Source organism: Schistocerca nitens, chromosome 8, assembly GCF_023898315.1.
Source record: "Schistocerca nitens isolate TAMUIC-IGC-003100 chromosome 8, iqSchNite1.1, whole genome shotgun sequence".
Lineage (NCBI taxonomy): Eukaryota > Metazoa > Arthropoda > Insecta > Orthoptera > Acrididae > Schistocerca > Schistocerca nitens.
In genome coordinates, this window is record NC_064621.1 from 97972479 (window position 1) to 98230998 (window position 258520).

At 43.5% G+C, this 258520-nt stretch overlaps 1 protein-coding gene and 1 pseudogene across 1 annotated transcript; one reads left to right on the forward strand and one right to left on the reverse strand.

Annotated features, from left to right (window-relative positions):
- Positions 1-77385: 77385 nt before the first annotated feature.
- LOC126200058 (5S ribosomal RNA) lies at positions 77386-77503 on the forward strand (annotated as a pseudogene).
- Positions 77504-80713: 3210 nt separating this feature from the next.
- Positions 80714-199519, reverse strand: LOC126198850 (carboxylesterase 4A-like). The gene is made up of 10 exons (XM_049935436.1): positions 199358-199519; positions 174938-175072; positions 165546-165822; positions 158878-159063; positions 141065-141264; positions 131133-131298; positions 120989-121170; positions 101174-101306; positions 96464-96596; positions 80714-81559 (listed from the first exon to the last, which is right to left on the reverse strand). The coding sequence occupies exons 1-10, from the start codon at positions 199424-199426 to the stop codon at positions 81412-81414; spliced, it is 1629 nt and encodes a 542-aa protein (XP_049791393.1). The 5' UTR covers positions 199427-199519; the 3' UTR covers positions 80714-81411.
- Positions 199520-258520: the final 59001 nt, after the last annotated feature.

The following is a 258520-nucleotide window of genomic DNA, read 5'->3' on the forward strand; positions in this document are numbered from 1 at the left end:
GAGAAATGAAGAAGCTGTGTAAGGTTCTTGGCCACCGCTTTCTCTACGACTCAAGTACGACAAAGCAAAAGTTTAGTAGGAGTAAGAGAGTAATGGAATGATCGTCATAATAGTGGAAGTGTTAAAATGGTTCAAATGGCTCTGAGCACTATGGGACTCAACTGCTGTGGTCATCAGTCCCCTAGAACTTAGAACTACTTAAACCTAACTAACCTAAGGACATCACACACATCCATGCCCGAGGCAGGATTCGAACCTGCGACCGTAGCAGTCGCACGGTTCCGGACTGCGCGCCTAGAACCGCGAGACCACCGCGGCCGGCTGGAAGTGTTATACTGGACACAGTTTGAACATTACAGTTCATTATTCAACTTAACTCAAATTTCTTACAACATGCAGGCAAGCCACGAACCTAATTCCTGTGTCATATATTGTAATTAGTGACTTTTGTTAAAATTATGATGTCAAAAATCGTATTTGCATAATCTTAAATCTTTGCAGAATCAAACTATTATGAAGTACATGTACTTAATTCACAAAAACTTTTGGAATTAATAAAGTCAGTTAGCTCCTTCGGAGCTTTGCAACCGTAAAACAGTTACAACATTTATTTCAGACTCATTAAATTAAATGAGTCACAAAAGTCTCTTTTCCTGTGCGTGCAAGGAACGACTGTTGGATTGGCGAATGTAAACAAAGTGTAAAACGGCATCTAAGGCAGCCTTAAATTTATGACAGCGCATTCGTGATAGTGAGTGACATATACGATCGGGTCGCTATATTCGCCAGTTACTTTTGAATCAGTAGTCTTTTTTTCCCAAAATAACAGTCAGTTTAGAACACACGCGGCTCAAATTAGATAAACGGTGATGTTTTTAGAGTGGTTTACCAGCATAACAACAGCAAAAATACTCCATAGAGTGATATGGTAAAGCTTTTATGTTGGCCGAAGGCTGTTGCTGAAGCAAACTTTAAAACTTGTTTCTCAGTCAACGTAGCGTGCATACAGCTAGTGTATCATCCGTTTTTGCGCGTAGCGACCACACGCGCGGAACAATGCCGTACGTCACTCAGTACAAAAGTTTTTGCCGCATTTGACATATTTACGCGATATTATTAGGCGAAACAAACAAAGTATACGACCAGTTGATCGCAGAATGTCGGTGTTTTAGTGAGTGACATGCCAAAAACTTGATGCGATTGTACGCAGATGGAAGTGCAAACTGAAATAACTAGAATCATGAGGATTCACTTTTACATGACTTGCCCGTGAGAGGACTCGCTAAAATTGCAACTACGTAGGTAGTTTGGTCAAATTTATTTTCACTGTGACAGCACTTCCCTGAAGGTTCTGTTGCCATGATGAACACATAGGCAAGGAGTCATCCGAGAAGTGGCTTTGTCGTGATAAGGGTTTTTTCTAGAATATGGTAAAGTCTAAGGTAGCAAACTTACAAAACAGTAACAGAACATTATTCCAAATCGTTGCTAAAAATTATCTTGGAATGCATTTGCGTAACAGCAAGGCAGGAAAGGCGTTGTCGAAACCGAAATTTAAATCGCGATAAAGAAGTTTTGACAGAATATTCCACGTCCAGTTGTGAAAACGAAACCAGGAACTTATGAACCAGAGAATGAAGTACTGGATTAGAGCGTGGTAGATGAGCAGCAACTTTCTGAGAGTGAAATAATGCAAAGTCCAAGGAGTAAGAGTGTTAACATGAACACCATGAACAGGAGTATGAACACAACAAAGAGTAACTTGGGAACTCTACACAATCATTTCACAAATCAGTTTGGACAGACTACAAAAAAGTGGAAAAAAAGAAATTTGAGGTATATTTTGATAACAACATAAACTGAAAGCTGTGACTGAGAAACTGGAGAATTACCTGTTTTAACAAAACAGAGGTTAACCTATCTATTTTGAATAAACAAAGCCATAGAATAAAAAAGCTTAGTAAATCTACGAGTTTTGTGAAGAAAGAGGCATCAGAAATTTAAATGCAGTTTACTGATACTGGCACCTGACACGATTCCGAAGTACAGTGAATTGAAAAGGATGTTGAACAAATGGTAGGTGGAAAGAAACAGGCATTAGTTCCGGTATTAAAAACCGAAATTTCTGCAGAGATTTTAGCATTATGAAGCAGTTTTGACTGTTCAAAATGCTGTACGTCTTAACCGCGTCTGAGATAAAGCTTGTTGTTTCACACAACAAGAGCTAAACAAATATATCGCCATCCCCCCCCCCTCTCACTCTCTCTCTCTCTCTTTCTCTCTCTCTCAGTGGACATTCTACTGTGTGCTTATGCACGCAAGTGTTGATTGTTCTTACTACTGTGTAGTTATGTCACCACATCTACCTGTGGCTGTGCTAGCGTGAACTTAAGTAAATTTTAATGGCTATGAGCACTATGGGACTCAACTTCTGAGGTCATTAGTCCCCTAGAACTTAGAACTACTTAAACCTAACTAACCTAACGACATCACACACATCCATGCCCGAAGCAGGATTCGAACCTGCGACCGTAGGGGTCTCCCGGTTCCAAACTGCAGCGCCCAGAACCGCGCGGCCACTTCGGCCGGCTAAATTTTAATGTCTCCCCCTTTTCTACTCTGTGGCATAACACTGTATTTTTTTTTTTGGTCATCAGTCTACTGACTGGTTTGATGCGGCCCGCCACGAATTCCTTTCCTGTGCTAACCTCTTCATCTCAGAGTAGCACTTGCGACCTACGTCCTCAATTATTTGCTTGACGTATTCCAATCTCTGTCTTCCTCTACAGTTTTTGCCCTCTACAGCTCCCTCTAGTACCATGGAAGTCATTCCCTCATGTCTTAGCAGATGTCCTATCATCCTGTCCCTTCTCCTTATCAGTGTTTTCCACATATTCCTTTCCTCTCCGATTCTGCGTAGAACCTCCTCATTCCTTACCTTATCAGTCCACCTAATTTTCAACATTCGTCTATAGCACCACATCTCAAATGCTTCGATTCTCTTCTGTTCCGGTTTTCCCGCAGTCCATGTTTCACTACCATACAATGCTGTACTCCAGACATACATCCTCAGAAATTTCTTCCTCAAATTAAGGCCGGTATTTGATATTAGTAGACTTCTCTTGGCCAGAAATGCCTTTTTTGCCATAGCGAGTCTGCTTTTGATGTCCTCCTTGCTCCGTCCGTCATTGGTTATTTTACTGCCTAGGTAGCAGAATTCCTTTACTTCATTGACTTCGTGACCATCAAACCTGATGTTAAGTTTCTCGCTGTTCTCATTTCTACTACTTCTCATTACCTTCGTCTTTCTCCGATTTACTCTCAAACCATACTGTGTACTCATTAGACTGTTCATTCCGTTCAGCAGATCATTTAATTCTTCTTCACTTTCACTCAGGATAGCAATGTCATCAGCGAATCGTATCATTGATATCCTTTCACCTTGTATTTTAATTCCACTCCTGAACCTTTCTTTTATTTCCATCATTGCTTCCTCGATGTTGAGTAGGGGCGAAAGGCTACAGCCTTGTCTTACACCCTTCATAATACGAGCACTACGTGCTTGATCATCCACTCTTATTATTCCCTCTCGGTTGTTGTACATATTGTATATGACCCGTCTCTCCCTATAGCTTACCCCTACTTTTTTCAGAATCTCGAACAGCTTGCACCATTTTATATTGTCGAACGCTTTTTCCAGGTCGACAAATCCTATGAAAGTGTCTTGTTTTTTCTTTAGCCTTGCTTCCATTATTAGCCGTAACGTCAGAGTTGCCTCTCTCGTCCCTTTACTTTTCCTAAAACCAAACTGATCGTCACCTAGCGCATTCTCAATTTCATTTCCATTCTTCTGTATATTATTCTTGTAAGCAGCTTCGATGCATGAGCTGTTAAGGTGATTGTGCGATAATTCTCGCACTTGTCACCTCTTGCCGTCTTCGGAATTGTGTGGATGATGCTTTTCCGAAAGTCAGATAGTATGTCGCCAGACTCATATATTCTACACACCAACGTGAATAGTCGTTTTGTTGCCACTTCCCCCAATGATTTTAGAAATTCTGATGGAATGTTATCTATCCCTTCTGCCTTATTTGACCGTAAGTCCTCCAAAGCTCTTTTAAATTCCGATTCTAATACTGGATCCCCTATCTCTTCTAAATCGACTCCTGTTTCTTCTTCTATCACATCAGAAAAATCTTCACCCTCATGGAGGCTTTCAATGTATTCTTTCCACCTGTCTGCTCTCTCCTCTGCATTTAACAGTGGAATTCCCGTTGCACTCTTAATGTTACCACCGTTGCTTTTAATGTCACTAAAGGTTGTTTTGACTTTCCTGTATGCTGAGTCTGTCCTTCCGACAATCATATCATTTTCGATGTCTTCACATTTTTCCTGCAGCCATTTCGTCTTAGCTTCCCTGCACTTCCTATTTATTTCATTCCTCAGCGACTTGTATTTCTGTATTCCTGATTTTCCCGGAACATGTTTGTACTTCCTCCTTTCATCAATCAACTGAAGTATTTCTTCTGTCACCCATGGTTTCTTCGCAGCTACCTTCTTTGTACCTATGTTTTCCTTCCCAACTTCTGTGATGGCCCTTTTTAGAGATGTCCATTCCTCTTCAACTTTACTGCCTACTGCGCTATTCCTTATTGCTGTATCTATAGCGTTAGAGAACTTCAAACGTATCTCGTCATTCCTTAGTACATCCGTATCCCACTTCTTTGCGTATTGATTCTTCCTGACTAATGTCTTGAACTTCAGCCTACTCTTCATCACTACTATATTGTGATCTGAGTCTATATCTGCTCGTGGGTACGCCTTACAATCCAGTATCTGATTTCGGAATCTCTGTCTGGCCATGATGTAATCTAATTGAAATCTTCCCGTATCTCCCGGCCTTTTCCAAGTATACCTCCTCCTCTTGTGATTCTTGAACAGGGTATTCGCTATTACTAGCTGAAACTTGTTACAGAACTCAATTAGTCTTTCTCCTCTTTCATTCCTTGTCCCATGCCTATATTCTCCTGTAACCTTTTCTTCTACTCCTTCCCCTACAACTGCGTTCCAGTCGCCCATGACTATTAGATTTTCGTCCCCCTTTACATACTGCATTACCCTTTCAATATCCTCATACACTTTCTCTATCTGTTCATCTTCAGCTTGCGACGTCGGCATGTATACCTGAACTATCGTTGTCGGTGTTGGTCTGCTGTCGATTCTGATTAGAACAACCCGGTCACTGAACTGTTCACAGTAACACACCCTCTGCCCTACCTTCCTATTCATAACGAATCCTACACCTGTTATACCATTTTCTGCTGCTGTTGATATTACCCGATACTCATCTGACCAGAAATCCTTGTCTTCCTTCCACTTCACTTCACTGACCCCTACTATATCTAGATTGAGCCTTTGCATTTCCCTTTTCAGATTTTCTAGTTTCCCTACCACGTTCAAGCTTCTGACATTCCACGCCCCGACTCGTAGAACGTTATCCTTTCGTTGATTATTCAATCTTTTTCTCATGGTAACCTCCCCCTTGACAGTCCCCTCCCGGAGATCCGAATGGGGGACTATTCCGGAATCTTTTGCCAATGGAGAGATCATCATGACACTTCTTCAATTACAAGCCACATGTCCTGTGGATACACGTTACGTGTCTTTAATGCAGTGGTTTCCATTGCCTTCTGCATCCTCATGTCGTTGATCATTGCTGATTCTTCCGCCTTTAGGGGCAATTTCCCACCCCTAAGACAAGAGAGTGCCCTGAACCTCTATCCGCTCCTCCGCCCTCTTTGACAAGGCCGTTGGCAGAATGAGGCTGACTTCTTATGCCGGAAGTCTTCCGCCGCCAATGCTGATTATTTATCAAAATTTGGGCAGTGGCGGGGATCGAACCCGGGACCGAATACGTTTTAATTATGAATCAAAGACGCTACCTCCTAGACCACGGGTACCCCTGTATTTCCTATTACGAGTATAACTGGGATTTAGCAACATTGTACAGCACATATCGCTCCCCTGTGATAGACGAGTTACTTCCTGGAGCGACACAGAATCGTCCCGCTAAATTCACTTGATACTTTCATAGTGTTCCAGTCAAATGTTCTGAGTAATTTTGACTTAATGTGCGTCATCTAACCTCAGAAGTTGAGTCCCATAGTGCTCAGAGCCATTTAAACCATTTTTTTTTTTTTTTGCGTCATCTAAGTATCAGACGTATGTTTTCAGTCCACGAAGGTGGTTTCAAGTAGAAACGACAACTAATTTCGTCTCTTTTGTTGTGAATTATCTGTCTGAGTAAGAAAAATGAGGGAGCAGTGAACAGCGCAGTTGCTCGCTAGCTCTGTGGGAGCGTCGTAATACTGTAAACTCAATGTTGCCTCAGTGTAGTTTCCAGTCTCATGGGAAACCGGCGTTTGTCCCTCCTCTGTGACAGAGCTGCAACGGGACACTTCGAAAATCAGCATATGAATCTTCAGAAAAATTTTCCATCATAACACTTTTCGCTACATTCAGTAACCAGTAGGCCCTAAAGTTACGAGGATGTGACATTGCAGAATTCTCATCCATTGTGAGAAATATGCTGAAGCCCAAATGAACTGGTCTAGGCATGCGTGTTCAAATACAGACCTATGTAAACGAGTAGAAAACAGCGCTGCGGTCACCAACGCCTATGCAAGACAGCAAGTGTCTGAAGCAATTGTTAGATCGGTTACTGCTGCTACAGTGGCAACTTATCAACATTTAAGTGATTTTGAACGTGGTGTTATAGACGGTGCATGAGCGATTGGACACAGCATCTCCGAGGTAGCGATGAAGTGGGGATTTTTCCGTACGACCATTTCAGGAGTGTACCGTGACTAATAGGAACCCGGCCGGAAAAGATCCTGCTAGATCGGAACCAATGAGGAATGAAGAGAATCATTCAATGTGACAGAAGTACAACGCTTCCGCAAATTTGCAAATTGTTGCAAACCATTCGACGAAACATCTTCGATACGGGCTTTCGGAGACAAAGACCCACTCGTGTATCCTTGATGACCGTACGACACACACCGAGCGAGGTGGCGCAGTGGTTAGCACACTCGACTCGCATTCGGGAGGACGACGGTTCAATCCCGCGTCCGGCCATCCTGATTTAGGTTTTCCGTGATTTCCCTAAATCGCTCCAGGCAAATGCCGGGATGGTTCCTCTGAAAGGGCACGGCCGACTTCCTTCCCTGTCCTTCCCTAATCCGATGAGACCGATGACCCCCAAAACCAACCAATCAACCGTACGACACAAAGATTTACGCCTCGCCTGCGCCCGTCAATACTGACATTGGACTGTGGATGACTGGAAACATGTTGCCTGGTCGGACGAGTCACGTTTTAAACTGAATCGAGCGGATGGACGTGTATGGGAACCTCATGAATCCGTAGACTCTGCAGGTCAGCAGGAGACTGTTCAAGCAGATGGAAGCTCTGTAATGGCGTTGGGCGAGTGCAGCTGGAGTAATATGAGATCCCTGATGCGTTTAGATACGACTCTGACAAGTGACACGTACGTAAACATCCAATCTGATCACCTGCATCCATTCATGTCCACTACGCATTCAGACCGACTTGGGTAATTACAGCAGAACAATGCGACACCCCACACGTCCATAATTGCTACAGAGTGTCTCCAGAAACACTCTTCTGAGTTTAAACACTTCCACTCGCCACCAAATTCACCATACATGAACATTATTGACCATATCTGGGATGCCTTGCAACTTGCTATTCAGAAGAGATCTCCACCCCCTCGTACTCTTACGGATTTATGGACAGCCCTGTAGGTTCATGGTATCAGTTCCCTCCAGCACTACCTCAGACATCAGTCGATTCCGTGCCACGTCGTGTTGCACCACTTCTACGTGCTCGTGGGAGCCCGACACGATATTAGGCAGGTGTACCAGTTTCTTTGGCTCATCAGTGTATATGATCCACTCACATGTGAACTTTAGCGGTCTGGCGGATCAATGATAGGCTGATATGCCTCAGGTCTGGGTTCGAAATTAAATAGGCACAAAAAGAACCTACTCATCTCTGATGAAACCAAGTGAAGAATTTAAGATCGCAGTGTGGGTCCCAAGTGACATTAAATAAGATGTCCGTTTGTTAACGACTACAGATTAAGTTGAGCCATGACAGAGGTAAAATTGGTGGCTTGTAGAAATTCTGTCAACAGTAAGCCTTATTACATTGACTATTTTATTTTAGTTAATGAACCAATTGTCATGTAAGCTCACTAGACAATTACTCCATCTTTTAATTCAACTTGATATGCTGAAAATATTGGCGCTGGACTAGATTTCGAACTTGGATCTTCCCTTTCACGACATTAGATCCCTTTGTGACAACAGAGCACCATCAATCCGTAGTTTGTTTGAGGGTCGTCATTTATTTATTTATTTAACTTATTTACACGTCAAGTTCCGTAGGACCAATTGAGGAGCAAATCTCCAAGGTCATGGAACGTATCAGTATATGAAATTACAACATAAAAGAAATTACAGATAAAAATAAATGTTCATGAACCTGAAAATTGTCAGTCCATAAGTTTAAGTAAACGCTATCAGCAATACAATAATAATCAGCTTAATTTTTCAGGGAACTCCTCGACAGAATAGAAGGAGTGACTCATGAGGAAACTCTTCAGTTTCGACTTGAAAGCGCGTGGATTACTGCTAAGATTTTTGAATTCGAGTGGCAGCTTATTGAAAATGGATGCAGCACTATACTGCACACCTTTCGTACAAGGGTTAAAGAAGTCCGATCCAAAAGTAGATTTGATTTCTGCCGAGTATTAACCGAGTTAAAGCTGCTTATTCTTGGGAATAAGCTAATATTGGTAACAATAAACGACAACAACGAATATATATACTGAGAGGTCAATGCCAAAATACAGAGGTCGACAAGAGGTTCGTGAACTCACACCACTTATTGCTCGAGCCGCCCGATTCTGGGTCACAAATATCCTTTTAGAATGGGAAGAGTTACCGCAAAACATAATACCATACGACATAAGCGAATGAAAATAAGCAAAGTAGACCAATTTTCGTGTCGAACGATCACTCACTTCTGATACCGTTCGAATAGTAAAATTGGCAGTATTAAGTCTTTGAGCGAGATCCTGAACGTGGGCTTTAAACGACAGCTTACTATCTATCTGAACACCTAGAAATTTGAACTGTTCAGCTTCTCTAATCATATGCCCTTTCTGTGAAATTAAAACGTCAGGTTTTGTTGAATTGTGTGTTAGAAACTGTAAAAACTGATACTGTGATTTAGCATTAGTTTATTTTCTACAAGCCATGAACTTAGGTCATGTACTGCACTATTTGAAACAGAGCCAATGTTGCACACAACATCCTTTACTGCCAAGCTAGTGTAATCTGCAAACAGAAATATTGTACCTGTAATACTAGAGGGCATATCATTTATATAAATAAGGAACAGGAGTGGCCCTAACACTGATCCTTGGGGCACCCTCCACTTGACAGTACCCCATTGAGACCCCACATCGCAACCATTATCAACATTGTGAATAATGACCTTTTGCTGCCTGTTGCTAAACTAAGAGGTGAACCAATTGTGAGCTACTCCCCACATTCTGTAATGGTCCAACTTCTGGAGCAATATTTTGAGAACACAATCAAATGCCTTAGTTAAATCAAAAAATATGCCAAGCGTTCGAAACCTTTTGTCTAGCCCATCCAGTACCTCACAGAGAAAAGAGAATATAGCATTTTCAGTTGTTAAACGACTTCTAAAGCCGAACTGTACATTTGATAGCCAATCGTGTGATATAAAATGATCAATTATCCTTACATACACAGCCTTTTCAATAACTTTTGGAATCACTGATGGATGGCCCGCATCTCGTGGTCGTGCGGTAGCGTTCTCGCTTCCCATGCCCGGGTTCCCGGGTTCGATTCCCGGCGGGGTCAGGGATTTTCTCTGCCTCGTGATGGCTGGGTGTTGTGTGATGTCCTTAGGTTAGTTAGGTTTAAGTAGTTCTAAGTTCTAGGGGACTGATGACCATAGATGTTAAGTCCCATAGTGCTCAGAGCCATTTGAACCATTTTTGAATCACTGATGGCATAGAAATAGGTCTAAAATTATCTACATTATCCCTTTCTCCCTTTTTATAAAGCGGCTTTACTACTGAGTACTTTAACCGCTCAGAAACTGACCATTCCTAAAGGAAAAATTACAAATATGGCTAAATACAGGGCTAACATGTGCAGCACAGTACTTCAATATTCTGCTAGACACTCCATCATAATCATGAGAGTCCTTAGTCTTCAGTGATTTATTTATTGACTCAATCTCCCTCTTGTCTGTATCACAGAGGAGCATTTCAGACGTCAATCTCGGAAAGGCATTTGCCAAGAAAGTTATGTGATTTCCTTAGAAACTAAGCTTAATGCTGCACAATTTTCAAATATCTCTTCAGTGCAGTCTCGTGATACATCTATGGTCTCAAATGAAATACTGTTTTTTACGTACAGAGCCACTCCCCCACCCCACAAGAAACTCCACGAAAAACAGCCAGCTAATCTGTATCCTGGTAGAGGAAGCCACTGTATTATCAAATTTTTTACGTGGTGCTCCGACATACCAATAATTTCAGAGTCAACATCTATAAGCAGTTCACTAACTTTATCTTTAACACCTCTAATATTTTGATGAAATATGCTAATTCCTTCTCTACTTTCAAACATTACATCTTCGGAAGGTGAGCCCTTTGTTAGAGGGACTTCCTTTAAGCACGTACACCTATCAGCTGACTTCAATCTAAAAAAAAAGGTGCAGCTCTAACACCAACTACTACAGGAATTTTTCCATGAGTGACACCACCACCACCACCACCCACTACAATGTCACCTATAAACTCAGCCAGCCTCCCCCTTCCCATACCTACTGAGGTGCAGGCCATGCCTAGTGAAACTCGTTCTACTGATAGACCCAACTGGCACCACTGAGATGTGACCCATGCCCTCTGCCATCAGCGCCCTCCCCAGCTCACGTGAACGCACCTAACAGCCGCATTAAGGTGAGGCCGATCATGACGCTGTGAACAGTTGCACGAAATGCACATTAGTTCCACCATTTTGAGTAGCTATCTTTACCAGGTCACCACCTACATCATATTCCCCGTCCCTATAAAGACTGTTCCCTGCTCCACCCACTATCACTACCTGATCCTCCTCCATAAAGTTCTTACATAACTCCCCTATGCTGTCAGTCACGTAAGACACGTTTCTGGATTCGAAACCTGGTCAGATGAAATAAATTCATCATTTCTTTTCAAGCTCTAGCATTTGCACAGCTAATTGTTGGTGAAAACGTTTTCTATTTTAACGTCTCTTCATGCACGTCGAATACTACAGTAGGTGACGATTTCGGCTGCCAGTCATAAAACAGAATTTTTCGTCACGTCATTTAGAATTCAAACATATCAATACGAGCTATCGACGAAAACAAAATTCGATAGATAACGTCTCGTCGTGAATATCAACGACATTACGTGCAGGTTTCGACTCCTAGAAAACAATGAACTGTTTGTGACGTTGTTTCCAGCAGAAACACGCGCACATCTCGGTACTGGAAAATGAAACCCGTGTTTAAAATCCTTTCCTGAATAGGGAACAACGTCGATAGGTGTCAGGCTCAATCTCGGATAGCCAGGTTCAAACATCACGCTACTGCTGTGCTTTGGTTGTGCTTAGTCACCAATATGATAGGGTGCTGCGTAAAATCCGGTCCATCATAGAGCTTTATGTTTCGTCATTTCAAGTTTGATACTTGTGAATGAAACCATAACATCTTTCGTATTTACTTAACAGAGACAATAGTTGCTTGATAGGAGTACCAGTCCGATGCTAAAATATTCGTCATGTAACTTCATATTTGCTAAATGATACTTGCTAAAAATGAGATATTTCACGTCTCTCTACCTCTAGTTATCAATGACAGTTACTGCTGTGTTCGAGACTCGGCCAGTAGGAAAGCTTTGCTTGCTTAGCATTAGCTACAGGTGATGACTTTGAACACATATCAAGAATTAAACAGTTCGTCATGCCATTTAAAGTTCAAAGAATAACTTAGTTTTTCAGTGTGGTAGATAACAAAAGCGACAAGCGTCTTTCGAACTGCAAATAAATCCATGTGGCGTCGTTAGTGCAGGCAGTTTGTAGTGATACGCTGTTGACTGCAATGTTTCCACAGAGTGGTTGACGCTGTCAGTCGCTGTGTTTTCTAACTTGTTAGTTAATTGAGCAGTTTATGCCAAGCGAACAACTGTCAATAGGTGGTTGTAAAACCTTCTAGAAAGTAAGAATACTTCCAGTTATTATAGAACTTTGTGAGTCCAGATATTCTTGCAAAATATATTTATTAAATATGGTAGGCTGCGGGCATTAGTTGTCTCAGATGCTAATGAGAGTGGTAACATTTCAGAAATATCACTTACTGTAATAAATTTTATCTTACAAGCGTTAAGGATTGTCTCATTTCTAATAACGTGATTCGTCATAAATGCAGTACCGAGGTATTAATTTACATTTGGACCTACTGCCATACAGATCAGTGTTTTCTATTGGCCACTTGTAGTAACCAATTTGTATAGTCAAACAACTGTCCCGAAAAGTGATTCGAGGACCTGTAAGGAAGTTACGTTATGTGGCCTGCATGCATTTCAGACGGAATGCAATGCAGGTCATTCGGATACCTTTGAGTACTAACAATCGATTTCAAGACAATATTGTCTCATCTTCAGAAGTGTTTTATAAATCGAATGCCGTAAGTAGCCTAACTGTCGTTCCATCAAAGGAGACACCTATATCGCATTCCTCTGTTACATACTTGGTGCTCTCACTTCCGTTGAAATGAATCAACAAGTGCGCATACGACAGCTTCTATACCACTTCTACACCAGTCTAAATCTCACCAGTTAACATGTACGCCGGCCGAAGTGGCCGTGCGGTTAAAAGGCGCTGCAGTCTGGAACCGCAAGACCGCTACGGTCGCAAGTTCGAATCCTGCCTCGGGCATGGATGTTTGTGATGTCCTTAGGTTAGTTAGGTTTAACTAGTTCTAAGTTCTAGGGGACTAATGACCTCAGCAGTTGAGTCCCATAGTGCTCAGAGCCATTTGAACCATTTGAACCATGTACAATTACACCAACAACTGCATGGGAAATATTTCCAGATTCGTGCACAGCTCTGTCATCCGGCACTCCAGAATACCGTCGCCAAACAGAAAAGCTTCTCCGATGTTCTTTTTACCGAAGAATGTTCGTTCTCAAACAAAGGACAAGTGAAAGCAAAGAACATGCATTATTGGTCTATCGAAAATGCACAATAGCTTAGACACCTGAAAAATAGGCGTCAGTGAAAAGTTAACGTCTGGTGTGGGATGCTTGGCACTACAACTGTCTGTAATTCATAAATGGTAACTTAAACGGCAGTACATACTGTAAAATTCCTGGTGTGGCCGCCAGTAGTTTATTTTGCTAGAAGCTCGCCTTGATGCAGCTTCATACACGTGAAGTAGCATATGGTACAAAAGTGCAGTAAGGTATAGCTAGTACAGTATGTACCAGTCCCGTGGGAGAGTCCGCCAATTGTCCTGAACTTTCTTCTGATTGGTCGGCACATTCGGGTGCTAGTTGCCAAAACACCTAACTTCTCTTATTAATTATTTATATACTATTCATTTTATTTAATCCAATTTTCAGTATGACAATCTCTCATGATTACCTTAAGAGTCTATCGTTTTTGTTTATCAAATTTCACTAGTTTTGAGAAACATAAGAGTAACGATATTACAACCGAATTGCTTCGGACAACTTCGGGTCGCTTTGGCGCGCTTGGGAGACGAAGTACTTTGGCTGCGCTAGTAACTCCGTTTCGGGCGTTCTGGAGGGACGGACGCGTAACTCTATTTCGGTCGTTCCTCAGGACTGGACATGTCGTACTCTGTATCGGGAATTGGATGGGACAGTTATCGTAGAATTAAGGTAATTTTGGTTCCAAAATCCTCCTGCAAATCAACGTTAATGATATGGGAATGTAATTGTGGATTACTCCTACTACCTATCTAGAATACCGGTGTGACCTGTGCAACTTTCCTGTCTTCCAGTCTTTATGTTCGAACATTATGAATTACCTCGAAGAAAACGGTCTATTGACACACAGACAACACGGATTTAGAAAACATTGTTCTTGTGAGCACAACTAGCTCTTTATTCGCATGAAGTGTTGAGTGCTATTGACAAGGGATTTCAGATCGATTCCGTATTTCTGGATTTCCGGAAGGCTTTTGACACTGTACCACACAAGTGGCTTGTAGTGAAACTGCGTGCTTATGGAATATCGTCTGTTAAGTGGCTGGATTTGTGGCTTCCTGTCAGAGAGGCTACAGTTCGTAGTAGCTCATGGAAAGTCATCGAATAAAACAGAAGTGATTTCTGGCATTGCCCAAGGTAGCGTTATAGGCCCATTGCTGTTCCTTATCTACGAGGGTTGGAACTTTAAGCTGGTCATAGGTTGTGTTTCAAAAATGAACAGCATAGAGACGGAAGTGGTGACACTTTCTGCAGGACCTGACCATCATTTTGCAGAACAATGCTCAAGCACGTACAGTGCAAGCTGTTACTGATTTCCAGAATGAGATTTTCACTCTGCAGCGGAGTGTGCGCTGATATGAACCTACCTGGCAGATTAAAACTGTGTGCCGGACCGAGACTCGAACTCGGGACCTTTGGCTTTCGAGGGGCAAGTGCTCTACCATCGACTCACGCCCCGTCCTCACAGCTTTACTTCTGCCACTACCTCGTCTCGTACCTTCCAAACTTTACTGATTTGTTTGACTCATGGGACTTCTAAGTGCTATATCATCTACTGCACTCCCCTGACTTAAGCCCTCGTGATTTTAACTAGATTTTAAACTGACGAAACACTTCACGGCATTCGCTTCAGAACTGCTACAAATTCGTCGGGCAATAGACCGCGCTGCTCGAACTGTCAATACAACTGGCACACCTAAGAGTATCCTACGACTTCCACATCGCTGGCAACGGATTATACACAATGCTGGTGACTACTTTGAAGGTCAGTAAAACTTTGAAACACGTATCTACTTTGTACGAACTGTAAATAAATAGCTGCCACTATTAAAGTTCGAACCCTCGTATATAAACGATTTGGGAGACAATCTGAGCATCCGTCTTAGGTTTTTTGCAGAGGACTCTGTCGTTTATCGATTAGTAAAGTCATCAGAAGATAAAAACAAATTCCAAAACGATTTGGAAAATATATCTGTATGGTGTGAAAATTGGCAATTGACTCGAAGCAACGAAAAGTGTGAGGACATCCACGTGAGTGCTAAAAGGAATTTGGTTACGCCGTAAGTCAGTCAAATGTAAAGGCCGTAAATTCAACTAAATACCTAGGAATTAATATTACGAACAACTTAAATTGGAAGTAACAAATAGAAAATGTTGTTCGGAAGGCTAACCAAAGATTGCGTTTTATTGGCAGGACGCTTGTCCGTCCTCTTTTAGAAAATTTTCAAAGGTGTGTGAATTCCTAAGGGATCAAACTGCTGAAGTCATCGGTCCATAGACTTACACACTACTTAAACTAATTTATGCTAAGAACACACACACACACACACACACACACACGCTCGAAGGAGGGCTCGAACCTCTGGCGGGAGGGGCCGCGCAATCCGTAACAGGGGACCTTAAACCGCGCGGCCTTTACGCGCGGCCGTCTTTTAGAATATTGCAGCGCGGTGTGGGATCCTTACCAGATAGGACTGACGGAGTATATCGAAAAAGTTCAGAGGAGGGCAGCACGTATTGCATTATAGCGAAATAGGGGAGAGAATGTCACTAAATGATACAGGATTTGGGAGGGAGATCATTAAAACAAAGGCGTTTTTCGTTGCGGCGGAATCTTCTCACGAAATTCCAGTCACCAACTTTGTCCTCAGAATCCGAAAATATTTTGTTGACGCCAACCTGCATAAGGAGAAACGATCACCATTATAAAATAAGGGAAATCAGGGCTCGTGCCGGAAGATATAGAGGTTTGTTCTTTCCGTGCGCTATACGGGATTGGAATAATTGAGAACTGTGAAGGTGGTTCGATGAACCCTCTGCCAGGCACTTAAATGTGATTTGCAGAGTATCGATGTAGATGTAACCCAACACATTGCACATATTGTCGACACGTTGACTAGGCCTGCTCGATCACAAGATCTGTCTCGTATCGAGCACACATGAGATGTGATCGGACGACAGTCCCAGCGTCATCAACTAGCATCAACCGTCCCTGTATTGACCGACCAAGAGCAACAGACTTGGAACTCTATCCCAAAAAATGTCATCTGGCACCTGTGGAACACACTGAATGCTCTTTTCCATTCTTACAATTATCATTCTGCCGCTTACACCTGTTACTACTGAACCAGCACTTTACATTGGCAATGGCTTATCTCGCGCGTACATTAGCTTGTAATCATTTAAATATGTTACCTAGACGGATATATCACCGACATGTCATTACTCTACGTTAATGATTTTTTTGGTGTTTTCCGTCAGTGTACTGGGGTCCACTGCGGGAATGCGCCACCGGATGAAGGGAATGTAATGTAGTCCTACAAAGGGAAAATTGGTGTTTTTTTTTTCTGAATTGCTGCAATATTTGAAAAGGAGAGTAGGGGAATACAACAAGATTGTTTTTTTTTTCAGTATACTGAAGTTATTGCATCACATTTCAGATGTCGTTTATTTATTTACTTTCAAGGTGTGTATGAAATACGAAAGCAACAGAAACGTTAGAAAGGGGAAAGAGGAGAATATCTGCAACTTTGGGTCGGCCCTACTGGTACCGAAGTAAAAGGTAGGTACCGGTAGGCCAACACATGTAATAAAAGCTTACGGCCGTTGAACACCGATGTTGTTCACCCAGAAATAACATTCGCTATCCTAGGTAGTATTTCATAATTAAATTATTACATTACCAGATAGACACGGGGTAGAATAACATTCACAATTCCAAAGAGGAAGAGATTCAGGTAAGTCAGACTTCTTAAGACATGGTTGTGAAGAAAAATCTAAATGTGGAATTTGAATTAGTACGACTAGGTTAGCATTAACCTGTTATTAATGATTAATTTAGTTAAGAAATAAGAAACTGGGTCAAGGTTCGAGGCACTTTACCTTCTTAACCAACGCTAAATTTCAACAAAAATGTAACCTATTTTTTTTCATGTAGAAAAAGTCATCAGTAGCTATTTGCGGTCACAAAATTAGAGACATACAGCGAAGGGCTGTTTCTGTTCTTTTCTCGTTTCCCGAGCACCTCTGTAGTATCGTTTCTGTAAGTCGCACACAGTGGGTACGTTTATGCATTTTGAGAGGTGAATAGTTGGAGTAAACTGTTCTGTTAATATTCAGCTCATCACAGGCGGTCCCCGTATCACTGAAGAGGTATTAACTGTGTTGTTGTTGAAGGAATCGTTCCGAAATTGTCTGCAATAATTGCGAAAAATCACAGGAAACCCAAACGATACGGATCTCATCCAGATATCAAACTCGAGCTTTCCACGTAAGAGTCCAGAGTTCTGCCCAGTTGATCATTCCGTTTGTTTTACGACCATACTATTTTGAACGTGCCTTGGACTAACTGCCCGTTTCGATCTTTCATGTTGCTGAAAGCTTTCATCGAGTTCCTCCATGCACTGTGAAGTAACCACAGGAAGATGTCTAGCCTAATCAGTGTAAATTTATCGAATGATGCCAGTCTTTCGAATTTACACAGAAGTAAATCATGAGGCAAGACAGAAAGTTTCATGTCATCTAAGTGGAAATCTCTATTATAATTCGAAGTATTCCGCTGTGAAGGAGGGAACGTTAATAGTTTCACGTCACGTAGGCAGGAAGTTTAAGGAATCATACTAGAATTCACTTGCAAGTATAAAGCCACACGGCAGATAACCTAAATCTAAATGATGGTAGTGGGATTTACATGCTTGTCCTTCCGATTGCTACTCCAGTGTCATAACCACTCCGCCGCCATCCCTGGTGCGAATCGGACATCCACGCTAAATTAATTGTCTCTCTTTTGATGGTAATTTACATGTAGTGACCCACTGTTTCTCACTAATTATCGTATAAACAGTACAGTTGTCAAATAAAATTTTCTAGGAACGGGTACTAGTATGAAAGTAAAACCTACGTGGCTTAAGACGAGAGAATTTTAAATGGCACTGGTTTCATTCATATAACCGTAGATTCTTGGATACAGTGATTATAGTCAAAGCGTCTTTGATATCTCACTCTTTCAGTTCTATGACATCAGTTCTTCCACTCGTGGGACCTCAGCATCAGTAGCATATTCAGCATGAGAAAGGGGATACTTCTGTCACCGGCCCTGATAAATGCAGAGTAGGAAGCTCTTTTGCGCCTCTAGTAATGCACCGGCACGAGATAACACTTTACGCACTTTAAAGTACCCAACTTTATAATTGTAGGATTGATACCCAAGAAATAAATGTAAAACATCCTGAGAGAGAGAGAGAGAGAGAGAGAAACCTGTGGCTCCTTCATTGCAGCACGACCTGAAACTTTTTACTGTTGCCTTCTTCTCCACGTAATAATAATATTGCTGCTATCAGCCTTTGAATCTGATGAAAAAATGTCTACTCATTTCAAACCAAATTTCAGACATCTGAATAACAAACAGACCAAGGAGGCATCGAAATCACGGGGCAGCGAAAATTTACAAGTTACTGAGTTCAACAGCACATTTGAATTACAAAAAGAGAATTTAAATAAGTTTTAGTCAAGTGTTGCAAAATTAGGTCCATTATTATTTATGTGCTGTGCCTAACAAAGTGATTTTTTCACCGATTTCACATCATCTATGATAATACAAAAATACCTGCAGTTAGTTTGACCGTATTCTTATTTAGGGCGACACTGCACCCTGTATCTTGTTCAACACATGTTCTGCATCTGCATACGATTCCTTGTACCGCAACTAATTGGGTCAGAAATGAAATCTGTGTTAGAGAATTATCACGACAGCTCGATGAAATGGGTATTATTAAACGAGTAGATCCTACTGAAATAAAATCTGTAAGAGTTAAGAGCATTTTTGCAGCTAATGCCGTTTATTAACAGGAAATTAATGTCGTGTGGAAAAGACTGTGGCTAAATGTTGTGAAAGGAATGTAATTAATAAGACATAAATGATTATTTAATTCTTACTGGTATGTAAAAATGAAGTCACGTGGTGCTATGAACAACATATTACACGCTACTACATTTTCAGTAGCTCCCCATATTTCATTTCCACCAATGCAGTCTTCGTAATTGTAGCGGTTACTCACTTGTTCTGGCCGACGATAAAGTCAAAACCTTTATTGCAGTTTTACGTTAGAGACGACGTGGAAGTAATAATTTTGCTGTCCTTACCTGCATGAAGACTGTGTCACCAGCTGAGACTGGAATGAGAAGTGATCCATTCTAGGTAAGTGATGCAGATCAGAACTATATGACCATATACATTTATTGGATGAGCTATTCCTTTAACACAGTACATTTTCTTTGGTCTTGGGTGAATGATTACGGAAGTAGTAACCATTACAAGTATCCACTGGCATTAAAAAATGCATTTACTTCTTTTACACATTAAATATCGCGCCATAGAATTGCAGTTAACAACGGACACCAAATACGTACGGTATTTACACAGGAGAAATAATACGAGATTTACTGCTATTTTTCGAAGAGGCATATCGTCAGCGAGATTTCACTTCCTACAGTATCCGCAGAAAATGTGTTTCACAGAAGGAGGTGACAACACATGCCTTCCCGAGTAAAAGACAAATTAGTCGTTGTTATAAATAGAAAAATGGTTCAAATGGCTCCGAGCACTATGGGACTTAACGTCTGAGATCATCAGTCCCCTAGAACTTGTAACTACTTAAACCTAACTAAGCTAAGGACTTCACACACATCCATTCCCGAGGCAGGATTCGAACCTGCGGCCGTAGCGGTCGCGCGGTTCCGGACTGAAGTGCCTAGAGCCGCTCGGCCACTCCGGCCGGCTCATAAATAGACAAACAAGCGTTATATAACGTTATGTTTTAGCTGAGGATGGTCGTATACGAGTATGGTTCCTAGTCGTTATAATAGTCTTGCGTACGTGTTATTACAAAACATATTGAAACCCCATCAAGACGAAAGTAATTAAAATGGATGTAAAGATCGAACAGAACTAGAAGAAAATGTGAATGTTGTTTATCAAATTAAGTGTACGCTATTTTTGGATGTTCATAATCTATCGGATATTAGAACCAATATTTAAAAAAAAGAAAAATACTTCTTTCCTTCCAGTTATAGAAAGTTGCACCATTGAGAAAAATATTTTGAGTGGAACATGACTGACATATGAATGAGTATTGTTATGAAAACTGATATCTTTTTCGATATAAAATCTTGTAAATCAGTTCTTCACTGGTGCCTTCTTATCCCATCTGACGACAGAATACTTAATGATAAGAATAAAACCATCGCAAACGGCTGGTATTTTTGAAGCGTGTGACAACGACCAGTAATAAAGCATACAAATAGTATACGTAAGTGGCATAAAATCAGTGCTTAGCGGACTTTCCTCGGCTACAATAAAACTGTCTATTTTATTTGTCTACCAACTGAGTACGTGGTGCTGGCCGTACATGTACTTTTATTTTTCAATCTTCCATTAGTCCGTCTCCTCCTTCATCTCCTTTATGTCCACCTCCACCACCCCCTCTCTCTTTCCATCACGTCCAGTTCGCACACTCTGTTCGTCTCTTCCCACCTTTCTCCCTATACATCTTCTGATCCCCCTTCTTCTGCCAATCTGCTCCTCCCCCCTATGTTCATCTGTTCTCCTCCCCCCCCCATCCATCTCCTCCTCCCCAATTAATTACATCTCCTCCTCGCCCTCTCTTCGTCAGTCTTCTGTTCCCTCTCTCTGTCCATCTCTTCGTCCCCCCTCTCCCTGTTCACCTCCTCCCCTTTCCTTTCTGTGACCATCTCCTCCTCACCCCTCACTCTGTCCACCTTCTCCTCCTCCATTTCCCTCTCCCGTATCTCTGTCCATTTCCTCCTCCTCCCCCTGTCTGTGCCAGCCTCCTCTTTGTCCCTCGGTGTCTGCCCATCTCCTCGTCCTCCATTCTCTCTCCACTTTATCGCCCTCCCCCAACGGGAAGCTGGTGGTTCTTACCCCTATAGTATTTATTTCCAGATTATAAACAATATTTGTACTAAATTTGATTGAAATCATTCCAGGACTTAGGATGAGCTGTTCATCCCAGGCTTTGTTAGCATCCTCACATGTCAAATACATTTCTTGTGTGATTAACGTATTTCATCTGTGTGTCTCGTAAATTTCACCCTACAATTTCATTTTCACGCAGCTTAATGTTTATGAGGTATCTCCTGAACTATGTGCTGTAAAATGATATGCAGGCGTGGATGTGCTTACAGTATGCGAAGTGTGTTGTGAATAGGGTTAGTAGTAAGGAAATGATAAATAAAAAATTCAGTTTCTCACATCTACATCTACATCTACATCCATACCCCGCAAGCCACATGACGGTGTGTGGCGGAGGGTACTTTGAGTACCTCTATCGGTTCTCCCTTCTATTTCAGTCTCGTATTGTTCGTGGTAAGAAAGATTGTCGGTATGCCTCTATGTGGACTCTAATCTCTCTGATTTTATCCTCGTGGTCTCTTCGCGAGATATACGTAGGAGGGAGCAATATACTACTAGACTCCTCGGTGAAGGTATTTTCTCGAAACTTCAACAAAAGCCCGTACCGAGCTACTGAGCGTCTCTCCTGCCGAGTCTTCCACTGGAGTTTATCTATCATCTCCGTAACGCTTTCGCGATTACCAAATGGTCCTGTAACGAAGCGCGCTCCTCTCCATTGGATCTTCTCTATCTCTTCTATCAACCCTATCTGGTACGGATCCCACACTGGAGAGCAATATTCAAGCAGTGGGCGAACAAGTGTATTGTAGTGCATTGTAACCTACTTCCTTTGTTTTCGGATTGCATTTCCTTGGGATTCTTCCAATGAATCTGAGTCTGGCATCCGCTTTACCGACGATCAACTTTATATGATCATTCCATTTTAAATCACTCCTAATGCCTACTCCCAGATAATTTACGGAATTAACTGCTTCCAGTTGCTGACCTGCTATATTGTAGCTAAATGATAAAGGATATTTCTTTCTACGTATTCGCAGCACATTACACTTGTCTACATTGAGATTCAATTGCCGTTCCCTGCACCATGCGTCAATTCGCTGCAGATCCTCCTGCATTTCCGTACAATTTTCCGTTGTTACAACCTCTCGATGTACCACAGCAAAAAGCCTCAGTGAACTTCCAATGTTATCCACAAGGTCATTTATGTATATTGCGAATAGCAACGGTCCTACGACTCTCCCCTGCGGCACACCTGAAATCACTCTTACTTCGGAAGACGTCTCTCCATTGAGAATGACATGCTGCGTTCTGTTATCTAGGAACTCTTCAATCCAATCACACAATTCGTCTGATAGTCCATACGCTCTTACTTTGTTCATTAAACGACTGTGGGGAACTGTATCGAACGCCTTGCGGAAGTCAAGAAACACGGCACATACCTGGGAACCCGTGTCTATGGGCCTCTGAGCCTCGTGGACGAATAGCGCGAGCTGGGTTTCACACGATCGTCTTTTTCGAAACCCATGCTGATTCCTACAGAGTAGATTTCTAGTCTCCAGAAAAGTTATTGTACTCGAACGTAATACGTGTTCCAAAATTCTACAACTGATAGACGTTAGAGATATAGGTCTATAGTTCTGCACATCTGTTCGACGTCCCTTCTTGAAAACGGGGATGACCTGTGCCCTTTTCCAATCCTTTGGAACGCTCCGCTCTTCTAGAGACCTACGGTACACCGCTGCAAGAAGGGGGGTAATGTTTATGACGTCATATCTCCTGAACTATTTCTCGAACAATGATATATTTTTCTAGATACATTCCGCGACATATTTAGGGACTGTCGGTGGAAAGTGTCGCGAAAAGAGTTAGCAGCAAAGAAGTAATAAATTTTAGTTTTACAGGCATCTCAGTGTTTCACGTCATATCTCCTGATCTGTATGCCGTAGAATGATATACTTTTCTAGGGACACCCAGTGGCATACGTGGGTACTGTCTGTAAAACGAGTTGCGAATAGATTTAGTGGCTAAGAAATAATAAACTAAAACGTCGTGCTTGGTGCAGCAGTTCTCCTCGCATCTCAGTACTTGACGTCATACCCTGAACTACGTGTCACACAGTGATAGATTTTCCTCGGTACATTATTCAGCGGCAAATGTGGATACTGCCTGTGAAAAGAGTTTCGATTAGAGTTGGTAGCAATGAAGTAATAAAGTTAAAACGTCTTGCATCATCCGGTATGTTTTCAGGCCTTCAGTGTTTACGACGTCTTATCCGCCGTACTAAGTATTGTACAATTATGTAATTTTTTTGTTACATTCAGTGGTATATGTGAACGCCCTCTGCAAAATGTAAGGCATACAGTGAGTAGTAAATAAGTCATAAATTAAAACGTAATACTTCATGTGGCAGTTTTACTGCAATAGCAGTCAAAATGAAGTAAAAGAGGAACTTTTTTCCTTCCATCATTTTGTGGAGGTCGTCAGCTAGAAAAAGTTTTGCGAAAGTTTGAAATTGAGTGTAACCTTTGTTGCAAGTGCTCTCATTCCCAAATACTGGATGACTAAGTTACGGGTATTTTCGTCAAGTGGACTATACTGCTTACCACCTTTTCTTTTTTTTTTTCTTTATTGATTTTCAATTCCCCCCGAAGGCGGCGGGCTGGCAGCAGCTTACTACGCTGCTCTACAGCCTACAGACTTTTGTTTTAAAAAAGGAAGAAGAAAGAAACAAGGAAAAACAGGCGATAAAATGGAGATTTAAAGTGTAAAATGGCGTAAAAATGCGGAAAGTTAAAACAGAAAGCAAAAGGGGTTGGCAATGTTGATAAAATACACTCCTGGAAATTGAAATAAGAACACCGTGAATTCATTGTCCCAGGAAGGGGAAACTTTATTGACACATTCCTGGGGTCAGATACATCACATGATCACACTGACAGAACCACAGGCACATAGACACAGGCAACAGAGCATGCACAATGTCGGCACTAGTACAGTGTATATCCACCTTTCGCAGCAATGCAGGCTGCTAATCTCCCATGGAGACGATCGTAGAGATGCTGGATGTAGTCCTGTGGAACGACTTGCCATGCCATTTCCACCTGGCGCCTCAGTTGGACCAGCGTTCGTGCTGGACGTGCAGACCGCGTGAGACGACGCTTCATCCAGTCCCAAACATGCTCAATGGGGGACAGATCCGGAGATCTTGCTGGCCAGGGTAGTTGACTTACACCTTCTAGAGCACGTTGGGTGGCACGGGATACATGCGGACGTGCATTGTCCTGTTGGAACAGCAAGTTCCCTTGCCGGTCTAGGAATGGTAGAACGATGGGTTCGATGACGGTTTGGATGTGCCGTGCACTATTCAGTGTCCCCTCGACGATCACCAGTGGTGTACGGCCAGTGTAGGAGATCGCTCCCCACACCATGATGCCGGGTGTTGGCCCTGTGTGCCTCGGTCGTATGCAGTCCTGATTGTGGCGCTCACCTGCACGGCGCCAAACACGCATACGACCATCATTGGCACCAAGGCAGAAGCGTCTCCATTCGTCCCTCCATTCATGCCTGTCGCGACACCACTGGAGGCGGGCTGCACGATGTTGGGGCGTGAGCGGAAGACGGCCTAACGGTGTGCGGGACCGTAGCCCAGCTTCATGGAGACGGTTGCGAATGGTCCTCGCCGATACCCCAGGAGCAACAGTGTCCCTAATTTGCTGGGAAGTGGCGGTGCGGTCCCCTACGGCACTGCGTAGGATCCTACGGTCTTGGCGTGCATCCGTGCGTCGCTGCGGTCCGGTCCCAGGTCGACGGGCACGTGCACCTTCCGCCGACCACTGGCGACAACATCGATGTACTGTGGAGACCTCACGCCCCACGTGTTGAGCAATTCGGCGGTACGTCCACCCGGCCTCCCGCATGCCCACTATACGCCCTCGCTCAAAGTCCGTCAACTGCACATACGGTTCACGTCCACGCTGTCGCGGCATGCTACCAGTGTTAAAGATTGCGATGGAGCTCCGTATGCCACGGCAAACTGGCTGACACTGACGGCGGCGGTGCACAAATGCTGCGCAGCTAGCGCCATTCGACGGCCAACACCGCGGTTCCTGGTGTGTCCGCTGTGCCGTGCGTGTGATCATTGCTTGTACAGCCCTCTCGCAGTGTCCTGAGCAAGTATGGTGGGTCTGACACACTGGTGTCAATGTGTTCTTTTTTCCATTTCCAGGAGTGTACACAGGAATCAGACAAGTAACATAGTAGACACACAATTAATAGAACATGGCGACAGTCTGGTTTCTGTTCGCAAGAGATAAAAAAAAAAGCACACCCAGCGACAGTATGATGGCTCCTCGCTACACTTCCCAAAAGACACAACACGGTGCACGCACTGGAAAAAGACACTGTAAAACACTGCACGATAAAGGCGGCACAAAGATGGCACTCCTGATCCAAGGCAGATGGGGGGGGGGGGGGACCTGGAGTAGGAGGAAAAACAAGGAGGGAGGAGAGGAAAAAACGAAAAGGGGGGGGAACCAAGGAGGGAGAGGATTAATAAAGGGGGAGAAGGGCAGACGCGAGACGGAATGAGAGGAGGCAGAGGAGGGAAATGTAAAAGGACTCGGGGGAGATAAGGGGGCAAAGACAGGTGAGGTGGGGAAGAAAGAGGATGGAAGGGGGGGGGAGAGGGAGCCCGGGAAAAGGACAGAGGAAAGGAGGGGGGAGTGAGGATCAGAGTTGATAGGAGGGATAAATGGAGGGAGTGAAGGCATCATCCGGGAGGGGGAGTTGATGGAAGCCACTTTGGGAAAGGAGATGTAGGGTGTAGAGATGGAGGGTAGGGGGGACACAACGGTGAAGACGTGGCAGGGGGCGGGGATCGGAGAGGAGAGGAGCAACCAGGGGTTGAGGGGGTTCAAGACGGCGGGAGGTGTAGAGGATGCGGATATGTTCGAGGAATAGGAGCAGATGGGGGAAAGGAATGAGATCATAGAGGATCCGCGTGTGGGACGGGAGGCATATACGGAAGGCGAAGCGGAGTGCATGACGCTCAAGGATCTGGAGGGACTTATAGAATTAGGGGGGGGGGGCAGATATCCAGACAGGACTGGCATAACAGAGGATGGGACGGATTAAGGATTTGTAGGTGTGGAGGATGGTAGAGGGGTGCAACCCCCATGTCCGGCCGGAGAGGAGTTTGAGGAGTCTGAGGCAGTTGTGGGCTTTGGATTGGATGGAGCAGAGATGATGGATCCAGGTGAGGTGACGGTCAATGGTGAGGCCAAGGTAGGAGAGGGTGGGGGTGAGGTGGACAGGACGGGCGCAGACAGTAAGGGAGAAATCCAGGAGCCGGAAGGAGCGAGTGGTACGATCTACGATGATTGCCTGGGTCTTGGAAGGGTTGAGTTTCAGGAGCCACTGGTTTCACCATGCAGCAAAAAGGTCAAGGTGATTCTGGAGAAGGCGTTGGGACCGTTGGAGGGTAGGAGCGAGTTCGAGGAAAGTGGTGTCATCAGCATATTGCAAGAGGTGTACTGGAGGGAGGGGTTGGGGGAGATCTGCCATGTACAGGAGGTAGAGGAGAGAGCCCTGGGGCACACCTGCAGAGGGGTAGAAGGTGTGGGAATTGGCATTATGGATGGTAACGTAGGAGGGGCGGTGGGAGAGGAAGGAGGCCACCAGACGGATGTAGTTGATAGGAAGGGCGTAGGTTTGGAGTTTAAACAGGAGACCGGGATGCCAGACATGGTCGTAGGCCTTTTCGAGGTCAAGGGAGACAAAAATGGCCAAGCGACGGGAATTAAGCTGGAGGGAGAGGACATGAGTGAGGCGGAGGAGTTGGTCATCAGCAGAGAAGGAAGGTCGAAAGCCACATTGGGTATTTGGGAGGAGGTGGTTTTGGCGGAGGTGGTGATGGATGTGCCGGGAAAGGATGGATTCCAAGAGCTTGCTGAACACTGATGTGAGACAGATAGGACGATAGGAAGAGGCATCAGATGGAGGCTTGTTGAGTTTGGAGAACATCAGGATATGGGAGGTTTTCCACAGGTCGGGATAGAAGCCAGTGGCAAGGATGACATTGTAGAGGGTGGCAAGGATTGAAAGGAATGAGGGAGGGCAGTGTTTGAGGTGGCGGTAGGTAACGCAGTCATGGCCGGGAGCAGTGTTGCGTTTAGTGCGGAGTGTGAGGCTGATGTCCTGGGTAGTGATGGGAGCGTTAAGTTCAGGTGGTGGGGTGTGGCCCAAGTACCGGAAGCTAGGAGCAAGGGGAGGAACAGAGGTATTTGTATGGTCCATGACATCAGGGATGGAAAAAACATCAGAGAGGTGGGAGGCAAAGTGGTTGGCCTTACTGAGTTTGTCAGGAAAGGGACGGTCATTAAGGAGGAGAGGGAGTACCCTCTCCTCCTTAATGACCGTCCCTTTCCTGACAACCGTTGGGGGAGGGCGATAAAGTGGAGAGAGAAGGGAGGACGAGGAGATGGGCAGACACCGAGGGACAAAGAGGAGGCTGGCACAGACAGGGAGAGGAGGAGGAAATGGACAGAGATACGGGAGAGGGGGGTGGAGCGGTTCCCAGTAAGGCGGTGGAAAGCAGACCAATACTTGGAAGAGTTTATGGGGAGCGTGGTGTTGAGTTGTGTACATGTCTGGCGCCAGGCACGGCGTTTCTTCACAGTAAGCAGGTTGCGGATGTGTCGTTGAAATTGCCGGTGGCGGGTAAGTGTATCCCGGTCACGAGTGCGAAGAAAAGAGCGGTAGAGGCGGCGGGACTCTCGAAGGAGAAGGACGGCCTGTGGAGGCAGGGCGGGGCGGTGAGGGTGGATGGCTTTGGTGGGGATATGGGTGGCGATGGCTTCAGACAAGGTCTGGTGCAGGAAGGCAGCAGCGCGAGAGATGTCATCAGGAGATTGGAGGGTAAGGTCGTGGCCGTCAATCTGGGTGTGAATGGAGTCCCGGTAGGCATCCCAGTTGGCACAGGAGTAATCGTGGACAAGTTTAGGAGGGACGTCAGGGCGAGGAGCGTTGCGGGGATGGCGACCGTTAGAGATAGTGAGGAGAACAGGAGCATGGTCACTGCCAATGAGGTCAAGGACATTTGCGGTGATGCACCCAAGGAGGTTGGGAGAGGCAAGGACCACATCAGGAGTGGTGTTGGATTCGGGTCGGGTGTGCTGAGGAGGGGAACCAGGTCGCCCTGGAGAGTGGCGAGAAACTGATGCCACCGCTGGAGGGCAGCAGGATCACGGCTGTGGATATTGAGGTCGGCGGCAATCACGTAGGTGGAGAAGGTGCGGTCAATGTGGGCCAGGAAATCGTACGGGATGGAGGTGCGAGGGCGGACATAAATGGTGGCACAGGTGATGGTAAGGGTGGGGAAGAAGAGGCTGAGGGTGAGATGCTCGGCAGGATTGTTAAGGAGAGGTTGGGGGCAGACAGGGAGGTGCTTGAGGTGGCCTATAGCAACTCCGCCACACGCCAGAGGGTACGGGTTATCGGTGCGGTGTAGGGTGTAAGGAGCCGTGGAGACAGAGATACGGGGTTGAAGGAAGGTTTCATTTACGACGAAGGCATCCACACGGTCCTGACGGCAGGTGTGGAGGAAGAGGAGTTTGTGGGTGGGCAGGGAGCGAATGTTGTGGTACAGGAGACGGTAGGGTTCGTGTACCATTTGAGGGGAGAGTTAGACGAGGGTGGTGAGGGGGGTGAAAGTGAAGTGGGCCTGGTTGTGGGAGTATGTGGCATAGGTGGTAAGATGGAAGATGGAACGGGCAGCGAGGGCGATTTGGGAAAGAGTGTGCGAGCGCTGGAAGGGGTGGATGTTTTGGAGCACAATGGTGGTGAAACAGATGATGTCCTCAGCAGTAGGGGGAGGGCGGAGAGAGTTGTTGGGGTGGATGGGGTCATCAACAGGACGGACAGGGACAGTGAGCTCAGGGGTGACGGGTGGAGGTTTCGCTTTACACTTTGAGGAGTAGGTAGGATGTGGTTCGTTGCAAGTGTTGCAGGAGGGGGGAGAGGTGAGGTTGGGGCAATTCTTGAGGAAGTGTGAAGCTTTGCAGTGGGGACAAGTAGGGGGGTTCTTACAGGCAGAGGTAACGTGGTCGTTGTAGGTGAGACAGCGTTGGCAGCAGTAGGATAGGACCGGGGAATGGGAGGGGTCCACCTTATGACGGCGATTGTAGATGAGGGCTCCCTCGGTGAGGAGGCGGTCAATGGAGGAGGAGGATTCGGTGAATATCCACATGAGAAAAGTCGGCCCGGCATCATTGAAGATGCGACGGGCCAAGCGGATTTCAATGTCGGGCCGGGAGTTGAGATCCGCCAACACCTCAGCCTCCGTGATCACGGGGCTAAGCTTCGTGATCACAGCGGTGAAGGTCGGCGGACGTCGGGGAGATTGAGGTTGACAGGGAGAGGACGGGGTGTGGTAGGGGGTGAGGGTTGCACGTTGGCCAAATTGGATACAGGGGATGCGGGAGAGGAGATTGGTGTGGAAGGTAGCATTGGGGGATTTAATGAGGACCTTGCGAGGAATCAGAAGAGAGATGGGGGCATTGGGGTAGTATTTCCAGATGGCGAGGGTGAGGGATCGGGCATCAAGGAATTGAGGGTCAGGATTGGAGAGGACATAGATCTGGGTGGCAGGCGTGGCCAGGGGGGGGGGGGTCGGAGCCGCATCCATGGGGGTGGGTGGGTCACGGGGTTTTTTTGGAGGAGACTTTCGGGGGAAGGGTCAACATTCGGGCGCTTTGAGAGTTTCGTGGTCACGACCGGTTGTAGAGGGGGTAGGGGGACGGGTTGCAGGGGGAGATGGCGGGGGGCAGGACCACCCTGAGCAGCGAATGACGCAGACTGAGGGGGCGTGGGTGTCACAGAGACTGTGGAACGTCGAGGCGAAATCCGTGCTAGCTTGGAGCCCGTCGGAGGTGGTGCAGGGAGCGGCGAAAAATCAGTAGCTGTCGATGGGGCGACAGTGATAGGGGAGGAGGAGTTGGGGGTGGTTACAACCGAAAGTGGCGCAGGGGTGGGGTGGACAGGGAGAGAAGGAAGGACGGGAAGTGAGGTGGAGGATGAGCTCCATGTGATGGTGGTTGGAGCAGCGGAGGGAGAGGTGAAAATGATAGTGGTGGTAGGTTGGGACATGGTGGTGGCGCGCGAGAAGGGCGGCGCGGCGGTAGGTGGCGGCGGCGGCGGCGACCAGGCAGTTGCAGGCAGCGACCGAACGGCGGCGGCGGCGAGCACCGGCAGGCGGCGACCAGGCGGCGGCGGCGGCGACGGCGACGGCAGGCAGCGACCAAACGGCGGCGGCGGCGAGCACCGGCAGGCGGCGGCGGCGGCGGCAGCGGCGGCGGCGAGGAGGACCGGACGGCGAGCAGTAGTGACGGCGAGCAGACGACACGGCAAGGAAATGGCGGGGATCTTCCACGTCGAAGATGCACTCTGAGAGTAACCCAGGCAGTGAAAGTCTTCGATGAAGAAGTGAGGGAATCCAAGCCTCGAATGGACCGCTTACCACCTCTACTCCCCACCCTTTTCATAGGTGGGTCGTCCTTAATCTCACCGTGATTCTTGCCAGGCAGTAAATGATATGTGTACCAAATCTGGCTGAAAGCATTCCAGTGATTTAGGAGGAGATTTGGAACTTACATACATACATATACAGGGTGATCTAGTGATCGTGACCGGGCCAAATATCTCACGAAATTTGCGTCAAACGAAAAAACTACAAAGAACGAAACCTGTCTAGCTTGAAGGAGGAAACCAGATGGCGCTATGGTTCGCCCGCTAGATGGCGCTGCCGTAGGTTAAACGGATATCAACTGCGTTTTTTTTTAAATAGGAACCCCTATTTTTATTACATATTCGTGTAGTAGGTAAAGAAATATGAATGTTTTAGTTGGACCACTTTTTTGGCTTTATGATAGATGGCGATGTAACAGTCACAATCGGATAAGTACGTGGTATTACGTAACATTCCGCCAGTGCGGATGGTGTTTGCTTCGTGGTACATTAGCCGTGTTAAAATGGACCGTTTACCAATTTCGAAAAAGGTCGATATCGTATTGATGTATGGCTGTTGTGAACAAAATACTCAACGGGCGTGTGCTATGTATGCTGCTCGTTATCCTGGACATCAGGTCCATTTTAACACGGGTAATGTATCACGAAGCAAATACCGTCCTCCCTGGCAGAATGTTACGTAGTACCACCTGGCGGAATGTTACGTGGTACCACGTACTAATACGTTTGTGACTATTACAGCGCCATCTATCACAAAGCGAAAAAAGTGGTGCAACTAAAACATTCATATTTCTTTACGTACTACAAGAATATGTAATAAAAAATGGGGGTTCCTATTTAAAAATCGCAGTTGATATCCGTTTGACCTATGGCAGCGCCATCTAGCGGGCCAACCATAGCGCCATATGGTTTCCCCCTTCAAGCTAGACGAGTTTCGTTCTTTGTAGTTTTTTCGTTTGATGCTTATTTCGTGAGATATTTGGCCCGGTCACTATCAATGGACCACCCTGTATACATACATACAGACATACATACGTACATCTATTTTTGTAACTTGTCTGAATACATGAATTTAGCATATCATAAGCATGTCACAAAACATCGAAAAATCGTTGAGGAGAGTAGACAGCCGGCCGGTGTAGCCGTGCGGTTCTAGGCGCGTCAGTCTGGAACTGCGTGACTGCTACGGTCGCAGGTTCGAATCCTCCCTCGGGCATGGATGTGTGTGATGTCCTTAGGTTAGTTAGGTTTAAGTAGTTCTAAGTTCTAGGGGACTGATGACCGCAGATGTTGAGTCCCATAAGGCTCAGAGCCATTTGAACCATTTTTGAGAGTAGACAGGGCAATTTCTGGGTCATCACGTAACACCTCAACATAGTGTTAGTTATGCACATTCTTTGGTAATACAGTCAGATGCATCGTTTCCTTATCTGCTTCCCTACCCGAGATAGGTAACTTACGGTTGTGGTCGACTCGGATGTAAGCCGGTTAAAATCCTTGTGGTGGGAAATTTTCAATGCCAAGGGGAAGAGAGTTGATTGCGTGAAGTTCCCGATCACCAGTGTTTGTACCGATCTCCTTCATTAAATTCCAAACTCTCCGCAGAGCATGTGACACTGTGAATGGTCCGACGGATGGGGACGTGAAGCTCGGCGGCGCCCTTTGTGGTGTTGGAGAGGTGTAGACTGTGTTCACCATCGGTTTTCAGCCTCTTCCTTCCCTTCATCTGTAAGAGCACAAACACTGTACTGTACACGCACTCATCAGACTCATCCAGTCGACACAGGTAGACTACAAGCTTGACACTTCATAACAATTCAAAGGAAGACAACGGCAGGCCACCTCCACTAGAGCGGCGATGCAGGACTCGTGCATCTGCTGCGCTGTACTCATTTCCTGTATATGTGGCCGCACTGACTTTTGATTGTTCCCTGTGCACTTTTAATGGTGCATGCTCTTATGAGAAAATCCGTGCTCATTATGTTAACGTGAAACTATTTTAACCTCTGGGATACTATAAGCCAAAAATAATTATGAAGGTCAGGAATGGCTCTTCTTCCTGCCGCTGACTTTGGAACTTGGCGTATGCGGGTGCGCGTGCTGGCCGCACACGGACTTCGGCGGCTGTGCGCGTCGTTAAAGCAACAGGTATGAGCTCTGAGGCAGGCCGATCGACAGCGGAATGCACTAGCGTACATCTTCACAGGCGCGTGTTAACAGCACGCGATTTCTCGCAAGTGACGCTCACGGGTTTACAGTGGGTAGAGAAGAAACTGTGACAACAGTTTATGCGCCTGCACAATATTAATGAGCTGTCGCAAACTTCGGAAATACAGCTTTTCTGGATCTTTGTTGGCGTTGACCAACTTCTCCAAATGATTACGATGTTCGACGCCAGCAGCATCAGGAGACTGTAAAACCGATGCTAGAGTGGTCATTGATAAAAATTTTAAATCCCAGCAACTCCTCCGTAAACATTAATTTTTCTAGCATTTAGTATTTTGTGTCATTTTGGATAATGTTTGGTGGATTACGTTTTTCATCTATGTCGTTGTTATTCGGTATTTGTTCGTGATTCTAACATTCCTACTGGCATGACTGAGTATCATTAATAGTCAACGTAACTTAATAGAACTATTTACTTGAAAATGTTTCTCCTTTGGAAAATTCATAATTAAACCCATGTTAACGAACAGCCAGTTCTCGCAGTAAATAGTCTTAAGCCGAGTATTGTTTGGAAGTAATTATTTAATTTAATTTGAATGCTGTGACTAAATATTGAAACAAATTTCCTTATACTATATTACTGTGTGTTGATTGGTTGGTGCCCAGCATTCCAGCATTCCTTCTAAAGTTTAGTAATGAACTTCAATAGTTTCGAAAGTTTTATTTGTCTCATCTGACTAATTCATCTAAAAATAAATCAGTAAGGGTAAGTATTACTTTGTTGCGACGTCGCTGTACTGTTGTGTTGAAGATCATTTCAGTGTTACGGTAATCAAAATATGTTTTGTCACATTAAGAATGTTCTGTCAAAATTACTGATGCAGAGTAATTCGGGCATACTAAACACAGTAATCAGTAAGCATGATACAAAGTTATGTAATGAAGCTGTCCACGCAACGGTAGATTACGTACGACACTGCCGTAATCAACAGATTTTTGCAGTGTTGTCCAGTTGAACTGGGGAGCGTACTGTTTCAAAATGATTTAAGTTCATTTCAAACAAGAAGCAATAAAGTTGGTATTGAGAATTAAGAATATAAATATTTGTTCTGGCTGAATAACTACTCAGTTAGTGTAGATATTTATTTCCGTGAAAGGTGAGTACCGACTTTAGTCCTTTTATTCGTTAATAACGCTGTGTCAGTAATACTGTAGTTGAGAGAGCTGTCATTGCCATTCTCGGCAGTGAGTTGTACCGCGTGGTTATAATCAAAGTGGAGCTACTCACAGAGGTCCACCGTGGGCTGTAATTATTGCACGGCAGCGAAGCTTGGTAAATACGGTAATGCGTGAACTAACAACTGGTACCCAAAGGAAAAAAAATTAGTTCTAATTTTGGTCACCAGGTGCAAATCTGGCACTATGGCCTTCCTCACTTGTTTCATCTTTTCTAGACACGTCTCGTTCCTAATCCATTACACATGGAAACAGTTCTATACGTGTTTTTTTTTTCTTTTTTTGCATTCACAGCGGCAGATTTGCAACTGGTGACGAAAATTGGAACAAATATTTTTCTAGCATAAATCGGTTCCGCGTTAGTGCATTCGCATGTCTGCCAAGTTGCGCTGCCATACGAGAATTATAGGCCGCACTGGAGCTCTATTACTAGCTGCAGTTTAATTATAACCACCCTATATATCATAGGTTGAAAATACAGCTACAGTTGTAAGGTTCTTTTATTTAGAACACGACCGGTTTCGGGCTCTTATACGCCCATCTTCACGTCTCGTAACTTGGTGCTGTGACTCTGAGCTCCACGGTGGACGAGTACAAGACACGGTGTGCTACCAGCAAGCGCAAATGCTCTGCTCTAAATGTCGGTTCTAAATAGTGTTCCTCGAAAAGGACATCGTCTTTCTCCAGGGATTCCCTTTTGAGTTCTTGAACCATCTGCCCACTACTGTTGGCAGAATTGAATGCCCACCAGGCACTGGAAATCGACTCAGCCTGACATATCTGTAACAATTCCTGCCCTACCTTCCTGATGCATTTGTTCACAGAGTCTGCCTCCTCCATAGATCACCACCTCACTCATGGAGCCCTGATTTTTAACTATCGCCACCCTATTGCCTCCTCTCATTCCCCTCCTACCACTGCCATAGCTGTATCCTCTACAATGACCACCTCACCCAAAACTGCAAAAACCCCACGTGCCCCCACTGGAAAGCCTCCCACTTCCTCAAACAGTATCCTACCCTCTCCTCTCCTCCTTGCTGCATCACATGCAACGAGCATTTGCGCTCACTGGTAGCATACCGCGTCTTGTACTCGTCCACCGTGGAGCTAAGAGTCTGTAAGGGGTCTGTAGGCCCTTACTATAAGTTTGCACTCGGCACAGGTCGATAGGGCGAACAATCGATTGTGTCGTGTTGCGAGAGCGAGGTTGGAGTTGAGCCAGTGTAATGTTGCGGGTAGAGGTGTGTGGAGGCCAGTTGTTGAAATGCAAGGCTTTAACGGTGAAGGGAGTCGCCATCGCCGTGGTTAGACCCCCATGTACTAGAATAATATCGGGAAGGTGAAGAAGTATTATTACGAAAGTGATTAGTTACATTTCTAGGGCCGATATTTGGTTTCGCGTCTACCGCGCCGGCATCACCTTGGATTGCAGTGTTGGATTGCAGTTTTGGATGCAGTGATGGATTAGCGTGTGACGATAATGGAAAATGAAGAAGCCTGTGCTGAGATTAGTCGTAATTAGATATGTATGACGAAGGCAGTGGCTGTCTCCTCCTTTTTGTGTTTTTGAGACGAATATAGGTTCGTAATTAGTGAAACTGTGTTGGTGTTTTTCTTGTTACCAGACATTTCATTATTACAGTATTGAGAAGGACGAACTGGGAAGTAACAACTTCCGTAGCAGTCAATTCCGATTGCCAGCCCCATTAGGTACACGGTCACATTAATAATAGTTATTGGGCTGCTATTCGATCAGATCAGGTCGGGATAACTAAACGGAGGTGTTACAAGTCACAGCACCAAGTTACGAGACGTGAAGATGGGCGTATAAGAGCCCGAAACCGGTCGTGTTCTAAATAAAAGAACCTTACAACTCTAAACTAAGAAGATCCATTCAGAAAGTTAACAAGAGTGCATATCGAGATATATGCTTCTACTGTACAAATAAGCTATAAAAATAGGAAAATACAAAATAAAGTGGTCATCAACATTTCGATAAAATCCTGTTTATATCATGAAGTGTTCGAAATGCACATCGTTTCCTGCACCCATGTGTTTATACATGCTGGTGCAGAGACTTCTGGACAGATTGAAAAGATTCCTTCGTTATCAATTAACATGCTGCAGCAATGCGATGCTTTAAATCCTCCTGGGTTGTCGAAAATTGTGGATAGACGTCATGTCTGAGTTCACCCGAAAGAGAAAGTCAAGTGGCTTCAGATCTGGGAAACATGCAAGGCAACAGATAATGCCTTTGCGTCGTGTGCAACCACCAGGGAATATCTGGGTGGACGCATACGTTACTATGAGCTGGTGCCACATACGTTCACGTAAGCTCACGAAACGGAACATTAGTCACCCTATTAAAAGAACACACTGGTCGCTTTGAAACAAAAGCTTTTCGAGACCATTCAAGACGTGAAAGCTGTTGATACACGCACCTTAATGGAGATACCAACATAGGGTTTCCGGATGCCTAGAACGCTTGGAAATTACAGTGCTCGAATTTCGACTTAGGTCTTTTGATATGCAGCTCCTTGTATTGGCCGTGTTTGCAGTTAAAAGTTTTTGGATGTGAGGTCCGTCAAACATGCCATCATCAGTGGGTTTTCGTTCGTTTATTTATTCTGCTATGTGAACATTTTGTTAAATGATTATAAAATTAGCCTGCCGGAGTGGTCGTGCGGTTCTAGGCGCTACAGTCTGGAGCCGGGCGACCGCTACGGTTGCAGGTTCGAATCCTGCCTCGGGCATGGATGTGTGTGATGTCCTTAGGTTAGTTAGGTTTAATTAGTTCTAAGTTCTAGGCGACTGATGACCTCAGAAGTTAAATCGCATAGTGTTCAGAGCCATTTGAACCATATGATTATAAAATTATGTGCATTTTTAGTTCAAGCAACAGATCATTTCTTTTTGTAAATACCTTTTCATTTGGTGTGCCTGAACTTTCTGGGTCACTTTTGTGTTAATTACTACAGGTAGCTTGTCCTCTGCAACCACACGATGTTGATGAGAAAGTTTTTTGCTGGGAGTTACCTATCTTCTAGAATGTAATTTAGTTTTTCGCGATGTTTTCGCACCTATTTTCGTATTTACTTACGTTTTCGTGTGGCAAGCGCTTCCATTCTCCACATCCATATAGTTGCGTATGCATCACAACATCTCAGCTGGAAATACACTCCTGGAAATTGAAATAAGAACACCGTGAATTCATTGTCCCAGGAAGGGGAAACTTTATTGACACATTCCTGGGGTCAGATACATCACATGATCACACTGACAGAACCACAGGCACATAGACACAGGCAACAGAGCATGCACAATGTTGGCGCTAGTACAGTGTATATCCACCTTTCGCAGCAATGCAGGCTGCTATTCTCCTATGGAGACGATCGTAGAGATGCTGGATGTAGTCCTGTGGAACGGCTTACCATGCCATTTCCACCTGGCGCCTCAGTTGGACCAGCGTTCGTGCTGGACGTGCAGACCGCGTGAGACGACGCTTCATCCAGTCCCAAACATGCTCAATGGGGGACAGATCCGGAGATCTTGCTGGCCAGGGTAGTTGACTTACACCTTCTAGAGCACGTTGGGTGGCACGGGATACATGCAGATGTGCATTGTCCTGTTGGAACAGCAAGTTCCCTTGCCGGTCTAGGAATGGTAGAACGATGGGTTCGATGACGGTTTGGATGTACCGTGCACTATTCAGTGTCCCCTCGACGATCACCAGTGGTGTACGACCTGTGTAGGAGATCGCTCCCCACACCATGATGCCGGGTGTTGGCCCTGTGTGCCTCGGTCGTATGCAGTCCTGATCGTGGCGCTCACCTGCACGGCGCCAAACACGCATACGACCATCATTGGCACCAAGGCAGAAGCGACTCTCATCGCTGAAGACGACACGTCTCCATTCGTCCCTCCATTCACGCCTGTCGCGACACCACTGGAGGCGGGCTGCACGATGTTGGGGCGTGAGCGGAAGACGGCCTAACGGTGTGCGGGACCGTAGCCCAGCTTCATGGAGACGGTTGCGAATGGTCCTCGCCGATACCCCAGGAGCAACAGTGTCCCTAATTTGCTGGGAAGTGGCGGTGCGGTCCCCTACGGCACTGCGTAGGATCCTACGGTCTTGGCGTGCATCCGTGCGTCGCTGCGGTCCGGTCCCAGGTCGACGGGCACGTGCACCTTCCGCCGACCACTGGCGACAACATCGATGTACTGTGGAGACCTCACGCCCCACGTGTTGAGCAATTCGGCGGTACGTCCACCCGGCCTCCCGCATGCCCACTATACGCCCTCGCTCAAAGTTCGTCAACTGCACAGACGGTTCACGTCCACGCTGTCGCGGCATGCTACCAGTGTTAAAGACTGCGATGGAGCTCCGTATGCCACGGCAAACTGGCTGACACTGACGGCGGCGGTGCACAAATGCTGCGCAGCTAGCGCCATTCGACGGCCAACACCGCGGTTCCTGGTGTGTCCGCTGTGCCGTGAGTGTGATCATTGCTTGTACAGCCCTCTCGCAGTGTCCGGAGCAAGTATGGTGGGTCTGACACACCGGTGTCAATGTGTTCTTTTTTCCATTTCCAGGAGTGTATATCTGACACTGAAATATGAACAGCGTTGCATTCCACACGACTAACAGATCGAACAACCGCACTGCTCTAGTATTATAGCGTGTTTAAGCGCAGGACGATGTAGCCCTTGAAATGTGTTTATGTTCCACAATCATTTCACTGTGGGTGCATTTGCTTGGCAGTTTCCCTGTTTATAGAGTTAGTGCAGCATGATGTGTAGTTTCACATGTCGAACACCGTTGTTATGCACTTCTCTGTTTCCTCATAAGATGCATTTTCTATTGCTGGCGATCATGTTATAGGACTGATGCGAGCATAGCATAACTTCTGAACCGCAATTGGTTGTGACCACTAGGCACTACACATGTCAAAAATGTTACATTGTGCATGTGCCACAAAGAATCTGTTTTTATTTTGTGTAGAAGAAAGTAGGTTTATGATCTTAAAGTTTGTCACTGTAGTGAGTGGGATAGAAGACTTGGAGCGTGGATGTATGTCAGATCTTGGGCATATAAGTCCTGCACTAGAGTATTAAGGGCATTGTATTCTGCATGACTAATATTTTGGAAACCACATGCCTTTAACATTATAGCATGTTTAAGTGCAGAACCTTGTAGCTATAGGAGTGCGTGTGTTGTCCCACAATCATTTCTCTCTTCTTGTACTGACCCTACCCACTAGAACAATACTTCAGAACTGATAACACAGTTGATTTATGTAAAATGCTTCTACCTCCATCCTTGTGGATCTCCATCATCCATGTACCACATGATCTATCTGTTATTTATACCTTTTATATTACCAAAACACTCTCATATCTACTATACACCGATAACGGGTGCCAACCTCCTTCACATGCATGCATCTGGAGAGATCTTTTGCATTTGGATGGGTGCTGTGAGTAAGACTGGTGTGGAACAGTCTCTACTAAACAGCAGTCGCGGACTTGGGTTGGTCTAGTCCTTTACATATTTGGAATGTTGCGGGTGTAGTAATCTCCTACTTATGGTCAGTTGCAATTTAAATGGGTGACAGTGTTGCCCGGAGGGTTGATCAAGGACAATGTGGGGAGACCTTTCAGTCTGCAACTTTATCCTATGAATGCGAGAATACTCTGTGACTCTCATCCACATTGGGAATTATGGCCAATCGCAACTGTAAATTCCACACTGTGATCGAAGTGCTAGAAACATGTAGATATCCTAACTGCATCGGTATAGGACGCTGTCTGGCATTCTTTGGTGTATGTGTCTGAGAATCAACCATGAATGGACATACTGCACAGTCATCTATCTACATTCGCAATCTAGTATATGGTACTCGCAAATTAGTGGAGGTGTGATTTAGTGATGATACAGAGACTGAGAAGCATGCCGCCATGTCACTGGTTGGTATCGAAATTGCGGAAAAACTGGTAAAATTGCTAAAATTGGTCGCACTATCAAATGTTTAAAATGGCTCTGAGCACTATGGGACTTAACATCTGAGGTCATCAGTCCCCTAGAACTTAGAACTACTTAAACCTAACTAACCTAAGGACATCACACACATCCATGCCCGAGGCAGGATTCGAACCTGCGACCGTAGCGGTCCCGCGATTCCAGACTGTAGCGCCTAGAACCGCACGGACACCCCAGCCGGCTCGCACTATCAACTGTGGTGCTTATTACGGTACATCGTCCCACATCGAGAGTGACTTTTGCATCCCATCCGTCCAGTGGTTTGCTGTTGATTACCACATACGAGGTGCGGGTAGAAAAAAACCGGACTGATGCTGGAAAAAACATTTATTTACAATTATTTACAATTTCATGTTATCTCCTTCAATGTACTCTCCTCCTCGGTCTCTACATCGCTCCATACGAATTTTCCACTGTTCATAGCAATGCTGCAGATCATTTTCGGTAAGTCCATACATTACTTCCGTCGCTTTTTCTTTTACTGCATCAACAGTCTCAAATCTAGTTCCTTTCAAAGCTGACTTGACTTTAGGGAAAAGAAAAAAGTCACAGGGGGCCAAATCAGGTGAGTAGGGTGGATGATCTAATATGGGAATGTTGTGTTTTGCCAAAAACGTCTTCACTGACAACGCACTGTGAGCTGGGGCATTGTCTTGGTGAAGGATCCATGACTTTTTTCTCCACAAATCGTTCCGTTTTCTCCGTACTCGCTCACGTAGGGTAGCCAGGACGCTAATGTAGTAATGCTGATTCACTGTTTGTCCCTCTGGTACCCAATCAATGTGCACAATCCCTTTGATGCCAAAAAAACAATCATCATTGCCTTGAATTTCGATTTTGACATTCGTGCTTTTTTTTGTCGTGGAGAATCAGGAGTTTTGCAATGCATCGATTGGCGTTTAGTTTCGGGATCGTAAGTAAAAAAACACGATTCATCGCAAGTAATAACATTTTGTAAGAAGGTGGGATCACTTTCAATGTTTTCCAGGATGTCAGAACAAATCATTCTTCGGCGTTCCTTCTGTTCAATTGTGAGACACTTCGGAACCATTTTTGAACACACTTTGTTCATGTTGAAACATTCATGAAGAATCTGCCTAACACTTTCCTTGTCAACTCCTGTTAACTCAGACACTGCTCTGATTGTTAAACGGCGATCTTGTCGAACAAGTTTACCGATTTTTTCAATGTTTGCATCAGTTTTTGCTGACAATGGTCTGCCAGTGCGAGTGTCATCACTGGTGTCTTCGCGGCCATCTTTAAATCGTTTAAACCAGTCAAACACTTGTGTTCGCGATAAACAATCATCGCCGTACACTTGTTGTAACATTACAAACGTTTCACTTGCAGATTTTCCTAATTTGAAACAAAATTTGATGTTAACACGCTGTTCTTTCTGTACACTCAACATTTTCCGACGCACAGACAAAACGTCAACTACTTAAAACAGACGCGACGGGCAGACTGAGTGCAGGAGGCAGATGAAACTCGAGCAGTAGGCGGAGCGAGAGTCACGTGACAGGCCACGCGACTTTCAGCCTAATTGCATTCGTTTTATTGTTTCACCAGTACTAGTCCGGTTTTTTTCTAGCCACACCTCGTAGTGATTGCCTGACACCACTTGTTTGAGATGGAGAGAGTCTTGGTGGGAGGACCATCTTCCAGGATGGCTAGCAACAGCGATCAGTACATGGCAGCAATATGAGGAGTCATAGCTCTTAGTCTCTTCGCAACAGAACACTGAGACATCTGCTACACCATCACTGTGCAAGATGAGATTAATAGTAGATGTCATAAATTTCTGAGAGCAGTTTGGAAATGCTCCACAATGGCGAAAACTCTTCCAGTTTCCGTAAGTTGCGATGTCTTCCACATCTTTGTCAATTAGAAACACTCCTCTGTTTTTTATTTCAGCCATGCTGTATGTTGCAGGAACAGCATAATTTAACCATATGATGTCCAGATTTCTGTGAGAGCCTGAGACAGACCTCTAAGTCATGGTAGAAAGACAAAATGCATGGGTGTGTACAGAGCTATAGTCATACACTGCTTCAATGTGTTACAGCTAAAAAAAGTATTAAACTGCTTATGAAACAATAACACAAGAAGCCTCACCTTGTGACTGATAGCAGACGTGGTCTTCCTCCAGTACAGCAGAAAAAACTTTAAACAGGTCTGTGGAAGCGACTTCGAGTATTGGTTGTCTGCTCCAGTGGACCAGTAAATGTGTATTTATGCGATCACCACATATGGTCGATGTTAGCACATATTTTTTTCGTGGTATATCCGAAAGGACAGATGCGGTAAAACTTATTGACTTCTCTACCAGGTGAAATTAGCGAAGTTTTTATAGTTCGTAGTTTTACTCCATCGTGTGTTACAAAAATAACGGGGGGTGGGGGGGGAGGGGGAGGGAGGGAGGGAGAGAGAGAGAGAGAGACAGAGAGAGAGAGAGAAAGAGAGAGAGAGAGAGATTGTGCTGTCAACGAAGACTCGGACGCCATTACAGTGTCATATATCTCTCGCAGTAATCATAGGTACACGGTAAAGGAGTTTAGGATATGTATAGAGAGATATTTATAGACCGTCATGTGATATAGACGAATTGTAGGTGTTATGCTTCTAAATTTGTTTGTGCAGTCCGTGTATACTCTGCATGGTTGTCAATTCCCTCCTCTACGTTAGTGTGATATTTTTCTGGTTGTGATAGATACGAAGGTTCCCGCAGAGAGACAATCAGCAGCAGAAGTTCCGTCTTTCGTTTTCTCGATAAATAAGATACAACATTCTTCCGTGAGTTTTGTGTGCCTATAAATGGATGAACCGACATCTTAATGGATAGATTAAATTTACATCTATATCTTTACCTCGCAAGCCGTCGTACAATGTGTAGCGGAAGGTACCCTGTACCACTACTAGTCATTCCCTTTCCTATTCCACTCGCAAATACAGCCTCTCTACGAGCGCTAATTTCTCATATTATTATCTTCATGGTCTTTATGGGAAATGTATGTTCACGGCTGTCAGCTTCAAATGTCGGTTCCTCGAAAAGGACATCGTCTTCCCTCCAGGGATTCCGATCTGAATTCTTGAATCATCTGGTCACTAACTTGGCGGGAGCCAATAGGAACGCTTCTATTTGTCTATATTCTGAAGGAAACCAAGATCTGCAGACTCGTAAACGTTTGGTATGTGACAGTAGGTGGACGGGTATTTTGTTATTGCTCACTGTGTTATTTATTCCGGGATATTTCGGAAAAACATCTCTGAACGTTTCGATTTGTAGGAGGGAGGAGGAGGAGAAGTAAACCGTTTAACATCCTAATATTTGCTCCAGCGACATTTAAGCGTCCAGTCCTTCTGAAGAGGACAGGAGAACTTTTGCGAGTTTGAAATCATTAAAAGCTGTCCAGCGTGGCGAGCAACGGGTTTTCAGCTGAGAGCGATATAGCGGGTGGAGGTTCGATAGCTGGTGGCAGCTGTTCACATGTGATTCAGTGGTGGAGGCATCACTGAAGTGGAGAAGAGAGTGGAAGGTTCTACTGCCCTCCACAGGCTGACAGGTCTCAGCAGGATTAGCTCAGGAGCATTGTATCAGAATTCTAAGTGACTTACTTCCACCAGCATGACAAGACAACCGAGAGACAGAATACAATTAGCGTTGGAAGTTTTCAGGTATTTGACGACTGTTACCACACATTTTGGTATCGATGGAGAGGTGACTACCTAGCCTGTGGGGAGCCTTCAGAGACGTCACGGAAGCATCTGTCACCTGGCAAGTGCAATCCCATTGCAAGAAAAAGTTACTCACCATGCAAAAGCACTCTTATATCAATATTTAATTAATTATCCTATTAGTTCTATATCAATGACGTACCACCTGGCGGGTGGAAGCGAGGGCGAGAGTACGACGGATATGATTCAAGAGTTGGAGTGGTAATCGGACGTTTCTCCATTACAACGAGATCTTTTAACGGAATTTCAATCTCCTACCTACACAGCAAGAAATAATTATTGTAATAAAATCAGCTATATTACCGAATTTATAAAGTGATGTGTAAACCTCGTATTTACAACTCTGTGCTGCAAATCTGGAGGGACTTTGTATGTGTCGAGACATTTGTTTACTTTAAGAGACTTCAAAAGTGAGGAGGCATCCTGCGACAGGGTTAGAGCATGGGCCACAAATGAGTTTAATATTCCAATCCTGTGATGCAAGACATGGCACATAAGAAAAGAAAATTTTTACTTAGAGAAAATATAGCCTATGCCATAGTGTTGTAAGTAACAATACTCCAGTGATGTGAAAACGCATGTGTGGTCTTTTCTTCTATCTTTGAAAATAACTAGTATGAAAGGGAGAAATATACATTTCGCATGAGAAATTCGAGATGTATTGACAAAAGAACATCCCCGTTGCGCATTTTTTAAAACTGAGTTTTCTGTGTGAGGGGCGGAGCTGCAGATAGTCTCAGTTGTACCGCATTGTGCCACGGTCAGCGGATGGGGCGGCACGGGAGGGCCAGGCGGCGACAAGAATTTGAGAGTTAAGGCTGTGCGAGTGACGGTTTCCCAGCTGGCCGACTCTTCAGGTACACAACAAGCTCAGCAGATGGTGATGGACTAGACTGGAGGTTACTGTTTACTTTTCTCTTTTCAGACACCGTGTTCAGGTACGATAATAAGAACTACGTTTGTAAAAGATATCGTACGATATATTTCCCATGTTTCTGTCAACTAGGATAAGACTTGTGGCCCATAAGCAGATATAAATGTATTTCATTCCCAAATCATGTTTCTACAAAAGTCCTGCATATAGCAGCAGTGCGTTGCACACGCACTCCCCTGTCAGTGTTGCGACCAGCCACCATACTGTCGCTTGGTGTGTTTTTAACTGCTGCGAATAGAAACCAGACTGTCGCCGTGTTTTTCAATTGTGCCTGTCTACTTACTAAGTCTTTCAATCAGCATCACCGACCTTTTGTATATATATTTTTTTCGAAATTTGTTTCGCTTTGTTTCAGTTTGTAACAGTCACCATTGAATCACCTGTTTTTTTTATTATACCTCCTAATTCTGTTTTTTAACTTTTCTGTAGGCTGTAGAGAAGCGCATTGTGCTGTTGCCAGCCCGCAGCCCGCGGAAAACCGTATGCACTGTCAAAAAAAAAAAAAAAAAAATGCACTGTCATCTCCTCCAAGTACTGGTCATTACTCTATCCTCCACGACGATCGCCTCTTCCCTGACAACCTCAATAAGGCTGAGCATTTTGCTTTCCACCTCTATGAGGTTTTCTCCATTCCTGACAATCCCAATTTTGATTACTTCCTCTTTCCCACCATCCTTGACCGCACTGATACCTCTATCCCACCACTCACCCCTAGCTTCCAGTACTTGGATCAGTTTCCCCACTCAGACATCAACACTCCCATCACTGTACATGACATCACACTCATCCTCCGCTCCAAACGCAACACCGCCCCTGGTCACGATGGCGTCACTTACCGCCACCTGAAGAAATCTCCCCCCCCCCCCATCCTTCTTGACCATCCTTGCTACCCTGTACAATGTCCTCCTTTCCTCTGGCTTTTACCCCGACCTGTCTAAGACTTCCCATGTCCTGCTGTTTCCTAAACCCAACAAACCCCCCTCTGATACCTCTTCCTATCGTCCCATCTGCCTCACCCCCTTATTCAGTAAGGTATTCGAGACCATCCTCTCCCACTGTATTCACCACCACCTTCAGCAGCACCACCTTCTTCCCCTTACCCAGTGTGGCTTCTGGCCTTCCTTCTCAGCCGATGACCAGCACCTTAACCTTACCAATCTTCTTTCCCTCCCCTATTTTTGTTTCCCTTGACCTTTAGAATGCCTGCAACCGTGTCTGGCATCCAGGGCTGATCTTCAAACTCCAAACCTATGCTTTCCCTCTCAATCTCGACCATCCCATTGCTTCCTTCCTGTCGCCCCTCCTCTGTCACTATCCACAATTCCAACTCCCGCACCTTCTCTCCCTCTACCAGCGTGCCCGAAGTCTCTGTCCTTTCCACTCTCTATCTTCTGTACACGGCTGATTGCCCAAACCTCCCATGCCTGATCACCTCCTCCAATTTGCTGACCACACTGCCTTCCTAGCCCTTCATCCTGCACTTCAGCGGTTCCAACGGACCCTCCAAACCTACCTTGACCAGTTCACCATTTGGCGCAACCAGTAGTTCCTTCATATCAACCCCTCAACGACCCAGGCGATCATCATAGGCCGCACCAACTGCTCCTTCCATCTCTGTGATCTCTACCTCACCATTTATAGCCATTCTATCCACCTCACTCCTACCCTCAAATACCTTGGCCTCATCCTTGACCGTCACCTCACCTCACCTCACCTCACCTCACCTCACCTTACCATCCAACACAAAGCCCACAACAGACTCCAACTCCTGTTTCACCGCAAATAGAGACGGCATCCTTCCACCATCCTTCACACCTATAAATCTTTGATCCGCCTCATCCTTTGTTATGCTAGTGTCACTCCGATTTCCACCCCTCCCAGGTTCTATATCACCCTCCAAATCCTAGAACACTATGCACTCTGCCAAGCCTTCCATCCCCCACGCACATGCTCTACGAGCTCATCTCCTTCCCCGACCTTCTCCTTTTCCTTGAACATATCCGTCCACTGACTCGATCCCCCCCACCCCCTGGTGTCCCCCTTCCTATCCACCCTGAGCTCGTTGCTGCGCCTTTACTGTAGTGTCCTGTCCTCTCTCCACACCCTCCACCTCCTTTCCCAACGCAATTTCCAGCACCTACCCCTCCCAGATGATGAGCTTCGCATTGACATCACCCCTTCTACCAACTCTAATCCCACCTTCCTCCTCCCTCCTCCTCCTTCTCAGGGCTCCCTCTCCTCCCCCTCCCTTCCCCTGAGTGCCTTTCACCCTCCTACACACCCTCCCTCTCCCATACTCCAATTTTGTGTCTCTGCACTCTTTCCTGCCATGTCTTCCCTCTTCCCCTCCCACCCTGCCTGTCTCCTACCTCTTGGTGCGCCCCCTGCCACCCCTTTTTCTCCCGCCCCCCATCTCTCCTCCCTTCTTTTTCCCTCCTCTCTGACCTCCAGCCCCTCAGCAGGTCCCTACCGGTGTTTTTTTATTCTTTGTAAGTGTTTCGTCGTTTTCAACGGTTTTGTTTTTTAACTGTCTCCCTCTGTGTGAATTTTATACTGTGACTGATATTGACCTTGTGTTTGACTCTAGTGATTTTAAGTGCACAACGAATTGCCAACTGTGATCTTTTATGTCGACTTTTTAATTGTCCCCATCATCTCCATTTATTGTATTTTTATGTTCCCCTTTTTACCTCTTTTTCATGTAAGAGTTCCTCTTGTATTTTTTGTTAAAGGCATTTGGCTGAAGAGCGCTGGACTGTGCCACTGCCAGCCCTCCCCTGCCCATATGGGGTAAGGGTATGAAATTACAATAAAGCAAAAAACACTTGCACTGGTCATCCTGTTTGTTGGAGTCCCACAACTTCCCTACCTGGGCTGCTCTCAATGGCAAGCCACTCCCCATTACTGTCTGCTGCCATCTGTCACTGTCTGCTGCCACTGCTGCTGCCGATGCTGCCAGACCGCCGCCGTCGCCGCCGCCATCGCTATCGTTGTCGTCGTCGTCCTGTCTCCATCTCACATTGACACTTGTTGCTAGCAGACCATGTGGTCCGTCATGGACATTCCCACCACCACAATCATCTATAATTCCTCTTCCCACACCCCACCCCCCAATCACCTGAGTGTGAAATCTTGTGGGACTTAACTGCTAAGGTCATCAGTCCCTAAACTTACACATTACTTAACCTTAATTATCCTAAGGACAAATACACACACACCCATGCCTGAGGGAGGACTCGAATCTCCGCCGGGATCAGCCGCTCAGTCCATGATTGCAGTGCCTTAGACCGCTTGGCTAATCCTGCGTGGCCCCCTAACCACCTCCCAGAGTGCCTCCCCCAGGCCTCCTCCCTTTGCTCCCCCCTTCCATCCCCTACCCTCACCTGTATCCCCACCTGTATACTGTCCTGCTTCTGCTCCTCCCCTTGCTCCCACTCATGCTCTTGCCCTCATTCCCTCAGCTACCACCTCTTGTGATGACTTTCCCCACTCCCCACTCGCCTGCTATGACAGCTGCTGCTCTTCCCACCCACAGTCACGACCACAGAGCACCCATCCTCCCTTGAAAGTGCCTCTACGTCACACTAGAGGCCTGCCTCCCGGCAACTCCCACTCTAACCAGTCCCTCACCATTCTCCCAGGCCACCCCTGCCAAAAAAACCAAATGAGTAAATGCCAACCTCACCTTCAATCCGTCCTCCAAGAAACCACCTCTTCCTTCCAATCCCCCCATGTATACAATCCCTCCTCTGGTATACTCAGCCCCCAGCCTCCATACATTCGTCCTTTTCAAACCCTATCCCAAATTCCTTAATGCCCACACCTTCATGCTAGAAATCTGCAAGTACATTCACAGTACACCCATAACTCAGCTCCTTCCTCATATCCATCCTTATCAAATCCCCCTCTCCCCCTTTCCACATTGACCTTCTCCAGAAACTTCCCCATATCACCTTTGGCTCACATGTGTCTTTCACACTTTTCCTTACCTCCTCCTCTCCATGTCAGCCCCAACCCTCTCACCATTTGCCAACCCTCACCACCATGATCACAAGGCTCATCCCTATATTTCCAGAGGTGGCAGAATTGAATGCCCACCCCTCACCAGAAACTCAGCCCGACACATCTGTAACAACTCTGGCCCTACTCTCCTGATTGTTCACAGAGTCTGCCTCCTCCACAGATCACCTACTCAATCAGGGAGACCTGGGAGTAGGAGCACCTGAAACGAACCCCACCCCACCTATTCCTCCAAATGCAAGGCCAAACCCCATCCCATCACCCCCAAGCTTACCATTCCTGTTTCCTGCATCGATCAGTCCCTCCGCCCACCTCCTATGACCGAAGACATCATCTGTTTCATGACCACTGTCCTCCAGAATATCCATCCCTCCCAACGCCCCCTCACTCTCCACCAGATCTCCCTTGCCACCTGCTCCATCTTCCATTTGAATACCTATGCCACATACTCCCACGACCAGGCCCACTTCACCTTCACCCACTTCACCCACCACAACATCCTCGTTTAAGTGTCTCTCTTTCTCCCTCTGCTGCCTTCCCCCATGCCCCCCTCGGACACCAACAGTATCATCTTGTATACCTACACATTCGCTCTCTGTCTTAGCACCAGATCAACTCCTTCACCCTTAATGAAACCTTCCTCCAATGTCACCATATTGTCAGCTCCTCACCCTATCTCCTTCACCACATCGACAACCCTCTTCCCCTCACACAAGGTTGGGCTGCTGTTGGCCACCTCAAGCATATCCCTGTCCCACCCCAACCACTGCTAATGATCCAACGGAACACCTTCTCTGCGTCTTTTTCCCCTCTCTCACCAGCACCTGTGTCACTATCTATGTCCCTCATGCAGCTCCTCTCCCCTATGGCTTCATTTCCCATGTTGTCCACATCTTCTTCACCTGCATGATTGCCGCAGACATCAACATCCACACCTGCGACCCTGCCACCCTTCGAGGGTCGCAGCAGTTCTTCGCTACCCTCCACAGCGACCTTCCTCCCTACTGCCCCTCTGAAGTCCATCCACGACTGAGACGACTTGGATGCCTAACCTTACACGTCGACAGCCGCTCACTTACCTTTCACCAGCCTGCTGATATCACCCATGCCATGTTCTTCCTCCAGAAGAACCTCACTGACGCCCTGGAAGCCCATGAACCTACCAAACTTATCCACACTCACCACCATACTCCTCCTTCACAGGCCATTCTTCTTCTCCATGAATCCTGCAGGCTCTATTGCTCCTTCCTCTGCACCTGTGACCGGGAAACACTCCTCACCCACTGAAAATCACAACAACACATCCGTAACCTCTCAACAGTGAAGAAACGCCGGGACTGGCGCCAGTCATGTACATGACTCTGCCCTCCCTGTCAACTCCTCGAACTACTGGTCTGCCTTCTACAACCTTACTAGTAGACACCCACATTATCCACGACAACTACCTGACTACCTTAGTAAGGCTAAACCATTTTGCATCCCACCTCTCTGAGGTCTTCTCCATTCCTGACGATCCCCACTTTGATTACTTCCTCTTCCCCACAGTCCTTGAACACCCTTATACCTCCATCCTGCCACTTGCTCCAGTTCCCTGTACTTGGATCCGTTATACCCCTCACATTTAAACACTTCCTCTACAGTTGTTGTTGTTGTGGTCTTCAGTCCTGAGACTGGTTTGATGCAGCTCTCCATGCTACTCTATCCTGTGCAAGCTTCTTCATCTCCCAGTACCTATTGCAACCTACATCCTTCTGAATCTGCTTAGTGTATTCATCTCTTGGTCTCCCTCTAAGATTTTTACCCTCCACGCTGCCCTCCAATGCTAAATTTGTGATCCCTTGATGCCTCAAAACATGTCCTACCAACCGATCCCTTCTTCTAGTCAAGTTGTGGCACAAACTTCTCCCCAATCCTATTCAACACCTCTTCATTAGTTATGTGATCTACCCATCTAATCTTCAGCATTCTTCTGTAGCACCACATTTCGAAAGCTTCTATTCTCTTCTTGTCCAAACTAGTTATCTTCCATGTTTCACTTCCATACATGGCTACACTCCATACAAATACTTTCAGAAACGACTTCCTGACATGACATCAATCGAACTCATATCCCACACGAAACCCAACACTCCCCCTCCGGTCACAACAGTGTCACCTACTGCCACCACAAGGAATCTCCGCCCTCCTTCCTGACTGTCTTTGCTACATTGAAGACAGTTTTACTACTCAGGGCACATATTCGTTGAAAGCGCCGATGATGGCTGTTAATCAGTCGAAATCGATTTGCAAAAGTGAATAAATAAAACATGATTTTGCGACTGGTTGCTGCTTATTTGGAAATTTTATGGTTTACGGTCGCTGCACAACTTGGGAACCGCATGGAGCCCACCATTCATCACTTTGTACAATGTCATCCTCCCCACCAGCTTTTACCCTGAGCTGTGGAAGACTTCCGACATCCTGCTGTCCAACATCCTCCCCCTAAACCCAACAAATCATCTCTGATCCCTCTTCCTAATCTGCCTCACCTCTGTGTTCTCTCCTGACATATTCATCACCACCTTAACCAGCACCATCTCCTTCCCCTTACCCCTCCTCAGTCGATGACCAGCTCCTTAACCTTTACCAACCTTCTTTCCCTCCAGCTTAACTCCTGTCTTTTAGCTATCTTTGTTTCCATTGACCTCCAGAGCGTCTATGACCATGTCTGGCATCCTGGGCTCATCTTTAAACTCCAGACCTATGCCCAACTCCTTGCGTCCTTCCTCACCTGTCGGCCCTCTCATATCACTATCCACAATACCAACTACTGTGAGTTCTATACCACCATTGGCATGGCCCAAGGCTTCATTCCTTCCACTCTTCTCTATCTCCTGTATACTTCAGATATGCCCAAACCTTCCCCTCCACCTCCTCCAGTTTGCTAATGACATCGCCTTCCTGACCCTCTGTCCTACCCTTCAATGATCCTGATGTACCCATCAAACCCACCTCAACCAGGTCACTGCTTGGTGCAACCAGTGGCTCCTTTGTATCAACCCTTCCACGATCCAGTCAATCATCATAGGTCATATCACTCCCCCCTTCCAGCTCAACGACTTTTACCTTGCCATTTATGGTGGTCCTATCCCTCTCACTCCTACCCTGAAACAGCTTGGCCTTACCTCAGCTGTCATATCACCTGGACTCCCCACCTCTTTACAGTCCTACACAAAGCCCACAATAGACTCCACCTCCTGAAACTCATGTCCGGCCAGACATGGGGACTGCATACTTCCACCATGCTTCACACCTCCAAATCCTTGATCCATCCCATCCTATGTTATCCTAGTGTCACCTGGATTTACACCTCACCCAGAGTCTATAAAGTCCACAAAATCCTCAAACACCATGCACTCCACCTCGGTCTCTGTACCCACCTCCTGTCCCACACATGGATTCTCTATGATCTCATCCCCTTCCCTTTTTCTCCTTTTGCTCAAATAAATCTGCGCCCTGTAGATCGTCTGCAGACTCAATCCCCCACCCACTGGTGTCTCCTACCCTCTCTACCCCCAGCCCATTGTCATGCCTTTACTGTTGTGTCCTGCCGTCTCTACATCTCCACGTCCTCCACTTCCTTTACCAACAAACATTCCAGTGCCTACCCCTCCTGGATGATGAGCTATGCCCTGTTATCTATCCCTCCTACCAAGTCTAACCTCACCATCCCCCCTCCTCAGGGCTCCCTCTCTCATCCTTTTCCCTTCCCCTGAGCGGTGTTTTCCTTCCTCATAGGCCTCCTCCCTTTCCAGTGCACGCTCTCTGTCTCTGCACTCCCTCCTGACTTGCCTTCCCTCTCCCTTCCGACCCTGCCCATCTCCTGCCTTTTGGTGCAGCCCAACCCTCTTTCTTTCCATCCCACCCTCTCCCACCACACCTTCCCCATTGTCCCCTCCTCTCCCTTCTCTTTCCTCCCATAAGGCCTCCCCTTCCTCGGCACATCCCTCCTGTCTGTTTTTATTCTTCCTCGTGTGTGCTCCATCTCATGCATTGGTTTAATAGTGTCGTCGTTCTGGCGTGTTTTAATACTGTGGCTAGCTTAACTTGTACGTGTGACTTCAGTGTATTTCATGTGCTGCTCAAATGGCCAACTGCATTTTTTATCTTTATGTGGACTTTTTTAACTGTCCCAAAATGGACATCTCAGTGTAAGTGCTTATTTTAACCCCCACTTATTATGTTCTTATGTCCCCTTTTTTACCACTCTTTATATGTGTCGTTTTCTTCTTTTTTTAACTGTATCACTCGGCTGAAGAGCGGTGGATTGTGGCGTTGTTAGCCCTCCCCTGCCCATATTGGGCAGGGGAATGAAATCACAATAACGATTGGGACAGTGAGTTGCTGTTCTGATATTATTGTTACCCATCCTTATGTTCCTCCCAACAGAAGCTATTCACTTGTAGATCAGCAAGAGGCTGCTTCCTTGTACTTCAATGATAGGTTGCTGTTGTATTACTATTACCCATCCTTCGCATATAGGGCTATTGACTGGAGCAACTCTCTAGTGCTACACTAATAGCGAAAATCCAGCAGTTTTTAACGAAACTGGACAGAGCTGCTCTCTAGTGTGCGAACAATGGCAACTCAAATACGTTTAAAAAAACAGTATTCTGCACTGCGTACAAAATAAAGACTTAAATCCATCCTATCCAGCAGCCGTGCACATGTTGAGTCCTTTTCCCACCAATTTCCAGATGGGGAATGGGGGATGGGGGGAGGGGGAGTGGGGAATGGGGAGAGCCAATAATGACCTGTGTTGGTGTTGTTGCTGTTGTTGTTGTTGTTGTTGTTAACTATGTCAGTTGGTCTCTGAACCTCCCGCCAACATACAAATTTCCCTCCATTTCGAGGGTTGGGGAAGGGAGGGGTGGGGTGGGATGGTGGTGACAACGACCCATATGCCGGCTTTTGAAAACCCATGACGTCATCAGGGGGTGGACGATGATTAATTCGTCGATTAATTACTTTGCATAATTGATTTGATATCAGAAGTGATGCAGAACGAAGGCTACCCTTCTACTTGTAATCACTTTGCATACTTACTGGCAATGGGCGTCAAACGAATGTACGTTCACGAGAAGACCAGGTTCTGGACAGCTACGTGGCACTACTGAGAGAGAAGACCGTCGTGTTCGGTGTGTGGCTCTGTGCCATCATACTGCATTTGCAGCAGAAATTTGAGCAGCAGTTGGCACAACAGTGAGACAACGAACTCTTGCAAAGCGGTTACTTCAAGAACTCTCCGAGTCACACGTCCTATATCGAGCATTTCACTGACCCGAAACCACCGCCATTTGCTCCTTCAATGGTTTCAAGCGAGAAATCGTTGCCGGCCGCGGTGGTCTAGCGGTTCTGGCGCTGCGGTCCGGAACCACGGGACTGCTACGGTCGCAGGTTCGAATCCTGCCTCGGGCATGGGTGTGTGTGATGTCCTTAGGTTAGTTAGGTTTAAGTAGTTCTAAGTTCTAGACCTAAGATGTTGAGTCCCATAGTGCTCACAGCCATTTGAACCTTTTTTTTTTTTTTTTTTTTTTTGAGAAATCGTTGGACGACAGGGTGGAGGTCTGTCGCATTTTCTGATGAAAGCTTGTTCTGCCTCGGTGCCAGTGATATCGATGTGTTGGTTAGAAGTACGCCAATTGACGGCTTGTAACCACCTATCTGCGTGCTAGGCACGTTGGACGTGCACCTGAAGTTATGGTCTGGTGTAGGATTTCATATGACATCACGAGCACTCGCGTGGTGGTTTCACGCACCCTAACGGCAAATTTGTACGTCAGTCTGGTGATTCGACCAGTTGTGTTCCATTCATGAAGAGCATTCCAGGGCGTGTTTTCCAACAGGTTAACGATCGCACACTCACCGCTGTTGTAACCCAATGGCGTGTCAACATGTTGCCTTGGCCTTTTCGATCACCTGATATGTCTCCAGACGAGCACATGTGTGACATCATCGGACTACAACTCTAGTGTTACCCAAAAACAGCATTAACCATCCCTGTGGTGACCGACAAAGTGCAAGAGGCATGAAATTCCATCCTAAAAACTAACATCTGGCGCCTGAGCAACACCATGTATGCACGTTTGCACGCTTGCATTGAATATTCTATCTGTTACACCTGTTATTAATGTACCAGAATTTCATATTTGGCAATATTAATCACTTACATATGGTATCTAGAGACATGAATTCCCGAAATTTCATTACTGTACATTAATTGGTGTTCAGAATTTTTTTGCATCAATGTATGTACGCAATGACACGTTTTATGTAGTGAGCCATGTGCAGCTCATCTTCATGCCGTTTATTGCTTGACATCTTGTCTTTGCGGTACTGCCATAGCGTTTCTTATTCAATTTACTGACTTCACTAAGTTGCTGGCTTGCCTGCCCATGAGTGGCAGCAGCAGCGCTTATCCATAAGAGCACTGTCGTACTATATTTGAAGCGACCGCTACTATTTCCTGGTCGTCGTGTGCTGGGAGTTGACTTGCGACGGAGCAGCAGTGACGCCTGGACAGCCACGCCTCGCCCGACCGTTGCTGACACACATGACTTGATTAGGGACGACCTTGGTTGGTCGTTCGGTCGGTCGTCTCATCGGAAGACGTGTATTTGGTCGCCGAGCGCTTCTGAGTTCTTCGTGTGTGTCGACTTGTGATTCGTCCTTGTTGTTCCACAATCACTGGTTTTAGTTTTGTTCGAGTGGTTTGTAGAAATGTTTTCGTGGAACTGTGTGTAGCTTGTGTGGTTTTTACTGAGCAGTTATTTTAATTCTGTCTGCGTGCTGCAGGTGGCCAGTTGATTGGGACGGAGAAGCAAGGAAGTCTCCACGGCTCAAGGCCAGGCTGGGACCGCTGGTGGCGTGCACGCACTGTCGCATCGTGAGGCGCTAGCTGTGAAGCGACAAAGTTCGTTGCCCACCGAACCTGGACTCGAATGATCAGTTAACCTGTTATGAAGCCTCAACTATTGTGATATCTCTTCATTTATTTGCGGGTTATTGCTCTCTGGGCCGTTCGGGCTAGAAGCGACGTATGTGTTGGGGTCAGCAAAATCTTGCAGCCGGCTTCCAATATTCAATTATTAAATTGACTGTTACTTGCCAGTGAAGTGCACTAGCGGTACGTTCTGCCCTGTGGCCGTTAACGCCCCAGTTACCTGCCCTGGTCGTTAGTGTAGTTCGACAGTCTTTTAAGTTGTTTGGTTCATATTTTGCTTAGAGTGGTTACTGTTCCCTACGCTGTTTTTAGACGCCCATTTCTGAAGACGTACGAGTAGTGCTGTTCGTATCCTCGTCGTCAGCCAATATTTTCCATCATTGTGCCATTGGTCGGACAGAAGGGAATTGTTTAAATTGTTAGTCGGTCCTTGGACCGTCCCTAGTTTGGGTTGCCATCCAATTAATTAACATCAACTCTTGCTGCCTGTCTCACCTCACCTCACCTTACGTTTGAGCAACCCTCTCAGGCCGACCCTTGGAACACTTCTGAGCACCACTTGTTCTGTTTGTTTTAGACTGTGATTTTCATTTTAGTTTGAAGAGTAGTGCGAGGCTTTCAGCCGTGTATTAATTCAATTCTTTTTTAAATTTCACACAATGGCCTTCAGCCATGTTAAATTAAAATTTGGAAGATTGATTTTATTTAAAAATATATTGTTTCCTTAAAATTTATTCTCTCTGAAACTGTTTGTAATCCAGGCCCTAAGCCATTAGTTGTTCGATGTGTTCTGTGTGGCCTTCAGCTGAGGATTTACGTGAACCACTTTTAATAAGGCCTTCAGCCGTGTGTATTCTTTAAGGGGAATTTTTTTTTATAAGAAGGAAGGGGATTATTTTAAATTGTTTGTCTGGCTTGTTGTTCAGGCATTCAGCCATCGTTTCAGATTTATTTGTGGCCTTCAGTCGTGCAATAAGTTAATATTTCTTTAATTAGGCTTTCGGCCGTTCTGTTGTAAGTTTAAAAAGAAATTTCGTTGTTAGAGACAAATGTTTATTAATGTGTTTTAATTATAGTTGTTCTTCAGACGTGTAGTGTAGGCCTACAGTCGGTAATTGTTTTCAGGTGCATGTTTTTTTTAACTCTACTTTCTATTTTGTATTTTTTTTTTCATTTCTAAATCAGGCCTTCAGTCGTTCTCGTTTTTGGTGTGGTTTTGGGCCTTCAGCCCAGAAAGCATTTCAAGTTCTTTAACTAGGCCTTCAGCTGGATTGTTTGATTGTGATCTCTTAAAGGAATGTGTAAATGAGTGCTTCTTAGAAAAGTAAAGTTGTGTGTTTTGATTGTGCAACTCACACTAACGGTTAACGGCCCCATCCACTATCATAACCGTATCCTGTGCGCTCTCTGAGTACCTACCAACGAGGTTTCATGTAGTGTGCTGGATACACACAGGTCTGAAGATGATCATAGCAGACCAAAGTTAATTACCTGGTTCATTTCTTAGAAAAATAGAGTTGTGTGTTCGATTGTGCAACTCACAGTAACTGTTTACGGCCCCTTCCCCAATCATAATCTTATCGTGTGCGCTCTCTGAGTATCTACCAACCGGGTTTCATGTAGTGTGCTGGATACACACAGGTCTGAAGATGGTCATAGCAGACCAGAGTTAATTACCTGGTTCATAATTTTTTTGTGATCCATGGCTGGATTTATAATAAAAGAAACCTAAACAGCGTACATGATGCTAGCGAACTAACACAGCAGCCATTCTGACAGCCAGCATCAGGACTAAGAGTGGTCTAATTTTACGCTCGGGGAACAAAGTTGCCCCAGAATATAACACCATACGAGATAATTGAAGGGAAATAAAATAAAGAAACCTTCGTCGTTAAACTCCACAATGAGATCAATGTTATAGCGACGGGAGGAGTATTCATTTTCTGTATTTTTTTTATTATTTCGTTTGGCATCAAGGATACATTACTTGAATTGAACAGCAATGATGTTACTGGTAACACAATATGCATATACTACAAATAAACTAGATTACATTCATTTGTGGTAATAAAAGTCTTAGATTAGATCGATAAATCAATAATATACATATGGATAAGAACACTAGGATGAATTACATGTAAAAGAGAAAATGTGGTTTTTATAAACAGTAATATTGACAAACAGAGCTTCAAGTTGTAATAAAAACTATAGGTTAATATCTAAAGTACCCAGCCAGGAGATTGCTTCCTCAGAGACCTCATGTATGCTGGTCAGAGTTCCAGCATATTTCCGCAGGGGGCACTCTGTGACTATGTGGTGTATTGTTTGTCGTTGGTGTCCGCAGTCACACTTGGCACTTTCAGCGATTCCCCCTTATGCTTCAAGTCCTGGCATCTTCCGTGCTTGGTGCGTATGCGATTTAGGGTGGTCCACGACCTCCTAGGTAAGTCGAATCCAGGAGGGACTCGTGTAGGATCAGCAATGAGACCTGCAGAATCGGGATTGGCTGCAAACCATTCTTCCCGCCGTGCTGTTTCTAGTTGGAATCATTCAGAAGTAAGTCTTTTTCCAAGTCTCCGGGAGGGTTTCCTGGACTTAAGACGTTGCCTTTGAGTGGCATCACAGTCCTGGTGTAGCGGTAACTCGGGATTCTTGGAGAATTTCTCCCATTCCTTTTTCAACGCTGCTTGACGTCGCAACTTCGGTGGTGCAATATTAGACAGAACAGGTAGCCATTCTGTGGGTGTCGATTTTATTGTCCCGGATACGCTTCTCATGGCTACATTCATCTGCGTGTCTACCATGGCTGTATGAGCGCTGTTCAGCCATACTGGGCTACAATATTCCCCAACAGAGTGTACAAGTGAGAGGGCAGTTGTTTTGAGTACTGATGCCTTAGCTCCCCAGCTTGTTCCGGAGAGTTTGTGTAATATATTGTTTCTAGTTCTCATTTTTAAAGCTGTTTCAGTTAGGTGTTTTCTATATGTTAGCGAACGATCCAAGGTCACGCCGAGATATGTTGGGAATGGGTTATATAACAGCAACCGATTTCTAAAGGAAATTTGCGGTTTATAGTGAGCGTGCCTATTACTCAGATGGAAGGTTGAGGATTCAGTTTTATTTCTGTTTACTTTGAGTCGTCATCCATTAAAAAAATCATCTAGAATTCGCAGATCCTGAGTGAGAGTCATTTCTGAAGTTGTAAAATCGTTAGCCTGCGTCACCAAGGCTATGTCATCAGCATAGATAAATGTTCTTGCTTTCGTTTCTGGCATGTCAGCGACATATAAATTGAAAAGTATGGGAGCCAATACTGATCCTTGTGGTAGTCCGTCATTTAGATTGTATACCTTGCTTACTTGACGTTTTACGTGAACTTGGAGTTTCCTGTTGGACAGCATGTCATTGAATAGTTGTGCAATTCTTTTACATGGAATTATTCTTAAGAAGCATGCCTTTCCACCACACTGTATCATATGCTGATGTTAGGTCAATAAAGACGGCCATTGTTTTCTTCAGGTCTTCGAAGCCCTTCTCCATGTATGTTGCCAACGCTAGCACTTGATCGCTACAACTGCGGCCTCGCCTGAATCCAGCCTGTTCTACAGGAATGTGTTTCAGGATAGTTGGTGCAATTCTATTATAGAGTACTCTCTCCAGCAGTTTATAGCAGACACTTAGAAGTGCAATGGGTCTATAGTCTTCAGGATTTTTACCAGATTTTGACGGTTTCAGGATGGCAATTATTTTAGTTTTCTTAAAAAGATTTGGCAGTCTTCCTGTTGCGATAATTTCATTAAACAGTGCAGTTAGCCACTGCACTGCAACTTGGCCAGCATTTTGAAGGAACTCCGGGTATATACCATCACAAGCAGCCGCTTTGCCAGATTTCAGGGTATCTAGGGCTGAAACAACTTCGGCTGCTGAGATTTTCTGTGCAAATTCGGAAGGCTGTGCTTGAGACATTTTAGACTTTAGCTCATGTTTTATTTCTTTGGCTCTCTGTTTGTTGTTGTTGCTTGGTGTTCTTGTTATATTAACAATCCTGGCTGCTACTTTGTTAGGATTTATTTTTTCTGATAAGATATTAACTTTTGTGGCAGTGCCAAGCTTTCTTAATAAATTCCAAGCTTTCTTACTCGAGTGTTGGAGAGACATGTTTTCAGTTAGTTCCATCCATTTCTTTTGCCTAGCTGAATCTAGGGCCGAAATCAATTCATCTGCTACCTTGGTGTCTCGAGTCGTTTTAAATTCGTCATACAATTCTTGACATCTAGGGCTCCATTCAGGAATGTAGTTCTCTCTGTAGCCTCTTGGAATATATTTTCTGGCAATGGAATGAATTAGTCTAACAAAGCGGTCGTAGTGCCTAACTTTAGGTGGAATAAACTGAATAATATGATCAACCTCTTCAGAGAATTTTTCCCATTTGGCTCTTTGGAAGTTCCATCGTGGCTTTGGTATAGACTTCACAACTGGGACTTCGAGTCCAATTTTCACCAGTAGAGGTCGGTGTTGGCTTCTAGGGAAGTCACTGAGCACCTTCCTGCTGCTCTGCAGGGGTAATCCTTTGTTGTTAGTGGTAGCGAAACAGAGATCGGGAGTGTAGTCCTGAGCCCATCTAGCTGAGCGGAATGTCCCTTTGTCCTTCCCGTCAAATAGTAAGAAAAGGCGTTCCATTTCAGCCCATTCTGATACTTTCTCACCATCTTCATTCGTGGTTCTGTAGCCCCATTGTGTGTTATGGCTGTTGAAGTCTCCAATTACTATTCCTGGATGTGGAATACTTTGAGCAGCTTCATTTACCCATGGTTGTGCTGGGGGCTTATAGATGTTCACAATCTCTGTGTTGGAGACTTTCAGCCTGATGGTATGGATGTTATTTTCCGTTTTTGTTTGGACATCTGTTACCTCTTCAACATCATTCTTGATATATGTTGCAGATCCGTAACTTGCATGGTATGTCGCAGCAGCTAACGTGTAGCCAGGGAGCTTACACCTGGAATGAAGTTGGGTTTCGTCTGAGCAGTGGGTTTCCTGTAGTAGAACAACGTCCACCTTGTTTTCAATCAATATTTGAGTGAGATACTCACTTTTTGCTCTGCTTGTTCCCTCTATGTTTAGCTGTAAGAGCCGGAGGGTATTCCCTAAGTCCTTCGTCAGGTAGTTCTTGGCAGAACTGTTTTGCTTCATTGCTATGTATCCTCTAACAGCTGGGATATCCTAAGGTAATTTGCAACCACCAGAGGTCCAGCAGCCTATATCTGTATTTAGCCCGGGGTACACCACTTGGAGGCTAGATGTAGATGTAGATGTAGATGTAGTCTACTTTCTGTAGAAGATCTTGAACACGATACCTGAAATGAAGGCTTCCCTGTAACCTTAATCCTAACAATTTAAAACTTCACCCATAGTTTCACCATCTTCGGACAGTAAAATTTCAGTTTTATGTGTGTTCGGCGTCATAAATTCTATGCATTCCGTTTTGTTACGTTTACGAGTTAATCTGTTCCTTGAGAGTCAAGCGCTGATGTGCCAAGGGGGTTCAAAACGTTTTACACAGTCGTCCCTAATTTTTTTATTTTTTACGGGAGGAGAATGAATTTTTTGTGAACATGCCTGGAACCTTTAGCTATAAGTTGGTATATAAAAGTATTTTCTTTTATTAACAGGTGAGCCGTAATGGACCGTGAAGTAGGTATCAAGTTGCGACAACGGTCGGTGATCGAGTTCCTGTTCAAGACCGGCGATGACTCTGCCACATCGATTCACAGGAAGTTGCTCCCTGTTTATGAAGAGGAAACAGTGGATCGCAGCAGCATCCAGTGGTGGTTGCAGAGGTTTAAAAAAGGTGATTTTTCTCTCTGCTGGCAAACCACGATGCGGTAGACCATCGACGGCAGTGAGTGATGTGGATGAGACCATTGATCAAATCATCCACAATGACAGATGTGTGACGACACGACAGCTTGCTGAAATGACTGTCATTGGGTTGTGTGGTATCACTGGTACAGTCAACAAGGTACATAAAAATCTGTCCACTTTGGGTGCCTAGATTATTGACAAGAGAAATGAAAACTATGAGGAAGAATGTGTGTGAGTGTCTCATGAAGACCTTTACTGAAGAGTGGAAACTGTTTTGACGGCGTCATTACCCAGGATGAAACATGATTGTTTTTGTGCGAACCTGAGAACAACACCCAATCCGTGGAGTGGCGTCATCTGGGTTCCCCTCGGAAGAAGAAACCAAGACTTTCAGGAACAGCAAGCAGAAAGGTGAAGGCCTCCTTCTTCTGGGATCAGTGTGGTGTCATTTTCAATGACTTTTTGGAACCTGGCTCCACAATTAACGAATGTGCAAAACTTTCTGAACGCCTTTTGTACTTGACAATCCTATCAGCTACACCATTTTACATCACGTTGCACAGTGATCATCCCTAGTTACGTAATTTCACTGCTCCTTTCCAGAAGACTATAGCAACATCACACACATGACCAATAAAGCAAATGTATAAGAGAAGGCGTTAAAGGTGAAACTCCGTTGTACTAAGTTAATATGTTAAACTGCTACTGGTTTCGTTGTATAGGGTGATGCACAGAAACGGAAAATTCTTAATTTTGGGTTGATAGTCCTGAGAAATTTTAACGCTGAGTAACATTCGGAAACTAGATCATGCAATCTTGCTATTTATTTAACTTGGATACCTGGATTAGTATTCAACACGCTTTTGCCATCAAAGGTTTTTACAATAAATAGAGACAGTGTGCAGTCTACACGCAGAGAATTTCACCATCTTCAGTTCAAGACGTCACGATCACGTTCCATCAGCACGTGCAGTTAACGCGTGGGAGGTTAGTTTTGAGGAGACAAGTTCAGCAACGAAAACGAAACTTCTAGACCGTCTGTGAACGTTTCGAACTACAGAAAATATGGAAGCTGTTCGAGCCGTTGTCATAAGAAGCCCTTCCGTAGAATTTTGGTACAATACTTACATTAACATCGATACTAGTTACAGATCGCCCGGGGACTGAAACTTAGCCGTCACCTAAATCGACGAAGATTGTCTGAAGCTAAAAACATGAACGATAGCAATGAGTTTGTTAACAGTCAGTGGTTGTCGGAAGAATTCCATTTCCATGTTACCGGATTTGTAAATAAACGCCGCGCGGGATTAGCCGAGCGATGCAAGGCGCTGCAGTCATGGACTGCGCGGCTGGCCCCGGCGGAGGTTCGAGTCCTCCCTCGGGGATGGGTGTATGTGTTTGTCCTTAGGATAATTTAGGTTAAGTAGTGTGTAAGCGTAGGGTCTGATGACCTTAGCAGTTAAGTCCCATAAGATTTCACGCACATTTGAACATTTTTTTGTAAATAAACAAAATTTTCGTTAATCGCAAGAACTACAGACATTTCCACAAACTATTGGCAACAGCTGGTTTGAGCCTTGATTGATCAGTGCCACACGTGGCAGGATATAATTCAGAGAAACGACTTTCGATAGCCAAAAAAATGGCCTGATACGTGAATGAGCGACCTCCTCTTACGGGTTCGTCTTGAACACAAAGTGTATCGTAGTCGACTTGCTGCAACAGAAGAGTCGAAAGGTGACATCTGAGAAGCAATGTCTGAAATTCTTGTTTAAATGTTACTTCCAACACTGCACAATCTATCTAAGGGACTGCAGGAATGTCTGCACAAAAATTGAGCTCACTTGCAAGATATCATGTTCAAGAAATTCCTTTATATACTCTCAAATCGCATTATTTTTCCTATTACATGGCACAAGTAAATTTTGAGCCGTGGTGAGCTGGCGCCAGTGTTATTTGGTCATGTATCGTTGAGATCGATTGTGGTTGAGCTAAGTTATCTGTTTTTCGCGTGTCTTTATCTTCCGGGTTGGCGGGCGAAGCGGGTTGGTTGTTAGCCTTCGACGGGTAACCCTGGAGATATCGTGACGAGTGTCACCGGCTGCCAAACGAGCGTGATGAAAGTTACACGTTGCGGTGTGAAATTGGTTGGGCGTTTTGCCGACATGGGCAGCTTGGAGATACAAGTTCTGTGACATCACTGTGAACAAAATTTGAAGGGAAGCGGTGAAGCTGTGGAACCCGCTCCCTCGTATTGTGTACGTGATATGGAGTAAGTCGTCGTAATTGTGTTTGTTCACCGATGCACTCAGAGTTTTTAAAATTTATTATTATGGTGAGACTTTCATAGTCGAACCTTAAAGACGGTGTGAAAGAGTTCAGTAGGCCTAGGTAAATGGTGGCCGTTATTTGAAAATTTTCACAGAATTTTTGCTAGTGCTTTCCGTCTCTTCCAATCAAATGATTTTATGTTGCCGTTTTTAAAGCCTACACTCTATGAATACAGTTGTCCACGTGTAAGGAGTCAAAGATCTGCCGAGTGTTTCTATGTTTCAGAGTTATTAGAATGTCTTTGTGATTCGGGCAGAAACTTTTAATTGTGCCAGCGCCTTGGCGGGGAGTGAAATGTCATCCTAGGTCTAGGCCTGGCTGTGTCTAACAACCTGGCCTATACTGGGAGTTGTTCACATATCTCCTTCGAAAGTCTAGTATTTATCTTCCTACCGTCAAGGCTGGTTAAGCTGGTAGATATATATACTGTATGTAACCTGTTTGTATCTGAATTTGTTTCCTTAAATATTAGGGCCTGGCAACTGGCTAAACCTTAAACTGCATAGCATCTGTTGAGTTCCTTGTGCAGCTTTTTCTAGCAATGTTTTACTACCACGTCTGAGCACGTGAACATTTATTTTTTACAGATCAGTGTTTCTGTTATAGTTTTTTTTATTTAGGTGGTTCTATCATGTTATGTAATGGCATCTTAGCTTGGCACCAGTGTTCAAGTGTTATTAAGTCATCCTTTACCTGTAATTGTTTTCATTATATCTATTTTGAGGGAAATCCTATATGGGAGTTCGAAGTTCTCCTATTTTCTTAATTTGGAATTGTTTGTTAGAGTACTCAGTACGTTGGTTTCTAACTATATTTGCAAAGTTTTATCTAGTGGTTCGTCCACAATTTGTATTTGTCAGTTTTTTTTAGGTATAATGTCAATAAACTGTCTTAATTATAAATTGTGACTACCAGCCATGATTTCATCCCGCTTCCTCTTTCATGGTATTTAAGATATGGTGTGTAAGTGTGGGACGATTAAGGAATCACGTATCAAATTTATTAAAAATACTTAATTTTTTTTTCGGTTGCCCCTTTCTTTGATTCGTCCTGAACAATCTATTGTTGTTCCATTAGAACTACTGATGGCCTTGGGAGAGCCAGTCCTGACAAAACTCTACCATCTGGTGAGCAAGATGAACGAGACAGGCGAAATATCCTCAAACTTCAAGAAGAATATAATAATTCCAATCCCAAAGAAAGCAGGTGTTGACAGGTGTGAAAATTATCAAACTATCAGTTTAATAAGTCACAGCTGCAAAATACTAACGCGAATTCTTTACAGACGAATGGAAAATTGGTAGAAGCCGACCTCGGGGAAGATCAGTTTGGATTCCGTAGAAATGTTGGAACACGTGAGGCAATACTGACCTTACGACTTATCTTAGAAGAAAGATTACGGAAAGGCAAACCTTCGTTTCTAGCATTTGTAGACTTAGAGAAAGCTTTTGACAATGTTGACTGGAATACTCTCTTTCAAATTCTAAAGGTAGCAGGGGTAGAATATAGGGAGCGAAAGGCTATTTACAATTTGTACAGAAAGCAGATGGCAGTTATAAGAGTCGAGGGGAATGAAAGGGAAGCAGTGGTTGGGAAGGGAGTGAGACAGGTTGTAGCCTCTCCCCGATGTTATTAAATCTGCATATTGAGCAAGCAGTAAAGGAAACAAAAGAAAAATTCGAAGTAGGTATTAAAACCCATGGAGAAGAAATAAAAACTTTGAGGTTCGCCGATGACTTTGCAGTTCTGTCAGAGACAGCAAAGGACTTGGAATACCAGTTGAACGAAATGGACAGTGTCTTGAAAGGAGGATATAAGATGAACATCAACAAAAGTAAAACGAGGATAATGGAATGTAGTCGAATTAAGTTGGGTGATGTTGAGGGTATTAGATTAGGAAAGGAGACACTTAAAGTAGTAAAGGAGTTTTGCTATTTGGGGAGCAAAATAACTGATGATGGTCGAAGTAGAGAAGATATAAAATGTAGACTGGCAATGGCAAGGAAAGCGTTTCTGAAGAAGAGAAATTTGTTTACATCGAGTATAGATTTAAGTGTCAGGAAGTCGTTTCTGAAAATATATGTATGGAGTGTAGCCATGTATGGAAGTGAAACATGGACGATAAATAGTTTGGACAAGAAGAGAATAGAAGCTTTCGAAATGAGGTGCTACAGAAGAATGCTAAAGGTTAGATGGGTAGATCACATAGCTAATGATGAAGTATTGAATAGAATTGGAGAGAAGGGGAGTATGTGGCACAACTTGAGAAAAAGAAAGGACCGGTTAGTAGGACATGTTCTGAGGCATCAAGGGATCACAAATTTAGCATTGGAGGGCAGCGTGGAGGGTAAAAATCGTAGAGGGAGACCAAGAGATGAGTACACCAAGCAGATTCAGAAGGATTTAGGTTGCAGTACGTACTGGGAGATGAAGAAGCTTGCACAGGATAGAATAGAATGGAGAGCTGCATCAAACCATTCTCAGGACTGAAGACCACAACAACAACGACATTACTAAAAAGAAAATTACTGGTTTGTGAGTGATATTGTATTTGTCTCATTTTTATATCTCACTTTCGAATGCCAGGTTATAAAGAAACAGTGTAGCGCCGAGCGAGCGTCGAGAGTTTTTGAGTCGCCGTCCGGTTAAGAACTGGAAATCGATTCTCCCATTCTGCCGGACGCATTGAGCGTCAGAGAGGAGTCCGGCGCTGCCGGCACTTGCCGCGAGCGGCCAGAGGGCGATTCGGACGGAGCTTTCCTTTCTTGCCAGACACTTTCAGCTCACCGCCGGCAGTCAAGGACCGCGGGCAGGCATTACCGACTACCGAGCGGCTGCCGCGGGGCCGGCCAGCGCTGGTATAGCGACGCAGCAGGGGCGGGGCGGCGGTGGCGGCGCCGTGCGGGGCGCCGCGCAACTACAGCGGACTCCCATCGGCCCACCGCGGGGGTTCCCCTGAGCGCCCGACCCGCGCAAGCCGCCGCCGACAGCTCCGGAGCCAAGGACGCGAGCAGGCCGGGGTCCGCCCGCCCGCCTCCCTGTGCTATTCTGGGCGTCCAGTGATCGCCGCCCCACTCTTAAAGACCCTGCACACCCTCAGTATTTATTGACAATACTATTTTGAAAACAATCAATATATAGAAAATACCTCAGACTATCAAAAAAATTGGCAAAAATTGGCAGATGCCAATGGGATTTTGCGAGGTCAAGATGTCGAACACCCAAAAGGAAGCGGGTGCTGTAATTATACTGGATGTTCCAATGATAGTCACCGGGCCAAATATCTCACGAAATAAGCATCAAACGAAAAAACTACAAAGAACGAAACTCGTCTAGCTTGAAGGAAACCAGATGGCGCTATGGTTGGCCCGCTAGATGGCGCTGCCATAGATCAAACGGATATCAACTGCTTTTTTTTTAAATACGAACCCCTATTTTTATTACATATTCGTGTAGTATGAATGTTTTAGTTGGACCACTTTTTTCGCTTCGTGATAGATGACGCTGTAACAGTCACAAACGTATAAGTACGTGGTATCACGTAACATTCCGCCAGTGCGGACGGTATTTGCTTCGTGATACATTACCCGTGTTAAAATGGACCGTTTATCAGTTGCGGAAAAGGTCGATATCGTGTTGATGTATGGCTATTGTGATCAAAACGCCCAACGGGCGTGTGCTATGTATGCTGCTCGGTATCCTGGACGGCATCATCCAAGTGTCCGAACCGTTCGCCGGATAGTTACGTTATTTAAGGAAACCGGAAGTGTTCAGCCACATGTGAAACGTCAACCACGACCTGCAACAAATGATGATTCCCAAGTAGGTGTTTTAACTGCTGTCGCGGCTAATCCGCACATCAGTAGCAGACAAATTGCGCGAGTATCGCAAAAAAGTCGGTGTTGAGAATGCTAAATCAACATCGATTGCACCCATACCATATTTCTAGGAACCACTGGGCACAAGGGAAATTACGGGACGATGACAGATTTTTTGCACGCGTTCTATTTAGCGACGAAGCGTCATTCACCAACAGCGGTAACGTAAACCGGCATAACATTCACTATTGGGCAATGGAAAATCCACGATGGCTGCGACAAGTGGGACATCAGCGACCTTGGCGGGTTAATGTATGGTGTGGCATTATGGGAGGAAGGATAATTGGCCCCCATTTTATCGATGGCAATCGAAATGGTGCAATGTATGCTGATTTCCTACGTAATGTTCTACCGATGTTACTACAAAATGTTTCACTGCATAACACATGGCGATGTACTTGCAACATGATGGATGTCCGGCACATAGCTCGCGTGCGGTTGAAGCGGTATTGAATAGCATATTTCATGGCATGTGGATTGGTCATCGAAGCCCCATACCATGGCCCGCACGTTCACCGGATCTGACGTCCCCGGATTTCTTTCTGTGGGGAAAGTTGAAGGATATTTGCTATCGTGATACACCGACAACGCCTGACAATATGCGTCAGCGATTTGGCAATGCATGTGCGAACATTACGGAAAGCGAACTACTCCCTGTTCAGAGGAATATCATTACACGTATTGCCAAATGCATTGAGTTTGAAAGACATCATTTTCAGCATTTATTGCATTAATGTGGTGTTTACAGGTAATCACTCTGTAACAGCATGCATTCTCAGAGATGATAAGTTCACAAAGGTACATGTATCACATTGGAACAACCGAAATAAAATGTTCAAACGTACCTACGTTCTGTATTTTAATTTAAAAAACTTACCTGTTACCAACTGTTCGTCTAAAATTGTGAGCCATATGTCTGTGACTATTACAGCGCCATCTATCACAAAGCGAAAAAAGTGGTCCAACTAAAACATTCATATTTCCTTACGTACTATGTAATAAAAATGGCGATTCCTATTTTAAAAAACGCAGTTGATATCCGTTTGACCTATGGCAGCGCCATCTAGCGGGCCAACCATAGCCCCATCTGGTTTCCCCCTTCAAGCTAGACAAGTTTCGTTCTTTGTAGTTTTTTCGTTTGACGCTTATTTCGTGAGATATTTGGCCCGGTCACGATCAGTGGACCACCCTGTATTAGGTACAGCTTGCAATAAGCAGAAAATAACTAAAAAGAGGAAACGGGTTCGAGAATGATTGAAAAAATTATCGACTGATCACAAGTTAATTTGTTGAATGAAATTCAGAACCACGGAACAGAAATATACCATAAATTGTTTGCCGAAGATCCATGCGTCGGACGACAAGTTTTTAATGCTGATACTACATAAAACGGAGAAGCAAAATACGGTAATGAGAGATGCAGTTGCAGTTGACTAGACATTAAAAGTACATTTGAGTTTTCTGGCGACTGCCGGGTCATTCTAATGCTCGAAGTTAATTTTTGTATGTCCGTAAATACAATTTGCAAAATTCTCAGGAAACTTGTGAAACAATCATATCTGCCTGGTGAAGGGTATCTGTCGATGATTGATGTGCACAATTAAGATAGTTGAATAGATATTGAAAAAATTATTTGGCCATGTTTACCTACTGCACAACGGATTGCAGTAGGACGTAAAATGGAAGTTTGGAAGGGAATAAGTAAACTTATGCTGTGGTAAGATATCACGTTTAGTCAAGAACAGGTGTACAAAATAATAAGCTAAACAACTAACAAATGAGTGATGGTTGCTGTTCTTCATAACACATTCGCCTGAATTACGAAGTCACATTTACAACTGCGTCTTGGATATTCCAGCACGATTTATCATTGATTATTAATTATGGAAAGATCAGAGGAATCTTTCAATGGTGATATTCACGCACATATACACATGTAACAGATATTCAGAAGAAATGTGACGAATGAAGAAAAACTTCACCAGTGTGCATGTGGTTGGCAAACGATCGTACCCTTGTCTTGAGTGCACCGATAAGAATAAACTGTTAATTGTTGCACCGTGGAAGAGGTTCCGAAACTAATTTGGAAGTTTTACCCCTAGAATCAGTAACTGTAACATGTAACGACTCTCACAGTCCGCGAACACGTGGTCGTCAAAAACAGAAATTCTGGATAAAAGAAGTGCTAAAATTCAGAACAGCTGACCAAATTGGACAGGACATATTACTGTGGGATACGATCTGCGAACTTAAGGCTCTCAGATCCGTACTTAACACGTGGTAAGACTACAAAGACAAGTGGACATTATATTACGAACTGAAATCTAAACGAACAAAGCTTGAGAAATCTGTTCAATCATACTATACTCGTGAGATCAACAACGAACTAAATCAGACTGATCTGAGAAGATACATCGCGAATCCACATGTTTGAATAGAGGCACAGCAGAACAATGGCTTGCATGCGTGGCCAAATGCAACAGCTCATAATGTTCCGAAATTAGCAAGAAAAATTCCGTAAACCGTTCAACCGGCGATGAGTGATGAGAGCAAGACGTTAATTTTGACTTGAGCTGAAATTCTACAAAAATAAGATAGTAAATCAACTATGAATAGACATTCTTACACTTACTCGATGTTGCCCGACTCTCGTCTCCCAGAACACCGCGGACCCTTTTGGAACCCACGTGTTCCGTTCATCGGCAAGTTCCCAGAGAACTCCCTATTGTGTGGTGCCCACCTGTACAAGAGCTTCGTCCAAGGCGAGCAGAAACCTCTTTGCTACCTTGGACTTGCTTTATATGATTGGTTATTCTGCCACAGTAGCAGACTACTGTTACTCCCACAGATCTAGATAATGAAATTTGCCTTGTACCCTCTCATTCATACTTTTCACTCATCAGTTGAGAGGAGGAAAGGACGTATATACTGACATACCGCACATAGATGTGTTGAATATGCGTGTGGGGCTTGGATAATTACCAAAAATTGTAGTGAAATGTGAGGTGAAATGAACGTAATATACCTTCTGCCACTATACACGCACCCAGTTCCTCAGTCGTTTGATACGCAGTTTACAGTTTGCGCCCAGAATTGAGGTGGCAGAGGTGGGTACATTGAGTTAAATGTTAACAAAATGATGAAGAGGCTCAGGAAGAGACCCTTCATCGACTGCTGGTTCATTCTAATGCTCGAAGTTTAGTTTCGTAATGTCAGTAAATACAATTTGTAAAATTCTAAGGAAACCTGTGAAGTAATTACATCTGCCTGGCAAGGATATGTTCGGGCAATTAAGATAAAACATTTTATTACGCTTTGGGATAATTTTGCAAAACTGGCATGCTTTTTGCAGACCTCTTGCAAGTAATTACAAATGACACATTTTTCGAAGTGGATGTCTTTTTCCAAACTGCTATGCAATTCACCTATCTACACTACATTTTCGAATTAATAAAGTAAGCATTGTCAGATAATCCTTCGTTAACCATCCTGAAGTGGTATATACAATGATTACACTTGCGTAGGCCCACTGAAAACGTTTTGTGTTAAAAGATCTCCTAGAAATTGAATCTGAGGTATGATGTACAAACGGCGAAGTGAAAACAGAAATAGTACACACTGATGGCATGTGGCTAGGTCATGAATCTCTGTCAACATCTTAATGGAGACTTTTGTCCAACCGTCAATACTTGCCTTATACATTCGGTATGTATTGACAATATGGTCAATATTTCGAGGGTCATCAATAGTACGTGTCAACATTTCTACTACTGACAATGTGTCAATAAACGCCTTCAGTAGGTCAACGTATTGGCGGTTTGACGATATTATTGAACGTGGAGAGGCCCCTTTGGGCAAGAAACCGGAGACTTCTCGCAGTTCTGTATCGAGCGCAAGGAGTCCGGTAGCTTCTCACAGTGCACCCTCGCAACAAAAGACAGTCGGTATCGTTGGCGCTTTTTCTGTGCTGCCGGCCGCGGTGGTCTAGCGGTTCTGGCGCTGCAGTCCGGAACCGCGGGACTGCTACGGTCGCAGGTTCGAATCCTGCCTCGGGCATGGGTGTGTGTGCTGTCCTTAGGTTAGTTAGGTTTAAGTAGTTCTAAGTTCTAGGGGACTTATGACCTAAGATGTTGAGTCCCATAGTGCTCAGAGCCATTTGAACCATTTCTTTCTGTGTTACTACTCGTTTCATTTTTAAATAGACGGAATAAATGGAAATATCACTATGTCCTAGTCTCTAGAAAGTGCTACTTCCTACACCCATTACATGACAGTGAAGGTACGGACGCCATTAAGTGAACAACGTAAGGAATGTGCTTCCTCACTGCCACTATTATGGCATTCGTAATCTCTGATGTATTATCTACATGACACTTAATATTGTGCTGCAGGTTGCTGAATATGGGTGTTTTCATGTGCCCGATTCCCGTCTATGTTGTATAATGCTTTTCGTGCAGACACAGGACGTCGTGTTAAGACTCAAACTGTGCGCATTAGGCTGCATGATGCGCAACTTCACTCCCGACGTCCGTGACGAGGTCCACCTTTGGAACCACGACACCAAGCAGCGCGGTACAGATGGGCCCAACAACATGCCGGATGGATCGCTCAGGATTGACATCACGTTCTCTTCACCGATGAGTGTCGCATATACCTTCAACCAGACAATCGTCAGGCACGTTTTTGGAGGCAACCCGGTCAGGCTGCACGCCTTAGACACACTGTCCAGTGAGTGCAGCAAGGTGGAGGTTCCCTGCTGTTTTGGGGTGCCATTACGTGGGGCCGACGTACGCCGCTGGTAGTCATGGAGGGCGCCGTAACGGCTGTACGGTACGTGAATGCCATCCTCCGACCGATAGTGCAACCATATCGGCAGCTTATTGACGAGGCATTCGTCTTCATGGACGACAATTCGCGCCCCTATCGTACACATCTTGTGAATGACTTCCTTCATGATAACGACATCTCTCGACTAGAGTGGCGAGCATGTTCTCCAGACGTGAACCCTATCGCACATGCCTGGGATAGATTCAAAAGGACTGTTTATGAACGACATGACCCACCAATCACTCTGAGGGATCTACGCCGAATCGCCGTTGAGGAATGGGACAATCTGGACCAACAGTACTTTGATGAACCAGTGGATAGTATGATAAGACGAATACAGGCATGCATTAATGCAAGAGCACGTGCTACTGGGTATCAGAGGTACCGGCTTGTACAGCAATTTGGGCCACCACCTCTGAAGGTCTCGCTGTATGGTGGAACAACGTGCAATGTATGGTTTCCATGAGCAATAGAAAGGCCGAAAATGATGTTTATGTTGATATCTATTCTAATTCTCTGTGCAAGTTCCGGAACTGTCGGAACCGAGGTGATGCAAAACTTGTTTTGATATGTGTTTATTAGCACCAGAAATAATTGTAGTTTCTTCTGAAAGAAACTGAATTGATGCCTATCTCTCTTTCATTGATATCGCTATGACACGAGATTGTGCGTCGTTTAGTGAAGGCTTTCTCGCAATTCATCTACGTGGAAACAGAATTACGACATCTTAAACGGTTTACGACATGCTTGACGTGAACACGTTAGTTGAATCACCCTGTATTATTTGATTTTGCTTTATTTGAGTCACGTGGTCCTTTATTTACAGACAGCTTCATTCAAGAGCTCTGAATATCTCTGAAGGATTCGCTTTGTGATTAACAAGTGAAGGGGGTGAGAAGTAAAGGAAGGTTTGTGTCAACTCATGTTTCGCAGCACAGTACAAGGCGTTCGTCTTATCTTTATTGGGTTCAGTGCGAGCGACGTACGATGTGAACACATGTCTGAAGAATCTGTTATTGTTTCTACACTGTGGTAACAAAAGCCAGGTGATAGCGCCGAGCACATATAAAGGTGGCAGTAGTATCGCGTACACAAGGTATAAAAGAGTAGTGCACCGGCGGAGCTGTCTTAAGGGATTCATTTGAAAGGGTTTCCAACGTGTTATGGCCGCACGAAGCTAATTAACAGACTTTGAACGCAAAATGGTAGTTGGAGCTAGACTGCTGGCCATTAAAATTGCTACACCACGAAAATGACGTTCTACAGACGCGAAATTTAACCGACAGGAAGAAGATGCTGTGATATGCAAATGATTAGCTTTTCAGACCATTCACACAAGGTTGGCGCCCGTGATGACACCTACAACGTGCTGACATGAGGAAAGTTTCCAACCGATTTCTCATACACAAACAGCAGTTGACCGGCGTTGCCCGTTTCAGGCAAATGCCGGGATGGTTCCTTTGAAAGGGCACGGCCGATTTCCTTCCCAATCCTTCCCCAACCCGAGCTTGCGCTCCGTCTCTAATGACCTCGTTGTCGACGGGACGTTAAACACTAACCACCACCACCACCACCGGCGTTGCCTGGTGAAACGTTGTTGTGATGCCTCGTGTAAGGAGGAGAAATGCGTACCATCACGTTTCGCACTTTGATAAAGGTCGGATTGTACCCTATCGCGATTGCGGATTATCGTATCCCGACATTGCTGCTCGCGCTGGTCGAGATCCAAAGACTGTTAGCAGAATATGGAATCGGTGGTTTCAGGAGGGTAATACAGAACGCCGTGCTGGATCCCAATGGCCTCGTATCACTAGCAGTCAAGATGACAGGCATTTTATCCGCATGGCTGTAACGGATCGTGCAGCCACGTCTCGATCCCTGAGTCAACAGATGAGGAAGTTTGCAAGACAACAACCATCTGCACGAACAGTTCGATGACGTTTGCAGTAGCATGGAATATCAGCTCGGAGACCATGACTGCGGTTACCCTTGACGCTGCATCACAGACAGGAGAGCCCGCGATGGTGTACTCGACGACGAACCTGGGTGCACGAATGGCAAAACGTCATTATTTCCGGACGAATCTAGGCTCTGTTTACAGCATCATGATGGTCGCATCCGTGCTTGGCGACATAGCGGTGAACGCACATTGGAAGCGTGTATTCGTCATCGCCATACTGGCGTATCACCCGACGTGATGGTATGGGGTGCCATTGGTTACACGTCTCGGTCATCTCTCGTTCGCATTGACGGCACTTTGAACACTGGACGTTACATTTCAGATGTGTTACGACCCGTGGCTCCATCCTTCATTCGATCCCTGCGAAACCCTACATGTCAGCAGGATAATTCACGACCGCATGTTGCAGGTCCTGTACGGGCCTTTCTGGATACAGAAAATGTTCAAGTGCTGCCCTGGCCAGCACATTCTCCAGATCTCCCACCAACTGAAAACGTCTGATCAATGGTGGCCGAGCAACTGGCTCGTCACAATACACCAGTCACTACTCTTGATGAACTGTGGTATCGTGTTGAAGCTGCATGGGCAACTGTACCTGCACACGCCATCCAAGCTCTGTTTGACTCAATGCCCAGGCGTATGAAGGCCGTTATTACGGCCAGAGGTGGTTGTTCTGGGTACTGCTTTCTCAGCATCTATGCACCCAAATTGCGTGAAAATGTAATCACATGTCAGTTCTAGTATAATATGTTTGTCCAATGAATAACCGTTTATCATCTGCATTTCTTCTTGATGTAGCAATTTTAATGGCCAGTAGTGTAGAATCGTCGGGCATTCCATTTCGGAAATCCTGATGGAATTTGCTATTCCGAGATGCACAGTGTCAAGCGAGTACCGAGAATACCAAATTTCAGCTATTACCTGTCAACACGATAGCGCACTGGCCGACGGTTTCTGCGCTAACGCCGCTGCTCTCGGTCGTTAAGTGAAGTTTTCAGTGTTAACAGACAAGCAACACCCCGTGAAATAACTGCGGAAGTCAATGTGGGACATACGGTGAATATATCCATTAGGACAGAGCGGCGAAGAAAGGGATACGGCAGCAAAAGACCGACGCGAGTGTCTTTGCTAACGTGATGACCGTCTCCTGCGGCGGCTCTCCTGGACTTGTGACCATATCGGTTGAACCTTACACTACTGGAAAATGGTGGCCTGGTCAGATGCGTCCCGATTTCGATTGGTATTAGCTAATGGTAGGGTTCGAGTGTGGCGCAGACTCTACGAAGTCATGGATCCAAGTCGTCAACAAGGCACTGTGCAAGCTGGTGGCGGATAAATAACGATGTGGGCTGTGTTTACATGGAATAGACTCTGTTCTCTGGTCCAATTGAACCTTTCATTGGATGGAAATAGTTACATTCGGCTGCTTGGAGACCATTTGCAGCCATTCATAAACTTCATGTTCGTCATTAGGTCACAATTGTAAGCGATTCGTTTGAAAAACATCCTGCATAGTTGGTGTGTATGATTTGGCCACCCAGGTCGCCTGACTTGAATCCCATCTAACAGCTATGAGACTAATCGAGATGTCAGTTCGTGCACAAAATTGTGCACCGCAGTTATGGACCGATGTATGGAAAGCATGGCTCGATACTACCAACGACTTGTTCAATCCGTGACAGTCGATTTTCCGTAATGCGATGACTTTTGTCACCTCGGTGTATTTTAGGCTCTAATTCCGATGATAATACCTTTTCTGACATCACTGCAGAAGAGATCGATTGATGGGACGCATTCTGAGACGTAAAGAAATCGTCAGTTTAGTATGGAAAGGGACTGTGGAAGTAAAATTTGTAGAGGGCGACCGAGAGATGAGTACAACAAACAGTTTCGACAGGTTGCAGGCTGCAGCAGTTCTTCAGAGCTGAAGAGGCTTGCGCAGCGTAGCCTGGCGTGGAGAGCTGCATCAGACCAGAGTACACCAAGAACAGAGCTGCCGATGAGGATTTTACACGGTAGTGTCCGTTTTTTGAGATTTGCGTCCAAGAAACCTTGTCAAAACAATGAAATGTTCTTGCCTATCGTCTTTAAATCTGCTGTCAAATACCTTCATAAGAGCAGCTTTCAAGTTGGTGTACCAGTGTAATTTTAGAGAGCGTACTAATATTGACGGTGAAAATAATTTCGTAGTGTAACTGCCATTCTTGCTATTATAAAGGCTCCTGTGGATAATTCTCCTGTCAAACGCAAATTCCATTTCCAGTTCCAAGGCATTCAGCATAGGTGGAGTCTATGGCTTAGAAATAAAACTGAAAAAAAAATTTCATCATGTAGAATGTGGAATTGCAATGGGTCCTTACATCAGTTGTAGTTTCCCAAGCTCGTCTTTCTAAAACTGTAATTTCTCTAATTTTGTCCGTCACAAATTATATTACAGTCTGGTATAGGGACTAGTTAATTAATGCATATTTTGCTAACTTTATTCGGTATGGCGTGTGATAAGCAGTGATTACTTACGTCCAATATCCTTTAAAATCTTATAGATGGACGAATTAGGAAAGACCAATATATAAATGGCAATGGTCATGCCGCAGTGGATACACCGGTTCCCGTCAGATCACCGAAGTTAAGCGCTGTCGGGCGTGGCCAGCACTTGAATGAGTGACCATCCAGGCGGCCATGCGTTGTTGCCATTTTTAGGGTTGCACTCAGCCTCGTGATGCCAATCGAATAGTAGCGGCTCCGGTCAGAGAAACCCATCATAACGACCGGGAGAGCAGTGTGCTGACCACACACCCCTCATATCCGCATCCTCAGCTGAGGATGACATGGCGGTCGGATGGTCCCGATGGGCCACTTGTGGTCTGAAGACGGAGTGTTTGCTTAATATGTCAATGATATGTACATGTTTACACAATAAGGCGGAACTGGTTGTTACTCCCACTGCTTTACCTCAAGGCACGCTGTGATTCTTATTAATGATGACTTTGGTCATATTCATATTTTATTGTGATACCGAGAGCCTCTTGCAAGGTATGGGCACCACTGTGTTTATTTATCTACTTTGTTGTGCAGATCCATTTCCCGTTCCTCTTATGCTGCTATCAGCTATGGAGTGAATGATTGTTTTGCGTGTGATTTCGTGGATAGATCAGCTGTAGTTCAAAGGTTTGGCGCCAACCAAATTCGAGTGAGCTCAGTCAAACGAGCCGACTGACCGCTAGCGGCGCTCCTACATTTTTCGTCACTCGTCTTCTGGATTGCTGAGAGGGTGGTCGGCCTCGAAACAGGTCTCCGTCAGGCAGTCTGATAAATATCAAAAGGATGAATGATATTATAGCTAAAATTATTAATCCGTAATTTTTAGGCACTTTCGTGGTCAGGGTTACATTGCAACCACGATTTTTAATCATTTTACAATTAAAATCCCCGGTTAGAACTTAGATTTGTAATGAGAGAATGCTGCTGATTTCAGTCCATTCATATGAAGTTAATCCTGCGGTACCTTCAGCACATTTGATGTTTACTGATTTTTGTTTTAGTTCTCTTGCATTTATTCATTTCAGTTAACTTGTTTGCTGAGTATTTGATGGTTTTTCTTTGTAGACTACGCGTCAACCTTTTGCTTCTGTCACTCGTGGTCGCAACAGTCGTAACAAAGAATAGGGAATCTCATGCAGTGTTTTCAGTTTGGCGTTCTCGAGTGAAGTGTGAAATATTTAAGTAATCTTGCGTGAAAAATTATTTGATTTTGCTTTTTGGTCCAATGGTCATTGTCTTCCTACTGCCTCCTGTGAAGTACTCCATGGAGAAGAAGCCATCTGCATCCTATGGCTGTTAAAAATAGGACTTGCGTATGTAGCTGTTAACCCAATAACGACCCACGTGATGGGTACACACTTAAGACATTGATTTCCAACTTCCAACGTAGAGGTGGCTGCACGGTCATTGTGCTGTGAACGTTCTGGTGGAAATTCAAAATAGGTCATGCGAGTGAAACTTTGCGTTCAATCCAGGGACGAACGAATATGGTGAGTACATGTTTATGGCATTGACTTATAATACCCTGAATGGCACTGCCTGCAGTGATTCTGTATAGTGATCTTTCTTGCGAAGTTTCATGAAAGGAAAAGAGTATGATGAATGTGTTAGGACGTATTAATAATTTGTATGTACGTTATATCGTGTAATTTTGGTTGCTTGACCCTTTTCTTCCCGTTTACATTATCTTACGGAAACCATGTACGGTTCATTCCCGCCAAAATCACGCATACCCCAGTAGCCATTTTATATAGTTACAGTTTGTAGCCATTATGTCTTGTGTGGGTGGCATGACACAAAGTTACTCGTGAATCAGGATTTTATTAGCAACATAATATTCCTCCCACTCCCATGCATAATTTGCGAGACCGACAATGCTACGCTGAACGCCATCAGCACATGTAAGATATTTATTGTTGTTCGTTTCCACTGAGATACGGCAGAAATGTCGGAATAAATTCTATGTCTAGATGAGAATCCGCAATTGTTTCGACTAATGATTTGCACCACCTGATCTCACCAGTTAATGAAATACTGAATTGAATTATACTGTTTTATGATTCTAATGCAGTCAGTAGGTAAGAGTACGGCCACTATAGCAATGGATCGTGTCTCACTGCGATGCTAATATTTTGCAGAGGTATGTAAAAAGGCAGATACGGCGCTGCGGTCGGCAATGTCTATATAACACAAGTATCTGTAGCAGTTGTTAGATCGGTTTCTGCTGCTGCAATGGCAGGTTATCAAGATTTAAGTGAGTTTGAACGTGTTGTTACAGTCGGCGCACGAGCGATAAGACATAGCATCTTCGAGTTAGCGATGAATTGCGGTTTTTCCCGTACGACTATTTCACTAGTGTACCGTGAATATCAGGAATCCGGTAGAAAATCAAATCTCCGACATTGCTGCGGCCGGAGAAAGATCCTGCAAGAACGGGACCAACGACGACTGAAGAGAATCGTTCAACGTGACAGACGCGCAACCCTTCCGCAAACTGCTGCAGATTTTAAAGCTGGCCCATCAACAAGTGTCAGCGTGCGAACCGAAACGGGCTTTCGGAGTCGAAAGCCCACTCGTGAAGCTTTGATGACTGTACAACACCAAGCTTTACATCTCGGCTGGGTCCGACAACGCCGACATCTGATTGTTGATGACTGGAAACATGTTGGCTGGTCGGACGAGTCTCGTTTCAAATTGCATCGAGTGGAAGGACGTGTACGGGTTCGGAGTCAACCTCATGAATCCATGGACTGTGGATATCGGCTGGGGACTGGTCAAGCTGGTGGAGGTTCTGTAACGGTGTCTGGCGTGTGTAGTTGGACGGATATGGGACCCCTGATACGTCTAGATACGACTTCGACAGGTGACATGTACGTAAGCATCCTGCCTGATCATCTGGATGCATTCATGTCCGATGTGCATTCCGAAGAACTTGGGCAATTCCAGCAGAACAATGCGACACCCCATACTTCCATAATTGCTGCAGAGTGGCTCCATAAACACTCTTCTGAGTTTAAACATATCTGCTGACCACCAGACTCCCCAGACATGAACAACATTGAGCATATCTGGGACGCCTTGCAATGTGCTCTTCAGAAGAGATCTCCACTCTCTCATACTCTTACGGAATTGTGGACTGTCCTGCAGGACTCATGGTGTCAATTCCCCCCCAATTCAGACATTACTTGAGTCCATGCCACGTCGTGTTGCGGCACTTCTGCGTGCTCGCGGGGGCCCTACGCGATATTAGGCAGATGCATCAGTTTCTTTAGCCTTTCAGTGTAAAAATGCTGAAAGCAAATCCAAGGATAGTAAGCAATGTCTATCTTAAGTGAATGTAAAGTAATTCATAATGTTCATTTATTTCTTAATCTCTTGCATAAAAGTACCTCTTCTTCACTCTGTAATACTCCACACTAGATTTTCTCAAAATTCATTTTCTTCTACAGGGTGTTTATCAAGTTCCTTACCACTTCTGTATTAACGCTACAGATTCCGACATTCCTACAGGCAGTATAAAAGAAAGTATACAATACAACAAAGAACAGCTGACACTGCTGACCGCCTACATCCTTACCACCCGAATGCCACATTTCCTCGGAGATGGACTGGCCGAACATTGCCAAGACTTTGGACTCACTGCTCACCCGATTTGACTCCAGTGGACATTTTCGTTGGGAGATTTATGAAGTCCGAGGTGTATCGAGTGAAATACGATAATCTTCAACAACTAGAAAACCACAGTTTTGAAGGCGTAGAACAAAGCTAGCAGTGTTAACAAGCATTCTTTGGGCTACGTAGGAACGATGGGACATGCGCTTACCTTGCAGGGTCATCACATTGAAATGAACTAAATTTGTATCAAGAAGTATATGAATTATGTTCACGTTGTTAAGAGCCTTTAATACAGTGTTCAAGTGGAAAATTGTGACTTTATAAACACCCGGTATTTCAATGAATAATTCATATTACTACACTATACAAAATAACAAATGCACACATTTGAGCAACAATGTAATTAGTAGGCTTTCTGATAACTGATGCAGACGTCCACATTCCCTTACAGTGGAATGTTCTGGTGCCAGAAGTCCATACGTTCCTTGTAAACATCTTGTTTAAGTTCAAATGAATCGGTAATGTGCAAGTAGTAAAGGTTGCTGTTGTCGAAAGGTTCCCAGACTATCTCCTCGCCTTCTGGAGACGGAGTCCTGGAACAAAAGAGAAGGTTCCAATAATGTCAGCCGCTGTAACATAGAAGGTTTCAGTATGAAGAGTCTATTCAAACGACTTCTTTATTCTTAAACTAGGTGTTTCATTTATCTTGACCACCTCAAATAGCTTTGCGTCCGGCAGCAAATTGAAAATGTACCAAAAAGTGTCATTTATCTACCAGAGAGACATTAACCAGCATAATTCCCTTTCTCGTAACTTTGTACTTTACGAGGTTACGTCCTTTTTTTAATAGCTCGCCGTATCTTTTATTTGGTAATCCACTGCCACTCCTCTAGACCTGTTCAGACACGTGTCAAAGTGTACCATTCACGTAAACGTGTTATTAAATGCATAACTCCATTTGTTGGAGTTGGCAGTAAATAAATGAAAACACGAGGAGAGGGACTATCTGTAATGTACGCAACACACCGCTTGAAACTACCACACTACTCCTTCCGTACTGTAATTAAGGAAACATTATTATTGTTATGCTAACTTACGTTCTCCATAGAGGAGCAGCACCCTTACCTTCTCTTTGTCGGTGTACACCACACTCACACAAAACTACAACAAAAAACGTCTGACTGAGTTACAGGCGTGCCTTTTCTTTGTGCCCCCCTTTGGTTATTGTCAACTCCAGCAAGTGGGCGAATTCCGTCACCCCGGCGCACTGTGTGTAGCACAGGAGAGTCAAAGTCAGTTTTGTGTTACGTTTTTAGTAACGTCATATTTACATGATACGTTTTTGAGCAGGTCTTCAAGAGAGAAAGTGAATTATCGAATGAAAAATTTAGAACGCTATTTAAAATAGATCGTACTACCTCTCCAACCTTCGTAACGAATGTAGAAACAAAAAACGCAGTCACATGTCCTCTGACGAAAGAAGACCACGAAGGTGAAATCACAGATTTACTTCAGACTTTGTACACCTTTAGTAGGCCATTAAAATAACGTAATGTGCAAAGTAGTAAGGTGCACTACTCTGGCAATTCCGAGAAAATCGTAAGAGAAGTTTTAAGCGTCTGTTGTGTTGCGTAATTATCTGTGCAAAAGTGCCAGTCGTTAGAGACCATGGTGGTCAAGTGGTTAGCGTTCGAGCTTCGTATGCTGGCACGGTAGCTCAGCGTGTTCGGTGAGAGAGGCGCTGGCCTTCTGTAATAATAAAAAAAAAAAAAACTGATTGAAGGAATCAACGATCAGCTTGAACGGATGTCCTGTCCGCCCAGACCAAATGCAACGAACATTACTGAACAAAATGAAAAAAAGAGGGCTAGTTGCTCTCCGTAATAAAAAAAAAACTGAGTGACAAGATCTACGACGAACTTGCAAGGATGTCTTGTGATGTCCGCCCCGTCCAAATGCGACGAACAATAACGAAGAAAAAAAAGCGTTTGAGGCCGACTATCTATGAAGCGACGGTGCGCCTCCCGATCAGACTCAATTTTTAATCTTTTTTTTATTCATCACTGGTCATATTATTTAATTTATATGACATTTGAGAGGTAATACAATTTTAAAAAAACACGTGTATTTGCGTCAAGTTTTAGTGAATTTCATGTTATTTGACTACTTATTACCTGTAATTAAATTTAATTATTAGAACAAACATATTTATAGCTGTCGACAAGTAAATGAAGAAACGAATATAATTTTCCTGAAAATGTATGCCTGTCGTGATTTGCGAAATCCATTATACATGCAGCCTAGTAAGGTACCGGCAACTACTTTGCACATCGAGCAGCAAACACAGAGGCAGGCCCCATGGGGCAGTTAACCTGCGTAATGGCGAGACGTTGCTAATGTAGCGAGAATGAACAGTGTAGGTGCAAATCTTTTAAATATCACAGAATTGACAAACGTACTACAAAAATTAAGTTTGAACGAGAGTCGAACCGTTATACACGTTTCTCTTACGTAGCTCGACCGCTATCCACTTTTTTTTATTGCTCTCATTTTGTTCAGTATGTTCGGAGCGGACGTCCAAATGGCTCTGAGCACTATGGGACTCAACTGCTGAGGTCATAAGTCCCCTAGAACTTAGAACTACTTAAACCTAACTAACCTAAGGACATCACACACATCCATGCCCGAGGCAAGATTCGAACCTGCGACCGTAGCTGTCGCGCGGTTCCAGACTGTAGCGCCTAGAACCGCTCGGCCACTCCGGCCGGCGCGGACGTCCAATGGCGTCCAAATTCATCGTTCATCCATTCACTCAACTTTTTTATTACAGAGAGCAGCTACCCCTCTAACCGAACACGCTGAGCTGCCGTGCTGGAAAATGGGTATGAGTGAAAAAAAAAAAGCAGGAATGTTTTTCCTTTCAAAGTAGGATAACTTTTATAATCTGAACCCTAAAACTATTACAAGCTACTAATACAAAATACACATAATTTTTACTTCCAGTTGCACTCTTGACGATAGCCTTACTTAGAAACAAACAGCTGTGGTTGTTCTAGTTCTACACACCTAGGTCACGCACCAGCCACAGGCGCCCAAACTCATTCTGAGGAATCAACTGATGACCGTTGTCGGATACGCTTGTTATGAAACATGGAAGCAAAGAAGGAGTAGATTAACGAGTTTCTCCCGTTCAACATCGAAGCCATTAACAGTTAGGGGGATGTTCAATCGTCGCCACCTCTGTTCACACTCCGTGCCCGTTTACTATCCTTCTGAATACTGTCGTATCTCAGTTCTCAATTAATCGTGCTTAGTATTTTTCACGCTGACATTAATCACTCCTCAAGTCACTAGTATACTATGTTTTTATCTCGGCCATTCGTGATTACCACATAAAATCGATCAGTTTCAATAAAACTGAAATTACAATAACTTGTTTCGAATATGTATTTCACATTAAATATCTTTATGCATCAGTAATGGAAAACCCAACAAGTATTTCAAGCAATAAGGCCTACGATATCCGTAAATGTTATTAAGTTACGCTCTGGGCCATTATCTCTGATGACTTCATTGTTAACTCGTGATTGTTTAGGAGGACGATGACTGGTGACAGTTTCATTACTAGAAATTCTAGTTACGAAATATATATCATCACTCGTTTCATGTTAGGAAATATTGAAGGAAGGCGAAAGCTGGTCTTTAATGGCAAGAAATTTTTGAATTTTGTATTTACAAAATAGTACATTCCAAAGAAATATATTCTGAACCTCGTAATCGGGTATCACGAGAGACACAGCGGATCTAAACGACGCATCCAGAGAGTAAATTTAACCCATACTATCATGACACACCTCCTTCAACAAGAAAAAATTATTTTCTAAAGTGGTCATTTGAGTGAAATTTTGTACAAAAAGAAAGAAATAGTGGCCAAAGGTGCTATACTTCTGTTACCAAAATATTGTCACATCTGAAATCGCGTTTTAATATTGAATTTTGAAGTGCTACTAAGTTAATCCAAAAATATCGTTATACATATGGTGGACAAAATAAATCTGGCCCAGAAAATATTTCACGCATCTTAAGATAGGCAACCCAACATACTTCGTCCACACTAGCGGCAGACGACATAAGTTGGACTTGCCAATTTTACAATGCGCAGGTGAATTAAAAGGGTCACTGTTTTCAAACCCCGTCATTTTGCCCCACTGCGACGCAGAAGTATGAAATTTGACTCAGAGGTGCTACAACCCCTTGTAGCAGTGCAAAAGTGTGATTCTCTGAGACGTTACCCTCCAGCTCAGCTATGTTTTAAACACCAAGGTGTCGACACCTGCGAAAAAAAGGCCAGGGCTCAGAAGTTCAAGTGACGTGTAAGGTGTGTTACTGATGTCATACTGGCAGAAAATCTCACTACAGTTCTGCCGAACACCTCTGTGGACTTGTCATATGATGGGGAGGTCATCACAATCGCCCCCCCCCCCCTTACCCACGGCTCCCCTCCTCTCTTGACGGCTCTGTAATTAAAATCAGGACCGGGAAGTCCAGCGTCGAAATCACCCCGTTTTCTTATGGTTGGTTGAGGAAGATATTTGAAACACCGCCGCTTAGAATCGAGACGAAGAGGTCTCAGGAGGTGGCATTAAGAGCATAACTAAAACCACCCCTTCCCTTGGGGTGTCCACTTAGGCCGGCCGCTGTGGTCGAGCATTTCTGGGCGCTTCAGTTTGGAATCACGCTGCTGCAATGGTCGGAGGTACGGATCCTGGCTCGGGCATGGATGTGTGTGATGTCCACAGGTTAGTCAGGTTTAAGTAGTTCTAAGTTCTAGGGGACTCATGACCTCAGCGCTTAGATCCATTTAAACCATTTCTTGTCCTATTAAATACTACTGTCTAAAAGTAGTGTTTGCAGTGCGATGTGTGACAGAACGACGTTCTTGACTACCTATGACACTGCTGACACCACGCCGGCCGGGATGGCCTAGCGGTTCTAGGCGCTACCGTCTGGAACCGCGCGACCGCTACGGTCGCAGGTTCGAATCCTGCCTCGTGCATGCATGTGTGTGATGTCCTTAGTTTATGTACAGGATGGCAGCCAGTCAAGGAATATTTTAGGGAATTGGTTAAAGAAATTTATTTCAAAGGCCCAGTGGAATCTTTACAAGTTTTCTCCCAGGGTAGTTCACACCGTGTCTACGTGACACAAGTCGCTTGCCTTTCAAAACCGAGGCGGTTCTGTCCAGTTAAAGCTGCTGACAGGAGACGCCCTGAGCCCTCTGCTGCAACTGCTAGCGAATTCAAGCCAATAGCGTGCGTGGGATACCGATCACCTGTGTGGACACCGGAGCATCCTGCGGAGCAGACCACACTTGCATTACTCTCTTGTAATCCATACCTCGAGCAGAATAGACGTCTTTTTGGAACGCAGAGCCTCCGGCTCTGCCTTTCACGACCGGCCACCAACGTAACTTAACATGAACCACTTCCCCTTCCGTTGCCGATTTTAATTAATTATTCGACTTCCTAGACTGGCCTAAACCTGATAACTTCCGACCCTAGGCGCGCCCTCTGTACGTCGTACATTGAAATATGTCCTGTTCATTGTACTTAATTTCCTGTTTTGTCATTTAACCGCGCGACTGCTACGGTCGCAGGTTCGAATCCTGCCTCGGGCATGGATGTGTGTGATGTCCTTAGGTTAGTTAGGTTTAAGTAGTTCCAAGTCTAGGGGACTTATGACCTTAGAAGTTAAGTCCTACAGTGCTCAGAGCCATTTGAAACATTTTTTTTTTCATTTAACGGCCGCCCTGGATGCCCACTATCAAATCCTGACCGCTCGACCTCCTGCACACTGCCGCCACGAGGCATATTTAACAGCCTTCTTCCACTTCCCTGCCAACCTATACATTAACATCAGTTGCAGAAGTCCCTCGTAAACGTCCCTTAACTTTACAATTGGTGTCAGGAGTGGGATGTAACAAATATATCCCTCCTTCCTGGCACGTATAACATTACAGTTAGGTTTAAGTAGTTCTAAGTTCTAGGGGACTGATGATCTCAGAAGTTAAGTCCCATTGTGCTCAGAGCCATTTGAACCATTTTTGCTGACACCACATGATGAATCACTCCTTCTCAACGACGTAGCGAGGGCTGAACCCCCATCGAATGTGATCTCACCGCTTTGGAGTGTAGTGCAACTGCAATTTTTGCTCTGGCATGCAGGGTGGATCGACTAAGGACCGTTCAAAACCATTACGCGACATTTGAACATTATCCAAAGTAGCAAAGGGTGTTTATGCTTATTTAGCCCTGCTGTTTTGCACTCTCCTGTGACTTGATCACGTGTCACGCGACGCTGACAATTACATAAACAGAACAGTGCAATCTCCCTCTAAGGCTCCCCAGCTTGGCCAAACCCTCGCTGTCACCTGCACGCCTTTATTGAGCACTTTGAAAATGTTCCTGTGTACAGGCAACCCTTTACAAATTCCTAGGCGCCTGATCATGCAACCCCTCGACGCCCTCCATCTGAATGGCACTAAACTTCTCTAGTACTCCGTGGCATCTCAATTCTGACCTCTATCCCATAGATGGCATAGATGGGCTGAGATATAGGTAAGGGGGAAGGAGGGAGATCATACTCCCATTGTGTGACACGTCAGTGGTCGCGTTGGAGAGAATTGTTTTGAAATTTGGTGTCAATGTGCCATTAATGGACTTTACATCCCCCATGAACGTCTCAGCTCTGGCCTTTTTCCGCATATGTCGACAACTTGCTGTTCGAATCTTCGCCGAGCCTGAGGGTGACGTGGAAGGCGACCACGCTTTTGCATCATTATAGAGAAAGTTTGTGTTACGGCGTAAACTCAAGCGCCGGCACCCCAGTCGGAAACAATAGAGCAGAGAGGGCTGTGACAAGACGTCAGCCAATTGCACGCTCACCGACCCCTCTCCAGGACGACAAGGTGACAGCAGCGGCCCCTATATGACGAGGACGTAAGCGCCGCGCCCGAGTGGTCGCGGCCCAGTCGAACAGGAGCCTCAAGGCTAGCGACTTGCATAGAAGCGTCGAAGCTCATTACTTCGCTTGTATCAGAATTTTTATACTGAAAAAAGCTTGTTTATTTCGAATGTCGCCCTTTGCTTGCGACACATCTATGTAAAAAAAATGGTTCAAATGGCTCTTAGCATCTGAGATAATCAGTCCCGAAGACTTAGGACTATTTAAACCTAACTAACCCAAGGACAACACATACATCGATGCCCGAGACAGGATTCGAACCTGCAACCGTAGCAGCAGCGCGGTTCCAGACTGAAGCGCCTAGAACCGCTCGGTCACAGCGGCCGACACATCTATGTAATTCTCGAAGTTAAGTATTGTCATTTATTTTTCGTAATAAAACTCATTAATACGATTTGCTTGAATTGTTGTCTAGCGATCCGAGGAAGCAGGTTTCCGTGACACACCATATGCGACGACTATGCAGGATTTAACAGTTTGTAGGCACCTTTGAGCCAAATTTCTAACTTCTACGTGGCAATAGGGGATCGGGGGGGGGGGGGGGGTGAGGGGGGGTCAGGAACGACGGAATCTAAAAAAGTGACATTTTAATTCTTTTATGCATTGTATTTTTCCCACCCTGTCTATGAAATCTCACTAGATTACGTAGTAAAGCGGGCCCTCTTCTTGAATTACTTTAGTGAAAAGAAACTGTAGCCATGTCACTACAGCTTTTCAGAATGTTCACAGGAAACGTGCACAGAAACGCAGTCCTGCAGTTACATCGCTCACTGTCATTTGTTGTAGAATTATGGAATCGATTTGATGCTGGCGTCTATCATTGCAAAGGAGACAGGGCAGCTGCTCTGTAGATGCCAACAACGTTCCGGAAACCCCCCGGTTGTAAAAGACTTAGCTCATCCCATTCCTTTCCGAGACTCAGAAGGCCGTCTGTAACAGTGCTCAGGTTGATTCTCTGCTCCTTGATTTCCGGAAAGCATTTGACACAGTTCCAAATCTAAGGCGTTAGACTTGATAGGGAGGCTTACAAGCAGTCTTTACGAGTGGAATAGGATGTGGATCAGAATAGGTGGGTAACTTAATAGATGGTGAATGCGTTTATCCTCTGTCGGAAACATTATGGTCACTGAGACTATGAAATATTTAAGGTGAAATTCGTAAAGGAGTAGTGTATTCGTCTTACTGTACTTTTAGGGGGCAGCATATATCCCTCTACAGTTATCATAAACTTTGTAAAGGGGCAACCAGTGTGTATACAGGTTCCAAATGACAATGGTCACAGCTGTCGATCCATTCGTGAGTCATTAGGTCTATCCCATGAGCCACTCTACGTCTAAACTTTGAAGATCTTTCGTCATACTGAAATCTCATGTGCAGATGTTTAGCACAAGGATATTTTTCAGTAACAGTAAATACATTTTACAAGAATTCCGCACAGACACCTGCCAAACAGTTCGTTAAAGTGGCAGGTCCAGTTAATAGCGCCTTGGTCACGACTCCTACAGTTTCGCAAAAAGTCACGAATTACGTAAGCATTATCATCGAACTACTGAGAGTCAGTTGTGAATGGTGCCGCTGAACAATGGAATAATTTTCAATATGTGACACCTAATGGAATTACTTAGCGATTTGTTGCTAGCCAGTGACCAAAGTCCGCCCGCAGCTCGTGGTCGTGCGGTAGCGTTCTCGCTTCCCACGTCCGGGTTCCCGGGTTCGATTCGCGGCGGGGTCAGGGATTTTCTCTGCCTCGTGATGGCTGGGCGTTGTGTGATGTCCTTAGGTTAGTTAGGTTTAAGTAGTTCTAAGTTCTAGGGGACTGATGACCACAGATGTTAAGTCCCATAGTGCTCAGAGCCATTTGAACCATTTTTGACCAAAGTCCAAATGCACTCACTAATTTCAAGTAAGAGTCCTTTCATACATCTTGACAGATACTCAGTAGTCAACACGACCGCATCTCAAAGACAATGTCCGTACCACTAGCTTCTACAACATTTTCGAGTTTCTCTGAAAGTCAGTAGACTCAACAAATCAACATTATTAATAGTATCTGCAATGTCTGTGTTATGTTATATGCTACGTAAAGTCTTCCAGAAATGCATGCATGCCTGAAGAACATTGCTTTATACATCGTATAACACAGTGGTGTACTGAAAACTGCAGCACGCAGAAAGGAGAGCCCTAATGGCTGTAAACTCTGATGATTCGTAGACCAGAAAATGATGATTCAGATTCAGGAGGTTCAGTTAGATTCAACAGCGGCCTCTCTCGCGGGTCATTGTACAATAAATTTTTATACTTCAGCAAAATTTGTAACAGCAGATTGTCATGTTTTACTACTTCGTGAATTTTACAAATGTAAGTAGGAGTTTCCACCGTGATGATGATAACTTTAGTCTAAATATGATTGTAAGAAAGAGAATTCATTAATTTTAACGCTTATTCTAAAACATTTTTAGATATAAAATCATTTATTCTCCTGTAAAACTTATATTGTGTATAATTGACGTAATGCTAAAAAATCTAGTTTGAGAATAGTAAATTTATATTAGTTAGTGCGATATACCGTTCAGATAGCATTTATGTTGAGGTGCACCCAACCTACTGTCCTTAGTTTTCAGACATTTGCCAGCCTGGACAGAGCCGTTAGTTAGCTTTGAGCAGTCAGTTTTGTGTAGGTGGAAGACTGTAACCTAATAATGCTTGAGACATAGCGTAATTTAATTTGGAAAGAAACATTTAGTGGTCTTATGAGTATTTACAAGTAAAGAGCAAAATAAGTGTAGACTTAAGGTATTTCGACCATGGGTACTCAAAATAAAGCAGTTTCCATTTTCTAGAAATATTGTATAACGTGCAAAGAATAGCAGAACATGCAGAAGGATGCACAATGACGAATTACTGTGCTAAGCCAGATCCTAAAATACTGTTAATTTTGCGTTGTGGCCTAGAGGTGGAAAGTTACAGGTTTTAGGGAATAGTTATGTCATACCGCTTGTCTGCTCGTACTGAACACGCCGCTTCCACAGAGATTCGCTTACGAAACATGCCGTTATAAGAGGGTAGTACGCAGCACTGAATACGTAATGGCTTACGCAATGTGACTCTAAAGTTCCGCCAACAGTCATGGTTCGACACTGCAGTTCCTGTGCACCTATCTACTTTAACCACTGCATTAGGTTTCTTGTTCGAGAACTACAACCAGTCCATACACCACCGGACACTTAAACGCCGTCGCTGAGAGTGTTTTTGTTTTCCTATCCAGACTAGCCCCTCTTTAAACTTGCTGTTCAATGAGGCGCATACGTGCTACACCAGTGGTGCCAACCACAGCCAGCTGGGCCGCTGCCGACTACAAGAAAAAGAAAATATTTCATGAGGTCATGAATCACAGAACAAAAGTACCAGAGGTTTTGTGTATTTCATGAAACCCACCCACATTAGCGGCATTTTTCTCGCGTCGGTTCTCGTTTCACCTTCATACACAAAATTTCGCTTTCTTTCGAAGACCACCTATTTCACGCATCGTTATCATTCGAGGCTGCCGGCCGGTCTGGCCGAGCGGTTCTAGGCGCTACAGTCTGGAACCGCGCGACCACTACGGTCGCATGGATGTGTGTGATGTCCTTAGGTTAGTTAGGTTTAAGTAGTTCTAAGTTCTAGGGGACTGATGACCTCAGCAGTTAAGTCCCATACTGCTCAGAGCCATTTGAACCATTCGAGGCCAAAATTTGTCTCCCGCATTTAATAGTTTCAAAAATTAAGTAAATTCGTTCTACTTCACCTATTTCTGTTAAAATTGTTTTCATCTCATGTGAAATCATGTGTAAGCGAACTATAACTGTACAGAATTACCTAAATGCTTCAAAATTATTCCGTGATCGTTGTTCTTGTCTGTTTACAACATCGGGGATCTTGTAAAGCCCACCCTGCGTGTATGACCTTTCCCACATAGGACAGACGACTCCTACAAATGCGGAAGAGATGCAGGGACCACAATATATACATCATATTCCTACAGACCAATAAATCTGTTGTAGCGATACCAGTCACTCTGTGAGGTATTAACGTGACATTATAGCGTCGACCTTACCTTTTTGTGACTCGGTAGTGAAAGAATCACTTGGAATTCATTTGGCGAAAAATTTGATTGACAAAAATAGACGTTTCATCCGAGACTTTCACGAAATCCTGCGCGTCCTTTTGTAAAGTCGCAAAGACGTCACTACAACGTAGATAATAATGACACATCGATACCCCTTGGACTGACTGCGAAGCCTCAGATTCTTTGCTGCCGACGGATCAACATCTATGGCGCTTGTGTTTTCTGTGGTTTAAAACGAGGCAACAAACACTATAGCGTGCTGTAGCTCAATTGACTCACTAAGTATTAGAAAAAGAACTCTGGAAATGTAATGGACTGGACTATTTATTTATGTTACGTCTGAGTATTGAACAATATTCTTTTTGTTCTTTCTGAAAACATAAACGTATATAATGGCAGTCAGTTTGATACAGTTTAACAAGTTGTAATTTTGTTAATATTAACAGAGAAAGAGCTTATTAGCGTGTCGATAGGTAGCAATGTCAATCTAATAGCAGAGTGAGTGTAAATAGTAGCTGAAGTTGGTTGTTGTTGACTGGCAAGCGAGGAAATGGCCTGTTTTGCAGCTGCAGGTTTAGAAACGTTTTCGGTGTACGGTACGTATTGTGACCTGAACGGACGCACTCTGATGAGCCAAAACATAATAGCTTGTTTGTCCGTCTTTGGAACGAGATAAACGAAATACATCACTAAATCTGCTTATCAGGGATCCGACAGTTTGTTGGTATGTTTGTGGAGGCATGTGGCATTCGATGTCTACACACAAGTCATGTAATTCGAGTAAATAACGGGACCGCTGATTTGCGTATGCGGTGATGGCGCCCGATAGTGGCCCAGATGGGTTCCATAGGATTTACATTAAGAGAATTTGGTCGCCGAGACATCATCGTGAATTCACTATAACGCTCTTCAAACCACTACAGCACGGTTCTGGCTCCGAAACGCGGACAGTTATACTGCTGAAAGATGACATTGCCGTCGGGGAAGACGTCCAGCATGAAGAGATGCTGGTGGTTCGCAGCTGTCAGCGTGTGTTCGATTACTATCACAGGTCCTATGAAAGCGCAGAACGAGGTCTCCCGTAGCACAGTACTGCTCCCACCAGCCTGCGCTTGTGGCACGCAGCACGTTTCGAGCCGCCGTTCACCTCGATGACGGCGTTTGTGAAGACGACTATTGACCTTGTGTGGCGAAAATGTGATTCACCCGCAGAGCCGAAACGTTTCCGTTGGTCGATGGTTGAATCCCGACGGTCGCGTGCCCACTGCAGTAGTAACTGACGATGTCGTTAGGTCAACCTGTGAACATGTAGGGGTGCTCTACAGCGGAGCTCCATATTCAGCAAAGTATGGTGAACGGTATGCTCCGAAACACTTGTGTGTGCGCCAGCATTGTGCTCTTTCGGCAGAGATGCCACAGATCACCGTCTATCCTACTTCACAGAGCACACAAGCCTCCGAGCCCAACGTTCTGTACCGAGCGAGGTGGCGCAGTGGTTAGCAAACTGGACTTGTGGACTTGCATTCGGGAGGACGACGGTTCAAACCCGCGTCCAGCCATCCTGATTTAGGTTTCCCGTGATTTCCCTAAATCGCTTCAGGCAAATGCCGGGATGGTTCCTTTGAAGGGGCACAGCCAACTTCCTTCCCCATCGTTCCCTAATCCGATGGGACCGATGACCTCGCTGTTTGGTCGCTTCCCCCAAATCAACCAACCAACGCCGGGCGGAGTGGCCGAGCGGTTCTAGGCGCTACAGTCTGGAACCGCGCGACCACTACGGTCGCAGGTTCGAATCCTGCCTCGGGCAAGGATGTGTGTGATGTCCTTAGGTTAGTTAGGTTTAAGTAGTTCTAAGTTCTAGGGGACTGATGACCTCAGAAGTTAAGTCCCATAGTGCTCAGAGCCATTTGAACCAACCAACGAACCCACGTTCTGTGAAGAGTCGTGGACGCCCAAGCACTTAGAGCCTGGCGGTAGTTTCACTATCTCCCTACCTCTTTCCCTAGATGATCACACCAGCAGCACGAAAACATTCGACCATCTTCGCCGTTTTCGAGATACTCGTTCACAGACTCTACGTAATAATTATCTGCCCTCTGTCAGAGTGGCGTATCTCAATAGATTTCCCCATTAGCAGCCTGTATCTTCGCTAGGGCGATCCCCCGCCCTTGTCTGCTACGCTGACATACTTTTGTTACCGCGTCACGTGCCCGCAACGGCATCCAACGTCGCGGGGAACAGCGGTCGTTATGTTTTGACTTAAATGTGATTTGAGACTTTCTCGGCGTATTCCATTCGTGAAATCTTCTCGGGTGATCAGCCGAGTAAAGGCGTCGTCTTCTCGCAACGTTTCGAAGGGTTTCGTACCCATCATCTTCAAGCGAAGATGATGGGTACGAAACCCTTCGAAACGTTGCGAGAAGACGACGCCTTTACTCGGCTGATCACCCGAGAAGATTTCACGAATGTTTTGACTTGTCACACTATATATCAAAGTGATCCTCGCTATAAACTGCTATCGTAGGAAACAATATTAACGCTACGACATTGGAACAGCGGAGAGGCAAGCTGGTAAGTGAACTGCTTACGATAGATAGCGCGGATCGTGAAGTTAAAGCACAAGTCTAATGAACTGCTTCTGAGCATAGATTAATGTTTCAAAATGTGATTTTAAAGTTACACTGTTCTTACACAGGAGCAAAGAGTGTACTAAGTGAATCATTTTTGACACTGAGGACGTGCTGTGAACTACACTGCGTAAGAAAGTCTCACTTCTTCGAAACACCATAATTGTCTCTCACTGCGACGCATAAGTTTGAGATTTGGCTCAAAGCCATCTACAACAGAAGTGTGTTCCCTGCGAAACCAGTCTCCGGCTCGACGACGCTGCAAACAGCAAGGTCTCGTCACACGCGAAAAAAAGACTTCAGCTCCCAAGTTCATACCGGGTGTAAGGTGGGTTAATTATGCCCCACTGACACCAAATGTCACCACAGTTCTGCTCAAGGCTACCGCTTCTTTTGATGCCTCTCCGGTGGAGGTCAGAATCGCGACAACCAGCTTTGGAACACGCAGTTTTCTCGTGGGTGGCCAAGGGAGGCATTTCAGACACTCTGCCGCTCAAAATCGACACAAAAAGCTTTCAGTCGGAGATATAAAGGACGTCAATAAAAGCACCCCTTTCCTTGTGGTGTTAATATCCACACATTTCGTGGCCTAAACCGTAACTTTGTTCCAAATATTTGAAATAATTCTTTTGGTAATTTTCAAAGAGTAAACTGAACCTAATTTTTTCGTTAATTATTTTTCATTGTAATACGTAATCAATGTGAAAACTTTTTTTCTGACATAGTTTACGGTTTTTTGTTATTCAACAGTGTTACATTCTCGAACTTCCTGTATTGAAGCGAAAATTTCCATTTTTTCTTCATTTTTCTATATATAAATGTGTCTGTGAATGTTACTCGTCTGATAGTTTGCTTATCCTAATTTCATGACGAAGTACGAGTTGTTTCATGCATTACGCAGAGAAAATATGGTTGTCATATATTGTTCGCCATTAATCCAGGTGACTTCAAGGAATCAGGAAAGAACAGGATGATTTTCATGGGTGAAACTTTAAACATCGTGAAAACATTAAAACTAAAAGATACGTTTTGGTTAGTTTGTTTAAATCGTACAACTCGTCGTACTACATCACTCCGAAACCGATGTGGGAGCTTGCTCACGTTTTTTGGTAAATATCAGTAATGCTTTCAATTTAAGTGAGTGTAATATTCAAAATTTTGTAGGAGTCAAAATTTTTTGTTATTAGTTATTGTAAGACCGTGAAAGTTATATTCATTTCATTAGCTGCGTGCTAGATTTCCTCTCCCTTTTGGCATTTTATCAACAGACTCGGCTTCAGCTTTGGTGTACAATTTCCTTGCGCAAGAATGTTAGGCCCTGTAAGTAAAGTGAGAAATCTGTACGTCGTACAGTTCAAAATGGTTCAAATGGCTCTGAGCACTATGGGACTTAACTTCTAAGGTCATCAGTCCCCTAGAACTTAGAACTACTTAAACCTAACTAACCTAAGGACATCACACACATCCAGGATTCGAACCTGCGACCGTAGCGGTCGCGCGGTTCCAGACTGTAGCGCCTTTAACTGCTTGGCCACCAAGGCCGGCGTACGTCGTACAGTATTTTGCAAAAATAGTATCACAATTCCTGTACAGATTCACAATTTTCGACTGTGATTTCTACTTCTTTCAAGTGTAGTGAAGTCAATTTGGCGAAGTGCCATTCACAGTAAAGTGCAGAAAAATTTACCCAGTAGGAAAACATCCAATTCAGAATTTATCAGAAAAAAATAATTCTTACTTACTCATACTTGATGAAGTTGGTCCAAAGTCTCGTCATAGTCGACCTTAAGCGTCCGAAGGTCGATTCAGGATCTGCTAGGATGGGAAGATACTGAAGGTAGAAGACGACACTGCTCTGGGTCGCGTGAGGCGTTCCTAAAAGGCAGTAAGTTAGACGCACATGAGTTTGATTTCATGAAATTTGGTTAGAAGTAGTTAAATATGTATGTACTCCAAAATTAACTCTCAACAATGTGTAATTCTAATATGAGGAAACAATTCTGAGATTCTCAATAAATTTTCTTTGTATGTTGGTACGCATAAGTAAATGTTAGTTTAGAGTATGATTTCGTTAGGACCATATTTCTTTATATTTTGATCTACCATAGCAATCATGTTTACAGGAGACATTAACCAATGAAATGTCATTGATTTGGTCTTTCTGGCACGTTATCAGATTATCGCATGTATGGTACAGGTTTTGATATGAACAGTCACAGAATGAGAAGTCGTTTCCATAAGGCAGATTTTTCCGTAACTTCACTAATTACTGGATCATGAATAGGAGATGGTGTGACTTCTTATTTCACCTTGCTTCACAGATAATCAAACAGAAAAAGAAAATATATCCAGGATGATCAAAAACAATATGAAAAGCTTGTAAGGTTCTTTAAATAATGGCATCATGCTTCTAGCTTTTAGAATTTTATTTTAATATTGCAATTTCAGTATAAGGCATATTCAAGAACCTGCAAAACATAGTACAACGTAATGAGGGTAATGTAAAGTGGGATTAACAGTAGGTAAAACCAATTTTATGATTTTTTGACGCTCGTGTACTTACAAAATTGTGACATATAGGTGTCGCAGGATAAGTTTATCAGAGAAATAATTGTTAGGAAAAAATTAGATGCGTTCCGCCGCTTGCGATTTAATTAGCACTGAGACAGTCAATCAGGTCGTTGCGCGCACAAATTCAAGCACTTGCACGCGCTAAAGTGCGGTAACGCACGTACTTCTGTTGCCCCATAAGTTACCACTTCTTCAAATTTGTCTGTTCCGGAAGTGATAAATTTAAGCTAAGTGAACAAAAATTGCGTTTGTTCCGTTTGATTAAAGAAAAGGAAAAACATGTTTGACAACACTGTCTCTTGCTGGTTGCTTGAATTTGAGCGAGTAACGACCTGATTAGCTAATTTCAACGCTAATGAAATCGGAAACGGAGCAGCGTAACGATTTTTTTTTCTTAAGAATTATATTTCTCATCACAACCCTCACAAGTTCTTCAGGCTCTGACCACGCTGTATATGTAATACAGAATGGTGCCAAATAAGGGTAAGAGACCCTGTTCTTCTTTCAGAATCTCCATACTTCTAATATCCATTTTCTACGAATTTATTGCAATATTCCTTACCCGTATATACTATAGCAGCACGTCCTGTTACGCACAAAGAGAATTTGGATAGAATTCCCTTGTTTATTTTATTTCATAGGCACTATATAATTGAAAGTATTCGTATAATCTGCAGTTGATTACAAATTAACATTCATTAGTTTTGTTTGTTTTGCACACAATCACACTGAGATAAGAGGGACATTTTTAAATAAAGCCTTTACTGGAGCCTTGTACAACAATTATTTCGTAAAGCTTGTGATTCGGCCTCTGTTGTTATAAGATGTACATGTCTACATAATTTCGTAGCGTAGACTAATTCTTTTAGTTATTGGAGAAACGCTGTGACGTGTGACAGCGAACGTGCCGTTTGCAAGGTCGTATCCAGTAAACAGAAGATCACAGAAGGAAGGCATTAGTCATTGTCTATTCATTGTAGACCTCTAGCGCTCTGTGGTGCTGTTCTTAAGAAAGCGACCAGTGTACGAGAGTGTTGCTTTAACATTTAGGAATGAGGGCACACATAAATATGAACAAGAATATCTGGAAAGTATACATCATAACGATTGCAGTGGATCTCCTCATGAAACATAACCGACGTCTTATGATTATGGACGAGCACTGTCTATCTTCAGTACTGTCTCGTGAATTCATCCGTGACGTGTATAAGGGGCGGTCACGAAATTTCTGTTTCAGCCTGTTCCTGTAGCGTATATGAAACGTAGCGAAACTCCGATGCGGGTCTACAAGCACCGACATTAAGGAAAGGAAATTTGGCTTTCGTGTCTTTCCAACGTGCGTGAGGTAAATTCGGAAAGGTGAACTACGGCGACATTAGTATCAAATACATCCAAATAGGACCAACGTGCTGTTACTCTTTTGTTGGCTGCTGAAGCACAAACACCGGCAGACATCCATCGGAGAACGAAGAAAGTGTATGGGCAACATGTCTGTCGAAAACCGGGATGCTGCTTCGTGACGATGCACGTCCACATACGCAAATGTCGTAACGCAGAAGTGACGCCAATTCCACTGGCAGATAATCGAGCATCCCTGATCTCTCCCCCCGCGGTTATGACGCCTTCGGTCCCTTAAAAAACGCCTTCAAGGGCTACATTATACTTTTCCTACAATGTTTTGCTTGCTTCGTTATAATCAACGAGCTCGTCTTGCAGACCAATCCTGTTGTGCCGTACTAAAATATACTCGCCAGCACAGCGGAGTGTTCTTTGGTTTCCTCCCGGACGAGATTGATCGCAACTATGACATATTACGATATTTCAGTGTCTGTGTTGTTTAGAAGAACGATACAGTTATAATGAATCACCCTGCTCTAGCATTACCTTTCTTATGCCGATACCATGTATACTATCGATTCTTGCGTAGGTTAAAATTATCTCAGCTGTTTCACTAAAAGAATTCATATGATTTTGTGTACGATGTATTATATTACAGGCTGAAATGTATTAAAAAAAAGAAATTAATGTGTTGCAATCGATATGTACTAACAGGCAAAATTACTCTTCTTTTAAAAATAACTGAAATAACAAAATTTGTGGTATACTTGAAATTCATATTATTATGTGTACAATCTAACTCTAATTACTAAATTTATTTCTGGATTATTTACGAAATAAAGATATATTTTGGCGAAGATTCTTCTTTGGTAAAGAAAGTTTGTGAATTATTTCGCTTTGTTAACTCTTTGGAATAGTGTGAGTACCTCGGAACGTTAAGTAGTGGTGGGCATGCCTCTGATGAAAGTAGAAGTTTCCTAAGTATGTCACCAACAATGTAATTATTGTTTTGAAATATGTGACAAAGAATAAAAGTCAAGAATAATATAGGCAAATCTTCATCAGTTTTTTAGTCATCAACAGCCTACAAAATCTAAATTTCGGCTGCAAGAATGTACCCCTAGACAAGAATTCGAGATAATGGAGATAAGTAAAAAGTTATTCTTTTGTGTATATTAAGTCTCTCTGACCTTTCAAAATTTGTGCAAAGAATGAGAATGTTAATAGTGATGTGTGGGAGGGTAAGATTACACACTGTTCCTTCGGACATGCAAGCGTGTCCGAAGGAACATTGCATCGTAGATCTAACAACACAGACACTTCAATATCGCATTTATCCAAAGACACCGGGCAAGTGTCTTTCAGTTAAAATGTTTCTCCTGTACAGGAATATACACAATGAATGCAAGAGTGCAGGTTGTAGGTACATGGCTGACGACGTATGGAAGTTGTGATCCCGCGATCAGTTGCGCTCGCATAGCCTAACGGTATGGCGACTGCTCGCGGTAAGTGGCAAATCCGGTTCCGGTCCGGATTAAATTTTCATTGTCGTCATTCCGTTACACAGCTGCTGGTTGTTCATATTCGCAACTGCGATTAATTTCCGTGTATAAAATATTAGTTCGCGTTACTAAAATGTGGGTACGAAGATTTAATTATCTTTGTACAATCCACTTCCACAGCAATGTTCTGAGTATTTACAACTGTCTCTGGATATTAAAGTGTCATTTGATACAGACAAATGTACAAGACTCTTTACTTGATGTATAACTAAGATAATGCTCACACTGAAGTCCTGGCTAAGACATTTACGCCACTGGCGGCCTTTCGAAGACGATGCTGTCGCCTTGATCGTTGACAGTGAACTGAGTCGAGAGGTCCTCTACTCAGCCGAAGGTAGACAAGCGATTGCGATGGCGTAGAAAAGCTCTAGGAGGCGTGGTTTTTTTACTCAGTTATTGTGATTTCATTACCCTACCCCATATCGGCAGGGAAGGGCTGGCAGCGGCACAATGCCGAGTGATATGTTTAATAAAAAGATGAAAACGGTACGTATAAAAGGCGATAAAAGGGGGATATAACAACATAATAAGGGCAGACAGTGGGGGTTAAAATATACACTTACACGAAGACGTTCATGTGGGACAGTTAAAAAATGTCCACATAAAGATCAAAAACACAATTGGGGTAGGAGGCGTGGGTACGCTAGCGTTTCCTACACTCTGCTGTGGTTTCGTTGCGAGGTGCCAACTTTGCTTTGGCACCCCACAAATCCAATCTGAATAGAGCAGTTTCGCATCATGGCTGTAACTAGTCGAGCTGTACTCGTGTGCGTCTCTTCCGTTCGCCGCAGGGCGAAGGCTTGCTTACGGAGACAAGCGAATAGTGGTTAACGCTGGCGAATTGATTGTGAATGCTCGTTTGCATGTGTTCGCTTCAGTTGACTCAGGTGTAAACGGGGCTTAAAAGACTGCTGCTCGATATAACCTACTGAGCTACAACTGTACATGTATGTTAGAGTTGCACACGCCGAAATGACTGACCATATGTAGTGTTCCCGAGCTCCTCCCCCCTGTAGTCGAACAGGTAGTAGTAGACGGGGGCGGCGTCCGTGTGGTTGGCCACCACCCTCACAGTCGAGTCCTCTGGCTCCCCGAAGCCAAGGTCGGTGAGCATCTGAAACAACAGCAACGCGACGTCATGTCGCTGCAAACGAAACACGTAAAAAGTTACGATCTGTAAATACACCATGCTGCTGTTTTCTTGAGGTGACCCATCCCCAGGTGTAATAAATTAAATCTAAATACTGCGCTGATTCTTCTGAAACGTCATTGGGTAACTGTTTACAAATATTCGACTGGTATTAGATGCAATAACATCTTATTTTACAACAGTGATTCGCATAGTGGGATAACAGCCCCTGGAGGGTAAAATTAAATTTGCCGATGGGCAAAAACAAAAAGGCTACGACACTAAGATATTTTAAAAGATCGGTACTATTATATGTAAACTGAAGGTGGAGGGGGGAGAAAGTAAAGGAAAGGGAAGGAATTGCTATATCAGCTGCATCGCGTCATTGATCGGTATCAGCGGCGACGAATGGAAACATGTGTCCGAATGAACAGACGCGACGCATTCATATAACTGATTCTCCTTGATGAGCAGTGGACCCACCTTCTTCATTGCGGATGCACAAGTTCGCCCGACCTCCTGTGGGAATCTCAGAGCAGATAGCGGATAGGTGGCGCTCGGTGGGAGTGTGGGTCGGCCGTGAGACGTGTCGAGATAGTCCGTGCAGTTGCGATAAACACGGTGTCCCGGATGTGTTTCATTCACTGCCACCGATTCCGTGTAATGTCACGATGCAGCTGACATTAGTAATACCTTCTCTTTCTTTTACTCTCACGCCCCCTCCCCCCCCCCCCCACCATCAAATTACATATAACGTATAGCAGCTGCGGATTCTGTATGGCATCTGTTCTTCCGGCCGCGTCCGAGAAAACAGGCACCACATATTCATATAATGGTTACTATTATCACTACTTCATTAGATGTAATACTAATAATATAAGTCACCATTAAGTACAATTTTGTTCCTCCCTCACATAGTCAAAACACTACACATGCACAATGTTTTATATTGTCATTAGTGGCAGTGGTCGGATACATGGAACTGGCAGAGTGAAGTCTTTCGATATCTGTCAATTCAGGATCAATAATCCTCTAATGAAGTGATTTACAAGCACTGAGTCCTCATATTTTAACTGGGTTGATTCGAAATCAGGATGCAGGGTATATGTGAACCAATTCTGACTAAGGAGAACAGCAGTGGAGAGCAAGCATGCTTTGCAACAAGTGCCTAGCCTCATTGTGGATGGTTAGTTTCCTTTTCTGTGAAGGAGTTGCGGTAGAAGAAGTTGAGAACTGCTACATCACTCTCTAAAAGGCTGGTCAGCAGTACCGAATCTTTCAAAGAAACACTTACAAAAATTAAATAGTGTTTACATTTCGACATTTTAAAAATAAGTGTTCAAAAACAATCTTTTTATTCTAAAAATTCAATTCGGTGCTGATTTTGACTTACTTTAGGGGAGGGGGGCATGCAGAGGGATACTAGTTAATGTTGTGTACGACTTCGTACACAATGGTAAGGAAATGTGGTCTACAGAGTAGTGTGGTAGCTCGTCGTAGGTAAGCTGGACAGGAGCAGAAATGATTTTCGAACAAGTTAACACAGTAAACAGAAGGTTTACTTAAATTGATTTGCGAAGAGTACGAAGGCTCATTACAAATAAAGCAGCGAGAAAAAGAGTCCAGCTATCACAGTATTAACAAGGATGAAGCTCCCTAAAGTAAGCCCGAACGATGGTGTTGGAGCCACGACTAGGCAGCGTCTGCATAGCGTCACGTAGCGGAGAGGCATCTAGTACGTCTGGCTGCCACCAGGCGTCCTATATTGCGGTGATAGAGTGCCTTTCTAGTACGGTACTACTGGAGGCGTGACCCAGCGGGTGTGCTCCATTGGGTCCACTGGATTCCGCACGACCGCTATCGGCGTCTGATGAAACTTGCAATTCCGTTGCAAACTGTGTGACACCTATGGGGTGGTACTGATACATGATACCACAGTTAATATCTGATTACATTAAGGAACAATGGTGTCAGATAGATTAGGAACCACTGCTCTACACAAAGTATTTATTTTTATAGAAACATTGGCAGAACATAGGTGATTTTATGTACCTTTGTTAATCTGTTTATGAGTTTCATTTGTGATCATAATCACGACTAAATATTCTGTTTTTATCATCAGCTGGTAAATAGTGCCCGGAGTAACAGAACTAACCTTTCAGTCTAATGATTTGAATCACGAGAGAACCACAATTCTTAATACAGTCACAGAAAAAGGATAAGATAGAGCGACATCCGTAGCTCTTGGATATAATTTCCACTTATTATGATGCATGAATGGTAGCTCCCTTTAAATGTTAATCCAAGTAATCACACAGCTATTTGGTGGCAAACTTAATGCCAAATTTCCGGGAAGCACGCAGATCTGTAAGTTGGCCAACACCCAGAAAACGTATTCTTCTGTTATGGTGACCTTGAAACAAAGTATCATACGCGACAACCATCGCTATCTTGGTGAAATTTAATATTTATATTTTTGGAAGAAGTCAGAACACAAAACTCATTCAAAACACTTTTCCAACTGACAAATAAAATGATTTACTTTCACTATCAACTTCCTTCTTGATCTCTGTCTCTACACCCTTCTTCCTCAATCTCCATCTGTTTCTGTCCCACCATTCTCTATCTCTCCCTCCATCCTTCCCTGTCCCTCTCTCTCTTCCTCTCTCTCTCTCTCTCTCTCTCTCTCTCTCTCTCTCTCTCCCTGCCTCTCTGTATCCCCTCTCCTTCTCCCTACCTCCCTCCTGCCCTCACCCTCCTTCCCACTCTCTCCTATTTTGTCCTCCTACCTTCCACTCCCTCCTCCCCCTTCTTCTTCCTTCCCTCTCAATCTCCGTCCCTATCGGTCTCTCTCCCTCCATCTCCCTCCCTCCCATACTATATCCCACTCTCCATCCATCCTCCCCACCTTTTTCCCTCTCATCATCTGTCCCTCCCTCCGTCTGCCTCTGTGTCTCCTTCCATCCCTCACGGTCTCTCTTGTTCTCTTTTTTCTTTCTCTATCTCTCTTTCCCTTTCTCTTTCTCCAGAAATACACATAAATTCTTGTTAAATTAGTAACTTACTCGATAAATAAACTAGCACATTTCGGATTGATACGTGACTGGGAACTGCAATTCTTTTTTGTAGCCGTTGGCGAAAACTCACAATGTGCCGCCGAATAATAGGCGGCCAGCGTAAGTTTTCAATTGAAAGACACCACAATACATAACACAAAGATGAGTGTAGCGTACTCAACAGTGGAGAACGGCAAGCAAAATTAAATGTACTTAAGAAAATTGATGAGACACATCAACTCGATTTTACTGTACGCCAAAGTAACTGATACTTCTTGAACTCTTAGTTTCTTGTGTTACATTTATGTCTATTTTACTGTACGCTGTACAATGTACTGTTTTCAATTTTCCATAATGACAACCACACTAAATCTTCACTGCGAGCAAGTTTTAAAATCGCATTAAGATTTGCACAATCTGGGAAACCCTATTCCGAAGGGAAGTTTGTGAAAGGGTGTCTGACTGATGCTGCAGAACTTGTTCGTCCCACGAACGTTAACAGGTTTCAAGAAATCAGTCCATCCAAACAAACAGTGACAAGACGTATCAGTGCTATGGCCGGCGATGTGCACAGGCAGCTAATAAATAAGGCTAAAGACTTTTTGTTGCTTTCTCTGTTGCGCTCGATGAAGCAACAGATCTTACAGATACAGCCCAGGTTGTGACATACATACGAGGTGTCGATAACGCACTTTGTGTAACAGAGGACGTTTTGGACTTAGTACCTCTGAAAGGGACTACTACGGGTGCGGACTTACTCCAAGCTGTCGAGCGAGCGATTGATGGTATCGGTATGGACTGGAATCGGTTAGTCTCAGTGACCACAGATGGAGCACCATCAATGCAAGGCCACCAGAGAGGACTCATAGCACGGATGCGCAAAAAGCTAGAGTGCACAGACGAGACGTTGTATGGAATTCACTGCATTCTGCATCGAGAGGCGCTTTGTGCAAAATCAGTATCGTTAGCAAACGCTATGCAAATTGTTGTGCGTACTGTAAACTATCTGAAGACACATGGGCTTACGCATCGCCAGTTTCGGCGTTTCTTGGAGGAATTAGGAGCGGAGTACGGCGACATACCTTACTATACCGAAGTGTCTGGCTCAGTCGAGGTAAAATACTGAAAATATTTTTTGATTTACGTTTGGTCATAGTAACATTCTTACAAGAGAAGGGAAAAAGTGAACCTATGTTGGGAGACCCTTGTTGGATATCAGACCTTGCATTTCTCGTAGACATTACGTCTCACATGAACAGCCTGAAAGTCGGTTTGCAAGGTGAAAGTAATTTAATTTCTGACATGATGGAAAAAGTAAATGTCTCTGAAAGGAAGCTTGCGCTTTGGGAGAGTCAGCTATTGACAGAAAACACTGCACATTTCCCGACTCTTGGACAGGTCCACGAAAGTGCTAGATTTCAAGAATACATGTCAATAATTGTAAAAATTAAGGAACAATTTCGAGCACGATTTGCAGATGCTACGAGTTTGTCTCCTGTCATTCGCCTCTTTGTTCGACCGTTCTCGTCGTCAGTTGAAGATACTCCGAATGATCTACAGATGGAACTGATCGACCTACAGTGCAATACAAGACTGCAGGACAAGTTCTTTGCGGTGCGAAGTACAAAAGAATTCTACGAAAATTTTTCACAACAAGAATTTCCACGCCTGCACCGAGAAACAGCGAGAGTTACGTCCCTGCTCGGGTCGACATATGTTTGTGAAAGATTTTTCTCGGTGATGGAAATGAATAAATCAAGGTTTAGATCAAGCATAAGTGATGAAAATCTTCGCAACTGCTTGCGTTTGTCAATGAGCCGTGCTTTTGTGCCCGATATTAACTATATCATTTCTCATGACCAGTGATAAACGTGTTTGGATTTATAAAATTCTTCTCGGGTATGCAGCCGGATCATGACGTCTTCAAGACACAATATTTCTGCGGTCCAACTGGCCGCCATCATCAGGTGAGAGCGCTGGTGCACAATCTCGCCGGAAACATGCCGCGCCGCCGGTGGTGGAAAGAGGCGAAATCGAGATATCGCTGTCAAAAATAAAAGAAAATTAAAAATTAAAAAATTCTATTCCGACGATTGAGACGCAGACCGTTGTTTTTTAATGTCGGATAACACCGGGTCCCAAGTCTTACTTAAAAGATAGCCCTTGTCTCTATTAATAAGATTCTCAGATAAACGAATCTCTATTGATTCTTTTAAAATACAGTCCCAATATCGAGATGCAGGGGCAACCATTTGTGTCGCATCATATTGCATTCTGTGTCCCTGGGTGAGACAGTGCTCCGCCACTGCGGATTTCTCGGGTTGAAGCAGCCGTGTGTGCCGCTGATGCTCAACACATCGGTCCTGAATGGTCCGGATCGTCTGACCAATGTAAGCCTTCCCACCGTGGCAAGGGATCTTGTATACACCGGGCTTCCTCAAACCCAAGTCATCCTTAACAGAGCCAAGAAACGCTCTAAGCTTGGCCGGCGGACGAAAAATACTTTTGATGTGATATCTTTTTAGAATTCTTCCTATCTTCGAGGAAATGCTCCCAGCAAAAGGCAGAAAAGCCACCGATTTGCAGGTATCTTCTGGTGGTTCAGGCGATGGTCCAAACTGGAAAGCACGACGGATCTGTTTATCTGTATAGCCATTCTGCTTGAACACAACCTTAAGGTGGTCCAATTCTTGTGTCAAGCTTTCTCCATCTGAAATGGCATAAGCTCTTCTCGCCAACGTTCGCAGGACCCCTGTACGCTGGAACGATGGATGACAGCTAGAAGCATGCAGGTAACGGTCCGTGTGCGTAGGCTTTCGATAAACACTGTGTCCCAGTGTCCCATCATCCTTTCTGTACACCAGAACATCCAGAAACGGAAGCTTTCCATCACTTTCCACCTCCATGGTAAACTTGATGCTAGGATGCAGGGAATTAAAATGATCTAGGAGGCGGTCAAGAGCCTCTCTCCCATGAGGCCACACCATAAACGTGTCGTCAACGTACCTCCAAAAACAGATTGGTTTTAAGGACGCCGTCTTCAGCGCCATGTCCTCCAAATCTTCCATAAAAAGGTTGGCGACTATTGGGGACAGTGGGCTCCCCATAGCCACTCCGTCAGTCTGTTCAAAATATTTGTCATTGAATAAAAAGTACGTTGACGTCAGCACGTGGCGACAAAGCCTGGTTGTGTCCTCATCCAGTTTCTCACCAATTAATTGCAAGGATTCTTCCAGAGGAACCCGGGTAAAAAGCGACACGACATCAAAGCTCACAAGCAAATCGCAGGGACTAAGAGACAAGGACTTCAATCTCTGAATAAACACCATAGAATTGGGAATGTGATGTTCGCATTTACCGACGTGAGGGCCAAGAACAGATGCTAAATACTTGGCTAGATTGTAGGTAGGAGCACCCAAGTTACTCACGATCGGACGAAGCGGGACCCCTTTCTTATGAATCTTGGGTAGGCCGTATAGTCTCGGTGGCACGGCAGCACCAGGACGAAGTTTTTTGAGAACGTCGTCAGGTAAAGAACTCTTCTTCAACAGTGAAAGCGTCTTCCGTTTTATCCGTTCAGTTGGATCGTCCTGCAATGTTCTGTATGCTAAGTCCTCAAGTAAGAGATCCATCTTTCCCAGACGATGTGTTGAGCATCAGCGGCACACACGGCTGCTTCAACCCGAGAAATCCGCAGTGGCGGAGCACTGTCTCACCCAGGGACACAGAATGCAATATGATGCGACACAAATGGTTGCCCCTGCATCTCGATATTGGGACTGTATTTTAAAAGAATCAATAGAGATTCGTTTATCTGAGAATCTTATTAATAGAGACAAGGGCTATCTTTTAAGTAAGACTTGGGACCCGGTGTTATCCGACATTAAAAAACAACGGTCTGCGTCTCAATCGTCGGAATAGAATTTTTTAATTTTTAATTTTCTTTTATTTTTGACAGCGATATCTCGATTTCGCCTCTTTCCACCACCGGCGGCGCGGCATGTTTACTGCACTAGAGGGCAGCTACGGCACCTTTTCGCGCACGCGTCGTGGGCCTTTTGCGGCCTATATATGGGCTGCCGCTTGCGCTGGGAAGTCAGTTCCGGCGAGATTGTGCACCAGCGCTCTCACCTGATGATGGCGGCCAGTTGGACCGCAGAAATATTGTGTCTTGAAGACGTCATGATCCGGCTGCATACCCGAGAAGAATTTTATAAATTATTACGCCGGGAAAGCCTTCGTAGTCGTGTTTGGATTTATTCCTTTCATTATAAAAAATTATTGTTTACTAACTGTGAATTATTACCTTATTCTGCTCCATGTAACATTATTATCAGGAAAATTAAACCGATTGTTCCAATGTATACTTACATTTAGGGTTTTTTTTTTAATGAGTGAAGGGCTACGCTCAGCTGAAGTCGACAAAACATAACATTCATCTAATTGTCGGTTATTATGCAGATTTCGGACGGAACTGATGAAAGATATAGCAATAATGGTATTGAAATAACAGGTGATGATCGAGAGGTCTGCGGTTATCATTCTCTTCAGAGGTCAGTGAGACAGAAATTATGTAGGTGTAACTGAGAGCACCGAGAATTAGTTATAGGAAACCTTGCATTAATTTAATGTTATTTGAAATCATGAATAAGGTTCGTTGAAAGTCGCTAAGTGCTCTCTTTTTTAAATACTAGATCAAAAACATTACGCGTATTTACGTTCCGTCAGTCAAGCTGCCTTAATAAAAACCCACGGTTGTTAACTGTATTACTTGTCTTACTGGGTTAAATAAACTGTTAACATAAAAGTAGACGTCTCAATGAGTAGACTGTGACAGTATTTTAAATGTTTAATACGCGAAATACCTTCCCATGGTTGGCTTGCAAGCTGTGGAAAGAGCACTAGAATGCGCCGATACAGAGTATCCCAGGAAGTGCAGGCTGCGGCGTGCGCGCAGTGACCCGGAAGTTGCACATGTGCAGGAGCACCGCACGCGTGCAGAATTTCTGGCCGGCCCTGATGTAGCATGTAGACACACCTGCAGCTTTTGCTTTTTGCGCATCAGGATTGAAGCTGATCATCTGATGGCGATTCCAATGCGATTTTATCAAACGCACAAGCTGTTTACAGAAATAAGCGATAGTACTCGGGTCACGATATACTTATCGTCGTTAAGATAGTATTACCTCGTAACTCAAAAATTGTTAGCTATGAGTTACACGTTTCTACACGCTGAGAAATCTGTCCCGTATAAGATAAAAATCCCCGCATCTCTATACAGCAATCTGGCGCTTCTGCAGCAACGTATCAGAACCCCGTATCTTATAACGTTAAAATTTTATGGTATGAAACATCATATCTCAGAAGAAAGTTCGTCCTTGAAAAGTCACCGCGCTTTCTTCGTTGTGGTACAATTTTAATAATTATTTAAAAATTATTGGCACTATTTATAACATTCAATAAAATTAATATCAGAGAAAGAACTAAGCTTACGACTAAACAACAAGAATACTGGTGTGGAGCCAGAACATGTGAATGAAGCAGTGAAACAACAAGAAAGTATGTTAAGAAAGGTAAATGAGACCATTCTTCATGGAAAATAAAAAAAAAGCTAAAATTTCTAGAATGATAGGTAAAGAATATAAAAGCACTACGGGTAAGAAAAAAGTAGAAAAAACTGAAATAACATGAGAACCTCAGAAAATGAGTTCATGACTCTCACTGAAATTCTGTTGCAAATCAGAGAACACGAGAATATGTTTTTCATAACGGGAGAACCGCACTTAAATATTTCATAATTTCTGGTTAAGTATGAATTAGGAACAAACGGAAGTGATAGCTAACCTAGTTCACAGGAGAGAAGTTACACGATAAAGCAAAGTAGGAGAATCAAGAAGAAAATCTAGTCTTCAGCGCAATTTAAAAGCACAAGGTGATATGTTACACATGTGTAAGAATTGTTCTTTTCAACTTCAAGGCGTCTTTAATGGCCACTCAGCAGTTGGGTTAAAGAGAGTAAAGCTGATAAGTATTCCTAAACAGGAAGGAAATGGAAAGAGGAAAGTCAGGCACTGAAAAAATGTTCGTAAATTTGTAGATAAAATTCTTAAGTTTCTGTCTTATTACTGCAGTCCTATTTCCAAGCTCTGTTTTCTTCACTTAGTGAGCTGTGGTTTCTAAAATAAGTAGAAGTACATATCACTGCTTTATTCTTCCCAAAGAATGACGAATGAGCTTTCTGTTTCTCTTACAAGGTACATAATATTCCAGAGTGTCATTACAATGCTCCAGGATGAAGCAACGGTGGACAGGGTACGGAGGGTGGCGTGGGGATGGGGGAGGGGGGAGGGGGGGAGGAGGCAAGACAGGAGAATTCAAGTGGTAAAAAAGGCAGCTATAGGAACGTCTTATGTATTCACCATGGATGTGTAAGCAGTGCAGTTAGTCTGAAACCACGTTCAGTTGCCTTTATCTTAAACAGAAGCTGGTATGCCACGATTTCACTGTTTATAATTGAGAAGACGGTTAAGTGGTATATTATGTTCGGTATGAAGGAGGAGGGCTACGCGCTAATGTACATGCAACTTTCATTAGACTTTTTTAGACACAGAAACGAAAGACTGTGATAAAAGTAAAGCTAAAATATTTTATAGTCATGGGTCCTTTGCTCAAAACAGAAATTTACTTCTCTTAAAAGTGTTATAACATTACAGCATAGCAACTGACATGATAATCATTCAAAAATATTTACTAAAAGGATACACCCGAATGGAATGCGATAACATGTATTCCACAACTGAACAGTGATAAAGTAAACAAATCATTATAAAGTAAAATATGTATCTCATCCCTTTTTTTATGACTTATCTGAAGTTCTGTGCTACACATCAGTTCGTTCTAGGAATAAAGTAGATGTTTCAGATATTGTAGTTCTGAAGTATAATCCATCTGTGGGTATTGAAAAGAAATTGGATTTTGAGGTGTATTCGAAATTACTTTCGAGGGACCCCAACACAGGCACCTGCATTAAAAAAATCTGTTCACCACACCAGTTGCAGTTCTGCTCAACAGTATTGTGATTTCATGTATCTAAGATCAGTTGTTCTAAGCCATTACGAAGATCTTTTTTAAAAATGATGTCAAGCAAATTTTGGAGAAAAAACAAAAAACTTATCCATTACTCTTTTGTGTGAAAACCTTTAAAATTAAAATTGACTTTTTTTTACCTATTTGTATGCTCAGTTCTGTTAGTAACATTAAAAACCATTCAAGTGTAAAAACTCGTGATTTGTTGCTTGTTAACAATGTTTTTTTTGCAAAACCTCGTATCTTAGCAAATAAGATCATAAATACCACAAAACAGCAGATATTGTAATTTTAGTTTAGGGCACAACACCTCTTCACAGTAGTATGAGTTGCACTAATATTAAAAATTGTACATATTAGAAACTCTACTTTTGAAACTTCCTGGCAGATTAAAACTGTGTGCCCGACCGACACTCGAACTCAGGTCCCGAGTTCGAGTCTCGGTCGGGCACACAGTTTTAATCTGCCAGGAAGTTTCATATCAGCGCACACTCCGCTGCAGAGTGAAAATCTCATTCTGGAAACATCCCCCAGGCTGTGGCTAAGCCATGTCTCCGCTATATCCTTTCTTTCAGGAGTGCTAGTTCTGTAAGGTTCGCAGGAGAGCTTCTGTAAAGTTTGGAAGGTAGGAGACGAGATACTGCCAGAAGTATAGCAGTGCGTACAGGGCGTGAGTCGTGCTTCGGTAGCTCAGATGGTGGTGGTGGTGGTTAGTGTTTAACGTCCCGTCGACAACGAGGTCATTAGAGACGGAGCGCAAGCTCGGGTTAGGGAAGGATTGGGAAGGAAATCGGCCGTGCCCTTTCAAAGGAACCATCCCGGCATTTGCCTGAAGCGATTTAGGGAAATCACGGAAAACCTAAATCAGGATGGCTGGAGACGGGATTGAACCGTCGTCCTCCCGAATGCGAGTCCAGTGTGCTAACCACTGCGCCACCTCGCTCGGTCTCCCAGATGGGAATATTTGAAGCATTACAGACAGGGCGTTGCAGTCATCTTGGGATTTTGACGATGTATCACGTCAGATGGTCAAAATCTGGCATTATATCCCTTAGGAATACATTCAACGCCTAAGGCGTCTTGCCACAATTGGCGCGTCTGCCCCCGTCGGAAGTTCGAGTCCTCTCTCGAGCATGGGTGTGTGTGTTGTCCTTAGCGTAAGTTAGTTTAAGTTAGATTAAGTAGTATGTAAGCATAGGGACCAATGACCTCCGCAGTTTGGTCTCATAGTAACTTACCACAAATTTCAAAATTTCCTATGTGGGAAAATAGTCAAGCTAAAGTTTATTTTTGTAAAAATATCTAGATAGGTGCATATCGTTATATCTAGATTGGTAAATGTAGACGTTACACACGACGTTAATGTGAGAAGCTACCGTATAACGTTATCGCCATCTGTTAGTTTTCGCACATAGATTCGAATTCACATTTAGTCGTTTTCCTGGGTGCTCCATAGATGGCCATGTTTTCTACATCCTTGTCCTTTTCCGTGTCACTGTTTTATATTTTTGATAAGGTTGGTGTTTTATAAAAATTTCATATCACCTTATGTTTGTACAAAAATAAGTCTATGATTTTTTTTTAATTTGATACTTTTGTATGCAAATGGGTCCTCTCTCCATACATGGCACTTCTTACCTTTTGTAACTCGTTTTTCGAAACATTGACTTGTATACATTTGTATTAACATTATTAGTTTATTTTTTATAAATCTTTTGGTAACTTCTAACATTAACAGTTTTTGTCACATCTATATTTGTCTGTGCCTATGAAAGGCATGCCCCTATCTTAATATTTCTTTAAAATGAGCTTTAGCTTCATTATTTGCCCACACAGAGGGGTCGAGGTGGCCAAACCGTTGGTGCTGCTGTAATCTGTAAACAATAACTCCAGTTCATGTTCGTATTGTGTCATGTATGCAGGTTCTTTTTCTCCATATGTTTATAGGTGTGTAGGTGTGACTATGTATTGAAATCTGAAAGAGATATGTGTTTAAGCGCAAGTTTGATGTGATCACCTTGGCAGATGCATGGTACATATTTTTCTCCTGTGTATTTTTACTGTGGTGCATTATCTTGTATCTTGTTTCTGTTACCTCTAGCACTTACTTTGGAATAAGGTTGGGCATCTCGGACATATTCGGAGTCGTGGTCACCTTTGTGCTCATACGGCAAAGACTACCAAATCCATCGGTTAGTCCCTCAACCGTTAGGGGTAAAACTCAGTGGGACTCGGGGTAAGTAAGGCTAGCAACCTGCTTCCCTGGTACCTTACATATGATGCTGGCAACAATCAGAGCAAAATATCTCGGACCTTTGGAGGTGACGGAGTCCCACCTCTAACTGATAAACCAGGGACTCCTAAGATACGACTTGGCAAACAAATGGTAATGAGATGGGGAGCTATTAACATCAATGGGGGCTACTCTGGGAAGAAGGTAGAGCTGGCTGAGGCTGCAAGTAAGATGGGGCTGGACGTTTTAGCTGTTAGTGACATTCGGGTAAGGGGTGAGAAAGAAGAGGAAGTGGGAGAATACAAGGTCTACTTGTCAGGAGTCAAAGCAGGAATAGTACAGTGGGGTGTAGGGCTTTACGTCAGGAAAGAAATCGAACCCAGCGTACTTCCAATAAGGTATGTAAACGAACGACTGATGTGGATAGATTTGACAGTGTCTAGGAAGAAAATTAGGACTGTGTCAGTATATCCGTATTGTGAAGGGACAGATCAAGATAAGATGGATAGTTTTTATGATACACTCAGTGATGTAGTTGTTAGAATAAAGGACAAGGTCAGTGTTCTGCTCATGGGTGATTTTAATGCCAGGATTGGAAATCGAACAGAAGGGTATGAAAAGGTTATGGGTAAATTTGGAGAGGATATGGAGGCCAACAGGAACGGGAAACAACTCTTGGATTTCTGTGCCAGACTGGGCTTAGTAATCACAAACTCCTTTTTTAAACATAAGAACATTCATCGGTATATTTCGGAAGGTAGGGGAACCAGATCTGTCATTGACTATATAATAACAGATCAGGAATTCAGGAAGGCTGTGAGGGACACACGTGTATTCAGGGGATTCTTTGATGACACTGATCACTATTTAATCTGCAGTGAAATTGGTATTGTGAGGCCGAAAGTGCAGGAGGTCAGGTCCATATGTAGGAGGATAAGAGTGGAGAAACTTCAGGATAAGGAAATCAGGCACAAGTACATAACAGTGATCTCAGATAGGTACCAGTTAGTTGAATGTAATCAATTACAGTCATTTAAAAAGGAATGGACAAGGTACAGGGACACAGTACTATAAGTGGCTAAAGAATGTCTTGGAACAGTAGTGAGTAAAGGTAGGATGAAGCAAACAGCTTGGTGGAATGACACAGTCAAGGCAGCCTGTAAAAGGAAAAAGAATGCGTATCAAAAATGGGTACATACTAGAACTCAGGTAGACAGAGAAAGTTATGTTGAAGAAAGAAACAAAGCTAAACAGATAATTGCAGCATCCAAGAAGAAATCATGGGAAGACTTTGGAAACAGGTTGGAGACTTTGGGCCAGCTGCTGGAAAACCATTCTGGAGTGTAATTAGCAGTCTTCGAAAGGGAGGTAAGAAGGAAATTACAAGTATTTTGGACAGGTCAGGAAAACTGCTGGTGAATCCTGTGGATTCCTTGGGCAGATGGGGGGAATATTTTGAAGAGTTGCTCAATGTAGGTGAAAATAAGATCACTAATGTTTCAGATTCCGATGTACAATGGGATAGGAATGATGATGGAAATAAGATCACATTTGAGGAAGTGGAGAAAATGATCAATAGATTGCAGTACAATAAAGGAGCTGGGGTGGATGAAATTAAATCGGAACTCATCAAATACAGTGGAATGTCAGGTCTTAAATGGCTACACAGGATAACTGAAATGGCCTTGAAGTCGGGATAGGTTCCATCAGACTGGACAAAAGCAGTAATCACACCAACATGGAAACAGTAAAGATTGTGACAACTACAGAGGTATCTCTTTAATCAGCGTTGTGGGTAAAATCTTCTGAGGTATTGTTGAAAGGAAAGTGCGAGTATTAGTTGAGGACCAATTGGATGAAAATCAGTGTGGGTTTAGGCCTCTTAGAGGTTGTTAGGACCAGATATTTAGCTTACGGCAAATAATGGAGAAGTGTTACGAGTGGAATAGGGAATTGTATCTATGCTTTATAGATCTAGAAAAGGCATATGACCGGGTTCCTAGGAGGAAGTTATTGTCTGTTCTACGAGATTATGGAATAGGAGGCAAACTTTTGCAAGCAATTAAAGGTCTTTACAAAGATAGTCAGGCAGGAGTTAGAGTTGACGGTAAATTGGGTTCATGGTTCAGAGTAGTTTCAGGGGTAAGACAAGGCTGCAACCTGTCTCCACTGTTGTTCATATTATTTATGGATCATAGGTTGAAAACAGTAGACAGGCTGGGTGAGATTCAGATATGTGAACACAAAATAAGCAGTCTTGCATATGCGGATGACTAAGTTGTGATGGCAGATTCGATTGAAAGTTTGCAAAGTAATATTTCAGAGCTAGATCAGAAATGTAAGGACTATGGTATGAAGATTAGCATCTCCAAAACGAAAGGTCAGTGGGAAAGAGAGATAAACGAATTGAGTGCCAAACAGGAGGAACAAATTTAGAACAGGTGGACAGTTTCAAGTACTTAGGATGCATATTCTCAAAGGATGGCAACATAGTGAAAGAACTGGAAGCGAGGTGTAGCAAAGCTAATGCAGTGAGCGCTCAGCTACTACTCTCTTCTGCAAGAAGGAAGTCAGTACCAAGACTAAGTTATCTGTGCACCGTTCAGTCTTTCGACCAACTTTGTTGTATGGGAGCGAAAGCTGGGTGGATTCAGGTTACCTTATCAATAACGTTGAGGTTACGGATATGAAAGTAGCTAGGATGATTGCAGGTACTAGTAGATGGGAACAATGGCAGGAGGGTGTCCACAATGAGGAAATCAAAGAAAAACTGGGAATGAACTCTATAGATGTAGCAGTCAGGGCGAACAGGCTTAGATGGTGGGGTCATGTTACACGCATGGGAGAAGCAAGGTTACCCAAGATACTCATGGGTTCAGCAGTAGAGAGTAGGAGGAGTCGGGGCAGACCAAGGAGAAGGTACCTGGATTAAGAATGATTTCGAAGTAATAGGCTTAACATCAGAAGAGGCACCAATGTTAGCACTGAATAGGGGATAATGGAGGAATTTTATAAGGGGGACTATGCTCCAGACTGAACGCTGAAAGGCATAATCAGTCTTAAATGATGATGATGATGACATTGATCTCTTAACTTACGCTACTTGATGTTTGTTTGGCGTTTGTCGTGTTTTCTACGGTCTGTTTGTGTTCCAGTCTGCCGGTCGTGGTGGACGAGCGGTTCTAGGCTATTCAGTCTGGAAACGAGCGACCGGTACGGTCGCTGGTTCGAATCCTGCCTCGGGCATGGATGTGTGTGATGTCCTTAGTTTAGTTAGGTTTAAGTAGTTCTAAGTTCTAGGGGACAGATGACCTCAGATGTTAAGTCCCATAGTGCTCAGAGCCATTTGAACCATTTTTTTTTCCTCGCGTGTATAATTTAAAAAAAAAATTAAATTTTCTTGCCAATGAATTATATTAAGTGTAATGTCTTACTTCTGTTATTGCTCATATATATATATATATATATATATATATATATATATATATATATATATATATATACACTCCTGGAAATGGAAAAAAGAACACATTGACACCGGTGTGTCAGACCCACCATACTTGCTCCGGACACTGCGAGAGGGCTGTACAAGCAATGATGACACGCACGGCACAGCGGACACACCAGGAACCGCGGTGTTGGCCGTCGAATGGCGCTAGTTGCGCAGCATTTGTGCACCGCCGCCGTCAGTGTCAGCCAGTTTGCCGTGGCATACGGAGCTCCATCGCAGTCTTTAACACTGGTAACATGCCGCGACAGCGTGGACGTGAACCGTATGTGCAGTTGACGGACTTTGAGCGAGGGCGTATAGTGGGCATGCGGGAGGCCGGGTGGACGTAACGCCGAATTGCTCAACACGTGGGGCGTGAGGTCTCCACAGTACATCGATGTTGTCGCCAGTGGTCGGCGGAAGGTGCACGTGCCCGTCGACCTGGGACCGGACCGCAGCGACGCACGGATGCGCGCCAAGACCGTAGGATCCTACGCAGTGCCGTAGGGGACCGCACCGCCACTTCCCAGTAAATTAGGGACACTGTTGCTCCTGGGGTATCGGCGAGGACCATTCGCAACCGTCTCCATGAAGCTGGGCTACGGTCCCGCACACCGTTAGGCCGTCTTCCGCTCACGCCCCAACATCGTGCAGCCCGCCTCCAGTGGTGTCGCGACAGGCGTGAATGGAGGGACGAATGGAGACGTGTCGTCTTCAGCGATGAGAGTAGCTTCTGCCTTGGTGCCAATGATGGTCGTATGCGTGTTTGGCGCCGTGCAGGTGAGCGCCACAATCAGGACTGCATACGACCGAGGCACACAGGGCCAACACCCGGCATCATGGTGTGGGGAGCGATCTCCTACACTGGCCGTACACCACTGGTGATCGTCGAGGGGACACTGAATAGTGCACGGTACATCCAAACCGTCATCGAACCCATCGTTCTACCATTCCTAGACCGGCAAGGGAACTTGCTGTTCCAACAGGACAATGCACGTCCGCATGTATCCCGTGCCACCCAACGTGCTCTAGAAGGTGTAAGTCAACTACCCTGGCCAGCAAGATCTCCGGATCTGTCCCCCATTGAGCATGTTTGGGACTGGATGAAGCGTCGTCTCACGCGGTCTGCACGTCCGGCACGAACGCTGGTCCAACTGAGGCGCCAGGTGGAAATGGCATGGCAAGCCGTTCCACAGGACTACATCCAGCATCTCTACGATCGTCTCCATGGGAGAATAGCAGCCTGCATTGCTGCGAAAGGTGGATATACACTGTACTAGTGCCGACATTGTGCACGCTCTGTTGCCTGTGTCTATGTGCCTGTGGTTCTGTCAGTGTGATCATGTGATGTATCTGACCCCAGGAATGTGTCAATAAAGTTTCCCCTTCCTGGGACAATGAATTCACGGTGTTCTTATTTCAATTTCCAGGAGTGTGTATATATATATATATATATATATATATATATATATATATATATATATATATATATATCGTGCCACATTCCACATTTCTTTAAATCACTTCTGATGCAATTTACTGTTCGTTAAGTAATTGTAATTTGGTGCATGCTTAAGAAAGAAGCTGTCATTTTTCGGTATTGTCTTAATGATGGCCATATGTTGGTTGTATGTTAACTATTTAATTAATGTGGTCTAAAATAAATTGTTAACTTATTTCTTGAATTGCTAGTTGTTGTGTTTAAGGAGTGACATTACAGAGGCATGCAGACTGGCAGCAGCAACTGCTGGTAAAACTTTTCTGAAGGTATTTATCTAGAGTATAGCTCATAGGGAAGTGAAACGTGAACGATTAGTAGTTCAGACAAGAGGCCAGTTCGGTTGGGGACTCAGGAGGAGCCAGGTCCGCACAGTGCCAGAACACGCCGGGAACGCTGGCGGCACGCATGGACCGCCGGTTGGAAGGGCTGTGGTCACGGGGGTGCACGACCTCGTCCTAAACCAGATCCAGCAAGCCTTCCGTGCTCAGTGTACCCTTCATCCCCACTTCCGAAGTCACACTGCTTGTTCCACATGCTCAGTGAATATTCTCTGTGTGTGAAATACGTACAGTCACTCATACACCCTTCATAGGAAGCCTCCGTAATTCTTACTAACATCGAAATAAGTATCCAAGGAATAGAAAATCAACTGAAATCACTCAACAGAGGAAAGTCCACTGGACCTAACGCGATACCAACTCGATTCTACACAGAATGCGCGAAAGAACTGCCCCCCCCCCCCCTTCTCAGCCGTGTACCGCAAGTCTATAGAGGAACTGAAGATTCCAAATGATTGGAAAAGAGCACAGGTAGTCCCAGTCTTCAAGAAGGGTCGTCGAGCAGATGCGCAAAACCATAGGCCTATATCTTCGACATTGATCTGTTGTAGAATTTTAGAACATGTGTTTTGCTCACGTATCATATCATTTCTGGAAACCCAGAATCTACTATGTAGGAATCAACATGGATTCCGGAAACAGCGATCGTGTGAGACCCAACTCGCTTTATTTGTTCATGAGACCCAGAAAATGTTATATACAGGCTCCCAGGTAGATGCCATTTTCCTTGACTTCCGGAAGGCGTTCGATGCAGTTCCGCACTGTCGCCTGATAAACAAGGTAAGAGCCTACTGAATATCAGACCAGCTGTGTGGCTGGATTGAAGAGTTTTCAGCAAACAGAACACAGCATGTTGTTCTCAATGGAGAGACGTCTACAGACGTTAAAGTAACCTCTGGTGTGCCACAGAGGAGTGTTATGGGACCATTGCTTTTCACAATGTATATAAATGACCTAGTAGATAGTGTCGGAAGTTCTATGCGGCTTTTCGTGGATGATGCTGTAGTATACAGAGAAGTTGCAGGATTAGAAAAATGCAGCGTAATGCAGGAAGATCTACAGCGGATAGGCACTTGGATCAGGGAGTGGCAACTGACCCTTAACATAGACAAATGTAATGTATTGCGAATACATAGAAAGAAGGATCCTTTATTGTATGATTATATGATAGCGGAACAAACACTGGTAGCAGTTACTTCTGTAAAATATCTGGGAGTATGCGTGCAGAACGATTTGAAGTGGAATGATCATATAAAATTGATTGTTGGTAAGGCGGGTGCCAGGTTGAGATTCGTTGGGAGAGTCCTTGGAAAATGTAGTCCATCAACAAAGGAGGTGGCTTACAAAACACTCGTTCGACCTATACTTGAGTATTGCTCATCAGTGTGGGATCCGCAACAGGTCGGGTTGACAGAGGAGATAGAGAAGATCCAAAGAAGAGCGGCGCGTTTCGTCACAGGGTTATTTGGTAAGGGTGATAGCGTTACGGAGATGTTTAGCAAACTCAAGTGGTAGACTCTTCCAGAGAGGCGCTCTGCATCGCGGTGTAGCTTGCTGTCCAGGCTTAGAGAGGGTGTGTTTCTGGATGAGGTGTCGAATATATTGCTTCCCGCTGCTTATACCTCCCGAGGAGATCACGAATGTAAAATTAGAGAGATTCGAGCGCACGGAGGCTTTCCGGCAGTCGTTCTTCCCGCGAACCATACGCGAGTGGAACAGGAAAGGGAGGTAATGACAGTGGCACGTAAAGTGCCCTCCGCCACGCACCGTTGGGTGGCTTGCGGAATTTAAATGTAGATGTAGATGTAGATGTAGAAGTCAGTATACGATGCTTCCACAGGCATTCGGTACCATTTCATGACCAATAAGGACAAAAATTGTTGTATGAAGCTGTGATGCGCTTAAAAGAAGACGTGTGGTGTGTATGGCAGGGGCTCACAGCTTTTCGTCGCGAAATACTTACGTCGACGACGGCCTGCGCGTCGCTGGCGGTGATGTTCTCGTGCCCGAAGTAGAAGTCGCGCAGCTGCAGGGCGGCCTCCTCGCGCTGCTGCGGCGTCGGCAGGTGCAGCTGCGGGGACACCGCCGCCACGAAGTTGTCGCTCAGCTGCTGCAGCGCCGCCGCGTCGTCCAGGTACCGCTTGCCTGCAACACACGGTAGGCGCGCTGCTTACCACAGTCTAATCCTGTGGATAGTGAACCAGCTGCCACTGTCCGTTCCCTACCCATCCCTTCCCATCCAGTCCGCGAATGGTGCAAGGCAAGAATACAATAGAGATAAAAGAATGGAACCGCAAAATTACAGACCCATAACCTCAGCATATCCTTGCTGTAGAATTCTTGTACGTATTTTAATAAATTTCCTTGAGGGAGGAAAGCCTACATCCCTAAATCGACACATATTTGGAAAGCATCAATCACACGAAACTCAACTTGTCCTTTTCTCGCACCATATCCTGTGAACCATGGATGACCGGCACCAGGCAGATTCGATACTTCTAGTTTTCCAGAAAACGTCTCGCACAGTTCCGCACTGTAGACTGTTAATAGAAGTCCAATCATTCGGAATACACTACTGACCATTAAAATTGCTACACCACGAAGATGACGTGCTACAGGCGCGAAATTTAATCGAAATGAAGAAGATGCGGTGATATGCAAATGATTAGCTTTTCAGAGCATTCACACAAGGTTGGCTCCGATGGCGACACCTACGACGTGCTGACATAAGGAAAGTTTACAACCGATTTCTCATACACAAACAGCAGTTGATGGCGATGCCTGGTGAAACGTTGTTGTGATGCTTCGTGTAAGGAGGAGAAATGCGTACCATCACGTTTCCGACTTTGATAAAGATCGGATTGTAGCATATCGCGATTGCGGTTTATCGTATCGAGACATTGCTGCTCGCGTTGGTCGAGATCCAATGACTGTTGGCAAAATATGGAATCGGTGGGTTCAGGAGGGTAATACTGAACGCCGTGCTGGATCCCAAAGGCCTCGTATCACTAGCAGTCGAGATGACAGGCATCTTATCTGCATGGCTGTAACGCATCGTGCAGCCACGTCTCGATCCCTGAGTCAACAGATGGGGATGTTTGCAAGACAACAACCATCTGCACGAACAGTTCGACGACGTTTGCAGCAGCATGGAATATCAGCTCGGAGACAATGGCTGTAGTTCCCCTTGACGCTGCATCACAGACAGGAGCGCCTGCGATGGTGTATTCAACGACGGACCTGGGTGCACGAATGGCAAAAAGTCATTTTTTCGCATGAATCCAGGTTCCGTTTACAGCATCGTGATGGTCGCGTCCGTGTTTGGCGACATCGCGGTGCACGCACATTGGAAGCGTGTATTCGTCATCGCCATACTGGCGTATCACGCGGCGTGATGGTATGGGGTGCCATTGGTTACACGTCTCGGTCACCTTTTGTTCGCATTGACGGCACTTTGAACACTGCACGTTACATTTCAGATGTGTTACGACCCGTGGCTCTACCCTTCATTCTATCCCTGCGAAACCCTGCATTTCAGCAGAATAATGCACGACCGCATGTTGCAGGCCCTGTACGGGCCTTTCTGGATACAGAAAATGTTCGACTGCTGCCCTGGCCAGCACATTCTCCAGATCTTTCACCAATTGAAAACGTCTGTTGAATGGTGACCGAGAAACTGGCTCGTCACAATACGCCAGTCACTACTCTTGATGATCTGTAGTATCGTGTTGAAGCTGCATGGGCAGCTGTATCTGTACACGCCATCCAAGCTCTGTTTGACTGAATGCCCAGGCGTATCAAGGCCGTTATTACGGCCAGAGGTGGTTGTTCTGGGTACTGATTTCTGGGGATCTATGCACCCAAATTGCGTGAAAATGTAATCACATGTCATTTCTAGTATAATATATTTGTCCAATGAATACCCGTTTATCATCGGCATTTCTTCTTGGTGTAGCAATTTTAATGGCCAGTAGCGTAGGTTCTCAGGTATGTGACTGGCTCGAAGACTTTTAAGTCACAGAGGTGAGTACGTTGTCCTTGAAGAAAAGTGTTCATCAGAAACAAAATTATCGTCGGCAGTGCGCCAGGGAAGTGCGGTAGGACCTCTGTCGTAGTCCGCAGCTCGTGGTCTAGTGGCTAGCGTTGCTGCCTCTGTAACACGGGGTCCCGCGTTCGATTCGCGGCCGCGTTGGGCATTTTCTCCGTCCGGGGACTGAGTCTTCGTATGGTCCTCATCATTTCATCATCATTCGTGAAAGTGGCTAGATTGGACTGTGTAAAAATTGGGACTTTGTACGGACGTTGATGACCGCGCAGTTGAGCGCCCAACAAACCAGTCATCGTCATCATCATCATCATCATCATCATCATCATCATCATCATCATCACCTCGGCCGTGGTGTACTTCCTTCCAGCCACGTCGACGGGTCGAGGTCCTCCTTACTCGTCTTCGCATCGGCCACAGCCATATGACGCATGGATTTTTACTCCGGCGAGAGGACCCTCCGATGTGTGGTGCTTGTGGCGTGCAGGTCAGGGTGCACCACATTTTATTGGTCTGCATTTTATTTGCTGACCAGCGTATTTGCCGGCGGATCTGCAGTCTATTTCATGCAATACTCAAACGAATGTGGTTCGTGTTTTAAAGTTTTGTGAATTGTCCCACGTTTTCAACAAGATTTTGGGCATATGTTTTTAAAGTGTCGACAGGGTGGCTGGCTCAGCCACGTTTTTTGCAAGTGGTTAGCCAGTCATATTTCCCTGAGCTGTCTTTTAGCTCTTCTGTGTTTGGTTTTCCCTCTGTTTCAATTTCTTGATTAGCTATCTTGCCTCTTCATTGGTTTTAGTGCATATGAGAGTGCCTGTGCGGTGGAGTAATTGTGTGGTCATTTCGTGGGCAAGCGTGTACGATAGTTTTCGATCTTATCCACATTCGTTTATTTTAATCATCGTTAGGGTGCTGATAACCTCGCCGTTGACCGCCCATAAGGTCCTCAAACCACACACACACACACACACACACACACACACACACACACACACACACACCTCCCGTTCTCTGTTTGCATAAATGATCTGACAGACAGGGTGAGCAACACTCTGCAACTGTTTGCTGATGATGTTGTATTGCACGGAGAAGTGTCATCATTGAGTGGCTGTAGGAGAATACAGTATGACTTATAAAGGAGTTTCATTTCTTGTAATGAATGGCAGCTTATTCTAAAAATGTAGAAAAATGTAAGTTGACAAGTGTCACTCCATTATGGACTGATTCGTCTCATTATCATTTCACTCCTTTGATTTAATTTTCATTTCTGAGACATTCTTGTACTGATTACATACTGTGACGGCAAAAAATCAAAACATCAAAAAATTATTAATGTAGACTAATGGAATTTCTGGAATATATTTGTCTAGGTAACATATTTAAGTGGTTAACATTGCAAGATCAAGGTTAATGTAGGCACGAGATAAGCCATTGCAAATGTGAAATGCTGGTACATCAGTAACCGGTGTAACCGTCAGAATGTTGAATGCAAGCAGAGAAACCTGCCTGCGTTGAGTTAGACAGGTGCCGGATATCAGTTTTGGGGTGGACTTTCACACCTGTCGCACTTGGTCGGTCAACACAGGGACAGTTAATAGTGGTTGTGGATGACGTTCGAGTTGTCCAATGATCTCACTTATGTGCCAGATTCTAGACAGGTCTGGTGATCGAACAGGTCAAGGCAACTTGTTGGCACTCTGTAGATGATGTTGCGTTACAACAGTAGTACGTGGTCGAACGTTATCCTGTTGAAAAACACACCCTGGAATGCTGTTCATGAATGGCAGCACAACAGGTCGAATCACCAGACTTACACACAAAGTTGCAATCAGGGTGCGTGGTTCAAAATGGTTCAAATGGCTCTGAGCACTATGGGACTCAACTGCTGAGGTCATAAGTCCCCTAGAACTTAGAACTACTTAAACCTAACTAACCTAAGGACAACACACACATCCATGCCCGAGGCAGGATTCGAACCTGCGACCGTAGCGGCCGCGCGGTTCCAGACTGTAGCGCCAGAACCGCTCGGCCACCAACGGCCGGCAGGGTGCGTGGGATAACCACAAGAGTGCTCCTGTTGTCAATCGAAATCGCACCCAGATCTAAACTCCAGTTCCAGGTTCAGTGTGCCTAACACACACACTGGTTGGTTGCAGGTCCTCAACTGGCCTCTTCTAACCAACATACGGTCATTACTGACTCCAAAGCAGAAACAAATTTCTTCATAAAACACAACAGACCTCCACCCTGCCGCGAATTAGCTCCCCTTTGACACCACTGGAGTCGCAAATGGCGGTGGTTTGAGGTCAGTGGAATGCACGCTACAGGTGTAAGTAGGCTGTTTAAGTTCTTATATTGGTAACGCCACCGCCACGTAGCGCTCCGTATGAAAATCACTGGCTGTGCTGTGTGCAGTCTGTGGCTGGTTGGCATTGTTGTAAGTTGCTATTGTAGTGTTGGGCAGTTGGCTGTTAACAGCAAGTAGCGTTGCGCAGTTGGAGGTGAGCCGCCAGCAGTGGTGGATGTGGGGAGAGAAATGGCGGAGTTTTGAAATTTGTAAGACTGGATGTCATGAACCGCTATATATATATTATGACTTTTGAACACTATTAAGGTAAATACATTGTTTGTTCTCTATCAAAATCTTTCATTTGCTAACTATGCCTGTCAGTAGTTAGTGCCTTCAGTAGTTTGAATCTTTTATTTAGCTGGCAGTAGTGGCGCTCGCTGTATTGCAGTAGTTCGAGTAACGAAGATTTTTGTAAGTGATTTGTGAAAGGTATAGGTTAATGTTAGTCAGGGCCATTCTTTTGTAGGGATTACTGAAAGTCAGATTGCGTTGCGCTAAAAATATTGTGTGTCAGTTTAGTATTGATCAGAATAAGTAAAGAGAGTAATGTCTGAGTACGTTCAGGTTTGCTCAGCTGTTTGAAAATCAAATAATGTAAGAGGTTTATCAGCACAGTAATTCAATAAATTTTCTAAGGGGACGTTTCACAGGGCGTCTGGCTTGGAGCTGTCCTTGAGGTAACCTATTCGCAAGAGTTCGTTGTGTCACAGCGGTGCCAACTGCTACCGAAATTGGCTATACGCCGAACACGACGATCTTACCTCTCAGTAGTGCCACGTGGCCGTCCGGAGCCCGGTTTTCTTGCGAACGTACGTTGTCGTGACCATCGCTGGCAGCAATCACGTACAGTGGCTACATTCCTACCAACTCTTTCTGTAATGTCGCAAAAGAAATATCCAGTTTCTCGTAGCCCTATTGCATGACCTTGTTCACTCAGTGAGGTCTTGATGATGCTGTCTTTGTCGCCTTAAAGGCATTCTTGACTAACATCAGTTCACCACGTCCAATCTCGAAGGTAACTAACGCTCAGACCGTTATAGCGTGTATGTAAAGCAAACCTTATTTGCGCCCTCATAGTGGCGTACTAGCGTTACTGGCACGAAACTTGAAAAGACATCATCTCTGCGGTGTAGAAAGACTCCTGTCAACTTTCGTTGACGTCACACAGGTCCTTCTCGGTATTGTGATTTTTTTCCCGTCAATGCAGATCAAAGCTGATTATGAGCAACCAATGATTAAGCTGTCAGTTATTGTTTTAAAATTCTTCCCACACTGGGTGATGTTGAATTTTTCTGTAGCTGCATGTCTGGGTCGCGCAATGAGCCGAGGAAGCGACTGACGAGTTTCGGTGACTTCAGGCTATTCTCTGGGGGTTCGTTTCCATATCTAAGAAAGGAGCCGCCAAGGGCTGGTGAAACACGTGAAGGGCAGGTAGTCCGCAAACTGCGCATTTTTACGAGCCAAAGCTATTCGGCCAGAGAAGCGCGCTATAGAATTTTGTTTGCTGGGGCCGGCAGCCTTTCTAGAATGCAGGAGAGTGGGAAGCTACTCTCAGATAAAAATCTCTCTTTTCATACGAATTAAGTACTTGAGTTTGTTTCAGAATTTCTTTCCTTCCTTAATGGAAGCGAGGTACTGTCAGCCATTCTCATACTAACTAAATTAAGAATAATGCCGATACATGGTGAAACAACGCTCTGGTGGGTGATTTGCGGGTTTAAAGCACCTCGGGATATGACCATGCGGTGCATTTGATCTGCGGTCGTCGCACGGTGGTAGCAGCCCACATACGCAGAGGTGTGTTTGTGCATGTCAGAGTACAGTGCAGCGAGTAAGTGTGCAGACATTTTCACACTGTGTGTTGAAAATGGCTCAAAGAACACAGATTGATGACGTTATTAGGGGTAGAATACTAAGGCGACTAGAGGCTGGTCAAACACAGCAGGTCGTAGCACGGGCCCACCGTGTGGCACAAAGTGTGATCTCAAGATTAAGGCAACGATTCCATCAGACAGGAAATGTGTCCAGGCGCTACAGTACGGGACGTCCACAGTGTACAGCAAGACAAGAAGACCGATATCTCACTATCAGCGCCCCCAAACGGCCACAAGTACTGCAGGTAGCCTTGCTCGAGACCTTACCGCACCCACTGGAACAGTTATCTCCAGACACACAGTCTACAGACGACTGAACAGACACGGTTTATTCGCCCGGAGACCTGCAAGGTGCATTCCACTGACCCCTGTTCACAGGATAGCCCATAAAGCCTGGTGTCAAGAACACTGTACATGGTCAATGGAACAGTGGTCCCAGGTTATGTTCACAGACGAGTCCAGGTATAGTCTGAACAGTGATTCTCACCGGGTTTTCATCTGGCGTCAACCAGAAACCAGATACCAACCCCTTAATGTCCTTGAAAGGGACCTGTATGGAGGTCGTGGTTTGATGGTGTGGGGTGGGATTATGATTGGTGCACTTACACCCCTTCATGTCTTTGACAGAGGAACTGTAAAAGGTCAGGTGTATCGGGACGTCATTTTGCACGAGTATGTCCGCCTTTTCAGGGGTGCAGTGGGTCCCACCTTCCTACTGATGGATGATAACGCAAGGCCCCACAGAGCTTCCATCGTGGAGGAGTACTTGAAACAGAAGATATCAGGCAAATGGAGTGGCCTGCCTGTTCTCCAGACCTAAACCCCATCGAGCACGTCTGGTATGTTCTCGGTCGACGTATTGCTGCACGTCTTCAAATCCCTACGACACTTCAGGAGCTCCGACAGGCACTGGTGCAAGAATGGGAGGCTATACCCCAGCACCTGCTCGACCACCTGATCAAGAGTATGCCAACCCGTTGTGAGGCCTGTGTACGTGTGCATGGTGATCATATCCCATACTGACGTCGCGGTACATGCGCAGGAAACAGTGGCGTTTTGTAGCACATGTGTTTCGGGACGGTTTCCTCAACTTATCACCAATACCGTGGACTTACAGATCTGTGTCGTGTGTGTTCCCTAAGTGCCTATGCTATTAGCACTAATTTTGTGTAGTGCCACGTTGTGTGGCACCACATTCTGCAATTATCCTTAATTTATGAGCATGGGTGTAAGTAGGCAATTGGTTGGCGTGTCTCCATTTGTTCTTGTTTTTCCGCTGTGTTATCGACGACTCTTTCGCATCTCATCGCTCTCTTCCTAGAAAGCAGACTGCCCGAATTTTTCGTAGCCCCGGTGTTGCCATTGGAAAGCCGAATGACTGCCTGTCGTTTCGCGACCACGCCTCCCAGTTCTAGGTGGAGATTTCCGATCTCTTCCGGGCTGGCATTTGACTCGGGAACATCGTTTTCCTCCTGTATTCTAAGTCAAGGCCATTCCCAGCGCTGGTCACAATAGATCCAGCACATTGATCAGATGTTTGCTTGCACTGCCGAGTTGTCGCGATAGCTACCACACAACGACAGACTTATTTGTTCGTAACAGCTATCTTTCTTTTAGGCCACGACGCCCTTACGTCTCTACTTCGTCCAAGTGCCTTCTGGCGTGATTTGTAGGCGTCTTTCTTATGGTCTGTCAGCCTTTTTATGCAGCCCAACAACTCTCAAACAAACCAAGATTTCACGCACTACCATGAGTGAATTCTGGGCGCTTTTGTGTACGCCTCTCCTAGTGTCTACATGGCTCCATGACTTGTCGGGATGTTTCTTGTCATCTTCCGAACTTTTGATGCAGTGCAAGTTTCAAGATTGTGCCCAACGCTTCATATGCCGTCTCTCTGTGAGTTCTGCCCGCTATTGAGTGTACGAAATCTTTTGGAAATTTATTAGTTCCAAAAGGGGCCAAACTGCTGAGGTCATCGGTCCTTAGGCTTACACACTACTTAATCTAATTTAAACTAATTTACACTAAGGACAATACACACGCCCATGCCCAACTGAGGACTCGAACCTCCCACAGGGAGAGCCGCGCGGCTATTGTATGTACGCCTCGTCCCAATGTCCACAGGGATCCTTGACTTGGTGGCATTCTTCTCATTGTCTCCAAATTTTACTCAAGGTAATATTTCTCTAGGGGGTTCGGATGCCCTCGTGTCCGCACTACCCGTGGCTTCCGTCGGCAGTCCAAACATTCTTCCCTCCTCGGCGTTGCCCAGTGGCGAAGTACTACAATACCACAACGACTTCATTGGAACAGTATGACACGGTGGTTGGCCAGCACTGGATGGCCCATCAGGACTAGTCTGGGGATCTCATACTGACAGTCCATTCGTACCACCCCCCCTCCCCCTCAGCGTTGCCCAATTGCGAAGTACTACAACACTACATCATAATGACTTCATTGGAAGAGGATGACACGGTGGTTGGCCAGTACAAAATGGCCCATCATGGCTAGTCTGCAGAGGTCATACTGACAGACGTGACGCTGTCACAGTGGGTTACCTGCTGTCCATGAATAGATCAGGCGATAAAAGCATTGCCCCCGAAAGGCAAGGTTCTGGCTTTAGTTCCAGCCTGGCGTGCTATTTTAATCTGCCAGGAACTTTCTAAACAGCGCATTCTCTGCTGGAGAAAGAAACATCTAGTCTACTAATTTGTTGATTCAGTTTTCTTTGAAGCACCTACTCTTCTGATTTCGACAGCAGACCTCTTCATTACGCAAGATGTCACCGTTACTGCGTCTGCCAGCAGAGTTTGACGACTTCCGTGATGCTCTCGCGCCTTCTAAACCGTCCCGTCATGGAAAGGATCCTCAAATCAACATTTCCTCTTACTGTTTAACTGAAACGCTATGTATATTTTCAAAACGCCAAATTCGTTTTCTTGATGGATTCGCTCATATCTCATGCTACATATCTCAGTGTGGTGAGTGTACTGTAAGACCTTCAGTACACACACTATTAGATTATTTGACTTGTCGCTCTAACGAAGTAGGCGAGTGTCAGCATTATGTCTCGTGGTCTTATCGTGGCGTGTTTATCTTCTGCTGTTAGGTCAGACGATAGAAATGCCACTTGCACGCTTAGGGTAGCAGGCTGACGGTGACCAACTTTAAACAGAACTTGATTAATTTTCACACACATTTATTAAAATAATAACAAGCATAAAATTACTTAACTTGGTTCTAGATGCTATTTACAATTGACAATCTGAAGTTCCTTTGGTATTGCTACGTTAATGTTATTCTCACATATATCTCTGATACTTGACAAAAGTGTCTATACATTAATCTTCTTGGCTATGTACATGAATATGCTAATCTTATTAGGCGCAGACTGAAACTTGACTATAGACTGGTACAGACTAATGCAGACTGACTAATCGGAGGTCTGTACACTACTTATAATACCTCGCGCGTTCATGTATCACTGCGCGAGTGCGATCCGCGAGGAGAAAAGGTTCTACGTTAGCAGCAATCTCATTGGCTGCGTTACATATTAATACGCGGATGGGCAGAAGCAGAATTTGGTACGTCTCTATGGCAGCGCCATCTCGTAGTGCGGAGACGGACGAGCGCTGCGCCTGCGCTGTTGTGCTTAGCGGGGCGCGCTCTAGTGGGAAAGTTGTGTACGCGCTGACTACGCGGAACTATGTACACAACACTCAGTTTCCTCGGCGATACCCAATACGACAGTATCTGTTGGTTTCCGAGTAACTGCAACTTTCCCTGAACGGGACACCTAAGCTTAGTGCTAATGGGTGTACGAGCAGAAACTCACGACTGACTGGCTCCAACCCGTCGCCAGACGTGAAGCCGGTGATGACGGGCACCCTGCTGAAGCGGCCGTCCTTCAGGGCGGTAGCGGGCCACTCCGTGATGAAGGCGCCCTCCACGTCCGGCTCTATCACGGGCATCCACACCAGCAGCGGCAGCTGCGCCTCCTCCTGCACACACACGCACACAGCACGGCCGCAGTCACTTTGAGACGTCTCAAGCAACACGAACTATACAGGTAGAAACGTACAGAAGAGAGAGCAAAGACAAACTTCATTCCATTTAGAAAAAAAGATTGTAGATGTGTGTCTACGTGTGTGTGTTTTTCACATGTGAATGTGTTTCAGTCAACGTGCATTCAAACCCATGTATAAGTCTGCAGGTTTTCGTGGGTCTTGTTCTTGAAGGTAAAATCATCTCAGTTGATAGGACGAGTAATATTCCTCTTTAAACTCTTCAAAACGATGTTTCGATACGTCTGCTGTGATTTCCTTATGAGCCTCCTGGTGTCTCCTGGAGGACCATAACTGCCAAAAGTCCTTTTTTCCACTGGGAAACGGGCTTGTAGCAGATAAAACAGCTGTTCAGCCGCAGATATTATGTAATTTAAACAAAAATTTGTGCAACCACAACGGAGGGGTATCTGTCGAGAGGCCAGACAAACGCGTGGTTCCTGAAGAGGGGCAGCAGCCTTTTCAGTAGTTGCAGGGGCAACAGTCTGGATGATTCACTGATCTGGCCTTGTAACACTAACCAAAACGGCCTTGCTGTGCTGGTACTGCGAACGGCTGAAAGCAAGAGGAAACTACAGCCGTAATTTTTCCCGAGGACATGCAGCTTTACTGTATGGTTAAATGATGATGGCGTCCTCTTGGGTAAAATATTCCGAAGATAAGAAATAAAAACTTTGAGGTTTGCCGATGACATTGTAATTCTGTCAGAGACAGCAAAGGACTTGGAAGAGCAGTTGAAAGGAATGGATAGTGTCTTGAAAGGAGGATATAAGATGACCATCAACAAAAGCAAAATGAGGATAATGGAATGTAGTCGAGTTGCCTCGGGTGATGCTGAGGGAATTAGGTTAGGGAATGAGACACTTAAAGTAGTAAAGGAGTTTTGCTATTTGGGGAGCAAAATAACTGATGATGGTCGAAGTAGAGAGGATATAAAATGTAGACTGGCAATGGCAAGGAAAGCGTTTCTGAAGAAGAGAAATTTGTTAACATCGAGTATAGATTTAAGTGTCAAGAAGTCGTTTCTGAAAGTATTTGTATGGAGTGTAGCCATGTATGGAAGTGAAACGTGGACGATAAACAGTTTAGACAAGAAGAGAATAGAAACTTTCGAAATGTGGTGCTACAGAAGAATGCTGAAGATTAGATGGGTAGATCACATAACTAATGGGGATGTATTGAATAGGATTGGGGAGAAGAGAAGTTTGTGGCACAACTTGACTAGAAGAAGGGATCGGTTGGATGTTCTGAGGCATCAAGGGATCACCAATTTAGTATTGGAGGGCAGCGCGGAGGGTAAAAATCGTAGAGGGAGACCAAGACATGAATACACTAAGCAGATTCAGAAGGATCTAGGTTGCAGTAGGTACTGGGAGATGAAGAAGCTTGCACAGGATAGAGTAGCATGGAGAGCTGCATCAAACCAGTCTCAGGACTGAAGACCACAACAACAACAAACAAACATACGCAAAAATATTTTTAAAATGATACACGTTGATAAAAATTTTATGAGTTTTAAAGAATTTGATTAATTTACACACGTACATCTACACCGATACTCCGCATTCCACTTTACGGCACGTGGCGGAGGGTTCCTCGTACCACTATTAGTCCTTTCCTTTCCTTTTCCACTCGAAAGTAGAGCGAGAGAAAAACGACTATCTACATGTCTTCATACGAGCCCCAATTTCTCGCATCTTATCTTCGTCATCCTTAAGCGCAATGTATGCTGGCGCCAGTAGAATCGCTCGGCAGTCAGCTTCAAATGCCGTTTCTCTAAGTTTTCTCAATAGTGTTCCTCGAAAAGAACGTCGCCTTCCCTCCAGGGATTACCATTTGAGTTCCCGAAGCATCTCCGTAACACTTACGTGTTGTTTGAACCTAATGGTAACAATCCTAACAGTCCGCCTCTGAATTGCTTCGGTGTCACACACGAGCTGTACCCAAGAATATTTCGCACTGTCGTCCTTTATGCGGTAGCTTTACAGACGATTCACACTTTGCTAGAATTCTCCCAATAAACCGAAGCTGATCCTTCGCCTTCCCCACCCCACTCCTCACTTGCTTGTTCCATTTCATGTCGCTTTGCAACGTTACGCTCAGATATATAAACGACTTGACTGTCAAACACTACTAATGCTGCTTCCGAGCACTAAAGGTTTGTTTTCCCCTACTCATCCGCATTAACTTACATTTTTCAACATTTATAGTTCTCTGCCATTCATCACACCAACTAGAAATTTTTCTAAGTCAGCTTGTATCCTGCAAATTTAAGACTTCGGCTTGCGCTTTGCTAACCAGACTGCTCAACAAGTGACCGGATGGAAGCCTTAGACCCACTAAACGATTTTACATAAAATCAGAATTTTCTGGGGTTCTCTTCCAGTAGTAGTTCTACGGATCCCACACAGATCTTTTCACAGACGCACGAATCTCTACTTATCTTTTCTTGTCTTCATTTGCGCGTTCTCTTTTGAACCGAGAGTGCAACAGCCTGTGCTTCCTCAGCATTTTCCGAACCTTTACAGCATGATGGATCTTTCCCGTTCTTTATTCACAAACTAGGCATATACTTCTCGACACCACAATTTAAAATCTGCTTAAACTTTGCCCTTAATTCCTCTACGTAGATTGTACTGGAACTAAGTGATGTCAGTTCACTGTCTAAGTGAACTGCTAAAAACTGCTTTCTGTTCTATGAAATCACTGATGATGATGCAACGATACAATAGTGATGCTGGTGGGGTACGAAAGTGATTGTGTTCATAGTAGAGGCGGATTGACAAGTACTAGAATAGGGCCCTGTGGAAGCACGGGCAGCAGATAAGAGGTACTGAGGGGGAGAACGCAAGAGAGAGGAAACGGGAGTATGCAGTGAGGTGGAGCGTTGTTGACTAAGGCAGGAAGCTCAAGTGTATTTCACTTCGAATTTCATCGTTGAGTTGAAGGGGCTTGGCTGAGCTTCCGGGATAAGTTGCATAAGGCATGGAGGTGCATGGAATGTGGGGAGTCGGTACCTGGAATGGTGATTAGTGAGTGTGGTATTGGGTGCTTGGACTGGCATTTCCAATTAATATACTGCGTACGATGGTGCTCCAAGAAGAGAAGGTGTGCGAAATTGATGAGTTGGCAAGGAAGCGAAATGGGCATCGAAAATCAGTGTTGTGCCTCTCATAACATTTCTTTTTTCGAAAAAAGTGGAGTTATTTGGTGAAAGTCTTCAGGCTGCTATTAGTGCACATACTGGTTCAAAAAATGGCCCTGAGCACTATGGGACTCAACTGCTGTGGTCATTAGTCCCCTAGAACTTAGAACTACTTAAACCTAACTAACCTAAAGACATCACACACATCCATGCCCGAGGCAGGATTCGAACCTGCGACCGTTGGTACGTATTGAATGTACTGAAAGAATAGGGAATGTTGTCAAAATATTATCGTTGTTGTGCCGCAGAAGTGGCTTCCCGATAGTTGGTGATGACCCTCGTGCGCCGTAGCTGGGTGGCAAAAAGCCACGTGGTCAGATGCCGGTAACCGGGATTTGAATTGAAATTGCAGGCTTTCCGAGAGATTTTGACTACTCTGAATTTTCCTTCTACAAATATAACTTTCCTTGGCTTGCACTCGTAAGTTATTAAAATATATTTTCTGGTCGCACTCTCCTTGGTGTTTGCTACCACAGATTTTACATTTTTCTTCAAAGGAGTGTGGCGTTCGCGTCCGTTAACGCGTCCTTTTACGCCCCTGAGAAAAAATCGTCCTACGCTATTCTTCTGAAGGATTGCACTAGTAACGAACAGAAACCATTCAACAGCCCGCAGAGATCGGAAGACCCCTGTAGAAGATCCGAACAGAGCGGTCGAAACGTCGAGTTCCGGAGTATGAAGAGAAATGTGACGCCGCCTTTTCTTACTTCCAATTTAACCTAATTTTTCTTATTTTTAGTTAATCAACAGTATACGGAAGTTTATTAATAATGTCGAGGATAAGAAAAGAGTTCTGTGTCTTCTTTAATCCGTAATATCTTTGTATGAGTACGCGCTTGAGCTTGTATGATGAATGTTGGTGGATTAAAACTTGATTTCTAATTTTTATTTAACCTGTAAATGACTGATACCACAGACCAAAAGGGTTTAGAATTCTGTGGGTATTCGCAGCATTACTCATTAAATTGTTTACGTATACAGTCTGATAAAAGAAGTGAAGTACCTTTGAGACATCGTTGGATGTCAGTGTACATGGATCGTTCAATAGGTAATGCTCCACTGTTTTTCACATGACATATTTATTGTTAAGTCAGAATTTGAGGCAACGGCCTTGCTGCAGTGGATACACCGGTTCCCGTGAGATCACCGAAGTTAAGCGCTGTCGGGCGTGGCAGGCACTTGGATGGATGACCATCCAGCCGCCATGCGCTGTTGCCATTTTCCGGGGTGCACCCAGCCTCGTGATGCCAAATGAGGAGCTACTCGACCGAATAGTAGCGGCTCCAGTCAAAGAAAACCACCATAACGACCGGGAGAGCGGTGTGCTGACCACACGCCCCTCCTATCCGCATCCTCAACTGAGGATGACACGGCGGTCGGATAGTCCCGATGGGCCACTTGTGGCCTGAGGACTGACTGCTATAACAGTCAGAATTTGGTACAATATACATTAATATGTCTCATCTGTGTCCTGATTTTGTACGTAGTCTCCATCACGTTCTATGGCCATACGCCAACGCTGTGGAAAGCTCGTATTCCCTGCTGGTAAAAGCTCTTGTTTTCACTGTATGAGTGACTCTCGCGTGATCTTCAGAGTGTGTTCCCAGTAGTGAATCTTTAAGCGGCCCAAAGAGATGGAAGCCCGAGGGTGCCAGGTCTGGACTGTAGGGTGGATGAAACAGTGATGTCCAACCCAATTTGGCGACGTCCCGAGCGTGGCTGATCACGGAGCTCTGTTTCTGCATTTCCTGAGGCTGTAACTTTCTTTACCCATCGCCCAACTGTACTCCTATCGACTGCAGCATCGCCATACAGTGCACGCAAACGTTTATGGATGTTCACCACGGTTACTTTTTCTGCACACAAGAATTCAATAACAGCACGCTGCTTAAAAAGTGAGTCGTATGTAGACGCCATTTTGACGCTGTACTACGGCTCTGCGATCTGCCAGAACGGTTCGAAAATTCATCGGTGCACAGAACAAAGAAGCACCAATAAGGACGTTTGGCTATGTATATTAATGGCCTTTTTTTTTTAAATGTGGGGCATTACTTATTGAACGACCCTCGTAACTTCGCAGACTTATTCACCATCGCCAGGTGTCTACATATTACAATTCTCCGTGACAGGTAGAACTGCTACCACAACGTGTTAATGTTGTTCGTGTTTACTGTTATCACCAGGCCTCGTAGGATATACAGGGGCATGAACAGCGTCAGATGTTCGCTGACCACATTGGAAGACACGGAGATGCCGCGTGTTCATGTGAGACACTGTTCTCAGCACCTGTCAGAGTTCGTGTGGGTGCTCGAATCATATAATACCCAAATTTGTGGGCCATTCGGACGTGACAGTGGCGCGGCGCTGGACTGCACGGGGACGTGAAGGCAGACATACTCGTTGTCGAGGTTCCAGTCCACCAAGTCTGACCACTACGAGGGAGGATTGCCGTAATGGGCAAACAAGCACATGGTAGCACCTTCGCATCGGCGCCAGCCACCCGAGAACAAGCAATGGACTCCCTGCAAAATCCTGTATCACTTCGCGCCATTGGTCGGAGAGTAGCACCACCGGGACTCGGTAATTACCACCCCATGAGTGGGCCGGCAGTTTGGGTTCATGCCTGGAAGAGGAACGACTGATGCAATACATGCTTTAAGGCGGTTAGTGGAGAGACAAGGGGGAGCTACAAGCCTATCTACATATGGCTTTCATTGATTTGGAGAAAGTATATGACAGAGTCCCAAGGGACGAAATATGGAGAAGCATGAGAGAGCAGGGCGTGCCAGAGAAGTATGTGAGGTTAGTGAAGGAAATGTACAGAGGAGCAATGACACAGGTGAGAAGTATAGTGTCGGCATGACAAAGGAGTTTCCAGTAAAAGTAGGGTTACATCAAGGGTCTGCGCTTAGGCCCTGCCTCTTTGACCTGATTATGGATGTGCTGGTGAAAGATGTGAAGGAGGAAGCACCGTGGAATATGATGTTTGCGGAAGATGTGGTTCTTTGTGAGCAGTGCATCGACAGACTTGAGGAAAAGCTGAAGGATTGGAGGAAGGCACTAGAAGAAAGAGGCATGAAAATTAGCAGGACAAAGTCAGAATATTTAGCACTGAAAGATGTGCAGATGAGGTCTTGAAAGATCTAGGATGATGAGCTGAAATCGGTCTGCAAATTTAAATACCAGGGGTCGTACATACAGAGGGATGGAGAACTGGAAAGCGAGATACAACACCGAATAAATTGCGGTTCGAACAGCTGGAGGAAAATGAGTGGAGTGTTGTGTGACAAGAAGGTGAGCATTGGGTTGAAAGGGAAAGTGTACAAATTGGTGGTAAGGCCTGCTATGATATATGGGGCAGAGACGTGACCAATCACGGTAGCCCAGGAAAGGAAGATGGAAGTGGCGGAAATGAGGATGCTGAGGGGGATGTGTGGGGTAACAAGGAAGGACAGAATAGAGTTGAAGATATAAAGATCGAAGGAACGAGAAGGAGAGGAAGACAGAAGATGAGGTGGAAGGATAAGATATCCGGGGACATAAGGGAAAAGGATGGCAGAAGGAAGAGGCAATGGATTGAGAACTATGGAGGAGAAGGATCCAGAAGAGCAACGCCGACCCTACGTGACGTGGGACAAGGCGACGATAAAGAAGAAAGAAGAAGAAGAAGAAGAGTGGGCCGACATTAGCATCACAAAAACACAAGCGGTTGCGTTTTGAGTAGTTCCGTGATCGGGAACCGTGGACTGCTAGTGAACGGCGCAGCAACTATACTGCCCCGGATGACCAGTATGGCGTCGGCCTGGGGAGTGGTCCCATTCTTCCAGTGTTATATAGAGGCACAGGTCACGGTGTGGGTAACCACTCGGTGTGACTTCAAGTCACAGCTGGAAGTGACTGGAGGAACTCTAACGGCACAACGTTATGACAGGGATATCCTGCGTCTTCATGTGTTACCTTTCATGAGACATTACCGTGGTGCCATTTTTCAACAGGACAATGCTCGGCCACACACGGCACGTGTGATTATGAACTGTCTGCGAGAGACAGAAGTACTCCTACGGCCATCAAGATGCTAGACCCGTCCCCAATAGAACAGCCATGGGACCAGCTTGAACGCCAACTCCCTGAGCCAGCTTTGAGGATTTCAAGGACCAGTTGCTACAGTTGTGGCGCAGCTAGCCTCAGAAGAGGATACAACGGCTTTACGACGGCCTTCCCAACCAAATCAGTGCGTGCATCCAGGCCAGAGGGGTTGCAACGACATACTGAAAAGTCGACTCATACTGCCAACTTCTTTGTACATTTGACTCGATTTCGTAATCACTGAAATGACATCACATAACCTCTGAAGCTGTGAAGTTTCATTATGTTTCCTCCTTCTCTTCACTTTTTTGTCAGGTAGTGTCTATGCCTACATGTACAGAACGCAACGGATAATGCTGAGCATACAGAAAGAAATCTATACTTTTTAAAGAAAATCTGTAGTATCCATGCAAAGCATTTACAAGTTAAGGAGTAAAATTGAGCCTTAGAAAACAGCTTTCTGCAAACTATAGACATCACCGATGAACGCTGATGCCTATCTATCGTTTATGTTGTGGATGAATGGCAGTGAACGGATTCTGAAATTCTGACAAATCCATAACTACACCTAAATCCTTATTCTGCAAACCACTGTGAAGCACATAGCAGAGGCATGTCCCATTGTAACAGTTACTAGGACTTCCCCTCCCATTCGCGCATCGAGTGCGGTCAGTGTGGTTGATACTACTGTGCGCGCTGTAATGGCTCTAATCTGGTCTTCGCCATCCCTATTGGAGCGATAAGCACGGGGTAGCAGTATATTCATAAATCTATCACTTAAAGTTTGTTCTTGAAACTTAGTAGTTTTTCTCGCGATAATTTGCGTCTGTCTTACAGTGCTTGCCAGTTCACTTCCTTCGGAATTTTCCTAACTCTCTCGCATAGGTCAGACAAACCTGGGACGATTCGTACTGCCTTACTTTGTATTACTTCAATATCCCCTGTTAATCGTATTTGGCATGTGTTCCACATACTTCGGCATTACTGTAGGATGTGTCCACGAATCTTCTGTAAGCAATATCTGTTGTAGATTGATTGCATTTCCCTAGTACTCTAGCAACGGACGGAAGTCCGCCAAATGCTTTATCTACCAGTGAGGCTATTTCATCGTTCTATTTCATATACATACAGACTGTTACAGCTAGCTATATGTATGAGACGACCGATTCCAGTTGTGACTCGTTGATATTGTAGTCATAGAAAATTACTTTTCAAAATTATGTGAAGTGCAGTACGTGTTTTCGTTTTGTAATCTTCCCAAATTTGCGGTTATATTAAGTTACTTTTCACCACTTCGAATTTTTATCAAGATGGGGCAGTTTATTTGTGTAGTTTTTATCAGGCAGTACTTCACTGCAGGTAACTGCAAAAATTCTGAGGCTCCTCTTAATATTCTTTGCAAGGTCATTAAACTACAACATGAACAACAAGGATCCCAATAAACTTCTCTGGGGCACACACGAAGTTTCTTCCACATCTATCGAGGATTCTCCATCCAGGATAAAGTCCTCAATCCAGTCACAAATTTGTCTTGATACACCGTAGTTTTGATGATAAGCGTAGCTGTTCTTCTGAGCCAGTGCTTTTCGTAAATATAGAAGTACTGCATCTGCCTAACTGCCTTAATGCATGACTTTCAGGATGTGGCATGAGACAAGTGTGTGTTGAGTCTCACATGATCGATGTTTTCGGAATTAATGCATGAAATGAAAGAGATAAATGTGCTCGAGATGCTTCATTTCGTTTGAGCGCAGAATATGTTCCAAGATTAGACAGCAAAAACGGATGTCAAGGAATTGGACCGCAGTATTGTGAAATACTCCTGGCACCCTTCTTGAAATCCGGCGTGTCCTGCGCTTTTTCTAACTACTGAGGACAGAAAGAGATTCTGAGGGGCAAATTCGATATTGAACGTGACAGGTATTCCACAGGCCCCTAGAGCTTCGTTAGATTCTGACGATTTCACCTGTTTCTCAACATCACTGAGATCAATATCTGTATCACATTGCTTGGCAATGGTGTAAGAATTAAATTGGGGCATTATTCCTGGGTTTTCTTTTTTTAAGGAACGTTGTACTTATGCAAGTGTTGTATGTAACTGTTTCATAAGAGAAGCGTGTCATAAAACATTCTTTCTTCGAAATAAAAAAAAAGAGAAATTTCTACGGAATGGATTCAATTTCTTCGCCAACATATGCTAAGGACTTTCTTCCAGCATTTCCAGTAACTTGTCCATTGTTACAATACGGTATTAGGTGCTGCTGCTGTCAGTCTGTATTGGAAGCTAGACAATAGAGCTCAGGGAGTTTAGACTGACACCAGTTTTTTATTACGTTTTGTGAGGACACGTTACACGAAGCAGAGAGCCTGTTCTGTGTATCCTCTGACAAGAGCGGGCTTACGGTGACTCACCTCCGGAGACAGCAGCTCGTCGTCGTGGGTGACGAGGTCGACAGCGTCCTGCGCCAGGAGGAACTCCAGCAGCTCCCGCGAGTCGTTGGTGGAGAAGCCGAGGGCCTCTCCCAGGCGGAAGGCCCTGATCGCGGGGTCGGCGCCGACGCCCCAAGAGCTGACCGCCTCCCCGCTGTGCAGTATTGCGCCCCGGAACAGCCCTGCAACAAAGCGACGTCTCGTCTACGTGCATAGTTTGCAGACACTGAATCCGTCAACCACCCTCTGGATGGTGATATCGATATTGTCGCAATAGAATGTATTAGAGGGCCTAACGACGCAGCAGCCTGCACAAAAGAGCCTACATAAAAATATTTTCTAGATGTAATTTTTTCACTTTATTTTACGAACTGTAGCTGATCGAAGGGCCATTGTTGAAACTAACAAAAATCATAAAATGCAAACAGACCTACTCACTACTCGAGAACATGTTAACAGATAGGGAAATCAAAGTCTCACTTCATGACACGAACAGCAAGAGCGTGGTTCTGAGTAATGGCCTGCCACAGCGCTCGGCTTTAGCAAAATGGTTCAAGGTCATCAGTCCCCTAGAACTTAGAACTACTTAAACCTAACTAACCTAAGGACATCACACACACCCATGCCCGAGGCAGGATTCGAATGTGCGACCGTAGCGGTCGCGCGGTTCCAGACTGTAGCGCCTAGAACCGCTCGGCCACCCCGGCCGGCCGGCTTTGGCACCCTCTCTCTTCCACCTGTATACAGCTGACATGCCAGAAACCAAATCACGCAAATTTACATACGCTGACGACCTGGCCATAGCGTATCAAATCAAAAACTTCAACGATCTCGACGAAACAATGAATGCAGACCTGGACGTCCTGAACTCATATAAGTCCGAGTGGCATCTACACCCAAACCCCAACAAAACAACCAGCATAATAAAGCACCTTAACAACAGAGAAGCATATAGAAAATTGCAGCTTTCTATGAATGGACAGCAGATCAGACACGAGAATAAGCCTAAATATTTGGGTGTGAAACTAGATTGCACTCTAACATACAACGCACGCCTAGAAGATACAAAACAGAAACTAAAATCCCTCAATGCTATCCTTTCGAAGCTGGCCAGAACGACATGGGGATGTGGAGCGAGCGCTTTGAAGACGTCAGCACTAGTTCTAGTCTACAGCGTAACTCAATACTGCTCAACAGTCTGGATGAGAAGTGCACTCCTAGCTAAAGTTGACGTCCAGCTGAGGGAGGCAGTACGAATAATCTTGAAAACACTCAGGGCCACCCCCTGTGTCTGGCTCCAATTCCTAGCCAACATAGAGCCGCCTGGAATCAGGTGATCACAGCTACCCCTAAGAATATACCAAAAAATTGTAAGCCCGAACCTCGCTATCCACGAAGATGTAACAGCTACAAACAGGCTTCAGTCCAGGACAGCTTTCTCGAAAATCGGCGAAGAGCTTCAACGCTTCAACTCGAAAACAACCTGGAAAGAACTAGAAATGCAATTTGGTGGAAGATCCCAACAAGAAGATTGAAGAACTCAACCTTTCAAGGAAACTGTGGACAACTTTGAACCGCCTAAGAACAGGTGTCGGCAGATGCGAGCAACTAATGAAGAAATGGGGCCTGTCAGTCAGCCCTGAATGTGAGTGTGGTGAAATCCAAACAATGGACCATTTACTTGTGTGTGAAGTGTACGTGTATGATGGTGATACGCAAGACATACACAGACTCAGTGACTCGGCTTTAAAATGGCTCCAGAGTATTTGTAATGTTGTATAGTATTATAAGAGCACCTGTAAAGAGTATTTTTACCATAGTTGTATAAGTATATTGTAATTAATATAAGAATGATTGTCTTTGTATACGCCTAACGAGTAAATAAATAATGAACTGTAATGAGGTGTGTCGTCCTTGCTGTAAACCAGAAAGCGCTTTCTCACACCGCTTACTGGTTGAGCTCACGCCAAGCTGACGAGCGGCGCGCAGAATCTCACTCTCGTTCTTAGCGCTGGGCGAGTCCACCCTCTGTTCAGAAGGAGAGGCCGCGTCAATTGCCTGTCGCCTACCGAGCCGTGAGCTATGTCCTTTACGGACGAAACATTATCTGCCCACCTCGGCTAAACTGCCGGAATGCAGACGTGCGCACGCCGGTTGCACTGCAACCTTTCTCAAACGATCTTAAAGAAAATTGATTGTCACACATTTCATTGAATCATTCGTCAGCTTCGTAATGAACTGCCCATTTTCTCCATTAACGATCATAGTTACTGTGATATTTCTATGTTAAGTAAGGTACTGCGCGAAACTGGAATAGTTCGCAATGTGACATAGAAGTCACTGTGAGTTTTCATTTGTCTCCTATTAGATCACATATTGCTGCATATCAAGTGGAGCAAACCGTATTGAATTTTTCTTTAGACGCCAATCTCGAGAAACTAGATTGTATGTAGTGTGCTCATTTTCGGTCAAGTGAGCAAACAGTGGAGTCAAAGTGAAATATTCGTAGCATTCCTCAAATCTCACAAACGCTTCGAAATACTGAACGGTTTTTTGGCAAATGACAGTTTTATGTTGTCTCATTGTCTCTGTAGAGCTGTAACATGGGAAGCAAGGAGAAGATGTTGGTTGGTGGCTGGGATCCTCTTTCTACAACACGAATTGCACGCATAGATTAACTGGGTCCTTTGTTTATAAGAATGGGAAGTTACTTATCTCAAGATATTCGATGTGGTACAAGCTTTTCTGTATATTCCAAGTTATCCTTACTGCTGTTAAAGTACTCATAAGTCCGCTATGTCCACTATTCTGGTTGCTATGTGCTGCCTGATTCTGAACTACAGTCTGTGACTGCGGCTCCAACTGAGTGACACGCTGGAACTTACTCGGTGCGACAGACTAGAACTAACTGGCCCTCTGGTCCACAGTGGCGATCCTAAATACTAGCGGCGAAGAGGGCGTTAGCGGCATGTTTCCTGCGAGTCTATTTTTGACCTCTGTCGATAGGCACACAACCTCTTTGCCACATGGTCTGCTGGCGCCAGCTTACGCCAGCACAGATACCATGCAAAGCAGTATTTTTCCACACAGCTGAATAGCGAAACTTTCTTATCTACTGCAATATACACTTTAAGACAAAAAAAAGATACATCACGAGGGAATTATCCACATGAGATGGAAATCAGTAGACACGATGGACATAAACAGACAAACAAATGATAATTTCAGAAAAATTGGATGATTTATTCAAGAGAAATGGCTTCACAAATTGAGCAAGTCAATAATGCCTTGGTCCAAAATGATTCAAATGGCTCTGAGCACTATGGGACTTAACATCTGAGGTCATCAGTCCCCTAGAACTTAGAACTACTTAAACCTAACTGACCTAAGGACATCACACTTATCCATGTCTGAGGCAGGATTCGAACCTGCGACAGTAGCGGTCACGCGGTTCCAGACAGAAGCGCCTAGAACTGCTCAGCCAGGGTGGCCGGCTGCCTTGGTCCACCTCTGGCCTTTGTGCAAGTAGATATTTGGCTTGGCATTGGTTGATAGATTTGTTAAATGTCCTCCTGAGGGATACCAAGCCAAATTCTATCCAACTGGCATGTTAGATTATCAAAACCCTGAAATGGTTGGAGGGCCTAGCTCATAATGCTCCAAATGTTCTCTGTTGGGGACAGATGTGACGACCTTGCTGGTCACATTGGGGTTTGGCAAGTCTCGTTGAAATGTGAGCCTATGGTTGCTTGCCATGAAGGGCAACAAAATTGGACGTACAAAATCATTGACATACCACTGTAAGGGTGCTGTGGATAACAACCAAAGACGTCCTTCTATGAAAAGAAATGACACCTCAGTCCATCACTTCTGGTTGCTGGCCCTTACGGAGAGCGACATTCAGGTTGGTATCCCACTGCCGTCTGGGGTGTCTCCAGACACTTCTCCGTTGGTCGTCAGGGCTCAGTTCGAAGTGGCATTCGTCACCGAAGGCAATGAGATTCCAGGCCGAAGACGTGTCTGGAGATAGCCATGACAGTGGTGGCGTGCCAATATGACTGTACGCCCGCCGCACGGCCTGACAACCTGAGTGAAGGTCTGAGTGCCATTTCTTTTCATGGCAGCACGGCTTTGGTTGTGATCTGCGGCACCCTTACGCTATAGCGGTACGTCGACGATATTCTGAGTCCTGTCTTGTTGCCCTCCATGGCAAGCCATCCTGGGCTTACATTGCAGCATTCACATGGCGAGAGTTTCTATTGTCCGTCATCGCACTTGTCAAACCATACCTTGGGCGAAAAGGTCGCCGCATCTCTCCCAAATTTAGAACGTTTGGATCATTATGGATAGGGCCCTTCAACCATCTCAGGGTTCTGACAACCTGATGCGCCAGTTGGACGATATGCCCCAGGAGGCCATCCAGCAATCGATGCCAACCCGAACAACTACTTGTATGAGAGCCAGAGACGGACCAAAGCGTTAGTGCAATGCTCAATTTGTGGAACTCTTTCTCTTGAATGTACCATCCCACTCTTCTGAAATTGTAATCAGTTTGTTTGCTGTGCATGAAGACCACATCTACTAATTTCAGTCCCATTTGGATAATTACTTCATGATGCGCTGCAATTTTTCTTTGTTTTGGCTTAGAGTGTAGTTGAATGATTCGAGGAGCCAATTGTTTCTGATGATTGCAAAGGAGCACAAGTCATTCTCGTTTCCAAGAAGTGTTGTTAAACAGATGCACAAAACTATAGGCCAATATCTCTGACGTCGTTTTGTTGTCAAATTTCGGAACTCGTTTTACGCTCGCGTATTCTGACATCTCTGGAGACCGAAAATTTTCTCTGTAGAAATCAATATGGGTTCTGAAAACAACGATCATTTGAAACTCCTTCGCTCTGTTCGAGACGGCGGTAGGTAATGTCTCCCATGTAGATGCCCTGTGCCTTGACTTCCATAAACCATTCGATAGTTTCGCATCGCCGCATAATGAACAAAATACGAGCGTACGGAGTATCAGACCAATTGTCTGACTGGACTGAGGAGTTTCTAGCAAACACGACACGTCATTCTCACCCAGAGAAGTCTTCAGACTCAAAAGTAACTGCGGGCGTACCCGAAGGCAGTGTTACTTTTCAAAATATATATTTTATTTATTTATTGAATCGTACGGCTAGGGCCCCCCGTCGGGCAGGCCGTTCGCCGGGTGCCGGTCTTTCAATTTGACGCCACTTTTGCGACCAGCAGTCGATCAGGATGGTAGGATGATGATGAGAACAGCACGACATCCAATCCCTGGGCGGAGAAAATTCCCCGACCCAGCCGGGAATCGAACCCGGTCCCAGAGGATTGACAATCCGTCACGTTGACCATTCAGCTACCGGGGCCGGACAAAATATATATAAATGACATAGCAGAAAACATCGGAACTTCCATATTGTGCTGTTCTACAGAGAGAAGTCGCAACGCTATAAATTAGTAGCGATGAGAAGGAGAACCCGCAGAGAGTCGACACTTGATGTAGGAAGTGGCAATTTACTATCGACATAAACAAATGTAAACTATTGCATATACATACACAGAAGGACGCATTATTGTATGATGACATGATTCCAGAACAACCACTGGAAACAATTACTGGAGGAGATGTAGAGTGAAACATCCACATAACACTAATTACAGGAAAAGCAGCTGCCAGACTGAGATTCTTTGGAAGAATCCTTAGGAGATGTAGTTCGTCAAGAAAAGAGGTAGCTCACAAAACCCTAGTCCGGCCAGTACCTGAATGTTAGTCATCGGTACGGGACCCGTATTAGATAGGATTGATAGAGGAAATAGAGACGATCCGAAGAAAAGCGGCGCGTTCCGTCACAGATTCATTTCATTGGTGCAAAAGCGTCACGGGGATGCACAGCCGATTCGAGTGGCAGACGCTGCAAGTGCGCCGTTTTGCATCACGGTATGGTTCAAAAATGGTTCAAATGGCTCTGAGCACTATGGGACTTAACTTCTGAGGTCATCAGTCCCCTAGAACTCAGAACTACTTAAACCTAACCTAAGGACATCACACACATCCATGCCCGAGGCAGGATTCGCACCTGCGACCGTTGCGGTCGCGTGGTTCCAGACTGTAGCGCCTAGAACCGCTCGGCCACTCTGGCCGGCACGGTATGGTGTACTGGTTACGTTCCGAGAGCGTGTCAACAAATATAGTGCTTCCTCTTATGTGTATTTCGCGAAAAGGCCGTGAATATAAAATTAGATGGATTCGAGCACACCCAGAGGACAGACAGTCGTTCTTCCCGCGAGCCATTCGCGATTCTAACAGAAAATGAGGGAAGTTACAATGGTATACGAAGTACCCTCCGTCACACACCACGAAGTGACTTACAGATGTAGATATATATCGAGTGAGTGTTCGAAAATTAACGTAACACGAAGACAGAGATGGGTATGGCCCATCACAGGTACAGTGGGAGAAAGTTGGCTGGAACTTCAAAACCAACGTATCTTCACACCTTTACATCTTTAAACAGAGCAACCGATCCCATGTCAGTGCCGTTTTAGACGCAACAGTGAAGGGAACACGGTATGAGAGGGATAGAAAAAGTGAAGTCTGGAGCGAGAGAGTGGCTGGTCGTTTCAAACACAACAAATCTCTCTTCCCCTCCCCCCTAACCCTACTCATTGAACAAAGGATCCGTATTCTGGATAGCGTGGTGGCGGACGCAACAGAAGAGGATACAGAGTCAGGCCCGGACTGAAAAAGTTCCAGCAGGAGCGAGAGATTTTCGCTGGTCATTTAAAAACTTAACGAACCTCTCCTCCAATTATTATAGATGGAGGAGTCTTTTCGCTACCAGTGGTATCTTAGAATCGCTTGTGGCTGAACTTGGTATGTTAATGGACGTGGTCCTCAGAGCATTTCTGTCTGGTCTTGGAAGAAAGGTATCACAATCTGTTAGTTTTGTGCTTTATCAATCTCAGTTGCTTATGTACAGCTTATTTATGATAGACGCGAGTTTCGTGTTTCTATTACGTTACACAAAGATCTTTCTAATTAATGTTTCATACCTCCGACGGGAGCGGCCGCGTAATCCGTGACAAGGCGTCTCAAACCGCGCGTCCACTCCGCGCGGCTAACCACCCTCTATTGACCGATTTCAACAAGCATGAAACTCCATCCCACAAACTGAAGTCCGACACCTGTACAACACAATCGACATTCTGGCGGTTACACCGGTTATTAATATACCTGCATTTCACGTTTGCAATGGTTTAGCTCGTGCTGACATTAACCTATGATTTTTCAATGTTAATCACTTAAATATGTTATCTAGACAAATGTATTCCAGAAATTCCATTACTCTAAATTAATTACTTGTTGGCGTCGTGATACTCAAAACCTCCTGTAGATCTTCGGATAATGTGCCGCCCACTTTATCTATGTCTACATTGTTCTTCCTTCTTTTATTTTCAAAAGCTATCTCACTAGCCAATCTCTGCATCATTTCATACTTTCCCTCTTTCTCCATCTTCTGTACATCGTTGCATTTCTCTTTAATCCATCTTTCTCTTAATTCTTGAGTTTCTATCCTTAATTCGTTATTCACTTTCCTGCACGTCTTTTTGTGTTCTTCATTTCCACATTTTTCCGCTTTCTCCGTTGTTCCATATTTATCAACATGTTTTCCCTTATGGATTCTTTCATAATACTGTTGGACTTTCTAGTTTCAAGTACTCTCTTGGCAGAACCCATAAATCCTTCCCTCATTTTTATCCATTTGTCATTTACACGTTGTTCAGAAGCATTCCCTACCTACATGCCTATCTCTAAGTATCATCTTTCTTTTGCTTTACCGCTACACTTTTCGATTTGTATTTCTACCACTACGAGGTTGTGGTCCGAATTTATGTCTGCCTCCGTATGAAAAACTGAAAATATTACATTCTTCACAGATGAAAAAGGGAAACATACTTTTCTTTTAATTATGGTTCACTACTGAAAAAAATTGGTGACAGAGTAGGAAAGCAGAACCTCCTAACACTGGACTTGATAGAGAAAATAGGGACGATCCGAAGAAAAGCGGCGCGTTCCGTCACAGATTCATTTCATCGGTGCAAAAGCGTCACGGGGATGCACAGCCGATTCGAGTGGCAGACGCTGCAAGTGCGCCGTTTTGCATCACGGAATGGTTCAAAAATGGTTCAAATGGCTCTGAGCACTATGGGACTTAACTTCTGACGTCATCAGTCCCCTAGAACTCAGAACTACAGAATGTCGATTGTATTGTACAGGTGTCGGACTTCAGTTTGTGGGATGGAGTTTCATGCCTGTTGAAATCGGTCAATAGAGGATGGTTAGCCGCGCGGAGTGGTCGCGCGGTTTGAGACGCCTTGTCACGGATTGCGCAGCCGCTCCCATCGGAGGTATGAAACGTTAATTAGAAAGATCTTTGTGTAACGTAATGCCTCCCTTGGGCATGGGTACGTGTGTTGTTCTTAGGATAAGTTAGTTTAAGTGAGATTAAGTAGTGTGTAAGTCTAGGGATCGATGACCTCAGCAGTTTGGTCCTTTAGGAATTCACACACATTTGGAGGGATGGTTAATGCTGTTTGTGGATGACGCTGGACTTGTCGTCCGATGATAAATACGAGCTCGATTGGCGACAGATCTGGTGATCGAGCAGGCCAATGGACATACCGACACTCTGTAGAGAAAATTGCGTTACAACAGAGGTATGCGGGCGTGCGGAATCCTGTCGGAAAACACCCTCTGGAACTCTGTTAACGAATGGCAGCTCAACAGGTCGAATCACCACATTGACGTACAAATTTGCAGTCACGGTGCGTGGAATTACCACGAGCATGGTGCTGTTGCCATACGAAATCGCACCCCAGACCATCCCTACGGTGTACTTTCAGTGTGTCTAGCACACAGACAGGTTGGTTGCAGGCCCTCAACTGGACTCCTTCTAACCAACACACAGCCATCATTGGCACCGAGGCAGAACCAGCTTTGATCAGAAAACACAACAGGCCTCCACCCTGCACTCCAGTGATCTCTCGCCTGACACCAATGAAGCAAATGGTGATGGCTTGTGGTCAGTGGAATGCACGCTACACAGCGTCTGGCTCGGAGCTGTTCTTCAAGTAAACGATTTGTAACATCTCGTTGTGTTACAGTGTTGCTAACTGCTGCTCAAAGTGTCGCTGCAGATGCAGTATGATGCGGAAGAGTCGTACGCCGAACACTGTGGTCTTCCCTCTCAACAGTGCCACGTTGCCTTCCGGAGTCTGGTCTTCTTGCGACCGTACATTGTCGTGATCACCTCTGCCAGCGGTCATATACAGTGGCTACTTTCGTGTCGAGTCTGCCTACAATATCTCAGAAGGAACATCCCGCTTCTCGTAGCCCTATTACATCACTTCGTTCAAACTCATTGAGGCGCTGATAATGGCATCTTTGGCGTCTTAAAGCCATTCTCGTCCAACACCAACTCACCACGTCCAATCTCAAAGATGAATAACGCTCACGACAGTATTTGGAGCAAACGTGATTTGCATCCTCATAGTGGTGCTACTAGCGACGCTCTTATGCGACCCTGAATATATGTTATCTTTCAGATGTAGACACACGCCTACCAACTTTTGCACATCTCCATCTTGGTGTTGTGATTTTCTTTTCCGCCAGTTACATAGAATGTCTGTATAAGATGTTTCAAATTCCAAGTTAAAATGAAGAGAAGCAATGTATGTCAAAAGATGTAAAGCAAGCAGAAGTCAAAAAGGCGCTGAAGGAAGAATCGGAAGGAATGTGGAATCGGTAATTTGACAGAAGAAGTATTCAAAATTTTGGGAAACAGGGATGGAAAGAAATAACCGGCATTTGTAATGAGATATACGACAAAAGGGAATGGTCTGATGACTTTCTCGCAACGGTAATAATACCAGTTGACAAAAAGAGAAATACCACATTATGAGAACGACGTACAACTATCAGCCTAATTTGTCGTGCAGCTAAAGCAGAACACTAATGGTGACTGAGAGTATCCACTAAAAGGCTTTATGACAAGTTGAATAGATGGAATGGGGAGGAACAGTTCGGCTTTAGTAGAGGAAAAGGGACCACAGATGCTACTGGCCTGTTAAGAGCCACGGGAGTGAGATATATTGAGAAAGGTAGAGAAATGTGTGCGGGTTTTATTGATCTGGAGAAAGCTTTCGACAGAGGTCAAAGGAACGAGCTAATGACAATTGTGAAAAGGAAAGAAGTGAATTGAAAGGATAACGACTGTTTCGGAATGCGTATTTACATCAGAAAGTAATTACTCACATCAGTTTCTAGTATAAGCATTTGCATAGCCTCGCGAAGCAAAGGCGAAAGTACAAGAGTTTGTAATGGTAAGAAATTGTGCAATATGCAAATTTTTATTGATTGAGTTGACAAAACATTCATTTATGCAGCGGGAATACATCTGATCATAGGAGTGCAGGGTACCTATCGGTGAAAGATATGGTTGGGGATCGGTGCTCGTGATGAAGGTGTCCATAAAAGTGAGGTATCTATTAACATGGAAGGTGGGAAGACGGTATCCAGATATACGCGAAGGAAAAACCTTTGATGTTTAAATGAACTGAGTTGTCAGATCTGCACATTTATGTAGTTGAATAAATATTACATAAGTAACCTGGCCATATTTATCTGTTGCACAACGGGTAGCAGTAGGACGTAAAATGGAAGTTTGCGGGGGAACACGTAAGCATGTGCTCTGGTAAAAAGATCACGTTTATTAAAGAAAACTGAACAAACTAATGAACTAAATACTAATAAATAGGTGATGGTTGCTGTCCTTCATAACACTCTCTGTTGAGTTATAAAATTTCATTTAAGATTGCATCTTGGAGAACCCAGCACGATTTACCATTAATTATTAATTATGGGAGGGCCAGAGGAATCTTTCAATGGCGACATTCACGCACATATACACATGTAATAGATATTCAGAACAAATACAAGAATAAAAAAAAAGCTTCATCAGTATACATGTGGTTGGAAAACGATCGTTCCTTTGGCTTGAGTGCACGAAGCATGTGAACAAGAATTCATTGATAAGAATAAACTGTTAAGCGATGCACCATAGAAGAAATTCTGAAACAAATTTGCAAATTTTACCCCGAGAATCAGTAACTGTTCTCAAAATCTGCGAACACGTGGTCGTCATAAACAAAAATTCTGCATAAAAGGCCGGCCGTAGTGGCCGAGCGGTTGTAGGCGCTACAGTCTGGAACCGCGCGACCGCTACGGTCGCAGGTTCGAATCCTGCCTCGGGCATGGATGTGTGTGATGTCCTTAGGTTAGTTAGGTTTAAGTAGTTCTAAGTTCTAGGGGATTGATGCCCTCAGAAGTTAAGTCCCATAGTGCTCAGAGCCATTTGAACCATTTTCTGCATAAAATGAGTGGCAAAATTCAGAATAGCTGATCAAATTGGACAGGATACATTACTGCGAGCCACGATCTACGAACGTAAGACTGTCAGATCCGTGCTTAACACGTGCTGAAACAACACGGACATGTGGAAACTAGATTCCGAACTGAAATCGAAATTAGTGACGTTTCAGAAATCTTTTCAATTATACTATACTCGTGAGGTCACGAATGAACTAAACAAGATTGAACTGAGAAGATATATCACGAGTCCACATGTCTGAACAGAGGCAGAACAGAACAATGGCTTGCATGAGTGGCCAAGTGAAACTGGTTATAACATTCCAATTAACCAGAAAAATTTCGTATACCGCTCAACGAGCAGTGAGCGATGAGAGCAAGACGTTAATTTTGACTTAAGCTGAAATCTACAAAAATAAGAGAATGAATTAACTATGAATAGGCACGCTCACACTTCAACTTTTGTTGTTGTTGTGTTTTATTCAGTTGCTGTCAGACGGTCCATAAGTAAAAATTATTAATATAACGCTCACACTTGGTCGGTGTTCCCCATCTCGCGTCTCCCAGAACACTGCCGAGCAAACTCTTTTGGAACCGACGCGTCGCGTTCCTCCGGAAGTGCTCAGATAGCTCCCTATTGTGTGGCGACAACCTGTACAAGAGCTTCGTCCAAGGTGAACAGAAACCTTTGTGCTGCCTGGTATGTGCTTGGTTACTCTGCTATTCTGGGCTATTCTGCCACACTAGCAAATGTTCAAATGAGTGTGAATTCGTAAGGGACGAAACTGCTGAGGTCATCGGTCCCTAGGCTTACACACTACGTAAACTAACTTATGCTAAGGACAACACACACATCCATGCCGAGGGAGGACTCGAACCTCCAGCGGGAGGGGCTGCGCAGTCCGTGGCATGGCGCCTCAAACCGCGTGGCCACTCCGCGCGGCTGCTATGACTTCTACTCCCACAGATCTAGATACTGAAATCTAACTTGTACAGTCTCATTCATGCTTTTCATTCATCAGGTGAGAGGAGGAAACGATGTATATACTGAGATACTGCACATAGAGTTATTGAATATGAGTGTAGGGCTCCGATAATTACCAAAAGTCTTAGTAAAATGTGAGGTGAAATAAAGGTGGCCACTATAGACACACTCGGTTGCTCTGTCTTTTTCTTATGTAGTTTACAGTTTGCTCCCACAATTGAGGTGCCAGAGGTGCGTACATTAAGTTAATGTTAAACAAAAGATGATGAGGCTCATGTAGAGATTCTTCATGGGAAGTAGCAAACAACTGTCTTCTCACTGTAGTTCATTTGTATGCATTGTAAGTTTGAACTTGTTTGATTATGAATTTTATTCAGAGCACTGTACTTGCGTTGATTCACTGCAGTGACTGAGTTGGAAGCGTTGAGTGTATCGGCTCAGACGTGTTGTTGGTTGTGCCAGTGAAACCTCAGTCTTTAAAAGTAATTTTAAGTTTATCACAGGGGTAATAGATTCGCAGTTGTTTCCGATTCCAACAAATTCGCAAGTGCACGACATACGGCTTTAGTGTCGTTTCATTAAACGTTTTCAGTTCTGGGAAGACGACAACAATTTTGCACTTGCACACAGTACTCCGCCAGCCCAATTCAGTTCATTTTGTTACAAATCTTTTCCACGCTTCTGTCCGTTACCAAATCAGTTGAATGATGTCGAGAACAGCGAATCTTAGGAGAGGTTATTAGAATACTAGCTGACAAACCCGGCATTGCCCCGATATTCATTTTGCCAGTTTTCTATTAGAAACGAAACCTTACATATACTTCTGCAGTAGACTTGGTGTGAGGTGATTACGAACAGTCTTTGTTCGCTGGGGGCAGCTCTTTCGCGTGTCTACAATGCGATTTTGTAAACGCACCTGTGCTGTGTCTCTTCATAGCTCAATAGACGGCTATTGTTTTCGCCTACAGCCGTTTGCGCTACGCAGTTAAAAGCTGTCAAAAGCGCTGCCCGGTGTCAAGGATTTCCTTCAGTTGACTCGACTGCATGAGCGTCTTAGTAGTAAAGAATAAATGTCTTAAGACTATGTATCATACGACATTTTTTCACGTATCTCGTTATTTATGATGTCATATCTCCTGATCTACAATGATATAATTTCGTAGGAACATTAAGCGTCATATGTTGGTACTGTCTGCTAGATGTGTTGCTAATAGAGTTAGTAGCAAAGAAGTAATTAACTTAAACGTCATGCCGAATGTGGAAGTTTTTTGCGCACCTCAGTGTTTATGACACCATATCTCCTGTACTATAATTTTGTAGAAGCATTTAGCGTCATATTTCGATGCTAACAGGAAATTTATTGCGAGTGGAGTTAGTAGCACAGAAGCAATAAATTTGAAAGTCATGCATGAAGCATTAGTTTTTCACTCATCTCGTTTTTTATGACGTCATATCTCCTTAATCACATATTTTTATAATATTTATGGATTAGTTAAACAAGAAACGATGATGATTACTTCATTCAGACCATCCGCCATTGATTAAATTATAAACAATATTGCGACGGGGAACTTTTCTATATCCACAGAAAAAGGAGATCAAAATTTAGGAGGGAACATACAAAGAGACAATTCCCGATTTACTCGCACTTCCGTTGGTCTCGAGGAAAGAAAATGGTTCAAATGGCTCTGAGCACTATGGGACTCAACTGCTGAGGTCATTAGTCCCCTAGAACTTAGAACTAGTTAAACCTAACTAACCTAAGGACATCACAAACATCCATGCCCGAGGCAGGATTCGAACCTGCGACCGTAGCGGTCTTGCGGTTCCAGACTGCAGCGCCTTTAACCGCACGGCCACTTCGGCCGGCCTCTCGAGGAAAGAGTCCGTAGTTTTACCATTTATCACATAACACCAATACTATAATCCGAACACCTGAGACGAATCAGAGGCTTAGTGCATTTAAATTTCATCTTTGATAACACCGAAGGGACTGTTAAACAGTTGTAGTTCAATACACTGCCTAAGCGCGTAACGGGATCGGAGACTGCAACCACGGACTGAATCTCAAATACCTAAGTAATTCTTACTTCGTAGCCCTCTGTATAAAAGTAGTCATGCGGACTTCAATATACTCATCAACTCACGTTTACGAATGGCCAGAAACAGCCCCTCTGAGCTCATAAGACAGACGTTGATGAGCCGTAACATTAAGACTGCCTGCTTTGTAACGTGTTGATCCATGTTTGTAACGCAGAACGGCATCAGTTCGTCCTGGCAGGGAATCACAAGTCCTTTGTACATTGCCGGAAGTTTGTAGCAACCTATGCCTGCGTGCAAATTACTCTGTTTCCACAAATTGTTGGCTGCTTTCGTTGACTGATGGCTTACTGCGATTCCCGTCTGCTACTTAACTGTAATCCATTTGGATCCTTTCCCGGTCATTGTTTGTATTCTGGTTGTCCTGTTGATTTTTTTTTTTGTCTTCACCGCTGATAAACTATTTTAATTCCGTTGCTTGACACCACAGGAAATTCAGCAAATCCCTGTAAGCTGTCCTCTTTGGACACCCTACATACGATAACCCATCTTTGTAAGCTGACTTGACTCTCACTGAAAGTGTGAAATCCTCAGTTTCTGGTGTTGCTACGTCAGTTGGTGACACTCCCTATGACATTTAAGTACAATCTTATTCTAGCAGAAGGAATAAAACAATATAGATTGTAAGGGGTTCATTAGGTGTTCATTACTATTCGCTAGCTCACTTGAGCAGATGTAATTTCGATGGACTGCTGACTCACTGCCTGCGATATGGAATGGCAGGTCAGAGCGCTGTTGGCAGTGAGTCGAGTTTAGTAGCTCGCAGAGAAGAGTCGTGTTTTGTAGCTCGCACAGAGCACTTGAGTTCTGGAGTTCGGACAGGGCAGTGCAGCGGTAGACTTTGTAACACCTCCGTTTTTATTATCCCGACCTGATCTGATCGAATAGCAGCCCAATATTTATTATTAACACGACCGTGAACCTAATGGGGCTGGCAATCGGAATTGACTGCTACGGAAGTTGTTACATTCCAGTTCGTTCTGCTCAATACTGTAATACTGAATGTCTGGTAATGAGGAACACCAACACAGTTTTACTAATTACGAACTTATATTCTTCTCAAAACACAAAAAAAGGAGATAGCCACTGCCTTCGTCATACATATCTAATTACGGCTAATCTCAGCAGAGGCTTTCTTCATTTTCCATTATCGTCACACGCTAATCCATCACTGCATCCAACACTGCAATCCAAGGTTAGGCCGGTGCGGTAGACGCGAAACCAAATATCGGCACTAGTAACGTCACTGATCACTTTCGTAGTGATACTTCTTCACTTTCCCGGTGTTAATCTATTACATAGGGGTCTAACCATGGCGATGGCGACACCCTTCTCCGTTAAAGACCCTGTATTTCAACAATGGCCTTCACACACACACCATTCGCGCCAACCACTCTGGCACAACTCAACACTCGATCTCGCAACACGTCACAATCGATTGTTCGCCCTATCGACCTGTGCTTAGTGCAAAGGGCCTATGGACCCCTTACAACTTGCGTTGGGCCGGTCGTGCAGAACGATGGCGGTGCTTGAGCGATATGGTATGAGGTAAAAGAAAAAAAAATGTATTATTGCACTTTGCTGCCGCGCGCATATGTTAATTGCCACAACTGATTTAACCACAATTGTAATGTTAAAGTCCCATGCACAAATGTTTCAATAATAACTTTTGTTCTGAAGAAAACTTTTGCCAGTAATTTATCTGAGTTTAAAGATTTTACGCATTTTTCCTGTGCATACTCATGTTGATTAAACAAAAGAAAATCAGTTGTTTTCCTACAAATAAAAATGTAGTGGCCAGCAATGCACTGAGCTGTGACAAAAATTTCTTATAGGAGCATCATCATTGTGAGGCAAGAACTTTTCAGTTTATTCAGGATGATTTCACAGGGCAATGACGGAGCGCTGCTGACGTCAAAACTTATTAATCTCGATATGCAGTCAGTCTTTAATGGAAGGACGCATTAAAACTTGAAATTTTATTATTGGAAAGAAATTTTTCTATTGGGAACTTAAACGAGATTTTTTCTGTTGGGAAATTACACTAACTGTGTATATTATAAGTATTTTTCTGTTGGCAGGTTACAAGATCCCAACAGAAAGAACTAAACATACAAGACAGTTTCTGAGAAGTCAGTCATTGTTCTTTCAAAACACACACGCACACACACTTCGATTTATGTATGGAGGTTGGATCTGGCGGGAGAAGAGCAGGGCTTTTAATGCAGTTTTGTATTAAGTTACTTTTAGCGTGTATGAAGTAGAAGATTTTGCGTTATTATGTAATACAGTACGCTTACAGTCTAGACAAGATGTAGGCCTATATGAGGTTACAGTGCTTTTACGCTGTCATAGATTGGATTCCTCTCTCTGTACAATAGAAATGAGGTAAACAAATACAGGGCTTTGCTGAAAACTCTGCTACTATTAAATAACACTACAGCGATTCTAAAACGTAAATTTTCATGACCGGGAACGTCACACTTATCCTAATATTCCGGGTTGTTTTCCCGTAACAGAATGAATTTCTTGTTGGAACTCAACGTTTTCATCTGTTGACGTATAAAATGTTAAAATGGTTACGAAAAAGTCGTAGTGATATTCAGGCTTCAACGAAATTCGAGGTTCGGTTTAGGATAGCGGCATTTTGGCAAACAGAGTATGCTTTAACTACAGCGGAACGTAAACAGTTTAACAACATAGCGGTTCCGGAAACGCTTCCAAGCTTGGTCCGAAAGCCAATGATCATGCACGTTTAGACGTCGATGAATCGCTTCATTCCGGTATCATGACAACGGGTGTACTGTTTTCGTGTTCCCTGACACACTTTATGTACCCTACACTGCTAGTGCTTGCACCTGTCGTCTGTGAGTAGTTATTACACGTTGACCTTGAACATAGGAGGTGGTCACATTGAAGTCACTGGACTGTGTAGGAACCGACAACAGCCATTTCCGCTGAAGTTTTCCAAACATGTGACGCCATGCCTCTCTACGGGAAAACACAGGAACGAAATTTTGCCTTATCCTCTGATGACCCATGGTGTATATCGCACCTTCGAAAAAGCTACAACCACCCTCTGCAGATGAGGACTAAACGTTGGATTTCAGCAAGAGTTCGTCCGATGACAAAATAGCCCGGAATATTTTAGTGAGAATACAGTTATTTGGTCCGCGTAATTGACTCCGTCGTTTGTTAAATCTGCCTTAGTGGACAAACACAGTGCTGCTGAATAAAGGCTGTACTAAGGGAGGAACAGACCGTCTGCGAGCGGGGAGATGATCAGGTGCGACGTGGAGCAGGCTCCCGCGCTCTCGCCGCCGATGGTCACCTGGTCGGGATCTCCACCAAAGGCAGCGATGTTCTGCTGCACCCACCGCAGCGCCATCACGATGTCCTTCATGCCTGCGTTCCCGGGGACCACATCGTCGCCGGTGCTCAACAGACCTGCAGAAAACGGAAGCAAAGATAGCGGATTAAGTTAAAACATGGTTCAAACGGCTCTGAGCACTATGGGACTGAACTTCTGCGGTCATCAGTCCCCTAGAACGTAGAACTACTTAAACGTAACTAACCTAAGGACATCACACACATCCATGCCCACACATCCATGCCCGAGGCAGGATTCGAACCTGCGACCATCGTGGTCGCGCGGTTCCAGACAGAAGCGCCTAGAACCACTCGGCCACTTCGGCCGGCGCGGATTTAGTACGAGTATAACTAGATCCAACTCACCATCTACTCTGCCTGACAAAAAAGGTGAAGTAGCCAGAAGCAAACTACCTGTAAATGAACCTTAACGTGTTCAGAGGCTACGTGATGTTATCTAAGTACTTAGAAAAAAATACCCAGATTTACAAAGAATTTGGCAGTGACCTTGTTTATCAGTATGATGTTGCACACCTTCTCGCCTGGATGGGTGCACTAATTGGGTATAAAGGGAGACGTTGTACTCTATCCTGAACCAGATGGCCCACAACTGTTGTAGCTGGTCCTTGATATCATGCATACAGATACTGGGACAGAGTTAACATCGCAGCTGGTCTCACAAATATGCATACCTTGCTAGCCACGACAGTACCTAAGCACCACGGAGACAGTTCATAGAGACACGTGCCATGTGTGGACGAGCATTGTCTTGTTGAAAAATGGCACTACGATACTGTCGCACCAGAGATAACACTTGAGGAGGCAGGAGGTACATAGCATAACTGTTGTGCCCTCAGAGCCCCTCAGTCACTACTAGCCGTGATGAAGTCATACTCGCAGGCACCGATACCATATTGTCATGAGAAAGAACAACGTTGTTGTGGTCTTCAGTCCGAATCCTGGTTTGATGCAGCTCTCCATGCTACTCTATCGTGTGAAAGCCTCTTCATTTCCGAATAACTACTGTAATCTACAGACATCTGAATCTCCTTTCTTTATTCATACCTTGGTCTTCCTCTACGAATTTTACCCCCCCCCCCCCACACACACACACACTTCCTTGCAATGCTAAATGCTAAATTGGTTATCCCTTGACGTCTCACGATGTTTCCTGTCAACCGATTCCTTCTTTTGATCAAGTTATGCCATAGATTTTTTTATCTCACCAGTTCTGTTCAGGATTCCTCATTAGTTACATGATCAACCCATCTAATCTTCAGCATTATTCTCTAGCGTCACATTTTGAAAGCTTCTATTCTCTTTTTATCTAAGACATTTATCGTCCACTTCCATATAGTGCTACTCGGCATACGAATACCTTCAGAAACGACTTCCTAACAGTTAATATATAATCGAAGTTAATAAACATCTCTTCTTCAGAAATGATTTTCTTGCCATTGCCAGTCTACTTTTATATCCTCTCTACTTCGGCCATCATCAGTTATTTTACTGCCCAAATAGTAAAACTCGTTTACCACTTAAGTGTCTCGTTTCCTAATCTGATTCCCTTGGCATCACATGATTTAATTCGACTACATTCCGTTATGCTTGTTTTGCTTTTTTTAATATTCATCTTATATCCTTCTTTCAAGGTACCGTCCATTCCGTTCAACTGCTCTTCCAAGTCCTTTGCTGTCTCTGACAGAATGACATTGTCATCAGAAAAGCTCAAAACTTTTGTTTCTTCTCGCGGAACTTTAATACCTTCTCCAAATATTTCTTTGGTTTCCTTTACTGCTTGTTCAATGTACATATTGAACAACATCTGGGATAGGCTACAACCCTGTCTCACTCCCTTTTCAACCACTGCCTCCCTTTCATGCCCCTCGACTCTTACCACAGCCACAACAACGTGTCTCCAAATCATTGGAAGAATGGGACCTTTCAACTGGTAGTCGCCACACTCGCCGACAATGGTCATCTTGCATAATGCAGAACTACAGTTCACTGCTAAATACAATGCTACGTGATTCATCAGCGGTTCATGCTTCCTGACGAAGGCATCACTCCAAAAGCAGCCGACTGTGTTGTGGTTTTAATGGCAACCTACGCATGGGACAATAATTCCTTATTCCGATTGCAGCAATTCTCTAACAAACATTGCGGTAAGACACAGAGCATTACAACTCGGATCGCCGGCACGGATTTGAAACTTTAAGATGTGCTCATTGTGCAACGTGGTGATCCTCCTTTGTGGTGGTCACACGTGGCCGACCGGAACGTTGCGACATGTATCAAATGGTTCAAATGGCTCTATGGGACTTAACATCTGAGGTCAACAGTCCCCTAGAACTTAGAACTACTTAAACCTAACTAACCTAAGGACATCACACACATCCATGCCCGAGGCAGGATTCGAACCTGCGACCGTAGCGGTCGCGTGGTTCCAAACAGAAGCGCCTAGAACCGCACGGCCACTCCGGCCGGCGATATTATAACGATTCTGTTGTTAGCGACTGAGAACGGAACACTAAAAAGTAAGTAAACAGTTTAGTGTTTGAAAAGTAATCGTCGTGGCTGCTAATACATTCGTATTCGTGAAGATAGTAACTTCCGAAAGAACAGATACCAATGAGGACCATGCAGCTTCTCTAGAAAGAAATGATAATTAATCGAAGCCCTCAGATGCCAACAGGTGTTGTTGATATACCTCAATGGGGACAGCGGAAAATGTGTGCCCAGAACGTGACTAGAACACGGGATCTCCTGCTTACATGGCAGACGCTCCATCCATCTGAGCCACCGAGGTCACAGAGGATAGCGCGACAGCACGGACTTATCCCTAGCACGCTTCCCGTGAGACCCACATTCCCAACTTTCTACAACCTACATTCGTAATGTCCCTAAAGTATAGTTAAAGGGTACCCTTTAACTATATGAAGATAGTAACTGTTCGGAAAGAACAGATACCAATGAGGACCATGCAGCTTCTCTAGAAATAAATGATAATTAATCGAAGCCCTCAGCTGCCAACAGGTGTTGTTGATATACCTCAAGTGGACAGCCGGGAATGTGGGTCTTACGGGAAGCGTGCTAGGGATAAGTCCCTGCAGTCGCGCTACTCTGTGTGCCCTCGGTGGCTCAGATGGATAGAGCGTCTGTCCTGTAAGCAGGAGATCCCGGGTTCGAGTCACGGTTGGGGCACACATTTTGAGCTGCCCCATTGAGGTATATCAACAACACCTGTTGGCAGCTGAGGGTTTCGATTAATTCTCATATTCGTATTCATTCCACTCTGAGACAAGGCGGTCAAATTCTTCATGGAAAAATGTTTGCGGTTGCCTACGGAACCATGATTTTACACAGGCGTTCACCTGTTTGTCTGAAGCAGACCGACGGCCACGAATGTCTTTCTTTATGGTTCCAAAAATATGGAACTGACATGGGACGAGATCGGAACTGTGCTGAGGATGCGTAAGGGCCAACCAGCGAAACTTCCCCAGCGCAGTCGAAACAATCTGCGTAATATGTGAGCAGGACCCTTTCTAAATTTCGTTTCGTTTCCTTTGTTGCTTACCCAACGTCCATATTGAATAATATCGGAGACGTGCTACCAACCCGTTTTACCCTCTTCTCGACCATTGTATCCCTTTCATGTCCTTCACCCTTCCGTAACTGCAGTCTGGCTTAAGTATTAGCTGCAAATACACTTTCGTTCCCTGCATTCTCCCTTCCACCTACCAAATGTCCAAGAATGTTTTCCACTCGGGAGAGTCAGAAGCTTTCTCTAAGTCTGAAAATGCTATTAACGTAGGTCTGCCTCTCTTTAACCTACCATCTGAAATAGGTCGTGGGGTCAGTATCGCCTTTCGTGTGACAGTATTTCTCCAAAACCCAAACAGATATTCCCCGAGGTCGGTACTAACAGTCCGCAAATATTTTGTGTCAATATTTTGCAACCATGAGTTATTAACTGTCATCTACTGTCTTCCTTGGAGCTGGGATTATCGAACTGTTCTTGAAGTTCGAGGGTATTTTTCCAGGCTCATATATCTTTCACACTGGATCGAATACTTTTGTCGTGGCTGGCACTTCAATATATACGCAGTATAAGTACACTATTGGCCATTAAAATTGCCACACCAAGAAGAAATGCAGATGATAAACGGATATTCATTAGACAAATATATTATACTACAACTGACATGTGATTACATTTTCACGCAATTTGGGTGCACAGATCCTGAGAAATCAGTACCCAGAACAACCACCTCTGGCCGTAATAACGGCCTTGATACGTCTGGGCATTGAGTCAAACAGAGCTTGGATGGCGTGTGCAGGTACAGCTGCCCATGCAGCTTCAACACGATACCACACTTCATCAAGAGTAGTGACTGTCGTATTGTGATGAGTCAGTTGCTCAGCCACCATTGACCAGACGTTTTCAGCTGGTGAGAGATCAGGAGAATGTGCTGGCCAGGGCAGCAGTCTAACATTTTCTGTATCCAGAAAGGCCCGTACAGGACCTGCAACATGCGGTCGTGCATTATCCTGCTGAAATGTAGGGTTTCACAGGGATCGAATGAAGGGTAGAGCCACGGGTCGTAACACATTTGAAATGTAACGTCCACTGTTCAAAGTACCGTCAATGCGAACAAGAGGTGACCGAGACGTGTAACCAATGGCACCCCATACCATCACGCCGCGTGATACCCCAGTATGGCGATGACGGATACACGCTTCCAATGTGCGTTCACTGCGATGTCGCCAAACACGGATGTGACCATCATGACGCTGTAAACAGAACCTCGATTCAGCCGAAAAAATGACGTCTTGCCATTCGTGCACCCAGGTTCGTCGTTGAGTACACCATCGCGGGCTCTCCTGTCTGTGATGCAGCGTCAAGGGTAACCGCAGCCATGGTCTCCGAGCTGATAGTCCCTGTTGCTGCAAACGTCGTCGAACTGTTCATGTAGATGGTTGTTGTCTTGCAAACGTCCCCATCTGTTGACTCAGGGTTGGAGACGTGGCTGCACGATCCGTTACAGCCATGCGGATAAGATGGCTGTCATCTCGACTGCTAGTTTTACGAGGCCGTTGGGATGCAGACGTGCGTTCCGTATTACCCTCCTGAACCCACCGATTCCATATTCTGCTAACAGTCATTGGATCTCGACCAACGCGAGCAGCAATGTCGCGATACGATAATCCGCAATCGCGACAGGCTACAATCCGACCTTTATCAAAGTGCGAAACGTGATGGTACGCATTTCTCCTCCTTACACGAGGCATCACAACAACGTTTCACCAGGCAACGCCTTTCAACTGTTGTTTGTGTATGAGAAATCGGTTGGAAACTTTCCTCATGTCAGCACGTCGTAGGTGTCGCCACCGGCGCCAACCTTGTGTGAATGCTCTGAAAAGCTAATCATTTGCATATCGCAGCATCTTGTTCCTGTCGGTTAAATTTGGCGTCTGTAGCACGTCATCTTCGTGGTGTATCAATTTTAATGGCCAGTAGTGTAAAATTTCGCCGTTTATAATCGTTCCCGTTGTCTCCACTTTAATGCCCATCACTGTAGTTATCCTAGTATTAGAGGAGAAAATTGTTATTATAAGAGAAAATTTAAATGTTTAGCCGGTCGGTGTGGATGAGCGGTTCTAGTCGCTTAAGTCTGGAACCGCGCGCCCGCTACGGTCGCAGGTTCGAATCCTGCCTCGAGCATGGTTGTGTGTGATGTCCTTAGGTTAGTTAGGTTTAAGTAGTTATAAGTTCTAGGGGACAGATGACCTCAGCAGTTAAGTCCCATAGTGCTCAGAGTCATATGCTTCCATAAAGTCTCTACTTTGCCTACGAACTCAGAGACAACGTGAAGTATATATAGGGTGTAAGCGACTATTGTTTACAACGTAGCATAGCTATATAGTGGAAGTCGAAACGAAGAATTTTATACAAGACACTTGTGGTCTATTAAGTTGGGAAACAACCACCAACAGGGTTACAAGACTACATGAGATATAGCCTATGCGCGTCGCGTGAGATTTTCATGTTCTATTCTCCAGTTCTCTACACATTGTCATCGATTGTTTCGAAATTGTTGCTTGCATTAGCTTGTAATTACTTCACTGCCTAATTATTGCATGTTTGTCTGTTTGTTGTATCTGTTCGTAACGGGCAACGCATCGTCCGTAATTGGCAAGCAGTCTGTACTCGGGGCCGGTTTTCTGTGCGCCACCCTATATTATTTCCCTGCGATCAGCCACACAAGGCTACAGTTGGCTAAACTAGAGGTTCTGCAGAATCACAAAAATTACTTCTAAAAGTGTGTAAGAATTCCGTAATGACTAAAAACTCTATACTGCAGGGGGGAGCAAGTGCCCCCTCTTGGTGCCCTCCAGCCTTCAGTCACCCACACTACTAGTTTTCAGTTTTTCATAAGAACCATATACCAAGCACAAATGAACGGTGAACGACTAAAAATGAATGGTTCCCAAAAAAGAACGATCAGCAGTGAACTAGTTCCCAAGGATGAACGAGTTTGCCCATCTCTACTGCTCACCCAAGGCGCCGACCCGCTGCTGCAGCGACACCACGATGACGCCCTCCTCGATGAAGAAGTCTGGGCCGTTGAAGGACGAGGCTCCGTTGGTGAAGCCGCCGCCGGGGATCCAGGCGAGCACGGGCAGCGGCCCCGACGCATTCATCGGCACGTGCACGTTCAGGTAGAGGCAGTCCTCGGAGCCCACGTGGTAGACGCCGCTCACCGGCTGCATGCACATTTTGCTCTGCTCCAAGGCGTCACGCACCCCCTCCCAACTTGCGGCTGGCTGTGGCGCCTGCCGGAGAGAAACCGCGCACTGCAGTACATCAGGCTGATCGAGAAACAGGGCGCAAGCAGGACACTCTATTGTGAGGACGTCGAACTAAGGGGAGGTTTACTATCTTTAGCCCGAAAAAAGCATGTTCTCTGAGAATTTTTTTCTCGGGATGTGTTATAGATATCAATGTAAAATTTGGTCAAAATGTTTATTGATATTTCCTCTACAAACTGGAATTATTTAGACCGGAAATGTCGAAGAACAAAGGCGGAAGTCCCGTCGGAACGAAACAAAATTTTGTTGTAGACCTCCACGCGCGGTATGTCACAGGTCAGCTATCTCGTCTGAAATCAAAATTGAGTTGACGTTAGCGAAGTACAGGGTGGCGCACGAAATGTGTTACCAATTGTTTCTTTCACAATTTACGACGCACATTAGATATCCCGCTGGGATGTCTACAGCAGTACCAGCAGAGCTTGGAAAAACAAATGAGTTACGAAATGTGTAATTCACGTTACTGCCGCTAGGAAAGTAGTAAGCAGCAATGGCTGACAATGGAAGACTGACGACACAACAACGATCGGCAATTGTGTTACTTTTTCATGAAACGAAAAGCCTTGTTGTTTTCGACAACAGTTCAACACACGATGGGTCCCTTGCAAGAAGACCATCCACAGGTTGTACGGTAAATTTGTACAGGAAGGAACAGTATTGGAAGCGAAGCGACCTCTGCCTAAGCCTGTTTGTTCACCGGATAATATTGAAGCGGTAAGAGCTGCTGTACAGAGAAGTCCCGGGAAATCGTGTAGAAAGGCAGCAGTGCAACTGGGAATATCCAGACTCTTCGTACAACGCATTCTTAAAAGTGACCTCCATATGCATCCATACAAGATGACCTGTGCACAGAAGCACACTGAAGAACACAAGCAGCAGAGACTACTGTTTGCTCAGTGGGCGGAGGATAGGGAATAAACTCTCAACAACGTTTGGTTTTCAGACGAGGCGCATTTTCATTTAGACGGTGTGGTTAACAAACAAAATGTACGCTTTTGGGCCACTGAAAACCCACAAGTTCTTCATGAACGACAACATTATGCTCCGAGGATTACAGCATGGGCAGCAATTTCCAGTCACGGACTTATTGGACCCATTTTCTTTGAAGAATCTGTGAACATCGTTATTTGAGCATGCTTCGCAATAGCTTCATTCCACAGCTTCTTGCTACTGCCTTGCCCTTCTATACGCAGTGGGTCATGCAAGATGGAGCAAGGCCACATACTGCAAACACTGTGTCGGAGTTTTTACACGAGCATTTCGACATGCGGATCATTTCACTCAGGTTTCCAGGTCGCTTCAATGACGGACAAAATTGCCTCCCCCTCCTCCCCCCCCCCCAATAGTCCAGACATCAATCCATGAGACTTTTTTCTTTGGGAGTACCTAAAGGAAAAAATTTCCCCGAAACGTCCACGTGATTTAATGGAGCTCAGAAGACTTATTCTTCAAGATTGCAGTGAAATTACGGAAGACACATGCCGTAGGGTAATCACTAACTTCAGTGTTCGTTTGAAGGAAGTTAGCAACGAAATGGTGGACATATTGAGCATGTGCTGAGTTAGAACAAATCTCCATGGACGGCTCTTTATTGTACTATATGTTCCTTTCAGATTGTATTGACAATAAAGTTTATATTCAAAAACAAAATGGTAACACATTTCGTGCGCCACCCTGTATATAAGATTCTTTAGGAGCTGTACCTGTCCGCATCTCGTGGTCGTGCGGTAGCGTTCTCGCTTCCCACGCCCGGGTTCCCGGGTTCGATTCCCGGCGGGGTCAGGGATTTTCTCTGCCTCGTGATGGCTGGGTGTTGTGTGCTGTCCTTAGGTTAGTTAGGTTTAAGTAGTTCTAAGTTCTAGGGGACTGATGACCATAGATGTTAAGTCCCATAGTGCTCAGAGCCATTTGAACCATTTGAGCTGTACCTCGCTTACGTTGTTTGGACCATAGGAAACAAAATGGCAGCCATTTGAAAAAATAGGGTTTTTTTCGTCGATTTTTCGACTTCGTCGGCCAAGTAAAAATATTTATAGTTGATGGATCGGAATAAAAGTGGTACAACCCCTAGACAATTTAGTTAGCTTCGTCGGAAACAAAGAATCATGCCAATCGGTTCAGCAGATTTGAAGTTACCACACCGCGCGATAAAAAAATGTCATTTAGAGAAAAACGGGTTTGAAGTTTTGGCTACATATAAATGCAATATTATGCAACTTACGTTCCGTCTGTTATTCCGGGTCCATAAACTAGCCCTTTCTCTTCCTCAGAGGGCGCTCTGCTCGATCTGGACCATCCTGCGCTGCTCCAGAGCCGCCCGTACGGCCGGTGACAAGCAGTTTTCAGCAGCTTGAATCCGGTGGGCGTCCGAATGCTTGACGAACTGCGTCGAATAGAGTCCCAGGGTGACGACCATCGTTGTCATGGTCTTCAGAATTGCTGAATATCCTTCGTTGAAAGTCGCAATCTCCACAGTCTTCGCAGCAGAATGCAAATGCTTGGGGGCTAACTTCCAAACACATGCGTTCCAACTTTCATTTGAATTTTGTGTGTTTCCTCCCAAGCACCGGAACAATAACTCGTCCTCCGAAAGAAAAAAAATGGTACGTGAAAAAGGCCAATTTCAGGCCGGTGCATTTGTTTGTTCAACCGCGCACAACAAACATTTTCGTTCCGTATTCGGAAAAACCGTATCAGGGGTGGATTCCAAATACTCTTATGGATCCAAAAATGCAATTTAAGAAAAATCGATTTTTTTTAACCGAAAGACAGTAAACCTCCACTTAAACACCTTTCAGCCGTCCAGTTTCCAAACTTATTTTATTTGGCTTCCAGTTTCGGTGATTTACACCCTCTTCATGCCCCTGACCGACGTATAGGAAGATTCCACCTCGGTTGTGATAAAAACAGGGGCCAGCAATACTGGTATTAGTAGATTCTGCTTGCTAAAGCGATACCTTCAACTATCATCTGCCGACTGTTAGATACAACCAGTCGGCATATTTACTGGGTAATTATTCCTAGACTGTTTCCAGCAATTTGCCATCAATAGTGTAGTTTGCAGTAGTGGATTTCTTTTCCTATGTATGCGCAATATGTCACATTTATGAACGTTCTGTGTCTACTGCCGCAGCCTGTACCATTCATCAATCCTCTGCAGGTTATTCTGCAAATCGAAACTGTCTTCTGGCGTTGCTACTTTTTGATAGACGCCCTATCATCTGCAAGTAGGCTTAAAGAACTTCTGACGCTTTCTGCTAGTTCATTTATATACGTCGTAAACAGTAAGGGTCCTATCACATTTCCTTGTGGTACCCCAGAAAATGCCTTTACATCTGTCGACTTTGTTGCATTAAGTGCGACGTGTTGAGTTCTATCCGTAAGGAAATCTTCCAGTACCAAATCTGGTCTGATACTCGATAAGCTCGGATTTTTGTCGCTAAACGGCTGTGCAGGACGGTGTCAAATGCCTCCCTAAAGTCAAGGAACACGGCAACAACCTGAGCGCCTTTGTCTGCGGCACTGCACATCTCGTGGAGGAATGGAACGTGCTGGGTTTCGCCGCGCGGGATTAGCCGAGCGGTCTAGGGTGCTGCAGTCTTGGACTGTGCGGATAGTCCCGGCCGAGATTCGAGTCCTCCCTCGGGCATGGGTGTGTGTGTTTGTCCTTAGGATAATTTAGGTTAAGTAGTGTGTAAGCTTAGGGGCTGATGACCTTAGCAGTTAAGTCCCATAAGATTTCACACACATTTGAACATTTTTTTGCTGGGTTTCGAAACATCTCTGTTTTCGGAATATATGTTGATTTTTATGCGGATTTCCGTTCCCCAAAAATTTCATAAATCTTAAGCATAAAATATGCTTCATAATTCTACAACACATTGACGTCAACAGCATAAGCTTATAATTACGTGCATTTGTCCTACAGCCTTGTTTGACAACGGGAATGACCTGCGCTTTCTCCCAGTCGCTAGGTACCCTTCGTTGCTCCAGCGATCTACGATAAACCTCAGCTAGAAGGGGAGCAAATTCTTAAGCATAAACTTTCTAGCATCCTGTAGGTGTCACATCTGGCCTTACCACTATTAATGTATTCTAGTCGCTTTTCTATACAGCTATCGCTTCTTTCAATATCTGCCATTTCGGCGTTCGTACGATGATTAAAATTATGTACCATACTACCATCTTCCGCTGTGAAATAATTTCTGAGGACCGAATTCAGTATTTCGGCCTTTCTCTGTTAGCTTTCGTTTCGGTGCCAGTCTGGTCACTGAGTGAATGATTTGAGGATTTCGAATCACTTACTGATTTTACGCAAGACAATAACCTCTTAGGGTTTCTAAGCAATTGACTGACAAAATTTTACTTTCAAAGTCTCATTGCTCTCCATGTGCTCGTTTTCACTTCGTTCAGCTTTTGTTTGTCAGATAGGTTCTGACTTCTCTTGAATCTGTGATGAGGCTCTCTTTGTTCATGCAGCATTTTACTAACACAGCTATTGAGCCAAGGTGGGTCTCCCATCTCTTAAGACGTTGCTCGGAACATACTAGTCTAAGGCATATTGAACGACACTTCGATTTTTTTTCAATTCTTAATCCACATCTTCGTCCCCAGCAATGAATATTTGATGCCGACTTGTCAAATTCTCTGCAATTTGTATCCTGTCACTCTTGCTAAGCAAAAATATTTTCCTGTCTTTCTTCATATGTCTTGTAACACCCGTAATCATAGTTGCTATCACAGCCTTATGATCACTGATACCTTCGTCGACGTTGGCTGATTCGGTAAGTTCAAGTCTGTTTGTTGCTGGCAGGTCTAAGACGTTACCTTAACGAGTTGGTTTTCTAACTGTCTGCTCGAAGTAATTTTCGAACACCACATTCGTAATAATTTCACACAAATCCTTGTCTCTGGCACCAGTTTTGATGATATGACTCTCACAGCCTACTCCTGGCAAATTGATGTCACCCCCAATTACAAGAGCATGATCAGGAAAATTATTAACGATATTACACAAGTTCTCTATGAAGCGCCTTACCACTACAGCTGTTGAGCCAGGAGGTCTAGTATAACATTCAATTACCATTTTTAACCCACCCTTGATGCTCAACGTAACCCAAACTGACTCACATTCGGAACCAGTGAGACCCTCTCTAGGTATTATTTATTTCTTTAATGCAATAAATACGCCGCCACTATTAGTGACTTACCTACCATTTAGATAAATATTTTAATCTGAACTTAGGATTTCCCTGCTATTCACTTCCAGTTTCAACCAGCATTCTGTTCCTAATACTATCTGGACATCATATCCTTCAATAAGCGATACTAGTTCTGGGAACTTTCCTTGGATGCTCCTGCAGTTTATTAATATCATATTAACGTCTTCTATATCCGATCTGCGAAGACGAGCATTCTCTGGGAACATTTTCCTGGCGTATCTTTGGTTTTAGTAGCCAGTTCGCCTCTGATCCAAATCGAGGCTTCTCTAACCTAAAAAAAAACCATGTGCACTCCATATGTACTCTGCTACCCTAGTAATGACTTCCTGCGTGTAGTGCTAGCAGCTCTTAGTGCTGGTACTGGACATCTGACCTATTAAGAGGAGCCCTACAATTCTCCATCCAATAGCAGATGTCGAGAAATTCGTATCTGATACCACTGCAGAATCGTCTGAGCCTGTGGTTTAGAACCTCCGCTGTGCACCACATCACAGGACTGCAATTGATCCTGCGTGCCTTTACCAAATCAGCCATCCACTCAAAAGCACTGAGGATCACCTCAGATCCCAAGAAGCAGGCGTCATTCGTGTCCACATGTGCCACTATTTGCAGCCAGTTGCCCTCAGTTCACTTGATAGACGCCGCCAGGGCCTCCTTCATGTCTCAGGTGAACTCTGACAAACTGACACCATGAATGCAGCAGGGCTGTCCATAAATCCGTAAGAGTACGACGGGTGGAGATCTCTTCTGAACAGCACGTCGCATGGCATCCCAGCTATGCTCAATATGGTCATGTCTGGGGAGTTTGGTGCCAGTGGAAGTGTTTAAACCCAGTATAGTGTTCCTGGAGCCACTCTGTCGCGATTCTGGGCGTGCGGGGTGTTGCATTGTCCTGCTGAAGTTGTCAAAGTCCGTCGGAATGCACAATGGACATGAATGGATGCAGGTCATCAGACAGGATGTTTACGTATCACCTGTCGGAGACGTATCTAGACGTATCAGGGGTCTCATATCACTCAAACTGCACACTCCTCACAGTATTACAGAGCCTCCACCAGCTTGAACAGTCCCCTGCTGATATACTGTGTCCATGGATTCATGTGGGTGTCTCCATACCCGTACACGTCCATCCGCTCGATACAATTCGAAACGGACTCGTCCGACAAGGAAACATGTTTCCAGCCATCAACAGTCCAATGTCGGTGTTGACAAGCCCAGGCGAACCGTAAAGCTTTGCAGTGATAAAGGGTACACGAGCGGGCCTTCGGTTCTGAAAGCCCATATCGATGACGTTTCGTTGAATGGTTCGCACGCTGACACTTTTTATGGCCCGGCATTGAAATTTGTAGCAATTTGCGGAAGGATTGCACTTCTGTCACGTTGATCGATTCTCTTCAGTCGCAGCACAAATGAGTGGTGCAGCACTAAGTTTCTGTCCATGAGTGGACGAACTCGTCGAATTCATGCTTTCATATTTCTGAGGGTCTCGCAGTATTTTGTAGAGTGGTACCTGTAGGCATGAATTTCACGTGCACCACACCTTTAAGATCCCAGATCATTGTTAGCGTGACCTTGCTTGCTGATGGCACGATCTTGAACTTTTGTTGGTGTCAGTCATACTTTGCGGAGAAAATCCATTGACGGTCTCTTGTATCCGGGGTCAAAATGGTGAACCCAGCTTTTATCACATGTCACAGTGTTGTTAAGGAACCCGTCGCCCTCATCGTCTAAACGCAAAAGAAATAGTTGGTGGATATGCAGTCTCGCCTACTTGATGTCAGGAGTGAGCAGTCGAGGCACCCATCGTGCACACTGTTTCCTCTATCGCAGTTCTACAGTGATGGCCTGTACGAGCTATAGTGATATGGCACCCTTTCCTGGGAGCTGTGTCTGTTTTATCCGATGATTTTCTCTGATGATTTCATCAGTCCGATTCCACTGAATCTCGTGGTTGCCGTATGCAGTCGTCCGCTCCGATCTGTGACACACACGTTGAGGTTAGAACCACCATTTCTTTCATTACCAGCTCAATGTCGAACATTACTGAGGCCGATGAGTTATCACCGTACACAGCTTTCGTTCTTCTATGTACACTACTGACCATTAAAAGTGCTACACCACGAAGATGACGTGCTACAGGCGCGAAATTTAACCGACAGGAAAAGATGCTGTGACATGCAAATGATTAGCTTTTCGGGGTATTCACACAAGGTTGGCGCCGGTGGCGACACCTACAATGTGCCGACATGAGGAAAGTTTCCAACCGATTTCTCATACACAAACAGCAGTTGACCGACGTTGCCTGGTGAAACGTTGTTGTGATGCCTCGTGTAAGGAGGAGAAATGCGTACCATCACGTTTCGCACTTTGATAAAGGTCGGATTGTAGCCTGTCGCGATTGCGGCTTATCGTATTGCGACATTGCTGCTCGCGTTGGTCGAGATCCAATGACTGTTAGCAGAATATGGAATCGGTGGGTTCAGGAGGGTAATAAGGAACGCCCAGCGGCCTCGTATCACTAACAGTCGAAATGACAGGCATCTTATCCGCATGGCTGTAACGGATCGTGCAGCCACGTCTCCAACCCTGAGTCAACAGATGGGGACGTTTGCAAGACAACAACCATCTGCACGAACAGTTCGACGACGTTTGCAGCAGCATGGACTACCAGCTCGGAGACCACGACTGTGGTTACCCTTGACGCTGCATCACAGACAGGAGCTCCTGCGATGGTGTACTCAACGACGAACCTGGGTGCACGAATGGCAAGACGTCATTTTTTCGGATGAATCCAGGTTCTGTTTACAGCATCATGATGGTCGCATCCGTGTTTGGCGACATCGCTGTGAACGCACATTGGAAGCGTGTATTCGTCATCGCCATACTGGCGTATCACCGGGCGTGATGGTATGGGGTGCCATTGGTTACACGTCTCGGTCACCTCTTGTTCGCATTGACGGCACTTTGAACAGTGGACGTTACATTTCAAATGTGTTACGACCCGTAGCTCTACCCTTCATTCGGTCCCTGTGAAACCCTACATTTCTGCAGGATAATGCACGACCGCATGTTGCAGGTCCTGTACGGGCCTTTCTGGATACAGAAAATGTTAGACTGCTGCCTTGGTCAGCACATTCTTCAGATCACTCACCAATTGAAAACGTCTGATCAATGGTGGCTGAGCAACTGACTCGTCACAATACGCCAGTCACTACTCTTGAAGAAGTGTGGTATCGTGTTGAAGCTGCATGGGCAACTGTAGCTGTACACGCCATCCAAGCTCTGTTTGACTCAATGCCCAGGCGTATCAAGGCCGTTATTACGGCCAGAGGTGGTTGTTCTGGGTACTGATTTCTCATGATCTATGCATCCAAATTGCGTGAAAATGTAATCACGTGTCAGTTGTAGTATAATATATTTGTCCAATGAATATCCGTTTATCATCTGCATTTCTTCTTGGTGTAGCAATTATAATGGCCAGTAGTGTATTACAATGGATCGAACGTTTTCTGCGGTTAGAAACTCGATTACAGCAAACTGTTGCTTACAGATTGTTACGTTACACGCCACCACGTTACACGCTACAATTAGTAGACTTCTAGAGGCAGTGGGTTGTAGCTTGCTTCAGTGAAGTGTAAAGTCTGCCGAGTAACATCCATGACAAGAAATACCTCGAACTATACTAAAAACAGGAAAAAAAATCGGAGACATTACTTTTCAGCACGCTCTCGTACTTTCATACTGTCGCGATAACAAGCAAATATTCAGAGTTCAGTCTAAATCACAAATAGAAAACGCCTTAAAAATTCAGGAACCTTACACTTATGATTCAGTTCAAGTTGTTACACAGAACCCACCTGAAAACGGAGATTTCCCACCGGCGGCTGGGCGTAGGGCACTCCCTTGAAGCTGATGTAGGGCGTGCCCAGCACGCTGGTGACCACGGCGCCCCGGAGCGTGCCCTGCTGCACCGTCACGAGCACGTCCTGGGCCTGGACACATCACACCACACGTCCGTCACTCACACGCATCTAGGCCACAACCCTCCACCAAGCACACACTGCTCAGGGGGACGTACGGCCTTCCAGTACTGTGAGGTTCACAGCGCCTAGCATAGCTGTACAGCAGTGCTACACAGAATAACTGTCAGTTTCAAAAGTATCAAATCAACACGTGAGCAGAACGAGGTTTACTCCTGTTTTTACTGGCGGGACATAGGCGTGCTGGCCGATTTTGCAGCTCAACAGCCTGTAGGTCCAATTCCAAACAGTTTGTGTTCCGTACGCTAGATGTTAGCATAGCCCTACAAACGTCTCAAAAATGAGATCGACAGGAAGTACAAAATGGCTAAGCAGGCATGGCTAGAGGACAAATGTAAGGATGTAGAGGCTTATCTCACTAGGGGTAAAATAGATACTGCCTACAGGAAAATTAAAGAGACCTTTGGAGAAAAGAGAACCACTTGTATGAATATCAAAAGCTCAGATGGAAACCCAGTTCTAAGCAAAGAAGGGAAAGCAGAAAGGTCGAAGGAGTATCTAGATGGTCTATACAAGGGCGATGTACTTGAGGACAATGTTATAGAAATGGAAGAGAATGTAGGTGAAGATGAAATGGGAGATATGATATTGCGCGAAGAGTTTGATAGAGCACTGAAAGACCTAACTCGAAACAAGGCCCCTGGAGTAGACAACATTCCATTGGAACTACTGACGGCCTTGGGAGAGCCAGTCCTGACAAAACTCTACCATCTGGTGAGCAAAATGTATGAGACAGGCGAAATTCCCTCAGACTTCAAGAAGAATATAATAATTCCAATCCCAAAGAAAGCAGGTGTTGACATATGTGAAAATTACCGAACTATCAGTTTAATAAGTCACGGCTGCAAAATACTAACGCGAATTCTTTACAGACGAATGGAAAAACTGGTAGAATCCGACCTCAGGGAAGATCAGTTTGGATTCCGTAGAAATGTTGGAACACGTGAGGAAATACTGACTCTACATTTTAGAAGCTAGATTAAGAAAAGGCAAACCTACGTTTCTAGCATTTGTAGACTTAGAGAAAGCTTTTGACAACGTTAATTGGAATACTCTCTTTCAAATTCTGAAGGTGGCAGGGGTAAAATACAGAGAGCGACAAGCTATTTACAATTTGTCCAGAAAGCAGGTGGCAGTTATAAGGGTCGAGGGACATGAAAGGGAAGCAGTGGTTGGGAAGGGAGTGAGACAGGGTTGTAGCCTATCCCCGACGCTGTTCAATCTGTATATTGAGCAAGCAGTAAAGGAAACAAAAGAAAAATTCGGAGTAGGTATTAAAATTCATGGAGAAAAAATGAAAACTTTAAGGTTCGCTGATGACATTGTAATTCTGTCGGAGACAGCAAAGGACTTGGAAGAGCAGTTGAACCGAATGGACAGTGTCTTGAAAGGAGGATATAAGATGAACGTCAACAAAAGCAAAACGAGGATAATGGAATGTAGTCGATTTAAATCAGGTGATGCTGAGGGAATTAGATTAGGAAATGAGACACTTAAAGTAGTAAAGGAGTTTTCCTATTTTGGGAGCAAAATAACTGATGATGGTCGAAGTAGAGAGGATATAAAATGTAGACTGGCAATGGCAAGGAAAGTGTTTCTGAAGAAGAGAAATTTGTTAACATCGAGTATAAATTTAAGTGTCAGGAAGTCGTTTCTGAAAGCATTTGTATGGAGTGTGGCCTTGTATGGAAGTGAAACATGGACGATAAATAGTTTAGACAAGAAGAGAATAGAAGCTTTCGAAATGTGGTGCTACAGAAGAATGCTGAAGATTAGATGGGTAGATCACATAACTAATGAGGAGGTACTGAATAGGATTGGGAAGAAGAGGAGTTTGTGGCACAACTTGACTAGAAGAAGGGATCGGTTGGTAGGACATGTTCTGAGTCATCAAGGGATAACCAATTTAGTATTGGAGGGCAGCGTGGAGGGTAAAAATCGTAGAGGGAGACCAAGAGATGAATACACTAAGCAGATTCAGAAGGATGTAGGCTGATGAGAAGAAGCTTGCACAGGATAGAGTAGCATGGAGAGCTGCATCCAACCAGTCTCAGGACTGAAGACCACAACAACAACAACAACGTCAGACTGGCAAGTGAACAGCTGTTTTGCAAACAGCGGCTTGGTGTGTGGAACAACGCTGCAAAGATACATAAATAAAAATATGGTTCGTGTGTGAACTGAGTTGAGTGGTAATATACAAGGTGATGCAGCTGAGCCTAAAAAATGGTTTTATGCAATATACAGTGCCTTCAGAAGCTATATGTGAGATATTCTATTCTCTCGCTCGCTACGTGCAAACTATTTCTTCTAAAGAAAAAATAAACAGGACCTTTTTGTAGGAAATTCAATGTAGTTAAATTTTGTACTGCGACACGTTTTCGCTGGAGGCCACGGTTTTCGAGTCATTAGAGAGAGATGCATTTGAAGGTTACTTTTGTACATTTTTCTCGAATAATTCGAAAACTGTGGCCTCTGTCGAAAACATATCCCAGTACAAAATTCAACTACATTAAATTTCGTACAAAAAGTCCCGTTCATTTTTTATGTAGGAGTAATAGTTTCTGTGTAGCGAGCGAGAGAATACGTGGATCTCGCGCTTGGTATTTCAAGACATCGCAGGTTGCATAAAACCCATCGGTAGGGGCTGCTGAACACCCTGCATATTTAGCTAGCTATGTACGAACTAACGTTAATTTTGATAAAACAGCAAGACAGTTCCCACGAAATATTCAATTATAAAGAAAAATGTGATTAAGACTTAACAGTGCCTTCAGGTCCAGTCCATTGACTTCACAAGTTAAGGTTGGATCGTCTTTTTGTTGTTTCTCTTTGATGTTCATAGCATTTTCTGTTTCAGGGACTTTTAATAATAAAAACATACCCTTACTGAGGATAATACTCTGTTTCCTTTTTTAGAAAAACCAGTAGACAACGCGCGACTAGTGCAACATTTATGAACTTAGTATGATTTTATGCTTACATGGATATGGTGTCTGTTCCCTTGGATATGTCCGAAAAAACACACACCATTGATGACCTGGAGCCATCTAGAACGAAACCAGGATTGTATATTAATACCTTCAGCTGCTGACGGGTAGGGACACTAGGAGTGTAGTGTGTGGACATATAAGGTGACAATGTGGGTCTCGCGGGAGGCGTGCGCGAGATAGTCCCTGCAGTCGCACTATCCTCTGTGCCATCGGTGGCTTTCAGTGATTGCATTTACAGTTATCAGATTTCTACTCAGTTCAGGAACATACATAACATCTTTTAGAACACAGTTATCTCCTACAAAGTTTCCTTTTGAAACTATTCATTGATCCACCTTGTCTGGCAACTTTTACAATACCATCATAATGTCTCACATTTGTTAACTTGTCCACTTCATTACACAAATGTCCTGTACATGCGCTATCAACAACCATGACCATATCTTCTTTCTCATTGGCTTCTTGTGAAATCTTTCCTTTGTTACATTCATATGCAATATGTGCAGTGTCTTCTATCTTCTTTTCGTCATCAATGTCTTGTTTCTTGTTTTCTTGAGGGACTAGATCTTCTTCTACGTCTTAAAAAGTGCAAAATGATATTCTTTCGCTGTCTTTGTTCTTAAAATAACAATCTTCTTCTTTGTTGTTAGTTTTTTTGCAATGAGGACAGAGCTTTCAAGATCTCAGTTTTGGTTCTTGAATTTTATTTTTATTTTTAAAGTAACACTCTTCTTCTTTGTGATTATTCCTCTTGCATATGGAGCAATGTTCTTTCTTCTTAGGCTTCCTGCATTCTCTTGCAAAATGTCCACGACAACCACAATTTTTACAAATTATAACTTTTCTTTTATTTTTGTTAAACCCAATATCAAAGGCAATACTCTCTTCTTGATTATTGTTTTTCAGTCGTTCCTCTTCTCTTGTAAGCCTTGCAGTTAGATTTTCCATAGTCTTCTCACCACTGTGTGACGAATCCCATGCTGGAGAAAAGTGTACTCTTCTGGCAAAATAGACAATATCTTGGGTATGATCATAATATCTGTCATCTTTTCTGACTGGAGACGCTTCAGTTCAAATACTATATTCTGTAGTGCACTTATATTACTAGCTATGTATCTGGTTTTATCGTACTTGAAACTATAAAATTCTTTAAGCAGCTGCTGAGTTCTTTGAGACGCATCTCTTTTATAAATTGCTTTAAGTTTATCATACATTGCCTTGGAAGTTTCACAACACAGTACATGTGGCTTTACCTTTTTATCAATTGTTCTCACATTGCCACACATTAGCGATTATATCCCTGCTAATTCGTCCTTTTTTTCTGCTATTTCTGCGTATTTATATTCTCGTTTTTGCGACCTAAAGCACAATTTTTCTTACTGGTGACACTTTGAAGTGTTTATTTAACGCATTTTACGTACTTGCTCCCGGTTTATTAAATAAATAGTAGACTGAGTAAGAAGGGGAAAAAAAGGCGATCGGAGAATAAATGTAATGTAAAGCAAATACAGTTAGTCATGTAACAGTCAGCCCATATAACACCATTAAGGGAAGTGGAAAGTGACACAAATGAAAGAGTTCGGGGATATGTTTACTAATATTTTACGCTTCTTAATCAAATGGTGAAGAAAATAAATTGAAGGCAAAATACACCAAAGAAGATGAATGTGTACTTTGATTAGCTACACTATTGTGTTTTTTATTTGATTTGTGCAGAAAATGTATTTAAGCTGAATGCAGAAATTAGTAGTAGGTGCTGTGGAAAATTAAAAATAGTTGGTATAGCATCTACCGTCAGCCACACACGTCCAAATTTTTCTCTGCCTAAACATTCCTCTTCAAAGTGTTTTGAACATACTTCGGAATATTTTGTGGGGACAAAATTACTCCTCCTCATTTTCTCAGCCACACACGTCCAAATTTTTCTCTGTCTAAACATTCCTCTTCAAAGTGTTTTGAACATACTTCGGAATATTTTGTGGGGACAAAATTACTCCTCCTCATTTTCTGGAGCCACATCTTTACTCGTTGTTCATCCTTCGGGAAACTAAAATATAAATCACACATAATCATTCTCCATGTCCTAGACACACTTAACATGGTCTACTGTAACTTTATAGCAAACAGAAAGGTTTGGACACACATATTGTACGAAGACAATTATAGACTCCCACTCTATTGAATCTATCTGTCTCCCGTCTTTCAAATCTATATACATAATCTACAAGTCACTGATAAATGCATGGAGGATAGTATTTGCTGAAACAGCTAACCATTCCCTTTCCTGTCCACTAGGAAATTTACGAGAGGAAGCGATTGTTTGTAAGCTTTTGTATGAGACGTAATATCTATTATATAGTCATAAAATCGTAGAAAAATAGATCTACAGAATCAAGCCTTAATTATAAAGCGATAGTACCCATGAAAAGTTACTATCCCTCCTTTCACATATTTTTCTTTGCATCCGTAGCAACAACAGTAATTCACCATCGCTATTACACTATCAACAAACGGTGAAAACACAACAAAAACTCTTGATATTATAAACTTTAAACTCTGCGGAAAGCACACATGCACAGCGAAGTCCCGAAAACACGTGACAACATGCACAAAACGCAATGCTCACTCCAGAGATATTTACTCTATGGTATAGTCTACAGATCCTATTATCGGTTATTGGGCATGGAATAGAATTTAATACTGAGCGCTATTTTATCTCGCGCGCACGATTCCTCAGATATCCCTAGTCCGCGACCTTACGGCAAAAGTCTGTCCTGTATAAATTAACTATAGTCAGTTTTCTTACGGTTTAACAAAAGTGCCCTGATCGCTTCCATACCATACTACACGGAAAAGCCAGCTACATCGCACGCCGCATCTACGTAGACTTATTCAGAGCGCAGAAAAAAAGACAAGAGAACTAAAAGTACCCGCGCATGGTTTATATAGCAGAATTTAGAAACAAAAATAGCCGCGTTAAACCCTCTATGATTGCTCTGAAGCGCTACTTTACTGCGGGCGTTATTCTGATGAGAGATTATATATCGATAATTTTAATTAAAACTTTTTCGATGCTATTAATTATTTCCGATATCGTCGTTCACCTCTCCCATATATGAGAATGAGCCTGATAATATTGTTCTCAATTAAAAGAGTGGTTATAGCCGCCATCGGCTATGACTTCAGGTGGTGACTGAAGGAATTCTGACGGCCCAATGGTACGTCAGAGACGTCCTGCGTCCTTACATACTGCCTCTCGTCCGACAGTGCTGTGGTGCTGCTCCATACATAGCATGTCAGTCTACAAATTGTCTGCGTGATGTTGAGATACTGTTGTGGCCAGCAAGATCCCCATATCTTTCCCAGATAGAACGTTAATTGTAGGATCAGCTCGGACGTTACCTCCGTATCCAGGATATCAAGCACTAGTAACAACTGTTGTAGGCCAGCTTGATCAGGAAAGAATGCAACGGTTTTACGACACCCTTCCCAAACGAATGAGATGCATACATCCAGATCATTAGGAGTGCAACGTCACAGTGGCAAGTGGTCTCATACTGTCAAGTTCTCTCTAAATTGACTCGATTTTGTAACCACTGAAATAACATTTCATATCCCCTCAACCCATTAAATTTCATTTTGTTTCCTCCTCCCTTTCCGGGTGCTTCATTAATTTTCATACGGCAGAGATGTAGACATCATTTAAGGCTGCATAGCTACCTACCTTTTTGAAGTAATTCGCCTCAGAGTTGAATCATTGTGTTCCAAAGACTTGTAGGTCACTGGCAGGTCAACAGAACGTAACCGGCAGCACCTGTAAATCTAGCTGCAAGTCTGCGTCACTGGTTAAAGCAACAAGTATTTGTACGACAAATATTGGTGGCAGCAGAATATGTAGTGTGAAATAATAATACACCTTCATAAAAGGCAGCAAAGAGAACCGGACGAATGTTTTTTAGAATCGTCCCCAAAATCCAACAAGAGGACGAAAAAAAGTTCAGATACCAAACAATTAAATAATGCGACGTGATGGATCTAACTGACGACCATGCTTATATTTTCGACATCTGACGGAGAGAACCTGTAAATCCTAACAAATAAACTTCTCACTACAGCAAACTTTCCGCCGCGTTGGATTGACAGGAGGAAAGAACGAGGAAAACCTGCTTTACTACAGTGAAACATCAATGTGTCCAGACATATGGAGGAAATGAAACTTTCCGTACAAGGAAATCTTTTGTGCTTGTTTTCTAAAAAAACTAATATACTCTTCACTGAAAGAATGATTTTACTAGAGACAGGTCCAGTGCAGGGGTAGCTGTGTGGCTAATACCCCTGGTTACTGACCTGCTGCTGCTGAAATTAATATGGGACAAAGGATCGCCGGGCGCTCTTTGCGCTTACCACCACAACAAGCAATAAAACAAGAGGGTCTCAACGATAGAATAATTCCGCGACCAACTCTCCTAATAGAAGGCTTCAGTTTTTTTATGAGGCTTATCCTCTATACTTGCCACAGTGGTCGAGTTGTACAGAGCCTCAAGACATCTCAGGAGCTAGTATCCTCAATAAAAACAACCATACACATTTCAAAACTTCTACTGTGTTATCCTGAGCCATAAACATCTCTTTCAGTTCTCCAGCCGTTGCTGATTCTATTCCGTAGAAAATTACGGGTGAATTTCATTACAGTGACCACTCCCCACTCCCATCCACCACATGGAGCAGACCCCACACGAAGCCATCAACATGTGTGATCAGGAGAGGAAAGTGGACCCTGTGTTTGCTGTTTCTGAACAGCGAAACATCGACAAAGAACAGGTGGAACACCATGCTGCTGACATATGCATCCCAAAGTCCTCATGTCATCTGAGGAGACAGCTTGTATCTTGGAAGTGATCAGTTCGCTCCAAAGTATGCGCCATGCGTGAAAAGAAATGTGCGAATGGCATATTTGTGCTGGGAGTCCCCTCTCCGGGAGTTCTGCCGCCTGGTGTAAGTCTATTTATTTAAAGCCACTTCGGTGGCTTGCGTGCCGATGATGATCATGAGATGATGGGAACAACACAACAGACAGCCCCTGAGTGGAGAAAATCTCCGACACAGCTGGGAATCGAAGCCGGGCCCCTCGCATGACCACTCAGCTACTGGAGTGGAGTCACGCATGAGACAAAGACTCCTACAACCTGACCTGAACTATCCTCCATGTTTACCCCAAAGTACAGGATTTATTTTTTTGTGTTAGCAGAAGAGCCAAAACCGTGTTACGAATGGAGGCCGAAATGCACGCGTTTTAGCTCACGCAGGCTAGCGTGTGGAGCGAAGAACTATACTGACGTGAGGTCTGCAACATGACAAGGAATGAGAATTCAGAAAGCGGACGAAATTAGTTTGATACTTAACTTTAATCCATTAATGATTAACGTCGCTCTTGACGGTACATGAGTCACAATATTATCTGTTCAGAATACGTTCTTGAAGATATTACATGTAGTAACTGAATATGGCGCCTTGCTAGGTCGTAGCAAATGACGTAGCTGAAGGCTATGCTAAACTGTCGTTTCTGATGAGAGCGTATGTAAACAGTGAACCATCGCTAGCAAAGTCGGTTGTACAACTGGGGCGAGTGCTAGGGAGTTCTCTAGACTAGACCTGCCGTGTGGCGGCGCTCGGTCTGCAATCACTGATAGTGGCTACACGCGGGTCCGACGTATACTAACGGACCGCGGCCGATTTAAGGGCTACCACCTAGCAAGTGTAGTGTCTGGCGGTGACACAACATATTTGTTCACGTCTGACTCACGAAGCGTGTGGGGATTTCTATTTAAATGTATTGAAAAATTCGTCGTAAATATTGGTGCCTGCTCAGCTGCGAACTGCACTAACCACTGAAAAAATGGTTTTTGCGTATTTAGATTTCCAAGTGGCCCTGAACGAAGAAAAAGATGGGCCGGGAAGACAACAGGGGCCCGAGCCGGGTACTCAATTGTGTATTGTAAGTACATGTCAATAAAAGTAGTTACAAACGTAAAACGAACCGTACACAGTTGCGTTTTCTACCCCAGTCATAAACTGCACTGAAGCAGTTTGTCTCAAATGTTTTCTATTCCTGAGATATTTTCGCAAATGGCAAAGGGGAGAATAATATTCATTGTGATGTATTTATACCTCATTATCGTAAACATAGACACACAAACTGAATAAACCTTCATTTTTTCTATTGGTACGGTAGGACGAGTGGTGATTAAAGTAGTTTTATAGGCCTATATGATTAGTCACTGTGAGGGAACCTGCACAAGCAACATTAACCTTTAACAAATAAAGTTTTGACCAGAACTCAACAAACAACAAATTTACAAACTACCACGCAAGTTCCGAGCCTACATTTCTGTAGCCGTGTAATATGACATTTCAGTTTTTCTGTTATATGAAAAGGGCAGTCTAAATGTCTCTGTACCCATTAGATATTGTTCGGTATACCTCATACATGCAATATCAAATATTTTATAAGAAATATTGTAAAAAGTTCAGTGAATAGGTTAACAGCCCACAACGTAAACGGTGCTGAATCTTCAGAGTTGGGGAAAACAGGGCGGTCGATACAGGCTGTTATACAAGAGCTGTACGCGAGGCTCTGCAAATATTTAGATATCGACATCAGCATAAATACTCACAGCTTTTTGGCAGCGATGGACAGGTCGTGAGACTACAGTGCAGGAGTGGAATAAAATATTACGGCAGGTGTTTCTGGACTCTGTTAAGCGTTCCACATTGCCTACCCTACAAGAGTATAGGCAGCGATTGGGAGGATGACCAGTAATGCACTCGTCCAGCTATAGCAGCCGGCCGGAAAGTGGGTTGTCTCGGAACAACACACGGAGACACTGCCCAGACTGCGGCACTGCATTTTGCTGTAGCTGCTGCCATTGCCAGACAGGATCCCGCATTTACCGTCCACCCAAATAAAATGAAAAGTTTAATGCGAAAACCTGAAAATTGGCATTAGTTGTTACCGCTAAGTAATATTCAAACGAAAAATTAATACACACATCAAAAAAGTTTTGCATCACCGCGGTTCTGAGAGTTGGGGAACCTGTACAGAAAATTGGAATAGAGATCAACATAAACATCATTTCCACCCTTTTTATTGCTCCTGAAAACCACGCATTGTATTTTGTACCACCAGACAGCGAGACGTTCAGAGGTGGTGCTCCAGGTTGCTGTACACACCGGTACCTCTAATACCTAGTAGCACGTCCTCTTGCATTGATGTATGCCTGTAGTCATCGTGGCATAGTATCCACAAGTTCAGCACGGCACTGTTGGTCCAGATTGTCCCACTCTTCAATGGCGATTCTGTGTAGATCCCTCAGAGTGGTTAATGGTTCACGTCGTCCATAAACAGCCCGTTTCAATCCATCACAGACATGTACGATAGGATTCATGTCTGAAGAACATGCTGGCCACTCTAGTCGAACGATGTCGTTATCCTGAAGGATGTTATTCACAAGATGTGAAGGATGGTGACGCGAATTGTCGTCCATGAAGACGAATTTCTCGCCAATATGCTGCAGATATGGTTGCACTATCTGTCGGAGGATGGCATTCACGTATCGTACAGCCGTTACGGCGCCTTCCATTACCACCAGCGGCGTACGTCGGCCCCACATAATGCCACTCCAAAACATCAGGAAACCTCCACCTTGCTGCACTCCCTGGACATTGTGTCTAAGCCGTTCAGCCTGACCGGGTTGCCTCCAAACACGTCTCCGACGATTGTCTGGTTGAAGGCATATGCGACACTCATCGGTGAAGAGAACGTGTTGCCAATCCTGAGCGGTCGATTCGGCATGTTTTTGGGCCAATCTGTACCGCGCTGCATGATGTCGTGGTTGCAAATATGGACTTCGCTGTGGACGTCGAAAGGGAAGTTGCGCATCATGCAGCCTATTGTGCACAGTTTGAGTCGTAACACGACGTCCTGTGGCTGGACGAAAAGCGTTATTCAACATGTTGGGTTCCTCCGAGCCATAATGCGTAGGTAGCAGTCATCCACTGCAGTAGTAGCCCTTGGGCGGCCTGAGCGAACCATGTCATCGACAGTTCCTGTCTCTCTGTATCTCCTCCATGTCCAAACAACATCGCTTTGGTTCACTCCGAGAAGCCTGGGCACTTTCCTTGTTGAGACCCTTCCTGGCACAAAGTAGCAATGCGGACGCGATCGAACCGCGGTATTGACCGTCCAGGCATGGTTGAACTACAGACAACATGAGACGTGTACCTCCTTCCTGGTGGAATGACTGGAACTGATCGGCTGTAGGACCCCCTTCGTCTAAAAGGCGGTTGTTTACATCTTTGGGCGGGTTTAGTGACATCTCTGAACAGTCAAAGGAACTGTGTCTGTGATCCAATACACACAGTCAACGCCTATCTTCAGATGTTCTGGGAACCGGGGTGAACCAAAACTGTTTTTGATGTGCGCATGTTTACTACAGCGATGCGCTCCCGCCGGCTACACTCTGTGAAAATTGCGCAATCGTTTATCTCAGGACGACGGAAGTAAAGACTCAACTATCTCAGATTATTAAGTTTCTTGTGTTACTTACGCCTTATCGGTGTTGTAAGAGGTTTATCGTATCTGAAAGAACAGCAGTGACATTTTTATCACGTATTATCGCGAGGTGCCGCACAGCAGTGAGAGTGCTGGAGTAACGTCCATTAACAAACAACGCTGACTAATTTCAGAGAACGTAAAGGGGTGAGAAAGAGCCCAAGACGAGGGTGACAAACGTGTATTACACTTAAGAGCCAAAGAAACTAGTACACCTGCCTAACATCGTATAGAGCCCCCGCGAGCACGCGGAAGTGCCGCAACATGTTGTGTGATAATAAAAGAAATTTACAACTGAAGCGGTATTTTCAACCTCTGGTATAATGCTCAGTTGCGGATGTTCGTCCAACAGCATTGTTTGTTCACGATTGGTTTGAAGAACATTCTGGACAGTTCGAGCAAATGATTCGGCCACCCAGATCGCCCGACATGATTCCTATAGAACATTTATGGCATTTAATCGAGAGGTCAGTTCGTGCACAAAATCCTGCACCGGCAACACTTTCGAAATTATGGACAGCTATAGAAGCATCATAGCTCAGTATTGCTGCAGGGGAACTTCCAACGACTTGTTGGGCATGTTGCGACTGCTATCTTGCGCACAGCACCGCAAACTGAAATATGGCCGTGAGCGTTCAGTGCCTCAGTTTATAACATACGTGTGAATAAAATCATAGAAAATTAGGGAATGTTATCAGTTCACAGCAACTTTCTGTAATCTGTTGCTAACACCTAACGTGTGCAATGTCATGTTTCTGGTCAAACTCTTCCAACGTATTACCACCTGGCTGAATACGTAACGCTAGGATGACTGGACTTTACTGAGAGAATGGTCGCTTTGGCAATTCTGCTGCTGTTGTGCACAGTGGGCACTTCTTGGGACAACAGGAGGTGAGAATGAGGCTGTTACGTTCAAACTCAGTGGAGTAGACAAGAGATACTGTCTGTCTCGTCTATCTCAGGCCTCGTGCAAACTCCGACCTTACCAGGGAGCTTGACAAGTTCTTTTCTTTTGTCGTTCCTGTGGGGAGGAGTTGGTGGAGGAGGGGGTGGAAGGGGGAGCGGTGGGGGGGGGGGGGGGGGTTAGCGTGCCTAACACGACAGTTGGAATAGCAACTTGCCAGGAGCCACTGTAGCAGATTCTCTCGAGCTAATCGAGGTGTAAAGATCGGGTTAGTACAGGAGCCCACTCACAGATGGGCAGTGTTAGAGAGACGAGACGTACCTTGAAGCCGTCTCCATGAAAGATGGGGCTGTTATCGACGCCGGGTCCGTGTGCCATTGAGGTCACTTGTTGCCGTAGCAAATAATTTTGCGGTATGCAGGTAAACTCTTCTTGTGTAGCAAACCCCAGGTGCAATTGTTCCTCCGTTCCCATGCTCGTCGGATTTGTCGGATTTATGTATCTTTTTACGTTTACAACTTGTCAACTGACATGCTTCAAGAATAAACGCAGTTTTTACCAGGACTGCTCTGTTTACACAAAAAAATAACAGACTGCGTGTTGCTATCCCCACTCATTTTCGAGCTCTACAATGGACCTACAATTGCTGTCTAACCCTACAAGTTAATCCATATCTATTGCGATTAATATGCATGGTTACTCTTCCCGAGGAATCGGAGAGCTACACCACGCTGCAATCATATTTTATACGATTATTTCAAATAGTCATGCAGGCACAGTCGGTGCCATCAGAAATTAATTCATGTTAGGCGAAGAACGACATCAGCATTACCACAGCCTGGGGACCGTCCTGAACCGAATGCTCTAGAAGTTGAAGCCGCGCTGTCTGAAACCCAATCGTGTCCGAAAACTCCGAGGAACCAGAGAAGGAATATTAGCTTGAAAAATATTTGTAGACAAACGAAAGACAAGGAGTTCAACAATGTACAAGAAGTGTTTGAGATGCTGAGGAAGTATGAATAAGCTACACAGCCTGACAACTTATATGGAGTCTTAGCAAAAGCCAGACGACTGTTAGCCGTGGACGAACAATACACGGATATCTCCAAATCTCGTGTTGGAAGAATTTCAGTTAGGTCATACAGCCTTTTCTCTAAAAGTTACAAGTAAATTACGAGTGTCAAAGTAATCAGTAACGATGAATCTATACTACCTAATACAATAAAACTAAAATCACAAAAACTAGTAAAATACCGTACATCAGACTTACGATAGTAAAAGATTCAGGTAAAAAGTATTAAGATGAAACTAAAATAACTGAACATGACAACTTGTCAAAATTATCTAAAGAAATTAACAATGCTGCCCAGAAAACATTTATGTCAATCAAATATAAAGAGGAAATATGGCGGAATGAAGTATGTAAAGAAGTTTTAACAGAGAAGGTAAGAAAAATGGACCAAGTGAAAATACCCAAGAAAAATTGAAGACAATGATCAGTTCAAACAGCAAAGAAAGAAAATAGCAACGATAATTAGAGGAACTAAAGGAGATTCTGAAAAGAGGAAAGTTTCAGAAATTGTGGAGAACTTTCAAAAAATAATGCCTGTGGTTTTTATCAGACATTTAAGAGCAGACTAGAGAGATACCAAATCCCAAGTGTGTATTTCATAAATGAAAATAACATGCTTAGCTTAAGCAACGCTGGAAATAACGAAATGCTTGCAAAATATTCTTATTGGCTTCTTAACTGTCCAGAACCAGCCCATTAGTTGGAATCCTCAACACTTATGATAATCTAGCAGAAGACTGTCATAGAAATTGAAGAGGTTATTGAAAACTTAACAAAAATGTATAGCTAGTGGAGAAGACTCTGTTACAAAGGAACTTTTGAAAATGTCTTTGCCAAAAATAAAAAATGAGCTAAAATTAATCTTTGAAGAACTCTGGAAAACGGAAAAAATCTCAGGAGAGTGAAAGATAGCCTTGATACATCAGCTACATAAGAAAGGCAATGTACAAGACGTTAACAACTACACAGTAATTTAATTGTTGCCAGTTGCACGTTAAATATCTTCCAGGATGTTAAGAAACAGAGTAAAAACATCACTGAATCTGGGTGAATATCAAGATGTGCTACGGAGGGCAGATCATGTTTTGAACAAATATTTAATCACTCACTATAGATAAGTGTATTCAAAAGATACAGTAGTAATGTTTGTTGATTTCGAAAAGGCCGTTGAGTCCATTGATAGACAATCTTACAGATAAAACAATCCGAAAATTTGGTGTGGAGTATAAATTAGGAAATCTAATTCGTGAAACACTTACAGACACAGTATCTAAAGTGAAATTTGTGGCAGAAATATCTCAGCCCTTAGAAATTAACACAGGCACATGCCACTGTGATGACTTATTCCCACTTCTTTTTAAATGTGTTCTGGAAAAAACAGCGAGAATTTAGAATGAAAAGTTGAATAAATATGAGTTTTCCTCTCCGAGATTGAGAAGAGGAAATATTGAAATAAACTGTCTCGCCTGTATTTTCTGAAAATGTCATAAATTAATCTTTTATAAGATATAGACACTAAAGATCAGCTGAAGAATTTCTGCAGAGAAAACAATTTTTTACAAACATCAAAAATGCAAGCAAATTTCTGAAAACAAATATTGACCAAACTGAAAAGGTTAAAAAATTTAAAAATCTTGGAGAGACAATCCAAGAAAATGGTTTAGAAAATAACTGCTATGTAGGAAAGACCGCATAAAATGGGAAAGGCATATGGTATAACGAAAGACTTTTCGGACAAAAACTGCCTGTGCAAAAACGCAAAAATAAGGCATTACAATGCAGCAGAGAAGCCGGAATTTCTATATGCAAGCGAATGTCTAGCATTTAACTATAATTTAGATAAATTATAAATAATAGAAATGTGAATCATTAGCAAAGTATCAAGCCCACGAAAAACTATAGAAGGATGGAAATTACGTAGTAATGATGAAATTTATCGAAACATAGAAAACATATGAGAAGTAATGAGACAAAGAAGACGTATTTTCTGGACTTTTATATTCTAATGTAAGGAAGTAGATTAACCAAACATATCTCCAAATTTTTTTGGGAGCTAAGGGATCAGCAGCAAGTTAGTGCCATGACGTTAAATAGGATGTAGAAAGAAATAATATAAATGGCGGAGAAACAACTGGCAGAAAAGTCTTTAAGGAAAAATTACTGAACGTGGGAGGATTACAATGCAGTAGAGTGAAAGAAAACGATCTGACACGATCAGAAGACAGGAAGAAAAAAAATAATGAACAGATGAAGGAATACTGGAAGAAAAGAAGAGAACACCGAATAAGGAATTGAAATTGACACATGGTCTTTAGTTGGCCCAGCCGAGAGAAATAAAAACATCAGGGAGCAGGAAGGGGTATGTGCAGTAATACATGGAAAAAGAATAGATTTGCGAAATATGCGGATGGCGAAGCTGTTTTAGCTGAAAGTGAAGAAGATATTGACACCATCTTAAGGAGGACAGATAAAGTTATGGAAACAGAACATGGAAATAGGGCATGGAAATAAGCCAATCTAAAGCTCAGGTGATGGTTTGTGACAAAGGGTGGCAAGCTACAGCCAGTGCAAGTTTAATTGATGGCAGGCTCTCCAAGGCTTTCAGGAGTTCTGACGGAATATCATCAACTCCAGACGCCGTGTTTTGACTTAGGTCTTTCAGTTTTCTATCAAATTTTCGCAGCATCGCATCTCCAACTCTTCGTCATCTACGTCCTCTTTCTTTTGTACAATATTACCTTCAAGCACCTTTCCTTGTACAGACCCTCTATATAATGAATAAGCATCCAGCTTTCCCTTCTTTGGTTAGTACCGATTTTCCACCTGTACTCTCGATATTCATACCGCTGCTTCTCTTTTCTCCAAAGGACTCTTCAGTTTTCCTGTAGGTGGTATACGTTTCCCTTAGTGAAATACGCTTCTAGATCCTTACCTTCGTCCTCTAGCCATTCCTGCATAGAGATTTTGCACTTCCTGTCAATCTCAATTTTTAGAACATTGTATTCCCTTTCACCTGTGTCATTTGCTACATTTTTATATTTTCTCCTTGCATCAGTTAAATTCAATATCTCCAGTGACATCCAAGGATTTCTATTATACCTTCTCTTTTTATGTATTTGATTCTCTGCTACCTTCAGTATTTTGTCTCTGAAAGCTACCCATTCGTCTTCTACTGCATTCCTTTTACTGCCTAGTCTTACATATGAAAATCTCAAAAACCTCTAATTCTTTCAACTTAGTAGGTGTCATTTCCTTGATTTCCTATATTTTTTCAATTTCTCCAGTTGTGATCTAAAGCCCATAACGAATAAATTGCGGTCAGAGTTCATATCTTCCCCTCTAAATATGTTACAAAAAAATGGTTCAAATGGCTCTGAGCACTATGCGACTTAACTTCTGAGGTCATCAGTCGCCTAGAACTTAGAACTAATTAAACCTAACTAACCTAAGGACATCACACACATCCATGCCCGAGGCAGGATTCAAACCTGCGGCCGTAGCGGTCGCTCGGTTCCAGACTGTAGCGCCTAGAACCGCACGGCCACTCCGGCCGGCTAAATATGTTACAATTTAAAATCTGGTTTCATCATTCTATAATCTTTCAGAAACCTTCGATTGTCTTCAGCTCTCTTCCACGTATACAATCTTCTTTCAGGATTCTTAAACCAAGTGTTAGCGATGATTAAATTATGTTCTGTGCTAAACTCTACCAGGTGTCTTCTTTGTTTCATTTCTTTCCCTCTGTCCATATTCATCTACAATGTTTCCTTCTCTTCCTTTTCCTACTATCGAATTACAATCCTCCATAACAATTAAATTTTCATTACCCTTAACTATCTGAATAATCTGTTTTATCCCATCATACGTTTCTTCAAGCTGGCTGGCTTATAAGCTTGTACTATTGTGGTGAGCGTGGGCTTCATGTCTACTTGGCTACGATAATGCATTCACTATGCTTTCATAGTAGCTTACCCAAATTCTTATTTTCTTATTCTTTATTAAACCTATTCTTGTATTACCCCAATTTGATTTTGTATTTATAATCCTGTGCTCAGCTAACCAGAAGTCATTTTTCTCCTCTCACAGAACTTCACTAATTCCAAAGGTATCTAACTTCAACTTATCCATTTACCTTTTTAAATGTCCTACCCTACCTGCTCGATTGAGATATCTAAAATACCACGCTCCAACCTGTAGAACGCCAGTTTTGTTTCTCCTTATGACGCCATCCTTCTGAGAATCCCCCACGTGGAGATCCAAATGGGGGAGTAACTTACCTCAGGAATATTTTACCCAAGAGGACGCCATTATCAGTTAACTGCACAGTAGAGCTGCATGCCCTCGGGAATGATTACGGCTGTCGCCTCCCTTGCTAGCAAACATTCGCAGTATCAGCACAGCAAGGCCATTTTGGTTGCAAAGCCAGATCATTCAACGATCCAGACTGTTGCTCCTGCAACTACCGAAAAGGCTGCTACTCCTCTCCACGCGTTTGTCTGGCCTTTCCACAGATGCCCCTCTGTTGTGGTTGCATTTATGGTACGGCTGTCTCATTAGTCAGGCACGCAAGCCGCTCCACCAACGGCCAAGGTCCACGGTTGAAAAATAAATAGAGTATAAATCAGGAAAAGCTTTGTGGATGCATATGTAAAGACGGTGGCATTGTTTGTTTGTGCGATCTGCACTCAGAGGACTGAAGAAACCCGTGTCGCTTTTCCGTGGGTCAAGAAAACAAACAAGTCTTTGTATTCGTCCGATATAACTTATTAATCTTATTTGCCAAGGGTTTCATGGACTTGAATAATATTCCAGGACGACTGGCAAGAGTCTTTTGTAAGCAATTTCCTATCATTGGACCGAAGTCTAGGCTGATTTACATACGATGAAGCTAATGGAATAATTCCTATTATCCTCACAAATGGCTCTACACGGTTATTTGTATAAGTTGACTGATACCCAGTTGTGAATTATTGATAATGTAGTCATAGGATCCTACGTTGTAGCGTGTTGTGAAGCTTACAGTTTTAGATTTCTGAATATTTAGGGGCGTTACCAATCTTTACACCAGTTTGAAATATCTATATCTACGTAGATACTCCATAAGCCACCGCACGGCGTGTGGTGGAGGGTACCCTGTACCGCTGCTAGTGATTTCCGTTCCTGTTCCACTCACAAATAGAGCGAGGGAAAAACAACTGTCTATATACCTCAGTATGAGCCTTAATTTCTCGTATCTTATCTTCGTGGTCGTTATGTGCAATGTATGTTGGCGGCAGTAGAGTCGTTCGGCAGTCAGCTTACCAGGCCTGTTCACTAAATTTTCTCAATAGTGTCTCTCGAAAAGAACGTCCCCTTCCTTCCAGAGATTCCCATTTGAGTTCCCGAAGCACCTCCGTAACACGTGTTGTTCGAATCTACCGGTAATGAATCTAGCAGCCCGCCTCCCAACTGTTTCGATGTCTCCCTTTAATCCGACCCGGTACAGATCCCAAACACTCGACCAGTACTCGAGATTATTGGTAGCACCAGCATCCTTTATGCGGTCTCCTTTACAGGTGAACCACACTTTCCTAAAATTCTCTGAATAAACTGAAGTCGACCATTCGCCGTCCCCACCACAGCCCTCGCGTGCCCAGATATTTAAACGACGTAACTATGTCAAGCAGGGTACTTCTAATCCTATAAACGAACATTACGGGTTTGTTTTTCCTATTAATCCCACTTAACTATCATTTTTACACATCAGGATCTCATTAAGTACTCGTGCAGCATTTCTCAGAGACTGATTGCATTAGCTACAGAAAGTCTGAGGTTATTATTAATCATGTCTGCCAGATCATTAACACACAACGCACACTTCCTTGGGGCATGCCTGAAGTTACAAGGAACCATCCAAATGTTTCCGTTCAAAGGCTTTTCAATCCAGAATCGATATGCCAACCCCAAATCGCCGTGGCCGTTGAGGCAATCATCCCATCGAAGCCCCAGTTTCAAGATACTCATTTGGTAAATAATTGTGTCCTGCTGCATGAAGAGGACCGTAACTGCCCTCTACACAGCCTCATCCGACAGCAATCGTCGGTCCTTCAAGGCCTCTTTTCAAGGGACAGAAGGCTTGACAATCACGTGGGGAGAGATCAGGAATATAGGGCGCGTGTTCGAGTGTCTCCCAATTGAGTTGACTAACTTCTGCGTTACAACATTTGCGATATGGTGAAGTGCGTTACCATGAACTTGCCCCACCATTCCACAATGGCGGTTTTCGTCAGACATGCTGCCCCGTACACATTATTTACTCTCTGACGGATGTCTACCGGTGTTTGTCCTCTGGCAGCCAAGAAAAGAATAACAGCACGTTGCTCTTGTTTGGATGCACTTCACAATAACTTCGCCAAAGTTCACGTTTCAGCATGAACCACACCATTTCGGAAAGACTCGAATGCCACATTAATCTCTTGCCTAGATGTCCGTCATATGTCAGAATCACGCCACGTTGCATATTCGCTGCACATGCCGATGTTTCCTATCCAGGACAAAATGTTGCGTCCTCCCTATCAAAAAATCCTCCATTCGCTCTCAAGTTTCGTTTGATGTCCTACAATGAGGTCCTCCTTTTCGAGATATCGCAGTATGTTTGAGCCCAACTTTATAAAATTCTGCAACAAATGGGTGTCAAAGTTATAAGATGGTAGTTTCGTAGCTCCTCTGCTATCTGTCTTGTAGATCTTCCATTCAATAACGAAAGATGTTTTGTTCGAGGCATCTACGTATAGTCTACATCTACATCTACATTTATACTCCGCAAGCCACCCAACGGTGTGTGGCGAATGGCACTTTACGTGCCACTGTCATTATCTCCCTTTCCGGTTCCAGTCGCATAGGGTTCGCGAAAAGAACGACTGCCGGAAAGCCTCCGTGCGCGCTCAAATCTCCGTAATTTTGCATTCGTGATCTCCTCGGGAGGTATAAGTAGGGGGAAGCAATATATTCGATACCTCATCCAGAAACGCACCCTCTCGAAACCTGGACAGCAAGCTACACAGCGATGCAGAGCGCCTCTCTTGAAGAGTCTGCCACTGGAGTTTGCTAAACATTTCCGTAACGCTATCACGCTTACCAAATAACCCTGTGACGAAACGCGCCGCTCTTCTTTGGATCTTCTCTATCTCCTCTGCCAACCCGACCTGGTACGGATCCCACACTGATGAGCAACACTCAAGTATAGGTCGAACGAGTGTTTTGTAAGCAACCTCCTTTGTTGATGGACTACATTTTCTAAGGACTCTACCAATGAATCTCAACGTGGTACCCGCCTTACCAACAATCAATTTTATATGATCATTCCACTTCAAATCGTTCCGCACGCACACTCCCACATATTTTACAGAAGTAACTGCTACCAGTGTTTGTTCCGCTATCATATAATCATACAATAAAGGATCCTTCTTTCTATGTATTCGGAATACGTTACATTTGTCTCTGTTAAGGGTCAGTTGCCACACCCTGCACCAAGTGCCTATCCGCTGCAGATCTTCCTGCATTTCGCTACAATTTTCTAATGCTGCAACTTCTCTTTCTACTACAGCATCATCCGCGAAAAGCCGCATGGAACTTCCGACACTATCTACTAGCTCATTTATATATATTGTGAAAAGCAATGGTCCCATAACACTCCTCTGTGGCACGCCAGAGACTACTTTAACGTCTGTAGCCGTCTCTACATTGAGAACAACATGCTGTGTTCTGTTAGCTAAAAACTCTTCAATCCAGCCACACAGCTTGTCTAATATTCCGCAGGCTCTTACTTTGTATATCAGGCGACAGTGCGGAACTGTATCGAACGCCTTCCGGAAGTCAAGGAAAACAGCATCTACCTGGGAGCCTGTATCTAATATTTTCTGGGTCTCATGAACAAATAAAGCGAGTTGGGTCTCACACGGTCGCTGTTTCCGGAATCCATGTTGATTCCTATAGATTAGATTCTGGGTTTCCAGAAACGACATGATACGTGAGCAAAAAACATGTTATAAAATTCTACAACAGATCGACGTCAGAGATATACACTCCTGGAAATGGAAAAAAGAACACATTGACACCGGTGTGTCAGACCCACCATACTTGCTCCGGACACTGCGAGAGGGCTGTACAAGCAATGATCACACGCACGGCACAGCGGACACACCAGGAACCGCGGTGTTGGCCGTCGAATGGCGCTAGCTGCGCAGAATTTGTGCACCGCCGCCGTCAGTGTCAGCCAGTTTGCCGTGGCATACGGAGCTCCATCGCAGTCTTTAACACTGATAGCATGCCGCGACAGCGTGGACGTGAACCGTATGTGCAGTTGACGGACTTTGAGCGAGGGCGTATAGTGGGCATGCGGGAGGCCGGGTGGACGTACCGCCGAATTGCTCAACACGTGGGGCGTGAGGTCTCCACAGTACATCGATGTTGTCGCCAGTGGTCGGCGGAAGGTGCACGTGCCCGTCGACCTGGGACCGGACCGCAGCGACGCACGGATGCACGCCAAGACCGTAGGATCCTACGCAGTGCCGTAGGGGACCGCACCGCCACTTCACAGCAAATTAGGGACACTTTTGCTCCTGGGGTATCGGCGAGGACCATTCGCAACCGTCTCCATGAAGCTGGGCTACGGTCCCGCACACCGTTAGGCCGTCTTCCGCTCACGCCCCAACATCGTGCAGCCCGCCTCCAGTGGTGTCGCGACAGGCGTGAATGGAGGGACGAATGGAGACGTGTCGTCTTCAGCGATGAGAGTCGCTTCTGCCTTGGTGCCAATGATGGTCGTATGCGTATTTGGCGCCGTGCAGGTGAGCGCCACAATCAGGACTGCATACGACCGAGGCACACAGGGCCAACACCCGGCATCATGGTGTGGGGAGCGATCTCCTACACTGGCCGTACACCACTGGTGATCGTCGAGGGGACACTGAATAGTGCACGGTACATCCAAACCGTCATCGAACCCATCGTTCTACCATTCCTAGACCGGCAAGGGAACTTGCTGTTCCAATAGGACAATGCACGTCCGCATGTGTCCCGTGCCACCCAACGTGCTCTAGAAGGTGTAAGTCAACTACCCTGGCCAGCAAGATCTCCGGATCTGTCCCCCATTGGGCATGTTTGGGACTGGATGAAGCGTCGTCTCACGCGGTCTGCACGTCCAGCACGAACGCTGGTCCAACTGAGGCGCCAGGTGGAAATGGCATGGCAAGCCGTTCCACAGGACTACATCCAGCATCTCTACGATCGTCTCCATGGGAGAATAGCAGCCTGCATTGCTGCGAAAGGTGGATATACACTGTACTAGTGCCGACATTGTGCATGCTCTGTTGCCTGTGTCTATGTGCCTGTGGTTCTGTCAGTGTGATCATGTGATGTATCTGACCCCAGGAATGTGTCAATAAAGTTTCCCCTTCCTGGGACAATGAATTCACGGTGTTCTTATTTCAATTTCCAGGAGTGTAGGTCTATAGTTTTGCGCATCTGCTCGACGACCCTTCTCGAAGACTGGGACTACCTGTGCTCTTTTCCAATCATTTGGAACCTTCCGTTCCTCTAGAGACCTGCGGTACACGGCTGTTAGAAGGGGGGCAAGTTCTTTCGCGTACTCTGTGTAGAATCGAATTGGTATCCCGTCAGGTCCAGTGGACTTTCCTCTGTTTAGTGATTCCAGTTGCTTTTCTTTTCCTTGGACACTTATTTCGATGTCAGCCATTTTTTCGTTTGTGCGAGGATTTAGAGAAGGAACTTCCTCTGTGAAACAGCTTTGGAAAAAGGTGTTTAGTATTTCAGCTTTACGCGTGTCATCCTCTGTTTCAATGCCATCATCATCCCGGAGTGTCTCTATATGCTGTTTCGAGCCACTTACTGATTTAATGTAAGTCTCGTTAAAAGAAGAGCTAACTCAGTAGCAAACTCTGGATTTATTCTGTTAAGGATTTCATCGAGCCCTGGAGCTTTGTTCAGTTTTAGCGATTTCAATTTTTTTCCGGATGCCACTATCTTTTATATCTATATTAGCCATCTTTGCAGTGATTGGAGAATTGAACTTGGACAGTATGCCTTGATTTCCCTTTGCAAAGGAACTTTCGGAAACGCAGTTCAGCATTTCGGTTTTGCTTTGTTACCATCAATAATGCCTGTGTCGTCGATGAGTGTCTGGACACCAACTTCAGTTCCACTGCCTGCATTTATACATAACCAGAATTTCTTTAGGTTTTATGAGAGGCCTTTCAATAAGATTCTTCTGCGGTAGTCATTGAAGGTATCATGCACTGCTCGTTTGAAAGTGAAATACTTTCAAAAACAACATCACGTGCGGGTCATCGTGATACAGCATCTCGTCCCAACTGAATCCTTTTATCTGTGGCGAAAACAGGTCATCGTATCATGTAACACTACCGCCGAAGATAACAACTGACACGCTATGATGTTCCCCGTGCAGGAATGCATTGCAGTTAGAGGAGGGTTGCACTAAGACAATCTACTGTTTAGAACCCGTATAACATTTTAATAAAACATCATTAATAGTAAACTAGTGATTCAGAGACCTTTTCTTTCTATGTTTCGTTAGTATGTAACACAACGAATGACGCATTAGTATAGTCTGGCCATACTATGTGGTTTTCGTACTTACCAGGCACGGTGCTAGAAGGGATACGACACACGCCACCGCGATCATGGCCATTTTAACGTGAGTACCCATGTCAGACAATGAGTCGGCAAGAGGTTGAGCGAAACTGTTATAATGGAGAGCAGCGCCGTCACACCCCGGCTTCCAGACAGATTACGGTACGCCAAACAGTACAAGAACACTCACAGGACAGGATATACGTTCCTATCGCTGCGGAGATGGTGCGATTAGAGATCTCGCAAGCAATCGACGGAAATTGCGTAAAATGACATGCGTTACATAACGTCAATATCAGCGCTGGTACGTGGACAGACTTGAGAATATTAGTAGCCTACGTGTGAACGTTTCACAAAACGCGTGACTAGAAACTGGGAGATGTAGAGTTCAGATCTCGGAAATGTTACCCCAAGTTCCGTTTCTGTTGCTCCTCTAAGTTATTCAAGGTGAATATTTGGATATTTTTCATTTAATAGATCTCGGATGACTACTGGCCTAGTCAAGACTGGTTGTTCCGTCTCTAGCAATTTCAATGTAAGTAGCACATTGATCAGTGGCACAATAATGGTCGCTATGAATATCTCGATGTTCGAGATATCTCCTTGCTTGTTGTGTGGCAGCCTATGAACATAACTTTAATTTTATGTGGTCTAAAATATCTGTCACTGGTTCATCTGCTAGCTGACAGTTATCACATACAAGATTACTCAGTGAATAATCGCTTTTATTTCCCCAGGAGAACATTTCAAACTTCGTCGAAGTTGGAACAGAAAGGTAGCAAACACAGAAAAACGCTTAATGCTTATAACATTCCTCTAATGCAAACAGAGCTCCTTTATTTAGTTATTTATTTAGAGTTTTTGTTAGTTACGTCAAAGCAAATATTTAGAACTGATTCAACGTGAACACGGAATCATTAAAGCTCGATTACCAGTAAGACAGTCGAAAATTAAAGTAAATTTTTGCTTATCCACTTTCTGTAGGAACCTACAGACCAGATGTTTCTCGATCAAAAGCATCTGCATCTATACAGTGTGTTCAAAAATTCAGTGCTCAAACTGACATATTAAAACGAATATACAAGGTTGTCATCACGGAATCATTCTGTATCTTGTTAAACAACTGTATGTGGAAAGAAAGATTGTCGATATGCCTCTGTGTGGGCTCTAATCTCTCTGATTTTATCCTCATGGTCTCTTCGCGAGATATACGTAGGAGGGAGCAATATACTGCTTGACTCCTCGGTGAACGTATGTTCTCGAAACTTCAACAAAAGCCCGTACCGAGCTACTGAGCGTCTCTCCTGCTGAGTCTTCCACTGGAGTTTATCTATCATCCCAATAACCCTTTCGCGATTACTAAATGATCCTGTAACGAAGCGCTCTGCTCTCCGTTGGATCTTCTTTATCTCTTCTGTCAACCCTATCTGGTACGAATCCCACACTGGTGAGCAATATCCAAGCAGTGGGCGAACAAGTGTACTGTAACCTACTTCCTTTGTTTTCGGATTACATTTCCTTAGAATTCTTCCAATGAATCTCAGTCTGGAAGCTGCTTTAACGACGATCATCTTTATATGATCATTCCATTTTAAATCACTCCTAATGCCTACTCCCAGATAATTTATGGAATTAACTGTTTCCAGTTGCTGACCTGCTATATTGTAGCTATTCTCTATATTGTAGCTATTCTCTACTCTAACGAGCAGGACGAGGTGTTTGCGACCGCGATTCTTTTCCGTCAAATGTCCCAGTAGGCTAGAGGTGACACAGGGGAAATCTCAGCTCTGGGATCCACGTAGCAACCATGGGAAACGTCCCGAAAACCTCGATCGGAACCGTGGAATCGGCGCTATTTTAATTTATTTCTTGGATAATGTTATCAATTGTTTATGTGTTTATCATGTACGTGCTCACGTGTGTCAGTGTGCGCCTATAGAGAAGGAAAAGTACCTTCTTCAAACATTGTTACACTGAAGCTGATTTGATATGCATAACGTCGTGACATGCTGGCGTTCACAATGAGTATGTAGCGCTGTAGTGCTCGCTTGATGGTCGCAATACATAACAAAGAGCGCTGCACATGGAGAGAACTGCAGGACATGCACTTCATTTAGGCTGCAGCTGAAGGCAGTGGTCAAAGAGCTCAACGAATGTACCACAAATGAATGACTGCCTTATCACACGTTTACTGCAACCAAACTTCGCCTGCATAATACCAGCACACTGAAGCTACACAGGCGAAACGCAGGCAGACCATAGACGGTGCGTACACCTACCTATGAGAAAGACGTATTATTCCATTTCCAGAATGGGACTGAGGCAAGTACATGAGCAGCTGACACTGAGCCGGCCGTTGTGGCCGAGCGGTTCTAGGCGCTTCAGTCTGGAACCGGACGACCGCTACGGTCGCAGGTTCGAGTCCTGCCTCGGGCATGGATGTGTGTGATGTCCTTAGGTTAGTTAGGTTTAAGTAGTTCAAAGTTCTAGGGGACTGATGACCACCGATGTTAAGTCCCATAGTGCTCAGAGCCATTTGAACCAGCTGACATTGAATTCAGTGTTCACCATAGTTTAGAAAGGAACATGTTGCACGAATGGTTGATTCATTATGTTCATCCTATTAAAGCACATGTCGTGGGACAAGCTGATTATCCACCGCAACCTTAGTTTATACACCGGTTTTTGCAACAGACTGAAGGAGACCCTCAGTTTTCTGAAGCAGTTCTGTTTACAGATGAGTCTCAATCTTCTCGTAAAGGTGTGTACAAATGTCATAACTTACGTGTATGGGTGGATGAAAAAACACATACAACAGTTATGTCAGATACCAGACACAATTTGCAGTAAACAACGGGCCAGTATAATTGGCAGCCTCTTTTTTGGATTTCTACATTTTGCGTTCTCATCTCAGGTAGCCAATGTACTAACCCTTCTTGCAAGAGAAACAGCCAACATTACTGGAGGAGGTTCTCTTCCACATTACAGGCAGGATGTTGTCCCAGCGTCATGGGGTCCTGGCACACTTTACAAAATGAGTATATGTAGCATTAATCCGTACATTCAGCACTTGGAAAACTGGCAGGGAAGACATGCGTGTTGGCCGTGTTGGCCTACTAGGTACCTGGAAATTACTACATTAGGCCTCTTTCTCTGGGACTACATGAAAACTGAAGTGTATTTTGTCACTGTAGGTGCAGGGAAGGAATTAGTTGCAAAAGTTCATGCAATGGCCCCACATATACAGAACACATCACACATTTTCCATCAAACATGGGATGCTCTGTTATGTCCATACCAGCTCTGAGCTGAAGTTAATAGTGCTCGTTCCGAATATTTTTTGGAGCAATATGGGACTGAAACACGTTTAACGTTGTTTTATTCTCAGTCGCAACCAATGACTGTAAGGTCTAAAGCAGAGTTTCAGCACAGACAAAGAATGAATTAAAGGTCACCCCCCTTCCCTATCCCCCTGCCCCTCCCTCTCACCTCTTCCCCCACTCCTTCCCCCTCAGCATTTCTCTAGCCTCTGCCTGCCCCACCCATGTCTGTCTCTCTCCAAAACAAGGAGGATGATGTTCATTATTATATTATCTTATTTAAACAATTACACTGAAGCCAGGGTGTTTCACTTGAGCAATAACACTGTATTGAGTTATTTTATTTAAATAATTACACTGAAGCTAAGGTGTTTCACTTGAGCAATTACACTGTACTACATTATTTTATTTTATCAATTACACTGAAGCCAGGGTGTTTCACTTGAACAATTACACTGAAGCAGGAAAGTTTGTTGTTTGTATTTAAACAATTTGATGTTATTTGTTTAATCAATTATGATGTCTGATGTATATCTGGGATGCCTAGGGATGGCGCTGGCAGATGTACTAGAGACACTGGAGGGTGGCAGCTATGACTGCACCGCCAAGGCCTCCTCCAGGCAGGTGAAAGTACATCCAATGATGGCACTAGCAGCCACACCAGAGGCACTGGAGAGTGGTCGCCAGACCAGACGTTGTTCTGTCTTCATTTTGCATGGTTAATGCAATTTCTTTGATTATGAGATATTTAGATTCTGTACAGAATCCGTGAAGATCTAAAACAAAGTTTGTACATTTCGCCAAGAACCCTGATGTCAGCTTTCCAAACACTTCGATCAAGAAAGACAGCTTTGAAGTTAACAAAGATTAGATTGGAAACTATCGTGCATGGACTTTTATTCTTTGCCACGTTTTGCGACAAGACTGTATGACAAACGTCGTTGTAAGTTTTTCGTCAGAGGACAACAGAAAGTGAGCTGGACTAAACAGCAGCTGTTCAAAATGAAACTAATGTATGCAATATTGACAGTAGCGGATTCAGGGGGAGGGCTAAGAGGCTCCCACCCCCCACCTCCTCCTCCAAAAAAAAAAAAAAAAAAAAGTATTTGGTCCACCCGTGACAAATCTCAAATTAAACTTGATAATATTATCCCACTTAGTACTGTACTACCTACAGTACAATTTTCATCACTTGTTACATAACCATTTGAAGTAGGTGTAGTACGTTTTCAGATTTAACATTTCTCTAAGAAAGTGCTTATGTGACTAGTTTTTAAATCTCGCGCCACCCATTCGGCGCGTGTGCGGTTTCCGAGTGCGCACGCCGCGCTGCTGTGCACATATGGCATTGTTGTATGGTTTGTCGAATCAGAGACAATACAAAGCGCTGTTCAGGTGGTTTTTAATTTAATGAAGGCGTGCTTTTGTTTGTATTTGTCAGATTATCAAAAAAAATGACATCGAAACTGGACAAGGAGATCTTCGTTTTTTTCTGAAAAGGAGGTAAGAAGAGATAGAATCGAGCGAAAAAGAACCAGTATAACATGGAAACAAGGTCGGTGACTTATCATTGTCGACTTAACGTTCAGCAGGTGCATCTTTCTTATTATTTTGTATGTACTTAATGAAATTCATACAAACACGATTAGTCGAGTTTGTGGTTAGGTTAGGTTAGTGTTGTTTAACGTCCCGTCGACAACGAGGTCATTAGAGACGGAGCACAAGCTCGGGTTAGGGAAGGATGGGGAAGGAAATCGGCCGTGCCCTTTCAAAGGAACCATCCCGGCATTTGCCTGAAGCGATTTAGGGAAATCAGGATGGCTGGAGACGGGATTGAACCGTCGTCCTCCCGAATGCGAGTCCAGTGTGCTAACCACTGCGCCACCTCGCTCGGTTCGAGTTTGTGACTTTTTATTGGGTTGAGTTCGTTGATCTTTCTGTGTTTCTGGTGTGGGTGGCTGTGGACTGCACTCTGGATTAGTATTGCGAAGTTAGTGATTTTTCCCACTAAATGTGGTGGTTTTGAGTACCTGTCCAGTGTGCAGATTTTGCATCTACTGGCTGGTGTGAATTATGGGGTTTTTTAAAAAGATTTGTATAGTTTATGGTAAAATTATTTTTTAAAATCGCTTGATCCATTCTAGATACAGCAAACAGCACTATTTAATTTGCTAACGTCTAGTAGCTCTTAAAATTATATCACCTAAACATTTATAATACACGGTATTTCGTCTTCGTTTCCCTGTTATTTGCTTGCCGTATTGTTATGCATCTGTCTTGTTATGCACTCTAGTACTAATAAATCTGCAATTGCATGCACAGTGCATATCTGTGGTGCCGGTGGTAATGTGATGTTTATTAAATCACTTGCTATTGTTTTAGAGCTAAACATATGTGAAGTAAAGGGACAGTGTACCCAGAAATTTAGTGGTGAATTGCTACACGATAGTAAATTTGCAGACTGCCTAGAAAGAATTAAAGACCATGACACAAAACCATATTGTAAATTTTATGTAATATTTTGCTAGCGTCTTCTGCCGCAATAATAAGCCACAGTGAAGTAAAACAAAAAAACGCAGCACCATTGTCAGCAAACAAAAATACCTTTCAGAACTGTGAAATAGTATTCAGCTGTGAATCAAGCTGAAGGTTCCCCTGCATTATTTGTTTCCACCCATTGTTCCGATCATGTCATGTCATCGCTTAACTGATTTGTGCAGAAGTAAATTCACAGGCAGTAATATTGCCAGAAAACTTAAAATACGTAGAACAAAACGTAATGCAGCTATAAAACATGTAATAAGGTGATATTTTGTGGAAAATCTGCGGCAAGATATCGGTGACAGCATGTATATCATTATAATTAATGAATCAACAGACATTAGCGTGACCAAATTTTTAGGAATAACAAAAATATATTACAGTGCTGCATCCATTGCGATCATTTCAACATTTTTAAAATTAAACCGATCTCGAGCATTATAATACACAGTCTAGTGTAACAGCAATTAAAGGCGCCTCGAGAATTGACATTAGATCTAAACAAGCTGCAGCGTATAGGCACAGACAATACGAATACAGCTGTAGGTTTTCATAATAGTCTCAATCAAATGTAATTCTGGATTTGATTGTTAAAAGTGTGTAAGCCATTGAGTTCAACTTGCTACTTCTGCTGCAAGTGAGACGCTCCAGGAAATCTGGACTTCTTAGCTGGTTTTTGCATTCTTCAACTCGCCAACAGCTGAATAATGATATTTATGAGACTTTCAAAGAAGCAGAACCCCTTAAAATTCCACGCGCATGTGATACGCGATTGTTGTCCATAAAGCCTGCGGTAACAAGAACTGCAGACCAGCTGTTAGAGCTTAAAACGCACATTGAAATAACGCGAATCAAAGACATCTGTTTCACTGTAGAAGTGCCTTATTCAGTGTTTGCTGATGAATCCAGTTAGGCGTATTTAAATATTTTCCAAGACGATTCTTTCAAATTTGCATCTGGTTAATAACATTTTGAATCCAACACAGAGGATCCGTGTAAGCTGTTACATAACCACGTTGTGCTAACAGAATCATTAATAAAAAAAGTTTGTCACTTCATGTCCTATGCAAAGAAAATTAAATTTAAACTTTGCAAACCACTTAGATCCCAAAACATATCTAGGATATTAGTTCGAAAATAAGAATAATGAATTGAGAAAATCTTAATTATACCCAGAACACGTCTGAGATGCATTCAGTTTGTGTACCAATTAATAATTCAGTTGCTGCAACGACTTCCAGACAAAAATGAAATTTTGAGAGGAATTTCACTTATTGCAGTGTCCAAAGGTCTTCGTGTCGTTAAAGAGTCATAGAGTCCTCTCCTTGAATCGTGTAATATTGATCCTGGCACAATAACAAAAACTGATTTTCGATGATAAAATTCAGCTCTTGTCAAATGGTCCGAAACAGACGCTGTTAATATCTGGTGTGAAGTGCTTCAACACAGAGAGATGCAAATGACGCCAACCCATTTCACGGACTGACAACTTTTGCGGTGTCACGACTAATGCTACCATGGTCGAATGTGGAAGTGGAAAGCCTTTTTAGCCATGTGAACATTTATTTATTTATTTATTTATTCTTTGCCCATGGACTCCAGCTGAGAGTATTGGGTGTGTCATACAATAGGCTATTAACATCAAACTTGATTTCATTATATATAAAGGAAACAAATAATTAAACAGAAATAGTCCATAAGCACACAAAGGTATTACATGTTTCACATTATATATACACAAAAATCCAAACAACATACAGAAATGATAATTTTTAAAGGTACATTTCAGTAATGATATAACATATTTAAACACCATCTTAGTATTCACTCAAACTGTATATACATTTCTCTGTGAGATATAGTTTCAAATGATTTTTAAAACATTTTAGGTCTGTTTCTTTTTTAATGATTTTGGGGAGTTTATTAAAAAACCTTTTGCCTGCTTCTTCAGGGCCAGTCATAGACAGTTTTAGATTTCTGTTTATCATGTAGTAATTTTCATTTCCTCTTGTACCGTGTTTGTGTACATCTTTATTTGGGAGGTGTTTATGCTTTGGTGTATGTACAGTGAATATACTGTCATAATATTATAGTGTACAAAAGCTTGCCTACAGGTCTGTCTTGGTGGTATTTTTGCAATGCATCTCACTGCCCTTTTCTGAATTGTGAATATTCTTTTTAAGTAGCCAGCTTGTGCACTTCCCCATGTATGAACTGAATAAGACTAATGTGGGAAGACAAGTCCATGATACATTGATCTGAGGACTTTATCATCCACAGTCTTAGCTGTTTTATGCATGATGAAGATCTGTTTGTTTATCTTTTTACACAGTCCATCTATGTGCTCCCCCCATGCCAAATGTTTGTCTATTATAGTTCCTAGAAAATTTGTGCTGGTTACTTCTTTAATAGTCTTTCCATTTATATTAACATTTATATTATAATTTTCACTATGCTTGGTCTGAAATACTACATTCATTGTTTTAGACTGATTCATAAACAGGTTGTTTATTATTGAAACTAAAGCGAGAAATAAAATGAAATCCGAAATGGTGACTTCGCATTTGTCGATTCGAGCAGGAATCGTAAGGAAGAAACTATGTTGCCACAATATGTACTATCAACAGAAGGGCTGACACAGGTAGGAAGTTACAACTTTGTAACATGGGCAGGCACAGCCGTTGAAATTCATGGTGACTTGAAACTGAATGAAACTGCAGACAGCTGTTAACTGATGGTTTATTGACTCAGTCGGTTTCGCTGCATTAAAGCAGCGTATTCGGTTGTAACTGGTGTCACATAAATTATCACATGGAGATGCTCCCAACGTTCGTAGTCAGAGAATCCACTAGTGCTTTACCCTTATGGCTACTGACTACAGTTACCGCATCCCCTGCGCTATTCGCCCCAATGTTTCGCCGATTTTTATTCGTTGAGCACTTCCGCTCTTCATGGGGTTGGATCCTCTGACTACGAACATTGGGGTGTCTCCATGTGCTAATTTATGACACCACTTACACCTGAAGGTGTTGCTTTTATGCATCGAAACCGATCGTGTTAATAGACCAGCTGTTTGGGGTTTCATTCAACTTCATGTGACCTGATAGGAATTGTTAACGACATACAAAGCATCTGAACATACTTTATCCGCTACTACCTCTGCCTCTGGTGTCGAACCGTCTGTCGAGGAAGACGTTGACGCTATGGCATAGCACTGTTTTTGTCTACAGACACGAACATAAACATGGTAAGGTAAGACAATGTACACAGCTAGCAAATCCTTCCTAATTCTGCCGTGTACAGCTGCTGTCTGATGACCTATCACATAACATTTCCCTGTGGGTTGCTGTCCCACTAGCTGATGCTGATGCTGTTCAACTTCAATGAACCATCCGCTGCAGGAATGAGCGCGCCACGATCACTGGACACAGCTGGCACTACTTTGCATCCACGAAGCCATGTGACACCAGACACTTCCTGGTATCCCTTTTCCAGGTGGCCTTCATAGAACTGCTATCTGCAAGCTCTCAGCAGTGAGCTGCCAAGTCGACCTCTGAGTGTAGTTCTGGGTGAACAATGAGTTCCCAATAGAGTGCTACTGAATAAAGACAACACCAGTGTACCACCGATTGTGGGCACAGCTGATTCCAACCTTTGAGAGTAACTGATGATGACAGACTGTGTGCTTTCTCTTGCACCTGTGTAGAACTGTATTTAGTGAGTGCCAATTATTCTTATTAGATTAGTGCAGTCTTGTGTTTTCATTTATAGAGATTCAGTTTCTGTTGTTCATGTTTTGTTGTTGCTTCTTACAGAAAAAAAAATGTTTTGTTCAATGCTATCTGGCCACTGTCGTCTTTTCTGTGTGCACCACCCCACAATGGGACACTTTGGTTGGCGATCAGGGTAAACGTTTCAAGCATCTTTTGCCTTTGGAAGTTCGTTCCAGTATCTGTGGTCAATTGGGTAGCTCTCTCTCCAGGTTAGTGTGATTCCACACGTTTGACAAATGTTTTTCTAGTCTCTTTTCACTTGCTCTTTTCCAATGGCTTCTTCCATACCAGAACTTCTATTTCTGCAGATTTTCCAGTTGCAGGATCGGCAGTTGATTCATTTGAATCAGGAAATCACTCATTTGATTCAGTGCTTCTCAGTGGTGATGCCCCCCTGTCCTACAGCTGGGACAGCACGGCTTCTGTTTCATGCTAGGTACTTCCTGTGCACCTCAGAGCTCTTCCAATGGAACCTCATCCATCCCAACACCCTCCCAGCACAGGCTGATACGCCACTATGCCTGTTTCTTTCCAACTTTGATGCAGCCTTGGACTCTCAGCCCAGCTGTTGGGCTGCACTAGACAGCCTAGTACACATCCCCATCCAGTGCCCACTGCCTCCATTCTCTGTCCATTTGGCCTCTCACACACTTATGTCCTGTGCAGCAACCTCGGACACGAGCGCACCGACACCTCCTGATGCGGATCCTGTGCCTGCAGCAGCACCTCCCAATGTAGACCCTACACCTGCACCAATTCCACCTGCTGTGGCTCTTGTACCTCCCGACTCTGTCCCCCATCCATTTTGGCGCCATCTGATGCGGTTCCTATAACTGTTCCTGTACCACCCGATGTGGGGCCTCCATTTGACACAGCACCACTGGTCTTGCACTCGTGGCACACTCACCCCTTACGAGTTGCTGCTGCCACCACCAGCACTGCTGCTGACCCGGATGACGTGGCTCTCCATTTGACCTGCTCCCAGCTTTTCATTGCCCTCAGCACCAGCCCATTCCCTGGACTGCCTTGCCTCTTCCTCCGCTGCTATGGCTCATCCTCCTCCTGTTTTCACAGATCCAGATCTGTCTCCTGATGCATCACACATCGCCCTTCCGTCAGTGGGACCCTGCCCAGTTCTGCACACTCCTGGTCACTGGTCCTCTGCTGTCCTTTCTCATAGCCCTATCCAGCGCCATCACAGACTTCCCTGCACCTCCTATGCTTTGCTCATAGAAGTTTCGTTGCTAGGCTTGGCCTAGCCACATCTTGCCACCTTTGGTGACGTGAGTGCCCTGCTCACTGACGTCCCTGACAGTATTTGGTTTTTTCAGGCCTCCTCCCAGAGAAAACCTTGATCTGCCCTGCGCTGCATGCCTTGCATACCATGCTGAGCACCCCCATCACCTGCTCCAGCACTGCCAGTATATGTGCTGCCGGCACTGGCGCCACCCTCCACAGCCAGTGCTGGCACATCTGCGCTCTCCAGTCGTTCTCTGTTGCGCTACATGTCACACAGGCCACTGGCCTGCCCACACCGTCAACACATTCTCCTTCCTGCCCGTTGCCTGTGTTCCTCTGGTCCACACTTCAGCCCTCAGGCGTCTACTTTCTCTCATGCACCAGTATCTTTGTGATACACCATGCACCTCCATCTCATTGCCACTCTGTGCCCTTCTGCCACCATCCTCCAGGCAGAGCATCGGCCTCTTCTCTTCATCAGTGCTTATGTTTTCAGTCCATTTCCCCCAGCTGGCTGCACTTTATCCTCTGAAAGGAAGAGGAGTGCCATGTCCTTGGCTTTTGCCTCCAGCACAGCCACTGTTTACGTCTTTAGATGGCTTCACCATCTCCTTCTGAAGGGAAGAGGATGTCTGCCACAGCCATGGTCTAACCGTAGAGATGGCTTCACTTTGTTCGCAGCTCGTGGTCGTCCGGTAGCGTTCTCGCTTCCCGCGCCTGGGTTCCCGGGTTCGATTCCCGGCGGGGTCAGGGATTTTCTCTGCCTCGTGACGACTGGGTGTTGTGTGATGTCCTTAGGTTAGTTAGGTTTAAGTAGTTCTAAGTTCTAGGGGACTGATGACCATAGATGTTAAGTCCCATAGTGCTCAGAGCCATTTAGATGGCTTCACCATCCCCCTCTGAAGGGAGGAGATTTATTTATTTATTTGGGGAGTGTTATGGGACTAAACAGCAAGGTCATCAGTCCTGTGATTCCAAACTTAATTTCATAAGGGAGAGTATCCATGAAAAGTCGATGGATCCTTTCAGAGGGGTCAAATTACAGAGTGAGGAAGTTAAAACACACACAGCAGAAGGCATAAAATGGCAGGCCAGATCTAAAAACTAGAAAAATATGCCTTTGCTTTTCCAGTTTTTAGATTTCGCCTACCCTGTCTTTGCACTGGAGGGTGGTCATGGGTACCAAACCTAGAAAACACAAACAGAGACCCCAACCACAACCACCTTGCCCCTGCTCCAGGAGTAAAGCAAAACCTTATACTTGAAAATAAAAACCACTTTCACTCGGAAAACTGAGGTCTAGTTCAACCATTTGTGAATCGTCTGCTAACATTACAGGCGAGGAATCTGGAAGGCTATACTTAATATGAAGGGTCAAAAGAAGGGGACATTCCACCAATATATGGGCTACCATCAGTCCGGTTCCACAGCCACATTGTGGAGGTGGCTCAATGCGCAAGACAAAACAATGGGCAAGCCTGGTATGATCAATGCATAGATGGCATAAGGCAGTGGACTCCTTCTGAGAGGAGCAGAAGAAAGAGTGCCAAAGTGCAGTAGTCTCTTTGATCATGTAGAGTTTGAGAGCAGTAGCACACCATATGTCATTCCTCTTTTGGCCAAAACGAGATTTGATGTGAATCCACATATCTGCACCTGGAATCATGAAAGGGAATTGGGCATAAGTATCTGCCTCCCTAGCCAAACAGTCAGCCAGTTCATTCCCTGAAATTTCCACATGACTTAGAGAAATGCAACTGAGTAGGTGACACAGCCAAGGGCAGAGAGAAGATCATGGATAAAAGTGACCAAAGGGTGACGAGAATAGCATTGGCCTATAGACTCAATGAGTCAGTAAGTATTAAAACACTGTGGAGGGAGGCCTCAGAACCAAAACTGAGGGACCTATTAATGGCTAGCAACTCTGCCGTGAACATGCTACATGTGTAAAAGACCGAACTAAAAGTTGGTATAGTGAATGACATCTGGATCTAAACTAAGATAAATATAAGTTAATGCAGATCAGTAGGCAAAACAAATGTGCCATGTTTGAGTGCGGCATTTGTAGTTTCTTGCTCGATACATTCACGTCTTTAAATATCTGACGGTAACATTCCAAAGCGATATAAAATGGACTGAGCAGGTGAGATTTATGGTTGAAAAGTCGAATGGTCGACTTCGGTTTATTGGGAGAATTTTAGAAAAGTATAGTTCATCTATGATGGACACTGTATATAGGACACTAGTGGAACCTAGTGTTGAGTATTGCTCAAGTGTTTGGGATCCACACCAGGTCAGATTAAAGGAAGACACTGAAACAATTCAGAGGCAGGCTGCTAGATTTGTTGCTGGTAGTTTCAAATAATACAAAAGTGCTCCTGAGATTCATCTCTGGATGGACAGTGACATTCTTTCCAAGAAATGCTATTGAGAGAATTTACAGGACTGGCATTTCAGGCTGACTGCAGAATGATCCTACTGCCATCAATATACATTCTGCATAAGGATCACGAAAACAAGATATGAGAAATTAGGGCTCTTAAGGAGGCATATAGACATTGATTTTCCCTCTCTCTGTCTGTGAGTGGAACAGGAAAGGAAACATCTGTGGTGGCTTGTGGAGCATGTATGTAGATGTAGACATAGATTTGGAACAATAAATAATAAGTCCACTAACTTTCAAAAATGAATGTCCCACACCAGTAAAAGGTGTGAAAGTGTATCCTGCCTTGCGTATCACTTTAGAACCACCAGTGTAGAAGATGGTAGCACCATGGAACTCTTCAAGGATGGAATGTACAAGATGCCAAAATATCACAGGCATGACAAAGACCTCGGGGCCCTAATCTGTGGTCGAGGCACCATCCAAAGTGGGTTGTGGAAGGAAATACATGAGGCATGTTCCAGTGAATGGAGATGGAGATCCTGACAGAGAGAAGTGAGATGCATTCCAAGTGGCAACCCCACCCAAGGGTGGGGATCAGAAGGGAGACAACCCTCATTTGCAAAGAGGAGAGGTGCACGGGGTGATCAGGGAATCATCGAATGATGATTGCATAAGAAACCAGGAGTTGGATCCCTCATATTTGTAGAGGGGGAATCCCCATTTCTTCTAGGAGACTGTCAATGGAACTAGTGCAAAAAGCACCAATAGCTTGCTGCACCCCATAAAAATGAACAGGGTCACATAGTTTCAGAGTGGAAGGAGCCACCAAGTCATAAACCTGAGAACCATAATCTAGTCTGGACAAAACCATGCAAAGGGAAGAGTATGCCATGTATGGCTGGTGCCTGATGACCCAACACACCCACCACACAGCAATGCCTTGTGGGCTGCTATCCCACTAGATGCCTCCGGTTGATGCTGTTTGACTTCAGTGCACCATCTTCTGCAGTAAGGAGGGCACCACAATCACAGGATACAGCTGGCACTGTTTCACATCCACAAAGCCATGTAACACCATCCACTTCCTGGTATCTTTATGCCAGGCAGCCTTTATCGCACTGCCACCTGCTGCTCTTCACAGTGTGCTGCTGAGTCCACTTCTGAGTTTAGTACTGAGTAAACAACAAATTGCCAATACAGTACTACCAGACTAAGACAGTACCAGAGCACCACCAATCATGTCAACAAATGATTCCGACCTTGGTGAGTAACTGATGGTGACAGATTGTTTGCTTTCTCTTGCATCACTGTATTCATTGAATGATAATAATTATCAGATCAAGACAGTCTCTTGCATTCTGTTGTTCACGTTTTCTTGTTGCTTCTTTTAGAAATAAATTCCACTGATCAGTGCTACATGGACACCGTCTTTTTCTCTGTGTGTACCATACCATGAAGGGACACTTTACATAGAAAGATCAAATGAAAGTACTTTTGGCAGAATGTAGTCCAGTTGAAGCCATGACAGATAGTGTGACCAGGCTAATTGTCACTAACTTGAGGGTTAGCACTTTCTTCCACTGACTCCTGCAGTTCAAGTAAAGATGTATCTGCAACTTACATGGAGGAAATAAAAATCTCAGTGCACTGAAATAAAATATAAACTGAATAATTTTCAAATGTTGTGCTTGTTTTGTCACCTTTCACATCTTCTTCTGTCCAAATATGGTTTTTTTTTTTTTTTTTTCAGCTATCCACACTAGTCTATCCTGTGCAAGCCTCTTTGTCTCTGCATAACTGCTGCAACCAGCCCACATTTATTTAAACTGCTTACAGTAGTCAAGCCTTGGTGTACCTCAACAGTTTTTACCCCATATACTCCCCTCCATTGCCAAACTGTTTTGAAGATTCCTGGACGCCCTAAGATATGTCCTATCAATCAACCATTTATGCCATTAACTTCTTTTCTCAGCAGCTTGAATTGATACCCCCTCAATGGTTATCTGATCTGCCCACATCTGCAGTCATGAGTAACCCTAAAATTCAACATTAACATACTCTACAAACTTATATCTTACAGAGAGTTAAAGTCTTAGTGTGTAGATTTCCTATTTAATTAAGGAAACAGATTTGGTATCAGAGGTAATCAACTGTTATTGACCTGCTGACATTTATTGAAGGTTGGTGCGAAAAGTGGCAGTTGACATTAAACAACGAAAAGTGTGAGATCATCCACGAGTGCTAAAAGGAGAGCGTTAAACTTGGGTTACACGATAAATCAGTCTAATCTACAAGCCGCAAATTCAGCTAAATACCTAGTTATTACAATTACGAACAATTTAAATTGGAAGGAACACATAGAAAATGTTGTGGGGAAGGCTAACCAAGGCCTGCGTTTTATTGGCAGGACATTTAGAAAACATAACGGAGCTACTAAGGAGACTGCCTACACTATGCTTGTCCGTCCTCTTTTAGAATACTGTTGCGCAGTGTGGGATCCTTACCAGATAGGACTGACGGAATACATCGAAAAAGTTCAAAGAAAGGGAGCACGTTTTGTATTATTGCGAAATATGGGAGAGAGTGTCACAGAAATGATACAGGATTTGGGATGGACATCATTAAAAGAAAGGCATTTTTCGTTGCAATGGACTCTTCTCACGAAATTCCAATCACCAACTTTCTCCTCCAAATGCGAAAATATTTTGTTGACACTGACTTATATAAGGAACGATCACAAAGATAAAATAAGGGAAATCAGAGCTCGTACTGAAAGATATAGGTGTTCATTCTTTCCACGCGCTATACAAGAATTGTGAAGGTGGTTCGATGAACCCTATGCCAGGCAATTAAATGTGATTTGCAGAGATGTAGATGTAGATGTAGATGTACAGGGTGTTTCAGAAATGACCGGTATATTTGAAACGGCAATAAAAACTAAACGAGCAGCGATAGAAATACACCATTTGTTGCAATATGCTTGGGACAACAGTACATTTTCAGGCAGACAAACTTTCGAAATTACAGTAGTTACAATTTTCAACAACAGATGGCGCTGCGGTCTGGGAAACTCTATAGTACGATATTTTCCACATATCCACCATGCGTAGCAATAATATGGCGTAGTCTCTGAATGAAATTACCCGAAACCTTTGACAACGTGTCTGGCGGAATGGCTTCACATGCAGATGAGATGTACTGCTTCAGCTGTTCAATTGTTTCTGGATTCTGGCGGTACACCTGGTCTTTCAAGTGTCTCCACAGAAAGACGTCACAGGGGTTCATGTCTGGCGAATAGGGAGGCCAATCCACGCCGCCTCCTGTATGTTTCGGATAGCCCAAAGCAATCACACGATCATCGAAATATTCATTCAGGAAATTAAAGCCGTCGGCCGTGCGATGTGGCCGGGCACCATCTTGCATAAACCATGAGGTGTTCGCAGTGTCGTCTAAGGCAGTTTGTACCGCCACAAATTCACGAAGAATGTCCAGATAGCGTGATGCAGTAATCGTTTCGGATCTGAAAAATGGGCCAATGATTCCTTTGGAAGAAATGGCGGCCCAGACCAGTACTTTTTGAGGATGCAGGGACGATGAGACTGCAACATGGGGCTTTTTGGTTCCCCATATGCGCCAGTTCTGTTTATTGACGAAGCCGTCCAGGTAAAAATAAGCTTCGTCAGTAAACCAAATGCTGCCCACATGCATATCGCCGTCATCAATCCTGTGCACTATATCGTTAGCGAATGTCTCTCGTGCAGCAATGGTAGCAGTGCTGAGGGGTTGCCGCGTTTGAATTTTGTATGGATAGAGGTGTAAACTCTGGCGCATGAGACGATACGTGGACGTTGGCGTCATTTGGACCGCAGCTGCAACATGGCGAACGGAAACCCGAGGCCGCTGTTGGATCACCTGCTGCACTAGCTGCGCGTTGCCCTCTGTGGTTGCCGTACGCGGTCGCCCTACCTTTCCAGCACGTTCATCCGTCACGTTCCCAGTCCGTTGAAATTTTTCAAACAGATCCTTTATTGTATCGCTTTTCGGTCCTTTGGTTACATTAAACCTCCGTTGAAAACTTCGTCTTGTTGCAACAACACTGTGTTCTAGGCGGTGGAATTCCAACACCAGAAAAATCCTCTGTTCTAAGGAATAAACCATGTTGTCTACAGCACACTTGCACGTTGTGAACAGCACACGCTTACAGCAGAAAGACGACGTACAGAATGGCGCACCCACAGACTGCGTTGTCTTCTATATCTTTCACATCACTTGCAGCGCCATCTGTTGTTGAAAATTGTAACTACTGTAATTTAGAAAGTTTGTCCGCCTGAAAATGTACTGTTGTCCCAAGCATAGTGCAACAAACGGTGTATTTCTATCGCTGCTCGTTTAGTTTTTATTGCCGTTTCAAATATACTGGTCATTTTTGAAACACCCTGTAGATGTTTGCATAAGTTAAATAAATAATGTGGAGATTATACACTAGGAAATAATTATCCATTAGAGAATAATGAAGGAAATTGTTTTCCACCCTGATTCCAACAAAAACAAATATTTTAAAATAATGAAACATAATAACTATAGGGAAAGGAGTCCATGGAGTAACCCATCACTAAAACTTTGCCCAAATAGTAAAAACACTGCATGTATGTATATACTGTTGGACCATTCAATTCTGAACCAGTCATCAGTAAAACTGAAGTTGGGGCCAGGGTCCAGAATGTGACAATGGAACAATAGGTCCACAAGTGAAAAAGTTTGTAGCCTGAACCAGCTTGAGTAGTTGTAAGGTGGAAATCAAGAGGAAGAGGAATAGATAAAACCTATTACACCAGGAGAAAGTTTTGATAGGGAACTGTACGTACATCCATTTCGACTCTGGGAGTGAAGTGTCTTTGGTATTTCAAGCGTTACTGTTAAGTATATTTCACAAATATGGCTGTCCTACACTACCCGTGAATGGAGTGTGTGTGTTTGGAATAACCAGGAGCAAATAAAAGCTTATTAAACAAGAAACCAGAATAACATTAACAATTTTTCATTTCAACTGGCTTTAGTAATTGTATGAAACCATAATTTAGAGGTACTTTTGGGTTTAGATTGGCTAATAGCAAATAAGGCCTCACTTGATTTTAATGTGCATAGATTAATATGGTAGAAAGATAAGTATTCTTATTAAATGTCTTAAAAATAAGACTGTAGTTTTAAGCAAGTACTGGAACAAGTAAAGTATGTTAACTTGGTAGCTACAGCCAGTACAGTAGCAATACAGATAGAGCACTCACAACACAGGATGCTCTAATAGCAAATATCGTAGTTAAGTCACAAGAGTCTGACATATTAACCTATAAACAGATGGATGATGTACAGGAAATATTACTGAAGTATGAACCAGTATTTTTGTATAAGCGTGGAGTGACTGATCATCATATTTGTATGTTTCTTTTTTTTTTTTTTTTTTTTCCCTGCAAACCATATGTTATTTCTAAGAGTCCCCACATAGTGACAGAAGAGAAAATAGAGTGCATTTAATAATCCCTTGCTAGTAATTAGAAAATCAAGTCCAGGAGTTAGTTTGGTATTATACACTCAGTCTGAATCAACACATTGAAACTGAAAGAGGCAGATATGTTAGAATTAAGAAATAATATCTAAGTTTGAACAAACAAATTTTCTTAGTTCAACAGACCTGACTTATTTTAAAATCTGGGTAGAGAAATGAAAAAGATATTAAGAAGTTGTGTTCTTTGTCAGAAAGTTAAAGAAAATAGTAGACAAATAATTCGTTGTATCCAGTAAATCCTAAAGTGTTAGATGACTTAACAGCAGCAGATCTTTTGGCCTTTCCACAAACGGCAGAGGTGGTGTTTTTTATATTTTAGTCATAGTGGAATGTTCATGAAAATATTAAACCTATATCCTATTAAATCAGCAAATACAACTACTGCAGTGAACTGTCTATGAGATTATTTAGTGGATGTTTGGACAAGAAGAGAATAGAAGCTTTCGAAATGTGGTGCTACAGAAGAATGTTGAAGATTAGGTGGGTAGATCACATAACTAATGAGGAGGTACTGAATAGGATTGGGGAGAAGAGAAGTTTGTGGCACAACTTGACTAGAAGAAGGGATCGGTTGCTAGGACATGTCCTGAGGCATCAAGGGATCACAAATTTAGCATTGGAGGGCAGCGTGGAGGGTAAAAATGGTAGAGGGAGACCAAGAGATGAATACACTAAGCAGATTCAGAAGGATGTAGGTTGCAGTAGGTACTGGGAGATGAAGGAGCTTGCACAGGATAGATTAGCATGGAGAGCTGCATCAAACCAGTCTCAGGACTGAAGACCACAACAACAACAACATGGGCAAATCAAATAAATTACTCAGTGATAATGGAACTCAAATTATAATAAATACTTTCAAGGAATTTTTAGCATGAGAAGGTGTGAAGCATTTGCTTATTTCAAAATATCATCCACAATTCAACCCATCTGAAAATAATGAAAGAGATAGGGAGGTTGTGTCATATGTGGTGTTCTATAAAGCAGACAACCACAATGCAGATAATCCCAGAATTTAATGTTGTCCTTAATAAGTTCTCTTGTTTGTCAACTGGACTTTCTCCTGTAGAAGTTTTAAACTAATAGATAGTTGAAGAACTATTGTTAAAGCTTTTTTCTTGTTCATAAATACAAGAGATGACAAACAGTGATTTACAAGATAAAGCAGAGAGGAACTGAGGGCTGTTTTAAGAAAACTCAACAAATGCCATTTACAAAATTTTACAAGAGAGGAATGTTTTAGTTATGCTCGGTAATGTTAATTCAGCAAATTCCAGAAAATTGGTACTGGTCGCCCATGTAGACAGGGATTAATGAAAGAGTAAATGAAGTTCATCATTAACAGCCTTTATTGAGGGAAGAAAGTTACGAATTACGGATTTTTACAAAATTTTACATATCCGATTTTTCATGAATATTCCTTCTTTATTTTATTAAACTAGGTGTTACAAATATGTGATCTAATCATGTATATTGAATAGGCTCTTAAGTGTATTACATTTTGTAGATAATATCAGAATAAGAAGATAAAAATGTTTTATAAATGTATATTTTTCTTGTAAGTTAACATGAGAACAAAAGTTTCCACAGTAATAAAATCTCTTTTTCATATTTTAAACTTACTATGAAACTCATAATCATATGTTTAAATGACAACTAAAGCAATAGTATCTGTTTTAAAACAATTTAGATTTAATGCTCTGTGAAGTCAAAACAATACTGAAACATAGTTATCTTTAATGTAAAGGTTCTCCACAATGCAGTAATTTGCCTTCAGTACCATTCTCAGTCTCTTGTACATCTTTTGGATAGAAGAGGTCTTTACTTTGCTCAGAATCTTTTTCAAAACAAGACATCAACTTCTTCACATGATTAGCTTTGTGTATGTTTATGTGATTCACAGATGGAAATTGAGGTGCACTTCACCTTCCAGGTTTCTGCATCTCAGTGTCTATCAGTGAACCAAAGTATTTTTGAAAAGATACTGTGTCCTGGTCATAGGTCTTCTTATATAATGCAGTACTCTTGTCTCACATATTTTAAAGGTAATTTTTCTTCCTTTACATGTTTGGAAAGTGATTTCATATCATAATTATAACAGTCGTTAACCCACACATTAACCTCTGCAAACTTTCCCAAAAGTCATAATATACTGAGGGCGTGACTGTTTTACGTTTTCTTAGTTCTTTTTCAATAAGGCCAAAAACTCTTGTCAGGAGACAAATAGCAATGCCAAGTACTGGGAAGTATCGATGAATTCCTTTAAATTTAGCCCATAAGCATTGCCATCAATGTGGAGTTTTTGTTTTGGGAACCACAAGAATCATTAAATCATCTAAGTTTAAATTTTTCTGCACCTTCTTTCATTAGATCTTGCTCCAGAGAAATTAAAGTCTGTCACAACAGATTCAATTTCATTTGCCCTCTGTCCTGAGTCAGGCTCGAGTAATGTGTAGTTAACTACTGTGTGGTTTCTTTCATTAATATTTTAAAATCATATAGTTACACCACTAGACCTATCTAAAATAAAATACTCCTCCAATAGACAGTTTGGGTAACGACTGATTCTGCTGCCAGTCAAAACAAACTGTCACAGTATTGTTTTTATTTCCATTTTTGACCTATATTTTTTTTCTTATATGATATATTATGAAAAGGGTTGGAGATGCTGAGTTGCACACACATGATCGTGGTCTCTGGCTGCTGAGGCCTCAGCCTGGCCTGGCCAGTCTGGCCTTGTCGTACTTTGAAAGAGAGCAGGGCAACAACCCTTGTTTTACTTGAGAAGCATTGTACCTATCATGCACTTTAAGATTTAACTCTGGCAGAGGGTTTGACTGCTTACCTTTATTTCTAGAGTAATTATACTTTATAATGAAGTATATTTTTCTTAATGAACTGTGTCTGTTGTTTGTCCCTTTCCTGCAGCTCATGGGCTCATTCACCTCAATTCTCCTTGGCTAGGACAACCTCCAACTTATACTTTTTGGCAGTACACCTGAGTCTGTCTTCAGACACTCCCGGTGAAATATATATGGAATAAATATAACCCTCATACAATAATTTTCATTCTATAAGTGTTTTGTTTAGGCTATAAAGAAAATCAGACTTATCTATCACTTTTCTGAAAGCATATATGTGTTCTCTTGTTGCTGCTTGGTGAGCAGATTTTTTAATCTATCCAGTTAAATTATATTTTTAAAAATTGACCAATTTAACTTACACAGAATGATATTGGTGAAGATCTGTATTTACTTTTATTGTCTTCCTCCCTCCCCTCTGTGACTTTTAAGCAAGTGTGCTTTCATGTATCATAGTTAGAAATTACCCTGTTCACCTTTTTTGTTATTCATTCACAGGCTATTTCTAAAATGAATAAGATCAATGAAACACAAACATCCTGCTTTGCATGTTGTTTCATTTCTTATTTAAATATGGTTTCAGTGGATATTCAGTATTAATTTAATAAGATAGTGTGCAATTCTTACTCTGTTGACATTAATGACTACTGGTTTAACCACCACTTTTCATCTCCAGGACTGTTTTGAAATATTCTGAATATTGCATCATCTTAACAGTGACTTTTGAATAACAATGTTTTACAAAAGCTACTAATCTTACAGTGAAACAGTGGCTGAACATAAAAGAGAATCAACTGGAAAATATGCATTGTTGTCTAACAATCACTTGGCAAATAGTTGAGTTATCTTATAGGGTGCTGTGTGATTTCCCAACAATAAACACATGCAAGTGTAAAGGCTAGTAAATTTAACTTTTAAATTTTTATTCTAAGTTTCAACCTTTCAGTATAAAAGAAGAATCAGTTGAATTTTATGGAATCTTGAAAAATGAAGATGTCAGCTTTTGTGAAAATTTGCTACATTCAGGTGACTTTTATTATGTAAAGTATTCCATTTTGTCACATTTTCTTTTAGCCATTCTGTGCAGCTCGTATTAAAGTACCAGAATCCATTAAAAAAGCATTTTGAAAAAAATTGCATTACTTAAGTTTTGCTAAAATGGTTCCCAGTTTATAACACCAAGAGCAGTGTTGAGTGCAAGAATGTAATTTAAAGGCAAGTACCCCAGATTTTAAACTTAATGACATGGTGCTAGTTAAAGTTTTTCATCTCTGTTCACAATTAAAGAAAAAAAGGAGCTAGTTTTTCTATTGTTATGAAGGTCCATACAAAATTACATAAATTCCACATCCAGAAGCTGTTTTCTTAATAGACCAAAGAAAAATGTGTGCATAATATAAACACTATCAAAAGATAAGTGTCCTAAGAAACATGCCTGACACAAATTTACATCCTGACTGAATTTAATGTATTGATAGCCATTAAAATATCAAGTTGTCTGCTGTATTTCATCAGGTTTAGATATCCATATTGCAGTCTACTAGGCTTTTCACTTTAATTGCTTTTGACCATCCTATACTTTATGAATAATGAGACAGAATAACTAGAAGGGGCAATCAATAAGCAGTACAACATTTTTTCTGAAAACAGATTGGTTTTAGTCAGAATTCCATGACACCATATCATTCTCCTTGCTTTTGTTACAGAACCATATTTTTCAACATAATCACAATGGCCTTACGCCAGCTTACTGGAATGGCCTGTATGCCTGCATGGTACCCTACCCCCCATGGAGTATTATATTACATGGGATAAAATGACTTCAGAAATCAGCAAATATATTACTCCAACAGATTCAATCATTTTTTAAAAAATAATTATGTAGCAATATAGGTTACAATGTATTTGAAACACATTTTAACAAAAGAATAAGAGTGGAAAATAGCTTACTATCCAAACCAATAAATATCATTTAACTTAAAATAGGCATCTTATTATTTATTAAAACACATTTTTTACCCTGAACTGCAAAACAGTTACCAAAAACTACTTTAAACAACACTAAATTTTACTAATTTGTCAGTAGAGGACCCAAACTCTCCTTTTGTTAAGCAATATTCCATTCCTCCAAGCTTCCTCCCCCCCTCCCCGCCCCCTCATTAGCCCTCCCTTGACCGACTTCTAGAATTACCCCTGGTACCAGTCAACTGGTTGACATCAGAGCCAATGCCTTGCTTCATCAATAACCTCCCCTTCATACACGTACTGCTTCTTGTGGATTGCATGCTTTATTGGGGCAAACAGATGGAAATTGGAAGGTCCAAGATCCAGTTTGTAGGGTGGATGAAGAACAATCCAATGAAGTTTTGTCAGCTCCTCCAGATGCCTTGCTCAATGACTGACCATACTTTAATTCACTTTACAATATACATATTGTTTATGAGAAGTGTCATATTTATTTTGAGAATCTGGGTGTTGGATTGTCCGCTTAACTTCCAGCAATAGCCGTAGCACTTCGAGAAATGGAGTCCCAACAGGAGATATTGGTGAGTGTGGAGAAATAATAAGGAGGAACAAATTTGGATAGTAGGAAATCATATCTCTCAAGCAGACTTAACCTCACCAGTCAATATCCTGATAAAGAAGCAGTGGAACATCACAGTATCTAAATATTTGCACATCACAATGAGAATAAATTCTCAGAACACATTGTTCTATGCATGAAAAAATATGTAACTAGCAGTATGTTCCATTATTTAAATAATGAATGACCCAGTTACACACTTTCCAAACCTTTGATTGTGATGAAAGAAATTAAGTCAAATGTTTCTACTTCCTATTTGTAATTGGCACTTCTTAGAGTGACCATGTAACACCATGAGCAGCGGTGGTACAAAATGTTAACTGATTAAGTTCTGAATTATTCCTGTTACCAGTTTCCTCACTTAATCTCTTACTATTTATTTCTTTTTACATATTGTCATCATATGCATATTCTAACAAAATTGATAAGATCATCTCACTGATTTTGGCAACATTCAATTTTGTAGCTGATTGGTAATAATTATTTGCTAGATATTGTTACTGTTGCTAAATTAAAATGTAGAAAATACCCAAACACTAAAAATGCTGGAAACTATCTAATTCAAGAAAAATTAAAAATTATCATCTGTTGGGTCGGTAGGGAGAGGCTGTAATATGTTCAGAGCATGAGCCAACTTTGTTGGCATTAAGTATATTAATGAACATAAATGTTCCAGACTTGTGTCAATGAATGGAAAAGCTATTTGTAAACAGAAATCCATAAACATTTAATATAATATCAATATAAGAGGTCAGGACCAAACCTATTGAGAAGTACATTGTCACTTGCATCTGCGTCTACATCTAACCCTAGACCCATGCTCTGAAAACCACTGTGAAGCACATGGCAGAGGCTATGTCCCATTGTACTGGTTATTAGGCTTTCTTCTCATTCCATTCATGCATGGAGCATGATTGATTGGGAAGAATGATTGATTAAATGCTTTTTTTGTGTGCTGTAATTATTCTAATCTTGTCCTCACAACCCCTGTGTCAGTGATATTTTGGGGGTTGTATATTCCTAGAGTCGTCATTTCAAGCTGGTCCTTGAAACTTTGTTAGCATGGATTCTCATGATATTTTACATCTATCTTCAAGGGCTTGCCAATGCAGTTTCCTCAGCATCACTGTAACACATTTGCAAGGGTCAAACAAACATGTGACCATTTGTGCTGCCCTTCTCTTTACACTTTCAATATCCCCTGTTAGTCCTGTTTGGTATAGGTTGCAGACACTTGTGCAATATTCCAGAATGGGTCACATGACTAATTTGTAAGCCACTGTAGACAGATTGCATTTCCCCAGTATTCCACCAATAAATCAAAGTCTACCGCCTGCTTTACCCACAACTGAGCCTATGTGATCATTCCATTTCTCATCCCTACAAAGTGCTACACCCAGGTATTTGTGCTGTTGGGTGATGCCAACTGTGACTCATTCATGTTATAGTCATAGGATATTATGTTTTTCCGTTTTATGAAGTGCACAGTTTTACATTTATGAACATTTAAAACAAGTCGCCAATCTTTTCACCACTTGATGACATTTTATCAAGATCTGATTGAACATTTATGCAGCTTCTTTTAGACTGTTCTTCATTACAGATAAATGTGTCATCTGCAAAATGTCTGATGTTACTATTAATACTATTACTATTGCCTGCAAGATCATTAATATACAGCATGAACAGCATCCTCTCTACCAAAAGTCCTCAATCCTGTTACAAATTTCACTTGATACCCCATATTATCAAAGTTTTAACAATAAATGTATGTGTGGTTCTGAGTCAAATGCTTTTCATAAATCAAGAAATACTGCTTCTACCTGACTGCCTTCATCCACAGCTTTCAGTATGTCATGTGAGAAAAGTGGAAGTTGGGTTTCACATGATTGATGTTTTCGGAATTCATGCATGCTGGTTGGCATGGAGAAGGTCATTCTGTTCAAGATATCTCATTATGTTTGAATTCAGAATATGTCCTAAGAACCTACAACAAATTGATTACGATGCTGGCAGGACCCCCTCCCTGAAATGCTGGTTATGGTGACATATTGATCTGCAGTGTAGCCATAAATCTAGGTTAAGTTGTAATTTGGTTGTGAGTTGGCAAAGCCAATGAATGTGATGCCAAATAAAGGCTGTGGTAACAGACTGACCTGTATTTAAGCCTAATGTTTACATTCACTCTATTAAAACTGCAAGGTAAATTCAGAAAAAAATATATAAGATTATGAGCAAATTTCCAAGTTTTTTGATGCATGTTATGTACATATATTGTAAATAAACCACAAAAATCAAGCCTCTGATAGCTAGTAAATCAGTGGCAATGTAATTATAATTTTGAGTAAAACATTTAACACATATTCCATTTTTGGGTGCACCTCAGTTGCCTTACAGCTAGCTATTAAATGTACACATTTACTCATCCAAATATTTTGAGCAAATTTTGTATGATCACTGCCAACAGTGGTTGTGAAGCTGATATGAAGCTTAATTTCACCAATATATGTGTGAAAGTGTTACATGCATACCGTGTAGGTCAAACCCTGGAATGTGGAGGTGACCTGTGTCAAGGATGGGAGAGGAGGGCTGTTTGAAATAAAACACAGACATTCATTGAACTTGGGATCAATATTCTCAAATATGGCATACATGAGGGCTCGCTCTAGGGAGTGGAAGTTACAGGATGGCTGCCAGTCTAGGATTTTGGCCACAGAAAGTGGGTTATTCATCTGAGTGGTTAAGATTTGGGAGGGATACGTTACAGTAGTTTGTATAGTGCACTTGGGTGGAGCAGCTTAGATGTCAGTTAATTTTCAAATTCCATCAGATCATTAAATAACAAGAAATACCAAATTCCATTTGGTGTGCAGAAAATACTAATGGGAATCATCACTGTCAAAATAGTCAGATCTTTAAATAGATGAAGCGAAAATCATGCTATAGAGCTTCGCAAAAATGGAGTGAATTGTTATGGATTGTGTTGTGATCAGGACAGTCAGTAGCAGAGAGGTGAGTTTGGGTTGTCTCTTCATTTTGAAGCAAAATTTCAAGTTAAACCATAATGAAAATGTATTCTGGTTCAGTATACAGCATCACCAGGAGGACACCGCCAGTTATCTGTTCGGTTCAGGAGACAGCAGAGAAGAGATCATTACCTTCATGGCTACATCTCTTCACTGATCGCCCCAGGGCCTCACATCATACCTCCCTTGCACACTATTAGTCCCCTCGGAGTGGACCACAGCAGTGGCAGTACCATCCACCCAGTATTTTTACCCATGGCTGAGCGGTTTTCATATGAACAGTGTGAGGCACGGCCATGGTGGTTAGCCACACCAAGCCACTTCTGAACAGGGCTTCTATGTTAGATGAAGTTTAAAGACTGATAATTAATTTAAAAAAAAAAACCTTTTTTTTTCCTCCCACATTTCCTTCTGAACTAGCGGCTTTGCGCATAACTTCCCCTTCCACACGAGCAGCAATTACATTTTAAAATTATTTAAAGAAGTGTGAAGTTGCTCCCTCAGACAGGGTGGCATTGAGCATAGGGGTCTTACAGACTAAAAGGAAGGACAGGCTCTACTTTTTACTTTCAGTTAGTTATTTTGCACGGATGGAGTTTGCAATAAATTGGTAATCAGTAATTACTGCTGTATGATGGATGGCTGAATGGCCTGCCAAACACTTGGTTGCATCAGGGTGGCATGGTGGACTGCAGCACTGTAGTGTGCAGCTGGTGTCTGTCACTGGGCCCACAGGTAACCACATAACAGCTGGAACACTCCCACAAGGTGTATTTTAGTACAGACCTTGGGAGAATGCTAACAAATGTAACAGAGGTACATGTAAAAGGGGTACATAATATTGAGGTAACAAAATAAAGTGTACATGGTCTCCAAGGCAGGTCACACACATGCAGAAGCAGCGTTGATTCCTTGCCACATTAAACTTACTTTAAGGTGTATTTACCTGGAAATCATGTGAAATGGGAATACTAGACATTACTGCGGCTAAGTTTTGAAGAGTTACCTCCATATTAGATCAGGTGTAATGCTGTATGTTGTTGTAGAAAGTCAGGGCTATTTGTTGTGTAAGTAATGGCTCATTGTTTGTGTAACTATGCTGTGGCTACATGTGTAAATATAGTACGAATACGATAAACATCACTTGTCTGAAGCTAACAGGATATTATAGGCACAGGGTGACAGAATACAAGGTCAAAGAGCACTTACTGTGTGTGGAGGAAAAGCAGTACACTGAACTACAGCAAAAGCCGGCCTTGGTGTGCTTTGTCAAAAACAGTTATGGTGCTGCAACTGAGTGTTACCATTCTTGGCAGGAAGCTTGCTAACAGCTGTAACTGGTGTGACCATCCATACACATGTATACGTGGATGATTTGTATAAAATTTCCTTTGGCACTGGGGCAGGGGGGATGCAGAGGTTGTGAAGTTGTGAATGCACAGTGTCTTTCAATGTACATGGCAAATACATATGCCATATTGCATTGGTGAGTGCACGTGTTATGTAATGGGATGGTGCATGGCACAGTCTTCATGTGCACGGTACCAATGCGGAAGAATACAGATGGCTCAGTACAGACGAAAAACAGAAGGAAAGGTTACCGGTACATGATTCTAACATCAAAACAACTATCACCTCATTTGTCTGGTATGGCTGTTCGTAATTTAGTATCCATGGACAAAAGTCTGTTGGCTTATCATCTGTTTACTTACTAATGATGGGTGCATAGATTAATCAGGGCATGGTGGCTAGCACACCAATCCATGATCGGCCACCCCACCTCATAGTAGCTGCTCTAGGCTTCAACAAACTCCAGCATGAACACAACTTTATGGAGCCGACAGAGGGGTCTGATATCACAGTGGCACCACAGACAGGACTCTTGCACCACAGCTGAGACTCTCAGGTGAGGGGAGAGATAGAGGAAAAGCATGCATCGGTTCTACATGATGGCTCAGGAATGTATTAGCTTTGGGGGGGCGGGGGGGGGGGGAGGCACAGGTGGAAGACAAGTGGTAGTAAGCAAGGCGTTCAAAGAAAGAGAGGGATGGAGTTGGTGTGATGCCTTACTTGTCAGTCTGGCAATAGCAACATTAGTTGTAATATTAACTAGTGTTATGAACAAAACAACATTACAGGCTTCTCTAACCATCTTCACAGAATAAGTCTCTCTCCTTTAACTGATAGTTTAGTGGTAAACAAACATGTCAGTAGTAGCCGAATGGAACAAAACACAAAAGATATTTTTCACTACACAGTTGCAAAGATATTTTCAGAAATGGCATTATCTGAAGACAAGTGGCAGTAGAATATCAGGTTGTATTTAGAATGTTGCTAGTCAACATTTTATAATTCATTACTAGTACGGAACTTACTCTTTGTTTTAGTATTCAGGCTAAAATAAATGCAGTGGTAATATTATTCATGACTTTGCTTGTAATTGTTTACAGAGAAATGTAACGAGATGCATCACCTGACTAGTGTAGTTTAAGTCTACATCCCTCAGAATATAGGTGTAGGAGTAAAACTGATGTCTTCTGCTGGTTTCTGCTTACAGTTAAATGTGGAATACCTGCAATTCATAGAACATGATATGACCTACACAAGTGTGTGAGATCTAATACTTAGTGATTCTCAAGGATGTCACTGTGTATCCATACTCCTTCTGGTACAACTGTTGTCATTAGATTATATGACAGAGGAATGAAAGTCTATGAATCATGGATTCTAGGCTTCATGCAGCAATGTATGGCATGCACAGCAAAGCGCATAGGCAATACCCGAATAATTACCATTCCCTCATCATCATCATTAGTCATTTTACTCATTGCTGAGTGTTGTGACCTCATTTCCTCATTCATTCTTATGTAATTGAAACTTCAGACAGGTATCTCCATCCACAGTGATCTTCGGCCTTTCTTAATATGATGTGAAGTGACAGACTGGTAATCTTTTTCACTTGATCCAACCATCTGTTTGCTGCTGCTCTCCCACGTGATCTGCTGCCCTCAGTTTTTTCCTGCACAATGGTCTTCTCTAAATTGTGCCAAGGAACTGAAGGTATCTTTGGCTGACATGAGAACATAACCTTCTTGTGATTTTAAGTTCTTCTATTATTGTTTGTGTCCACGGTACACGTAGCATCCTCCTCCAACACCACATCTCAAAGGCGTCAGTGAGGCTCTTATCACTACTTTCACAGTCCAGGTCTCACATCCATATAAGAATACAGGAAACAACAATGCTTCTACCAAGCGCATCTTCATTGTTTTGGATATTGCCCAATTGTGCCATATCTTAGTGAGTTTGACCATTGTGGCTCGGCCAAGAATGATTCATCATCTTATCTCTTTATCACACTTTCCTTTGCAATTGATCAGAGAGCCTAGATATACATAATCACTCACTGTCTCCAGATTCCTTAAGCATCCTGTACATTGGTTTTGATCAATGCCTTGGTGATTTATAACCATTAGTTTGGTTTTTTCATGTTTATCTCTAGGTCAAGGTTTAGACTAATCTCTTTCACTCTTGAGAACAGATTACCAAGTTCTTCCTCAGTGTAGTATCATCTGCAAAGCATAAATTGTTGATTTTCCTGCTGTCAACTGAAATCCCACTGTCCCAGCCATCCAGTGCTTTCCTGATTACACACTCTGCATAGATATTGTAGAGCTGTAAATATTTCCTTGTTCATACTTACAATCTCATCTTCCTCTTTGATCTACATTACTGTTCACTTGGATGATGGGCAGTAATGGGGTGGGCTGCCTGTACTATCACTTTCTTGCTCAGCTGGCACAGCAGGTGGTGAGGAAACATTTTCCTTACAGCTTTGCCTTGGATTGTTGGTTTTAGGATTGTTCTGATTGCTATGCTTCCTCTTTTAGTTAGTAGTAAGACCCTGGCTTGGCTTCCTCAGAAGCTGAGTGTAGATGGCTGCATTTATCTCACATGTGTTTTTGTGATTGGCTGGTTTGCTGGTACAGTGCTATGACCAAAACTTTATTGGTCCCACATCTGTGGACAATGCCTCCTCATATTCCCAAATTGACGGGACTGTGGACAATAAGGAGGCAGCCAATGGTGAACACTATAACAGATCTGGCCACGTCGGCAACAATTTGTCACTTCTGCGAACATACGACATAATTAATTTCTCTGTGGAGGTGAGCCATGAATTTATAAACTTCATCCCAAGGAAGTCAACTCTGATAGCTTCATCCTGGGAAGGGGTGTGACAACCTTTACCTGAACACCTATGTGAGTTGATTGGCGACTCCATAGTGTCCTGTGCACTACGACCAGATAATGTGTATACTTGAAAGGAGAGACAGCATTGGTCACTAAGTGACAGAAAATCGATTTTGCGATAATAAACAAAAATATACGACCAATGCTGTCTCTCTTTTCAAGTATACCTATGTGAGTGTTTATCCCTCTGATGAAGACATCTATTGCCCAATTCTCTGCTTCCTCTCTGAGTCCATCATTTCATGCAGCATTTGGCCCTAATACATATGTGTGGCAGAAAACAGCCTGAACTCTGTCACTAAAAGCTTCAAACTTCTCAATTCACTTTTAAGGTAGATAACTGATCCTGATAATAACTCACTCCTCTTTTGCCATAATAGCGTTCTACTATGAAGACAATGATGTAACTGTGGCTGTGTTGGTTGATATTGCTGTGACTTGGCTGCAAAAACTCCAATTTGATCTAGCAATCCGCTTAGGCTAGTCTCATTGGGCTCACAGGTGGTGTCAATATTGGAAAAGGTAGTCAATTCTACTTAACTTCAGATTTTTTAATGGCTACTTGTGTCCCCCCATTCCAAACTTGGAGGCTAGGGGAGGGGGGGGGAGGGAGGAGGAGGGGAGAGGCAGGGATTTTCTGTTGTAGCTCCTCAAGCTGTTTCTCCAATTCTTAAATCTAAATTAAAAACTGTTTGAGATTGAGAATGCCCTGAACCTCCGATTTCTATCCTTGCATAATCATCTTAATTAATGGTGGCTATTTGTATATGGAGTCTCTTGTTTTGTGGTATCAGTTCTCTGTTTTCCCCTAACATTCTAGTTAACTTTCTTCTAGCTTTTGAGTCTTTTGGATTAATCACTGTACTTGTTTTTGAAATGCTTTTGCCAGATTCTATAATGCTTCTTGATCTCATTCTGGATTTTTGAGGTATGGTTACAAAAATGAGGGCACCTAGCCAAGTAATACAATGAATAAAATGAAAATAAAGAAACTCTTACAGTGGACACTGTGAACGTAAGCACTTGTCAAAAGATAAATTGGAGGCGGTAGTTGCTGTTTGTAGAGATGGCAGTTATGACACTGGCAGCATGCAGGCATCAGCAGTGGTGGACACAGCATCAGAGGTGGTTTAGGCAGCATTGGAGGTGGAGGTGATGTGCAGGAATGTGTCAGCAATGTTGGTGGAGTGTTGGCACATAGTGTCAATGACACTGTCAGCAACAGTAGGCACGGAAGACCCTGGCATCGATCCTGGACTCTCAGGCCATTGATGGGAGAATGTTAAGGTGACAGTGGTGATTTCTGCATCACATCATCAGGTGGCAGCTACTTCTTCACATGGATGAGGGAACATTTCTGCACAGCACGGCAAAGGGTGGCACTGGTGTAGATCATGCAATGACATGCGAGGACAGCCAGCCAGAGTTTCACTGATGGTCTTCTAGTCTTCTGTTCTGGTGCATGATGCTAACTTGTAACAGCAGCAGGTGCACTACACAGTGTAGGCTGCAACATTCGGCTCCCTACTTGTACAGGTTAAATGTCATGGCACCTAGCCATAACTTATCAGATATTTTGTTTATGAAGAGACCAAATGGCAAGAATGCATGCCACTTCTGACACCAAATTGTTCGTGACAGTCAGGAGCAGACAAGTAAATCTGGGGTGGAAATTTATTCAGGTTTGGTGTACAGCACCACCAGGAGGACACTGCCATTTCACAGGTGTTGAAATAGGGGGACTGAGAGGAAGCCATCAGGGAGACATGCGTAGATGCCTCTGTTCAGCATTACCTTTGTGGCTACAGCTTTTCATTGATCAACCCAGGGCCTCACATCGTACATCCCTCGTGCACTACTGGTTCCCTCTGAGTGGACCGTGGAGGTATCAGCGAGATGCACTCAAAATTTTTACCCTTGGCTGAGTGGTATTCACATGAACAGCTTGTGGCATGGCTGTTTGGTTAGCCAGGTCAACATGGCTCTGAGCTGGCCTTCAACGTTAACTGAAATTGAAGGTTGTTGTTGTTGTGGTCTTCAGTCCTGAGATTGGTTTCATGCAGCTCTCCATGCTACTCTATCCTGTGCAAGCTTCTTCATCTCCCAGTACCTACTGCAACCTAAATCCTTCTGAATCTGCTTAGTGTATTCATCTCTTGGTCTCCCTCTACGATTTTTACCCTCCACGCTGCCCTCCAATGCTAAATTTGTGATCCCTTGATGCCTCAGGACATGTCCTACCAACCGATCCCTTCTTCTAGTCAAGTTGTGCCACAAACTTCTCTTCTCCCCAATCCTATTCAATACCTCCTCATTAGTTACGTGATCTACCCACCTTATCTTCAGCATTCTTCTGTAGCACCACATTTCGAAAGCTTCTATTCTCTTCTTGTCCAAACTGGTTATCGTCCATGTTTCACTTCCATACATAGCTACCTACACTCCATACAATTACTTTCAGAAACGACTTCCTGACACTTAAATCTGTACTCGATGTTAACAAATTTCTCTTCTTCAGAAACGATTTCCTTGCCATTGCCAGTCTACATTTTATATCCTCTCTACTTCGACCATCATCAGTTATTTTACTCCCTAAATAGCAAAACTCCATTACTGCTTTAAGTGTCTCATTTCCTAATCTAATCCCCTCAGCATCACCCGATTTAATTTGACTACATTCCATTATCCTCGTTTTGCTTTTGTTGATGTTCATCTTATATCCTCCTTTCAAGACACTGTCCATTCCGTTCAACTGCTCTTCCAAGGCCTTTGCTGTCTCTGACAGAATTACAATGTCATCGGCGAACCTCAAAGTTTTCACTTCTTCTCCATGAATTTTAATACCTACTCCGAATTTTTCTTTTGTTTCCTTTACTGCTTGCTCAATATACAGATTGAATAACATCGGGGAGAGGCTACAACCCTGTCTCACTCCTTTCCCAACCACTGCTTCCCTTTCATGCCCCTCGATTCTTATAACTGCCATCTGGTTGGGGAAGATAGTAAAAAAAATTTTAAAACTTTGTTTTTCCTACCATAATTCCTTCATAACCAGCAGCCCTGCACAGTTTTGTTGAAAAGAATTTCTATAGTTAATTTCCTGTTGCAATATTAAACTCAGTGTCATATAGTGCAGATGCTGGCTGAACTGATTCACCAGTGATGTTTTATGTTTTACAGGTAGCCCTAGGAATGTGTTGTTGTCTGTGTTGTGTGGTAAACATTATCCCATAGCTACATAGTGGAACTAATTAAAAAATGTAAACTACATCTATATTAATGAATACAGGCTGAATCAATGAATTCAAATTTGTATCCTGGTCAGCATTCAAACATGGATCTTCTGCTCCCTAGGCAGATGTGCTAACCTCTGCATCACCCCGGCACTGAGGCTAACACAGCTGCAGAGATTACCCTAGTACATCTCACTCCCTAATACAAACTCCAATTCATGTACTAGCGTAACCTGTGCAGCTGTGTTAGTCACAGTGCAAGGACAATGCAGTGGTTAGCGCATCTGCCTAGTGAGCTGGAGACCTAGGTTTGAATCGTGCTCTAGTACAAATTTTAATTCATTGCTTCAGTCTGTATTCATTATCATAGATAAAGTTGAGACTTAATTTGTCTCCAGTACATTTTATTTCATCTGTAAAGTACACCACCAACGTAACAGAATACTTAGTCCTATGAAAATCAATGAATCTGTTCCTCCAAAAATAATGAATCAACACACTGTAAAATATTAACACTCAACATGGATTAGAACTGGATTAATTACATTTGAGAAAGAGTAATAAGAAAGTAAAATGCTGCTACATCCTCCGTCTGTCAATTAAAGACAACAGTTGACAATAAAAAAAAAAAAAAAAGAAGATGAAATAAGTTTTCTCTGTTAATTGCGCCACACAGTTCAATTATAAAATATTCAGGGGTTTAATGGAGTTAGTCTAACAGCAAACTCAGAAGTTACTAATATTAGAGTGCTTAGACCTAGATGCAGGTGATACTGTACTTTCTATAACTTGGGAAATTGTTGCAGATGGGATTCTATGCTCCTTAAATTCTTTGAACATGAAATAATTTTCCCAGTATCTGGTCTACACAAAGTACCAGTCACTTAACTATCACAATGTAGTATTAGATGTTAACCCAGCAGTGTTTCCACTTGTAATGAGTGCCTTAAAACTATGAAAGTCAGAGGGTAATGCTTTAATAATACATTTTAGTATAGGGCACTCAAACATCACTGGCAGATAAACTACATCTCCTGCACAATTACATTAAGTGCTGGATTCATGTAATGCAAAAAGTAAAGATACACCTATTTGGTTAAAAACTTCTTAATTTACCTCATAGGATAATAGTCCTAATGCACGTCACTTAGTTAAAATGATACAAATCGCTTTACACATAGATTAACTTGGCATAATTGAGGCAAATGAAAATAAACAAGGTTTAAGTGTGACAAAGTCGTGATCTGCATGGTTATAGGTTTGCACAACACTCCCATAAGTGAATACCTGTAAACCTCACATCAATAGGTGACAGTTAATATTTTTCATAAATTACTGCTCAAGACTGAACACAACTGTTCAATTGCTAAACGAGGATGTGGTGTGATCTTAAATGTTTGTTGAGTGAATGCATCTTGAGTAAGGGCTTTCCAGACAACATACAGTTTGAGCTTAACACGTCGACCAAAAAGAGACCACTGGCAGCCCAGCAGAAAGAACTATCTGTGGTGACCACCATTGGTCACATGGCTGTCAGTGTGTTAAGCTACTCATTGATTGGCTGTTGATATACTTTCCGGGATGTGAGGTTGTGGTCCAAGAACTTTTCTGCTCCTTACGTTTCGTTCAGAACTGCGCTGGACTCCCTCAGACGCGCTGCTCCGCTGAGTCTTGCCGACTCAGCAGAGCAGCGCCTCTGAGGAAGTCCAGCGCAGTTCTGGACGAAATGTAAGGAGCAGAAAAGTTCTTGGACCACAACCTCACATCCCGGAAAGTATATCAACAGCCATGTCACCCGGTCGTGAAAGCCTTCATTCTATACTCATTGATTGTTTAAAATGCATGGTCGTTTGGTCAGTTACCAAAAGTCCAGAAACACAAAGTAAAGATCATTAACCTGTATCATCTCATTACATCACTGTTATAACAACATAAAGCAAAAAAGTACCTCAGGGAGCACATTCATGTCAAATCATAAAACCTAAATACATGATAAATGCATAAAAGAACATAATTATCAAAATACATCACCAATAAATTGTCAATGTCCATCACATTAAAAATGCTACTGCACTCATTCCACATCAGTTAACCTATGTAAGAATGCTGTACACCAATCATTTATGTACGGCCTCATTGAAAATGAGTAAAACATTAATTATCCTGAAAAGTTTCTTGATATATTCATAAAACAAAATTAAACATGTGTCTACAATGTACGAAAAAGAAATATAGCTACTTACCATAAAGAAGACATGTCAAGTTGCAGACAGGCACAATCAAAAGACACTTACATAAAGCTTTTGACCACAGCCTTCATCAGTAAAAGACACACACACACACACCATTCACCTCACACACACACGACCGCCAACTCCAGCATCTCAGGCCGGAATATGTGTCCATAACTGAAGAAAAAGACTAAAATGATTCTGTATAGGAAACTAGTTGCTGTTGATCATGTACAGTGGAATAAAACTTAGATACCTAGTGGTGGAGTGGATATAGTTCATATGTAACAAAGTTAGTCATTGGAAAAATGTTAAGGCAGCTAACTATTAGTGATAACCTCAGAGCATCAGTTGGTGTTGTGCCTACTACGAATCTAATGATATACATCAGGGAAGTACAAAATATAAACTTATAGGCAGGAAGAAATACAGAGACAAAACTCCGAAAAAGGTAAATAAAATGTAAGTGTTCACAGCAACAAAACAACAAAAAATATTGTTCTCTTAGACATTACCTATAAAACATCACACAAAGGAAGGGAAGGATTGCATTGAGTGTCTGATCAGTTCATAAAATACAAAAAAGTTCATTTTCAGAATGTTTTATAGTGTGACACAGGTCACAGGTGTTGTGTAAACAAACTTCAAACAGACAGCTACTGATCACATGGATGGCTTCTCATGGAAGGAGAGATAAACAATGTAGTGGCCACTCTACTGATGAATGAGGGGAGGGGTGGTGGGGAGAGGAGGATGGGGTACTTCCTGCAGCATACACCATGGTTCTGTGTGGCTAAAGAGTGTAGGGGTGGCTCTGCACAGCAGGCTGGGAAAAAGGGGGGAGGGGGAACAAGTCATGGCAAAGCTGGAGAAGTCAGCAAGGAAAGCTTGTGTTTAGGTGCATGAGAGGGAGATACTGCTGGTGAGCTTAGAGAAGAATGGGGAGGGTGCATGCTGAGTGCTTGTAGGCACATGTGTGTTGCTAAAGCAAACTTGATGTGAGCATACATTTTTAAAGCACAGCCAGTAATATGTTCCAGTAGTATGATGCTAAGTATGCATCAAACAGAGTATAATAATGTTATTTCTCAGAAACATGCACACCGATAGAAATAAGACAATAGCAGAGGACAAACTGACACCAATTTTGTGCATGAATTTTATGGGACACAAGACTAAGCACTGATGCTGTTTTGTACAGGCATATTCAAGAATTAGAATAAGGCAACCAATAGCTAATTAAGTGGTAAGACAAAGAGTAGTGGTTCACCTCTGGTTTGAGATTTTTGTGTTCTCAGTGCTCCTCCATGTCAACTTTCAGTAAAAATCAATTCAAAATACACTGATCAGGCATCATTGGAATTTGCTGCCCACTTATAAACCACAACAGAACTGCCTAAAACTTATGAGAATTTTGATGTTGGACAGGAGAGTGATAAGGAACACTGCAGTTCAGACTTCAGATACAACATCAAACATGTAGGTAAGAAAAGAGTGCAGATTAATTTCACTGGACACAGGTCAGACAAATTTTATAAACAGAAACTGGGGGGAAGCATCCAGTCCAGCAAACATAAGAATTAAAAACATACTGTTTTTAATCCTTATGAGTGGCACCAACAATGGGCTTAGCTCATCTGCAGAGCAGTGGAGCATTAGTTACAAAGAGTTGATGAAAAATTGAAGTATAATGGTCCATTGAAGAATAAAAAATTAAAAGAGTAGACACTACAAAAAAAAGGGCTGGACTTGTCAATAACGCTGAAATGTGTTTTATTCATCTTGTAACACACAGAATTTCAGAACATATGTCTGAAGTATAGGAGACATGTCAAGGTTACAATTCGCTGATTTGAAATTTTGTCACACTTAAAATATTACTTTGTGAACAATTTACTTATTTAAAATTTGTCAAACTTACAATATTTACATCCACAGTAACTATTATAAATAAATAAATAATATAAATAAATAACGAATATAAATATATAACAAAGCAGAAATGTGAGGCAGTATTGTAGAGAAACTTAGGTAGAAAAGCGAAATTAATGCATTCTTTCAAAAAAAAAAAAAAAATAAATAAACAATGTAAAATCCTTGTCAACAAAGGGAATCTGGATGGATGTCCACATTCTAGCCTCTTCAAGAGACAGTACAGTGGCATAATCATTCATGGCAACACCCTCACACTGTGGTGGCAGCTGTAGAAAACGTGAAGGTGTAACTGAAAGCACACTTATTTGAAAGTGCATTCGCCTAGATAGTGGCTGATACCACAATCATATTTCTGTTTTCCCCTTAGATCAGAAAAAGACTGTTGAAATCAGCCATCTTGGAACAATAAAAGTGTCTACACTGTGATCATGGTTTCTAAAGTGCGTTCATTCTCATATATATCGTGTCATGTTTAATAAAGTATGTTTTGTACTCCATACCAACAATGTTCTCCATTATTTGTCATCGTTATGTACCAGAGTGCTACAGCTGGTGACCCATCAATCATCACAACAGCTTTTCATGCTCCTTAACACACAGTGCTTCTCTAAACAACAGAATATATATCCTCAACAGGAACAGTGGCCTTTACTTTCTTGTTGGTACCAGTTCTCACATTAGCACTTCACCACTTTCACCTTCCCTACCAACATCAGACACACTGCATCTCCAGCCTCCAAGGACTCCATCATTACTGTTCATGGTTCTCATCTCCACATATCTGCTCTGGGATTATCCATGCTGTTCACTTGGATGTTAATTGTTGCTGGCATAAGCAAACTGATTCCCAGTGCTGATTTCCATTGGAACTTTCACCTCTTTCCTTCAAAATGTTATGCCAAGGGAATATGTGATCCTGCCAACTCAACAATGTGTCACAAGTGCACCAATCCATGAAAAGATCATACAACTTGTTCCACCAAGCAGTACCTGCGGCAATCTATTGATCACATTGAACACATTGAGGACATCGAAACTCTCCAGTTCAGCACTAGTGGATCACAGAGTCAGGTCCAGAATGACAATGGAATGCTTTGCCCTCACATCTGTGTAGCCAAGAATGCCTTTCTGAGACTTGGCACATCTTTCTACACCTCGACCTGTGCCAGCTGCACACCAACACAAGTTGCCTGACACACCTGCTGCACCCAGAGAGGTACTACAAGTTAGTTACACACCTGCCACTTGTGCTCCACACCTTATCTCTCAGTGCCATTTGGGACTCGACCACTATGTTTGCAATTAAGAATGGAACATCACACCATATCAACACAACCTCTGGGCTCTCAGTCAGGCAGTTCCCTTGCAGACTACCCCCTGAATGTCTCTGTATGGCAACGGCTACAGTGGATGAACTTCAGGTGGGCATTGTTCATTTTTTGGATTGTTGCTGGGCATCACTGATATGCCTCATCCCCAAAACAGACAGTTCAATCATATGAGTGGTGACTACTGCACTCCCAATGATTGCACTATCATACACAATTACCCTGTACTTAACATTCAGGATTTCACACACCACCTAGCCAGTGCTACAGGTCTTAGCACCTCTGAAGCAATTTGATATTTGTACAGGGTTTACAATGGTATCGGATGGAGTAGGATGGCATTCACATGTTGTACAGCTGTTAAGGTGCTTTCCACGACCACCAGTAGTGTACGTCGGCCCCACGTAATGCCACCCCAAAACAGAGGGGAACCTCCACCTTGCCGCACTCGCTGGGCAGTGTGTCTAAGGTGTTCAGCCTGACCGGGTTGCCTCCAAACACATCTCTGACAATTGTCTGGTTGAAAGCATATGCGACACTCATCGGTAAAGAGAACATGATACCAATCCTGAGCGGTCCATTCATCATGTTGTTGGGCCCATCTGTACCAGGCTGCTTGGTGTCGTGGTTGCAAAGATGGACCTCGCCATAAACATCAAGAGTGAAGTTCCGCATCGTGCAGCCTATTGTACACAGTTTGAGTCTTAACACAACATTCTGTGGCTGCACCAAAAGCATTATTCAACATAGTGGTGTTGCTGTCAGGGTTCGTCTGAGCCATAATCCCTAGGTAGCGGTCATCCACTGCAGTAGTAGCCTGTGGGCAGCATGAGCGAGGCCTGTCATCAACAGTTCCTGTCTCTCTGTATCTCCTTCCTGTCTGAACAGTATCACTTTGGTTCACTCCAAGACACCTGGACACTTCCCTTGTTGGGAGCCCTTCCTGGCAAAAAGTAACAATGTGAACACAATCAAACTGCGGTATTGACCGTCTAGGCATGGTTGAACTACAGATAACACGAGCCGTGTACCTCCTTCCTGGTGGAATGACTGGAACTGATAATCTATCGGAACCCCTCTGTCTAATAGGTGCTGCTCATGCATGGTTGTTTACATCTTTGGGCGGGATTAGTGACATCTCTGAACAGTCAGAGAGACTGTGTCTGTGATACAATATCCACAGTCAACGTCTATCTTCAGAAGTTTTGGGCACCGGGGTGATGCAAAACTTTTTGATGTGTGTATATGAGTCTTTCCTTCATCACAAACAACACACTTTAGACTCAGACTATTGTATTTCCTCTAAAAATAGTTTTACTAAACCAAGAATGTAAGAGATAAGTACTAACATGTATAATTTGTATACGATGTGTCTGGTAAGCATACAGCCCTGAGTTAATGTGGGTCTTACTTCAAAAAAATTTCATCTACATTTATCCTCTGCATATTCTGTAAATCTTTCAAGTTATCTTCTACTGTCATGCTACCCTTCTTCATTAGCTATTAAGAGTACTTATAATATAATATTTCAAGTGTAGTTATACAGCAATATAATGAGAAGTTTATTTATAATTTGTCCAAAAGTCATATACGTTTTTGAAATGAAGTATTTATTCATTTGCTTAAAACAGATAAATTTTGTAACATGCTTACACTAAAGGTACTTTACATTTCTATGATTGATAGATATCTTTGCAGATGTGCTTGTACAATAAAGACATTGTCTTGCATTTTGAGAAGATATATATTTTGGCTATCTTTGAGGAAAATATATATATATATTTACATTTGATGACACTAGATACACTGAGTTACTGTGCTATTTGTCTTCATAGGAGTTGCATAAACATGAATTTTGGAAATATCTGATGAACAATTTTTACTTTATTTGTAACAGGAAAGGAAGGAAGTCAGACTTGTTAATTTACTATTGTGGTTTACAAGTTCTACACATTGATTCCTTGATGATACTAAAAATTTTCAGCAATGATGGGAAAGGACAAATGTATCACTTTGAGATAAATGCCATGATCTGAAAATACCAATTTAGAAAAGTTATAAGCAAAAATCATTCTGATACCTCTGACAGTGAATCTCTTCTACTGTAGGCTCTTTGCTTTCGATATTTCAGGGGAAGGTAGTATAGACAGAAACAAAAAAAATTCTAGTAAACAAGGATTCTAAAATGCATACCTTAAGAGCTATGAGCACTTGTTCAGCTGTGCTACTGAGGGGCACATCTTTTCTACTGTACATGTACTCATAGGTCTAAAGTTACGCATTTTTCAGACCATGTTTACTAGACTATTTTTTCTTGTTTTGGGCCACCTAATCCCAAAATATGGAAGACAAAGAGCTTGCAGCAGGAGAGATCCACTGTCAGATGTAACAAAACAATTCTTGCTTATAACTTTTGACTCAGTCGTTTCCAGATCTTACCTTAAATTGATGCATTTATCATTCTCCAACACCTCTGAAAGTTTGTATCATCACAGAAACACCCTGTATGGTCAGCAATTGAATGTAATTACTATAATGAAAGCATTTATGGAGATATGTTATGAGAAGAAAATATTAAGCTGAACATTTCAGACCTTAAGAACACTGCTCTATTATCTCAAGTTCATTTTACTGTGAGAGATGAATAGAGTGAGGAGATATTTCTCAGACCATTTATGTAATTTTTGAATGCTGCAACAGATGAGAAGTATGTTTTATATTAATAACTTTACACATGAAATGGAATAATATTTAAAATATGTTATAAATGAGGTTTTATCATTTTTGAAACTACTGAACAGGTGCTGGATGATTATGATTTGAAAAATGATAAACTATATCCAGAATATTTCATTATATGGAAAAAGTATGTTTTGCATTTATGCTGAAATATGAAAAGTTGACTATGAATGTGTGCTGACCATAAAAACATGCAGATAATAATGGACACAACTCTTTATTACATCTAAAATACTTGTATAAAAAGATACTTGCCACAAAGCAGTTGAACTACTAGTCTGATAAACATTAGCTGAATGTCAACATATGACAGAGTGAGAAGGCCAGCTGGTAGAGTGTACTGTGGAGAGGTTGCATGCACATCCAAGAGTGACAGCCTCTGCCAGTGCTACCATCTTCCGACTTCTGTGATGTGCTGTACAGTTGTATGTCTGAATCAAGAGTGTGGAATCTACACATTTCACTTCGCCCCTCCCCCCTTAGAGGTGGAGTGTTGCTGATTCCCTGGGCACAGTGAAGATGGCATCCACATCCAAGGAGGCTGCAGAGGCAAGAGGGGAGAGTGACTACCAGTAACCATAGGTCTTAGAATATGGACAGGACAAAAGTAGCTGGCACAAGAGCACCCTGACAGCCCCACTGGAGCATGGGACGACGGGTGTGGTGACAGGCAGGCTGAGTCAGGACCCCTGGTGATATCTGATGGTGGTGTGGAAGGTGGCGATGACTGCCACAGGTTGAGGCTGCACAGCACACATCGAACTGGTGAGGGGCATGTCAACTGGCTGGAGAGGCACCAGAGTCACTGCTTGGGGCTGTGCAGTCACAGGTTCATCAGGCAGAGGTGCTGATGCAGGCAGAAGAGGAAGTTGGAACACCAGCATATTGATGGCACCCACTGACTGGGGTGAAGGCAAAGGTAGTGGCACAGAGGCAAGGGGGTGAGTGTCCACCTGGACTCGGAGTTGATTTTGATGGTGGTGGACATCCCACTCTCCCTTCAAGATGATGTAGACATAGTGGCCATTCTGAAGATCGATGATTAACAGTAATCAGCAGGTGTGCTAACCAAAACCATGGTGTGCAGATTGCTGTCCGTGCCAAGAAACTCAGCACAGCTGAACATGATGATGAGCGAGATCCTGAATGCAGGAGATGGAGTAGCGTCCGTGGCTGGCACCCTTGAAGAAGCTTGGCAAGGCTACATGAACCAATAGGAGTCATCTGGTAGGCTGTCAGAAAAAACCGTAACATCTCCGCAGCAGGAAAGTTCTGCAAATATTTTGTGATCTGGTTCATAAGTGTGTGAATCACGTGCTTGGCTTCCCCATTACATTGAGGGTGAAGGGGAACATGTTGGATGCTGACTGAACATGGAAATCACGAAACACCTGGGACAGGAGCTGAGGTCTGTTGTCAGAAATGAGAGTAAGCAGGAGACCTTCCACAGGAAACAGTTTTAAGAGAGCATAAATGACGACTTCGGTAGAGTCCAAGGAGCATCAGACCACAAATGGAAAATTCAAAAACTGGAAAAACAGAGAGATAAAAGAGTGGTCTTTGCACAGGGGAGTGGTCATGGGTCCCAGACCTAGAAAAAATGAAGAGAAGCTCCAACACAACCACACTGCCCCAGTTCTAGGAGAAAGCAAAACATATTAACTGAAAATAAAATTCACTTTCACGTAGGAAACTTAGGACCTGTTCAATCATCCATGAATCATCTGCTAATATTAAAGACATGGAATCTAGAATGCTGCACTTAGTATGAAGGACCAAAAGAAAGGGTCAATCCTCCAATATATGGGATACTGTCAGTCTGTCTCCACAGTCACATTGTTGGAACACCTCATTACAGAAGAGAAAATAATGGATGAGCCTAGTATGATGAATGTCTAGATAGCATAAGACAATAGGACTCCTTCTGAGAGGAGCAGAAGGAAGAGTACCAAACTGCAATAGTCTCCATGATTGTGAAGAGTTTAGTACTGAGAGTAGTAGCACACCAGATGTCATTCCACTTTTGGGCAAAGAGAGATTTTGTTTGTATCCACATATCTGTGCTTGAAATTATGAAGGGGAAAGGGGTGTAAGTATCTGCCTCTTTAGCCAAACGACGAGCCAGTTCATTCCCTGGTATGTCCACATAGCTTGGGCCCAGAGTAAGATAACAGAGCAGGCAGCGTGGCCAAGAGCAGATAGAAGGTCATGGATAGCAGAGAGCAAAGGATGACGAGAGTAGCATCAGCCTATACCCTGCAAGCTGCTCATTGAGTTCGTACATATTAAAAAAACTATGGAGGGTGGCCTGAGAAACAAAATGGAGAGACCTGTTAATGGCTAGCAGCTCTGCTGTGAACATACTACATGAGCCTGGGAGTAAATGGTGTCCCATGTCAGTAGGTGACCTGAAAGTTTATCCCACCTTATATATCAGTTTAGAGCCACCAGTTTGGAAGATGGTAGCACTCTGGAACTCTTCAAGGATGGAACATACAAGATAATGGAATATCATAGTGGCAACAGAGACCTTAGGATACTGGAATAGGTTGGTCATAATCCGTGGTTGAGGCCGATGGAGATCCAGACAGAGGGAAGTGAGACACATTCCAACCACCAATCCCACCCAAGGGTGAATATCAGGAGGGATACATGCCTCATTTGCAAAGAGGATTGGGTACGCAGGATGGTCAGGGAATAGTTGAATCGTGATTGCATAAGAAACCATGAGTTGAATCCATTGTATTTGTATCAGGAGAATCCCCACTTCTGCGAGACCAAAGGCACCGATAGCCAGACACACCCAACAATGATGTACAGGTTCAAGTAGTTCCAGTGTGGAAGGAGCTCTGAGCCATAAACCTGACTACCATAATCTAGTCTGGACAAAAACAGAGCACAGTAAAGATGGAGAAGAGTAGCATGATCTGCATCCCAAGGTGTGTGAGCCAGGAGGAGGAGAACATTAATCTTCCATATGGAGGTAGTCTTCAGGTGGCATGTATGGGGCAGCCACATCACATTATTACCAAAAATAAGGCCCAAGAAAGTGTATTGTGCTACAACATCAGGACACCATCACCCAAATTAAGTTGTGGATCAGGGGTACTGTGGGTTGATGACAACAATGCAAAATGCGTTTTGTAGGAAGAAAACTGGAAGCCTTGGGAGAGGATCCTCACAGAGGCCCATCAGATGGTGCCTTAAAGCTGGTGTTCAGCAGATGCTACTAGGTGGGAGCTGATCCAGATGCATGTCATTGACATATAATGTCATAGTAACCAGAGGCCCAACAGAGGTTACAATCCCATTGATGTCGATGAGGAAGAGTGTGACACTTAATACAGAATTCTATGGGACACCATTCTCCTGGATCTGAGGGGTACTGAGTGAAGTGCCAACTCAAACCCGGATGAGCCGGCAGGATAAAAATTCACAGATAAAAACTGGAAGGAGGCCGAGAATGTCCCAGTCAAGGACAGTAACTTACATAATGCAAACAACACGGCTTGGCACTGTGACAGTGCCAAGCCATGTTGTTTGCATTATGTAAGTCAAAGAAAATAGCGACAAGAAGCTGGTGGTCAGTAAAAGCCTTTCAGATTGCTGTTTACAATCTGAGTAAATGGGTAGTTATAGATCATCCTTCCCGGAAGCCCACTGATATGGGGATAAAAGGCCCTGAGATTCGAGTACCCAACATAATCGAAAGCTAACCATCCTCTCAAGCAGTTTACAAAGTGTGTTGGTCAGGCTAATTGGGCAGTAGCTGTTGAGAGACATCGGATATTCCCTGGGCTAAGGATGGGGACAACTGTGATATCTTGCCTTTGTAAGGGGAAGGCACCATTGAGCCAAATGCAGTAGAAGAACCAGAGGAGATGATGTTTCTGGATAATGTCCAAGCTTTGGATCATCTGGTTGTTGTTGGAATCTGGGCCTGTGGCTGTGTCATGTGAAGAGGTAAGTGCCTGCAAGAATTCCCATTCAGTGAGGAGTTCATTATAGGATTTAGCTTGGTGGGGGTTGAAACATAGGGGGGGGGGGGGGGGGGTTCTTCACACAGTCCTAGGGAAAGGTGGTAGGATAGGAAAAGGATGATGACACTGTCATGAAGTGTGTCAGGAGGTTTTCTGCAAGGACTAATGGATCAGTACACAGAGCACCCTGTAGGATAAACCCTGGACAGTTGATTGTCACTGGCAGCACAGAAAGCTATGGACCTTGGACCAAACCTGCAGTGAAGAGATATACTTCCCCAGGGAGGAAACACAGTGCTCCCAGCATTCATTTTCACACTGCTTAATAAGGCAGTGGACCTTAACATGTAGATGCTTAAAATCAATGATGTTGAACTGTGAAGGGTGTCATTTAAATCGCGCAGGTCCCATCGGTGGACCTGGATAGAAACTGCTACATCCTTGGTTGACCACGGTACTGGTCGACAATGAGAGGGCCTCTGGGTAGGGAGATAGCAGTGCTAGCAGCATGAAGAAGAGTGGCAGAGACATCTTGCACGACCACATCAATGCAATCCAAGAGAGAGGTGTCTAAATGCATAGCAGACATATATAAAGGCCTATTGCCTCTGCAGACCAGTGTGACATCCATAAAAAAGATATCAGACTCAAGTTGTGAAGGGAGAAAAAAAATGTGTGTGAAATCTTATGGGGACTTAACTGCTAAGGTCATCAGTCCCTAAGCTTACACACTACTTAACCTAAATTATCCTAAGGACAAACACACACACCCATGCCTGAGGGAGGACTCGAACCTCCGCCGGGACCAGCCACACAGTGTGAAGGGAGAGACAACAGCCCTGGAGGTACCAAGGAGGGCCTTGTCTTGGGACTTGTGTTTCTTCTTCTTCTCTTTTGGAGGATGAGAAGGGCACAGGAAAGAGGGAGAGCAGACTTCTGCAAGATCTGGAACTGAAAGAATACGTGTGACCTTGGGGTGCACAGATGATATGTCCCATGGCCAACTTGTGCTAGCAGGCCTCAGGACTGAGAGATGTCAGGGGAAGGGGGCCCAGGGTGTAGCCCCATCACTGGAGGGCGCCAAAGAAGGAGGGCGCTTCTTTGCCCAGGGAGAGAGAGCGGCACACAGAGGGGAAGGTGTGAGAATCACAGGGGGGGGGGGGGAGATGAGAGGGGGACAGAGCTGGACTAAGAAAGAGGTAGGAGGGGGAAGCAGTCATATTTTTGATGAGCCTCAGCATAAGACAGACGATCCAGGAATTTGTACTCTTGGAGCTACTTTTCTTTCTTGTAAACTGGGCAATCTGACAAGCGTGGAAAGTAGCACTCACGGCACTTGACACACATGGGTGGTGGAACACAGGGGCTTCCCTCAACAAGGTGGTGGCCACAGTCACCACACACAGGGTCCACCATACAGTAGGAAGACATATGCCCAAACCACATGCACTCAAATCGCCTCATGGGTGGTGGGACGTGGGGTTTCACATCGTATCAGTAAGAAATAAACTTGACCTTCTCTGGGAGGGTATACCCCTCGAAAGTCAGAATGAAGGTGCCAGTGTCAGTGTGATTGTCTTTACGACCCTTCTGCACACATCAAACAAAATTTATGCCACATCACTCCAGATTAGCCCAGAGTTCTTCATCAGTTTACAGGAAGAGGTCCCTATGAAAAATCGCTCCCTGGACCATATTCAGAGACTGGTGAAGGGTAATAGTAACTGATACATCACCAAGGTGATCACAAGCACAAAGGGCTGCACATTGGGCAGCAGAGCAAGCTTTGATCAACAGAAAGCACAACTGTATCTTATTGAGAGACTTCATTTCGCTGAACTTGTCCTCTATACTCTCCACAAAAAATAATGGCTTTGTAGCAGTGAATCTGTCCCCGTATGTCCTAGTACAGGCCAGGTAGCAGGGAAAGTGTTTCATCCCAAAATGGTGAGCCTGGCTCACCTCCCACATTGTAGCTAGGGAAGGGAAGACTGCAGGGTCATATGAAGCAGCATATTATGATCTGCTACCACTCAAAGGGACAGCCATTTGAGAATGGCCAGATTTTTGCAGCTTGATATGATTCATGCACCAAGCATCTGGTCGGATATCACCCACTCCAATCGTTGGCTCTCTCAATGGGTGCCACCTAGCCTCAACAATGGCCATCTGGCACAGTGGCTGTTGCCCGGAGTTCTGATGCTCCAGGATGACAAGCAATCACTCCTTGGTATACATGGGAAGGGAACAGCTCAGATATCAATACCATGACCCCTGTGTTGTCAGGGGGCCCACCATATGGGTACATAACAACCCCACTACACAGACTGGCTACCCATACTGGTGACCTAGTGGGGCAGAGGAGAACTATGGTGGGGAAGGATAAAGGGAAGGAAAGGGGGGGGGGGGAATCCACACAGAAGATGCTAATAAAAGAGTTTTTCCCAAATAGCTTGCAAAAGACAGAAAATTTAGATGTGGAGGTCAAACCCCAGGGTGCGACCAAAATGCAAAAAACCATGAAAGAGAATAGGCAAGAGGAACAAATACAGGCAATACAGGGAACCAGGTGATAGCCAGGTCGACATAAATCAGAATACTGAGAGAGAGGAAATAGGGGGCAGCAGGGAAGAAGCTAGGTTGGGGATGGAGGTGCATAGTGAAAGAAATGCAGCCTGGGAAGAATGGGGCCCCTTGTGTGCCATGCATGAACTCAGGAAAGAACTGTAAGCACCTGTGTAGCAAGTACAAAGAAAGACAATGAAATAGTATCTATGACAGTGGCTGAAGATTGAGGAGATGCGGATGGAAAGGTACTAGTACTGGATTCAAGAGTGTCACATCATATGATTAGTCACCATGAGATACTACAAGACTCAGGGATAGGTAACTTAGGAGAAGTGAAATTGGCTGATGGGAAAGTTACTAAAATGGCTGGTATGGGAAGTATTATCATGAAAGCATTAAAATCGTGTGGTGGTAAGTCATTCCAGTTATAAAATGTGCCCCTGATGAAACAACTGGATGGGAACTTATCTATTAAACAAATGGACAAGAAAGTAATGTGCTTTAGATTCAGAAACAGTGATTTTAGTGTGTTTACTGGTGAGTAGGAAGTGTTGAGAAGAAGATCACAAGCAGTGATGCCTGATTATTACACTGTGAATATACGAAGTGAATAACAGTACAGTGAGGCTTCACAGTAACAAAATGCATCAACAACTGGAAAATGAGGCAATAGCCATATAGGCAGAAGTTTTGTAGCACCAAATACTTGAACACAGAGAAGCTTTACCAAAAGTATGTGGAGCTACTAAGCACAAAGAAAAATGTGAAGTGTGTATGCAAGGAAAAATAAAAAACAGCCTTTCAAATCATGTCAGACTGCTACTGAAAGCACTCTAGAATTGGTACACAGTGATGTAGGCTATATTAGACCTCCTTGAGTGGAGCACATGCTATGCTACCTACCTGGACAGTCACTCAAGGTGTTGGGTAGTGAAAATGTCAAAGCAAAAGAATGATGTGTTTGAGTCCTTTGTTGAGTTTAAGGGATGTGCAGAGCTTGAGACAGGGAGGAAACTGTGAAGTTTCCCATTGGACAATGGGACTGAGTACATCTACAGCAAATTTGTAAATTTGTTCAAGGTAAAGGAAATATTACATCAGAAAACCCTATTTTACTCTCCTCCACCTGACGGAATCAAACAGTTATATTCATTGTTAGGCATTCACTATTCGAAGGTGGTTTGCTCAACAACTTTTCTTTTTTTTTTTTTTTTGGGGGTGGGGGGGGGGGTGGGGGGGTGGGGGGGGGGGAAGCTTTGATATTGGCTTGCTACATCCAAAATAGAGGCCCAACAAGATTCGTTGGGGGAAAATTCCATATGAAGTCTGGAAGCTGAAAAAACATGTTAAAAAGGTTTGAAAATACTCAAAGTATTTGGCTGCAGAGCTGTGACAAACACATTGCCATCTGACACACTCAGAGAACAAGTAGAGGAATGTGTTTATCTTGGAGTGGATGCAGGGTCAAAAGGATATTGTCTGTGGAGCCTAGGACAGACAAAAATAATTTTGAGAAGATATGTCATCTTTGATAAGAGAGTATTCCCTCTGAAGGCTACAGTAAACAAGGAACTGTGTCTTCCAGGAGAGGTGAAAAGGAAGCAAATAACAATAGCTGACGAAGACAGCCATGAGGTGACAGCAGATGATGCCAGTTGAGCTTCCTGGTTCAATCAACAGATGGAGACAACACTTGACAGAGGAATGCCATATCAATTGCAGATGATGCAGTTGAGTCAACAGCTGTACAATGAGAAGGGGGCCAATAAAGGGTCAGAGAAGAAGATAGCTGGGTCATTCCATGTCAGTTCAACCTGGGGCTCCAGCTCATAGTCTCATGTTGTTGTTGTTGTGGTCTTCAGTCCTGAGACTGGTTTGAAGCAGCTCTCCATGCTACTCTATCCTGTGCAAGCCTCTTCATCTTCCCGCACCTACTGCAACCTACATCCTTCTGAATCTGCTTAGTGTATTCATCTCTTGGTCTTCCTTTAAGATTTTTACCCTCCACACTGCCCTCCAATACTAAATTGGTGATCCCTTGATGCCTCAGAACATGTCCTACCAACCGATCCCTTCTTCTAGTCAAGTTGTGCCACAAACTTCTCTTCTCCCCAATCCTATTCAATACTTCCTCATTAGTTATGTGATCTACCCATCTAATCTTCAGCATTCTTCTGTAGCACAACATTTCAAAAGCTTATATTCTCTTCTTGTCCAAACTATTTATCGTCCATGTTTCACTTCCATACATGGCTACACTCCATACAAATACTTTCAGAAATGACTTCCTGACACTTAAACCTATACTCGATGTTAACAAATTTCTCTTCTTCAGAAATGCTTTCCTTGCCATTGCCAGTCTACATTTTATATCCTCTCTATTTCGACCATCATCGGTTATTTTGCTCCCCAAATAGCAAAACTCCTTTACTACTTTAAGTATCTCATTTCCTAATCTAATCCCCTCAGCATCACCCGACTTAATTCGACTACATTCCATTATCCTCGTTTTGCTTTTGTTGATGTTCATCTTATATCCTCCTTTAAAGACACTATCCATTCCTTTCAACTGCTCTTCCAAGTCCTTTGCTGTCTCTGACAGAATTACAATGTCATCGGCGAACCTCAAAGTTTTAATTTCTTCTCCATGGATTTCAATACCTACTCCGAATTTTTCTTTTGTTTCCTTCACTGCTTGCTCAGTATACAGATTGAATAACATCGGGGATAGGCTACAGCCCTGTCTCACTCCCTTCCCAACGACTGCTTCCCTTTCATACCCCTCGACTCATAACTGCCATCTGCTTCCTGTACAAATTGTAAATAGCCTTTCACTCCCTGTATTTTACCCCTGCCACCTTCAGAATTTGAAAGAGAGTATTCCAGTCAACATTGTCAAAATCTTTCTCTAAGGCTACAAATGCTAGAAACGTAGGTTTCCCTTTCCTTACTCTTTCTTCTAAGATAAGTCGTAGGGTCAGTATTGCCTCACGTGTTCCGATATTTCTACGGAATCCAAACTGATCTTCCCCAAGGTCGGCTTCTACTAGTTTTTCCATTCTTCTGTAAAGACTTTGCGTTAGTATTTTGCAGCTATGAATTATTAAACTGATAGTTCGGTAATTTTCACATCTGTCAACACCTGCTTTCTTTGGGATTGGAATTATTATATTCTTCTTGAAGTCTGAGGGTATTTCGGCTGTTTCATACATCTTACTCACCAGATGGTAGGGTTTTGTCAGGACTGGCTCTCCCAAGGCTGTCAGTAGTTCCAATGGAATGTTGTCTACTCCGGGGGCCTTGTTTCGACTCAGGTCTTTCAGTGGTCTGTCAAACTCTTCGCGCAGTATTGTATCTCCCATTTCATCTTCATCTACATCCTCTTCCATTTCCATAATATTGTCCTCAAGTACATCGCCCTTGTATAGACCTTCTATATACTCCTTCCACCTTTCTGCTTTCCCTTCTTTGCTTAGAACTGGGTTTCCATCTGAGCTCTTGATATTCATACAAGTGGTTCTGTTATCTCCGAAGGTCTCTTTAATCTTCCTGTAGGCAGTATCTATCTTACCCCTCATGAGGTAAGCCTCTACATCCTTACATTTGTCCTCTAGCCATCCCTGCTTAGCCATTTTGCACTTCCTGTCGATCTCATTTTTGAGACGTTTGTATTCCTTTTTGCCTGCTTCATTTACTGCATTTTTATATTTTCTCCTTTCATCAATTAAATTCAGTATGTCTTCTGCTACCCAAGGATTTCTAATAGCCCTCGTCTTTTTACCTACTTGATCCTCTGCTGCCTTCACTACTTCATCCCTCAAAGCTACCCATTCTTCTTCTACTGTATTTCTTCCCCCATTCCTGTCAATTGTTCCCTTATGCTCTCCCTGAAACTCTGTACAACCTCTGGTTCTTTCAGTTTATCCAGATCCCATCTCCTTAAATTCCCACCTTTTTGGAGTTTCTTCAGTTTTAATCTACAGGTCATAACCAATAGATTGTGGTCCGAGTCCACATTTGCCCCTGGAAATGTCTTACAATTTGAAACCTGGTTCCTAAATCTCTGTCTTACCATTATATAATCTATCTGAAACCTGTCAGTATCTCCAGGCTTCTTCCACGTATACAGCCTTCTTTTATGATTCTTGAACCAAGTGTTAGCTATGATTAAATTATGCTCTGTGCAAAATTCTACCAGGCGGCTTCCTCTTTCATTTCTTAGCCCCAATCCATATTCACCTACTACGTTTCCTTCTCTCCCTTTGCCTACTACCGAATTCCAGTCACCCATGACCATTAAATTATCGTCACCCTTCACTATCCGAATAATTTCTTTTATTTCATCATACATTTCTTCAATTTCTTTGTCATCTGCAGAGGTCATCTGCAGAGCTAGTTGGCATATAAACTTGTACTACTGTAGTAGGCGTGGGCTTCGTCTACTATGCTGTTTGTAGTAGCTTACCCACATTCCTATTTTCCTATTCATTATTAAACCTACTCCTGCATTACCACTATTTGATTTTGTATTTATAACCCTGTAGTCACCTGACCAGAAGTCTTGTTCCTCCTGCCACCGAACTTCACTAATTCCCACTGTATCTAACTTTAACCTATCCATTTCCCTTTCTAAATTTTCTAACCTACCTGCCCGATTAAGGGATCTGACATTCCACACTCCGATCCGTAGAACGCCAGTTTTCTTACTCCTGATAACGGCGTCCTCTTGAGTAGTCCCCGCCCGGAGATCCAAATGGGGGACTATTTTACCTCCGGAATATTTTACCCAAGAGGACGCCATCATCATTTAACCATACAGTAAAGCTGCATACCCTCAGGAAAAATTATGGCCGTAGTTTCCCCTTGCTTTCAGCCGTTCGCAGTACCAGCACAGCGAGGCCATTTTGGTTATTGTTGCAAGGCCAGATCAGTCAATCATCCAGACTGTTGCCCTTGCAACTACTGAAAAGGCTGCTGCCCCTCTTCAGGAACCACATGTTTGTCTGGCCTCTCAACAGATACCCCTCCATTGTGGTTGTATCTACGGTACGGCTATCTGTATCGCTCAGACACGAAAGCCTCCCCACCAACGGCATGGTCCATGGTCCATGGTTCATGGGGGGGGGGGGAGTCGTGAGTCGTACTTCGGTAGCTCAGATGGTAGAGCACTTGCCCGTGAAAGGCAAAGTTCCCGAGTTCGAGTCTCGGTCAGGCACACAGTTTTAATCTGCCAGGAAGTTTCATATCAGCACACACTCCACTGCAGAGTGAAAATCTCATCTTGGAAACGTCCCCCAGGCTGTGGCTAAGTCATGTCTCTGCAGTATCCTTTCTTTCAGGAGTGCTAGTTCTGCAAGGTTCGTGGGAGAGCTTCTGTAAAGTTCGGAAGGTATGAGACGAGACACTGGCAGAAGTAAAGCTGTGAGACCGGGCGTGAGTTGTGCTTCGGTAGCTCAGTTGGTAGAGCACTTGCCCACGAAAGGCAAAGTTCGCGAGTTCAAGTCTCGGTCGGGCACACAGTTTTAATCTGCCAGGAAGTTTCATATCAGCAGCACACTCCACTGCAGAGTGAAAATCTCATCCTGGAATTGAAGAGGTGTTAGAATGTGATCTTCTGTAGGGTGCTGCAGACTAGCTCGTGATGCCATGCACTAAATTGGTAGCACCAATACCATCACATACATTTTTACCATGACTTGTTGTGAAAAATTTCCATTCTGCGTGAATCTGAAAATCATGGTAATGCGTGCATAAATTTTTGAGATTTTTACAGTTTTTGTACTGACTAGCTGCCCCATCATTGAAGTATTTCGTAAAATGTATGTGAGGCAGCTTGTTTTTCACTTATGCCATGACAGTGCGAATGTGGGCATTAACTGCAATGGCATCATGAATTAAACAGTCACTAAAAATGCACAGGTTCATGACAGACACATCACCTGATTCACTTCTATAGTAAATTGCAAGTGGCTGGAGAGTTGCTTGACTGTTATCCCAATGATATTCTTGGATGGCATCTTGCACTATAAATGCATAATTTTCAGAAAAGTCTAGTATTACTATAATTTCATCTTGTTTCAAATTATCCTTACAAAACTGGAGATAAGTCGATTGTGCTGTTGCTGTGAAGCTGTGTGTGGTCAGTTTGTCCGTTTTTTGACAACACATTTTGTTATATCCTAGCCAGTAATGCCACCCGAGCCCGCTGCCAAAAGGTTGGCAGCATCAAAGTCCGGACGCCGTCCGCATAAGCAGCGCCAGCGAGACAGGAAATCGCCGCAAGTCTGCGCGCGCCACCGCTGGCTTCTGGTTTCTTAAGCGCTGGAGTCGCGAGAGCTAGGACAGTTCTGTATTCGCCGCTCAGTTGTATACTCGCCACCGAAGTGTGTACTTGCTAGTCAGTTGTGTGTTCATCGCAGCAGAGTTGTTGTTTGTCATCAGCCGACGCTGACCTAGCCGCTCCGACTCGAACTAGACAGATTTCTGTAGACACGGAGTTCACTACTGTGTTTCTGTATCTTCGTTAATAAAGATAAGTACCGACTTTTATTTAATCAGAGTGTTTGGGTTTTCATCTTTCTGTTCACTGTTCCAGCGGACCGGTCGGCCCGCTATTAAAAGTGTGGCGGTGACTTCGTAAGCCGTTTCTACAGCGAATTGTTTGTCGCTACGAACGCCGCCACAAAACATTTCAACAAAATCTTCCCCTGTACTTTGCTTTGTTTCAAGACTTGTGCGATCCATGTACGTCCATTGTTTATAAGAAACAAGTTCATCGTCATCCATAAGGAGTTCACCATACAGTTTGTTATTCATGTCTTCTGCAAGATTTGTCTTACCAGGATACTTTCCACATCTGTGTATCATGCACTGGTAGGAACTGATGTCACACACTAGCAGCTTCATTGCACATTTGTAATCCAGACCAGAATCTTTTATAGCAGCAAACATCAGTTTAGAATTTGATGGGTCTCACATACACAAATATTGTGTGTGCCCCTTGCACTTACAGGCACAACCCATTTTGGACGAAGATTGAAAAGAGATGATAAACCTACTTTGGTATTGGGATACTTTTCCTTGAGTTCTACATATAGTTCTGATATGTTGCATGGCAACAGTATTTTTTGCATCTATACATGTACATTTCCCATTTTCACCGTTACATAGTCTTTTGTCTTTTTTTTTTTCAGGCATTATTTGGCTGTAGTCATTATTTTCCTAAAACTCCGACACTAGCACCTTTATTTCTGAACTCAATTGCTTACCCTGAGCCTGCTGAAGTTGTGGAAGCACACCTTGGGTTGCTTTTATTTTCCTAGCTTGCTTTACCGTATATGTAGAAACATTGAATTCCTTTGCAGTGTAGTCAATAGACCAGCTGGAAGGTGCATGGGTAAGAATAGCTACTTTTTTCTGGTGTGTGGATATTGCACATTTTTCTTTCAAATCATGCATAATTTTATCCAAATCAGAGCATTTCTGGCATGATTTCTGTTCCTTTGGAGTAGATAGTTCTTCCTCTTCCACCATTAGTGTGTCAGCTATTTTGTGTTTTAATTCCATTTGAGCTTCTTGTAGTTTTCTTTTACCACAGCTGGGCCTGTCTCTTTTCCCAACTTTGTTTGTCTTCATGGGAGACAAACCAAGAGCAGTCACTGAAGTATTTAATTGCTCATCCGCTATGGTTTTAGGTGGCTGATACTCTTCGTCACTGTCATGTAAATTATCAGAATATTCTTCATTTTTTAGCAGTGTAACACACCTGGAACATAACTTTTGTCCTGGTTTCATGTTAAGTGCCATGCACTGATTCACTTTCAATACTGATTTTATATCAATTTCTCTGAGGCTACACTTCACTGTCTTCTTATGAATCCAAAATGGATCAAAACAACTTCTTTGTAGGAAAGAATACTTATCCAGAAACACTTTCATATGATGATGACAAACACTAAAGTTTCCTGGAACTGTACTTCTTGCACCCACAGGGTGTATCCCGGATCTCCGTAGCAACAAATCTTGGTCCGATTCATCCGGATCATACAGTACAAAGCGAATGTCACATTTTGTTCCATATGTTGTTTTATGACATTCAGATGCCAGTGCTCTACCAATACTGCAACTTGTTTGAACAAAAGCACCACTAGTACACTCTTCTGCCTCCATACTGACTTTCCACAATAGTACTGACAGTCTGAACTAGAATTAAAACATGAGTAACCTGTAATTGTTGCTTGTTTCCTTTGTTGTTCCTGCCTAAAAATGACTCATTCTGTCCCTGAAAACGACCATTATTTAACTTTCTGTTGCGTAATGGTTCCAAACAATTGCTGCAGCTTTATCTGAAACAAGCTGTCTGCATCATCTCTATTACTTGCTAAATCATGTTAAAAGAAATGTAACCAAATACATCTCTGTCAACTTTTATTGTACACAAATGCCTTTCAATAACAAGTTGAAACTTTGCCACATATTATATTATGGTTTGCGTATGCAGTGTTTGAAATTTGGCTTGGATATCACTTGTCCCTTTTGTGTTACCACACTTAGAAAATCCATGTTTTTCAGGTAATTTTTAAAATTTTTGTATTTTCGTGTGCATGTAACTCTGTTTGTGTGACTGATATGGGCAAAATAAGTTCTGTGTGTGTTTAGGCCACGTTAAGCTTGAAGTTGGGTCTGATAGATTGCCAGATGCGGGCTGCAATATCCGGGTCACGCCACCTTCTTTCACAAGCCATGATTCTGGAACTAATTGGCAGGGGAACTTAAAATTTTGTACGAGTGTACCACACTTGGTAGCATGGGTGTGCTAAATTTCAGCCAAATCTGAGACTATCAGCTGGAACATTTTCTCAAATTGGTTGAACTGACATGGAATGACCCATTTAAGAATTATTTCAATCCTGTACAATGTGCAGAACTGAATGAATCGCACCCTACCCTTATGCCACACACACAAACCAATAACTCAGGAATGAAAATAGATATGACTTTACGGTAAACATTAAAGAAAACTTTAATGTGTTAGTTACGTTTCAAAGCCAATAATGTATGACCTAAAGTAAACAAAAAGTAAACTAGTAGCAACATGAAAAATTCACTGTAAACACATGCGGCGTCTTACTTTATTTCTAAACTAAACAATAAACGGAACGAATTACGAAAATACTGTCAGTTCATTATCAAGCTAATATATTTGGCTATGAGATGTTTAAGGTTTCAGTTTTTTATATTGAGTAGTTTCCTTAAAATCGGATGAGAGGTATTTCTGAGAGGCCATCACTTTTGAGCTAGCGGAGTTCCTACTGTAACAAATATCACATAGTGAAAAGTTTTTACTGTAGTGCTTCTGTAAATATATTTGAATGAAAGCACACTTTTTGTTTTAATATATACTCTAATTGTTGGTCAGTGGGCTCCTTGTTTCTACAATGAGATCGCGTAATTCTCTGAGACGCGTTGCTGACCAGGCAGCGGCGATTTAAACAAGAGCGCGCCATGCAGTCCTATGTCTGCTTTACGGAATGCAAATACTGCTACATTCTTTCGGCAGAGCATCTTGGTGGCTTAAACTCCTAATTTTCTCACGAAGAGGCAGGGCATTAT

What these genes read in the sequence shown, in the direction of transcription:
- LOC126198850 (XM_049935436.1), bottom strand. Translation starts at nt 199,426, where the DNA reads ATGGGTACTCACGTTAAAATGGCCATGATCGCGGTGGCGTGTGTCGTA. An exon ending in ACGAGCTGCTGTCTCCGGAG is followed by an intron (nt 131,299 to 141,064) that starts GTGAGTCACCGT and finishes GTGTGTGTGCAG; the next exon opens with GAGGAGGCGCAGCTGCCGCT. An exon ending in ACCAACTTCATCAAGTATGA is followed by an intron (nt 81,560 to 96,463) that starts GTAAGTAAGAAT and finishes CTTTTGTTCCAG; the next exon opens with GACTCCGTCTCCAGAAGGCG.